General features: G+C 33.1%; 35 protein-coding genes, 3 long non-coding RNA genes, 2 other non-coding genes and 1 pseudogene across 56 annotated transcripts in view; 19 read left to right on the forward strand and 22 right to left on the reverse strand.

The window, feature by feature from the left end:
* Positions 1-1,797: 1,797 nt before the first annotated feature.
* LOC106371340 (putative glycosyltransferase 7) lies at positions 1,798-3,808 on the forward strand. The gene is made up of 2 exons (XM_013811400.3): positions 1,798-1,951; positions 2,339-3,808. The coding sequence occupies exon 2, from the start codon at positions 2,352-2,354 to the stop codon at positions 3,696-3,698; it is 1,347 nt and encodes a 448-aa protein (XP_013666854.1). The 5' UTR covers positions 1,798-1,951; positions 2,339-2,351; the 3' UTR covers positions 3,699-3,808.
* Positions 3,809-5,979: 2,171 nt separating this feature from the next.
* On the forward strand, positions 5,980-6,612 carry LOC106370267 (VQ motif-containing protein 29-like). The gene has a single exon (XM_013810307.3). It carries the CDS (start codon positions 6,067-6,069, stop codon positions 6,481-6,483), a length of 417 nt encoding a protein of 138 aa, XP_013665761.1. The 5' UTR covers positions 5,980-6,066; the 3' UTR covers positions 6,484-6,612.
* A 697-nt stretch (positions 6,613-7,309) lies between these two features.
* Positions 7,310-14,757, reverse strand: LOC106371338 (serine carboxypeptidase-like 10). Of its 2 annotated transcripts, XM_048741506.1 has the most exons (16): positions 14,543-14,757; positions 14,301-14,455; positions 11,628-11,705; positions 11,402-11,547; positions 11,249-11,325; positions 11,058-11,177; positions 9,184-9,286; positions 9,074-9,111; positions 8,891-8,992; positions 8,695-8,781; positions 8,520-8,606; positions 8,266-8,337; positions 8,066-8,184; positions 7,785-7,898; positions 7,645-7,690; positions 7,310-7,558 (listed from the first exon to the last, which is right to left on the reverse strand). In XM_048741506.1, the coding sequence occupies exons 1-16, from the start codon at positions 14,639-14,641 to the stop codon at positions 7,478-7,480; spliced, it is 1,524 nt and encodes a 507-aa protein (XP_048597463.1). In that variant the 5' UTR covers positions 14,642-14,757; the 3' UTR covers positions 7,310-7,477. The 2 variants fall into 2 exon arrangements, with proteins under 2 accessions (XP_048597463.1, XP_048597462.1); XM_048741505.1 differs by having other exon boundaries at positions 9,074-9,286.
* Positions 14,758-14,886: 129 nt separating this feature from the next.
* On the forward strand, positions 14,887-17,464 carry LOC106371337 (dentin sialophosphoprotein). Its single transcript, XM_048741504.1, has one exon. It carries the CDS (start codon positions 14,887-14,889, stop codon positions 17,218-17,220), a length of 2,334 nt encoding a protein of 777 aa, XP_048597461.1. The 3' UTR covers positions 17,221-17,464.
* Positions 17,465-23,614: 6,150 nt separating this feature from the next.
* LOC125578222 lies at positions 23,615-24,349 on the reverse strand. The gene has a single exon (XM_048740564.1). The coding sequence runs from the start codon at positions 24,347-24,349 to the stop codon at positions 23,615-23,617; it is 735 nt and encodes a 244-aa protein (XP_048596521.1).
* Positions 24,350-28,239: 3,890 nt separating this feature from the next.
* Positions 28,240-29,172, forward strand: LOC106369565. The gene has a single exon (XM_013809702.2). It carries the CDS (start codon positions 28,240-28,242, stop codon positions 29,170-29,172), a length of 933 nt encoding a protein of 310 aa, XP_013665156.2.
* Positions 29,173-29,593: 421 nt separating this feature from the next.
* On the reverse strand, positions 29,594-31,968 carry LOC106370266 (cytochrome P450 708A2). Its single transcript, XM_013810306.3, has 8 exons — positions 31,650-31,968; positions 31,239-31,563; positions 31,000-31,152; positions 30,667-30,915; positions 30,488-30,580; positions 30,331-30,409; positions 30,124-30,230; positions 29,594-30,037 (listed from the first exon to the last, which is right to left on the reverse strand). Exons 1-8 carry the CDS (start codon positions 31,862-31,864, stop codon positions 29,810-29,812), a joined length of 1,449 nt encoding a protein of 482 aa, XP_013665760.2. The 5' UTR covers positions 31,865-31,968; the 3' UTR covers positions 29,594-29,809.
* A 13,624-nt stretch (positions 31,969-45,592) lies between these two features.
* Positions 45,593-47,816, forward strand: LOC106370265 (cytochrome P450 705A12-like). The gene is made up of 2 exons (XM_013810305.3): positions 45,593-46,643; positions 47,024-47,816. The coding sequence occupies exons 1-2, from the start codon at positions 45,738-45,740 to the stop codon at positions 47,621-47,623; spliced, it is 1,506 nt and encodes a 501-aa protein (XP_013665759.2). The 5' UTR covers positions 45,593-45,737; the 3' UTR covers positions 47,624-47,816.
* Positions 47,817-62,649: 14,833 nt separating this feature from the next.
* On the forward strand, positions 62,650-68,648 carry LOC106369564 (seco-amyrin synthase-like). The gene is made up of 16 exons (XM_048741507.1): positions 62,650-63,404; positions 63,513-63,698; positions 63,794-63,883; positions 63,978-64,163; positions 64,341-64,425; positions 64,507-64,673; positions 64,953-65,144; positions 65,234-65,347; positions 65,853-66,095; positions 66,246-66,338; positions 66,438-66,491; positions 66,579-66,625; positions 66,724-67,045; positions 67,205-67,285; positions 67,435-67,518; positions 67,618-68,648. Exons 1-16 carry the CDS (start codon positions 63,201-63,203, stop codon positions 67,729-67,731), a joined length of 2,262 nt encoding a protein of 753 aa, XP_048597464.1. The 5' UTR covers positions 62,650-63,200; the 3' UTR covers positions 67,732-68,648.
* Positions 68,649-72,087: 3,439 nt separating this feature from the next.
* On the forward strand, positions 72,088-73,395 carry LOC106370263 (BAHD acyltransferase At5g47980-like). The gene has a single exon (XM_013810302.3). It carries the CDS (start codon positions 72,088-72,090, stop codon positions 73,393-73,395), a length of 1,308 nt encoding a protein of 435 aa, XP_013665756.2.
* Positions 73,396-76,927: 3,532 nt separating this feature from the next.
* On the reverse strand, positions 76,928-79,061 carry LOC106371333 (transcription factor NAI1). Its single transcript, XM_013811394.3, has 4 exons — positions 78,907-79,061; positions 78,266-78,738; positions 77,523-77,936; positions 76,928-77,210 (listed from the first exon to the last, which is right to left on the reverse strand). Exons 2-4 carry the CDS (start codon positions 78,731-78,733, stop codon positions 77,142-77,144), a joined length of 951 nt encoding a protein of 316 aa, XP_013666848.2. The 5' UTR covers positions 78,734-78,738; positions 78,907-79,061; the 3' UTR covers positions 76,928-77,141.
* Positions 79,062-80,918: 1,857 nt separating this feature from the next.
* On the forward strand, positions 80,919-84,664 carry LOC125578223. Its single transcript, XM_048740565.1, has 3 exons — positions 80,919-80,939; positions 81,847-84,214; positions 84,285-84,664. The coding sequence occupies exons 1-3, from the start codon at positions 80,919-80,921 to the stop codon at positions 84,662-84,664; spliced, it is 2,769 nt and encodes a 922-aa protein (XP_048596522.1).
* Positions 84,665-98,888: 14,224 nt separating this feature from the next.
* Positions 98,889-102,628, reverse strand: LOC106370262 (transcription factor bHLH19). 2 transcript variants are annotated; one of them, XM_048741508.1, is made up of 3 exons: positions 101,909-102,628; positions 101,366-101,749; positions 98,889-100,221 (listed from the first exon to the last, which is right to left on the reverse strand). In XM_048741508.1, the coding sequence occupies exons 1-3, from the start codon at positions 102,326-102,328 to the stop codon at positions 99,859-99,861; spliced, it is 1,167 nt and encodes a 388-aa protein (XP_048597465.1). In that variant the 5' UTR covers positions 102,329-102,628; the 3' UTR covers positions 98,889-99,858. The 2 variants fall into 2 exon arrangements, with proteins under 2 accessions (XP_048597465.1, XP_048597466.1); XM_048741509.1 differs by having other exon boundaries at positions 99,959-100,190; positions 101,909-102,625.
* A 2,299-nt stretch (positions 102,629-104,927) lies between these two features.
* On the reverse strand, positions 104,928-110,126 carry LOC106371332 (putative ion channel POLLUX-like 2). 4 transcript variants are annotated; one of them, XM_022691342.2, is made up of 22 exons: positions 109,894-110,126; positions 109,717-109,772; positions 109,540-109,634; positions 109,138-109,367; positions 108,696-108,767; positions 108,376-108,451; positions 108,160-108,258; positions 107,922-108,076; positions 107,736-107,840; positions 107,575-107,661; positions 107,365-107,449; positions 107,146-107,293; positions 106,963-107,039; positions 106,662-106,895; positions 106,347-106,556; positions 106,134-106,263; positions 105,987-106,063; positions 105,872-105,919; positions 105,719-105,788; positions 105,568-105,641; positions 105,382-105,492; positions 104,928-105,295 (listed from the first exon to the last, which is right to left on the reverse strand). In XM_022691342.2, exons 1-22 carry the CDS (start codon positions 109,980-109,982, stop codon positions 105,194-105,196), a joined length of 2,430 nt encoding a protein of 809 aa, XP_022547063.2. In that variant the 5' UTR covers positions 109,983-110,126; the 3' UTR covers positions 104,928-105,193. The 4 variants fall into 4 exon arrangements, with proteins under 4 accessions (XP_022547063.2, XP_022547064.2, XP_048597467.1 ...); XM_022691343.2 differs by having other exon boundaries at positions 109,717-109,769; positions 109,894-110,067; XM_048741510.1 differs by lacking the exon at positions 109,138-109,367 and having other exon boundaries at positions 109,894-110,093.
* Positions 110,127-117,696: 7,570 nt separating this feature from the next.
* LOC106370261 (transcription factor bHLH18) lies at positions 117,697-120,554 on the reverse strand. Its single transcript, XM_048741512.1, has 5 exons — positions 119,733-120,554; positions 119,467-119,543; positions 118,832-119,311; positions 118,320-118,697; positions 117,697-118,024 (listed from the first exon to the last, which is right to left on the reverse strand). The coding sequence occupies exons 2-5, from the start codon at positions 119,512-119,514 to the stop codon at positions 117,959-117,961; spliced, it is 972 nt and encodes a 323-aa protein (XP_048597469.1). The 5' UTR covers positions 119,515-119,543; positions 119,733-120,554; the 3' UTR covers positions 117,697-117,958.
* Positions 120,555-123,356: 2,802 nt separating this feature from the next.
* LOC106370259 lies at positions 123,357-125,166 on the forward strand. The gene is made up of 2 exons (XR_001274249.3): positions 123,357-124,191; positions 124,785-125,166. It is a non-coding gene; the product is annotated as an uncharacterized LOC106370259 (long non-coding RNA).
* Positions 125,167-126,698: 1,532 nt separating this feature from the next.
* LOC106371330 (protein SPT2 homolog) lies at positions 126,699-130,054 on the reverse strand. 5 transcript variants are annotated; one of them, XM_013811386.3, is made up of 9 exons: positions 129,579-130,054; positions 129,172-129,230; positions 128,873-129,084; positions 128,669-128,771; positions 128,370-128,578; positions 127,527-128,283; positions 127,307-127,440; positions 127,136-127,219; positions 126,699-127,054 (listed from the first exon to the last, which is right to left on the reverse strand). In XM_013811386.3, the coding sequence occupies exons 2-9, from the start codon at positions 129,190-129,192 to the stop codon at positions 126,958-126,960; spliced, it is 1,617 nt and encodes a 538-aa protein (XP_013666840.2). In that variant the 5' UTR covers positions 129,193-129,230; positions 129,579-130,054; the 3' UTR covers positions 126,699-126,957. The 5 variants fall into 5 exon arrangements, with proteins under 5 accessions (XP_013666840.2, XP_013666842.2, XP_013666841.2 ...); XM_013811388.3 differs by having other exon boundaries at positions 127,527-128,260; positions 128,374-128,578; positions 129,579-130,051; XM_013811387.3 differs by having other exon boundaries at positions 127,527-128,263; positions 128,374-128,578; positions 129,579-130,051.
* Positions 130,055-131,860: 1,806 nt separating this feature from the next.
* LOC106370258 lies at positions 131,861-132,566 on the reverse strand (annotated as a pseudogene).
* A 2,385-nt stretch (positions 132,567-134,951) lies between these two features.
* LOC106370257 (agamous-like MADS-box protein AGL17) lies at positions 134,952-141,275 on the reverse strand. The gene is made up of 8 exons (XM_048741513.1): positions 140,663-141,275; positions 138,012-138,090; positions 137,820-137,881; positions 137,306-137,405; positions 136,237-136,278; positions 135,641-135,724; positions 135,358-135,515; positions 134,952-135,235 (listed from the first exon to the last, which is right to left on the reverse strand). Exons 1-7 carry the CDS (start codon positions 140,842-140,844, stop codon positions 135,381-135,383), a joined length of 684 nt encoding a protein of 227 aa, XP_048597470.1. The 5' UTR covers positions 140,845-141,275; the 3' UTR covers positions 134,952-135,235; positions 135,358-135,380.
* A 6,490-nt stretch (positions 141,276-147,765) lies between these two features.
* Positions 147,766-148,905, reverse strand: LOC106370256. The gene is made up of 3 exons (XR_001274248.3): positions 148,803-148,905; positions 148,624-148,696; positions 147,766-148,250 (listed from the first exon to the last, which is right to left on the reverse strand). It is a non-coding gene; the product is annotated as an uncharacterized LOC106370256 (long non-coding RNA).
* Positions 148,906-158,777: 9,872 nt separating this feature from the next.
* LOC106368688 (probable rhamnogalacturonate lyase B) lies at positions 158,778-164,998 on the forward strand. Of its 2 annotated transcripts, none has more exons than XM_013808702.3 (16): positions 158,778-159,048; positions 159,198-159,310; positions 161,404-161,482; positions 161,551-161,666; positions 161,823-161,873; positions 162,021-162,140; positions 162,250-162,369; positions 162,443-162,578; positions 162,734-162,904; positions 163,045-163,200; positions 163,322-163,428; positions 163,539-163,629; positions 163,713-163,854; positions 163,944-164,103; positions 164,253-164,369; positions 164,495-164,998. In XM_013808702.3, the coding sequence occupies exons 2-16, from the start codon at positions 159,213-159,215 to the stop codon at positions 164,856-164,858; spliced, it is 2,028 nt and encodes a 675-aa protein (XP_013664156.1). In that variant the 5' UTR covers positions 158,778-159,048; positions 159,198-159,212; the 3' UTR covers positions 164,859-164,998. The 2 variants fall into 2 exon arrangements, with proteins under 2 accessions (XP_013664156.1, XP_013664155.1); XM_013808701.3 differs by having other exon boundaries at positions 158,779-159,048; positions 159,193-159,310.
* A 177-nt stretch (positions 164,999-165,175) lies between these two features.
* LOC106368687 (kinesin-like protein KIN-14R) lies at positions 165,176-170,319 on the reverse strand. Of its 2 annotated transcripts, none has more exons than XM_013808700.3 (19): positions 169,991-170,319; positions 169,573-169,871; positions 169,309-169,480; positions 169,136-169,206; positions 168,863-169,046; positions 168,647-168,756; positions 168,465-168,564; positions 168,287-168,373; positions 168,022-168,198; positions 167,663-167,936; positions 167,416-167,577; positions 167,093-167,308; positions 166,973-167,010; positions 166,723-166,886; positions 166,394-166,636; positions 166,251-166,316; positions 166,041-166,166; positions 165,876-165,941; positions 165,176-165,789 (listed from the first exon to the last, which is right to left on the reverse strand). In XM_013808700.3, the coding sequence occupies exons 1-19, from the start codon at positions 170,184-170,186 to the stop codon at positions 165,298-165,300; spliced, it is 3,243 nt and encodes a 1,080-aa protein (XP_013664154.1). In that variant the 5' UTR covers positions 170,187-170,319; the 3' UTR covers positions 165,176-165,297. The 2 variants fall into 2 exon arrangements, with proteins under 2 accessions (XP_013664154.1, XP_013664153.1); XM_013808699.3 differs by having other exon boundaries at positions 169,573-169,874; positions 169,991-170,318.
* LOC125578542 lies at positions 166,715-167,762 on the forward strand. Its single transcript, XR_007316648.1, has 2 exons — positions 166,715-166,954; positions 167,121-167,762. It is a non-coding gene; the product is annotated as an uncharacterized LOC125578542 (long non-coding RNA).
* Positions 170,320-171,060: 741 nt separating the features above from the next.
* LOC106368686 (KH domain-containing protein HEN4-like) lies at positions 171,061-173,820 on the reverse strand. The gene is made up of 6 exons (XM_013808698.3): positions 173,132-173,820; positions 172,499-172,945; positions 172,177-172,413; positions 171,708-172,093; positions 171,522-171,630; positions 171,061-171,449 (listed from the first exon to the last, which is right to left on the reverse strand). Exons 1-6 carry the CDS (start codon positions 173,723-173,725, stop codon positions 171,318-171,320), a joined length of 1,905 nt encoding a protein of 634 aa, XP_013664152.2. The 5' UTR covers positions 173,726-173,820; the 3' UTR covers positions 171,061-171,317.
* Positions 173,821-175,237: 1,417 nt separating this feature from the next.
* TRNAA-CGC lies at positions 175,238-175,310 on the reverse strand. The gene has a single exon. It is a non-coding gene; the product is annotated as a tRNA-Ala (tRNA).
* A 34-nt stretch (positions 175,311-175,344) lies between these two features.
* LOC106368683 (nicotinamidase 1) lies at positions 175,345-177,240 on the forward strand. Of its 2 annotated transcripts, XM_013808696.3 has the most exons (6): positions 175,345-175,650; positions 175,771-175,954; positions 176,024-176,157; positions 176,235-176,420; positions 176,533-176,583; positions 177,005-177,240. In XM_013808696.3, the coding sequence occupies exons 1-6, from the start codon at positions 175,504-175,506 to the stop codon at positions 177,005-177,007; spliced, it is 705 nt and encodes a 234-aa protein (XP_013664150.2). In that variant the 5' UTR covers positions 175,345-175,503; the 3' UTR covers positions 177,008-177,240. The 2 variants fall into 2 exon arrangements, with proteins under 2 accessions (XP_013664150.2, XP_013664149.2); XM_013808695.3 differs by lacking the exon at positions 177,005-177,240 and having other exon boundaries at positions 175,348-175,650; positions 176,533-176,785.
* LOC106368681 (protein NETWORKED 2D-like) lies at positions 176,746-179,880 on the reverse strand. 2 transcript variants are annotated; one of them, XM_048741515.1, is made up of 3 exons: positions 179,402-179,876; positions 178,124-179,310; positions 176,746-178,072 (listed from the first exon to the last, which is right to left on the reverse strand). In XM_048741515.1, the coding sequence occupies exons 1-3, from the start codon at positions 179,493-179,495 to the stop codon at positions 176,975-176,977; spliced, it is 2,379 nt and encodes a 792-aa protein (XP_048597472.1). In that variant the 5' UTR covers positions 179,496-179,876; the 3' UTR covers positions 176,746-176,974. The 2 variants fall into 2 exon arrangements, with proteins under 2 accessions (XP_048597472.1, XP_048597471.1); XM_048741514.1 differs by having other exon boundaries at positions 176,746-179,310; positions 179,402-179,880.
* Positions 179,881-182,452: 2,572 nt separating this feature from the next.
* On the reverse strand, positions 182,453-186,489 carry LOC106368680 (MADS-box protein SVP). 2 transcript variants are annotated; one of them, NM_001316084.1, is given in 9 exon segments: positions 182,701-182,719; positions 183,066-183,220; positions 183,310-183,351; positions 183,821-183,862; positions 183,947-183,988; positions 184,081-184,180; positions 184,262-184,326; positions 184,701-184,779; positions 185,737-185,918. In NM_001316084.1, coding segments are annotated over 9 exon segments (726 nt in total).
* Positions 186,490-190,256: 3,767 nt separating this feature from the next.
* LOC106368679 (GPI ethanolamine phosphate transferase 2-like) lies at positions 190,257-194,914 on the forward strand. 2 transcript variants are annotated; one of them, XM_013808692.3, is made up of 16 exons: positions 190,257-190,413; positions 190,501-190,639; positions 190,712-190,879; positions 190,956-191,040; positions 191,126-191,232; positions 191,315-191,395; positions 191,549-191,601; positions 191,683-191,785; positions 191,861-192,004; positions 192,142-192,238; positions 192,328-192,565; positions 192,649-192,742; positions 192,877-193,791; positions 193,874-193,966; positions 194,039-194,325; positions 194,598-194,914. In XM_013808692.3, the coding sequence occupies exons 1-16, from the start codon at positions 190,286-190,288 to the stop codon at positions 194,728-194,730; spliced, it is 2,865 nt and encodes a 954-aa protein (XP_013664146.2). In that variant the 5' UTR covers positions 190,257-190,285; the 3' UTR covers positions 194,731-194,914. The 2 variants fall into 2 exon arrangements, with proteins under 2 accessions (XP_013664146.2, XP_022548121.2); XM_022692400.2 differs by lacking the exon at positions 190,257-190,413 and having other exon boundaries at positions 190,719-190,879.
* A 10-nt stretch (positions 194,915-194,924) lies between these two features.
* On the reverse strand, positions 194,925-196,290 carry LOC106368678 (F-box protein At2g21930-like). Its single transcript, XM_013808691.3, has one exon. The coding sequence runs from the start codon at positions 195,610-195,612 to the stop codon at positions 195,157-195,159; it is 456 nt and encodes a 151-aa protein (XP_013664145.3). The 5' UTR covers positions 195,613-196,290; the 3' UTR covers positions 194,925-195,156.
* LOC125578224 (putative F-box protein At5g44220) lies at positions 195,762-196,175 on the reverse strand. Its single transcript, XM_048740566.1, has one exon. The coding sequence runs from the start codon at positions 196,173-196,175 to the stop codon at positions 195,762-195,764; it is 414 nt and encodes a 137-aa protein (XP_048596523.1).
* A 2,199-nt stretch (positions 196,291-198,489) lies between the features above and the next one.
* LOC106368677 (farnesoic acid carboxyl-O-methyltransferase) lies at positions 198,490-201,211 on the forward strand. The gene is made up of 5 exons (XM_048740567.1): positions 198,490-198,497; positions 198,605-198,685; positions 198,815-198,944; positions 199,993-200,622; positions 200,725-201,211. Exons 1-5 carry the CDS (start codon positions 198,490-198,492, stop codon positions 201,055-201,057), a joined length of 1,182 nt encoding a protein of 393 aa, XP_048596524.1. The 3' UTR covers positions 201,058-201,211.
* A 4,455-nt stretch (positions 201,212-205,666) lies between these two features.
* Positions 205,667-210,673, forward strand: LOC106368675 (E3 ubiquitin-protein ligase ORTHRUS 2-like). Its single transcript, XM_013808688.3, has 10 exons — positions 205,667-205,755; positions 207,435-207,937; positions 208,107-208,639; positions 208,723-208,848; positions 208,943-209,045; positions 209,120-209,181; positions 209,261-209,363; positions 209,467-209,593; positions 209,692-209,906; positions 210,316-210,673. Exons 2-10 carry the CDS (start codon positions 207,482-207,484, stop codon positions 210,571-210,573), a joined length of 1,983 nt encoding a protein of 660 aa, XP_013664142.1. The 5' UTR covers positions 205,667-205,755; positions 207,435-207,481; the 3' UTR covers positions 210,574-210,673.
* A 4,223-nt stretch (positions 210,674-214,896) lies between these two features.
* On the forward strand, positions 214,897-215,587 carry LOC106365181 (extensin). The gene has a single exon (XM_013804630.3). The coding sequence runs from the start codon at positions 214,981-214,983 to the stop codon at positions 215,365-215,367; it is 387 nt and encodes a 128-aa protein (XP_013660084.1). The 5' UTR covers positions 214,897-214,980; the 3' UTR covers positions 215,368-215,587.
* A 3,408-nt stretch (positions 215,588-218,995) lies between these two features.
* LOC106363706 (mitochondrial uncoupling protein 5-like) lies at positions 218,996-220,478 on the forward strand. The gene has a single exon (XM_013803407.2). It carries the CDS (start codon positions 219,347-219,349, stop codon positions 220,292-220,294), a length of 948 nt encoding a protein of 315 aa, XP_013658861.2. The 5' UTR covers positions 218,996-219,346; the 3' UTR covers positions 220,295-220,478.
* A 5,831-nt stretch (positions 220,479-226,309) lies between these two features.
* On the reverse strand, positions 226,310-226,406 carry LOC125578851. The gene has a single exon (XR_007316932.1). It is a non-coding gene; the product is annotated as a small nucleolar RNA snoR128 (small nucleolar RNA).
* Positions 226,407-227,376: 970 nt separating this feature from the next.
* Positions 227,377-229,623, forward strand: LOC106368674 (cyclin-D2-1-like). 2 transcript variants are annotated; one of them, XM_013808686.3, is made up of 6 exons: positions 227,377-227,958; positions 228,167-228,253; positions 228,341-228,439; positions 228,527-228,722; positions 228,812-228,939; positions 229,023-229,623. In XM_013808686.3, exons 1-6 carry the CDS (start codon positions 227,665-227,667, stop codon positions 229,275-229,277), a joined length of 1,059 nt encoding a protein of 352 aa, XP_013664140.2. In that variant the 5' UTR covers positions 227,377-227,664; the 3' UTR covers positions 229,278-229,623. The 2 variants fall into 2 exon arrangements, with proteins under 2 accessions (XP_013664140.2, XP_013664141.2); XM_013808687.3 differs by having other exon boundaries at positions 229,026-229,623.
* A 5,253-nt stretch (positions 229,624-234,876) lies between these two features.
* Positions 234,877-238,154, reverse strand: LOC106368673 (ATP-dependent 6-phosphofructokinase 5, chloroplastic-like). Its single transcript, XM_048741517.1, has 12 exons — positions 237,504-238,154; positions 237,160-237,321; positions 236,970-237,081; positions 236,786-236,881; positions 236,609-236,710; positions 236,454-236,528; positions 236,221-236,361; positions 236,015-236,131; positions 235,829-235,933; positions 235,674-235,754; positions 235,462-235,590; positions 234,877-235,355 (listed from the first exon to the last, which is right to left on the reverse strand). The coding sequence occupies exons 1-12, from the start codon at positions 237,833-237,835 to the stop codon at positions 235,188-235,190; spliced, it is 1,620 nt and encodes a 539-aa protein (XP_048597474.1). The 5' UTR covers positions 237,836-238,154; the 3' UTR covers positions 234,877-235,187.
* A 721-nt stretch (positions 238,155-238,875) lies between these two features.
* On the reverse strand, positions 238,876-241,670 carry LOC106363704 (GLABRA2 expression modulator). Its single transcript, XM_048741518.1, has 4 exons — positions 241,185-241,670; positions 241,004-241,105; positions 239,767-240,038; positions 238,876-239,232 (listed from the first exon to the last, which is right to left on the reverse strand). Exons 1-4 carry the CDS (start codon positions 241,537-241,539, stop codon positions 239,041-239,043), a joined length of 921 nt encoding a protein of 306 aa, XP_048597475.1. The 5' UTR covers positions 241,540-241,670; the 3' UTR covers positions 238,876-239,040.
* Positions 241,671-243,039: 1,369 nt separating this feature from the next.
* LOC106365180 (classical arabinogalactan protein 2) lies at positions 243,040-243,847 on the forward strand. Its single transcript, XM_013804627.3, has one exon. The coding sequence runs from the start codon at positions 243,251-243,253 to the stop codon at positions 243,647-243,649; it is 399 nt and encodes a 132-aa protein (XP_013660081.2). The 5' UTR covers positions 243,040-243,250; the 3' UTR covers positions 243,650-243,847.
* A 2,773-nt stretch (positions 243,848-246,620) lies between these two features.
* Positions 246,621-247,654, reverse strand: part of LOC106368672 (monofunctional riboflavin biosynthesis protein RIBA 2, chloroplastic) — a 2,571-nt gene continuing 1,537 nt past the window's right edge. Inside the window, exons 5-7 of the mRNA XM_013808684.3 lie at positions 247,468-247,597; positions 247,124-247,396; positions 246,621-247,043 (exon numbers count right to left, since the gene is read on the reverse strand). Of these exons, the coding sequence (XP_013664138.2) occupies positions 246,918-247,043; positions 247,124-247,396; positions 247,468-247,597 (529 nt within the window). The 3' untranslated portion in view covers positions 246,621-246,917. The remainder of the gene's footprint in view (positions 247,044-247,123; positions 247,397-247,467; positions 247,598-247,654) is intronic.

Below are 247,654 nucleotides of genomic sequence, written 5' to 3' on the forward strand. Positions count from 1 at the left end.
CTTTTTTAATTTCATTACTTTGAAAACTTAGTACAATGGCTCAACTGTTTAGCCAAGTGATTACATAAGGTCTGTTACTAATTCTAGCATCCTTGGCTAATTTGTCAATAACATCTATCAACTTCCTAGGTACATGTCTGAAGTTAAAATTACTCTTTGTTGCAACTGCTTTTATGTCTTTAGCCACTCCAATCACCTTGACATATATCTTGATCTCGTCTGCCTTTTGCCATGCAATAAAGAGTGTTGATCAACCTCAAACAATCGCTAAGGAAAAACACATTAGTGTAGTATAATCTGTAGAGTTGTTGAACTGCTGACCACATCGCCATTGCTTCTGCTACCAACAGTGTGCTGTAGGATTCATTGCAGAGCTTTCATGGAGTATTAGAGTGCCTTCTCTGTTATAATAAGGATTACCCTATTCCAACATTATCCGTTGGCGCCTTCCATGAAGCATCTACAACCAGGGGCGAAGGCAGATTATGAGTAGAGGGTGCATGTGCACCCATAGAAATAATAAAATTTAAAATTTTAAGCTTAAAACAAGTAGAATTTCACAGGTAAAATGGTAAAAGGCAAATTGTGCACCCACGCTAACTCAAGTTCGATTATCTCCTATGTTTTTTTTATTAATAGTGCACCCATGCCAAAAATCTTCTGGCTTCGCCCCTGTCTACAACGCAGTATAACTCTGTATGTTGTAGTCGCATATCGCATAACTTGTAATGAACAATGTTTTGGACACAAGTCACTTTGACATGTAAGTGCAAGCGCATTAATGAACTTCCGGTTGGAGTTCACAATTTGATTTTTTTATTATTATTATTTTTTTATTGATTTTTTTTAAAAAAAATAAAAAGTAAAAAATAAACTGATCAATAGCGGACCGCCATGTGGCGTGGACCCGTTAAACAGTAACGACTCGGATTCATACAGAAGGAGCGTGGCGAGACAAATTCACCATAATTGATTATTATAAAATTTTTTTTTTTGGATGTGTGAGAACTCTCCTCTTAAATTTTTAATGCTCATGCTCTAAACTAACAAAACCAAAATTATTCATATAATAAAATTATAATTTTTTATATGTTTTCAAATATTCCGATTATTTTAGTGTAACGGCTTCGTGTCTTGTGCCTCCTCATTAACTGGGATGGGCAAAGAGATGCCGCTCTTTGTGACTGTCTTCGCTGACTAGGGATTGGGAATACGATATAAAAGTATACCACTAGCTAGCTCCAATATAATATGATAAGCCATTTTTATCAACATCTCGAACCAAATTAATCAAAAGAAGCATATCACTTCAACACCGTAAGCCGAAAATTGCGGGTGCAATAGTAATCTTATTTACCTAAAGTATCGTCAAAAATTGGCGGCACTTAACTGGTGTGCGATACTGCAAAGTACAAACTTTTGTAGCCAAAGCAGTAAAAGTTTATCCAAAAAAAAAGCAGTAAAAGTTTTTTTTTTTTTTTGCTAAAATAGCAGTAAAAGTCTTAAGTGCTAGGATGTGCATTACAGTCTAAAAATAAAAACTAAACTTATGGTATAAATATATAGATGATGTAATTAATAAGCTTCACTGAGAATTTCGTCTGAGATAAGTTATAAATTTTTTTTACCTTGGAATGAGCTGAACTAAGGTTAAAATTACACGAGAAGAACCAAAAAGCGCTATCAACTTATATAAACCAAAACGGGCCAAAACACTCAAATATTTTATTCAGCCCATGAGCCCAGGATACGATCCCGAGAAAAGATACGACGTCGTTAAAAACTGTCGGTGTCTTAGTGAGAAGCAAAACTAGGACTTACAAGTTTCACATGGCCCTTCCCCCTACTTTCAAGTTTCATAGTATCACTTACTCTCTCTCTTCTTCATTCCCAGGAAAAAATAAAAAATCCACATTCGAAGCTTCTTCCCTCTCTCGGATTGCATTTTCAGGTAAAATTCCCATTTTTATTCAGATTTTGTTTGTGATTCTTCTTATTTAGTATACCGGTTTGATTAAATCTCTGGTAATTGCTTAAAGATTTGTTCTAATCACTTATACACTTACTTAGATCCGATAAAGATTGTGATTTTTGGTTCAAGTATAGAAATTTAATAGCGTATACTGTTTTGAGTAATGGTTTATACAAGACCAACACTCAAAAACGAAAACAAATCTTCCATTAATGTGAATAAATTGAATTTCAATTGACTCTATGAAATCTGAAACAATTAAGTAACATATCAACCGAATGACTAATGTCACATTAATGTTAATTGGAAAATAAAATAAAAGTTATTTCCTTTAATTAAAAAAATTGCATAATTTTTTTTTTGCAGGTAAATATTGTGGATGGTCTCGCCTGAGGCATCGCATTTCCAATCATCTCCGATGGCAAAATACGCCGGAGCAAGAACCAGACCGGTCATCTGCTTCAACGACGTCGTTCTCTTCCTCGGCGGAGCTTTCATGTCTCTCATCCTCGTCTGGTCTTTCTTCTCCTTCTCAAACTCCCCAAACCTCACCTTCTCCCCCGACAAAACCGACGCTTCCACCAAATGCACTCGCGGAATCGATATGCGGTACGATCCAACCGACCCGGTTTTCTACGACGACCCGGATCTATCCTACACAATCGAAAAACCGGTTAAGAACTGGGACGAGAAGCGGAAACGTTGGTTAGAGCTACACCCCTCGTTCATCCCCGGTTCCGAGAACCGGACGGTTATGATAACCGGTTCTCAATCCGGTCCGTGTAAAAACCCGATCGGAGACCATCTCTTGCTCCGGTTCTTCAAGAACAAAGTCGATTACTGCCGAATCCACGGCCACGACATCTTCTACAGCAACGCGCTTCTCCACCCGAAGATGAAATCGTTCTGGGCGAAGCTTCCGGCGGTTAAGGCGGCGATGATTGCTCACCCGGAGGCGGAGTGGATCTGGTGGGTCGATTCCGATGCTCTCTTCACCGACATGGATTTCACTCCGCCGTTTCACCGTTACCGTGACCATAACCTCGTCGTTCACGGCTGGCCTGGAGTTGTTTACGACGAACGGAGCTGGACGGCGTTAAACGCCGGCGTTTTCCTCATCAGGAACTGTCAGTGGTCGATGGAGCTGATTGACACGTGGACAAGCATGGGCCCGGTGAGTCCTGACTTCGCTAAGTGGGGAGAGATCCAACGGTCGATATTTAAAGATAAGCTGTTTCCGGAATCGGACGATCAGACGGCTCTGATTTATCTGCTGTTTAAACACAAAGAGGTGTATTATCCTAAGATATACCTCGAAGGAGAGTATTATTTCGAAGGGTACTGGTTAGAGATCGTACCGGGTTTAGCCAACATAACCGAGCGGTATCTCGAGATGGAGCGAGAGGACGCCACGTTGCGCAGGAGGCACGCGGAGAAAGTGAGCGAGCGATACGCTGCGTTTCGAGAGGAGAGGTTCCTGCGAGGAGAAAGTGGCGGGAAAGGGAGTAAACGGAGGCCGTTCGTCACGCATTTTACGGGGTGTCAGCCTTGTAGTGGGGACCACAACACGATGTACAACGGTGACACGTGTTGGAATGGGATGATCAAAGCCATTAATTTTGCTGATAATCAAGTGATGCGTAGGTATGGGTTCGTACACTCGGATCTAGGCAAGACCTCCCCACTTCAACCTGTACCGTTCGATTATCCTGATGAGCCCTGGTGATTTTTTAAATGAATTTTTCCCTATGTGGCTCTTGTGTTGTGTGTTTAATTTTGTTTTTGAACGCTTTAGATGGTGGTTTTATAATTTTATATGAGTTTACTATTATAATCTATGATTTGAGAATCTTTTCGAGTAATATAATGATTTTTGTAGGGGGTATGAGATAAAGAAAACAGTATCTTAGTTGTACTTTCTTTACTTTTCCATAGAGTGAGCCATGATGAGTGGGATTCTTCGATTTGTTGTCTTCTATCACTTCTCTGTATTTTAGATTGTACTTGATTTCTCAATCACCACTAGTCTCTTTTTAAAAAAAAATATATAATATTTTATAGAATGTGCATCGTAAATATTGTTGGGCCTCGGAAATCTCAGCCCTTCTCCAGGCTCCAGCTATACAGTTGTATCAATTGGGCTCGGTACAAAACACTCGCAAAATCCGTAAATTTTTAAGGTTACCTGCGAGGGAGGTATTACTGCAGTTTGAGCTGCGTGTGACGAGCGGTTCAACTGCGGTGTAGTTTTAACGGTTATAAAAATATATAGATATATAATATATATAGAGATTTTTGTTACTGTTAACAACATGACAGGACAATAATCACCATTTGAAACCTAAGTCTGATCTTGGCTTGCCCGACCTGACCCTAAGACTATGTACAATGGGGGTGTTGAATAAAAGATTCAACAGTTGAATCCTTACAATGAGGGTGTTGAAAAATGAAATTTGATGATGTGGATTAATTGGTGTTGAAAAGATTCAACATGTTGAATAAGAAGAAAGTGGAGACCATCGACGACACATGTCACTTTCTAAAGATTTTTGATATTTTGATATTCTCTTAGTTATTTAAAACTAATTAATTTTATTATAAATTAAATAATTTATTTTTATTTTTTATACTAAAATTTATCTTCTTAAAATATCTATAAATAGAGATTAGGTTTATTTAATTTGGATATAGAAAAAAATAATTATTAATTAATAAAATAGAGTGTTGAATTTTATTCAACAAAACCATTGTAGTGAATAAAAATTGAATGTGTGTTGAATGATGATGGGTAAGAAAGAGAATATGACATTGAGTGTTAAAAGATGAACTGGAGGGTGTTGAATCTTGAAACCATTGTATATAGTCTAATAGAGTTATTAGGAGTTTCGGGTTTTTCGAGAAAAATGATATTAATGTTATATCTGCCCTTTTCACCATTTTAAAACATATTTCACAAAAAATCAATTTCAACTTTCGTCATTAAATATAAAGTCAGTCCAAACTTTTTTTTGACAAAAGTGTTTTTATACACTTTAAAAATTATATTATAAGCATACTAAATTTAACAAAACTAATCAAATATAAATTAAAACTATATATAAAAGACAACATGTGTGTTATGAATCATATGACATTTTTACTCATGAAACTTATCTATCCTGCCAAAGCGAGTTGGTAATAAGATGAGTGCGTTCGATATTAATTTCTTATAATTTGTTTGATAATATTTCACGTAACATAAGATAAAACAAGGTTCAACGAATATAGATAGGCGGTAGTAACGAGACACTTTGGCACTTTGCATAGGACTAGCGTTAACAATTATATGTTTATTAATTATACATCTTATATTTGTATTACATATTTTTATATTTTATGTGTTTATTTAGAAAATGACTTTGAAAAATATTAATTCAAAAGGAAATCAAACAAATCTGTGAGCTTACACTAAAAAAAATTGAAGATTATCATTTGTCATAGACAAGACGATATAACTAAATTAGTCATAATCCACTCTTATGTTATTTGAGTAAACCAAAACAAATTTAGTTCCGTTTGAACTTTGAACTAATTTAGAATGACTTACAAACTAAACGAAATTTGTTTATATCATTTTAAAAAGTCTTTTTGGTTATGATCGATTTGTAGCTTAGAAAGACAAAATATGCATCGTCTACACCCGAATATCACAATTGGTTAAAACAATGTTAAGAAGTCATATAAATGACCAATAAATGTCATATGATTCAAAACACACATGTTTACCTTGAATAAAACACATGTAAAAGCCAAAGGTTTCATATTGCTTTCCCACCTAACATTTAAATTAAAAACCAAATAACAAAGCACACACACGTTGAAAATTCAACATCATTACACGACATTATTTTAATATTCTCCTAAAAGTCAAATCCGATTAAGCCGCAAAAGAAGATCAGAAAACGCTTGACCCACGCTTAAAAACGTAGACATATAGACGCGCATACACACACATATATAAATACATGTACACACACAAGCCATCAAGATCACAAACACTTATCTTCAAATCCTGATCAAATCTTTGTCTTGTAAACACAGAAAGTTCTTAAGCAATGGAAGCTACTTCACAGCCTTGTTTCTCTCATAATTACCTTAGATCATCTGAAAACTACAACTCATCGCTCCATTCGACACGAAAGCAACCTGCAAAGCCATGGAAAAGACCCGTAACAGCTTCGCTTCAACGAATGCATCCCAGAGTTTACCGAGTCGAGCCTGTGAACTTCAAAGAGTTGGTTCAGAGTCTAACCGGCGCACCACAAGATCATGAGAGAGATGAGGTGCATCAAGTTGAAACTAAGCCACTACTCAAGGTGCAACACGGTCTAGTTGAGGTTAGGCAGCCACTCAAGATTTTCCATGAAACAACGAATCAAGAGAACCCACTGGCGTTTGATCTGTCTCCTTCATCATCTCGTTTTTGGGAAGCTTTCCCTCTTCTCAGTCCTGCGAATCTATCAAGATGGTAGGACAAAATAAATCTTTCATTGATTGCAATTCTTAAAATTTATCGCTAGAAAGATGTATGTATACAAAGAGAGAACACTTGTTACTGTTACATTACAAAATATCTGTCTTTATGAATCTTTTTCGCGCTCTCTAATGATATCAGTAGTCCCTTAGCTGCGACATGTGAAGAAAACGCTGTCTCTGCCTAAACCAGATACAGGCTGATGATGATAGAGTCATGTTCATCGAACTCACTAACTCCACTAATAATACCAGTAGACTAAAGAAATATTTAAGAAAAATGGACCAAAATTTATTATTGACGACTGGAAGCCCATGCTTCTATAGCTTCTGTCAGAGCCGGACCTGGTTATTCGCCAAAATCCAAAGAGGGTGTTGTCTATATATAACTCTCTCTAATGTTTTGTTTAAAAACTCTTTGATCGCTTGGAAGTCTAAGAAACATGATGTGGTGAGTAGGAGTAGCACTGAGGTAGAGTACATGAGTATGGCTAATGCTACTTTTGAGCTTGGTGTTACTACCTCAGCTAGATTTTTTGTGATAACAAATCAGCTACGTACTTTGCCACGAATCCAGTCTTTCACGAGCTCACCAAACATGTGGAGATAGACTGCCACACGGTACATGATCAAGTGAAGAACGGTTCTTATGGTTTATGCACGTCTCTAGTGCTAATCAGCATGCAGATATCCTCACCAAAACTTTGCATCCGGGATCATTCAACTCTATACTTGCTCAGATGTCTACTTCAAATCTCTTCACTCCACAAGCTAGTTCCATTTCAGAGACTTGAGGGGAGTGTATTAGTTGATATAGAGCTGGTATAATCTGGTTTATATTAATGGTTATTATTTGGTTTAGCTTCTTTTTACTAAACAAATGTATATATAGTGAACCATGTAACAAACTTTACGATCATGAAGTTTAATTTTTTTCATTCAATAATACATTTAGCAATCCAAAAAGTGTGCTTCCAAGGCCATTAGGCTCTTTTACAAAGTATGGCCACTGATCCACCTTTGGAACATGATAAATGTCTCGTTTGGTTTATACTCTGCTGTGTGTCCACCTCCCTAGCTCAAAACATCAGTAAACACATTCTTAGTGATACAAATTATGCAGTGCTAGTAAAATGTTAAGTTGAATCAAGAAGACTTACTTTGATGGTAGCATATGTCATCTTATTGGAATAAGTTCTCGTGTATCTGACAAAAAGGAAGGCAACAATGATTTTGATGTGAGTTTGATAAGCTTACAATACAAAAAGATAATGAACGAACAAGAGATAATTATATATACCCGGCGATTTGAGCTTCTATCATCCATGGCCTCCAGTCATCAATGATGGAGTAATTCAGAGATTTGATCCAAGCTTGAGTTCCTTGGAATGTCATCGTGATGTCATGATCACCACTGTTTACCACAAATCACACAAATTTTACGATATTGTTTAGGTATCTGATCTTAGGCTTTATAAAAATTTAAACCAAATAAAGTCATTTGTATTTTAGTTCAGATTGATGAAAATTCGGATTAGTTTCCAATTTTGGTATAGTTAAGAAAATAGAGTTAATTCAAACCTATAAATAAGAGATCGATATCCGCTGATGCTGTTATTCATATGATAAGGTACGCTGCTTATAATGTCTTGATTGTATGGAATAGTCCAGTTACATCGCTGCCAATGTCCTTTAGTCCCCTGTATTAACAGATCGTCAAAAATTTATTCTAGAAACTTTCTTTATATCATCAATGATCTTAAATTAAAGTTGGCATAAACCTTTTCAACATGAAGAGCTTCGCGAACTCTCTCGTTGTTGGCCCAACATTCAATGAGATAATATAGATAATACTGTCAAGGCAAACCATGTCTCAATGTTTCTATATCATAAATTTATACACTTTCCATATATCAGTTGCTTCTTTGTTCCCACTAACATTATGAACTGAATAAGAGGAAAACAGATAAAATTCCTATGGGTTTCCCAACCCTTTTAAATTGTCACTAAGATGGCCGAAAGAGGCATTACTTACATAACAATCAGGAGATGTATTTGATGAATTACTTTTGTCATCGCAATCTGGTAATAATATATGTTGTGTGTTTATTTTGTCAGTGCACTGCAGATAAAAATAATAATTAAATTTAGTTTAATGTTGGTATTTAGTACTAAAGAAATAAAAATTGATTTAAGTTCACAGTTTGTACCTTATGGTATTCTTCAACAAGTTTCAAACATTTTGTGTTACGTGGATCCACATTTCTATAATTTCCTTTGCAATTTCTCTTCAATGACTGTTAAAAATTAAGATTGTATAAACTGTTGTGTCATTTGAGGCTTCGCAAGTGATATAACTATACGAAAATAAAGATAACTCGGAATTAGGCTGCATATATTACATACCTCGTAGAGTTCATCAGAGATTAATGACATTCCATGTGAAAATGGAATACGATAGTTTTCGTCAATTTCAGGATGTGTTACTGGGTTTCCCAGCACATAACCCTGGTTTTTGTAAATACAATTATGAATTTTTAGTTTTAGAAAAATGTACAAAATAATTTGAAGCAGTTAAATATTAATGACCTGTAGATTAATGGGAGGTTTACAACATATATAATTTCCTGCATGAATCATAGTGCCAATATTGTTAAAATAGATACAATACAGATACAATATCATATATAATTGCATACCTTTTGAGATTTCTTGAACGAGTGCTGGAATAGTCTTGCCAGAATAAGAATCTCCGGAAACGTAAAACGGGTTGGAGAGAAACTGTGGATGCTTGCTTAGCCACTGCCAAAAAAAATACACATCTTATATATTAAAACAGAAGTCACAACTTTGATTCATGTGTGATTTTTTAAAAAATGGATCTAATGGACCTATTCATAAAAATTCATAATATATTTTAATTCATACTAATAATAAATATAATTTTTAAAATATTTTAATCATAGTATCTTTTGATATCTTTTCATTTTAAATATTAATATATTAAGCCCAGACATAAAAACTGAGAACCAAACAAAAAAAATCAAAACCAAAACGAATTTTATAAATAACTGAACGGTGACACTTTATTTTTTGACAAAAAACTAAAATTTAAAATTTGAACCGAAACTAAATCGAATACCAAACACCCAGATCTACGTTAACATATGACTATTATAATTTCATCCAAATATTTTTATCACCAAAACAAAAGTATCAAAATAAAATTTTACACAAAACACTAAACTTTTATAAAACATATATTCTCATAACTTATTTTGTGTTCAATATTTTTTAATATAAATAAAAATATACCCCGCAGGCGCGGGGTTTACCTTCGCAGGATACCAAGAAAATCCTAAACCAGTTCAAATAAAAAAAATATAAGAATGGGCTAGGCTTAAATGTGATGGACTACATCAGCGAAGGCCGTCAACTTTACACAGTGTTATATATTATAAAAAGCTTATCCGTATACACAGATGTCTAGGCAAAAGTTGGATAAATGTGTATTTTACCTATACGTATATAATATATTCTGTATAATATATACTTTATGCTGATTGAGTTTATGTATGTGAACTTGAAATCAATATATTTTAATTTAAGATAACTGGATAAATAATATATTTCAGAAATAAAATTATGCATGTAATTTTTTAATATATGTGGTTTTAAATATATAAAAACAAAAACATGCTTTTAGACATAGAAAAGTACAACAGTTTTACATATACATTTAAATATTTTATAAATAACTGAAATTAAAAAAAAAATCGTGAACAAATTAGGCTTTGATTGACAGAGTAAATAATAAAGCAATAGAAGTATGTTATAGAAACATTATGCTGCAGAAGCTATATGTTTTTACTAAACTATTTAATAGAATGATTCGTAAAACAATATAATTATGTTATTTAAAATTATTATAGAAATTAATATATAATATAGAATATATTTATTTTTAATAAATATATCTTCTAATATATATATATATATATATTAGTATATGAAATTTAAAAGATATAAAATAATTTATTTTATTTAATAATTATGTTTATATCAAAAAGATATTATTTTAAAATAATTTTTACAATAAAAATAAAAATAAATGAATTAATTATATATTTTTAAATTTTTTATAAATTATAACTGTAAATGCTCTTTTAAATTAAAAGATAGTATTTAGAGAGCATTATCATTTAGTAAATGTTTTTTTAATGTTTTTATAACAAATGTTGATTGGATAATGTAAAACATAATGATAATGTTAATGTTCTATCAATCAATGCCTTAATAGATGTAGACAAATAAATTAAATAATAATCAATGTAAATAATAATATTAAAAAAATTAATTATATAATATTCTTAAAAAATTATGTAACCATGCAAAATCCATCCAATCGTTCGTATAGACTGCATAATTTCAACTTTAACACTATCCAGCGTTTGAGTTGTTTTAAAAACCGCCTTAAGCATCGCAAAGCATAAAATTGGGACACTGACTCTATACACCGAGAAGTGTAACATATACAAGAGCTTTAAGAAGACATTTAAATTTGCCATATTACCTTTTGAAGAAACTGATGGATCATCTTTGCTTCATTTGTGTCACTAGTTTTATCAAGTGGAGTTCTTGAGTAGGAGAAGCCAGCTCCAACAGGTTGATCCAAGTATATTATGTTCGCCACCTGAAAATGTGATCAAAGTTAAAAATAGATCATTGGGTTTTCGATTGACTAATAAGATTACTTTTGGTTACCTGTGTCCATGAATATGTAGAAGAGACCAAAGAAACTAGACTTCCATTGTAAACCTCAAACTTCAGACCCACAGGTCCTAATTTTTGATTTTACCACTTTAAAACAAATTATTGAAAATCATGCTTAGTGAAAAAGATATTTTATAGATTTACCATTCTCAAAAAAAAGGCCTTCGAGAGAAGAGCATCCAGGTCCTCCGTTTAACCAAATAAGGAGAGGATCTTCTTTTGGATTCTTCTCGGATTTGATGAAGTAGTAGAACAATTGCACTTCCTCTTCCTCACCAATGCCGATGTACCTTTCGTTCAGAAGAATAGCAAACTACTAATTCCAAACTCAATCACACATTGGGTACAAAGAAAGAAAGATTTGACAAACCCTGTTTCAAGCTCGAACGGAAGAGGGCCTTCAAAACCGGGAAGAAACTTGACGATGGAGCCACAATCAACATGATGACTCCAGACAAGTAGGAGTAGAAGATAAAGCTTTAGTGTCAAACTCATTCTCTTTTAATTTCTAAATATTGAGTCATTTACGGAATAAAATGAATTTATATACTGTAGGTAGCATTTTGCTACTACCCTCCTCCGTCCATTTGAGGCACGTAGTCAGTACAGCGACCATTCATCTTACCTAACAGTGATAATATTGTACAGCTCGTATCATCAGCAATCAGCACTATATAATGACGAGATAGTGACAGCTGAAGCCCGTCTCAGTATAATGGATTATATAGAAACTTTTAGCGTTAGTAAAAAAAATTTTTAGTGAAAAATACGTTCAACTGCAGATAATTTGGGAAAAAAATATTTTAGAAATTTAATACAAAACCTTTCAACTGATAGTTCATTTGTATTTTAAAAAATTCAATTTTAGTGTTGTTAACTAACACACTCGTCGGTCCACTGGGAATAATGGGCAACCATTTTGAGAGTCACGTGGTTGGTGCAGCAACCATCCATAATATTAAGTAATAATAACTGATAAGAGTGACAATTATTTTGGAGTAATAATGTGAAAATGATAGAGAGAAACAAATAAAACTAATGGCAAATCAAACCAGAATAGATTTATCTTCATATATCTTTGTATTAACTTATCATTAGACACAATTATCCTTGTACTAATGAAAACAATTATAAGAAATTGTATATAACTCAAAAAATAAAAATAAACAATAATATTCGTAGGAATATTTTACATGTTTTCCTATAGAAAAAAAGAATTAAGAAACAATTAGCATTTGTTGATCTAAGTTTTTAGAATGTATATTATAACCGTTTTTACAAGGATAAAATTAATATTCTAACAGTTTTACGTTTTAGATTGGTTATTATACATATTGTAATGTTTTCTCTATGATCTATCTAAGTTTAGAATATGTCTGCCTCTGCCATAACTATGATTCATGAGAAAGCTTTAATTTTTTTATTACAAATATATCACACAAAGATCAAAATTAAATATATGTTTTATAAGATTTATGAGGGTGTATTCAATATAAAGTTTGAGGTGATTTGGTTTTTAACTTTTTAGTGAGGTCTTAAATGATTTCAATGAATTGAAAAATTTAAGGTGATTTTTGTTAAATCACTCTAGAATATCATCTAAAACTATGAGATTTGAGTTTTATTTTTATTTTTAACTAAAAAACTCCACTCAAACACTTTAAAATCACTTAACTTAAAATATTTTCAATAATAGTATATTTCATAGTACTTTATGAAATGTCAAATACAATAACAGTGGACTTTAAATAAATTTTAAAATTCATGTATGAATAACATCAAATTTTCCATTTTAATACATCACCTAAAACTCTCAGTTGAATACACCACCCCTCTCACTCTCCACAAATTTTGGGGCGAGGTTTTGGGGATTAAGTTTAAGATTACTTAAAAGAAAATATAATTAAGATTTAAAATAATAATTTTAAAAATATTTTTTAAAAAGAATTTGGATTTCAAATAAATTTTCAGAAAAAGATTCAATTTTTTTTAAAGTCAATTTTTTTAATTGAGTAAATTTTTCTCAAAAATATTTTTTTATTATTTATTTATATTTATATATCTATAGAGTACAAATATATTTGTCATTTACCTATTTAATAAAACATTTTTTTGGTTATTTCTTCTTTCTTTTTTTTTGAACACAAAGTTATTTCTTCTTTGTGTGTACTTTTAATCAAAAAATATTTTTAGGTTCCGAAAGATCTGCCCATAATTCTTTGTTTCTTTTTTTTTTTATCATAGGTTTGCACTTTGCACTAAGTTTAATTTTCTTTTAAACATTAACTTTTATTATATCTTTTATTCCATCATCTAATAAACAACTTATTTTTGCGTTTATGCTATGTTTTAAACCGGCTATAATGTATAGTAAACCATACATCATTGTTCTACCTAATTTAAAACGTGTAAGCTAAATTTTCACTATTATTAAATGAAAAGTGGATCTTTTCCAAAATTTGCTACACCTATATGCAGAGAGAATACGAATCTTTTTTTTTTGAAAAAAGAGAATACGAATACGAATCTTAAAGAAAGCTTGTAGAATGTTTCCAACCCTACAAAGGTTTGGCACTTGCAAATTAATATCACATGCCTAACAATCATGAGAGATGTAACTTCGTATGGTTGCTGAGCATCGTCATAACCTTACAAAATAATATATACAGACAAGATAATTCAAAAGGCTAATAATATCCTCGCAAAAACTTGTGTCTGCTGTTTGAACAAAAAAAGAAAAAAAAAACACTTGTGTCTGCTGATGCTACACAAGTACTGTTGGCGAATTGATAAAGCAAAGCTCATCATTTTTGGAGAGGCTTCGAGCTAATGTATATAAAAAATTAAATTACTTATAAGCTTAGCTGAGATAAGTTGTAAAACACTTAAACCTTAGAATGAAGCTGAGTTGAGGTTAAAATTAGAGGAGAAGAACCAAAAAAAAAGAAAAGCGTTGACAAAGCTCATAGCTCAGCTGAAACCATCAACTTATATATATAAACCCAATGGGCTAAAAGACTGAAACAGATTAATCAGCCCATACCTAATTAAATTCTCTAGGCCCATGAGACAAGATACGACGTCGTTGGATACTGTCGGTGTCGGAGTGGAGACGCAAAAACAAGGAGGGAGGACGTTGAAACCAGATTCACATGGCCCCCTCTCCTTCCTCCCTACTTTCAAGTCCCAAGTGTGAAGCTGCCATAATTTTCGCTCTAATTAAAAAAAAAGTAAAAAAATAATAATAATATTTAGTTTACTTTTCTGCAAATTGAAGGGACGCACGATTTTTAGTGGCAATCTCACAGCTCTCTCTTCTTCCTTTCCCTCCAGATCTAAATCTAATAATATACTTTTTCGGAAAAATTGTTCATCATTCTTCATTGTTCCCAGAAGAAGCAAAAAAAAAAAAAAAACGAAAGTTCACATTGTTGAGGTAAAGTTTCCATTTTTATAAAGATTCCTTCTTATTTAGTATAACGGTTTGGTTAAGATTTGTTAACCGTTCACTTAGATCCGATCAAGATCGTGCCTTTAGTTGCAAGTATTAGTAATTTAATTAATGTATCATATGATTTGGTTAAAGATCTGAGATTTGGGTTTGGTTTTGATTTTAGGAGGAAGAAGAGATGTTTAGATCATCGCCAAGAAGAGGACAGAGATCAAAGGGGTTCAAGGTGAAGCACTGTGTGCAGCTGACTCTGTTGATTGGTGTTGGGATATGGTTGCTTTATCAAGTGAAGCATTCTCATGAGAAGAAAGCTTTGTTTGAGACGAGCGCAAAGGCTGTTGTTGGTGGTGAGAAAGCTGTGAAGCTTGGGAGGAAAGATCTTAACCCGGGCGTTGTCGTTGAGGATGAAGCTGTGAATGTTGATAGGGGTTTTAATGATAGAGAGATTGAGACAAGAGATGATAAGAGCGATGAAGTTGTGGAGGGAGGAGGTGATGAGAATAATGAGAAGGAGAGTGAAGAAAGCAGCGAGGTTGAGGCTAAGAATGACAATGGTACCGGTACAGAAGAAAGTGAGGAGAGTAAAGAGAAGACAGAAAATGGAACTGGTTCAGAAGAAAGCGAGACTGAGGAGAAGAAAGACAATGCCAATACAGAAGAGAATGAGATTGAGGAGAATAAGGACAATGGTGGTGGTACAGAAGAAAGTGAAGAGAAGAGTGGTACTACAGAAGAAAGTGAAACTGAGGAGAAGAAAGACAATGGTGGTACAGAAGAGAGGGAGATTGAGGAGAAGAAAGACAATGGGGGTAGTGAAGAGAATGAGGAGAGCAAAGAGAAGGGTGGTGGAGAAGAGAAAATAGAGGAAGTGAGTGATGAGAATGAAGGGAAGGAGAAGAAGGATAGTGAAGAAGCAAGAGAGAATAATTACAAAGGAGATGATGCTTCTAGTGAGGTGGTTCATGAGAAGGCAGATGAGAAGGTGCAAGTGGAGGAAGACAAGACCGGAGAACCGGAAGACACTGTTATCAAGAGTGTTTTGCCGTCTGATAATGAGGGAAGCAGCAGTGATGAGAAGAACACTGGTAATGATTCGGATTCCTCTAGTGAGATTAAATCTGAGGGTGAATCCATGGAGAAGAATGAGAGGGTGGAGAAGGAAGGGTTTAATGATTCTAATGGCGACCTGACTGAGTCCAAAGAATCTTCTAGGAAGGAGGATGGGTCAGGGTCTAGTGTGAAGACAGATGAGAAAGAGAAAGTAGAATCTTCTGAAGTCTCATCTCAAGACAAGGAAACGGAGACAAAGGAGAAAGATGAGTCTTTGTCCCAAGAGGAACTTAAAGATAGAGTAGCTGAAACTAAGGAGAAAGAAGAATCTTTGTCCCAAGAGGAAATTAAAAATAGATTAGCTGAGACTAAGGAGAAAGATGAGTCTGAGGAAACTAAAGACAAAGAGACGGAGGAGACAAAGGAGAAAGAAGAGTCTTCTTCTCAAGAGGAAACTAAAGATGGAGAAACCGAGACCAAAGCTAAGGAAGAGTCTTCGTCTCAAGAGGAAACTAAAGATGGAGAAACTGAGACAAAGGAGAAAGTAGAAGAGTCTTTGTCTCAACAGGAACCTAAAGACAAGGAAATTGAGACAAAGGAGAAAGTAGAAGAGTCTAAAGATGGAGAAACTGAGACAAAGGAGAAGGAAGATTCTTCGTCTCAAGGTGAATCTAAAGATGGAGAAACTGAGACAAAGGAGAAGGAAGAGTCTTCTTCTCAAGAGGAATCTAAAGACAAGGAAGCTGAGACAAAGGAGAAAGTAGAAGAGTCTTCGTCCCAAGAGAAAAGTGATGAAGACAAGGGAAGTGAAAAAGTTGAGAAAGAAGAGGAGTCTTCGTCCCAAGAGGAAAGTAAAGACAAAGAAACTGAGACAAAAGCGAAAGAAGAAGAGTCTTTGTCCCAAGAGAAGAAGGAAGACAATGAAACCGAGAAAACTGTGAAGGAGGATGAATCTTCTTCTCGAGAGGAAACCAAAGACAAGGATTCTGAAACAAAGTTGAAAGAAGAGTCTTCTTCCCAAGAGGAAACTGAGACAAAGGAGAAAGAAGATCCTTCTTCTCAAGATGAAACCAAAGAGAAAGAAGTGGAGACAAAGGAGAAAGAAGAAGAGTCTTCAACCAACAATGATTCACAGGGAAATGAAAGTACCGAGAGTGAGAAGAAGGAAGCAGTTGAGGAAATAGAGAAGAAGAAGACTGAGGAAGACACGAGTGAATCTAGCACAGAAAATAGCAATACTGAGACTGAACAAAAGCAACCAGAGGAGGATACTACACAAAAAGAGACAGAGAAAGAGGAAAGCAACAAGAATGGTGGTGAGACAGAGGTGGTGGTGACTGAGAACGATCAGCAACATTCTGACAATAGTCTTCCTCAAGAAGTAAAAGATGTTCGTACTGATCTTGAAACTCTTCCAGATTCTGGTAATGGAGGAAACAGTGATAACGTTGCTGCTGAGTAGATCAAAATCTCTCTCATTGATATGTTGTTTAGTAGAGATTTTTGAATTTGTGTCATGTAATCTGTTGTAACCTTTCTTTTACACATGGGCTGTAGTCACATTTATTTTATTGTTTTCTAAGTTGTCTTTAGAATCAAATTCTTGAGACTTCATTATCAATGGGGATTAAACGTTTTTGTTGTAAGAAGAATTTGTTGGATCTTTGTTTTGTGTCTATGGCCAAGTCAGTCTATGGTGTTGTCTTCTTTTTGTTTTTGTCTCGTATCATTTAGTTCAGCAGATTCTTTTAGTACCTTGTTTCAGTAGTGGTTCTTGCAAAAAGTATTGAAATTGCATTTACATATGGAATGATTCAAACTTTGCCAAAAAAGCATTCAAAATGAAGACTTTTAACTCATTGAACCACTACTACCACCCGTCCACCTTTCAACGATATCTTGTTACCAAGTGAGTTCAATGACCAAGAAGACCATTTACATTCATTCACGTGTCACAAGAACTCATTGAACCACCACTACCACCCGTCCACCTTTCAACGATATCTTGTTACCAAGTGAGTTCAATGACCAAGAAGACCATTTACATTCATTCACGTGTCACAAGACTGAACAAAGCTTTAGATTATTTCTACATTACACCTCTCTAGTCATAAAGTATATCATATTAAAAATATTTCTACGACCCGAAATACTGTAATATTTTTGGCCAACAATTTTTTTATCATATTACCAAAATAATTCTACCACCAGAAAATAACATTTTTAGTCAAAATGTTAAAAAGATCATGTTAGCAAAATAACTTTATTCAAGAAAGATTATATCATTTCTAGTCAGAATGTTCCAACAATAAAATCAGCATTTTACTAAATAGAGTACCCAAAAAGCATTTTATCATATAATTTTAGCAGAACACAAATTTAAGAGTAATTTTGGCAATCTTTTGATTTAATATTAGTAAGAGATAAGCTTTATGCGCATTGACGCCTTAGTAGAAAGCATCGAAAACACTCGTTTTGTGTATGTTGTCATGTGCTGAAGCGATTATGACATTGCCAAACCTCACCTTGCACCATGGCCACATAACCGAACACTTTTATAAAACCCAAGATAAGAAGTTAACTTGCTACAAAGCCAGTTTAACTTCCTTGACAACATGCCTACACTGTCTGTGCCTCTCAAATTGTGTTGACGTAAAATACGGATTTAAAATTTTTAACCAAAGTAAATATATCAAACATTTACACGTCCAATAACCAATTTCTCATTACAAAACCAAACTCGACCTATCTCCTAAAAACCACCAAAATAAAATTTATTTTCATCTAAACCATAGACAACATTAGTCATCTACATAACTAACTTATGTGTTGCAAAAAAAAAAAAACTTATCAACTTTTAGCTAATCCAACGGTCACGGCTCTTGAGAATAAAGCAGAGCCCTCAACGTCGTTACCTCTCCGCCTTTCCGATAATCTTCATCCTCCGTACACGTGTCCTCATCTAGTCCGTCCATCACCATCATCTCGCGGACTTCATCTTCTTTCCATCCCGCCTCTCTCAGCTTCCAAAACGCGTCGTCCAAACTGTTAATCTTTTACCAACCGCTTGTGTTACACAACGATCACAATGTGTTACACACGAGTTCGAGAGAAAGAATAAGATAGACGTTTCAGGCTTATAAACTTTTCTGAAAATACTTTTGTATTATTGAGATTCGGTTATTTAGTTTACAACAGATGATTGATCTTTATATAGAGATCGAATCAATACAAGTATAAGAGACACAACTCTTTATACTAAAGGACACAACTTGAAGAGTTACAACTCTTTGTGTAATAACATAAATAACTAACTTATGTAAATGTATTAAGGAGAGATTAGATTATAGTTTAACACTCCTCCTTAATCATATCTCGACTTGACTCCAAGCTGCTTCCTTAGATCTTCAAATCTTGAACCGCCCAATGCCTTTGTGAGAATGTCTGCGAGTTGATCATCCCCTTTGCAATACTTCAGTTCAATGATTCCCTTTTGCTCAGCTTCCCTCACGAAATGGTACTTGATCTCTATGTGCTTCGTCCTTCTGTGTTGCACCGGATTCTTCCCAATTGCTATTGCTGATTTGTTGTCACATAAGATCGGAATGCCTCCTTCAAACTTCTGACCAAAGTCTTCAAATAGTCTTTGTAACCACACTGCTTGATTTGCTGCTGCACACACGGCTATGTACTCCGCTTCAGCTGTTGATTGCGCCACTGTTTGTTGCTTGCTTGACTGCCAACAAAACATGGCTGATCCAAGAGTAAACACATAACCTGAAGTGCTTTTCTTGTCTTCCTTAGAACCACCCCAATCGCTGTCTGTGTAGCCTAGAAGTCTTGGTTCTTTCACGCTTGTGAAGTACACTCCAAAGTTTGATGTTCCTTTGACATATCTTAACACCCTCTTGGCTTCTTGGTAGTGCTTCATGCGAGGTGATGACATGTATCTTGAGAGATAGGCGCTTGCATACATCACATCAGGTCTTGATGCACACAAGTACAAAAGCCCTCCAATGATGCTTCTATACTTAGTCGGATCTCCATACTCCTTGTCATCCTCAACTCCTTTTCCTTGTGGTGTAAGTGGGTTGCTTACACTCTTGCTGTCTCGCATCCCAAACTTGTCTACAAGTTTGTTTGCATACTTTTCTTGTGAAAGAAATATGCCTCCATTGTCTTGAATTACTTCCATTCCAAGAAAGTAGTTCAACAATCCAAGATCCACCATCTCGAATTCTTTCTTCATGTTCTCCTTGAATGTGTTGATGCTCTGAATGTTGCTTCCTGTGATGATTATATCATCCACATATAGACTCACGATCAACACATCTCCTCCTTGCTTCTTGATGTATAAGGCCGCATCATTCATACTCCTCTCAAAACCGTTTTGAAGAAAGTATGAATCTATCCTTCCATACCATGCCCTTGGGGCTTGCTTTAAACCATATAAAGCTTTGTGTAGCCTTAACACTTTGTGTTCCTTCCCGTGTGTCACATACCCAGGCGGTTGTGTGACATACACTTCTTCCTTGAGGTCGCCATTGAGAAAGGCTGACTTCACATCCATCTGATACAATTGCCACTTCATCTGAGCCGCATAGGCAAGTATGGCTCGTATTGTATCATGTCTTGAGACAGGGGCAAACGTCTCAAGGTAGTCAACACCATACTCTTGAGAGAACCCTCTTGCAACTAGCCGCGCCTTGTGCTTGATGTGATTGCCGTTTGCATCGGTCTTGATCTTGTAGATCCACTTCACACTTATCACATTCTTCTTCTTTGGCTTGTCCACTAGTTCCCACGTCTTGTTCTTCTCAATCATGGCTATCTCCTCATTCATTGCTTCTCTCCATTCCTTGGTACCACACGCTTCATCATAAGTGTATGGTTCTTCATTTGCATGAAGACAAGCTTCTATAGCTTGAGCCGCTTCATCAAGCTCTACTCTCGGTGCCCTTTCCATGATATCAACCATGGACTTGAACTTCCTTGGTGCCTCAGAAGTTTCTTCATCTCCACTACTAGTATCATGATCATCATTTTGAAAAGAAATAGGGCTGAAAGTACCTCCAAATTGTTCCTCAGGACTGGATGCACCTTCGGTTTGTTCCTCAGGATTGGATGCACCTTCGGTTTGATCCTCAGGCGAGTGAGAGTCTTCCATAGACAACTCCAATGTCTTCCTCACTTCTTCTTGCCTTTTCCAATCCCACTTCTTTCCTTCTTCAAACTCGACATCTCTTGATACTTCAATCTTCTCATTCTCCAAAATGAGAACTCTATAGCCTTTGGATTGGTTGCTATATCCAACAAAGACTCCACGCTTTGCCTTGACGTCTAGCTTCCTCCTCTTTTGATTTGGGATATGTATGTAGCATATGCTACCAAACATTCTCATGTGTGACACATCTGGCTTGTGTCCACACCACTTCTCTATAGGAGTGACATCTTCTTCTATTGCCTTTGATGGCAGACGGTTTTGAAGATATGAGGCAGTGTATACCGCTTCTGCCCATAACTTGAGCGGTAAGTCTTGTTCTGCCAACATAGATCTAGCCATCTCCACCAAGGTCCTATTCATGCGCTCCGCTGCACCATTTTGTTGCGGTGAATAAGGCAAGGTGACTTGCTTATTGATTCCTTCTTCTTCACAGAACCGGTTGAATTCTCGTGAAGTGAACTCACCACCTCCATCTGATCTCAGTGTCTTGATGGTACAATCCGACTGCTTCTCCACCATTGCTTTGAACTTCTTGAACAGTGAGAATGTCTCTGACTTTTGCTTCATGAAGTATACCCAACACATGTGAGTATGATCATCCAAGAATAGCAAAAAGTATCGGCTTCCATCAACAGACTGGTGCTGCATCGGCCCACATACATCCGTATGTACAATCTCAAGCTTCTCTCTTGTCTTAGTTTGAGATTCCTTTGGGAAGCTTTTGCGTGATTGCTTTCCAAGTCTACACGCCTCACATGCTTCCTTCTTGACTTTAAACTTTGGTAATCCCTTTACCAAGTCTTTGTCTTGCATTTGTTGCAACCTTTTGTCGCCTACATGACCAAGTCTCTTGTGCCATGTCTCCATCTTTCCTTGCTCACTAGCGCTCAAGGCCTCTTCTACCTGAGCCGAACTCATCCTGATTCGATAGCTTTTGTGAGTCATTGGGATATCCATTATCCTCCTTCCTTTTGCATCATCTATGATGCATCTCTTCTCTTGGAAACTCACCCGGTATCCGCTTGAAACAATTTGTGGAACACTCAACAAATTTTTTGCCAAACCCGGAACCAAGAATACATTTCTGATGGTCTTCTTGCCACCTTTAGTCATGACGGTAATGTCTCCTTTACCGGCTGTCATGACTGTGCTTCCATTTCCAATCTTTATTGGAACCTTGATACTCCTATCAAGCTTTGAGAAGTAACTCTCCTCCTTTGTCATATGATTAGTTGCTCCACTGTCTACTAACCAGACATCTTCCATCACTGTTGTTGCTGCTTCGCTCGCACTGAACAACATGTGATCTTCATTTGAATCTTCTTCGAGACTCACATGTGCCTTCTCTTTCTTCTTTGAGTAGCACTGATTTGCAAAGTGGCCTAACTTGCCACAATTGTAACACTCCTTGTTACTTTTGTGATCCTTCTTTGGATCTTCCTTCTTCTGTTTCCTCCAACACTCGCTCTCATTGTGGTTGTTTCTCTTGCAGAAACCGCACCACTTCTTGCCTCCTTGGCGCTTTGAGTTGTCTTGTGTAACACCAGAATTTTTGTGTTTAACACGAGCATCGAATGCTCCTTCACTGGTGCTTTCTTCTCTTGCAGCCAGCCTTGCTTCATGAGCCTTCAAAATCCCGATCAACTCTGTCATCTTTGTTGAAGTCAAATCGCTTGTTTGCTCCAACACACTGACTATGCTATCGAACTTGGCTGGGAGAGAGATGAGTATCTTTTGTATGAGTTGAACATCTGACTTCTGTTCACCATGATAAGTTAATTGATTTGCCAATTCAACTATCTTATCTGTGAAGACCTTAATGTCTTCATTCTCATACATCTTCAGATTCTCATACTCCCTTCGCAATGTTTGAAGTTTAATCAAACGAACTTGAGGAGAGCCTTCATACTCCTCCTTCAATGCATCCCACGCCTCTTTGGATGTTGATGCTGCTGCAATCCGTGAGAATATATGATCCGATACAGCAGTTTGCAAGATTTGCAAAGCCAATGTATCGTTCATCATCGCTTCTTCTCTAAGCGATCTTGCCCTTGCTGTTTCAGGGGTTTCATCCACTTGTGCTGGTGGGGCTGCTACGCCTTCTTCAACCACAGACCATAACTTCCTGGTCTTGAGAATGGTTGTCATCTTGATGCTCCAGAAGTCGTACTTCTCTCCATCAAATATGGGGATTACTTGATTCTTCATCGTTTCGAGTGATTCCGAAATCGTATGACAAAATCCTCTAGCCTCCTTTTCTCCACGCCAAGTGTTTCTCTTACTAGTGCTTTTTCCTTTGTCCTCTCAAACGTAAAGCTCTGATACCATGTTAATCTTTTACCAACCGCTTGTGTTACACAACGATCACAATGTGTTACACACGAGTTCGAGAGAAAGAATAAGATAGACGTTTCAGGCTTATAAACTTTTCTGAAAATACTTTTGTATTATTGAGATTCGGTTATTTAGTTTACAACAGATGATTGATCTTTATATAGAGATCGAATCAATACAAGTATAAGAGACACAACTCTTTATACTAAAGGACACAACTTGAAGAGTTACAACTCTTTGTGTAATAACATAAATAACTAACTTATGTAAATGTATTAAGGAGAGATTAGATTATAGTTTAACACAAACACGCCCTTATCCTCTCGTCGCAGCTCAAAGCGCTCCACCACCCGCGCGTGGGACCACGCGCCACCGTCATCCTCCCTCTCTCCGCCACGTCAGTCCAAAATTCCACCCGACGCCGTCGTCGCGAATCGCCTGAATCCCGAATATCGTCGGATCCGTTCAGGCCTTGGAGAAACCCAGCGACGTCGCAGCTCAGAACGGTAACTCCGTCGCCGTCGATTCGAAACACAGGGTTTCCCGCCAAATTCGGCGTCGTCGAAGGAACGTAGAAGTTCTCGTAGACGGGGACGAGAACCGGAGCGAACTCCATGAACTTTTTAACGAGCGACAAAGCCTCCGCGTCGGACCCGGGTCGGGTTCCCCAAGAATCGACCCAGAATCCGTTTCTGACGACGAGTTTGGAGACATGAAGAAGAGGGAGATTGAAGAGGAGGAGGAGGTTATTCCGGGTCGACCCGGATCGCCAGTTGGGGAACTTGGTACCCACGGGAAGACCCGTCTGAAGGATCGAACGGAGATCAAGAGGGAAGGAGATGCCAATAGAAGATTCAACGGCTGAGATCTCTTGATTGGTGAGCCCAGGTGAAACATCGAGACCGGTTAGAGATTTCAAATGGTTAATCGTGGTTTTGCAGTAAACCGGTATCGGAGGCTTAACAGAGGATCGAATAGGATCGGTAGTTATGTAACTGAGAGGGCTGATTATTCCGGGAAGACGATGATTCATCTTTTGTACTAAGCTGAAACTAGTCAAGACAAGAGATGTGTTATTTATAAGCAAGAGAGAATCAAATCTAATGTCTTGACAAAATTGAGTGGATGATTATGGAAAGTTACGTTAATTGGAAACAGTGATTTTCTATCATACGACGAAGTGAATAAGAGGAAACTAAATCGTGTTTATGTTTATTAAAGGTAAAGATAAATGCGTGTGAATCTTACAGCTATTTAGTTAATGATCTATATTAAATTATTAAATAAATATTTTGACATTTAAAAATGAAATAGTTACCTTTTTCAACACACCCAAACATGTGTAGATGGATTCATTAATATACTTGAAACAAAGTTTTTTTGATCAATTATTTTAAAGCTGTAAGTCTGTAACTGTTATTATTCCCCAAAGAAATGTATTGTATTTTTTTTAATCCAGAAGATCCAAAGTTGAATTTTTTTTGTCAGCAAGATCCAAAGTTGAATATTTAGAAGAAATTATGGGAAATGACCAATTGAGCAAGTAGGTATGGTCAAAATATCTTGACTAAAAACTTAATTAAGCTGACTCTGAATCAAGACCGATTCTGAAATTTAAAGAGCCATAGACGATTTATGAAAGATTTTAACTAATTTCTCCTTTTTACAAATTTAGGGATACAAATTTTTTTTTGAAGAGCCTATATCAATTTTTCTTCAAAAAATTTGGAGCCTTAGACCATTGTTTCATTTGGATTTGTCCAGGACGGATCTTTAATCCGAATTGAAAGTTTCTAACTGGTTTGTCTCTAGATTGATATACAAAAAGAACTAGTATTAAATTAGATTTAAGGTGAAAACTGATGAATAGTTAAAAATCTCTTAAAAGTTCATTGTTGTATTTGTACTAATGTATACACAAAATCTTGAACCTGAATAGATTTAGTTAAATTCGGTCAATCCAATTATTTTTTACCTATTTGAAAATACATACTTAGAATAACTTTAAATAGTTTGAATATAAAATATTTGTTATTTTTAGGTATAATAACCAACTAAACCATAAAAAAATTTAAAAATATTTGAGTAGTTTTAAATCAATTAATTTTAAAAAATAAATAAAAAGTTATTAAAAAGTAGGACATAATGTTTTATAGTGTTTAGACACATGATCATTTGTTGTGTTGTTTTAAAACAGATTTAGTAATCTAATATTATCTTCCATACTTAGAATATTGAATTTAACTATATAGTAGAGAGTATATTTAATTTCAAAACTTACAAAAAGATTTAGTCTTTAATAATGATTCTGTTTTAATAAGAGAGATATAAATATCCAACATCCAACAAGTATTCATATAAAAAACTGGTCTCAAACAAATGAATGTAACTGACCTAAAATAAATAAATACTTAAATGGATTTTATGATATTAAAATATTTAGAAATTAAAAATTGATATAAATCAAAACAAATATTTGACTACTTTTTCGAAGAAATGTCCTCAAAAGACTTTATATTTTGAAGATTGCTATGTCACCTAGTTTAATTAATAGAATAATTTTTGCGACGTAAGAAAAAAAATTATTTGAGAAACTTACCTTTAAAAGTATTTATAACTCATGATCTTTAAAGCTAAAAATGCATAAAATAAATTGAAGTGTAATTGGCCGATAATTACGCATAATGGATTCGTCTCTTCACTTTATCATGTATTTTCTCCTTTGTATCAATTCTATTAAATCTCACAACGAAATATTAAAAAATATCATATTAGTTAGATTCTTTTTTTTTTCTTGGTAAAATACAGATTTAGATTCTTTGGAAGACAATACAACCAATATGCTGATTTTACTGCCAAATTTCTTGTTCTACTTAAATGTAGTATCCCTTCTTGATTAACACCAATGGCAAAATGCCATCAGGAAATGGGCCCTTTCCTTATCTTGTCTGTCTAAGCAGAACCGGTTAGGTTGGAGCCTTCTTAGAGGCTTAGTTGTAGGCGTGCAAATTTTAATCAATGGAAGTTTATTTGAGCCAAAATCCTTTTGAGTCTGATTAGGTAGGATTACAGACAGATTACTAAAAGTTAATCTTCCTTTCTAGATTTTATTTGTTTATTTATTTGAAAGATTCGATGTGTTTAGCTTTTGGTATCCAAAATATTTGTCATTGGAGACAGAATGTGTCGGCTTTGAGTCTCATGGGCTGGTTTTGTCTTATGTTTATATGTGACCTCGCTTTTGTAGCAGAAGCGGGGATATGCTACATAATAGACTGTTTTTGTGATGCTCAAACAAAAATACTGGTTTTTTTTTGAAACATTCTACATAATAGACTGTAAAACATGTAAATTTGTCATTTTTAGATAATTAGTAACGCTCCGGCTGTTTAAGGCTTATAGGGTTTCCATTACCTTTTTTTTTGTCTCAGAAAATAGGGTTTCCATGACCATTAACTTGGTATGTGGATTTATTTTGTGTTTTGGCCGGTGCGTTAATTTTTGAAGCTCAAAAAACTGATTTTTGATTGTGTCATCACAATATGATATTTTCCGTGTTTTGGTCTTACTTGCACATTATCATATCATCTCGCGATAGATTACTCATCATTTGAATACTCCAACTTAAGAATGTTTAATTCTGAAGTTCTATAAACAAATGACCAAAGATATGCACATTTTAATGATATATGTAGTCAAATCAATTCTACTAAATTTTTTTTATTATATACCACAAATCGAGATGTTACAATTCACCTCATTTCACATAGTGCACCATCTTCGTTGCCCAAGATTGTCACGTCAGAGTAAGCCTGCCTACACCAACTCCATACTCATCTTGGTTTGGTTTTGATACTACTTATAACACTCTGATCGTCGACTAAGGGATCTCTCATGCTCGTTCACTCAACCCGTTCACTCAACCCGTGAAACCTACTATAAGTGATGGCTGATGTATTAATTATTTTAGATTTTGTATTCATAAAATATTCAAAAATAAATAAAATTATCTAAAAATAGCTATAACCCCTCAATATTTGAAATACATACCATTTTGCCGCTCAAATATCCAACTCGAATCAAATTTCATGTTAATTTATGTATTCAAAGATCCAAACTGAAATTTATAAACACTTGAATATAACTTAAATTCCTAACTCCAAAAATCTAAAATCCGAACAGAACCGGACGCTCACCTCTATTTTGAAACACTGATGTGTAGTTTATATAAAAAAAAATACATACCACATTGGATATTTTGGCAACTCTAAAATAAAATTTTTCACAAAAACTTAAAATTAATAAAATAATATTATAAAAATATAACAAATATGAAAAGCTTTAAATTTTACCAAAAATAAAAATGAAAATGTTTAACAAAATAAATGTTTAAATTAGAAAATATAGAAAATCTGCTCATGATCTAGTTTGTATTTTGAAAGAGACTCGTCGTTTTGTAAAAGGTTAAAAAAGCATTGATCGTCGTAACAATATGTATTAGGCGTTTCCGAAATGAAGCCCACTAGCCCAATAAAATTTGATCCCAACATAAACCTATCCGAAACCTTAGCGGATCCGATCTCCGAGAAGACAAGGACAGTGACATTACAGAACGGCTGCGACGAAGACCAAAAAGAGGATCTTACGTTGAACCTGCTAGAGAATGCATTATCATCGAGGGCGACACTTGGTCGGTTCCTAGCTTGAGAAGCTGGTCGGATGGTCTCTGCGGTTCTTAGCTCGAGGAAGCTTGTCGGATCTTAGCTTGAAGCTTGTCGGATCTTCGCTTGAATCTGGTCGGATCTTAGCTTGAATCTGGTCGGGGTCTCTTCTGTTCGTAGCTTGAAGAAGCTTGTCAGATGTTAGCTTGAGGAAGCTTGTCGGATCGTAGCTTGAAGCTGGTCGGATCTCTGCGGTTCTAGCATGATCGATCCTGTGATGATGGTTGATGACGGAGGAAAGTTTAAGGAAGATAAGAAGATGAATGTTGAAGAATCTGGAGAAACATGGAGCAACATGGTTCTGAAAAAGCTTCTTCGTCCAGCAAGGTACTTCGACCCTCCCGACGAAGCTGGTTCAATGACTGATTCCTCTTGTGATAGCTGTGGGGAGCAAGATGATGAAAATCCCTCTAGGAAGCGTTGCTTTATATGCGCTAGTTTCGAGCATGTCGGGGAACAGTGTTCAATGGGACACGACTCTTGTCCTAACGACGGGTCCGTTTGCTTAAGATGCGGAGACATGGGACATGATATGTCTTTGTGCAAGTACGAATACTCCGAGGATGATCTCAAGGATGTGCGATGTTATGTCTGTAAAAGCTTTGGCCACATGTGCTGCGGCGAGTTGATCTCGTCGTCATCGTGGGCAGTGTCTTGCTACAAGTGTGGTAAACTGGGTCATGTCGGGCTGGGGTGTGGTAGACACTACGAGGAGCCTCCCACGTGTTGGGGGAAAAGGCATTGTTCGAGTAGATTAGCTGAGAAGAAAAGGAGACGTCTTACGAAGGCTCTTGCTACTTCTGCGGCCATTAGGGATAGGCTTGAGAAGAAGAAGCAGGTGATACTGGAACAACAACAACATCAGCAGCATTCCACTCTTGATGAATCCAACGGGAATGTTGAGAAGAGTGATGGAAACTTTGAAGAGGGTTCTACTTCCCACGGGAAGAAGAATGATGGAAACTCGGAACAGCATTGTACTCTTGATGGGAAGACGAAGAAGGATAAAGTTGAGTCGGAACAGAAGGTTAGTAAAGAAGAAGAGGAAGATGAATCAAATGATTGGATAACAGAGGGTTTGGTCTTTGGAAAGCATCAGAAGGCTGAGTTCTCCCATTACACCATCAGGTCATAACCATAGAGATTCACAGTGTAGTGGGCATCTCTCGGATCTTCCAACTTCAAGGTGGCTGGCTGCTTTATTATCCTCATACATTGTCAGCAGCACATATATGGTCATGTACCTTCAAGATAGTGTTGTTTTGTTTATTTTCTTAGACAAGTAGTTTGTGTCTGTCAGTCCTCATTTGTTAAGTGATATGTTTTTGTTCTAATTTATGAAAGATAGGTTTTGATGTCAATGCAAGGCGTTGATTGCCTTTAGGTCGGTTTCATCAAAGCCCGACATTTAAGATAGACTCCTCCTCGAGTAGTGGTGCCCAACAATGGTAACTGGGCGAGGTGTTATTTCTAAGTGACTTTAAACTAAAGTTAAGTGAATGAATTAGTTATTGTAAAAGGAGAATGCTAAAGTCAACCAAAACAATAACAACATATTTCATTAAAAATGTTTAAATTTTATAAACCAAGAGCAATGGAGCTTACAAATTCTAAGAATCTTTAGAGTCCATCTACCAATAATCCCAGAAAGATTCGTACATTCCTCGGGACTATTCGTTATTTGCATTAAGAAGGAAATTAAAAAGCATGAAAGGAGAATTGGAATATATTATTATGATCTGATTTTTCAGGTATGGAACTGCAGCGTTCACCTAGCTGGGAGACTTGGGGGAGATGTTTATAACCAGGTCCTTGGTGAAGAAAGGAAATGGTACCCGACATATCTCACATTCTTGGACCACCGAGAAATCGTAAGTGGTTACAAAATGATGAATGAAGACTGCCAAGTGAAGTCTCGCTAAATCTGATCCTATACACTGTCTTGCTCCACCTCCAAACACCATCAATGTTTTAGACCCTGGCGACTGCAAATCTTTCCCCTGCCATACAAATTAAGCTCTAGTAAATGATTCTTGTTCTAATTTAATGGTGTGGTAGAGATACAATAACTATATAAAATTAATACCTCCCATCTCCATGGATTAAACTCCAATGGATTCTCATAGATTTCAGAATTATAGTGAACCACTGAAGGTGCAACGGCCACTATCCAACCCGCTGGAATCGTGTATCCTGCATATTTACAAATATTTCCCCCCATATTTCAACTTCTGATCAATATTTTGGAGAATGGATATATGAGTAGTTGTGGTTCACTTTACTACTAACTTGCCTTTGACTTCGACATCTTTCACAGCCTTTCTAAAGATTATGGTTCCCAAGTTTGCCAGCCGAAGCGACTCGTAGATAACCTGCACACGATCCGTAGACATCATATAAATGGACATATCCCAATTTCCCTGCTTGGTACTAAAAAGGAATTTTCTTACCATGCGGGTGAAAGGCATGCAGTTTTTATACTCATCCCAGCCAAGTCCTGGTTCTTTATCGTCTCTCTTTTGTACAATCGCCTCATGCTCTCTCTAAAAAAAATGATATAGGAAAGACAATCGAAATTACTATATCTTCTCGGCCTATAAGTCTATAACATGAGTATATTATTAATTACCTTCAACTCCGTAAGCACTCTTGGGTTTTTTGAGATAAAGTTGACGGTTAAAGCGGTAGCGTAAGAAGTGGAATCTCTAGAGACGAATCCAATATTTAATAGTAGGCTTACAATAGACTCTTTGTAAAAAATGCTCCCTTCTTTCTTCATCTCCTCTAGCAATGTATCGAGGAAGTCTCCTTGTTTCTCTATTGAATCTTTCCTCTTCTCCAGAGCTTCATTAATTATCTTGACTGCTTCTTTTCGTGCCTGAATACAAACTAATTGGGTAAGTTCGTACACAAGTAGTTACTAATATAGGAAAATTGGAAAACTCAAGAAAATTTCTCTCACCCTAAGGACTTTGTAGACAGTCTTCCAGGTAGTGAGCGCGAAAGGTGACTGAAACCACTCAATATTGAAAGTTTTGAAATGATCTATAAGCTTTTCTTGAGTTTCTGGTTTTAGATTACTAATCATCTGCGGTGTTATGTACGATACTATCAACTACAAAAGGAAGAGAAAAATTAGATTCAGAAATTGAAATTCGTTAAAAGAAAAAAAAAACTAATTAATTAAGATGTGTAGCTTACGTTTGAAGCAGCATGCCTAAGGTTGAAAGCGCCCTGGGTAGCCTTCCATCTAAGATGCTCGCGGGTGGTCCGGTTCATAAATCCTATCAGCTTTCGCTTCAAACCTTCCGAGCCAATGAGATGCATAGTGGCATGTTTGATATGTCTGTGTATGTCTCCTGTCTTGAAAAACACATTGTCTTTTCCAAGTACCTTGACAAAAATATCCGGATAGCTTTGTATAAAAGACTGGTTCTCCTGCCGGAAAATCTCGTAGATAACATCTGCGTCCGTCGAAATCACTGTCCTAGAGCCCAAAATGTTGGTCCGAAACAATGGCCCGTACCTGGAAACATTCATACACACGCAAACTTAAGATTTAAGGAAAGTGACTAAGAAAGCATCTAAAGAGGGATTAAAAACACGTTTGACCTTAGCATCCTCTTCTGGAAAAAGGGTGGGATCTCGAGTAATCCAGAAGACCTAAAGAATTCAAACGTCTCTCCGATGATTGGAAAACCCATTGACCCCGGCGGTAGCTTGCCACTGCCCTTGGAGTTTGGGTTCGACCATTGCCACAACCACTGGCTGATCTTCACAACCACTAAGGCGATGATCACATACACAACGTTCCACGTGAAACTCATCCCTCTGAAGTTTAGATGTTTTGCCCTCCCTACAACTTTGTCTTAGATTATATAAACAAATATATGTCTATGGTTTTAGTTTGGTGCCGAGAACTTTCCCAGGTTAGCTTGTAATAAAGTTACTACTGAGAGCGGCAGATAAATACTTAAAAATATTATTTCTTTTATATAAATAAATTTTTATATTATATTATTTATTTAAATATGAATCCATGTTTAGTTAAAATTTCATAAATTTGATTTTGCCCAAGATTTTTAGATTTGTCGATTAAACCTAGATTTTGTAGTTTTCACCATATAATATGTTACTTTGTACATGTGACCTTATGAATCATATACATCGTAATGTCAGTGTCATATTCTCAAACTTAATATGTTTTCACCATTTACCCCATGCTTGTGTAAATGACAAACATTTTTCCTGATTTGTAAAAAGATATTTCAAGTCGCAACTAGATTTTTGAACCGCGCTTCGAAAATGCATAGTTTTTCTTAATTATAGACAAAGTTTGATATGATATGAATTAGTATTGTGGAATTGTTATACATGATTATGTTATATAGTTGTATTATATCGAATAATAAAATTATATAATTTATGAGTTAGTTTATTTAAAATTTGTAGGTACACTCTTATGTAACTCTTTCTTAGCTTTGAACAATATTTTACCTAGATTTTTAAAATTAAACAAAAACTGACTTGAAAGTATAGGTTCGGTTCAGACCCGGATCCAGGACAAAATACATATTAGGTATATTCTGGACCTGTGTGTTTCGGTTCGGGTCTGGATCCTACCCGATCAGGAATCCAAAGTACCCGAATTTTTGTGGGCATCATAGGTATATTTGGGTATTTTAGAAATGTTTTTGATATTATGTATATTCTTTTAAATTTTGGGTTTGGATTTTGGTTTTAGTTTCGGGTTTCGGGTAAACTTTCATTTTTTAAAAATACGTTTCTGGTGTTCAGATAAATTTTACGTATTTTCAGTTTCTCAAGTTAGATTTGGGTAAAATTTCAAATTTTTTGGGTGTTTTAATATTTCCGAGTATTTGTGTGGAGTTTCAGGTTTTTTTTTGAATCCTAAATACCCGTAACAACCAAATATATAAATCTTCTTAAGAAATATCACATGATTTTTCTATCTTTTGTATGACAAAGATACTTTTACTGAAATATTATCTTTTACCAAAAATTAGTGGTATCTTTCGTAAATCATATGAAAAAGTAAAATTTATTTCATATAGTTATTTTATTAATAGATTAGATTTCAACAATTTTCATTTTAGTTAACTTAAGAAGATATTTGAAGGAGTGTAGATATATTGTGAATAGTATAACTTATATATTTAAAAGTAGTAAGATTTACGTTCTAAAATAATAAAATCATATAATTATTATCATTAACTACATTTTTGATTAAAAATAAATAAATAATATGCTATATGTTGGTAAATCATTCCCCGAAGAAAGAATGTGAAAGCCCCAATGACCACATGCATGAAAATCTGGTGTGGTGCAGATTCGAATTCAGATCCCTTTAGAGATCCACAAAACACCTTTACCACCCGACCATATAACGTGATATATGTTTATCGTTAGAATAGCTTGTTAGGCTATTCAAACTTTGAAAATGTAATCAAAATCCTCTCATTTTTATTCTAGATCATTTTGGATCCTTTACACTGGAAATAATTTGAATGGTTAGTCATTATTGATAAACGTATGAATTATAATTATATATATTGGTATAATTAGGGTATAAGAAGTAATTCATATATCTATGTAAAATGATTTTATAAAGATGAAACTTGGTGAAATGTTTTTATAAAGAAAATATTTGGCGGGACGCAGCACCGCCACCAACTTGGCGAGACTTGACTGAATCTCGGAAAAAAAACTGGAGAGCTCCGATTCAGACGAGGAAGGATCATATCGGTGGAACCAACCGAACACCACTCTCACTGCCACAGAACAACGAAGAAGACATGAGAGAGACGAAGATGAACGCAGAGAAATGCGGTCTGGCACATCACACATAATTATCTTCATTAAAAAATCATTTTTTTCTTTAACTTGTTCTCCATAAAAATCACATCACACATAATTATCTTCATCTATTATTATTATTACTTTTTATTGTAATAAAAGTGTGTTTTCAAACCACATATTTTAGATTAGGTAGCTACCCGCACTTTATGCGAGAGAAATAATGAATTATGTTAACACTTATAAAATATATTTATATTTATCAGAAATAAATTTTAATAATGGTAAATAGTATGTTTTAGTCTTTTAGATGATGCAAAAATTATTTTGAATACAAAAAAATTAATCCAATATAAGAAATCAATTAGATATGATAATGACTTGTACCAGAAATTTATTTTATCCTTGCTTCTTAATCTAAAGATTCTAAAGAACATAATTAATCTAATAATTTGGTAAACTAGAGGTTATGAATCAATGTTTTCAAACTACTTAAAACTTGGAATCATATCATGTAATGCAATAATTTAATATTTCAATTTGAACTCTATATTTTTTGTAAAAAATCCATTAGTAAAACAAGTCTAGTGATAAGATTAGATTATATGATAATTTATTATAATGTCTTATGTTAATTTTAATGAGAAGTTTATGAATTAAAAATATTCGTAATTAAATTATTTATTTTCCTTTTCTTTTTATTTTAAATATATGTATATGTTTAATTAAAAAAGTTTTAAATCTCAGAACTCTTTTATAAAGAAAAATTATTTGTAAAAATTATAGTAATTTATCATTTATATTATATGATTTCAAAAAATAAATTATGATCATTTAATAAGTAAAATCTTGATTCTTTTTTCTAAATGACTCATAAATTATCTTATCATCAATTTTTGGTCTGGAAAGTGTTTTCAAAATTTAGATATTATTAATAAATATTTGTTGATGAAAATCTTTATTATATATTTTTGATATTTTCACTTTTTTATAATTAAAAACAGTAAGTTTTTTTTTGAATTTATATGAATGTGTCTTCATGAGTCTTTTTATGCTGATGACAAAAAAAAGATAATTTTCATCAATATTTTTATTTGCAAATTTCTTATGTTTGTATTTTAAGCTAAACAAATATGTTTTCATGATCAAAATAGTTTATTTTTGATATATCTATGAATGAAAAATATAAACGGTTCGGTAAAAATATTTGAAGGATAATACTAATCCAATATATTATCCTTTAATATTTTTAAATGAAGGTATTTTTTTCAAGTTTTCAATAAGTTTTTTGTTTCAAGTAAATTAATTTTAGTTAGTCCATGTCATCATTTTTCTTGATCCATGAAATCAGTCAAATATATAATATAAAATTTGCACATGTTCATTAATTGTTTTTTGTTTTGTTAATTGGTTGAGATGTCTAGTTAATCTCTCCTAGTTAATTAATAACAAAACCACATAATGGTGACAAAATAAGCACATGTTACAGTAATACATGTAGACTGATACACAAATCTTTTAATTTATGTAAACTTAATATACAATTATATACGCATGTGGATATGATCTTTTAGAATAATCTATCATGCAAAAAAATAGACAACTAGCTAACCTTATGACTAAAGCCGATTTTCCCGTTGGATGTGATTCAACCATAATTGTCTTACTCTTATTCCTCGTGTTGTTTATTATTCAATTTAGCTCATATGATTATTAACTTACATTATTGATTTTATATAATGATGTAGTTAGTTAAGAATGGTCTATTAAGAAATGCAAGTTGAAAAAAAACTGCATGTTTAGCAAAAAAAAAAATGCATGCTAATAAATCACAATAAGTTAGTTCTTATTTATCAGTTACATTGTCTTCTTATCTCCCAAATTTAATAAATTAAAGCCATTTGATGGTGATAGAACATCCACATGAACAACCGATACATACACCAGTACTGACATACACACTGGTGCAATTTTTTTTTTTTTCATATGAACGCATCGTATATCGTATATACTTATAATATGGTATTATTAGTTGTGAATAAAACTTTTTAATAACATTATATCATGACGATAGACAAACCACGTAACTTGATTCGTTTTTCTTTTTGAATTGCTATAAAGTTCGGGCCGAATCCCTAATTCCCTGGGCCCGAAACCACGTAATATTACTTGATTCGTTTTGTCGATCACTATTAGATTAATCCTCAATTAACTTCGTTTGACTACAAGGCTCATATGGTTTTTGTTTGACATTAATCTACAAGATTGATTGACTAGCCGTAATCTAGTTTCCTCTCGGGCACCAAAAGCGAGAAGCCTCTTTGGAATCCGTTTCACGGCGTCGGAGGCGTCTCCTCTCCTGGCGTCGGCCGTAGGCCTAGGCGTTTTATCCAGACTCTAACACCCGAATCGGAACCGACCCAAAAGTATAGATTCGGGTTCGATCTAGACTGAACTACCTATTGGGTATAATTATTTTGGACCGCGGATCTCGGTTCGGGTCCATATTCTATCTGAGATCCAATTGATTGGGTACCCGAAATACCTAAAACTTTTAGGAGGTGTTAGTGGGAGTTAGATTTATGATGATTGTTAGAATTTATAGAATCTAGTGTTATTGGTTTACACATTTTCACATTCTCATTAAAATCTAGTGTTATTGGTTTCATGGTTTAGTAATTCTATACACAATCTTTTGTTATTCAAAAAGTCTAGATTTTAATGATTCTTTAAATCTATTAAAGTTGATGTTATTGGGAGTTGTATTCTTCACCATTTAACTCATAATACAAGATTTTGAGAAAACTACTTATATACCTTAGATTCTTAGAATCATTATATCAATGTATTTTCATAGAATTTTACAATATACAAAACTCTCTATAACTCTTTCCAAATTTAAAAAATCTCTCAATTTTTAAAATCAACAAACTCTATATAAATCTTACTTCCACTAACACCCCCTTAGTATATTGGGTATATTTGGGTGTTTGGATATATTTTTGGTATTACGGATATTTTTTAAAAGTTTCGGGTTTGGGGTTTTGGGTAAATTTTTTTGATTTTCAAAAATATAATTCGGGTATTTAAATAAAATTTTGGGTATTTTTAGATTTTTGGATCAAACTTCATGTAAAAATTCGGGTATTTCGTGTTTTAGGGTATTATTTTGGATTTTTGGATATGGGTCTAGTTCGGGTACTTTAGGTCTAAAATACCGGAACCGAGCCAATCCGAAATATACCAGAAAATTACGGGAATGTTGCGGGTATATAAATTATAGACCCGAATTGGCCATGACCCGACAGAAACCGATCCGAACCCAAACAATTTTTTTTAAGTATCTAGTTAGATCCAAATGTCTAGTATCCGAAGAACCCAGATCCGACAAGAACCGACCTGAACCCGACCCAAGGATCCGAATGCCCAGGCCTACTCAGGCAGTGTCTCAGCTCGCAAAATGACATAGTTATTTAATTAAGTCACGATTCCTTGAGAAATGTTATCGAGAGGATTTTTGTTTACATCTTGATGCCTTTTAAAAAAAAAAATCTGCCTTACAAGACACAAATGGATATTGTACTTGCATGGGCTGGTTTACATAATTTTCTTTGGAAGTTCTATAGAACATATAATTTTCCTAGAGAAAAAGACTGATGATGAAAAATATCTTAAAAAGTTAATAAAAATAATGAAGAAATTTTTGTAACTCAAAATCTGTAAAGAGAACATGCCAATCAAGTGATACCAACAATGACAACAAATATGTGGAGAGATTTTATGTCATAAAAATAACATATGAAATGAGAAACATGTGTTTTAGTTTATATATATATATATATATATATATATTATTTTATTATAAAACTGAACTTATTACAAATCCATTTGACTGATTTATAATAATTTACTTATTTTGACTTTTAAATCTATATCATTGATTATGAAATCTTCTTGTTTGAATCTAAAATCAATGGATTTATCAAAATTTATAAATCCAAAAAGGATTTCTAAATTTATTAAAATACTAAAACCAATAACCCAAGTTGATTTGTCTAACTGTATATTATTCGTTCACTAGTATTAGCTTATTTACCAAGTAAGACAAACCTCTATGACTATTTTAAGCTGATTTGTCTAGCTGTACGTGATTCAGTCACTATTACCAAATAATTTTCCAGCTTCGTTATTATTTAATTTACTTCATTATAATCTACCGCGCACATTGTTGTTATTTAATATTAACATTGATTCAATCATGTATGCATAAATATCAAATAATATATTTATATATCAGTATACTATTTTTTTAAATATCATGCATAACACATAGACAACCACCAAGTAAGACCTCAGTGACTATTTTAAGATGATTTTCTAGTTGTATGTGATTCTATCACTACAACTAACTTTTTTCAAGTTTGTTATTATTAAATTTACTACATTAGAATCTACAGCTCACATAATTGTTATTTAACATTAACATTGATTCAATTATTTATGCATATTTATAAATAACATGTTATATATCATTAATTTTTTAAAATACTTTTTCAATATCACGCAAACACACATGGACAATCACCAAGTAAGACAAACCTCTTTGACTATATTAAGTTGATTTTTCTGGTTGTATGTGATTTAATCACACTACTATTTGCTTATTCATGAATTTTCAAGATTATCACCTTTTGGTACTATTATTCATGTTACTACCAGTAAAAAAATATTTTCAAAAATAATTTTTCATTAAGTAGCAAAACACTTTTGTACCATTGTTATATATATATATATATATATATATAATAAATAATTATTTGAATAAATAAAAGAATATTTTTTTATGTTTCCTAATTATACATTTTTCAAATTCGATTTTTTTTATAACTTTTTTGGATTTTTTTTTTCAAAATTTCTTTTTGAAAATCGAAAATTTCTGAAACTATTTTTTAATTTATATATATATATATATTATAAGTATTTATTTGTATATTTATTAGAATCCTGAAATTCACATTTCAAAAATCATACTTTATCCCTAAACTCTAAATCTTAAATCTATATTAGATAATCCTATGGTTATAAATGTAATTTATCATTCATTAAAAGTGAAAGTCAAAGTTGTTAGTGTAAACATGAAATATGGTACTATAAATATGGTAGTTTTGGTAATTTCTCTTGCTTATTTTCCAAGTTTGTTATTATTTATTGGGAAATACCCTAGGATAGCAATAAAAAAGTTTCTATCACAAATATAGACCTTAAGGATCAAAATGACCAAAATGTTTCATTAAAGAATATGCACTTATACTCCTATGGTTAACTAATCTAAATCTTAGGGTTTAGAGTTGAGGGGTGGAGATTTGAGATTTGGATTTAAAATTTTATAAAATAAAAAATAAATATTAAAAATTTGAAAATAAAAATTTTAAAAATAGTTTCAAAAAGTATTTCGAATTACAAAAAGAAAATTTGAAAAACAAAATTAAAAAACAAATTATAAAAAAAATTTAAATTTATAAAACAGTTCAAATTTGAAAACATATAATCTAAAACTATAAAAGAAGTTTTTTTTTAATTTTTTTAATTTTTTTATATATCTAGGGTATTAGAGTTCTTTTACCTATTAAATGAAACATTTTGGTCATTTTTTTCCTTGTGGTCTATTTTTGTGATCAAAATTTGAAAGTGATCTATTTAGGAGAATTACTCTTATTTATTTACTTCATTATAATAATTTGTTAACATTAGTTTAATATTCGTTTAATAATATTGATATTAGGCATTTTATTGGACATCGATGTTGGATGTGTATTGGGCTTGGTTGATCAGTTTTAAAATAGGGTCAAATTCTATATACAACTAGGTGAATATCCGCTGTGGCACAATTTTTTTTTTTAATTACTTACAATGATTTTATGATATAAGTATTGATGATTTTATATTCTCTTCGTGTAAATACACAAAATTTTAGCTTTATGTTAAATATGTTTTATAATTTATGTTGTTGGTTTTGTTATTTATTTTCTTGGCAAAACGATTAATAGCATTTGGAAATTGGTTTGTCTTTATTTTAGTGTTGAAATACGCTTTCTTTTAAGCTTGTTATATTAAGAGTTTCAGAAAATTAAATTATTAAAATAGTTCTTATTCTAGTTTGTCTTCATTTTTTTTTTTTTGAAAAAAAATTCTCTAATTCTAAGTGGCATTCATAAATCAGTTATGTTGTTTATTGCTTACCTTTCGTTCGTCCATTGTCTACGCTTTTTGTTATCTATTCTTAACCAGTTTTATATCTCAGTTGATGTAATATATATGTTCCCTCCATTAACGACTTTGGCAAGACCCATGATCTTCATTGAAAAAATTAAAGAGAACCAGACAACATATGCATCAACGACATGTATTACTTCTCTATAATCAAAACGCAATTCAAGGATAAGAAAATAAGATTAAAAAGGGGAATCCACATTTTAAGCATGCAAAGACCATAATATATCAGGAGAAATAAGTGGAAAATCTGCAACAGTCTGAAATAACGAACAACACAACCGATCACATACATATGTATCAGGAGATTGAACATATATATTGTAGGAAATTCTACAATAGGACGAACTGAATAATTGTAAAGTTTTTGCATAAATACATTGATAAATAATATGAAAACATATAAAAGAATTTGGAAAGAAAAACAAGTTTGCAGAAGCATACACTGCTTACTTAATTCTGTAAACAACCTGTAATGTGACAGTTGCATGGCATTCCAAAATCACAGGATGCAACTGCATATATTTCTATCTCCCATCACTCAAGAATAGAACCTTTAGAACCTAATTATGTGTTGTACTCTGAGACACAAAACAATTAAAAATAAATATTTATCTTATTCAAGTCGATTTCTCTTATGAAATGGATGTGGCTTTCTTTTTATAGTTTCAAATCCAACGTATGGATCCAAGAAATAAAGAGAGGTGGAAAATTTATTCTCCATTTAATTATTTGAAAACGCATTAAGGATTTTATGTTACAAAATCAAATTGATATTGCATTTAAACTATCCCTTAATTATATGAGATATCTTGTTGACTTTTCCAACACCAAAATTCAAAACAATTTAGTTCAAAGAAAAACGTCTCTTTTGATCTATTGGCCTATTGGCTATTTTCCAAAAGAGCAAATTAGCTCAATATACTGAAAAGAGTGGGATATCATTGAATTGGGGAAAAATGGTAGTGATGGGGAGAAAAAAATTGAAAGAAAATAAGGTATGGAGTGCAAATAGGGGAAAAGTTGTGTGTAGGGAGTACAAATACTCTTTCCAAAATCCGAAACTCAAGTCCGGTCCATATATCTCTCTTATTCATTTTATATTACAAAGTAAAATATTTCACAAATATTATTATAAGTTTTATAAGCAATCCATTTTGAATGTCCATTTCTTAGTCAAACCAAGTCTGATTTTGACATGTGTTCACACTATTTCAATAGTGTTAAACATCTGTTTCCAACATATATTTCCTCAAAGAGCAAAATTAGCAAAAATGGTCTAAACCATTTTTCAAAAATGAGTTCCAACATATATTTCCTCAAAGAGCAAAATTAGCGAACTATACCAGTGGATAAGTGGAAGCATCTTATTTAGAACCTAAGGTGGATGAGCATCACAATTGAAACTGTTTGCTAAAATCCATTGATGATGTCTTGTAGGCATTTTATCCGATACCCGAACCCGTATTCAAACCCAGTCCAAAAAATCTGAACCAAAGTCCAAACTGAAGTAGCAAAATACCCGAACGAGTATAGAATTAGGAGATATTGGATATCCAAATCCGAACGGGTAATATCCGAACCTAAATTGATATACGAAAATAAAAGAACATATGTATATAATCATATATTTCTAGTTTACTTCTCTCATTTTATTTAAAATATTTATATTAACGATGCACATTGCTCAAAATTAGATAATATACATATACTAGATTAAGATCCGTACCTTGCGCAAGATGAACATTATATATACGTATATAATTAAATTAGAGTAAGCATGTAATCGAAACAATACCTCTTGTTTATTTACAATAATTGTTTTGGTAAATAAATCAAAACAATCATTTTATTTATTTTATATGGTATATAACTAAATTACAATGATATTGACATAAATATATAGTATATTTTAATATAAATATTTATTATTGAAACTTCTTACTCATATGATTTTATTGACATTTGTGTATTTGTGTAACAAAAAAATTAAACCATTAATTACAAAAAAGTTAATGTTGGATATTTTCAACGCAAATTTAAAAATTAAAATATTAAGGTCTCAATACTTTTTCGATGCAAATTTTGAAACTTATGTATTTTTATATTTCATATAATTTAATTTAAAAGATACATATATATATATATATTCATACGATTTTATAATAACTTGTATCTGGTTATATAAAAAAAAGTTAAACCATTGATCACAAAATATTTGTAGGACTTTTAACATTTTTAGTAATTTGTAGTTTTTTAAAAGAATTCAAAATATAACATATAAGAAAAATATAATTTTAATTATATGATTAATATGATTGTTTTATTTGTTTTAATAATATAAAAAGGAGGATACAAAATTATTATCTAATCTTTATTATTAGTAATCATTAATTGTCATATATATGTTAATCATATTAGGTAATTACATAGCTTTTATTTAATGAAATAACAGAGAATATTATTTTGTACAATACTAATCAATTTGATAGTTAATTCAATAAAATGATAATATATGTTTAGATTGACCAACCTAATTTTTTAAAGATTTTAAAAATCATTCTAGTGATGACACGTGAATACAAAAAGAAATTGTAATGTTTCTCAATTAATATATATGAAATTTATGGACAAAATCATTTGATACTCACCTAAAATACATATGAGACTATTGTTTCTTGCTTTAACAAAAATTGCATCCAAATTTTCATAACAACAACTAAATTAGTGTTTTTTCTATTTTTAAAGTGTTATCTCCAAACCTATTAATTATTTAATCTATTAAAAATTAGAAAACCAGTTAAGTTAAAAGTATATTTTAAATACAAAAAGCTTAAAATAAATAATTTAGTTATTTTTCTTCAAAATCTACATATCCGAACCCAAACATAAAATATTCGAACCCGACCTGCAGTGTAAAAATACCCGAACGGTTTCTATACTTCTATACCGAAATACCCTAAAACCTGAAACACCCGATCCGAATCCTAACAAGATATCCAACGCTCAACCCTATTGTCTTGTAATTGCAGTGCGGCCAACTTTTCAAATTAAACAAAAGCAGTTATGAATATACAAAAAAAAAAGAAAAAATAGTCTTGAAATAAACCCAATTTAATTGTTCAAAGAAAGCAGCAACCAATCAATCGAAGCTTCATCCTCTTCGTTTTTACAACACAAATAATGGTTTAATATATAGTTGAAATTTTAAACTTTACTAGTTACTAACATCCAATACATAAACCAAACGGATTTGCACTCAGTCCCATTTGATGGATGTGGGGAAATTTGCCTCTATGTACACAAAAAATGTAAAATACACTAACTAACATTGTGTTCAAAAAAAAAAAAAAAAAAAAAACACTAACTAACTAAAAACACCTTTTCTCTCTTACTTTCTCTTTATATCTCCTTCTATCATTTCTCTAAAAATATAATTTCACTTTTTTTTTTTTGAATAAGCCCTTTGATGTACAGCATTCATGTTTGGCCGTTTGGGAATTTGAATTCTATAAATATCAGTACTGGAAAAATCAGTACGAGAGAGCTTTTTGTTAGCCACTATATTTTTTTATATTCAGTTTTTTCCACGAGACAACTATGCTTTTAGAAAATATATAACTATTTAAGAAACTTTACTACGTTTCTTTTTTTTTTTTCTTTTTTTTTTTGTAAAATTTGATGAACACCTTTTTCATCCTTGATGGGAATTTCACCATGCTATAATAAGCTTTTGCTTTTAGATTATGTTTTTACTAGTTGTCTTCAAGATGTACCCTTCTTCACTTATTAAAAAAATATACGTACTCTCTTCAAAATTATTAAACATTTCAAACCTTCCAAACTTCCTTTTTCTAACACACAACAAATTCGAGTGAACACTCATTTTTATCCAGTTTTCGAGAATTAGTAGAACTTTTGTCCTCTTACAATATTTTTCTCAAATAACAGATACTCCCTCTGTTCCTAAATGATCTATGTTTTGAAAAAAATATTTGTTTCAAAAAGATGTATATTCTACGTTTTCTATGAAAAAATTGTAAACTTTAAGAAAATTAATTGGTTTTATTAGATTACTATTGGTTAAAAGTTGTTGAAAATTGAAAATTACAGAAAACGATAAATTTATTATAGCGATTTAATGCGTTTTTTTAATATGTGTGAAAACTCTAAAAAATCTATCTTTTAGGAACGGATAGAGTATATGCGTAGTAGAACTTTATTGATCTTTTGTTATATATATAACACTATAATGAGAATTTACTAATTTATATATACAAAGCCTCGTAAAGGAAAACAAAATCAAAAGTCGAGGCACATGACCAGATTAATAACAAAGGCGACAGTAGGTTGAATCTCCCTTAGCTGCTTAACTAATCCGTAATTTTACATAAATTTGACCTTCTCGATTACGATCATGTAAAAAGGCAAACAACAATCGAGAATAGTACCGGCTTTGACAACTTGGCAAACATTGATTTGACCTTCTCGATTGCCTTCATCTTCTGACCATGGTTCGCTACCTCATTTTACTGTGAAGTTAGTAGTTTTTATTCTTGAGATTCGTTCGGAAATGCCTTGCCGTTGGAAATCGAGGAGATTCCATGAACGTTGTGTTCCTTTTAGAATTTCCATTTCAGAACTTCTTGCAGTAGATCACACAATGAAAAAGAAGATCGTGATGCACCTCCATGAAAGACGCTCTACTCTCGTGCATGGTCTGAAACTGGTATCTTATTATATAAAACTAAAACGTCCAACATAAGTGTGTGGGAAATTATAACTCATAAAATTATGACATCTATCAATTAATCGATGAGATTATAACATGTTTAACTTATTTAAATTTAAAATTGTGTTTAAGTAAATCTTTCAATTTATAAAAATAAAATAGTAAATAAAACAGAAAATTGACTTCAAATATTCTTAAAACATGTTTTCTCCAAACTAGTCTTAGGGAATAAAAACAAAGAAAAAACTATTTAATAGTTTTGTCCTATTAAAAATGGTAATTGGGTTATAATTGACCAGATTATTGCATGTATATCAACTATGTTAACTTGACGATTTTCGTTAAGTCAACTTTTGACATATTTTAAATATTAAAAGTGGATAACTTTATTAATAAAACAAAAAATACATCACAAGCAACAATATCCATAAAAGTATTATTTGAATATCAAATATTTAAAATATAAATAATTATTGGATAAATAAGTTATACATAATAAAATATATTTTTCTGTATAAGAAAGCATTTCAAATAATTAATAGCAGGGCTTAATTTATGTCTCCGAATTTTTTATAAATGAATTATAATTTCAAAATGTGTAATATTTTATCTAAATATTAAAATTTTAAAATAATTTTAATCTATAACTTAATTTTGATATAATTATAAGATATTTCTTATTGTATAATACACATAATTTCAATTTATTAATAGCGGGTTTAAATTAGATCTTTATTAGTATTAACACGAGTTATAGTTACATAAATAATAATTTCAAAATCTAAATTTACAACATTATTTTTAACATATATTTTTATCCGGTGGTCCTATTCTAGTTATATATTACCTTGGATTCCTTGCATCCTCCTCTCACTCAAACAATGGCAGCAATGATTGTTGACTTTCAAAACTGCTCCATCTTCATTCTCCTCTGCTTCTTCACATTTCTCTGTTACTCCGTCTTCTTCTTCTTCAAGAAGACAAATGACTTGGGTCCGAGCCCTCCCTCTTTGCCCATCATCGGCCATCTTCACCATTTTCTCTCAGGTCTACCCCACAAGGCTTTTCAGAAAATCTCGACCAAGTACGGACCTCTCCTCCATCTCCACATTTTCAGTTTTCCCATAGTCCTTGTCTCTTCTCCGACAATGGCCCACGAGATATTCACGACACACGACTTAAACATTTCGTCTCGCAACACACCTGCCATCGACGAGTCTCTCCTGTTTGGACCTTCCGGCTTCACGGTAGCTCCTTATGGAGACTACGTTAAGTTCATAAAGAAGCTTCTTGCGACGAAGCTTCTTCGACCGCGGGCAATCGAGAAGTCACGAGGTGTCCGTGCAGAGGAGCTAAAGCAATTTTATCTTAAAGTGCAGGATAAGGCGTTGAAGAAAGAAAGCGTTGAGATTGGTAAGGAAACGATGAAGTTCACTAACAACATGATCTGCAGGATGAGCATTGGGAGGAGCTTTCCAGAAGAGAACGGTGAGGTAGAGACTCTGAGGGAATTGATTATCAAATCGTTTGCCTTATCGAAGCAGATTCTGTTTGTAAACGTATTACGTAGGCCACTGGAGATGCTTGGACTAATGTCACTGTTTAAGAAAGATATAATGGATGTTTCAAGAGGATTTGATGAGTTGTTGGAGAGGGTTCTTGCGGAGCATGAAGAGAAACGGGAGGAGGATCAAGATATGGACATGATGGATTTGCTGTTGGAAGCTTGTCGAGACGAAAACGCAGAGTATAAAATCACTAGGAACCAGATCAAATCATTGTTCGTGGTAAAACTAATATCATCAGAAACTATAACCGTTTTTTATATATTAAAAAAAATAGAAATTTCTTATGATAGTCTTTTTAGTTTATTTTCACAAAAAACAGCTTTAAAAAAATTGCCAAAAAGTTTTTATTAAAGGATAAATATACATTTATACTCTAAAGTTAATTAATATATACTTATGATTTAGAGTTAAGAGTTGAGGTTTTGAGGTGGAGTTTCAAATTAAAAAAAAAAAATTAAAAATTTCAAAATAAAAAGAAGCTATTTTGGTAAATGTTTTTTGAGAACTATTTTAATCACAAAAATTTAAACAAGACTATTTGAGAGAATTGCCCTTAGAAAAACGTGTAATGTGTTAAATGCTAATACTTATAACTGCAGGAAATTTTTTTGGGAGGCACAGACACCTCGGCACACACAACGCAGTGGACAATGGCGGAGCTCGTTAACAACCCAAACATTCTTGGGAGATTAAGAGACGAAATTGATCTCGTTGTAGGCAAAGAAAGATTGATTCAAGAAACAGATCTACCAAACCTCCCTTATTTGCAAGCAGTGGTTAAGGAAGGGCTACGCTTGCACCCACCGGCACCTTTGCTGGTTAGAATGTTCGACAAAAAATGTGTGATCAAAGATTTCTTCAAAGTACCGGAAAAAACAACACTTGTTGTTAATGTTTATGGTGTGATGAGGGATCCAGATTCTTGGGAAGATCCTAATGAGTTTAAGCCAGAGAGGTTTCTAACTTCAAAGCAAGAAGAAGATAAAGTATTGAAGTACCTTCCTTTTGCAGCTGGAAGAAGGGGATGTCCTGCAACAAATGTAGGCTATATCTTTGTAGGAATCTCAATTGGAATGATGGTGCAATGCTTTGACTGGAGTATCAAAGAAAAGGTTAGTATGGAAGAGGTCTATGCAGGAATGAGTCTTTCCATGGCTCATCCCCCTAAGTGCACTCCAGTTTCTCGGCTCAGCCTTTAATGTGCAGAGCCCGAGCTTATGATCCCGAAGATCGGGCTATGGTTCATCTTCTTCACTACATTAATTACTGTTCTTTATATCATGTTTACCGTTTGTATTTGAAAGTCGAACATCCAAAATAAATAGATTTTCGTTCTTTTTTTTCTTAAAAAACATCCAAATAGACATTTGAGAATTAGTAATTATCAGAGCACATCTCCGACCAGAGTATTATTCCTGTTCTATATATAATTTTTTTTCATTGTTCTTTATCATAAACTAGAGATTGGTCCGTGTTTCGCTCGAAAAGTCGGTCTTCATTAGTTTAAAAAGTTTGTTTTCATGTTATGTTCTTCATGTTTTAATTTTTGTGGTTGTCTTCTTTATTTTTATCATCAATTTTCATTCACCTTCTTTATCGTAAGAAGTTTTAGTCTGCGTCACATTGAGCTTGGGTAAATTTCCTAATATAATTGTTAAGATGTTTTGAATGACTCTGTGTGTTTTTGTTATAGCAGTGTAAATTTTTAATCTGTTTATTTTATTTTAAGTCATCTAATTTTATTATGTGTTTAAAGAAATAGATCTTAAAGCATAGAGATTAGACTCTCACAATCGGTGCAAAAAATCTGACATGGGATCCAAGTTAACTACTTGTATCATTGGTTCATTCCATAAATGATATTCACATTTTTAGCATAAAAAAAAATTGAAACGTCGAAAGTTGTAGATGCATTCCGTAGCCTAAATAAGTTTTATATTTATTTTGATACAATGATTTTACCTCTCTTTATTTTAATATAAATAGTTTTATTTATTACATGTTTGTAAATGTTTTTATTTATAAGAAATCATGTCTTCTGTGAATGTTTTGGGACATTTGTGAATATTATATTTATGTCTAAATTTACTTTGACTTATATACTTTTTTATTTTAGGTTGGGTGTGATTGGTAGTGGCTGTGAGTGCTCTCTACAGCTTCATTTCTGTCTAGAGCACTAAATCTACACCAATTTTAATTTCTATTTTTTTTAAAAGCTCACAGCCATTTTAGAAAATCCACAGCACTTCTTTGAATTTATGTCTTTACAAATTCTCTCCAGAGACAAAAACCTATAGTCCAAATTTAAAAACTTTTAAAAATTAAAAATCTAAAGCCAAAGCAATAAAACCACAGCAATATTTTTACAGTCAAAAAATAAAATCACAGCACTTACCAATCAACCCCGTTATCTATGAACTTACTTCCAATGATTTTGAATGTTTTGACACCATTATGAGTTTCTAATATAACCTTCTAAATATTAAAATTTTGAGATGGAACTACTATATAAGATCAAAAGGTAATTTGTTTATCAGAATCATTTAAATATCATACATATAAAAATTTCAAATATAGTTAATCTATCTTAATCTTCAATTTTAAACTGGAACCAATAAAATTTTATAATTTCGTTAACCAAGCCAATTTAGACCATTAAAAAGTCAACTATTAAATATTTACTAACAGATTTAATGTTGACTTTCAAGGGTTCTAAAATGGCTGAATCATTAATAGTATTGAATTTATTCATATTTAACTGAAAAGTTGGTGATTAAAATGATGCGTTTATGAGTTGCAGTTTTTTTTTGCTTATTTTGGTAATCTCATGTTTAGCCTTTTTCTCTATTTTTGAATCCTTCCTTATTTGATTTGACATTTGCAAAAATTCAATAAAATCTCATTTTATTGGATTAATCATTTGAAAAATTATATAAAATATTTTCTTATTTGAGATTTATTAATAGAATCCATCAAATAAACTAATAAATAGAAATATCATCTCTTATATATGATGGAATCAAAGGTTTGAAAAAGTTATTTTCGGAAACTAAAAATGGAAATTTTTGAAATAAATAAGGTAATTTACTTTCAATCTAAAAATATTTAAAGCATCTTATTCTCGTGCTCGACACAAATCAAAATCTGATTTTGTATAGATTCTTAACTTTGAGCGTCTATCAAATATGTATTAAATGTGAAACACAAAAAACCTGATGAGATTTTTGTTATATAGAGTACATTAAAAATATACTAAGAAAATGAAAAAAAAAATGGTAAGTAACATGTAATGGTAAAAATTTACGGCCCTCGGCCAGGAACATTCTAGTCATAAAAGAAAATCTTCGATAATATGTCAGGGCCGGCTTAACTTTTCATTGGGCCCATCGGCAATTTTTTTATACATTATAGATGATTAAAAAAATATTATAGGGCCCTTATTAACCAAAAAAAATAAAAATAATTGGGGCTCCTTTTGTTATTAAAGTTTAAACTTTAAATTGGAACCAATAAAATTTTAAACTGGAACCAATTAAATTTTTAAACTGGAACCAATAAAATAAAAGTTTATAATTTCGTTAACCAAGCCATTTAGACTTATAAAAAGTCAACTATTAAATATTTACTAACAGATTTAACGTTGACTTTCAATGGTTCTAAAATGGTTGAATCATCAAAAGTATTGAATTTATTCATATTTAACTGAAAAGTTGGTGATTAAAATGATGCATTTGTGAGTTGCAGTTTTTTTTTTTGCTTATTTTGGTAAGTTCATGTTTAGCCTTTTTCTTTATTTTTTTAATCATTCCTTATTTGATTTGACATTCAATAAAATCTCAGTTTATTGGATTAATCATTTGAAAAATTATATAAAATATTTTCTTATATATTGGAGATTTATTAATTGAATCCATCAAATAAACTAATGAATAAAAATATCATCTCTTAAAGTATCAACGATTTTTAAGAAGTTATTTTTCGAAAAAAATTAGTTTCAATTTTTTAAAAAGAAATGAAAATTGTTGAAATAAAAAAGGTAATTTACTTTCAATCTAAAAATATTTAAAGCATCTTATTCTCGTTCTCGATACACATCAAAATCTGGTTTTGTATAGATTCTTAACTTTGAGCGTCTATCAAATTTTTTGTTAAATGTGAAACATTAAAAAATTATGAATTTTTTTTATATAGAATACATTAAAAATATACTAAGAAAATCAAAAGAAAAAAAATCGTACAAACATGTAATGGTAAAAAATTTCGGCTCTCAGCCATGAACATTCTAGTCATAAAAAAAAATCTACGATCATATGTCAAGACCCGCTTAACTTTTCATTGATAGATGATTAAAAAAATATTATGAAGCCCTTATTAACAAAAAAAAAAAATTAGAGCTCTTTTTGTTATTAAATTTGATAGGTTTTAGGGTGAGCCCCGGGTGAATGCACTGCTGGTCCTGTCTCCTGAGCCAGCGCTGTAATATGTGAAAACGTAACGTAAACAATAAAAAAAAAATTTACAAAAGAAAATTTTGGAAGATTATTGACATTATAAAAAATCATTTAACGACGTTAGTTTTCGACTGTCAATGCAATCTTATCATGGACACCGTAAATGGTCCAAAAGAGGTCAAACAAAAAAGGTTAACATGTTAAATAAGAAATAGCCACGTTTATTGTAGGGAAATTGGGCTGTATAACCACCAAAAAAATTATAATTCAATCTATAACTAAAAACCTTATTTTTTCACTGTATCATGTGTCTTTTATATAATATTGCCGTATTGTTCTCTGTTGTAACCGGTAAAACCTGCAGAAAAAAATTTAATAATCATTATATTTTAAAAATAATTTGTGTCCAGTAGAAAGTCACACATCCACACATAATTTTTTCTTCTTCTTCCCTGTTTCTTCGTGTTCCTCTCTCTCTCTCTCTCTCTCTCTCTCAAATTTCTGTTTTTTATACGACGAACACATAAATCTCTGTCACATAGCTTCAATCATCTCTACATGTACAACCAGCACAACCATCATCATCATCGTTTGTTTCATCGCCGCCACCGTATTTGCTCCGTCATCATCTCCGTAATTTTTACCTTTCTTCTTTTTCGAGAAATTAAATCGTTTGATTCTCAGATTTGGGAGAGAGCAATGAGACGGACACGATTATCAGAGTTGATTTTTGCAAGAGTATAACATCTTTGCATTCTCGGTGGGTGGCTGAAGGGGAGGTTTCTCTGATTGTGAAATCGATGGTGTCTTGTTTGACGGAAGAGGAGACACGGCAACATGAAGTAACAACGGCCAGTTCTTCTTCCCAGATGTGTCTTGTTGTTTTCTACCTTTTTGTTACTATACTATTTTATTATGTTCTATTCCATTTGACGATTAATAAAGAGTGTTCTATTTTGTTTAAAAATATATTTTGTAATTTTCTTAATATCTAACTATCATTACATGTTTTGAATCTGTAAAAACCGTACTATGATTTATATTGTATAGTTTAATATTATATAATATGATTTAATATTGCATAATATTGCATACATTTTTATATTTTGATATTTGCGTTTAGGGTTTAGTGATTATAGTTTAGGGTTTACTAATTAGAAGGTGAGGGGTTATGGTTGGAGTCATTATTAACTTCTTTCATGCAATCATAGATATTTCATAATTTCACCAGTATGTACTATTCTATTTATTTTGTTCCATTCTATTTGGGTTTAAGGTTTATATTTGGATTTATGGTTTATATTTGGGTTTAGGTTCGCTGATTAGAGTTTAGGGTTTAGTATTTTAGGGGATGGGGTAGGGTTGGGATAAAGTTTAGGGTTCACTGATTAGAGTTGAGGATTTAGTATTGGAACTACATTTTCTCTATTTCTGTTCTATATGACTCATGTAGAATGGTAATGTATTTTACTGGCATTTTAAAATTTGAGTTTAGTTTATGGAAAATTGGGGTTAAACACTGGTTAAGGTTTAGATTTTGATATTTGGGTTCATAGTTGTTCCATTCTATTTGGGTTTAGGGTTTATATTTGGATTTATGGTTTATATTTGGGTTTAGGTTCGCTGATTAGTGTTTAGGGTTTAGTATTTTAGGGGATGGGGTGGGGTTGGGATAAAGTTTAGGGTTCACTGATTAGAGTTGAGGATTTAGTATTGGAACTACATTTTCTCTATTTCTATTCTATATGACTCATGTAGAATGGTAATGTATTTTACTCGCATTTTAAAATTTGAGTTTAGTTTATGGAAAATTGGGGTTAAACACTGGTTAAGGTTTAGATTTTGATATTTGGGTTAACGTTTAGTGATTAGAGTATAGGGTTTAGGGTTTATTAATTTCTTCAATGCAATTATAGACATTTCATAATTTCTTCAATATATATTATGTTATTTAGTTTTTTCTATTTTATTTGGATTTTGGTTTAAAATTTAGATTTATTATTTATATTTGGGTTTAGGATTTATTGATTAGAGTTTATGATTTAGTATTTAGGGGTTAAGATGTGATTAGAATAAGGTTTAGTATCTAGGGTTTGGGGTTGGGATATGTTTAGTATTACAGATTGTAGATTATGTTATATAATCTATACTATTTCGGTTATATGGAATAGAGCATTCGGTGTATGTGTATGTGACTAATAAAAGTGTAACGTGGATGATTCCTTTTTTCTAATGAAATAAGACTACGTGGACACACATAACACATTATTACCGGATAATGGCAAAGAGGAAGGGTATAACCGGATGAATTAGGGTGTAAATGTTAGTTTCTATATTATGTCAAAATCATTGTCACTCACTTATAATTTCTCTTCTAAATATGGTTAGTTGGCAAATAAGCCCTTTATTGTATTTCGTTTTTGTTTTATTAGTTGAAATTTTGGTTCACTCTCCAAGATAATTAATTAATGGACAACCAAATAGACAACCTAAATTGATTCGCGAATCTTTGGTTTCATATGAACACATAATACATCTTTGTTTTACTAGAAATTTTGGTTAGCTCTCCAAAATAATGACAACCTAAACTGATGCATGGATCTTTGGTTTCATATGACATGATATGTAATCATATATGCATGACTTGTTAACTAACATGTTAATGATAATTATGTATAAAACTTATTTGAAAACAATATATTATGCGAAAATATTGATAATCATCAGATAAAACAAACATGTGACTAATTTAAAATGATTTGTCTTAGCCATCTGGCACAAATGGATTAGTTGCATACGCAGATGTAAAATTTTGTTAAATTAGTTTTTAGGTTTAAAAAACTTCTGGAATTCTACGGTTATCAAAAAAATGTGATCCAACCAATATTGGCTTACTCTCCGAGTTGGTTTTTACTTAATTTACATAATTTGATTCTCTAGTTCGTATAATGGTTGTTTGACACTATTTTAGCACTTTGATAATAATACATTAAAGAAAGCAGGTTGGTCAAAGACTCAAAATACATAAGGATTGAATGATGTGTACTGGTTCTCTTAAGTTTTCACGTTTTGATAATACAATTAACACATAACATCCATACATAGTACTAAACATTGAGTGACAAAAGTGAAAACTAATAAATTATGTATAACTAATTCCATATTCTTACAAAAATTATAGATAGTTTAAAGACATATGATTAATCTAATAACGGTAGCATCTTGACATTTAGTTAAGATTTTCTCATACTGATTCGACTGTTTTGTTATTCAAGTGTTCCGCTATTATGTTATTTCTTGACATACCAGTCAAATTCATAAGATTTAATTAAAATAATATTAAGGATGTCTATTGGCGACCACGAAATATCATAAAGTTATCATATATAGCCCAAACTCAAACTACTTACTAAATTTTCTGCAAAAAAAAGAGTTCAAACCTATTTACACACCAAAACAAACATATCAACCTGACTTGACGAGGAATGCTAGGTTTTTTTGTTATGGATGATTTTTGAATTTAAGATTATTAAAAAAATTATGGGTTTTCTATGATTTATGGATTCTTCTTGTTCTAGTATGACTCGGTATCTGGGTTTTATTTATTCATCTATAGATCTGAATTCAGTATGACTCGGTATACTAACTCAGTCAAATTCGGTATAATTAACCAAGTCGAACTCGGTATAACTCATAATAACTAGTATAATTCGGTACACTAATTCAGTAGTACTTAGTGTGACACTGTATATAACTCAGTAAAACTATATCAGTATAACATAGTTCGATCAGTTGTACGTCGATAATTAAAATTTGAATTTTTAAAAAATCCAAAATTTTGAAAATTTAAAAATTCAAAATTTTTTGATCTGTTCAAAATAATTCCAAAAATACAAAAAGGTAAAACTGGATATTCATATTTCATTAAAGGGAAAGAGGCATATGCGATTAGATAGTACCATAGACAGTTGTTCCTTGAGATGCGGAGGAGGCAGAGAAGATAATGATTCAATATTTTAGTTTTTTTTTTTCAATATTTTTAATATTTAGTAATATGTCTTTATGTTTTTTCTCTTGCATATGTTTAACGTGATTTTTTTTAACCATAGTCTTTTAAAATATTGTTTTATAACGTTGTAATATATTCTTTAAAAATAGATAATAATATAAAATATGTGTATTAATTAAGTAACTTTTTAAATTTTAATGATAATGTGGATATCTAAGATGAAGTTAAAGTGGTGGAAGTACCATGGTTTAGATTTAAATGCTTTTATATTAGGCTTGGGTTATATTCTCAGAGGAAACGCAATTTTTTGCAGATTATAGGATGCATGTTTTTTGGAAGTTCCAATGTGTTGTAGGCAGAGCAGTTTGTTGTGGTCGTGTGCTGTGAAAAAACATGTCCATTGAGGATGTCATATATTCTGAACCGTTCGTTGATCCAAGTGTTATGAAGAGAATTACATCGTAGAATCGTTGTTCGTGAAATTGTTCATCGTGTTCGAATATGGTACATGTAGTTGATCATCATACGTAATAGAATAAATATTATATGATGATGTAATCGATAATTCCACCGGGTATAAAGAAATGACGAAGATAAAATCTCTAATTATTTATATGATGATTCCTCGTGGATAAATTTATATTAGTCAAGTTTTTGTACTTTTTATGTTTGTTGGACGAAGTTTTTTCGTAACATTTGTTGTCTGAAGTTGACTTGATTATTTATCCGAGATAACTAATGTGATGCGCACATGATGATAGAAAGATAATCAATGAGATGAGCACATGATGATAGAACCATTATTACACTGATACGCAAATCTTTTGCTTCAAACTTATAAACACATAATATATTATCATAGATGCATAATATTTATTAAATCTGTATAAGATCTTTTTTAAACAACATATCATGCCAAAACAATAACAAGAGTTGGTAAGTCAAACAAATGTGACTATATTAAACTGATTTATTTGGTTGCATATGATTCAACCTAGCTATATTATTGGCTTATTCCTCAAGTTGGTACAATGGTATTATTTGATTTCAAATTTTATTGTTCAGAACACATAATTGTTGTTTAACATTAATTTAGCAGTCAACAATAGTCACAAAGACAAACGAAGAAAATAATATTGTAAAAAAAAAAAAACTCGAGGATGTGTGCCGTAACTGACATGTACCTAATAAAATAGGGCTGGACAAATAAACCGAACCCGAAAATCCGAATCAAACCCGATCCGATAAAAATGAATCCGAACCGATCCGAATCCGACATAAATACCGAATGGATCCTATTTTTTGGTATTTTGGGTTATAGGTATTATCCGAACCGAACCCGAACCTAAATGGGTATCCGATAGAACCCGAAACATTTAAAATTACAAAAAGAACTTCTACCAAATATGATCTTAATTATTAATATGTATCCAAAATACTTTAAGATATTATTGAACTTCTAAAATAATTATATGTTACATGAAGGTTGATTGTGGAATGTGGCGGTTGATGCCTGAAGTTTTTAGATTTTGGTTTTGTTTTTATTGAATAATGTTTCTCATTTCATGAGAACTTATTTTTTGTTTTATGATTTCATTTATCTGGTTTTCTTTCTATCACTAACTATATTTATCTTTCGCTTGATTTTGAATGATCACGTTTGATGTTTTTTCTTATTTTTAAATCGATTTTACTTATGTTTTGGCTATTAAAATATATACAAATCATGTATTTTAAATCTGAAGAACCGATTTCATTTATGTTTTAGTTACAAAATAGGTACAAATCAGGTATTTTTAAACCGAAAAACCGATTGGGACCCGAACCCGAAAGTACAATGGGTTATACCGGTTCTTTAAAGATTTACTAACCCCGACCCGAACCCGATAGAACCCGAACCGGTCCCGAACCGAAATTTTATATAACCCGAATGGGGTTGATTTTGATAAACCCGAAAAACCGAAACCCGAATGGATAAAACCGAAACCCGATTGGGACCCCGAATGCCCATGCCTATAATAAAATAATTTAACAGTTTCCCCCTGTGAAAGCTAAAATCCACAAACAAAATTTTAATCTACTAATAATAGCAATCCCAATTAATTCTAAAGGTTGTGAGTCTACTTATGTTGAAAGGTTGTGTCTTTTGAAAAAGAAGTGTAAAGGGTTGTGTCTTTTCTAAAAGTTCTATGTTGGAAGGTTGTGTCTTTTACAATTAATTTCTAAGGTTGTGAATCCACTTATGTTGAAAGGTTGTGTCTTTTGAAAAAGTAGTGTAAAGGGTTGTGTTTTTTTCTAAAAGTTCTATGTAGTAAGGTTGTGTCTTTTCCAATTAATTCATAAGGTTGTGAACTTCAATTATGTTGAAAGGTTGTGTCTTTTGAAAAATATGTGTAGAGAGTTGTGTCTTTTCTAAAAGTTATATGTTGTAAGGTTGTGTCCTTCTAAAAATAGTCTAAAAGTTGTGACTATTCACTAGTATCTTTTAAAAAATGAGAAGTTGTGAGTATTAGAAGAATGCAACTATTCATATTGAAGGGTTGTGACTATTCAAATAGGCTTTAAACCAACATACAAATTATAATTGTTTAAAATTATAAACTAATAATTTTAATATTATGTCTTAAATAGGAAAAAAAATTATATATCATGCAATAAAAAAAATTGCATTTTGTTCAAAAAGTGGTTAAAGATAACTATCATGTGAAAAATGTATGAAAAACTTAAAAAGGATGAAGACACAATTGTATGCAATATGTGTTTTGATAAAAAATTAAAGGGAACATTAAGGTTTATAAAAAATATATATATATATATTTGAATACTTTGTAAATCATATTTTAATCATCAAAATTAAATTTAATTATTTATATGATTTAATTTTTTTATCAGGCATATAAAATTATAAATTATAGATTATAATATATTTTTTATAAAATGAGTTCCCGTGCGATATCGCACGGGCTCTTTGCCTAGTGTAAATAAAGCAAAGTTAAGGAAAATGGTGGAAGAAATCTCTAAGATAGTTTGCTCAAATTGGACTAATACTAATGAACGTGATAAATAGAAAGAACATTATTTGATCACTTAACTACAAAAAAAAAAACTACAAATCGTCATTGTGTGAGTCTTGAATTCTAGTAGCAAGCGGCTCTTGTTGATAGTTTTGAATATCTCGACGTGTATTGATGAAGTTGATCTGATCTCGGAGCATTTCTTCGTTTAACTTGGGGTTCAGAGTGCATGCACCTTAACCTTGGTATAGTTGTCTCGGCTGGTATGAAAACTTTTATCCCATAGGTTAGAGAGAATGGTTGATTGCTTTATGGGGTGTCATGCAACATGCCAATAGTGCTCTTGGAAGTTTTGACGAGCATGCATTTTTCTTGGAATGTAGGCGTCTCTTAGTGTTACTTAATATCTGCTTGCTCGCTTTCTTGGTCTGTCTGTTCCCTTGCGGGTAATACGGGGTCTAGGTAGTCAGTTTGATTTTCCAGATTCTTTGATCGAATTGGACTAATATTAATGAATATGATAAATACAAATAACAAATTACAAGATAATTCGGTTCAAAGAGAGTATTCTAGATTTTAAAGGAGTAAGTAAAAAAGCGTCTCTCAAATAATGGTTGCGGCTTGTCTTTTATATTGATCAGATCGCTCTAACTACGCTGCGTATTTAGGTCGCACATGTCGTACTTTACCCGAGAGATCTCGGTATGTTATGTAACCGATGACAGTGAGGTGACTTGGTCCTGGTTGTTATCCGTAAACTCAGATCTCGAATGGCGAAGTAATATTTTGGACTGGAATACTTGGACTTGGCCAATAGATAATTTCTTCATTGCCAATTTATTCAGTTTTGACTGGATCTTTACTAAACCGGATTTATGCAATAAATCTTCCTCCGGTACCCAATTCCTTTGTTGCATTTGTCAGAACGTGGAATTTTGAATTCGTTAACTTACAAATCAATAAATCATGCAATTTTGAATGCACTGGGAAGAAATGTAAAGTGCAAGTTTTGATCTCGAATTGTGTTGATTTCAAAAATAACAGTTTCCATTTAGACTAAACGTAAATGACTCCATCAATTATTGAAATAATTAATTTCCTTACATTAACAAAAGATAAAAAATAAACACTATTTTCGAAACTTGTGGACTGCTCCATGCAATGTTGAATAGATTAATAACTCACTTTTCACTATACTGATTTTATTTAGCTTTTGTTTATTGGCTGAAATTTTCTTCGTTAGTTCCCTGAATAAAATAATGACAAATCCACATGACGATGGAAATAGGAAGATCACAGGAAAAGCGTAACACACGCAAAACCGATATACAAATAATTTGCTTCATATGAAAACATAGTATAGAATCATATATATATGTCAGATTACACGTTATCATTTAATTTTATGCTACATTTAAAAGAAATATCGTGCAAAACACTTAAACAATCATCAAGTAAGACAAATCTAAGACTATTTTAAGCTGATTTGTCTAGATTTGTCTAGTTGTATGTGATTCGATCAATATAAACTTATTCTCCAACTTGGTACGTATAGCTCACAAAATATTTGCTTAACAGTAATTTAGTAAGTTGAAAAGAATAAATGAAGAAACACAAATTAAGAAAAAGAATACTCTAATAAAGCACGATGAGTGATAATATATGCCAGCGTTTTGACCTTTGATCACCTGAAAAAATAGAAAGTGAGAAGGAAAATAGAGTAATTTAAGTATGCGACTTAATAAGAAAATATGTGACTTAATTCAGATAATTTTGCATGGATTTAGAAGATCCATCTACTACTGCCCCTGTGTTTCTATTATTGTTTCTTAAGATCCATAAAATCTAACTTTCAGCGAGCGCCCTACGATATTACTGGAATCACTGTCGCAGATTTATCCAAAAAAATAAATCCACCCCAGCAGAAGGAATATGAATTACAAAATGATGCATCATTTCTGGCCGAAATAACCATAGCCTATTGGTTAAAGTTTAAAAGCTTTTACATTCAGATCTTGGATTCGAATCTCAAACTATGCAATTTCTTGCAGATTATAAAATCAAGGATTCAAGTGTCGGAAATAGCGATTTATTAATGCAAACTACGGAAGAAAAACTTGTAAGAAATCTTCAACATAGTGCAGGTAACTCTGGTCAAGAGTGGATTTTTATAGGACGACTCAAATGATGCAGCTAGGAATATATCCTCATAAGACATGTAGTATTGTCGGTTGCCGAATCGTCTATATAATATTTCTTTTAATTGTAAAGTCATAATAAATCAGCGTTATAAAAAAAAATGATGATGGCCTCATTTAAGATACTAACTGTTGGCGGTGGGTTTGAAACTCTCACTTAACTCTTCACAAATCAACATTGGCTTATTAATCAAAGAGAATAAGCCTAGTTCGAAATAAATAGTATCATAGTTGTCTATAAATAGGAAATCACTCCTTAAAAATAGAGATTTCATTTATTTTTTCCTTTTGGAGAATACAAGAAAAAGAAATAGCTAATATTTTTAGAGAGAAGTCTTTAGACAAGATCAAGAAGACCATTCATCCTAACGACTATGGTCTCCGACGAGGCATGTCATCACGCCGACACCATCAAGCGGATGCCGTCATCCAACACTATTTTCCTGCAACGTTTCTCCGTGATATTTTTCCGACAACGTCGACTGAAGTTATCATTCTAGAGAGCTATTATTATGTGTCCTCATCCTATGCTCTATATCTTGTCGTCCGCCTACCTCATCGTTCCAGTGTGATATCAATCATAATCTCAACTTAAGCACTTGGAGTTAAATCCAAAAAACATATGATGAACTATTTATGGTTTGATCTCTTTTATAAAATATGTAGGCAACCTTATCACAAGGTGCAGCTATAAACACACCCACTGGTAACTTTTCTGGGAATAAAAAAATATAGAGAAATAAAATAGTAGAAATGAAAAAAAAATATTTGTTCTTTTTCAAATTTATCAAAGAATAATTCTGTTTTTTATTCTTCTAGAAAAAATTAAAAAAATGAGAAAGAAAAATTATTTCTTGTAATAGTAATATTTTATAGGAATAAAAAAAAAATGAATGTTTCTCTTCGTTCATTGGTTCAAAACCAAAATCTTACTATATCTTTTTGCCATCGCCTAAGCACAAATTCATTAATAACAAGATTCTCCGAGTTCCACTTGCTACATTGGTTATTTAAATATTTGTTTGACCATTTATTATATTTGTTGACCTAACTATTTTGGGCTTCAACATTAACGTGGTTCATTTTTTTAAGATAATTCGACGTTCAAATTTAATAAAATTAAAAAATGATTTAGGTATGAGTGGTTCTTACATTTAGAAAAGATATAAAAATAAATACTAAGGCTCCATGCAATGTTGAATAGATTAATAACACACTTTTCATACTGATTTTAATTTTCTTTTGCTTATTGGTTGAAAGTTTCTTCGTTAGTTCCCTGAATAAAATAATGACAAATCCACATGGCGATGGAAATAGGAGGATCACAAAAAAAAGCGCAATACGCGCAAACTGATATGGAAATAATATGCTTCATATGAACATAATAGAATCATATATGTATATATGACAGTTATTAACACGTTATCATTAATTTTTATGCTACATTTAAAAGAAATATCGTGCAAAACACTTAAACAATCATCAAGTAAGACAAATCTAAGACTATTTTAAGCTGATTTGTCTAGTTGTATGTGATTCGATCAATATAAACTTATTCTCCAACTTGGAGTCTATAGCTCACAAAATATTTGCTCAACAGTAATTTAGAAAGTTGAAAAGAATAAACGACGAAGAAACACAAACTAAGAAAAAGAATACTCTAACAAAGCACGATAAGAGATAATCTATGTCAGAGTTTCGACCTTTGATCACCGAAAAAAATAGAAATGAACACGATGATTAGTGAAAAGTGAAATAGAGTAATTTAAGTACGCGATTTAGAACATCTCCAAAAAGACTCTTTATTTTAGAGTTTTGCAAATTTCAAATTCAACTTCAAAATTATTTGTATTTTATATTATGGTTTTTATATTAGTTATAAATAATATAAATCCATTAAAATTTTATAAATAACTAGCACATATATGAAAATATTAAGATACTATTAATTAATAAAATCTTCCACTAAATATATAAAATTATAAATAGAAATAAATAATTAAATATTAAACTACAAGCAAAATACTACATTAATACTCCATAAGATAATTTATGTAACGGAGATCTTTGGTTACACAAATTTTGTTTGGATAATATTTTAGAAATTTTGAAAGTTCGGAAAATATTTATTGCAATATTTAAATTTATGAAATTTGTTGTAATATTTAAATTTATGTAATAATTATTTCTTCTTGTACCTTTTAAAAAATAATTTTTTAATGAAGTTTCTTTTGTGATATTCGTGTTGTCTAATTCTAGTTTTAAAATATTACAAATTTTATTTTAAAATTTATTTAATTTTATGTGTAAAATTCAAATTTATAAAAATAAATTTGAAATATTTATGATATATAAAATTTTAAGGATTAAAACGATAAATGAGAAAATATTTAAAAATCATAAATGTGATGTGTAATTAATTATAAAGATCAAAATTCAAATAAAAATATAAAACTTCAAATTTGAAGTTTTGAGTAGTGAAACTTTAAATATGAAGTTTTACTCCTCAAAACTCTAAATTTAAAGTTTTGAAGTTTTTTTTTGGAGAACAAAAATTTTTATATTTAAAGTTATAGAGTATGCTCTTAATAAAAAAAAGGTATATGACTTCATTCAGATAATTTTTCATGGATTTAGAAAAGATCCATCTTCTACTGCCCCTGTGTTTCTATTATTGTTTCTTAAAATCCATAAAATCTAACTTTCAGCGCCCTACGATATTATTGGAATCACTGTCGCAGATTTATCCAAAATAAAAAGAAGAAAAAATCAATCCCATCAAAATGAATATGCATCACAAAATGATGCTGGCCTCATTTCAGACACTAATTAACGTGGTTGATTTTCAAGATATCCGACGTTCAAATTTAATAAAATTAAAAACGATTTTGGTATGGGTGATTCATTTGAGACACAAATAATTTGTTGGCCATATTTAATAACTTGACAACGAGAAACATATTTTTTGAATGATTTTATAGACATAAATATATATAAAATACAGACTCATTACACCTTTAACAGCAACACTATGGGCATGGTTCAGAAGTATATATAATAGTGGTAGAGATTTCTTAGTTTCTACTTGCACTGTGGGTAGAACTATGTGGAAGCTCAGGATTGCGGCTGAGGCTGGAGATGGCCCTCACTTGTTCAGCACCAACAACTACGTAGGCAGGCAGATTTGGGAGTTTGATGCAAACTCAGGCTCTCCAGAAGAACGTGAAGAGGTCGATAGAGCTCGTCAGAACTTTTCCCTAAACCGTTCTTGTTTCAAGGCTAGTGCTGATCTCCTCTGGCGCATGCAGGTATACCATAAACATTAAATATATGCATTATATGCATTACCACTTTAGATCTTACCCCATTTATATGATATTTTTTCTATTGTCATTTATTTTATTTTATTTACACAGTTTCTGAGAGAGAAGAAGTTTAAACAGAAAATTCCTCAAGTAAGAATAGAAAATGCAGAGGAAATAACCTATGAAGACGCAAGGGCAGCACTGAGGAGAGGGGTACTTTATTTTGCGGCCTTACAGGCTGATGATGGACATTGGCCTGCTGAAAATTCTGGTTCTATGTTCTTCAACGCCCCCTTTGTAAGCTACTCCCACGAGCAAACTCTGTTTTATCATTTATTTTTGGTAGGGAAAAATATCTATATATATATTGATTCTAAAATACAAAACTACAGTTCATATCCTTGTACATCACTGGCCATCTCGAGAAAATTTTCACTCCTGAGCATCGCAAAGAATTCATGCGTTACCTGTATAACCATCAGGTACTTGTAAACATATCTCTCTATTCATCATATGAAAGATAAGATATACATGTTATTTCGTGTTATTCATTTAACCTTCCTTCACATGTACAAGAACGATGATGGTGGATGGGGAATACATGTGGAGGGCCACAGTGTTATGTTCTGTACAGTCCTCAACTACATCTGTCTTAGAATTTTTGGGATGGATCAAGAAAGTGTTTGTGCAAGAGCACGTAAGTGGATCATCGACCATGGTGGTGCCGCGTATACGCCCTTGTTTGGAAAGATTTGGCTTTCGGTATAAATTATTAGTTAGTATGGCCGTATTTTTTTATCAACTAGTATGGCCGTATTTTTTTATCAACCAGTATGGCCGTTATAATTGTTAATTTCAAAAAGTATGTAATAAATTGTCCACAAAACCTTTTTTAATTAGTGGTATTTGGTTTTTTTTTTCTAAATTCAACATGCACAGGTTCTTGGAGTGTATGATTGGTCTGGTTGCAAGCCCATGCCACCTGAGTTCTGGATGCTTCCTTTGTCGTCTCCTTTTAACGGAGGTTCAAAAACTAATTATATGATATGAATGTTAATTAGCACGTCCCCTTAGCTGAAATTGAAATTTATCTGTCGGTATACAGGCACTGTTTGGATTTATTTACGAGACATTTTCATGGCTGTGTCATACTTGTATGGAAAAAAATTTGTCGCTACTCCAACACCTCTAATAGCACAGCTCCGGGAAGAGCTTTATCCTCAGCCATACAGCAAAATCAAATGGAGTCAAGCGCGCAATCTATGTGCAAAGGTAATATAATTATTGTATTGATTAGTCTATCTTTTTCTTGTCAATTCATCTTCCTAACCCTAGATTATTTCTAACCTATGATTTGTTTGCTTTGGCTATCTGATTGCGGAACTACAAAAAAATACTTATTTTCATCAGATATCTATGTGAATTGTAAACATAAGCGTTTATATGTATATGGAAAGGATCTAATTACGATATCTGTTAACATTGTGGTAACAAAATTTTTACATATGTGAATACTATTAATTAACGGACATAATGATGATTATGATGTAGGAAGATCTATACTATCCACAGTCTTTTTTGCAAGATATGTTTTGGAAAAGTGTTCATGTGTTCTCAGAGAACCTCTTAAACCAATGGCCTCTCAACAAGCTCCTAAGACAAAAAGCTCTCCGAAAGACAATGGAAATAATTCACTATCACGATGAATCCACTCGATATATTACCGGTGGATGTGTACAAAAGGTATATTTTTAATTGTGTTTAAATATTAATGCTTTTATATACTGACATCATATAGTTTGACAAAATTTTGAATTTCTTTTTACTGCTAGCCGTTTCATATGCTTGCTTGTTGGGTAGACGACCCAGACGGTGATTATTTTAAGAAACATCTTGCTCGAGTCTCAGATTTCATATGGATAGGCGAAGATGGTCTGAAAATCCAGGTTAGAATTAATTAGTTATTTGCAGGGCGGTTATGCGTTTCATGTATTTACTAAAGACAACAATCGAAAAAGAAAAATGGGCTGGTTTGGTATATATTTTTTGTAAAATGGGTTGTTTTCTTAACCTATTTTTCGTAAAATTAATGGCCGCAAGCTCATACTAGCCTTGTTTGGCGTCAAGACCAGCTCCGGTTATTTGAGTTTTAGTTTTTAATACATTTAGTAGAACCAATATAGACCATCTGCCAATTTACTCTAAACTTAGTTCAATCATAGATACTTGAACTTAGGATAGTGGAACCAATTTAGCGTACCTATCAACTTGCTCTAGAATATAAGGTCAGGTATACTTATTTTCAAAAAAAAAAGAAGACAATAATCGAAATATATATATGCTCGAACTTAGGGTATAGTTTTAGTTTTAAAGTCCTTTATAGTAAACTGGCACATATCAATTGTGACCCGGTCTTCTTTCACGTGAATCAACCCTTGCTTGGTGGTGCAGTCTTTTGGTAGCCAGTTATGGGATACGGCCTTATCGCTGGAGGTCTTGTTAGCTGCTGATATGGATGATGAGATTAGCTCAACGTTGATCAAAGGATACGACTTCTTGAAGAAATCTCAACTGACAGAGAACCCTCCCGGTGATCATAGGAAAATGTTTCGAGAGATAACGAAAGGCGCGTGGACCTTTTCAGACCGAGATCAAGGATGGGCTGTTTCTGATTGCACTGCTGAGAGTCTAGAGGTGTGAATTATAAAATCTTTAAAACAGTTTATAAAAAAAAACTGTTGTGAAAGAAGTGAGCTGGTTTAATTATGACCATCATGATAGATATCAAAATAAGCAATGTACGTATACTGAGTATTGACAAATGGCATAATTATCATTTATCAGTGCTGCCTAATCTTTGAGAGCATGCCAATGTTGGGTGAGAAAATGGATGCAGAGAAGCTGTACGATGCCGTTAATTTGCTTCTATACTTTCAGGTACCAGATACCCTTTTTTTTAAATCTATGAGTCTCAAATTTGGACCGATCAAGTTAAGTTTAAGTCATAGGTCTCTCATAATATTGTTAAAATGGCAGAGCAATGGAGGTTTAGCTGTGTGGGAGCCTGCTCGTGGGAATACCTGGCTTGAGGTTATGCTACGTACCTATTTATTTTTCCTTATATTATTTTTTTGTTTGGAAATGTGCTCAAGTTGCAGTTCCCTTGTATTAATGTAGTGGCTGAGTCCCGTGGAGTTTGCCGAAGACACAGTCGTCGAGCTAGAGTAAACTCTTACATTTTTCTACTAATTTAGAAAAATCTTGGGTCGGAGCTTTAGTTGAAAAAAAACTGAACTGTGTTGTCATATCCGATATCTTTTAGGTATCTTGAATGTACAGGGTCTGCAATAGTAGCGCTGGTTCGGTTCTTGGAAATGTTTCCAGGCCACAGAAAAGAAGAAGTCGAGAGTTTTATAAGAAAGGGAATCAAATACATTGAGAGTTTCCAAATGCCAGACGGTTCATGGTATGGAAATTGGGGCGTGTGCTTCATCTTTGGAACCTTTAATGCCGTCCGAGGTCTCGTTGCCGCAGGCAAGACTTACAGTAACTGTGATGCTATCGGTAGAGCAGTTCAGTTCCTACTAGATACACAAAATGCAGAAGGTGGATGGGGTGAGAGTTATCTCTCTTGCCCGATTAAGGTAAAAACAAAAATCTCTCAAACTCTTATTCTTCTTAATAAAATGTCAACAATGGAAGTATATGTATAATTTGCTGGCCCAAAAAATTGAGATGTTGTGAATACAGCACAAGGAATGACTTCTATATCCTGACATTATTAATGGTACGGTGGTATGCAGAAATATACCCCTTTGGAAGGAAACAAGACGAATGTTGTGAATACAGCACAAGCAATGATGGGTCTAATTATGGGTGGTCAGGTTAGTGAAACTCAACCAGCACTAATATTAATGACATACATATATTTATATATATATATATATATATATATATATATATATATATATATATATTTGCTACACACTTATTAGTTCCTATAGTTCTTTATTAAAAAAAATGTTATTTTCAGATGGAGAGGGACCCAAGCCCGGTTCATCGCGCTGCTAAGGTGTTGATTAATTCACAGCTGGAGAACGGTGATTTCCCACAACAGGTGTGACTTTTGTTTTTATGTGTTTTCTTTTCTCTTTTTCAATCATATTCCAGAGTTCATTGCTCATACGCATGACAAATTTCTGCCAAAACTATGCAGGAAATAATGGGAGTGTTCAAGATGAATTTGTTGCTACATTATCCAACCTATAGGAACATTTTCACTCTCTGGGCACTCACCTATTATACCAAGGCCCTTCGTCTGCGTATGTAATTACTTTTGTCACGCTTGAATCTCATCATCACCACGTACTCTTTTGCAATGTATACAAAAGTCTTTGCTTCTATCACAAGAAACAAGATGAAAGATCCACATAGATTCCTCATCTCATTCTCGTTTGTCATCATCATCCGCTCCTTCCATGCCTCAAGGCCATAATTTCGGTTATCTTGGTTCTGGTTACGCCTACCACCAATTACCAAACTAGTTTTCGTTTAACCCGTAATACTGCATTTGGTTCTTTTTCAACTAAATATGTGAATAAATAAGTTGCATTTCGGTTTGTAATATTCAGGTTTCTAAAACTGGGTCTACTAAAGGCTCTTGTGAACTTTATTTTACACCTCTAAATTTGAAAATCATTTAACCAAAATAGTTTTTGGATAATTCTCAAAAATACAGCTAGAAGAAGTTTATGTTCCAAATGTAACATCACAGGTATTATTTTTCCAAAAACCACCATTAGAATAATGTTTTTTCAAAAATACCATAAAACTGAACCCAAACTAATTTAAACCATAAAAACTAAACGCTAAACCAAAAAATTAAACCCTAAAGCTCTAAATTAAACTTAAAGTGCAAAATACTAAACAATTTTAATGTGAATGTAATAGACACCCTGGTTTTTTTTAAGGTTGGTTAATTATGCTATTAAACCAATGAAAAACATTAAATAGACGGTTTTACAGCCAATAAGTTTACATGCTTTATAAAGATTACGTCTGATTGAACCAAGCTTGAACGTATGAGATTTATGTCTAACAGTACTTCTTGAATCATGTTGAAGATCTCATGTAAACTTTTTTTTAAATATTATGCCTAATTTTTCTTCTTTAGGATTTGAAACTCATATTTTCTGATACAAAACTATTAATGAATTCTTAGTCAAACCCATTGATTAAGGGATTTCGACAAATTTATGTAATGGTCTAATCTATGAAAAAAATTCTATGATTTGAAAAAAAAAATGTATATCACTTATGAAGATTGAATGGAATCTTTATAATTTTCATATTTTTATTTTTACAAAATAGTAAAATACTATTTTTTCATGATTCACAATTTTATTTATTTTGTGATTTTAATTATTTTTATTTTATATTTAAAACTGTTTGTATATTTAATAAATATTAGTAATGTTAATTTTTTTAAAAAAAATTTTTGTCTCTCTTATTTGAATTTTTTATATTTATATTTTGATTAAAGTTTCCAATTGTAGTTATCTTTATAGTTTAATTTAAGGTGTTGCTCCTTAAATTAGCTTGGAGTAAGAGAAGCTTATATGGTTGATAGTGGGATGGTCGTGGGTCACATATCTGATCTGTTGATGGCTTTTTTACTCCCACCGGCTCCTTACCGGTTGGGAGATAAATGTTGTTTGAGTTAGTCTTTTTCTTGCAGGAAGTTTGAGTTACTAATCTTATGAAGACGAGTTTCCAGCACTCGCCCAATACCACCGACCTCTTACTCATACTACAATCGCAGTCCATTTTTGTGTGGAACGGCCACCTATCGACCAAACAGGTTACTTCGTCATACACTTTTCACTATGTTAATTGCAATTTGCTTTTATTTACTGTTTGAAATCTTCTTCGTTAGTTCCCAAAACTAAATAATGACAAATCTACAGGCTGGCGATAAGAGGAACACATGGAAAGCGCAATACACGCATATTGATATGCAAATCATTTGCTCCATGTGAACAAATGCCAAATAATATATTTCCAAATAAGATAGAATCATATATGCGTTAATGTCAAATAATATAGTATTTCCTTAATAGTGTATGATACATTTAAAAAAACACTATCGTGCAAAACACATAATCACCAAGTACGACAAACCTCTATGACTATTTAAAATTAATTTGTCTAGTTGTATGCGATTCGATCACCTGTTAGCTTATTCTCCAAGTTTGTTATTATTTAATCTACTTCATCAAAAATCTCTATCTCATAATTGTTGTTTAAAAAATGATCTTTTAACTGAAAAAACTCAATATATTACTCTTTTTATTTTAGTTTCATTATCATTTTAGGTTTATGCAAACAAATTAAAGAAATATTTAATTTTGCTTATTTCTAAAATAAAAATATAATTATCCATAATCTCTGAAACGCTGCAAATTTTGTGACATTTCGGATTGGTTGTCTTGTATTTCTAAATATTAGTTATTAATTCATTTTTAATATTCTTTGATATTATTATATTCAAAATAAAAAAAAATATAGATTTTAATTAAGAAATACAAATTAGCAATAAATGTACTCTAACAAACACACAAGAATAGATTATCTATGTCAACCTTTCGAAGTTTGATTACGAAAATTAATGAAAAATGAACACGAAAAATAATGAAAAGGAAAAATTGAGTAATTTAAGTGTGTGATTTACTTTAGATAATTTTGAATGGATTTACAAGATTCATCTACCACTACCCAATGTTTACTTTTATTGTGCCAAAAGTTGGATATCGTCATTATATATAAGATTGGAATCACTGAGAATCAAATCACAGATTTATAAAAAAAAACAAAAGAAAAATCAATCGCAAAAGAATAAACAAAATCATACTCGAGTCATTTAATATAAAAAAAGGTATGGACCACTCCATTTATTTTTCAGTTTTTTTTAATCCTTTGCTGGTGTGAAAGTTTGAACTACTTAAAAGACTTCTCTTTCCAATTTTTTTATTTGACGTTTTGAAAGTGTGCAAACAGATTAAAAAATATATTTAATTTTAGAAATTAACTAAGAAAATCATCATTAACTATCTAACTGATCATAATTTAATCAATATAAAAATAATCTACAGAATATAAAAAGTCACATAGCATAAAATTAATAAATATTAATTTAAATTTAAAAGTAATTTGTCATCTAAAAACATCTCCAAAACGTCATCTATTAAAAAACAAAAAGAATATTAATAGAAATATATGATACGTACTATTTTATGTGAACAAAACTCGATTATGTTTTGAAAACGCAAAGGAATTTTTTTTCTAATTTTTTAAAAAGCTTTTGTAAATAAATAAATAAAATGGGGATATTTTGCAAAGAGCCAAGACTTAGCATTTGCGCATACTAATTTTAGACGAAGTCTTTTTTTTTTACAACATTTGTTTGCTATAAATATGGTCCCAATCATATATGGTACGTTGGAGGTGATCATTTTGATTCATGAGATTAATCTTGGTAGATTTTTAATTTGAATTTTTTTCTCTGGATGAATCTGAGTTGGAAGACGTTATGTTTAGTGAAGCTAAGAAAATGAGATTGAAGATGATGTTATTAATATTTGACCAGTAGTTATAATTTTATCACTTTTATCATTAGTTAAGCTACTTAATATTTAAGTATTAAATTTGTGTATTTTGAATTTTTTATTTAACTTTGATGTTTAACTCTTATTTATTTCGTTTATTTACACTGAATGGTGGTTATTTGTTAGCTTGTAGATAGACCAAAAAGAAGAAAATACTTGTACTCACATAATCACATACTCTTTCGGTTCATGAAAGTAAGATTTTATAGATTTATTTTTTGTTCTAAAATGATAGATTTTCTAAAATTTTAAAGTATTTTTAGTAGTTAATGTTGAAAAATTATATAATTTTAAAAAATATTAATTGAAAATATTTGAATTGGTTAAATACTATTAGTTGGTATTTATTGAAAAATGTATAGTAAAATAAATAATAAATTCAATTGTAAAAAATTAATTGTTTACTTAATATACGTGAAAATCTTTATTTTGGAAACATAGAGAGTATTAATAAATCATATATAAATATATTTACAGACGTTTCCAAAACCTTTACATTCCTAAATCTTTTAATACTCAAAAGTCTTTGAAAAATAAACGTAGAAACCTAAAATTTGTAACTAAGTAGTATTTATATATCTTGGGTATTTTGAAGAAAATAATCAATATATAACTTTGGTGGGGACAAAATTTCAAATCTGCGATTTGATTCGGGTTGATGAATCCAAAACCTACTGACCAAATTTCTCACGAATTTTCATCTTGGTTATCTGGAAAAAGGATCAATGGATCCATATCTTCTTTTGCAACTTCTTCTTCGATCACCATAAATATTCTCGGATCTAAACTTGTATCTTGAAAGTTAAAAGAAATTTTAAAAATAATCTAAATGTCAATGTTTACCATACATAAATTTGTAAGTCAAATATATATATATATATGTAAAAAATATTTATAAAATATAAACTTGATATCTTTAAATTAAAGATAATAACAGCTAATTGTAGGTACTCTATAAATAAGAAAGAAAATACTCTTGAGAGAGGTCAAAGCAAAAAAAAAAGAAAAAAAAAAGAAGTTCAATGGAGAAGATGAGCGTAGAAACCATAAAACCTTCTTCGGCAACTCCACAATCTCTCCGTACTCTCCACCTTTCCACTGTTGATTACAGGATGCAGTCAGTGTACACATACGCATGTCTTTTCTACACCAACGATCCCTCAATCCCGCGAGAAGAAACCACCCAGAAACTGAAGACTTCTCTCTCCCAAACCTTAACCAGCTTCTACCCTTTCGCCGGAAGAATTAACGGCCTAGCTGTTGACTGTAACGACGAAGGAGCCATATTCATCGAAGCCACTCTCGGCAACTCTACAATCTCTGCCTTTCTCAACTCCCCCGCCCCAGATTCAAATGAGATTCAACAAACTCTGCTTCCTCTCCACCATGTCCCTAAAACAAGCGAGGCCTCTATAACGTGGCCTCTTCTGCTCGTGAAGGCTTGTTACTTCCAATGCGGAGGCATGTCTCTCGGGATCTGCATGTCCCATAAGCTCGCAGACGCAGCCTCCTTGTCAGCCTTCATACGGGCCTGGGCTGCGACCGCTCGAGGAGAGAGCGGCACGGTGGGCAAACCTGAGTTCGCGGGGGTAAACGTATACCCACCACCACCACCTCATGACGCCTTCAAAGTTGCTGAGGTACACAAACCTAAGATAACAGGTGTGACTAAGAGATTCGTTTTCAGCGGGTCAAAGATAGATGAGCTCAAGGCCAAAGTCGCACAACCACGGCCTACTCGGGTCCAGTGCGTCACTGCTCTTCTATGGAGGTGTGTCTGCGCTGCTGCTGCATCCAAGACAACAACGTCTACGAAAGTGCTGTTCCAACCTGCTAACTTGCGCACTAAGATACCTTCTTTACTGTCGGAGAACCTAATAGGAAATCTCATCCACACTAGCATGACTTCAAGTCGAAAAGGGGAGGAGATCGATATTCAAGAAACGGTTAAGGAGTTACGGGAACGGGGGGAGGAGTTGACCAGTCTTGTTCAAGAAAATGATGGGTCCACCACGGCGCTCGGTTCTAAATTGTTAGTTAAAATGTTTAATGATTACTCCAAGTTAAGCAACGAGCCTGGCGACTCGATGTACGCGGTGACTAGCTGGTGCAGGATGCCGTTTTATGAGGCTAATTTTGGAAAGGGATGTCCTGTTTGGGTTGTCGGAAACGTGGCTCCTCGACTCGAATTAGTGACGATGCTCTTAGATTCCAATGACTTTAAAGGGATCGAAGCGTGGGTGACATTGTCTGAAGAAGACATGCTTTCATTCGAACAAAACCCAGAACTGCTTGCCTTTGCTTCTCCCAATCCTGCTGTCATTTTCTAAATCATATCTATATTTCTTTCCAACTACTCCTGTCTTCTTCTTTTGTTCTTGACAAATCTTTGTGTGTTTTGTTGTTTGTGGCTCGTGTTGCTTTCTCTGGTTAATTCGTGCCCCCAACAATTAGCATTGTAATGATTCACATATATACTTGAATAAAGAATTTGCGGGAGAACACATTTCATAACTCTAATGTAACACCAGTCCCTGTCATGTGTTCATATCACACAATGACTCAATAGAAGGGTGTTAGCTAAACCTTTTTTTGTACATCTCCAGAGACTGGATCTATGTAAACTAACCATATATAACATCTCCAGAGACTGGATCTATGTAAACTAACCTTTTTATCAAAAAATATAATATAGTATAATCAAGTTGTGTGCATTAATGATGGTTATACCACTTACAATTCATTATGTGCTTCTTAGAAAGTCCACTTAATGAGAAATATTCAACCAATAAAATGATGCCGTGTCAGCCTCTTTGCCATGTATGTGAACCAGAAAAAGCGTTAATACTTCTTCTTAATTAATAATAAACATGGACAAATGATGGAAGGCATGATTGCATAATCCCGTGATAGAGCAACATAGAGGCATTTTAAAGGAGATAGAAGTTTTTGAGGTCTCAGATTTTGTGCTTCTTTCAAATAACCAGAATTTGAAATTATAAACCTCTTTCATATATTATTCGGATAACTTGCACACAGGGCCGGGCATGATATTTGCTAGACTAGAAGTAAAGAAAAAAACTAGCCCATAATTTTAATAATATAGTATAGTATTAACTAAAAAAACCGAAACACTCAGCAATTCGAATCAGGGACGCTTGGAGTTAAATCATTTAACAACTGCATGAACCATCTCGGTTACCTAATAATTTGAACATCGGCTCTAAAACAAATTGTATACTCATCAGTCCTGAAGCATATACTTGATCAGCTTGTATCCTAGCCTGACCATAATGTTGCCTAATGTTGCTCACACAACAACAATAACCCAAGTAAAGTCCAGTCTGCACAAATATCCCAACTAACAAACTTTGGGTTCAAAAAATACAAAAAATTGCTACATTTTGCCGGCCGGACAAATACCTATTATGTAATGATTCTCATTCAGTCTTTGGGTGAACTCATTTACATTTGAAACATTCACTTTATAACATATGCTGTCACAGAAATATGAGATTCAAACTGAAAAAATCTAATACGAAAAAAAAATCCATATCTGAAGCTGTAATAATTCAAGAGTATAGGGTGTTGAGAGTGATTTGTGGCATCTCATCTACAGTCCCTTCTCTAGTCTTTTTCTTTAGCCTTGAATTGCATATAAACTTTGTTTTACTCTACACACAGGTCACTGAACTTCCCTTCTTCGCATCAAAGGTGCGTTTGGGACGATGTGGGATCGATCAAGTGTACGGTCTCGGACCACTGAACGAGAGGTAAAAGTTGAAATCTTGTTCCATGTTCATATCGGTGTCTTACTAAATTGATCAGGATGGGATTAGACAAGGCAAAGAAAGAGCTTTCAGGGAGTATTGCAAAAGGTGTTACCTTTGTGAAGAAGTAAGAGAGTTGAGATTGTTCACTTTGGAAATTATAAGAGCAATGCCTCACGATAAAATGTCTTGCGAGTAGTCTGATCTTTAAACAATAAGGGCCAGCATGGTATCTCACCCCATCCCTTAAACCCCTCATGAACCAAGATTTTTTTAAGGCTATGGGAACCCGAAGCTTTGGTCCATAATCTCCTCCAGTATCCCAAGTCGGCAAAGAAAAAAAAAAAGTTAAAAACAATAACACTCTACCAAATGTGGTTTGAAGTTACAGCACAAAAGAACTAACGCTCTTGCTGTCTTGCACTATCACTAGGCCAATCAATACTTTAAGTAACTGAGATGATAAGTTGCAGTCGATCTGCAAAAGACCTAGATAGTACAAGAGGTACTTCAAAAGTTTAATGGTTATATATGAACCATTTTATAGACCAGAAGCTTACATACTAGATCTTGACCCGCACATGTAAAACGTGCATGAGTATCAATTTCCCAAAACGTGCATAATTTTGGTAACATTTCACGCATTCATGTAAAAGTTTTGGCTTCAGATTATAATGATGTTGTAGATGACTGACTACATATAATTTTTCTTCTTCTTAAGAATGATTTAAGTAGCTACTTCTTACTTTATATGATTAATGATAAAATAAATAGTCAGGATTTCTAAATATTAAATTAAAAGAAAACTCAATCAGCAAAAAAAGAAAAAAGATATGTCTAGGTGGTGGTTTAGTGGTTCTTTAGAGTTTATATCTGAAAATGATAATTACGTCTTTCAAACAGTATTATCAATGGTTAATATCGGACACAGGAGATATTTAGTTTCAAAAGTCAAAACTTTTGAAGTTTATAAAAAACGCCAAAAATTTTAGACTCCAGGTCAAGCACCCTGCAAACACTAAATAAAGAATGATGTGTTCTATTTTCGAGTAGCTTTGTTCATGTATAATGTTCAAAATAGATGGCACATTGGGCTTGGTTTTTATCACGTGAACACGTAATATTGCATATATACAAACCGGATATTTATCCAAAATATGGATATCGGAGGGAGGGGAATCCAGATTCAGAAGGATCATGTATATCCAAATAGTGAAATTTTAAGTTTGGATGTTCAAATTAGCATTTGAAACTATTATTACTTTTAAAGTACTTTAATTAAAATATATACAATATTGCATATATAAATAATAAATTTTTAGTTTTAGTTTTTTTTTTTATCGACTTTTACAGTGTCAATATTGCAAAAGCTGGTCATTCTTCTGGTTCCGAAACTATCTTCATCAATTGAGAACAATCCATTGCAAACGTAACCTGAAATTGACGTAAGTTTCTCATGCATTCATATTGTCCAGAGTAGTGCTTCCATTTCCGCATAAAGAGAAGATAGGCTAGCCCGAACATTCCTCGCCCCCAACAATCCAGCAAATCCTTCTAGCGTACTAAGTCATCCTTGTCCGAAAATAATAAAGTTCTAGTTTCCTTAACTTTTAATATTTTTATTATATTTTATTTTCAAAATATTTTATTTAATAAATAAAAATTGTTGATTTGTTATTTTTAATTTAAAAAAAATATAATTTGGATTTAGATATCAGTGAGTGTTCAGATATCCAAATTCCAATTTTCAAAATCCTAAGATTTGTATATGAGTAATAATTTCACAAATTTGACTGATCCTTATCCAAATATTCTAAAATATTCTGAATATGCTGTCTGTTCCTTCCCTAAGAATATTAATACCATAAATTCACTTAATATCATGTATATTAAGAAAAATCATAAGATGATATCCAAACTTAAACCAATTTTAAAATATGTGGACCACCTAATTTTTCTGTCTTTTTCTGGGTCAGACGTGGACAAGTATCTAGATAGGTCATTAATAATAAGTCATACCAATGCTATTTGATTTTAAAGCTTAGTTCTAAATTCATAATCAAGCTGAGATATCTTGTTCCTCAGAAGCCAATTAAAAAAAAATCTTCGATCTTCATTATCAAATCAAACCATTGATATTGGGAAAATATCAAGCCAATGATACATCCATCACTGGGTACACAGACACAAACACTAATCCAACTATTACAACTCAACAAATCCCATATCTCATGCCTCTGCTTTTATTATCCAACTCAACGTAACGGGTTTCTTTTTGATGACTAACGTAACGGTTTTGCCCAATATTATTCCGCTAACGCAAGTCTTATGTTCTTCACAACATCTTCAATAGGTCGAGAAAATTTGTTGTCCATCTGCAAATGTATTACAGATTTTTTTTTAAATACACTTTTGGATACAAAACTCAATATGCTAAAATAAAATAGTACATACACTTTTCATAATATAAGTTATTCTATATAATATATATAGATGTTTTAAAATGTAAGTTAGTTTCATATTTTCTATGTAACTTTTGTATTTAATCATTAAATATTTTATGTGTTATGATTTAGTTAAATATTTAATTTTATGTATGATATTTTTTTTTTAAAATTGAATAATAATTATAATTTTAACTAAAATTTATTATGAAATAAAAAGAATATAAAATATATAGGTTTTACCTTAGAGAGAATGGTGATAACGAGAGTTTTACTTCCAAAGGGTAAAGTAAAACTATTGACTACTTCAAGACGAAACTTTTCTAGTGAACTCAAGATCTTAACTAAACACCCTTTGTTTTTTTCACAATGGATCCTAATCAGCAAATCTCTGTCTGAAACTCGTGCTTCGATCATAGGCATTGTCTGCTTCAAGATGGAAACTTCATCTAAAGAAGAAGACGGAGGAGAAGCTGCTGAACAAGTTGAAGAATAAGATGAAGAATCATCTTCCACATACACTTGAGATCTCTTTACCAATATAACCGATTGGTCCATTTTCTTGGTTCCAACTCGCTCTTCCTCCAGCTTCTTTACGCGTTCTTGAAGTTGTTTCAAATGTTTAATCGCGTCTTCAAGAACGCTTGCTTTATCAGCCTAATTAATTATAAATATTGTGTTTATGATCATCCTTAAAAGACATCGCATTCAAGATTTGACGAGGAGCATGACCCACCAAAGATTTAAACATTTAACTGTTTACGAGGAAAATTAAATAAAAGAGAACATTTTAAGATTTGAAAAAGAAAGGTTTATAAAATGCAAACGCAGACGCAAGTATAAATTTATCCTTCTATTTAAGTTTGGATCTTATGCTTAGAACTATTAAAGGAACTTTTCGGAAAAAAATAATAATATTAAAAAATTAAATAAATATGTCAAATAAATAATTGAGGGCTAAACAAAACAAAGACATGGTTTCTGACCTTTTTGAGGCCAGGAAGAAGAGCAGAGAGAGCAATCAAACGTTCATTGAGCTTTTGTCGACGTTTACGTTCAGCCAAAACATGTTCTTTCAATAGATGTGGCTCTCTTTTTCCTCCATTATTACCACACTCTTTTCTTTTGGACCCAGCATTCTGATTCATGTTTGCTTGGTTGGAGAAGTTAAAAGATGTCTCGACCAAGTTCATCGTCGGGTCTGGAGCCCCGAACGAGATCACTTGCGGCGTTGTGAGCGAACCAGAAGAAGAAGATGATGATGGAGAAGAAGATGTTGAGTTGACTTTCAGTTGCTTTGTAGGTCTCTCGGGTATCAACATGAACCCGGATTCGGATCCAGAACCCTGATGATCCGTGGTTTCTACTGGCACCACCGGAAAATCGGATTCCCAATCATCAATCAAGTACTCGTCAGTGTCCAGCATCAAATCCGTAAAGCTTGAATCTTCCATATTGCCTGAGGAATCACAAAAACTTTAACTTATTATTAACTCTTTTTTCAAGAATAACTTTCTTTTCTTGATATCAGAAATCAAGCAAGCAAAGTAACCATGAAAGTATAGAATCTGGATAAGAAACAAAAGCAAAAAGAAAAAAACAAGCTTAAAAGAAAGCATATACTTACTTTTGTTTTTTTTGGTAGTAAGTATTATGTCTTCGTTTTGTTATCTGAATGAGAATGTGAATGTGGATGTGGACTAGTGAACGCTTTATAGTGGTTTTGGACTCAACGCGGCTTCATAATGTTTTGTGCATGTATTGATTTGAGTAATGATAGTGTTTGATTTTTTTTTATTAGTTAGTATTATATAATATCGGCTTGAAAAGAGCATATGGGTTAAAAGAAATGTATAGTTCTTTTATGAAATTGGCTGACGAGTCGCATGTCCAAAATACCACAATATGGAGCAACCGGTTACCCAATTTGGTAGATTTTGCTTTTTGTTTTTGATAAACTATCGAGAGATCTTGTTTTTTGGAAAACAAAAATATGTATATTTAATTGTAAAAAGTTGATTTGCACATCTGAAGAAGCAATAGATATAATAACTATTTTTTTGAAAATACATTTTTGTGATATTTTTTTGTTGAATAGATGATTTTATTAACGGTTACGATTTACGAGATAGATAAATTTGTTTCTTGTTATTTTTTTATGTTAAATATACCTTCCATTCTACGAAAATAGTAGTTTTGAGATTTTTATTTATTTTACAAAGATTGTTGTTTTGTATTTTCGATCCAACTTTATATTTTTATCCATTTTGTCTATATTAATTTAAACAATTACTATATCTAATAATTTTTTTATAAAGTTTTTATTAAAGTAGGATTATTTTGGTCTTTTAATTTTATTTTAAAGTTTGTGGAAACTTTAAAACTACAATCTTTTTATTAAATAAAGAAAAATAAATTATCTAGTTTGCTTGTAATCTCATCCGATAAACTTTCATCACATGAAAATAAAGTACAATAACATGTTATATCAAAAAGAGTCACAAAAGTTACTTTCGTCATTGTAGTTATTTACATAATTAGAAAGTCTATATATTGCTATATACTTTAATTTATCTTTCACCTCTTTAATTTAGTGTTATAAAATGCAGTATACATACTCTCTTCGTTTTTTAATATAAATTGTTTTAGATAAACTTTTATGTTTCAAATTATATGAATTTTTTGGTTTTCTATGTAAAATCTATTAACACTTAATGTTATATGACCAATGATAATATACTTTATATTTTATTATTGGTTGATTTGTGGTTAGATAAATAATTAATGATGTTTTTGTTAAGAAAATAGAAAAAAATAATGATTTTTTAATATACGTGCACAATTATAAAATAACTTATATTAAAAACAGAGGGAGTAGATGTTTAGGCGGCGACTAAATAGTCACGCTTAATAATTTTATGTTATAGAATATTTTATATTAATTTAAATAAATAGACGTACATAATAACATTTAAGTGGATATTATCCGATTGCGAACATGTAAACAGATTTCAACCATTTATATTCAAAATTGAAATACTAGTCTTGTTATATAGATATTATTTTTACTATTTATCTTGTGTATTTAAAACTGCTAATTTATTTATTTTTTGAAATAAATTTAAATTTATATGTTTTTCTATCGTTATGTATTAAACATGAATTATTTTTATAAGTTAACATCACGTATAGGCCCTAATCATGTATACATGAAACTATATTTCTCTTAATTTTCTAAAAATTAATATATTATATTACTTTTAATGTCAGTAACTATATATTTTATATAGTGATTGCACACTATATATATCCGTCGATGCTTTGTTTAGGCACTAGACACTAGAGACTCATATGTACCGTCTAGCGATCGTTTAACACGTCTTATGACACGGTATCTACCAAATTGATTCAAAATTAAAAATGGGTACTATGTATCGTTTTGGATGAACTTGGAATTAATGCGTAGAGATCTGAGCAGCTACAGATGCGATGAGATCTGACATTGGAAAACTAACATTAAACGTTTGATTTTTTTTTTATAGTAGCTTCATACAATAAATGTATCTCTTTTCTTTTTGATCAAACAATAAATGTATCTAACTTGAGATATTTTTTGAGGGTCTACGACTTTGGTAAAGCATGGCGGAAGAATCAGATAATGTCTATAAAAAAGCATATGAAATATGGTTGAGTGATAAAATATACATACAAACAATAACTGAAAATTTTAGCTGTTAAAATTAGAAGTGTTCAATCTAGACGAGTTCGATTTTTTGAATCCATAGAGTTTGAATAATGATGACTATTATATAATTTCTTTAAGAAAAATTAAAGATTATATAACTCCTTAGCAAAAAAAAAAGACTATATAACTCCTACTTGTTTGTGCAATAATATGAGGCTCCCGTTGAATCTGTCTGGACAATAATTAATAAATAAGAATGATTTTTAATAATTGTGACATTATAACATCCACATTATTTCTCATATTTGTGTGGACCGATGCAAAGACCTATAGTTAGTTGTGTATAGATTACAAATTTTTAATCTTTTACTTTGTGTCTAATACTTTCGAATTTGCGATGGACCAGTGGGGAGAGGACGTTTAGCATGAGGGTCATGCGAACGTACCTACCGGATATGACAAATATCCGGAACGGCCGTGGATTTTGCATAATCAAGTAGCCAAGAGTTAACAAAAAAGAAAATTAAATCAAGAAAATTGTATACGCTTAGAGAATCTTAAGATATAAATTTAGAGAAATTCACACCTGATCAAATGAGCAGAGCTATCGTCAGTCATTCGAAATCGCATCTTATCTCTGAATACTCCACAACATCAAAACTTGAACGATTTTTTTTTTTTGAGAAAGGGCTTTTGAAAAATTATTCAGACGTTGGTATCTTATTCATGGCAGTTGATAGATAAAACATTATATATTTTTCTTTATTTCACACTCTGTCTACCAACTGTAAATGATCATAAATTTAAGTTAATAAATTTGAAATTTCACCTAAAATTAAAAATTTAAGAGGTAAGAAGACAAGATCATTTTTACCAAATTAGGTTTATGCAACAATAGCCCGAGCCATCAAACCATGTATATCGAGAGAGATTAATGACAAACTGCTAGAGACTCCGACGACCGCTGAGATCAAGAAAGCCTTGTTTGCTATCCATCCGGATAAAGCACCAGGGCCCGATGGATTCTCGGCCTGCTTCTTCCAAGCCAATTGGGAGACTGTCGCAGCTGCCATATCTAGGGATGTCACAGAGTTCTTTGTCTCATGTCAACTTCGTCCGAGCATCAACGAGACACATATCCGCCTGATACCAAAGACTACAACATCTAAGCGGGTTGCTGAATATCGTCCTATTGCACTCTGCAACGTCACCTACAAGATCATCTCTAAGTTGATCTCTCTGCGCTTAAAACCGGTCCTCCAGAGCCTTATATCCGAAAATCAATCTGCCTTTGTCTCGGGGAGATTAATTACGGATAATGTCCTCATTACGCATGAGCTTCTGCACTTTCTGAAGCAATCGGGAGCTGTTAAAAATTGTGCCATGGCCGTCAAAACGGACATGAGCAAAGCATACGATCGGCTTGAGTGGTCATTTATCCGCAAAGTGTTGCTACGGATGGGTTTCTCTGCTTCTTGGACAGAGCTCATTATCCAGTGTTGTAGCACGGTGTCTTACTCCTTCTTGCTCGACGACTCGGCTCATAGAAAAATTTTCCCCACTAGAGGAATTAGACAAGGGGATCCGCTCTCCCCGTATCTATTCATTCTCTGTAGTGAAGTTTTGTCCGGCCTATGCAGCCAGGCTCAGCAAAGCGGTCATCTCAAGGGAATCAGCGCAGGTCGACGTGGGCCAAAGATAAATCATCTACTGTTCGCAGACGACACCATGTTCTTTCTCAAGACAGACCAGGATAGCTGCACGGCCCTGATTAATATCCTCCGCAGCTATGAACAAGCCTCGGGACAGAAGATAAATGCCACCAAATCTTCCATCACCTTTGCGACAAAAACGCCTCAGGAGACACGATCTCGTGTCAAATCTTTCCTTGGGATTGTCAAAGAAGGCGGAACAGGCAAGTATCTTGGCCTTCCCGAACTTTTTGGCCGGAGGAAGAAAGACTTATTCACATCTATTGTCGATCGAATTCGAGTTAAAGCCAATAGTTACTCCTCACGGCTACTCTCTCCAGCGGGTAAGCTCGTCATGATTAAGGCAGTCTTATCGGCCATCCCCACACACGCTAGCTCTTGTTTCCTTCTCCCGCTAAGTCTATGCAAGAGGATCCAATCCGCATTTACAAGATTCTGGTGGGATGCGGCTGATCAAAAGAAGATATGCTGGATAGCATGGAGTAAAATAACGCTGCCAAAACTCTTGGGAGGGTTGGGGATAAGAGACATACAGTTGTTCAACGTCGCCCTTCTAGCCAAACAAGCCTGGCGAATCGTCACAGCCCCCAACTGTCTACTCTCACGCGTGCTCCTGGGAAGATATTGCCAGAACAGCAGCTTTTTAGATGTGTTACCAACGTCAAATGCGTCTCACGGCTGGAGAAGTGTACTTAAGGGCCGGGATTTACTGATCACCCAACTGGGAAAAGCTGTAGGAGACGGAAACTCAACCCGAGTCTGGAAGGATCGTTGGATTTTGAGTAACAATACGGGCACACCAGTAGGTCCACCGAAGGAAATGGATCGCGACCTCATGGTCTCGGACCTATTGACTAGAGGGACTAATGATTGGAATGTTGCAAAGATTAAAGACCTCTTCCCTTCCTTAGCTTCATGCATTACAAGCATCACCCCAAGTATTCTAGGAGCTCCTGATGAATTTGTTTGGATACCTAACAAAGATGGTAGATATACTACAAAATCAGGGTACACTACTGCTGTAAAGTATAATTATCTACTTGAAAACGGAGGATCCCCGCTACCAGCTCTCGAGTGGAGTAAGAAGGTTTGGGCCTCTCAGTGTCTCCCGAAAATCAAATTATTCATGTGGAAACTGATGCAGGGGGCTCTGCCGCTTGGTGCGAACTTGGAGAAACGAGGATGCGGTTCATCTGTTACCTGCCCAAGGTGTGGAGAGCGAGAAACAGCAGATCATCTGATACTTACCTGCCCTTTCGCCAAGCAAGTGTGGACTGACGCTCCCTTCCAGTACGGTTTTGACCCTGATCAGTTCTCGTCTTTGAGCGAGGCGTTACTGTCGGGAATGAGAACCATCTGCCTACCACCAACGGGTGTTTCACAACCCATCTTCCCTTGGATATGCTGGTGCCTATGGACATCAAGGAACAAGCTGATTTTTGAGAACAAGGTCCTCTCAGTGGCTGAGGTCTTGTCCCTCTCGATCACAAGTGCAAGAGAATGGTGGCTGGCGCAACCCACAGCAATGAAGGCACCCCGTCAACCCAACCTGATAATTCCAACGTTAAATGCAGAAGCTAACTGTGTCTCCGTTTTTTACGGATGCAGCATGGAGAGCTTCTGATGGCGCTACTGGATGCGGGTGGATCTTTAAAGACTCAACCCGCCAGAGTACTCAGCATGGGTCTAAATGCTTCGACAACACCGCTTCTGCCCTTACTGGCGAAGCATTAGCGATTCGTCTGGCCCTTTCACATGCCCTTTCACTGGGCTACACCAGAGTCTGTGTCTTTTCAGACTGTCAAGTGCTCGTGAGAGCAATCTGTTCGAAGTCATCACCGGTCGAACTCTACGGATTAGTCTGCGACATCGATCTTCTATCCTCCTTGTTTGATTTTTGCACTTTGTCTTTTATTTCTCGATCCCTAAACTCGGAGGCTGATCTACTTGCTAAATCAGCCCTTTGTAATGCTGCACTCACCACATGATTACTTTCATGGTTTGATTTAATATAAGTTGTTGTGTTCAAAAAAAAAAAAAGGTTTATAAACTTTTTATGATTTTTTAAAAACAAATATGTAGTTGACCCCACATCATATGTCCAATTTAGAAAATTTGAGTAAAAGCGGTGAACGGTTGGTCAACGTATAAATGTTTAGTGTTTTTAGACTAGCGATTTGTAAACCGTTAGACTAAAGCCGCTGTGGACTTCATACATATTTTGGTTAGCACTTTCATGATATGATGTTGGGTCAACTAATTTGTTAAAAGAAATTATGACGCTGTGCAGACCAACGTATTTGCTGTCCACACCTCCTATGATCAAATATTTATATCTCTTTGCTTTGATACGCTCTACTTGTTTCTGAATTTTCAAAATAGCCACTTTAAATATGTTGTAAATAAGTAAATGTATGCAAACTCTTAAGCTTATATGTATATTAAAAGATTAATTAGGATAACCTAAAAGGGTTAAAACATTAACAACATATAAGATATAAATAATCGGATTAACAAACAATTAAAATTAACGTTAACCTTACATATTTTAGGAATACTGATGATACTCCATTTGCAAACGATTTTTAGATTTAGTTTTATTACACTCATGAGTTGCATAATCCGCACTTGCACTTGTCACGTTACTTCTTACATATTATTATTATTATTATTATTGCTCTTTCGTTTCAGTTTAAGCGGTGTTTTAGTTTTTTTTTTCACTTTAGCTAATAGTTTTACATTTCTATGTAAACATTAAATGTAATTTCATGTTTAAAATTATTTGTATTCTGGAATATAATTTATATTTGTTGAATTAGCTGTAGTTGTTATTATTTTTAGGTAAACGAAATAAATTGAATAAAATTTGTATTTAATTAATCGGTAAAAACTTTAAAAACTAATTATTTTGAAACAGAGAGATTATTATTATTATTATTATCATCATCATCATCATCATCATCATCATCTTAGGTACTAAATGCTGAGTTTTATGATAATTCACAAATAAATGAACAGCTTCCCTAAAGGATTATACTAATATATTGAAATCCTTATTCGCAAGATTTATTTTTTTTACACCAAAAAACATATGAATTGAACATGTATTTGCATCCAATTTACATGTGGTTCTCCATTTCTACGTATACCGGTTTTTTTGTTAGTGAAAAATTTCATCAAAAAACACTTACACATTAGACAAGTATGTATGAAAGCCATAAATATTTTTAACTGGGGTCATAATATATAAATTTATGTATATATTATTATTACAGAAATATATATTTTTTCTTACAAAATTAGAAAGAACATATAAATATTTATACATAATTAGTGGGGTCAAATACTATATTTTAACTAAATATTACAATAATTTTCAAGAAAATACACCAAAATTTTTTTCTCCAATTTTAGTGGAGTCACCTGACCCCACACTCCCCTCTCTACCTAATGTATGTATACGTATACATAAAACACAATGGTCGAATCCAGTTCCTCAGAGATAATGATAAAGCTCATCTTGTGAATTTATAAATAATCGACCCAACGCCAGTCTGTACCTTACACATCAATCTTAGTTGAGAAACAACCACATCCACACAAATTGATTGTGTCATTATTTTATTGTGAACCGATAATTCTGAACCAAATCTTGAATAATATCTAGAATTCCAGGAAGAATCGAATATTTTTTGACAATCAGTCGTCTCATTCATATTAATTATTCGAAACTACATATAAAACTTGCTAAATGATATCTATGTCATCGCTACAAAAAAAAATTCAGAAAGCTTTACATTATGACATACTTTTAGTATTTCCTTTTACAGTTTGAGGTACTTTAAACTTTGAACTGTTAAAGTAGATTTTTGGGTTAAAGTATCGTGACTAAATGAGAGAGAAAAATTCATTAATTGTGGCTAACAGATCGGTTGGTGTGTGTTCTGGGAAACATGTCTGTTGCAAAAATTCACTCAGGTAGTTTGTAATCTGGCCGAAAGACTCACCGGTAACTTTTTGTCAAAAAAAAAAAGACTGACCGGTAACTAACCAAGAAGAAAAAGTGGAATAATATCAATCTTGTGATTTAGAATTCTAAACAACAGAAAAGATAAATGTAAAATAAATGAAGAAACGTCTAATCTTTTATTGTTAATCGATATATTATGAATTTGCATGATTTTAACTATCATTGATGTATATAATTGATCATTTAGAATAGCATTTAGAGATCATTAAGTTGCATTTTCATGTATAAATCCATATCAGGTGTTGCAGATGCCATTTAGTGAGTTTGGAGCATTTAGAGCTTGATTTGACAAAAGAAGTGACTTTGGTCAAGAAACGAAATAGAGCATAAGTGTCCCAATGGCTTAATGCCTTCACAGCGGCCTAAAGGCCATGCCGCAAAGCCGCTGAGAATCCTAGGTGACATTACCTCATTTCAGCCAAGTGTTGGAGCGGCCTATTGCAGCGGTTAAGCTAAACCGTAGAGTTTTGGTGTTGATCGTGCGTGAGCTGACTCGGCTTTGTGCAGCGGTTGCGGAGACCACAACTAAGGAATCATCAAGAACCTCAAGAAGAAGTGTTGCAGCGGGCATACGGCGCACCACGAGGCTGCTGTGAGCCTCCATGAAGTCAACATTTGGAGTTTGACCATACTCTTTTTACCATTTTATCCTCGTGTATTAAGCTAATATAAATACATTTGAGTATTTGCACTCTACACACAAGCTTTATGTCTTAATTAGGTAGATACACATTTAGAGTTTTTCTCACTTTGTTCAAAAATTTTAGGACGCTTATACCCCTATTACCTTTCCATTGGTTACTGTGAAGTTATTGCAAACATATATTTTTCTGATAATTCAAAATAATCCGAAACTTTTGCAGTCACACAAGTTGTTGTTTTTTGATATATTTTTGAACAACCTCTTTTTCCTAACTTCCTCTTTCTCACCACGATCCTTCTTCCTTACCTAATCTCTCAGCTTCGTATCAAAACTCTCATCAGTCTCTTTTGATTTTGATCTCTTTCTCTTACATATAAATATAATAATTTATATTTATCCCCCAAACATCGATAATCTCTGATTTCGGGCTCCTTGGTTGTTGCTGCAACAGGACGCTGCTGCGTTGATCGGAGCGGTCTTTGCATGCATGTTGTTCCGGCTCGTTTGGAAGGATATGAAGCTCTCTCTCTCTCTCTTTGCAACAGGTCGTCGGAGACGACAGATAGTTGTGCTCTGCTCTGTGTTTTCCGGGCATGTGTCAAGTGATCCTGCTCTGTATCCATAAGTGGGTTGAAGTGGTGTAGTTTAGAGATTTTAATAAAGAGCGAGGCTTGAACATCCATAATAAAGTTTGATAGTTGGTGTTGATCTGCCCTCTGTTTTAAGCATGTTTTGTTTGATCTAAATCTGTGTTTTGTAAATCCTTAGCTTTGGTTTTGTTTGAACCAATTAACAGAGAATTCTAAACTTTTTTAATTGTGATTTTCAAAGTTACATTGCTAATGAAAATGATTGTTTTGATAGTGATTGCTCTTGTTGGATGAATATTTACTTATTTTTGAGAAAATACAGATTTTAAGTCAGATATTATTTGAAGTATATGCCAAAACCAGTAGACAAAACTAATACGTAGAATGCTATCATTTCATTTACACAAATTACAAATAAAGAAATCGTAATGTAAGTTGGGTTAGACAGCTACAATAATTTATTGGTGTTTTGTAATAAATCTAAAATAACAAACTATTAGAGCATCTCCAACCCATAGTTATTTTCACCTCTATAAGACCATCTCCAATGGTTTACACTATTTTTTACTCTAAAATAGAGTGACTCTATAATAGAGTTTAAGTTTTCTCCAATGGTACTCTATTTTAGAGTAGAAAATAAAGTGATGAACAAAAAAAAAATAAGTTACTCTATATTTGGAGTAAACCTATATTTCACTCTATTATAAAGTGAGAAATAGAGTACCATTGGAGCATTTTTACTCTAAAACTCTATTTTAGAGTGAAAAATAGAGTGGGGTTGGAGATGCCCTAATAGCATTTAGAGGTGAAATTGCTCCAATCCACCTCTATTTCTTACTCTATAATAGAGATCTCTATTTTTTCCTCTATTTATAGAGGAAGAAATAGCATTCCTCTATTTTTTACTCTACATTTAGAGATTGCTATTTTAGAGGAATACATTGGAGCATATCTCATCTCTATTATGGAGTTCCTCTATTTTAGAGGTGAAAATAGTAAAATACATTGGAGATGGTCTTATAATCTTTTTTTGAGTTAGACTCTAAGATTAATTTTTATATGGCTAACATATTTAATAACATATAACAATATAGTTATCCAACATATCTTATTATACATAACAATTTACTTTTTACATTATTATTTCAAATTTATTGTTAGACGGTTAACATATATCTGATTATGTATAACAGTTAAGTTATCCGTCTAATCCAATGTAAAATATTTTTAAACTAAATACTGACATCTAATTTATTCTTTAGCCATTAATAAATTATTTTAGCTGGCTAATTATTATAGTATCGGTGGTTGTTCTTATTCAATTTCATATCGTTGCAGGTGTGTAAGTTTGCAAATGCATAACGCCAGATGTTCGTACTACTGAAGTTGAGATGATCGCAGTCTATGAAGAGTACGTGGGACACTCTGATTTACGTCGTGACGGTTGTACTATTCTACAGCTTTGATTGTTAGAGAGCGAACCGACGAATCTTTGAAATGAACTTCGGGAGAGAGAACTCGTAATCTTGTTTGGGGCTGTGTTGATGAATGTGAGTGAGATCAAATGATTATGTAGATGAAGAAGATGGAGAAAGGAAATCCAATGTTCAAGAAAAGAAGATGGAGAAAAAAATAGAAGAACCTATGAAATCTTGTTAGGAACTCATGATCTTCATTAATTTTGTTGAGATTCATTGGAAAAAAAAAGAAAAAAATGATGAAGGTGGAGAACACAACGATAATGAAAGAGAAAAGTAAGAAAAAAATGTTTAAGTTTAACAAAGATTTTGGCTGTGATTTTTCTTTCCATGCAGCTCTCGTGTCAGAATTACTAAGCTTCTCATTTGCCAATTCTTTCATAGATACCTTCGCATACTCTGGGGGATAAATAATAGGTTAATCATTACTAGTTTCCCCTATTATCTTTTCGAAAGCCTTTTAACATATGTGGAGGTCTACTCTAAAAAGTATTCTAAATGCCAGAGGGACTGTTTTGTCATTTGGACTCTCCTTGTAAAATATTAAGGCCCACATAATTTATATCTTGGGTAGTTACTTAATTAGTAACTTCTTTATAGATTTTTAGATTTTATCTTGATTTCTCCCATAACACTTGACTATTTTTTTGAAAGCTTGAATCTTTATCAATCTAATCTTTCTTTCTTGAGTAGATCTGAGTTTTATTTCATTTCTTAATATGATTAGTCTTGAATTTATCATGGGTTTAAAGTTAAATATGGTGATTAGTGAGTACACTCTTTTTGGATTCTTGGATCAGACAAATTAGAGTGATTAAGTGACGATCTAGAGATAAGGTCACCAACGCAATTTTTATACATATGTTAAAGATAACTTTTTAAATTTAAACTAGTTTCACAAACACAATTCTTTGTAAAAACCCATTAACCGAATGGATTCATTAAGAGTTCATGAATGTTTTGGTAGCTGAGTGTCTGGGTTTCAAGTCTCAGATAAACTGATATGGAAGATAAACCAATTTCTAAAAATAATCAGTGCTAAAAACGATTCTTCATACTTCCATGAATAAATATTGTAAGGTATACAGATCATATATATGAGATATTAACTATACCTTTTATATTTTCAAATAAAACTCCAAGTTCTTAAACTTTCTCCACTGTTCCACACAGTACTACTATGATCCATGTGTTAGTGTCCAACACTATGATCCATATGTTCTCTTTCCTATATTTTTATTTGTAATTAAGTTGTGATGATTTTTGTTTTTAATCTTCATTTTGTTGTGTCATTAAACTATTATGAAATTGTAAATGTTAGACGTTAAAATGTTAAATTTTAATTAATGATAGTTTGTTTTTTTTGTAAAATTTCAAATAAATATAATAAGTTTCGAACAAATTTTGATGGGTTTTAGAGAACCAATCCAATCCCGAATGGAATAATACATGATTTTTAAGTATTTATATGTATAAAATGTTTAGAATGAACCGATTTGGAATTGACCAAACAACGGAAATGGAAATAAATTTTTATAAATATCTATATGAATCTAGGTTTCTATGATCAAATGGATCTAGACTTGGTAAAAACCAATCCAAGCTCGAACGAAATATTTGAACGCTCATGCCTAATATAAACTAAAAATGATATTATTTAGATAAATATCTGGTCGATAAGTAGGAATTACATGTTTTTTTTGTTGGGTAGTTGATCTGCTTGACTACTTGGTGTTCAATATGTGAATGCTTCTAAAACGAAGACATATATACCTCCATCTTCAAGGACGTTTTTCTCCCAACTAATTCCAAAAGCTTTTATATGAATCAAAATATTTTTTTCTATTAAATATTTCTGAAGGATGATAAAAGACCACGTACCTAACCGAACACTTTTAAAATATGAATGGTTACAAATGCTTTTGGCTGCTTTATATGATTTGGTGGCAAAACGACGACTGATTATCTTCTTTTTTAATTGTGGCAGTGGAACGATTGATTATCTTACAAAACTTGCTAATGACGATGACAATAGAAGGTGATGTTGACCACGTGATATATGAAACACGTGATTTATGTGACCTTCTGTCTTCAATTTTGAACGAGTTTGGTACTCCTATTAGCTTCTTTTTTTTCACAAAAAAGATTCTACACTAATATAAGATAAGTTTAAATCAGTTAAGGTAAGTTTTTTTCTTCTGAAAGCTGGTTTTCAAAATTAAGGCAAGTTTATCAAATATTAGTTGAATCTCATATATGAACTGTGAAAGTTTTCAATTGCAACATCATAAAGGTAAAATTATCCATTATAGATCTTTATAAAGCATTTTATTATAAAATCATTTTCAAAAATGTTCACCTTGTTTTCAGTTGTAATAGAAATTAGATCTGTTTATATTGTTATTGTAATAGATAGTTTTTAATGATAGAAGTATCAGATAGATACTTACAAAATAATTAAGTAATATATAAAGTAGGGTCAATCTACTTATCGCTAATTGATTTTAAATTGAAATTTCATAATAAGTTTGAATTTAAAATGGTATCAAAACTATTCGATGTTGAACCACTTTGTGGATGTTGTTCCAACAATTGCCCATGCTTTTGTGCGAGGGAGAGTGTTAGTGAATGAGATATGACCGATCCACGTACCGACAACTAGTTTTAAATTAGAAATACAAGATAAATCTGAATTTAACATAGCCGATTAATTTTTTTAAAATGATAATTGTGGTAACTGATGAGAAATATGTATCCAATCTCGTTTTAAAACCATTTAAAGATTTCATTAGTACATAAAATAATTTTCTAAAACTTAATATTTAAGGTAAAACGACGTTTTTTTTTTAAAAAAATGCTCCATTTGTTTATAAAATATTCATGTTTTAGAAAAATATTATTTAAAAATATATAATTTTTATATTTTCAATGCATTTTTAGAAAATAATAATTGTAAATTGTAAACTTCAAAGAAAGCCAATTGTGATTGATGTATCGTGATTGTCTAAAACTTATGGAAAATAGTTAAATACAAAAAAATACATTTATGATAAAAAATGCAGATATTTTTTAATATTTGTGAAATTTGTAAAATCTGTAAAATTTTGAAACAGCAGGAGTTAACATCATATAATTTTTATCTATATAATTGATCCATAGTAAAACAAATTCTAAATGTAAATAGTCATTAATAATATAAAAAGTTAATAAATTTTGTGTTGAGAATTGAGAATATCATCTCATCTTAAACAAAACAAAACAAAAACTCTTTGGAAAATCAACTATTTAAATAGTTAGAATGATATTATTGCTGTTCACAAGAAAAAAAAAGTTGACAAGAAAAATATATTATAGCCAACTTAATTAGCTAAAACTTGTTTAGATAAACTCCACTTCATCAAATAGACCCAAAATACAATTAAATCAATAATTGGTTCTCAGAAGAATAACTAAGGGTCCGAATGGTGACCGCAGTTTTGATAATATAAGCGGTGCGGAATTGAAGTGCGGTACGGTATAACTGCGATTCATGCGGTTCGCGGGACAAGTGCGGATTTGATTGAAAAAGTAGTGCGGTTTTGATAAAAAAAGTAGTGCGGTTTTGAGAAAAAAATAATATAAAACTAATGTGAAATATTTCTGAAATGTTTTTTTTATAATTTACAATTTTTATTTTTTTCTTTAATCAAATACTAATATTCATTTCAAACAAACTTTAAATTTATATATATATATATTCTTTGCTTTTATAATTTTAACTACTATTTTTGTTGAAATATTTTTTTAATTTATATAAATATATTTAGAATATTAAATAACGAAAATATAATACAACAGAAAATATTATCACATACTTTAATTTTTCATAAAAATAAAATACCATAAAATTAACTATAATTTCTCTTTATAATATATTTTACTAGAACTAATTACTGTAATTTAAAAAATGAAGCTTTTTTTTTCTCTCTAAAAAGACTAACCTAACAGAATTTATCCGTGAGCACTATTAGAAATTTAAATAAAATAAATTATTCATCGTACGGTTATTTTAAATATATAATATTTTAAGTTCTTTTCCATTAGTAAATGAATGGAAAAAGTAATTTTCTGTATCACAAATGCAATACTCTTCAGAAACTAGGCAAACCACTATATAATCTTTTTGCATTATACAATTGTATGATTAATATTTATGTAAAGTTAAAAAACTTTTTATATCCCAGAAAAAAAGAAATAACGCACATATTTATACAAAACCGCTGGTTATATTGTTCCAAAAAAAACGCATTCACTTTATTTTTATTTTTTTGAAAAACGCAAATCATAGAAATTAAACGTGATTGGTGACACTCTGCGGTTTTTGGTAAAAAAAGTTGAATTCCGTGAATTCGTATGTCACCATTCATTACCTAAGAGTATGATTGGTGGAGAAACGTTGAACCGGGAGTAAATGAGATGAACAAAATAAAGGGTACATAAAAGTTATAAATTTGTGTCGCGCTGAGTTTTTCTACATTTATTTAGAGTAAAAACTCTTTCATATGTATTAGTTCAAAAAAAAAAAAAACTCTCTCATATGTAGCATACCTTTATTATTTTAATTGTTTTTCTTTTTCTACTTGATTGGTGTGAAATGAGCGTAATGTAGCGCTAATTTTAGTTACTCTACTTTTCTTGCGCTAAATATGTTATACAGTCAGACGCTAAAATTATATATATATATATACATATATATATATAGTACTTTCTTTCTTTCTTTTTTTTTTTGTTTTAAAAGAGTATAGTACTTTCTTTAAATACATAAAGTGGCAGACACAAAGGGCTCGAGTTGGTTTTGACTTTTCTGCATGATACTGAAATTATTTGGCTAGAAAAGTTATATCTAGTCATTTTTTGTTTGTATCCATGTAATTGTTTGAACATCTCTATGATTTATATTTAAATGCAGTAATCTGTACTTATGTGACACGTACAGATGTATATTTCTGATTGACAAGGCTATTGAAAATTTTCTGTTTGATAATCAGTTTATTTGTCATGAAGGCACCATACACATGCTATCTATACTATTATTTAAAAAATAAATTTACTTACTAGATTTCGATCAGCGCAACCGTACGAGTTTTTATTTTTATTTATTTCTATAATAATATTTTGTTTTCAATTCTAAATTGGTATATATTATAATATATATATGTCTATCAATTTTTAAAACATAATAAGTTTACGGTACGTTTTTCATTGAATAGATTGTTTCAACTTTTACATGTATTTTTATCGTTTTCTATATATTAATTTTTTCGATTTTATTTCATTATTAAAATCGTAATTATATATATAAAGATTAGTAAAATATTGTTTTATTGTCATATTCAAAGATATTTTAATATTTCACAAATTTAGAAAAAAATTAAAAATTAAAATTTTTGCTTCATAGATTTATATTATCGAGTAAATAATTAAACATTTAGTTTTTGTTTAATTTTTAAAATAAACTTATTGTTTAAAATTGGTTTCATCTGTTTAAGGTAGTAAAGATTAATCATTGTTAGATAATATGATTTTTGTTATTTAAAAAAATATTTATAATTTTAAAAGTTAACATTGACAAATATTTATATATTTAATATATTGATGTATAGTATTACAACATTAAATTATATCTATTTAACTTATATTATCTATAAATCCAATGGATCATTTATTTTTTAAATCCAATTACTGATCGCGCAATAAAAATTTCTAGTAGGCCCAAAATTTAAATGATAAAATTAGAGATTAAATGTAACATGACTTTCTAGAAATAATTTTTAAAAACAAAAAATTGAAACAGGATTAATATTGTTACTTTTTTTTTTTTTTTTTTTTTTTTTTTTTTTTTTTATTTTTTTTTTTTTTTTTTTTTATTTTTTTTTATTTTTTTTTTTTTTTTTATTTAATTTTTTTTTTTTGTTTTTTTTTTTTTTTTTGTATTTTTTTTTATTTTTTTTTTATGTTTATTGGTTAGGATGTTAAATTTTGTTTCCTTTTTGATTATTGATGTTAATATGTGGTCTTGTGTTATTGATTTTGGGTGGATGGTGAAAGTTTAAATTATATTGTGTGTTTCGGTACTTTTAGGCCAACTTTATTTTTTTTTGTTGGGGAGGGGTTCTTTTTGAAATAAGGGGTGTTTTTATATGGGCAGTTGGTATGATGGTGTTTTTAGTGTCGGGGATCATTTTTTTAACAAAAATGGAAAAAAGTTTATTTTTATTTGAATCTTGAATATGATATTATTAGTTACCTAACCAAAATATACATTGGGTTGAAACAATTTTTATAACTTTAACATACGAATGTACTCGAACAGCAATGGGGAGGGCAATAAGTGAAAAGTTTTTCTTTTAGGGTTCTGTATGTTGATTGTTTTTTTTGTAGTTGTTTGGGGGTGGTTGCTTGGGGTGTTTTTTGTGGGGTGGGTTATAGAGTTGTGGTATAATGATGACAATTAGAGGATTATAAAGATAAAAATAAAGGGGAAAGGGGGGGGGGGTTGGGGGGTGATGGATTTGGGGTTTTTGTGTCTGTGGGTTTGTGTGGGTATTGTGGTGTGGTTCTGGGTGGGTGTGGGGGGGGGGGGGGGGGGGAGGGGGGGGGGGGGAGAGGCGGGGGAGGGGGTGGGGGGGGGGGGGGGTAAAAGGAAGGGGGGGGGGGGGGGGGGGGGGGGGGGGGGAAGGGGGGGTAAGGGGAAGGGTGGGGGGTGGGGGGGGGGGGGGGGGGGGGGGGAGGGGGGGGGGGGGGGGTGGGTAAAAGGGGTGGGGGGAAAGGGGAGGGGGGGGGGGGGGAGGGAAAGGGGGGGGGGGGAGGGGGGGGAAAAAACGGAAGGTATTTGTTGTTTTATTTTTTGTTTCTTTTATTGTTTTTTTTTTTTTATTTTTTTTTATTTGAGTTTTTTTTTTTTTTATTTTTTTTTTTTTTTTTTTTTTTTTTTTTTTTCATTTTTTTTTTTTTTTTTTTTTGTTTTTTGTATTTTTTTGTTTTTTTTTAAGTTTTTTTTTTTGTTTTTTGTTTTATAAATTTTTTCACATGATTTTTTGTTTTTTATTATTTTTTGTTTTTTTTTTTAATTTTGTTTTTGGTTTGTTTTTGTTTATTGTTATTTTTTTTTTGGTTTTGTTGTTTTTTGTTTTGTTTTTTTTTGGGTGCAATTGTGGATTTTATTTTAAGTTGTTGTTTGTCTTTGGTAAATCGTTGGTTTTTAGTATATTTTGTGGGTATGGTGGTGTTTTGTTTGGTAAACTAATATGTGTATAAGGAATAAAATGGAATTAAATGAGGGTGGGTTGAAAAAAAAAAGTGTGGGGTTGGGAAAAATGGGAAAGATCGTGGTTTGTTTTCGTTTTTTTTTTTTCTATTTTTTGTTTTATTTTTTTTATTTTGGTTTTTGTTTTTTTTAATGTGTGTTTTATTTGTATCTATAAATATTTGGATGTTTTTTTATTTTTTCTGGTGATTTGGTTACTTTAAATTCTTAAAAAGAAAAGTTTATTGTGTTATTATTGGTGTTTTTTAATTTTTGTGTTGTTTGTGTATTTTGTGGGATTGTTCCATTTTGATGGGTTTGAAATTTTTGTAAATCCAATACTAAGATCGCGATCAATAAAGAATAAGGTTGGTCTAGTAGGCCAAAGTAACAGGATACTGGGTCTTGTTGGTTTGTGTTGTTGATTATGTTTTTTGTGGATTTGGTTGGGGGATATTTAATCTAATTGGTTTGGATTTATATATTATTATTTATTGTTCTTAGAACAAATTAGACACAAAGGGGTAGGAAGGGTTTTTTTATTTTTGTTTTTTTTTGTTTTTTTTTTTTTTTTTTTATATTGTGTTTTTTTGTCTGTTTTTTAAATGTGTTTTTTTGGTTTGTGATTTTTTTTTTGGTGGTTTTAATGTTGGTGTAATTTGTCATTTTGTGGATTAATTTTGATTTTTATTGGTTAGGGAGAAAAGTAATTTTATCTATGGCTGTAAAGTGTAAGTGGGAAGATCCATTCATTTCCATTTTATATTTTCGAATTCAATGAAAAAATTAAAATTAACAGGTCAGTTATTCGTTTCTCGGTAATCTTTTTACATTTTTTTTTGTTTAATTTTAATAATGTATATTTTTTTTGTGTTTTGTGTAAGTGGGTTAAAATTAAAATATTTATAATTTTTTTACTGGGAAAAATAAATATTTTTAATTTTCCTGTTTGATTTTCAATGAAAATAATAATTGATTTATAGTATTACAACATTTAAATTATATCTATTTAACTTATATTATCTATAAATCCAATGGATCATTTATTTTTTAAATCCAATTACTGATCGCGCAATAAAAATTTCTAGTAGGCCCAAAATTTAAATGATAAAATTAGAGATTAAATGTAACATGACTTTCTAGAAATAATTTCATTCTTTAAAAAATCACACATGAATCAAGGTTGTTACTTCTGTTTTAATATATAAGATTTACTATATTCTCCATAATTTTAGTGAATTTGTTTATTTATTACATTCTCTATGATTTTAGGTTAAACCATTTGTTTAATTAATATTAATATATATATATCATGATATATAAAATAATTAATAAAAATTAATCTATTTATATATACTATTATTTTCTATAAATATATTTTAATATATAATTATTATTATATTTAGAACATTTAATTAATACGTAGTTATTAACAATTGATATTAACAATATCTACCGATAATATCATAATTACGTTTATCTTATATTTAGTTTATAATTTTAATGGCTTATAGCCAGTTTCTCTGATTCATATAAGAAATATTGATCCACACAGATTATTATAATATATATAAAAGTATGTTAATATATTTTAATTAATCAGTTACTTCAATTGATCGGTTAATATACTGAACCAGATCTATATACTGATGTGTTTTTAAATAACATCTATTTGATTTCTTCGGTACTACCAAATCCAAACTATTTCTTTAATTCGGTTTGGTTCGATTTTAAATAGTTCGGTTTTACCGGATTGAACACCCTTAGGCTATTTTTATTTTGTTGATGTTTTACGAGTTATAATTGTTTATAATCCTTTCAATGCCACTTGATTTTTTTTCAATCCAAATACAAGTTTAATTTCAAATCCAAGCTTCCTAATTTGATTATTACTATAGATAATTTTCTGATCCAAAATTCACATCACATACATAAAACTGTGAAACAAAGAACATAATTTTATACACTGATTACCAATATGAGTATTGAAGCTATTTATTTATAATATTAATTTAAAGTTGTATCTAATTTAACAATTTTAATAAAAATAAACATTTGAATTAAGAATTGTTAGGTGCATATATATTAGTCCACACACAAGGTGCGTGATATCAATTAATATAATATATTAATCTAACATATATAATTAAATTTAGTTTGACAAATCCAAACTTTTTATGGGGTAAAATATTAAAATTTTGTATCAAGCTTTTAAATTTTTTGACATATAACGTACATATACTTAGATTTTAATGAAACATGCAGCCAAGGTGCAGACTTTTAAGAGTTTCTCCACATCCACGAACCCAGAGTGGTTATCTCAGAGATTTTCAAGAAATCATTTGTTTCTTTTTTGTAAAACAAAAGATTATATTAAACTTAACTGATGATGACAAGTAGAAGGCTCATTGCTAGAGAGTGAAACTCACTTGTTACATAAACAAATATTAAAACATTAAAAGGATAGGTTAAACGGTTTGAATCGTAGATAAGGAAGCTTCTTCAAAAGGGCTTCTAAGCTGATCGACTGCAAGTTGATCTGATCTTCTGCTAATATAGGCGAATGAAGAAAACGTGTAGCTCGTGATGCTTGTACAGCTGAGCGTTGAAAGACTTTCTCTAACGAGAAGGTTGATGGAATTCTTCTCCCTAAAATGGAGGAAAGTATCGAAAGTGATCTCTCCAAAAGGAAGGAAACTGGTCTTAGTATGTGCGCTTGATGAAATCTCGTGTAAGGATTGAAATAAAGAACGCAGTAGAGAGGGAAGGGGGAAGACGATCTCTCATAGCCCCGACATGAGGAGGTTTGATTAGCCTTTTGTTGTAAGGCTACAGGACTGCAGTCTTCAAGCACTGAATGTGATACGCCTTAGAAAGGATCACTCAACGGGATTGGAAATGATATGATACACCTTAGATTTGGAACTGTATGGTCTAAACATAGATTATCTCTACAACGAGAGTTGATCGATGTGATTTGAGTTCTAGAATTATTTTTCATACACTTTTGGCAATTGTTGATCTGCAAAATTCTGATTTACAGGTGAGTTTTTTTTGAATCCAGTGCCTTTCCTAATTGTTTACAGACCATTTTATTTAGTAATATTTACTTGTCTACTTTCACTCGAAACAAAAAGTCTATTGAATAATATGAGTCTATGCGAGTATGATCCCTAAATAATACATTGCACCTCTAAAATTGTAAAGTCTTGTTAAGATTAATTTAAGCATATAAATAGGTTTGTCCAAGAAACCGAGAGCGTTGTAGTATATAATACACATGATCCCAACAAGACATGTCTTCGTTTGCCATTTCCTTTGGACGACTTTTACACGCAAAGTAAACTTAAGTTCAAATGGCAAACAAAACAGGTAGAGGATTGTGCACGTCTTATATTGTACACGTGATTCTTGGTTTGCCTTTACCGATACCAGAGGAGACTGATGATACGTATTTAATAGAGATATCCCATGTGTGTCGATCTGTTCTATAATTACGAAGAATGGGATAAGGTTGACCTTGCAACAATGTAAGACCGAAAATCAAGAAATGTGAAAGAAATCAAGATTAGATGGACGGACGACGTATTAATAATTTAATACTCGACCACTTTTCTTTAAGTTAATTGCTTTACTAGATTTTTTACCCGCACATCCGTGCGGATAGATTTTCATTTTATAAATATATAACGGATACCATCGCAAAACTTTAAAAGATATTTACATTTTAGTGTTATATATTGTGTAAATCTACAATGTTATTGGTTATGTTTCTTATTCGATATTATTAATGTATAATGATTTGTTTTATATATTTTACTTTATTATTAATTGTTATTATATATTAATATATTTTCGAGTTTGGTAAAATAAATTCATAGTATGAAATAAAAAAATTGAGAATCTCCTTCATTTTTTCTATTTTTCACAGACTGAATACAATACATTTTAAAATTTTATTTAGTTATACTATAAAATCGATAATTTCATAGCATAATTTATATTTCTTTGTTATTTATTTTAGTATATTGTGGGATTTTATAAGTAAATACATTATAATAATACTATATTATTAATTATGAAATCAATCGCTGCATTAATTTAAAAATATTTTAAAATTTTATTAAGATTTTGTTAGGTTTTTTCAACATATTTTGTTATAAGTAAAAATAAAATTTAAATTTACAGTTTAAATTTATTTATTAATATCTATATAATTTATAAGATTTTTTAGAAATATTATATATTAAATAGATTAACTTAAATAGTCAAATAGATGTAATTGATGAAATAGACCTAGTATGAGTTTTTATGATATTTTTTTTGATAAAGAAGATATATAATACAATTATAAAATTTGAAAAATAGCATACACTTTAATTTTATTTTGTTTTATAATAAAAATTTATTTAAATTAATGTATAATAGTATATATTATTAATTACGAAATTAATCATTGGTATTAATTTAAATAAAATATTTTAAATTTTTTGAAAGATTTTGTTAGATTTTTTCTCAATATTTTGAGTGATAAAATATCCCCTTTGATATTCAGTATTTAGTAATATTTCATATAAACATCAATATAGATGAGTGATAAAATATCCCCTTTGATATCCAATATAATATCAATTGCAAATGAGAATTGTTATTGAATGATTACCTGTGCAAGGATGGTGATGTCAAGAATCGATTCCCCGAATGGCAATACAATACTATTTTCGACACGCAGTTGAAAATTCTCGATCGTGTTTAGTATGTCAATCATGCTCCCTTTGCTCTTCTCGCAGTGGATTCGGATTAGAACTTCGTTTTGGGCTACTTTAGCCTCTATTTCTGGCAACGGTTGATCAAACTGTTCATGATCTGAAGAAGAAGAAGAAGATGATAGGAAAGTTCCTTCGTCCAAAAACACTTTAGATTTATTCACAAGAATCATGGATTCCATATGTCTTGTTGCTTCTTTCTCTTCCTTGAGCTTTCTTATTTGTTCTTGGAGTTGTTTCAAACGTGAAATTGCGTCGTCAAGAACCGTAATCTTGTCCGCCTGAAAAAACAAGATGTTGAATTATCTCAAAATCAATTGACAATAACTTATAAAATTACATTTTCACTGTGGATTTTAAAATAATTATCAATTATATTATTATTTTTTGCACTAAACTATCAATTACATTAAAATTTTAAATTTGGCATCAGATAGTACCTTCTTAAGACCAGGAAGAAGTGCTGAGAGGGCAATGAATTTTTCGGAAAGCTTCTCACGACGCTTTCTCTCGGCTATAACATGTTCTTTGGCGAAAACTGGAGATCTTTTGGCAGGAGAACATGATTTTCTTTTGGTTCCACGTGTGACCAATTGATCCGTAATGATATCTTCCCTAGCTGGAGAAGAAGAAACATTACTCGAAAAATCAAAAGAAATCAGTCGTGGCTTGTTATTGATCTTCACCACAGGCTTCGGCTTCTCATTGAGGTAATTAAGAGGAACTTGATGCTCAATAAACTGAGCTCTTTCTGTATGTATGCTCGCTTCCACAGGCGATACATTAGTTTCTTCATAAATATTAAAGTCGAAATCAATGTCTTCGAGTGAGAAGTCGGTTAAGAAGAAGTCTTCATCCATGTCCGAATTGAGAAAGACCGATGTAGTAAAAATAAAATATTTCCTGATAAAGACAAGATTTTAAACACAAATCGAGAGATATGTTTTGTTGTATTTGTCCAAAAAGGTTTATGAGAAGAAAGTGTTTCTAGGTGCTATACTTTATATATTGACAACAGACGCGGCTTTGTTTTTTTCTTTCTCCACTCCGTAATAACGTTGACCAGATTGGTGTATAATGCATAACACGTGACGTTAATGTCCTATATAAATAATTATGGTCGAAATTAGAAGTCTTCTTTCGTATAATTTGTTGGCTTCTAGAGGTCCGAGATCATCACCATGTTTGCTGCGTCAACGAGCAAGGAAAAAAAAACGGCACCAGTATTTTGAAAAATTATATGTCGAATTTTTTTTTTTTTTTTTTTTTTTTTGACGTCAAAAGGCCATTCTATTACTCAAACTTGAGGTGGTCTGGGTAACCAAACCGGAATAGAACAACCAATAAAAAGTAACTCCCTATGGAAGGATCTTGCAGTCTTAGCTAAAAAATCTGAAATCTGATTGCGCGCCCGTGGAACATGAATGATGCTGAAGTCCGGAAAGCATATCTGTAATGTCTCTATTCTCTCCAATTCTGTCGCAAAGCTTGGATGTCGAATTTTAATAATTGAATTGGCTTTGATCTTATTTTCATAAATATGAACACATGCTTACCATGACTCCATGATATATGTCAATTAGGAAAAAGTGTAAGGTCCGTGTTCTACTGGCTGAGCTAATGAGTGAATGTTGAAATTTTGTCCAAATGTTATAAAAAAAAATAGGAGGTTTTTCTATATGAAGTGATGAGTTTGGAGTAAACCCGATTAAACCAAGCTGAAAATCTTCAAATTAAGATTTTTGAACCGAAGTGATGGTTATTCAGGAATTGGTTAACTTTTTGTAAAATAATCTATTTTATATATTATCATCAAATAGAAAAGAGTTCGTATTATTTATTATTCGAGAGCTCTACAAGAAATTCACCTTTCTCTCTCCTTCTTATCGTCTCCCCCTTCCCGTCGCTTCTCCTTCTGAGTCAACTCGGTCGACCGGCGCGTGGTGGCTTATTTAGCACCGGCGCCGGTCCCAAACCTTCATTTTCTTTCAAGTTCTTTCTGTGGTAGTTCGGTGTGCGACTTAGGGTTCGTTTTGTGAGTGATGTGCTTCTTCCAAATCGACATATACTCTCAGATCTGTGTAGATTTCTTAGATAAAAGCTCCGGATCTTATGATTAACGGTGTGGTCTAGCTACAAAACCTGTTGTCTAAGAATCTCTGTCTAGATCTGTGTAGTTTTGTTGATTTTGCATATCCCTCTTGCTTTCGGTTACGTCTTCACATTTACAGGTTTCAGTTGTGTTGTTAGAGTTTGCTATGGATCCCGTCTAATCCATCCTTCTGCCGTTTGTGGCCTGTGCGTGTTGTTTATGGATTGGTGGGTTTGGCTCCTAGTTGTTTGTTCAGATCTCGTGGAGATTTGTTGTGTGGCTTCATACCTAGGCGTTCAACAGTCGCGTTCGACTAAGCCGTTTCCGGGGGTTTGGTGATTGAATCGAAGGATTGCCGGTCTATGGAGTTCGTGTTGCTTGGTTCTTGAGGAGTGTCCTCGTTGTTTCTAGGAGAAAGTGGTTTTGCGGTGGTTTGGCCGAGGGCAATCCCGCTAAACAGTCTCATAGGTTCTCTTGATGCCTGCCATACCTGTTCGGCGGAGAGTATTACCGCTAGCTTGAAACCTAGTTGCTTAGCTTAAGTTTGTAGTTTGTACTCGCCCTTTAATGTTGGGTTCGTTTGGGCATTTGCTTCCCCTGCGTGGGATCTCGTTTCCGAGGATATTTCTTTATCCGTCGGCTTAGCTAACCACGAATTAATCATGTGTTCGTTGGTCTTTGTTGGTGTTGTATCAGTTGTTGTTGAATATCTATAAAATCAATCTTTGACGGGAAAAAAAAAAGAGCTCTACAAGAAATTATTTGCAACTATAAATGGTAAAATTTATGGGGTATGTATATATAACTACAGTACATTCTATAAATTAAAACTTGATTAGATAATAAACTTGATAATTAGAAACAATTATGCTTATCACTCAATGCTGTTTAATGATAAAGCGTAAGCAACCTTAAATCACCAATCTGATCACTAGACTCCCCTTGTACTTTCACCAGATTTTGTCTAAGAAAGATTAGAACCGAGCTTAAGCTAAGGTTACACGACGTGCTTGACGCCACGGGCTAAGGAAAACTATCACTATTTTTGGCACCTATGGTTCTCTTCTTAGCATATCTGTGCGTGACAAGTATAAGTAATTCGAACAAGCTAATTGTTTTCTTCTTCTTTTTTTTTTGTGCAAACTGTTTTCTTCTTTGTTATTCATCAGTTTCATGGCTCTCAGAGAGGAATTATCTGAGGTGTCCTTTTTTAATCAACTTGTTGACCTCCCCTATTTTTAATGAGCTGCACTTTTCATTTTGTGACCATTGTCATTATGAAATTCACACCATTTATTTGTATTCTTGTATGTTTTTGATATTCACATCTTCTAAATTTTTAGATAATTTTTTTTGTAGAAGAAAACTAACGATAAAATATTAAAACTGAATTAGTGGGAGGAACAAAAACCATTTTACATTACATACATCATGGCCCCATTGCGTTGATAACATATGTAGACATAAATAAAGTTTGAGTCTTGGGGACATTATTACAAAGACTGAAATTATGTGGTGGCAAAGAAAGAATTAAAATCTTCCTTGTTTGAAGCATGCTAATTGTGAGTTGAGTCTCCTTGTCCAATATCGCTGGTGAGTAAGAAACCATAAGATATATAAGAGAGTGGATACATCATAGTGTGATGGGTTGGTCTCCTTCAAGCTCCGATATAACAATCAACGAGTCTGTCATTTCGAGTGAGATAGGTTCTGTCTTTGGAACTGGATTGATTACCTTGCAACACCACAAATTATATAAAACAAACAGTTACATAAATGTTAATGGAAAGAAATACGTTTTATTTTTTGTTTCAGATTCACCTTTTTACCGCCTTTTATGTAGCCTATAGCGACTTCTCTCCTTAACCATGCTCGCTCTGATAGCTCAGTGAATGAAGGGTTCTCTCCATCTTTCATGTATAGCTCAATGTCCTGTGTGTCTCAAGTACATTAGTTATTTTCAGAACTACAATATTTTTTTAGGGAAGAAGAGACGTGTTTTTTCACCTTTATGTAAATCTCATCGCCTTCTGCGTCTAGAATGTCCTTCCACACCTCGTTCAATTCGCTGTTTCCAGCAACTGAATATAAATGAAGAATAGTATTGCCATTGTTTGGACTTAGGTTAACTAAAACACACAAGAATGAAATGTATAACCTTGTGCTGTTACAAGGCTCATCACTTCCTCTACTGCTATGTAAGTTAGAGACGGTTTGATTCTTGTTATCTGCAAATGTTTTTAATTTGTATAATGTTTTCAGCTAAATGAGCTTAATCAGTAACAGATGCAAAACCATTTCAACTGATTACCTGCTTGCCGAGTTTTGAATCAACGATTTCAGAGGCTAGATTTTGTACCTAGAGAAACAAAATCCCTTTTAGCAAAGATTTCATTAGGATGTAATGAAAAAAGTCAGTAGATTACATTTACTCCAAGCGTGTTGCAGATGCTTTCAGCAAGAAGAAGAGAGTAAGCGGATTGTGTGTCTGCTCTAGATGGATCTAAAAAGGACAGGACAATATATGTTAGCATCAAGAAGCCATGACTTCAGACTTGTATGTTCTTGATTACCTCCAAGAAGCCATTCTTTATCAGATATTACAAGGATAGACAGAGGAATAGGTTCTTCGTCTTTTCGGTATTTAGTTTGCATATGCATTATAGTTTCCTTTAATGTATCATAGTTCATCGGATTCCCAACCTGCAGAAGAATTCAAAAGACATAACAAATAAATAATTTTGAAGCTATCTTCTTGTTACATGCAGCTAAAAATTGATATTTACCCTATGGGAAACTTGTATGTTCTTGATTTTCCCTGAACCGATACCATCACTCACTCTTCCTCTGTCCTCTATTGATACATCAGACAATATTTCCAATGAACTTCCTGGACCAAGATAATTATCAAACTCTTCAATCATATCTACAACATCCTCACGCCAACCAAGTAGAAGTATAGTTTCTCTTGGTCCTTCCACGGAATCTGATGATCCCTATGTCCCAAAACCATAGAAATGAAAAGTCAAAACTCTCAAAATTTCAAGAATATTATATCGTCCAAGCATTGTGGGGAGGGAGGGCAGTTTTGAGAGTCAGACCTTTGATAAGAACATCTTAGAACGCTTTATAATCTTTTCTAGCCGTGATTGCTTACGAGTTTCGTGCTCATCATCTACTGAAATGTTCTCAATTTCAATGTCCTTAGATAAAAGTTGCTTCTTTCTCCAACTGAGAGGTGCAATGAACAATACTTTGTCTGTTTCCATGAGCGTTTCGTCATCGTCCGGGTGGAAATTCACTTTACCATCTCGAAAAAGACCACAGACCACAACCTAAAAAGAACAATAATACATGAAGTTTATAAAAGACCAAAATATCAATGATATAGTCAATTCATACCTCCTGGAACCCAAGTCTTATCTGTCTATACTTCATCCCAGCTAGATTTGGGAAACTAGAAAGATTAAATACATTTTCTGCAATGATTAAACTTTGTATTAGCATTAGATCTTGAATACAAAAAAAAAAAAAAACAATGCTGTTTCAACATTAAAATGTATTAAGATGAAAGCAGGACTGTACTTGAGTAATTGAGTAGGTGTCTGTAGATCTTTATGAGGTCTTTTTGACGTGAACATTGGACAAACAACTTAGAGGTAATATTTTCAACTGGTTCAACTTTCATTCCTGAAATGGACTTGAGGAGATCATGCATACTAGAGCTTGATACCTACATTCATTTCCACAAGCACTATTAACAAAATAAAACAACAATATATCATCTTCAGTAGGCTAATTTACCTCAACAATAGTTGGGATGGATTCGATTCTTCTTATAGGTTGTAAGGCTAATACAGAGAGAAATGCTTCTGTATCAATGTGGTACCTGAAATACAATGTTTAACTTGTTTGATTACTCTTTTACAAAGTACATGAGATCATTGGTATAAGATTCTTTATATTTTCCTTAGTCACATGTTAGTTTCTGACACTTCAAAAGAATGTTCTTACCCATCACTTTTGGTTGGTAGTATGATGATGGCACGGGCCGTAGAGGCGGAAGCCCTCTCAAATGATTTCGTCATTTTAAGATTACAACTGCACTGGTTGAAGCATAAAATCAGCTCTTTATAGATAAACTGCAAGCCAACAAGATCAGCTGAGTACTTTACCTCTTTGTAAGTATGTCAATATGATTAAAATCTGTGTTGAACTCATCGGCTAGTTTTTCCATCTGATCCCTTGGAGTATCAGACATAAGCACAAGTGTCTGCTTACTGTAAGAGCATGTAACAAGGAAACTAATCACACAAAAGTTACTATCACTTGGAAGATATATATAGAGTGAACAAACTTACCTAGCTGTGGCAGTACCTAAGCGGACAGCATGCTGATGATGACTGTTGAGTTGCTTTAGTATGAAAGGAAGATGACTGTTGATTCCACAAATGATGATATGATCAGTGTCTATGACTTGAATCTGTGCACCTTCTCTTAGCCTTTGCATATTATCCTGCTCAGAGACAAATCCATCAAGGAACTTGCAACTTTAATTTCTCAATAGTATCTAAGTGTCTATCTCAAGAACTTATATACCCGAAGTTGTTCTGTCATTGTGCTTAAAAGCTGAGAATAAAACAATATCCCCCAAATCGCTAGGACAAATCCAATGACTTTCTCAACACGCGACTTTTGCTGCAGTTTTTTTTTCCAGAAAAAACATCATCAGGCCTTTTAGTTGCATAGAATAACTCCATAGCATAAGTTGTAATCAATATATTTTGGAGACGTTGAAGAAGATAAATCTTGAACCTCTAGATGTGAATCAGCACAAACAAGGCATGCCCAAGCATCCCAGAGGCAGTCTTCAAAGGATTGATCCTCTTTCCTTCACAAAACAAAAAGGCAATAGCATTGAAGGTTGTCCATGAAACCTGGATAGATCTTTCCAGGGAAGTAAAATAATCGAAGAAATAAGCCTATAAATACTTTAAAACCAGACAAAAAAAGTCTCATAAGCACTATTAAAACCATGTTAGAAAGTGGTAAATTCCAGAATATATCAAAACCACAGAATGGAAAATATAGTCTAGTATATGTGAACTGTTGACAAAAACCAAATGGTAGATTACCTGAATTTGAAAAATAGGATTCCTCCGATCATGACAAACGATAGGCATGCTATCACAAGCACCACCAGGGACCTAATAAACCATCAGAATGAATGTCAATATTCACAAAGAACTAAAAAATACAAACTAATTATGAATATAATGCTTATCCTAAGCACAGTGAAACTGGCAATAATAGTAAGCAAAAATCTATGTAGTACATTTTGAGATCCTGACTATGTAAAAGTAAAACAAAATGTTTTCTTTAGTTAGTAACTGAAACAGAGTCTGTTATTCTGTTAAAAGTAGTTATTTCGGTTAGTCCAGCTCACATTAACATTATCTATATAACATTTCAACAAACTCTATTAGTACCATTTGTACATACAAATATATTATACCAAGGGAGATTCTTCAACTAAATCTCACAGATAATAGAAGTAATGGTCGAGGAAACACATACGTAGCAACGTTCTTCTCGAGCCGAATATTGAACAGGAAAAAGAACCTTGCAAGACTCCATTTGATACCACTTAAAGAAGGTTTATTTAGAGAGTTTGATGCACAAGCAAAAGGCAAGCCAACCCCTACTGAGTTCTGAATGTGGCGTGGAAGCTCATGAATGACCTTTTGCACAATTCTCGAAATCACATACAGTGGGATGCATCCTAGTACAAGTTTATATTGGAGACTCTGCAGTATATGTATATTAAAAAAGATTATACCATAAATCATATATATATATATATATGTAAATGGAGATTTTCTTCTTGATAATTTAACAAGAAAGCTAAAGCATTGAACACAAAAAAAACAAAGACATGACATGAAGCATTGAGCACTAGACATGGTTTAGTTTTTTCACCTTATGGATTTTGGATTTGAAATCATTAGGTAGATTCAAGTTGAAACTAGACGACTCTCTGTCTCCTGTCTTTTGACATTTGACTCTGAAGGTTCCTGTAATAATGAAAGTATGAGTCTTTGTTGAGAGGAAGGACATTGAGACGTGGAATATGTTTCAGTTTCAGAGCCTCCTCACCTCGGGATCTAAAAGAATCAATCCCACTTGAAGGAAAAGAGTGCAAACTCAATCTTCTGAAACAAAGACAATTTTGAGAGATATATCTTGTAAAACACATGCACCACCATGGAAGCAATTGTTTTTCAGAAAGTTGAAACTATAAGACGAAGAAGAAGAAGAAAACAAATTAAAAACCTGTTAAAAGAAGTGAAACCATCATGTCTTGAAGCTTGTGAAGGTAGAAGAATGAATGTCTTCCAGCTAAACAACTGAACAGCCACCATTTGATTTATCTTCTCTCTTCCTTTGATTTTGCTCCCATGGTTTTAAAAGATTTAAACTCTACATTTTTTATCCGAGGGAAAATGGGCCATTTTTTATTTTTATTTTCTGTTATTTGGATAAAAAATTAACCAAAGACATGAGCGTATTTAGATAAGCATTTGAACCCATTCATTGGTTCTGAACGTTTCTTTCCTCTGGAGAAAGATCAACTACCAGTAGGATATTTACACTTGGTAAAATGCGCTTTCTGATGCTTACTTACAAATTAGAGTCAATTAGCTAAATAACCACAAAGAAGTTAGAAATTAGGTGAATACACATGATGTGACAAGTTGTGTGTCTAACAACTAAGGTATGATGTTGTGGGATTTAGGGTATTTAGTTAATTAAGGAAAAAGTTATGTATATGGGATGCAATTTCACTACAAATTAATTCATATTATCATCTAAATTGATACTAAAAACTCTAGTGTGTTGTTATTTTTATTGAAATTTGGTCTTTCATCAATAAGAATTTAAGGGTTGATTTTAATAGTTGTGGTTTATCGTAATATGTATTTTTATAATTGAATGCATAACATCAATTTATGTTTTGTATGGAAGTCATTGTTATTGATTAATGGTTTTAGGGTGAAAGGCTTAACTGATAATTTCTGAATAAATCGTTAGTGGTTTGTTTATGTACATATGTTCGGGGTTAAATTTATTAAATAAAGCATTGTCATCATCTGACTCACTATAGAAACCACAATTTCGGTTATCATACCAAATCTATCACGCTTTCAATATTTGCTTCATCACTATCCTACTTACTTTTTTTGTATTTTTATTCGACATCCCTTTCTAGATTTTATGTACATATACTGATATATACTTATATGAATTATAATACGTATAAAAATATCTTTTATGTGCATATTTTCCCCAAAATATCTTTTATGTACCATATTATCTTGTTTTGTTGTTGTAAGTTGTCATATTTGTTATTGACATGTGACGATCAAAATCTTGAAATGGACTTCCATGTGGGCACAAACGCTTTAGAGCAAAAGGATAATGTTTAACTATCTTATGGCTGAACTTTTTTGTGTGTTTTTTTTGCTAACTAACTTTGTTGGTGTATGAAAAAATATTATATTCCCGAACTTGATTTAGTATCTTATACATATCCTCAGAACCAAATCACAAAAGTTTATTGTTGTCCAATAAGTCGATAACTACAATAAATTAGAAAGAGAGAAACCGACGATATATATATCAGGATATATCAGCCTGAAAATATTATATTTCTAAACTTCGTTTGTTATTTAATATTTTTATAACTCCAAAGAATTCATTCATTTTTAAAAAACAAGCAACATCAGCTTAAACCAAATGGTCTTGGCCTAATGGTAAAGTACTCACAGCTGTGAGTACTGCTCTGAGTTCGATTTTTTTTGGCCAACAAGAGTATCTTAAGTGATAAAAAAACGTGAATTCTGCGGACCTCGTAGTGATTAGTCCTTATGCCTAGAAAGCCTTTAGAATCACATTGCGGTTATAAAAAAAGCAACATCAGCTCGTACAATTTCGGAGATGGGTGTAACAGACATTAATGAATGGTTAAGACCACAGTGTTTTAGTGGATCAAATCAACCTCAGCCGATGCTATATGGGGAATTCCAGATAACATAGGAGTCTTGATTCCGGAAATTTTAAGTACAATTATGATGGCTTTCGCATCAACCACAAAGATACGTTCGGATAAGGAAACTCTTATCTAATTTTATGTGAAATTGTTACATCCTTAGATCACCTTATCACATAGTGCATCTATTTTATTTTATCAATACTATTAAAAGGGAAGGAGTCTTAAAAAATCTACGTATAAAATTGTTTGGACTCTTTCATTTAACTTATTATTTTTTGGTCTTACCTTAAACTTAGACTAACAATATGTTGCCATGTATTTCTCTAACAATAATTTATTCAATTCTTTTATTTATTTAAATATCACTCATACATCTTAATCATTACTATTACTATATTTACCATTTTGACTTTTAATCATAAAAGCATTAAAACTAATGTTTTATATTATCACTTTTATCATATAATATATAATTTAAAGCAAGAGAAGTTACACGACATATATGTGTACATTCTAACTTCCTCTTTTCTTTATAATAACGTAATCATATCATATATAAACTTTCTTACTAAAATCTCATATTATATACTAAACTTTCAACCGTCTATAGTTTGATAGATATTTTTATATTTAAAAATGAGTTTTCTAAAAATATTTCATCAACCATGTTTTTGTACAATAACATTAAAAATCTATATAAAAAGGTTGTTGGACCCGATATAGACGTAATGGGTCCACATCTGTTCGGGTGTTTAGGATCCTAAGAAAATTCGAAATATCTAAAAAATCTGAAAAATATCTGACACACGAAAAGTACTTGAAACTCCAAACAAATAGCCAAAAAAATTCAAATACCTAAAAATTCAAAATCTTATTTAAAATCTGTCACTGAACTGAAAATACCCAAAATTTTATCCAAATACCCAAAAAAAATTTTACTTTGAAATTTTACCTGAAATCAAAAACTATAATCGTAAACCAAAAATCTAAAAAAAATATCCATAATGCTGGAAACATATTCGAAATATCCAAATATACCTAATAAACACAACATATTTATGATCGGGTCTAGGGTAGGACCCAGACTCAAACAAAGACATACGGATCCAAAAACTCCAAATATGTTATCTTCTCTGGACCTGAACTAAACCTATATTTTCGGGTCGGTTCGGTTTGTTTTTTGATCCATATATAATTCTCATGCGTAAAAGAAATTTACGTAAAAGTGTACATATAAAATATCAAATAAAATAATTTATAGATTATATAACTGTTAAAAATTATATTTTCGATATAATAAAACTTTGAATTATAATATAATCCAAAAAAATCTGCGCTTTCCAAGCGCATGTCAAAATCTAGTTACTTGCTTATGGGAGGGTCCAGACTATGTAAGTGACTTATTACACAGTTTTTAATGACACAAACACACCTTAATATGTAATGAAACATTATTACAATACCACACGAAATAAAGTTTTTCTTTTGTTTTAAAAATGCAACTGTTAGGGCCAAAAAGTATCAATATAGGTTTTTTTACTAAAATATAAGACACACAAAAATATATTTAACAGTTTAGAATTTAAATTTTGGATTTGCATTTATAAGGTCTACTTTTAGGATTAATTTTTTACTACTGATTATTCTTGAAAGAATAAATAAATATTATTTTAGAAAATCATGATATTTTTGAAACAAAAATTTTAAACTAGTGGTTTTTGCTCATATATAATGTCTTTGAACCAATAAACATAGATCATAGATGTTGTTTGTATGTATTAGTGAAACTTGAAATTGTTAAATTGTAAACGTACGCTCTACATAGTTCATGTTGATTGTTTGACATGGTTTCATATGTTGTAAATTCGATAGCATCATCAAATTAGTTGAGACAGTCATAGATCAGATTTAGATTAACAGTTGGCATGTACCTTGCTTTAAAAGAAATCACGGTAAGGGGTTTGATATCTTGATTTTCCTTATTTCTCAATGTTTTGTTACCCATCAACACTTTTCCTCCTTTGAATCCTTTCAAATCAACCAACACAATTTTGTTGGGAGAGTTTATGGAAACTACAACATGAGTCCAAAAATGATTCATCCTTAGGATCATGGATACTTACGATAAGAATTATCAGCTCCTTGATTTATGTGACTATATTCATAGAATACTTTGGCTTGCTTTTGTTTTTATGCGGACAATTCTTTTTCTGATGTCCCTCCTTACCACATCGGAGTCAACATTTTCCCTTGAACATGTTGGGAGACTTTCCCCAGCATCATCAAATTAGTTGAGACAGTCATAGAATACATACATGAACAAAAACGAACTGAAACTGCTTGGACTTTTTACATTTTTTTTTATCTTTTCACATTATTTTGTATGCGAAAACATATTCAAAGACGTGATTACACCGTTACTAATAAAATAACAATATGATAGCGGCCTTTTAAACTCGTTGCAACAGATTAGAGAATTTCTACAAAATTATCTATTAAATGATAAATCTATGATTGTCATGGAAGCTTCTTTCCGTACTATTATGATATGTATGTGTGTAACATGTCTATTCTTCTCGTTTGAAATGAAATATAATCACATCACTGGTATGTACCTATTGAAATGAAGCCATAATTGAGTACGTTTTCAAAGTTTAATTGTTATATAAATGGAGATTCTGTAAGCAAGTTTCTGGATGATATATTTATATATGCACGAAATATGTATGATAATATATATTATTTAAAATATGATAGAAAGTGCGACAAATGTGTATGCATGGTTACGGACCTTACGTACGGTTGGTGGTGCGGTGTGGACAGGATATGCCGCCGAAAATATCATAAATAATTTTGATAATCAACCAATCTCTATACTTACTTACACATATAAAATAACTTGATTTCATATATAAATTTTCATGAAATTCGCTTCTCTTCTGCTCCTAGAAAAACATAAATCTTGTAAATTTTGGTTAAGTGGGAAAACAAACCAAGACCTAAAATTTGTAAATTGAAAAATCTCTTAGCAGAGTTTAAATACAAACAGTAAAATTTGGAAGTAAATTCGAAATCGTAGAAAAAAATTAGTTAATAATTTTTAATTAAATAATACGTTAATTTGGTGGATACTAGTTGCCAAGTTAAAACTTTATGTACCAAAGGTAGACATTTAATAAAAATAATTTATAAATTACCAAAAGATATAAATAATTTCTGCAATTATTAATAATTTGAATTTTAAGATATTTTCATTTGTTATATTTAAAATATTTTTTGCACATCGGCCATTCTTCTGATGTTAATGTGGTGGACGTAGATTTGATCAGCGCAAAATCAGTTCCAACAGAATTATATTTTAGTTGTATCTACATATAACTATAGTTTTTAATTATGATTTATTAGGCTATATATAATTTCTAAAATAATATTTTATTGTATATCAAATTTGTTAGTTTTACATTGATTAAATTTTAAACTAATTTAATATAATCAATAAAATATTTCATTATTCAACCAAAATAATTAGTTCACTATTTCATGGTTGGGGGTTTGGCTTGGACCAATCATTTTCTTTATCGGATTAAGTAAATCATCGTCGTCTTATTTAAACTCACTATCATTGGGACCATCCAGTTTTGTCCTTTTCCTCGTCATAATTCTAATGTGTACAACTAACAATTCAGAAGTGGGTAAAAACCGAATACATGGTATTTTCGGTATACTTGGTATTCGGTTTAACTTGGACGAATAATAAAATTTTGGATTTATAATTGATTTGTCAGAAGTAAGTATTTATAGTTTCAAATACTTGATAAAAATGACGGAATTGCAAGTTACTTGTCTCATTTTGTTATTTGTTATTCGTGAATACTTAAAATTACTCGATAGTTATTAATAAGTTATTTAATAATTTGTTGAAATTCAAATCTAAATAAAATTTCTTTATAAACAATATTTTATTGTTTTCTTATGTTTAAGTCAATAGAGAAATAAAATATATAAGAAAGAGAACATGCTTATATAAATGTATATCTTATGTTTAATTCATCTGTGAAAATAGAAATATAAATGAGTTTATTATACTTTGATAGAGAGAGAAAAAAAATATATCTGTTCATTAATAAAAGCGAGTAACAAACCAAACAAAACCAAATAGTTGTTAGTATTTTAATATTTTGACTAGATTTTGACCCGCGCTTTCCAAGCGCGGGGTTGTTGGATTATATTATAATACAAAGTTTTATTATATCAAAAAACATAATTTTTAACAGCTATATAATCTACAAATTAGTTTATTTGAGATGTATTTGATACTCACTAGATTTTGACCCGCGCTTATAAACATAATAAATTAATGTAAACCAAACAAAACCAAATCGTTGTTAGTATTTTTTTAGTATTGATACTTGCTTTATAAGTAATTTAAATAGATTATTTGATACTCTATTTTGTCAAACCAAATACCTGGACTTTACGGATTAAGTATAAACCAAATAACGAATACAACCAATTTTTGCCCATTCCTAACTAACATTGATTATATATATATACTGATTTCATGTCTAAACATTATTAGAACGTCTTCAGCTCTATTAATTTTATTTTGTATTCTAAAATAAATTTTAAAATAAAATGTTTTGCAATTTTGTTCTACCTTTTACTTTACACCTGAATAAAAATAAAATTATTTTATTTTTATAATAATAACAAAATTGTTATTATCATATTTTGCACTTCAAAATAGAATAGAATTACACTAAAATTTAACTTTAAAATGAGATTACACTTTTGAAAAGGAATAAAATAATACATTACAAATGCTTTTTGTTAATGGATCAAGCAACTTTCATAAAAATACGACCACTTTTGAAAAGATAAAACCATCTTTGCGTTGTTGCAGGGGAAAACGTCACATGTATCTTCTCTGTTGACAAAAGAAATGTAACCTCCTCTTCCCAATATTCAGGACATTATGTAATTAAGATTGTTGTTAGGTTTATATAACTTTTTGAACACTATTGGTATTCATTATTCACATTTATTTGACATATTTTGAAGGAACCTTCTCCTAAAACGGTTTCCAAGAACAAAGAAAAAATCCCACGTTGTCAATTCAATTTAATAACCAATATACATTGTCGTCTTTGGTAGCCTGTTTTCAAGGAATTTCGCACTTATGACCTGTTACTTTTGCTTTTTATCTTTTATGTTTATTTTCTTTAGGATGAGAATAAAGCCATATCTTTTTTTTTTATCAAAGAGAATAAAGCCATATCATGAGTTGAAATTACTAACAAAATTAATTGAAATCAGGTCTTGAATATTTATATGAGTATTGTATGGTTTTACTTTTTCCTTCATTTTAATTGCTATACTTTCTAGTATATATATGTGTATGTACATTCTCAGAATAATGTTATCATATTTAAAACTAAAAACTAAAAATTTAATCTATTAGGTTTTTGGTGTTTTCAATAAATTAATAGGAATTGATACGGATTTGATAAGATAGACTTTAGTAACATTTTCTGATGAGTTTAGTGTACTTTTAGAAAGATCACTAGTGCCTTATAATAAATCAAATCATCTTGCAAAAGATAACAACAAAGGATCCACAAACACTCCTTCAATGATTTGGTTAAAGTTGTCTACCTTTTGACTTTAAAATTTAATCTACCTAACTTGAAGGTTTTAATTTTGTACCTCGCGTTGTAAAACGTATAATTATTTATTTTACTGTTTTTCACTTATAGATTTTTTTTATATCAAAAAGTTAATCTATTACTCAATTTGAAGTGGTCTAAGCAACCAGACCAGAATAAAACAACCAACAATACATAAATCTCTATAGAAAATACAGTTCTAGCTAAATAATCAGAAAATCTATATAAGTTTTCCACTTACAGATTAGAATATCATGACTAGAGAAACCCATATTCTCGATATATATCATGACTAGAGTTTGTAAAATACAATTAGTATTACGTAAATTACTGAACCATTTTTAACAGTATTTAATGATCATATAAAATTTTGTAACTAAAGAGGTTTAGTTAACAGTGAAACGCTCAACTTATATATCTAAGAAAATGTCATTTATTAACTAACGGAATGCTTTACAACGCAAGAAACAATCAAGTAGCTGCGAACAAAAATCCGTCTACTAAACATTGATGATAAGTGTCTTTGGGGAAACTTAAACAACAAGAACAAGGTTTTCTATAAATGACTTAGGATCCATACAACAAATTAATCAGCTAAAAACCATTTTGATGGAAGAAAATCAACTTTAGATTCTTGGATAAGAGAAATTGCTGAAGAATGTGAAACCATTCACATGAACTATGATAAACCACAACTCAAGCTCTTCACAACGTCCTCAACTTTCATATCAAAATCGCATGTCTTCTGCAAAATATTACACAATATTATTTAGAAATTTTGAGTAATGAGATTTTCAAGTCCAAAATTGTACTAATTTTGAAACGTGTTTGTACCATAACAATAATGATCATCAAAAATAAACTCAAACTATGCATGCTCTATAGAATCAGATTCCTGAAATTCGACCAATACGGTTATATATTCACAAAATAAACTAGTTCAGCCTATTTCCTCTAAAACATATATGCTAGAGTTTATTATATATATACAGTTTTGTATGAAAAGATAGACTTTTTGACTAATATGCGAATATAGTTACCTGAGCGATAATAGAGATGTCGGAAGTTGGTCCAAATGGCAAGAGACTGCTGTTGGTGATCGATAAACCAAGCTTCTCAATCTCACCCATAATCTTTATCAGATTACCCTTTTGCTTCTCACATATGATTTTAATAAGAACATCTTTTCCCGAAACCCTAACTTCGATCTCTGGAAGATTCGAGCTTGAGTAGTCACGATTTCCATCTGAGAAAGATGGTGATAATTTATGATGCTCATCCAAAACCAACTGAGATTTATTCACAAGAACAACTGATTCCAATGTTCTTCCTTTCTTTTGTTTTTCATACTCGTTCACACTCTCTTGGAGGTACTTTATATGCTTTATTGCATCTCCCAGCACAGAAGCCTTGTCCATCTAAAAACACGTACATAATAATATATGTCAATAGCACGTAAACATATTTAGACTCGGTCAAAGTTTATGAAACTCCAAATGAGATTTATAAAATTTAATTAAGATATGTTTTAGTTACAAAAAACAGGATTTACCTTCTTTAGACCAGGAATTAGGGCGGAAAGAGCTACAAATCTTTGAGTAAGTTTTTCTCTCCGTTTTCTTTCGGCCAGTATATGTTCTTGAGCATTTGATGGACTTCGAGCTAAAGGTTGAGCCTTCTTTGTCCCTCTTCTTATCAAATCTTCTGATCCAACTTTTTCCTTGGGGCTAAATATTAAGTTTGGAGACTTGTGGTTCATAACTTTTAATCCCGTCTTTTCGAAAGAAAGAAATCTAGAAGATGGCTGAGGGTGTGGAGAAGTAGAATTGGGAAAAGGATAAAGATGTAAATTTGGTGATTCGTGAGTGGTCTTGAGGATCTTTGAAGGTTCCTCTTCAACCAAATAATCATTACAAGAAGCACCAAAGTTATAACAAGTGGAAGTATCATCAAGAGATGAAAGAGATTGTGGAAAATCTCCTAAGAGTGAGTTCATGTGGTGTTGGTGGATGATGTTGTACTCTTCAATATCCTATAGAAAAACCAAATAATTAAGATTCATAAAATTTGCCAATCAGAGAGGAGAAAATAACATGAATATAAATTATATACATCATGAGATGAAAAAAGAGACACATATAGATATGTATGTATGTATGTATGATGTATGTATATGTATAAACATACCAATCCGGAGGTCCATTTGGTAGACCATACGTTCATCGTTGTGGCCATTTTTGCTAGCTGCTTAAGTAATCAAGAATCTGAAAATAGGTAAGCATGAGAAGAACATATCAACTAACAAAGAAAATGTTCTTCAAAAAAAAAAAACTAACAAAGAAAATGAAAATATGTGAACAGCAACTTTCTTGAATTCTAAACGTTTTGTCTAAAAACTTCAAAGAATTTGAAGAAATTAGTGCGGTCTAAAAAAAAATGAAATTGAAGCGTACCTTCTTATGAGAGAGAGGAGAGAGAGATATTGGGGTTTGCTAATGGCTGACCAAGATATAGATACATATATAGAACTCTGAAGTCATGTGTACGTACGTGTGAAAGGCGATCAAATACAATCAGACATTATTAGCTGGTAATGTTAGTTAAATAAAAACAATTAATATTTAACACTCTAAGAGATCTTAATACCAAATGTGTATCTATTACAAAATATGAAGATTTAAGATCGAAAATACGATTATAAGAGATATAGTGAATAAATTGTGCGAAATTTATAAGATTGGAAACTGCTATATTTTAAATTTTTGTTGACTTATATTGACAATAATATGCATAAAATCTTTTCTTTTCATAAAGAATGAAATATAATTTTTTGTACTTTAAGTCCACAAAGTTGGATTGTATAGTATTTGTTTCTATATACAGCACTTGCACGTAAATTCAGAAAAAAAGGTTGTTGCTTTAAATACTCCAGTATTTAGATAAGCAACGTAAAAGAAAAAAAACAGGTAAGTGTTAAAGTGTTGGACCAAAACTAAAAGAAGAAACTTTAAATGACGAATGGAATTTTTAGGGACTTGAAGAGAGGCAGCTAGATTGTGAACTATATTTCGTGTTTGTAACTTTGTTATCGAATCTTTATCTTCCAGTCATATGGTTCATGAAAATATTATTGTTGCCACTAAACATGATAAATAAATATAAATACAACTTCCCAAACAAACAACTTTGATATACATACGTATTTCAAAAGATAACCAGTTTATGTTTTAAGCAAAAAAAAGTTTTTTTTGATATATCCTCATCGGCTATCCAGACAATTTAAAGAAAACACATTTAGTGGTATAGAGCAAACTGGTTCTTACATGGTTGATTCAAGATAATGTCAGAAGAATTTTTCATCTGTTACCATGTTAACCACTACCCGAACTAGTCAAATAGTAATAATCAATTTCATTAAGAAAATCAAATTCATGACTGATATATGTACATACCAAATTCTAAGAGATTTAATCCACTACTTAATTCTTGTAAGAGCATCTCTATCTTCATTCCATAATTTACTACAAAATGGAGTGGAAAATAGAGTACTGAAGAAACAAAAAAATGATTATTCTATAAATGGAAAAATTTTTTATTTTTTGTTCATAATCCATTTTCCACTCTATTTTTGGAGTAAATTATGGAGCGGGGATGGAGATGCCCTAAGAAAATTCATACTGGTATTTTTTCAAAAAAAAAAAATTCATACCAAATACAAGCCAAAAGAATATCAAATAATTTGTTATTACTTTGTTATATATATCAACTGGGATTAACCATCCTTTTTTAATAGTTAATTTAACACCCACTTATGATTAGATAATATTCCCATTTTTTTGGTCGAATACTAAAATTAATGTAGGGTATAAGAAAAATATAACGAAAATCTTCGAGAAGACTTAATAATATCATATTTATTTTCGAAATGTATTGTCATTTGCCAACAAGAATGTATTCAAATAATTACAATCTTATATATTTCGTAAACAACGCTCTATATTTAATTAATTATCAATTTATCAGATATAAACAAAGATTTTACACTCGTCCACAACAAATGGTGGGTCCAATCATTGTTCATAAGAAGTTCATTCTCTTTGTTGTTTACAATTTAGTATGGCACCAACCTAAGATCTCCCCCTGATTTTTCTTTCTAAAGTATTGGACTGTTGGTTATTATCGCATTGTTACAACCTTTTGGGGGGGGGGGGGGGGGGGGGGGGGGGGGGGGGTGCATCAATTAGAAATTTACTTTTCTTTGCTTTAAGAAAATGTTCCTTTATAAATCATATTCAGAGGTTTAATTAAGTGAACAAAAATATGCATGGCCTTATCTAAAGATTTAGGTATAAACAAGGAAAATAAAGTGATCCAAGTTCGAAGTAAACCCACAATATTAATATGTATGATCACATGAATATTTAACAATGCTTTGGATCTTATTTGAATATCTAAAAAAAAAAATTAATCTGTGAATGCACCTCTATTTGAGAATTAATCTGATTTTTTTTCATAAATTCAGGATACCTTAGATTAATAAAGAAAAACAAGAAAAATAAAGTATTAAACAAAAAAAAAAAAAAAAAAAAAAAACAAGAAAAATAAAGTGGTCGTAAATAGTTGTCGAGGAGACACATCTCACTCTTCTAATGGTTTTTTATAGTGTCTCGTACAACCGTGGTATTCTATATGCAGCATGTATATTGTTTTAAGGTTTCTTTTATTTTGTAAGAGGTAGATTTCTTGTAAAAAGAGCATCAGCGTTAAGAGTAAAACACAGTACACACGATGGTAGAGGGGTCTCAGATGGTCTAAATTTTAAAACAAAGATAAAATATTACAAGAAGTATTGATAACTGAAAATAAAAATCCAAAATTGTTGTCTAAACTTTAGATTATTATATAAAATATTATGATTTTTTATAATCTAGAAAAATCGTTTTTACATAAAATTATAAACTAAACTTGAACCGACATAGAAAATAAAATATATTTATCTCCAATCATATATAGGCATTAGGTTAAGAAAACTAATTATATGTAAAATATAGGCATAAAGTTTTATTGTAATTGCTCAATTACTCAGCCTTTCAAAAAAAACACTTGTGCTAGTGCGATAATCTAATATTTGAGAAATGACAGGTAAGAGACAACTAATTTTTTATTTGTCAACTAATTTATCGATCCCTTTATTACCTCGCTCCACGATGGAAGCATCTCGAAATCAAGACACAAATATAAATGATTACTCCCTCTGTTTTGGAAAGTAAGTTTTTTTAGAATATTCTTAATAAATATTTATAATTTAGTTTATTTTTTACTTTATTATACACTTTTCAATAATTTTCAAAAATTTAATCAATTTAAATATTTTTAATTAATATTTTTCAAAACTATAAAAAAGATTTTGATAATATAAAAATATATCAATATGGAACAAGAAAAAAATCTAAGAAAAACGGAGAAAGTATGTTATTACAGTACTTAATTCATTGTAGGAAGCCTTAAGGGGATATATGTATATGTGCACATAACTAAGGTATAAACATATTTTTGTGTGTAATTGAATGGTATTTATGGAGTAAATTTTTAATCTAAAATTTCATTTACTCCATATTCAGCTACAAAGTTACCAATCAGGTAAACAATCATCATGTCATGTTTACTCTGTGTACTATAGAAAAGAAAAAACATTACAATTTACTCTTATATTTGTCAGAGAAATGTTTTACTCCTAATTTCCTTTTTTTTTTGAAACACTCCTACCTTACTATTCTCTTTCGTCTTTCCACCTATTTTGTTTTACTCTATTTTTTACATTTTTATGTATTCTGTCTTGAGCTGGAATTTACCAGTCACAACTTTATCTTCAAGAGTCAAATCTCCATGGTGGAATAGTATGATGGATCCATCTGTACGGTGTAACGTGAGTAAAAAGATATTGCAATTTGTATCTCATCTTATATTTATAGAAAGTAACATGTGGTACCTACTGGTCATAATCAATTTCTATTAACCTATCATCCAAGCGTAGTTAGTTTTTTTGGTCTAACAAGCGTAGGTAGTTTAGTGATTAACGTCTATTATCAAGAGCTAGGCAGCGTTGGATCCAAAGAAAATGAATAGAGTCAAACCAAAAAATCTAATTTAATTATGGGGAAAAAACTATAAAGTTAAAACTCAAAAAAAAATTATAGGTTACAATTGATAGTTAGGTTCGGTCAAAGCATAATAACTTTTTATGCATGTAAGCATCAATTTTAACGTATGTTTTTAAGTTTTAAACTTCAATATAACGTTTATATATATGTAGTTAATCGTGAACTTCAATCTAAACTGACTATGTTGGCAATAATAGATTTTTGGATGAGGGCCGGTTTAATTTGGAATCAATAAGACAGACTTTTGGATAAAATAAGCAACATATCTGATTTGGAAATCCTTTTTTTCTTTTCCTAATTAATATTATCTTCTTTTTGGAGACCGTTTTGAAATATTGGCAACGAACAAACAAACAGTAAGAAAAAAAAAAAGGGTCTCTAGAATATCCAAGAATCTCTTATGATAAGCTTCTGCCACTTGGTATACGTAGGGGATATAATTAGTTTGTTGTTATTATTATTTTTATATCTTTCTTGTCACTATGTGGTTGGTTGATGGATTCAGGATCAAGTTGGCCTATTATTCCTGGATATGCTTTGGATTTTAGAGTACTGTTTCATCTGAAATTCTTAGCTCTTCACCTAACGATGATTTAATCATTAACCAAAAAAACAAAGTCGTCATGAATTCTTCAAGACTCAGCTTCAAGCCACATGAACGAGAAAAGAAGACACACTTGGACCATCACTCCATCAGTGATCTCGATCAGTAAACCATACATCTAAAGAGAAGCAAGAGACTTAGTTACTTGTAAGTGAATTGAGTCTTAAAATACTAAATTGTTGTTGTTGTATATGGCTTATTTTCTTAGCAATTGCAAAATTCTTCATTCTTTTTTATTTGAGTGGGTTGGTGAGCTAATGCATGTGGCACAGTCTTCTTTCGCGAACAACGATAAATATTTTTGAAATGATTTCCAATCCAATAAAAAAAATGATCAAAAAAATTAAAAAAGAAAAACAAATGTTTTATTGAAATTTTTTATTAAAAAATCCCTAAATGAGCTAACACATCTTGGTATCCTTACTAGGATAACCTTTAATAATTGAATCAGTATGTTCTGGCTTTAGATTTTCTCAACAGTTACGATTGTGTTTTTCAAACTGCAAAGTACCAGAAGAAACATAATAAGGACTGGCTTGTTACCTTCCCCACTAACAGTGTCCTCCCTTGTAGCATAAAAGTTCAAGTAATGATCGAAATGCTGATCAGTAAATTCTTATCTTGGAACGAAAGCATAATCGTAGCTGTTGTGAAACAAACTAATATTTATTCTTCTTCTTGTTTGAGTTTGTTAAAAACACAAGAGAATTTTGTTTACACAGATTTCTTTGTGGGTACAGTATTGGCATCAAAGAGGAAGGCTAGGGAGGAAAGTAGTATTTCATCAAAAAGCGCAAGGCATTCTACTTCAAGGGTGAGTTTCGAATGAGGAATCGACGAACTTTAGATGAGCATTATCAGTTGGAATTGTTAAGAATTAGGGCGGCCTCAAGACTTAACAATTCCCCACCTAAAAAATGTGTCAAAAGTATTTTCCAAAGGTATTTTTTCTGATGAAAACTATGAATTGAAGAACTGTTTTGGTAGACCTTCAGGTTTGGTTAGGTTATGATAGTGTTTGTATGGTGGATCATGTTGGTTATGGGGGCAATCTTGCTATATTTTGGAAGCACTCTGTAAAGTTAGATTTTAAATTTGTAAATAAAAACTTGTTGGATTGCATTGTACAGTTTGGTGCGGTTTCTTTCTTTGCCTCTTGTATATATGGTCCGTCTGATCTTTAAAGAAGGTTAGCTTTATGGGAACGTCTTAACCGTATTCATGCGAGTAGAAAAGACATTTAGTGTCTTTGGAGATTTCTATGATATTTTGCATAATGGGGAAAAGATTGGTGGACTGTGGTGTGCTGATGATTCCTTTATACCCTTTAATTAGATGGTTGAAGTTGGTCATTTCAAAGAACTGGTTAGCCATGGTATGAGACATAACTTTGGATCCAATCAAGGCTGGATAAATGTTTTGGAAATCAAGCTTGTTTCAAACAATTTCCATGCTCCAATCAAATGTTTTTGGATACAAGAGGATCAAATCATAGACCGGTGCTTATTAAACTCATTGAAGCACATGAGACTTACAGAGGTCGTTTTAAATTTGATAAAAGATTCCAAGAGCTTGATGGCATAAGAAGAATATTGCTAATGCATGGGATTTTGCTAGTGCAATGGAGGGGAGCCTCAGTATCTACTTGGAAAAGGTTTGCAAAAAGCCTTTGAGTAATTTGAAGAAGAATGTGAATCTCAATTCTAGGGACATAATTCATTAAGCAGAGTTTGCGCTGGAACAGGAATAATCTTCAAATTGCCCTTCGGTTGATCATATTAACTTTCTGAAAAGATATATGATTAGAGTTTATAAAGATGGAAAACAATTGAGTGGCAAATGAGTAAGGATAAATGGCGTCATGGAGGTAATAGAAACACAAAGTTATTTCAAAACTCTGTTAAAGTTGCTCTTGCTAGGAATGCCATGGATAAGCTGGTTAATGCAGATCGTGTAAAGGTTTTCTCTGATTCTGCTAAAGGTAAAGTGGCAGTGGAATTCTTTTCAAGTTTGTTTAACTCTTCCAACCCTCCTCTCTATGGTAGATGTTTCAAGAAGTGCATGCAAGAGTTTCTTCTCAGGTGAACTTTCATTTAAATAAAGCAGTTTCAGCATTTGAAGTCAAGGAAGATCTCTCAAAAATTCTGGTCAGTGTTGGAGAGAAAAGGTGGTGATGGACGTCCAGCCTTTGTTTTGTGATTTATAAAGTCATTTCAAATATTTTGGTAAAAAGGTTGAAGCCGTGGATGGAAGATTTGATTTCTATTACTCGATCAGCTTTTGTCTCAAAGAGGCTGATATAACATAACATAACCATTGCTCACGAGCTTATTCATTCTCTAGGGTCTTCTGAAGATTGCTTATGTGTCCATTGCAGTGAAGACTGGATATGTCTAAGACATTCGACCGAGTATAATGGAATTATCTAAGAGCATTGTTATATGGAATGGGTTTTGATATTAGATGGCCAACTGGATCTTGGTGTGTATATCTTCAGTTGTTTATTTACTCTTTCTTGATTAATGATCAACCCCATGGATTGATTTTGCTGCAAATATTTGGCCAGCCCCCTATCCATGTCGTTCACCATTGAAAGTGAACCACTTCTTTAATGATTAAAGAACTAGAATCTCAATTCAAAAAAGAAAAGAAAAGAACCACTAAAATCATATTTTAGATATTATTTTTCTCTATGTTTCTAATTTTTCTACATCGTTCTCTGGTTCTACCAAAGAAAAAGAATAAAGCTTTCACCAACAAAAGATATTATCACTACTTGTATAATTAAAAGAACAAAAATAAGTTAAAACCTTTTTCGCCCCAAGCAGCCAAAGAGATGCAAATGCGAGAACCACTAAAAAATCTGAAGTCATATAAAATAAAGATAAAGTTCAAAGGGTGTCTTTCTAACTTCTAACGGTTCTTCCGAATCTTTCTCAGCCTCTCTCGCTCTTCTTCTTGTGCTATCAGCTGCGCTTCCTTTTCATCTTCCTCCCTTGCAATTCTCGCACTGCATAGACCAAGCCAATAAGGATATATATATAAATGACGAAACAAGTGAATGACACTCGAGATCAAAACATTGATGTACCTTCGTCTCTCTTCCTTCATGATATCGTCGAAGTTGGCTTCCATGTTTCTGTCATCATCGTCACGTCCAGCGTAACGATTGGTACTGATATTGAAACACAAAAACCCTCAAGTGTCAGGAGCAAAAAAAAATTCAAAAAAAACCGTAATGAAGGAAAGTTTGAAGCAGTACTTGAACATTTGTCTAATCATGCTCAATGCCTTAGCATCCTCTGACATTATTGCAGGCTTCTTCTTCTTCAAAGGCCTCCGATCATCATGTATTTCACGCTGTGGAGGTCTCTTGGCTGCCGGTTTACTCATCATCTGTGGCAAGTTATTTCACAAATTAGTAGTGCCTACGCTAATATTTGTTTTTGCCTAAACGGAGAGAAAGAGAAAAATCATCACACCTGGTGTCTTGAGGTAGGCACTGGTTGTTTTGGGATCATTCGGGATGTGGTTGGGTTGACCTTTCTCTGTTCTCCCAGCCGTTGCCTAGGATCAGATGACATTGGTCTGGACAAGGACGTTGGTCTCTGAGCACTTTGAAGAGAACTCTTTCCCAGCGACATGGAGGGCTTTCTCTCCAACGAAGGCTTAGAAGGCAAAGGTCTTGCTGTAGACCCTGACCGACCAGGACCAACTCCATTGCTGCTACTGTTGCTCATCTGCCTCCTATGATCCAACGGCACCTTTCCAGAAGCTGATCTTTGGGGTTCTGATCTGGAACTTGGCTGGCCATTCCGATTAGCTGATTGGCCATTCATTGTTGAACCTGGTGGTCTCATGGTTGCTTGACGGTTTGTCGAGGAACCAGGTCTCTGGCTTCCAGAGGATACAGCTCTTTGCTGCATTTGGTTACCAGAGGAAACTGGTCTTGAATTTTGCATTTGGCTACCAGAGGAAGCCGGTCTTGATTTATGCATCTGACTGCTGCCTGAGGAAGCTGGTCTCCCCGAGACAGATCTCGACTGCATTTGACCTCCTGAGGAAGCCGTAGGTCTTGAGTGATTCATTTGGCCGCCAGAGGAAGCCGGTCGTGAATGGCCATTAGCAGAAACAACGGGTCTCTTATCCTCACGAGGTGGACCTTGAGCAACTCTACCATTGATAGCTGGTGATTGTTTGGGTCTCGCAGATCGAGCCTCTTGAATATCAGCAAAACGCCTGTATTAAGTTATCTCCATGAAAATGGTATGCTTTAAAAATATCAAAAAAATCTGCAAACAAAAAGTTTCTCAGCAAGACATTACCTACCGGAATTAGGAAAGGAGCCGCTTCGAGACAGAGGTTCCCTCTTCGGAGCAGGAAGCTCTGCATCGTCGGAAAACAAGAAGGAATAGTCTCTTGTGTCCTTAAGAGTCTCAACTTTCCTTCTTGTAGCACTCACAACTTTAGGCCGCTTCTTCTCATGTGACACATTCTTATCGCCCGAACTGCTAGCTGGAACAGGCCTTTTCTTCTGCACACCATAAACAATTCCATCAGAACACACACCAAAACACATTACAAGTGTGAAGACAAAAGTAAGACTAACGAACAAGGCACACACCGGTTGGTTTGAGTTCTTTATCTCGTTTTCTAGCAAGGATTTGCTTTCTTGAATAACCCTCGAGGATATCACAGGCCGTGAAGGACCAAAGAAGGAACCAAAGCTGCAGAAGAAAAAACATAAAAGTTGTAATAAAGCTGTAAACACACACACATTCCATGAGATGTTTTGTAAAAAAGGGTGATTAATAGCTAGCACACATACTCGTTGTAAGGGAGTTGTTTTTTTCTTCTGTCTTGTGAAGATTGAGCATTAACACCTCCACTGCCCGATTTTTTCCTGATAGACTCCTTGATCCTTTGGCGCAATTCAAGATATTCAACTTCTTCCTTCGGGGGCACTTCTTCCTCCTCATACTCATCTAATCCATTATCATCACTGTAATAGTCATCATAGCCAGCTTCCTCATCAAGGTCCTGCAATTGAAATAACAAATCATGTTGTTAAACAGATGTAAGATCTATAGATTAGTACCAATTCATAAAAAAAAAAAAAAATCTTACTTGTTCATAGGCCTGCTGCATCTTCGCTGGAAGATATGTTAGCAGCACTTAGCAAACCCCTGCAAATATATAAACTTAAGATTAATACAAGCCAAAGTATGAAACTTTATGATAAAGAAAACGATATCACAGATCTACAACCACAAAGTAAGAACCTTTATGGGAGAAAAATAACAATTTTAAGGATGAATCAAAAGTTAGATCACAAATCGATAGAAATCGAGCTAAATAATCGGACTTTGACCCAGAAAATCCAAATCTTTGATGAATCATCACAAATCGATTTCAAAAATATTGTTTAACAGGAATCAAAATCAAAAACATATAAAGCAATCACCAGATCTGATTCCTTACACACAAACCTATAGAAAAAAAGGAAAAAAACGACGGATCTGATCGAAAATTACCTGGAACCGATGAAAAACGATGAGATCTGACGGTTATCGAATTGAGAGAAAGAAAAAAAACGGTTTCTGAAACGGCGAGAGAGCGAAGATCTGTGTGGATCTGGGAGAAGAGAGGGAAGCGGCGAAGGGATAAAAGGAGAGGATACGCTCTCTCGTGGGCTTTTTAGGTTTTGTGAGGCATAAAAAGGAAAAGAAAAGAAAGGCAAGGACCCAGAAACAAACACTTCTGCTGCTGCCTGCTGCTATTATGCGCCATCTTGCATATCCCCCTCCCAATCTTTCTCTCTCGCATCATCGTATCTCTCTCGTTTAAATGGGAATTATATAAAATTAGGTTTTCTTTTTTCTTTCTGTTTTGGAATTTGCTTCCTTTTTTTTCTTTTTATTTTTGGTCAAATCTAACGAGTGGAAATTGAGACTTCTCCTCTCCAGCTGCCTCTCTCTCTCGTGCCTTTTAACCGTCGCCGAGAGTCCACCGGCAATTTTAGATTTTAGATTTTAGAAAAGGATAAATAAATATTTGGAACTGACACCGACTTTTATAAATTATTTTTGGTTGATTTATTTTACTATTTAAATTTAATAGTATAGTATATAACTAGAATTCGTTTAGAAAATATACTCTTTCAGAGCTCTCTCCTCCTCAATCCTCTCTCTTCTCTCTAGAGCTTCTGAGTTTGATTTACCGGATTACCGACTCCGGCTGCTCTCTTAGGGCCGGAGTCGGATCTTTGCCTTTTGTTTTTTGGTTCGATTTTCTAGTGAGATCCTTTGACTTTTCTTGTTCTTTTCTTCGGGTGGAGTAATCAAGATTATGTTCTTGTCCTTTCCGGAGTGATCAAGGGGTTTTTAGCTGATCTTGCTATGTGTTAATCGATCTATGCTTCTCGATCTACCTAGTCGAAGCGGGTGGGGTTTTCTCAACCCTCAGATCTGTTTTTGTTTTGAAACCTGGTGTTGAATCGTTTGAATGATTTGCATGTTGACCTTGAGTTCTCTTTGGCTCACATATGGTCTCGATCTTTGACCTTCTCTGTCTCTCGAGCAAGGTTGAACCTGTCTGTGAGTTGTCTCGCTCCTTGTCATTTCCTTTAAGATCTGATCGAGATCTTCTCTTCCGTCAAGCTTCAACTCGCGTTTCGTATCGCTCCGTCTCTGTCTCCGCCATTCCGGTTGATCGACTTATGAACTTAAATTGTTCTGTCTCCTGGAGTATGAAGCTTTGTTCTCTAACTGCTGAGCTATTCACTATAGGAGGAGTCGCAAGCCGGAGGTTTTATCCATGATGGTTACCTTGCCTTGCCTCGTTCAAAGGAGCTCTGAAGAAGTCTACATGCTTTGTAATTCTCAATATAGTTGGGTTTCTTTTGATCTAGTTCTCGTTCTTCTAGTTTAGATTGGTTAATTTAAGCGTTTGTTTGTTCTTCTTTGTTTCCCATGTGTAGGCTGTTGTTTCCGGGAACCTTTGGTTGGTTCGTCGGCTCTCTCTTCCGGGTTTGGTAGTAAACGCCGGACTCTCTCTTCCAGGTTTTGTTGTAAACGCTGGACTTTGTAATTGATCTTTGTTCGAATATAAATCCTTCAGTGTTAAAAAAAAAAAGTATATAACTAGAATTAGAGTATATATATATATATATATATATATAGAGAGAGAGAGATATTGAGTTTTTTTTTCTTTTTCAGGAAGATAGATTGAGTTGTTTTTGAGACATTCATTCTGGTTTATTTATAAAGAAAAGGATATTTACATCCCCAGACGCCAAGTATCAGCTTTTAAGTGTTGCTCCATCGCTTAGACCATCTCCAATGGTACTCTATAATTTTCTTTATACTTCACTCTAAAATAGAGTAACTCTATTATAGAGTTGGATTTGCTCCAATGGTTCACTCTATAATAGAGTTACTCTATAATAGAGTGAAATATAGAGTATTCTTGTTTTTTCACTCTATATTTGGAGTAAAAAAATAGGATTACTCTATATTTCACTCTATTATAGAGTAACTCTATTATAGAGTGAATCATTGGAGCAAATTTAACTCTATAATAGAGTTACTCTATTTTAGTGTAAATTATAGAGGAAAAAATAGAGTGCCTTTGGAGATGCTCTTATATAAAAATGGTATGTGTTGCCTATAGTCAGGGCCTGTCCTCCTGGGCTAAAGCTGGGCTTTCCAAAATAAGTCAGCGCTTGTCTCTATCTTCTGGGCTTCAACCCACTCCACTTCATGATCCTTCATCTTTACTTTGTCCCAGGAAAAATTTAGAAAAATGTAGCGTACAATGATGAGAAGGAAGAAAAACTTAAAGAAATGATTTTGGGATACAAAAGATCATATACATCAACACAGAGGAAATGATACAACACTTCTTCATGAGTGGATTGTATTTATATGTAGAAGAAGAGATGAAAGAATCATTAAAAAGGCTATTATTCATTTCACTTAGCGAAGAGAGAAGGGTTAGCTGCGGCGGTACTAACTTGAACCTCAAGCATTTCCAAGCGACGTTCCAGAACATCCAGCTTCTCATTCAAAGTTGCCAACTTGCTCTTTGTCGTCGACTCTGACAAACATTGAGAGAGATGTGGGAGATGAACTCTCGATTCTCCCAATCTGCTTGGACAGCGATTCCTACGTTTACTGCATTCGTTATTCCTCCTCCTCCTCCTGCTTTCGCCATTTCATAAAAAAGAAGAGATTCTTCCTTTTTTTTTTTCTTCTCAAGTTTTGTTGTTCTGTGATTGAACAAGAAGAAGAAGAAACGGGTACTTTAAGAAAGAAAGAGAAAGTAAAGGGGCTTAAATTATAATTGCTATTTCGTGGGCCGGTTCGGTTTGATTATTTCTTTAATGTTATCGCGTAGTTAGTTGTCCAATCTTTTTCGTTCGATTCAAATGTCACTATCAATTGAAAGATTGAGCAATTTATTGGTTCTTCTTCGTACAAATATACTGTTTCAACCATAAGAAAAAGAAATACTATTGCAACCAATCTCTAGTCTTTGAACTTAAGATAAGTCAAGTGATTTAACATTTTACCCCCCCCCCCCCCCCCCCCCCAAAAAAAAGTCAAGTGGATTAGTTGAGTATATATACTAGCCCTGCGACTTTGCCCCGAACCGAACTGATATTTTCGATTTTCGGTTCGGTTATATTTTCGAGATCGGTTTGGTTCGCTACGATTTTAAAAAATAATTCGGTTTTCGGTTTGGTTCGGTTTTTGATTTTGATTTTTTTTTTTGGAAAAACCAAAAATAACCTAAAATAACCGAAAATTCGAACCGAAATAACCGAAAATAACCGAATTTAACCGAAAAATCCAATTTTTTTTAAAAAATCTATACCGAAATTAACCGAAAATCATAAAAATCGGGTATATTCGGAAATTTAGGTGAAAACCAAAAATAACCGAAAACCGAACCGAACCGAAATTTAATTCGGTTACCTTCAGAAATGTTTTTTAAAATTTTGGTTAACCGAAAATCGACGGTTCGGTTCGGTTTCGGAAAACCGAAGTCGCAGGGCTAATATATACCATGTTTTAAAATTAGCGATTGATCAGATCAATAATTACTAGGTGGATGATAAACATGGTTAAAAAAATCTCTGATTTGGTTTAATTTTTATATAAAACCCGTGGAATGTGGTTGAAAATCCGACTGCATAATAAGCAAAACTGCATAGTCGATTAATCTGTTTAAACTTATTTTGTTTCAAATTCACAATTATAAATTTTAATATTTATACTTAAATATACATAAAATAATAATTGTAAATCTAAATCCAAAAGAAAATACTTTCAAACTTATAACATCAAATCTTAAATATAAAATAAAATAAAAAATCTTATATCTTAACATGAATCTGCTTTGTTTGCTGACAAAAAAATAATAATAATCTCTATCATTTTTTTTCTCAAAATGATTTATATTAGAATTGATGAATGTAATCATTACATAGTACATTGTTTAACCAATATGGAATGAAACTAGAAGAAGAAGAAAATGACTGATTCGGACGGACGGACTCGTGTTGCAAGTTCATTCGCCACAGCATTCGCTTTCCTGTGGACATGCCGATATTGAAAGCTTTCGAGCTGATTACACCATTGTCTGATATCTGAGCAGATAGTTGATATTCTGTAGTCTCGATCCTGAGTTTGCAGACTTTTAACCAACACTTCACAATCGCTTTCAGAAATTATTGTCTTGTAACCCAAACATGTAGAGCATTGAATAGCAGCCAATAACGCTTTACTCTCTGCTTCAAGTGCTGATGACGAGTATCCTAGAAAACTCATTGCCCAATATTTGACTACTCCATGTGAATCTCTAATAATCCAACCGCAGAGGTTTCATGGCTATGTGCATTGTATGCAGCATCCACGATTCCACATTACATTTGTAATACATTTCCATAGGAGGAGTCCAAGTTCTTCGTGGAGTAGAAGTAGAAACAACGGTTCGTAGCTGTTTTCTTTAACCAATCACAAACCTCTGCAGCCACATAGTCCGCATCACGTTCAAGATTAATCGTTACACTATTGAATATTAAATTATTCCTTGATTTCCAAATTTTCCAGAGCATCCAAAATGGAGTTAACTTCTGTTCCGGGTTTAACTGTGGTAGAGATTGGAGGTTAAATATGAATCTCATATTGGTTTCTAAATTATCTGTAAAGGAAGAGGAGAAACCCAGTGTTACTTGATTGGACCGCCATGTCTGCACCGATAGTGGACAAGTGAAGAATAAGTGATTCACCGACTCCGGATGATTTGAGTAAAGTAGTAGCTAGTTAGCCACGAATAACCATAATAATTTTTAGCTAATGTAGCCGCAAATGTTCTCGTTCGAGAGCAACGTGGCGTTTTTCAATAGCCTTTTAGCTTTGCCGTGATTATAGGCTTTATAGCAAATATTTCTAGTAGTGATGTTTCCTTAGTAGAGAGGGCAATTAAACTACTTGGCTTTTGAAAGTGGATTATTTCTCTTACACTATCCAGGTGAATAGTGATGTGTATCCATGGATACACCTCTTATATATTACTTGATAGATTTATCACAATTTCTTATGTGGTTTCCTAACCAAATCCTTCAATCTCTTCTTCTATGCCAGATTGCTCTATTCCATTTATGTATGCACATCTAAGCAGTTCCTAACAATCAGTGTTGTAGTTTGGACTTAAGAAACTAGATTCACGCCTTCATGGTTTCATCTTCAAACCTGATTGTTGGGAACTGTTTTGCGTATTCTATCATCTGGAGTAGGCTCAACTAAATTAGGGATTTTAAAGCTAAAAGTAAAAAGAAACTGAACCCTGATTAAAGTATTTTAAACCAAATCAATATTAAACTGAAAAAATAATATCAAAGCAAAACAAGTTGAACTGCAATAAGGACATTAAGTAATAGTTTATTCACTGAACAAGTTTAAACTGCAATCAAACCAAAACTCAAATCGAAAGCCCTATCTAACTATATTTTTAAGTGTTTACATATATATATAAATGTCTTATTATATACCTTAAACCAATTGAGAAAGCTTAAAAGAATACAATGGACATGCTCTATTGCTTTCCCTTGAGACTATTTATATATGTATCATACAAAATCAAACCTTTCGTTTTTTCTTCCACATGAGTATTCTCAAACTTTTTCCTGCATGAAAACATACTTAAGTATACATAAACGAGGTATATATATAATAATATAAATAAACGGATATATATATATATATATATATATATAAGTGTGAAGGGTGTAGAGAATCAAGAACGAACAAGTCGTTAGACGTTTTATGATCTTAGCTATTTGTTGAGGTCTCATAATGGGATTGCTCAGGCAGACTTAGCTGCAGCCGAACCTGAGCATGGGATTCATCGGCTGTATCTTCAATATCACGAGTTCCCAGTTCATTTCTGATTGACACTGCATAAGCCTGCAAGACAATCAGTTACCACAATACCACTTTTTTAACTTCGAAACATATGTCTGGGAGATTTTAAATTATATATTTATATTTTCAACGCAGAGTAACTAATGAAGCTTGTATCTTTATTCAACCTTCTTGTGTAGCTCGACGTTTTCTTGATGAATCCTTTGTACTTTTCTCGACAGTTCAAGATTCTCATGGTGAACAAGATTCCTCTGCAAAGATGAACCATTAATATATAAGAACCTGGAAAATAAAAAATGAGAACATAGATCATATGTATTTAATTACTTTTTTTTTCAAAAACAAAAGATCATATGTATTACACTGTATCTGTATTTACATGTGTAAATATTTTATATCTACGCTCATAGTTAAACACAACATATTTAGTTTCTTTTTCGTATCGAACAAATATTTTTACCGTAAATTGTAAACGCAAAAGCGAATCAACAAAAAATAAAGAAGAAATATTATTTGCGTTGCAAAATTTGTTGAGTATTAATATCATTCAAAAATTTTCAGCAACAAAAAAAAACTAGAAACCAAAATCAGAAAAAGGAAGAAATATTGTTTGCAAGATCACATTTGCGTTTAGTTACAGTTTGCAAAAGGATCTATTATTGAAGAAAAGTTCATCTCGTACTTATAAAATGTAAACACAAACATAAACATTTACCGTTTGATCTTTCAAAATTGTAACTGATATAAATCATTTAGTACTGACCTTTCTGGTGAGTTCTTTGATTTCATTGGTCAGAATTTGTTCCTGCAAAATTCGAGAATATATGATTAGTTTCAATGTCATTGCTCTATGATCAGATTGTTCGGTTTAAGTTACATTGTTCTATGATTGATTGTTCGTTTGTTGGAAGTCTATTGTTAGAATAAATAAGCAATCTAAGTTTTATATAGATATATTAGATCAAAAAGTCTAAATACATTTATTTTAATTCAGTTTCACTTAGTACAAGATTTTTTGGGTAATGGTCGCCTTAAGAAAAATATTTGTGATAGTTCAAGTCTAAGGTGAACAATATCATACTAGACGAGAAGTTGGATATTTGGTGATGAACATCTAGCTTTAGTAAAACGTATGACCCTAACAAAATGCATCTGGTCTAGGTCTATCATAGTGTATGACCAGAATCCGTTACTACAAATTGGTATCAGAACCAAAGTTCTATGATCTTTGGTTTAAGGAAAGGGTTGTTAGATAAATATGCAATCTAAGATCCACATCAGATATTAAACCTATATATATATACATATAAACATCCGTTTAGTATGATGTTTTTTGGAGAAAAACCGACCCAAAAATAAATCTATAAGAACTTTGTCTGGACAATATCATACTAATTGAGAAATTTGACATCTAATTACAGACATCTGGTTTTTGTAGAACATCTGCCCCCAACGAAAGGCATCTAATCTGGTTCTTGTAGAGCATCTGATCCAAGAGGGTATTTTGTATGTTACAGCCAATTGGTATCAAAGCTATAGTTTCTTGTCTTTGGTTTGAGCGAAAGATTTTAGAATAAATAAGCAATCCATGTCTCTCACTGGATATTAGACCTAAAAAAATGTAATATATATCTGGTCCAACTCCTCTAAATATAACTCTTTTTAGAAAACAATTAACCCGAAAACAAATCCGTGAACAGTATCATACTAAACAAGAGTTTAGACATACCGACATCTGGCTCTATTGAAGACCCACGAGGGTATCTGGATCGTCACAGCATCTATATATCATCTAACTTTAATATATGTGTATATAGAGAGATAAACCTTACCTTTTTCATACGAATTCCACGTAAACTCATTTCAAGTTGGCTTTCTATATTGTGCAACTCCTTAACGCTCAGACCATTTAATTGCTGTCCCATTAGTTGTCTGCTACATACAAAATGTTTATTGTGATTTATGCATGTACAGTTTTTTTGTTGCCCTTAATTACATGTTTACACAGTCGTCATAAATACACATATAAACATTAGGGACGTACGATCTATGTTGTTATATGTATTTCGGCCTTTTCAAAATGTAAAAAATATTATCAATTTATCACCAGAAAAGATGGTGATGGTGGCTAGAAGAACAAGACAGTAGACATGCTAGATACGCAAAATTTCAGCTGAATAGATATAAACAAAAACTAGATAAAGAGATGGGATGAGCTTCTGTTGAGAATCAATACTAGTGTATAAAAGAAACATGAGCTAAACCACTTGTTAAAATACTAGTTATTTTTAGCCTAAAATTCATAATTAAATTACTCACAAAATTAAAACAAGTACGTATACATACCGATGAGTTTCCTGCAATGAGTGCAGTTCTTGTCTTAGAGTTGTGGCCTCTCTCTGCCAAAACTACAACAACACAATCTACCTCATCAACTCTCAAATTCAAGTTCAATAATATAGAAACATGATTAAGATCTTTATTAGTGTAACTGCAGCTCCTCTTGTGTATTGTGCCATTTTTGAATAGTCTACGTACCTTAACTTCTGACGCAGGGTTCAATAGTTGTTGCTGCTCCATCTTGGTCTTGTTGAATCGTTCAATAGTCGATTTCAAACTGTTCATTTCAGTATATTGAAACTGTAGTTAGTTTATAGTGTTTACTTCCTTCTAGGCAAATAATAGTTCTATTTTGTAATGTTAGGAAAAACAAATCCTTCACTTCTTTTTAAATTTTCAGAATCTTCATAGTTCTTATAAAGAATTTATAAAGAATTTATCACATAAGAAAAAACTAATATACGTCAGGCTCATACCATACATAAATGTTTTTCTCCATGATTTATAAATGTATCATATGCTATAACAATATGTATTTTAAACATATTGGAAAAATGTATCTTCAAAATAAATACGAAGTATTCACATTTTGAAGTCATATATATATTTTATAACTTTGTACTAGCTTCTAGGTCAAGTTCACATATTGATGACTCCTATTATAATTATTTTAACAGTGGTACTTATATTAAACTCAATATCCAATGGTAATTATTTTAACAGTGGATAGCTTATACTTTAAACTTAAGATATAAATAGTTCAAGTATAAAATAAAATATTTTGATGAAATATATTGATACAGTGGTATATATGTAGTTAGAATACTGATCAGTGAAAACTCATCACTTTATGGTGATCATCTCGCACATTCCCTTTAATCACTCTTTTATTTTTCAACGTTGTACTTGTTTTTTTAGCTTTGAATACATATATGTCGTCCTCTACTTCCCAGATGTTTCTAAATTTGGCTGTCATAATGCCACTCCAGATACGTAATTTATAACAGATGTATAAATAAACACACAAATTATATACATATTTGTACATGATATATTTAAACACAATGATACACATGTCCACATACACTGTGACAACCCGCCCCGTGGGACTACCCGCCCATGGGCCCCAGGCTCACAGCGCTGCAGCGCACCGACCCCAACCCCTCTATTATGAGTTCTCTCTAACTCCATAATTAGGTTGTTGGTGAGCCTCGAACCCAGGACCTCACCCTTTAACAGCATTCCCACAGGACAAGCTGTCACCAATTGATCTGCAGGTCAATTGGTGACAGCTTGTCCTGTGGGAATGCTGTTAAAGGGTGAGGTCCTGGGTTCGAGGCTCACCAACAACCTAATTATGGAGTTAGAGAGAACTCATAATAGAGGGGTTGGGGTCGGTGCGCTGCAGCGCTGTGAGCCTGGGGCCCATGGGCGGGTAGTCCCACGGGGCGGGTTGTCACAAAAAAAGTCGACTTTTTTTTTTTAAACACATGATAACCGCAAAAGACAACATGCACAAACGTAAACTACCAAAGTGAAAAGATACATACCATCAGCCGGCTCAACTCTCTCGTTGCCTCTTGCAGCAAATACTCGTGGTGCGATAGCCTGGCGCTTAGCTGGTGATGGATTCTCTACACGTCCCCCCCCTCGGGCAATCCCTGAAAATGTGACCAGGCTGGCCACAGCCATAACACTTCTTTGAAGCCGCTGCTAGTGTCGTTGGTGCTGTAACCTGTCCGGTACCAGTACCATCCACTTTTGTAAATCGACAATACTTGGCCACATGGCCTAACCGCCCACATGCAAAACACATAACGCAATCTCCAAAATGGTAGCGATGGCAGCGCTCACAACTGGGTGTTCCTGACTGATCCCCTGCCATGTTCGGTGACCCTGAAGTTCTTTCAGTCTTAGGTGACAGCTTGTCCTGTGGGAATGCTGTTAAAGGGTGAGGTCCTGGGTTCGAGGCTCACCAACAACCTAATTATGGAGTTAGAGAAAACTCATAATAGAGGGGTTGGGGTCGGTGCGCTGCAGCGCTGTGAGCCTGGGGCCCATGGGCGGGTAGTCCCACGGGGCGGGTTGTCACAAAAAAAGTCGACTTTTTTTGTGACAACCCATCCTCTCACTAGGAACCTAGGTTCACAGCGCTGCAGCGCACCGACCCCAACCCCTCCATTATGAGTCCTCTCTGACTCCATAATTAGGTTGTTGGTGAGACTCGAACCCAGGTCCTCACCCTTTAACAACACTCCTCCAGGATGAGTTGTCACCAATTGATCTGCAGGTCAATTGGTGACAACTCATCCTGGAGGAGTGTTGTTAAAGGGTGAGGACCTGGGTTCGAGTCTCACCAACAACCTAATTATGGAGTCAGAGAGGACTCATAATGGAGGGGTTGGGGTCGGTGCGCTGCAGCGCTGTGAACCTAGGTTCCTAGTGAGAGGATGGGTTGTCACATACACACTATGCCACGAGCATAATGAGCTTAAGCTTCTCTAGATAGTTTTCTTTTTTGTTTTCCTTTACAAATAATAGTTGTAATCAATATATATATACACCACCTTGTATACTGAAATGAGCAAGATGCACAAACTTGTACACAACAAATGCGCAGAGCACACAGCTAAACACATCTCACTGAAATATAATCTCACCATTCTTTGCTCAATTTTTTTTAATCCAACCCTTCCAAGCAAACAGTACATTACCCGTACATGACAATATTACATAAGTACATGTACATATATACTTTCGTTAATAAATATAGACATACATATAAATTTGTTTATATCTATGTATATATTTGTGAAATGATCTAGGGATTCAATAAGGAAAATAGAAACCTGGAGCTGGCAAAGTCATAGAGCTTGTCGGTATTGGAGAAAATGATGAGACCCACCTCTGCATCGCAGAGAATAGCGAGTTCTTTAGCTTTCTTTATGAGACCCTTTCTTCTTTTGGAGAAAGTGACTTGCCTACTCGTCGAATCATCGATCCTCTGGATAACAATCTTCCCTCTCCCCATCAATATTAACTCTATCTTGATCTTCCCCTCGATCTTGGCGATCTTCCCCGTTCTAGGGTTTTCTAGATCTCAGCAAGACGAAAGGAGGAAGAAAAAGAAAACGAATCAGGCGAAATAGATGAGAGAGAGAGAGAGAGAGGAAAATAGGAAAAAGCAAGAAGTAAGAGTCAACAATCTTTTCGAGGAATAGACAAATATGTATAGTCTATTTGAGTCGTTTGTATTGGTAGATACAATTTGAGGGTCATTTTGTAAAGTACCAAGTTTATAACCTAAACATATGTGTTTACTCAGGAAAAAAAAAACTAAACATATGTTTAGTTATTTCTCACGAAACACATGAGACAGGAGAACGACTGACTGAAGTATTTAAACCATTTCAAACCCAATTTTATATCCATTTCTGTATTTTTCTTTATAAACTTTAGTATAAAAATGGATTTGTTTTATGGATATCTTTAGTAGAGTTTTTTATTTTAAGAAAAAAATAAAAAAAATATTATTATTGTCAAATAACATTTTTTATTTTCTGTTAAAAATAGAAAAACTTAGGTATATACTAGAAGAAAAATAACTTTACAATATAGTAATATATTTAAAGAAAATATAAAGATATACATTGAACTAGGACTGAGACATATTATCTACGATTCATATCTGATTTGGGATTCGAATCCAAGAAGCTCTGAAAATAAGATATCTAGAATACTCAAATCTGGATAGCAAAATTTTAGATTCGTCAAAGCGAGTATATCTTTATTTTTAAATCTAGATGTCTGAATTTTAAAAATATATTAAATTTTATTAATAATTATAGTTGATATATTAATATTTATATGTAACATTAATTTATAATATTATATTTTAATTTAAATAATTTATATTTTAAAAAAAATGTATTAAAATGATCGAATATTTGAGGATAATAGAATATTTAGATCCGAAACCCGTATATTCGAATGGCTCGTATCTGAAAATATAAACTTGTGTCATGGTGAATAACTAGTAACCACGTGGGTATCACTGCTTTGTTTTCTTCCAATTAGATCTCGAGTCTCCAACCCATAAATAAGATGTTTTCAGTTTTCCTCTTTAATAAAGAGTCTCTGTTTATCCTTATAATAAAAATGCCCGCTTGCCAGATGTCAGGCAAGGACGTCAGTGTACCATTTTGATCCTCCTAATTCCTAAAGAAAAAAAGTTTTTGGTTTCCAAAAAAATATGTTGCTTTATTTGTTTCAAACATATTATAAGCAGAGCCGTGTAAAGGTTTTTTGATGCCATAAGCCTTAAATTTGTTTTACTAAATTGTTCTACAGATTCATAGCACAATAATTAGTTATTTTCGTGAAACAAAATTTAATATGATACCAATTTTTTTATATTTTATATCTAACTTTTACAATATATCTAATTTTATAAATAATGAATTTCTATCACAAACCTTACTTAGCCTATTTAAAAAATAATAATAGGTTAAAAGAAATCAGTTCCTATAATTTTAATAGTGATTTAGGCTGAAGAACAATATGCTTTCTATCAAAATATACAAAATTAAAATTAGGATAGAAAAAAAGAATTTAAAGATTTTTAAATGTATATAGCAGTGAAATTAATCACTTTAAGTTTTACCTATAAGTCATATTAGCTAACAATTCTGTAATATGCAATGTAAAAAATTCAATCAAAAATATGTCCTAATTAAGCCAATATTTCAAATATTTGTTAGTTGTCACGGCTCTGAATATAAGCCCCCATATATATAGTCCATAGATATTAGCGTTCGTTTTTTAAGATTGTAAAACCTAGGGTCTAATTGGTGATTAATGAATGAAATGGAACAATACATTCCTTATTATTCCTTTTTTATTATTTTACCATTTACAAAGAAGAATTTTTTATTTACATTCCTTCTCATTCATTTTATTATCGAGGAGTATAAAACAAATTTGTTTCTCTCCAAAATAAACAAGGAATAATTTTTTTTTATTCTTATAATTTTATTCCTCTGTATTTTTTTCCTACTCATTTCTAATGTTCCTATAAAAATCACCAGTTAGACCCTTATAGTTTCTCATAATACCTGAAATTATACTATTCTAATAATATTTTAAATTAAACTAAGAAAAGTTTAATCTTTTTTTTGAACAACAACAACTTTCATTACATTTTTGCCCAATGTTCAAGATTAGGCTGTGTCACGCGTGCGGACTGTCTGGGCCTAAATTTGAATCAGTTAATCAGTAATTAGTCGAAGATTAATCAGAAATATATTTTTAGTATTTTTACATATATTCATGAGTTAAACAATATCGCGGATATACAAAACAAAAAACTTAAGTGTGGTTTGATAGTTAGAATGCATTTAAGCGTAAAAGAGTGGAGGGTTTGACAAACAAACCATATTATATTAACTAGGGGCATTGCCCCCGCGCAAGCGCGGAGTTGTGGACAAAGTTCATGTTTCATTTCAATATTTGCTAGGGTTATTGTAGTTGTAAATTTTGCATTTTGACAAATTACATTTTTGTCCCAGTCTTCAACGTAAGGAAAAAACCAGAATCTATGGCGGCTAAACACTTTTACATGGTTTCCACAATTTAGGATCTCAATTTATGATTAGATTTAACAAATAAGTGGTAGATTCAACTTAGTAATCACACTACAACAAAACAGAGGGTTAACAACTGTACAATTTATTGTTAAATCGTCGTTAATCTCCTATTACGACGATTCTCCAATCGTCATTAGTAGCTCGTCCTAATGCGTCATAGTCTTTAAATCATCGTAAAATGATTTGGTAGACGTAATATTAGGTCCACATATCTCATCATAAATAATTCGTAAAATGTGGTCATTACACTGTCGTAAAATTGGTCGTTAAAATCAGGTTAGATGGCCGTAAATTTACGACGAATTCACATCGACATTCGACGTGAATTAGTCGTAAGTTTTACAACTAGTTTACGGCCAATTAATATCGTTACTAATTATTCATTTAAAAAATATTTTGTTTTAATTATAAATTCATAAGATAATAAATTCTGCAAAATTATTTAAATTTGAGAAATTAAAATAAAAATCTAATATATTAAAATTTTGTAATATCCAAAATATATTACAGACCGAAAAAATAAACCTAAAGGTTCAGGTCGTCCCGGAGATTGGAACTACGGCGCTCGGTATGCCGCTCTAGCTCCGCCTGCTCTTCAAGTGTGCGGTTGGGGTTTAAGTTTTCACATACCACATCTCCGCAAGCGCCAGGTTTCCATCCGCCATGAGATCAAACATCAATGCCATGACCATCATTTGGGTCATGTTCTCAGCCATGACGGTGTTGGCAGCCGACAAAGCTTCCCGGAGCTGAGCATTTTTCTCCCTTGCAGCACCGTAACCTGCTCTTGCCCTCGGAACATCAAGATTATTTAAAATTTTCTTATTTGAAGTTTCGAGTACAAAATCAAAATTACTTGAAGTTTTCTTACCCTTTACAATTTTTATTCTGATTTTACCAAACAACGGCAAAGTTCTGCCAGCGTATTATCGGTGATTTAATGGTCTCCACATACGCATCTTAGAACACAGGTTTAGCCTATGGCATTCGAGACCTGGAAGACCAAGGATACATGAGAGTGTTTTTGCAATAGTGTTTGCTTCGGTGTTTTCGCGAGAAATAAAATAAAAGCCAATAAACGTAAAATGACGTTTTGAAAAAATTAATTGCAGAAATGCTCCATTTTTTTTATAATATATAATGTTTTATAAAGTTTTTAATATTTTAAAATGTAAGATATTCTGACATTGTTACGTTAATGTTTTTGAAAACTGTTTAACCAATTGTATTTTACATTTTTTTTCTTATTAGATAAGTTATCTTATTTATTATTTCAATAATGATATTTTTTTAAAGTGAAATTTAAAATTTTGTGTGTTTTATGTATATCACTTTACATGATGAAAATGGAGTAACATTTTATGGTTTTTGAACATAATACATAAAAATTACTATCTTACACTACCATTAACTCCAACACTTAGTACAGTGGAACCTCTATAAATTAATATTCGATAAATTAATAATTTTTATAAATTAATAAATTTGTCGGTCTCAACTAAGTCCGGTTCAAAATTTCACACAAATCGATAAAATTATAAGATAATATTTTTTAGAAAACTCTATATAAATATATGGTCTCATTAAAATTATAAATTAATAATCTATATGTATAGATATTTTATATAAGTAAGAACCTGTTATTATATTATTTTTATATATTCACAATGAAATTATCTTTATATTTTCTTAACACTTAATATATTTTTGATGAGATTTAGTAATATTATATCTAAAATCACATTTAAGTTCTATGAAATATATATTATATACACCAAATAATATAATATAATTAATATAAATGTCAAATTTCAAAAAATAACAATTAATGTCTATACACTAAAATCAAATATTTTCCTTATCTTAGAATAAATATATCTTAAAATAAGAAATCTAAATAAATAATTTTTTTTGGTAAATTAATATCTCTGTAATCAAAGTCTCAACATTATTAATTTATAGAGATTCTACTGTATATTATAGCTTTTTAAGAGATAATAACTATCACTCACTAATACACAAAAGATGATTGCCGTAATCCATATTCGGTTTATAATTTAAAAGCTTAATAGAGGTAATTTGATCGCAATATTATCATGCAAAATGTTGCATTAATCAACATCAAAGAAGCCTACATATGTTTATCATACCGGGTCACCTGTTTCGTGTATTTATAGTTCTATTTCTATAAATAAAAATATCAGTTCTATGATTAGCATTTTTAATGCTTGTTAGGATATTCATCTTCTAAATCTTGCTTAGTTTTTCATTTTCCTCATCTACTCCACAAGCAAATGTAGGTAAATAGTTCAAATATTGCATTAAAATTTTCTTACTCTCTGATCCATTTAGAACTGTAGATTTTTTTTTTTTTTGTCACTGCCATTTAGAACTGTAGATACATTCAAGATTTATGAAGTTCACATGAAAGACAGAAAAAGTGTTACTAGTAGTTAGTGCCGACGGGAATACCAGTAATTAATTACGCCCTCATTTACATCATTATTCCCATTTAGATGCTTTTGAATTCATATTTGATATTTAATCGAAACTTGAATTGTAAGTCCTCGGAACTTGAACACTGGTTGTAATTGTACTATATGTTCCAAGCTTGTTGGCCATGAGTTCATTACTTGAAATCATTAACAGTCAACTAAAATACTAATTTTTACGAAAATAAACACTTGAACCTGAAACTAATTTATACTCCATCCGTTTCATAATTTTCACATAGATTAAAAAAATAGTTAAAATATATTTAAACTTATGTTAATTACACATATTCAACTAATAATATTTAAGATAAATGAAATTACTTATAAACCAATACATTTGTAGTTAATATTAAGCCGGAAGTTCTAATGGAATTCTAAAATGATATTTTTTAAAAACAGAGAGAGTATATATCTAAAAGAGTTATAAAGTCTAGTATATGTGTTACACTAGACAACCAATCTATATTCTTTCAAAAATTTCAATTGTATAAATTTTAATTTATCTACTTCATATTTATTTTTAATATTGATAACTTATAATAAATTTTAAACAATTTAGTTTTACATATTTAAAACATAATTACTATATCAAATTACAAAGTAGACTTCTTGAGAAGTCTACCTACTAGACTACATAAAAAATCTGTTTGTAGTAGACTTCTCTCGTAATAGTAGAATTATGAAAGATAAAATCATAAAAGGATTTTCTAGTTTTTTTTGTTTGGTAAAGAGTACTAGGGGATTTGTCCGGGCTACGCCCGGGTTTATTCGAATAACGTTGTATTTAATATCTATATTACAATATATTATATATATGTTATAAAAATATATATAGTAATTTGAATTAGAAATGAGTAACAATTTATTTTTTACTATCTAAAATATGTATGGGATGGTGAACAACGTAAAATGTAATCTTAGTTATTATCCAAAATAATTTTCTTACATATTTAGCATATTAAGAAAATATATTATTAATCTCCACATCCCATATTTTTTGTTATATGTATAATTTATATCATATTTATGTTTTATTTATATGTATAATATTTTATAATATATTTATTTATAATTATAATCTATTTACAATTATAATAAGTAACGCTAATTTAAATAATCATTTCTTTAAATAGAACTATTTTTAAAAATGTTGTATGTGTTAAATACACTGAAAATGTTATGAAAATATTATCATTACTATATTTTTTTATCAGCAATTATTATTACTATATCATTAGATTAGTTATAGACAAAAAAATATCTCAAAATCTAGCTATAGTAAAGTATTATTCTCAATAGATAGTCACAATTCATTTAAATTTTATTATTATATATTAGTTGGTTTTAAAATTACTATTTTAAAAAAATACAATGAGGTTATTACGCTGTTATTTATTTTTTTGACATCATTACGCTGTTATTAAAAATGAATTTTTATATACCATTTGGGGAAATTTTGAATATATTTTCAGTCTAAAACTATGATCCAAAAACATTATTTTCTTATTAATGATTCTATTTAGTTTTTTTTTAACGTCGAACGGCCATGTAGTTTTTTTTACTATATCGGTTTAGTTTATTTATATTAATGATTCTATTTAGTTTCATTTACAGTATCAGTTATATATAATGGAAACCATGATGATATTTACAGTATCAGTTATATATAGTGAAACCCTGATGATACGTGCACTACACTCTTTCTAAATAAGAATGTAAATGAGCACTTAGTGATAGTCTTGCAATTAGAAAATGAGAATATTATGTGAGGTAAATAGAGTTTGTAAGATCCAACTTGTAACAGCATGGAAATCAATAGAAGATGGTCTTAATCGGGATGAAAGATATGTCATCAAATGGTTGATATTAATGAAAGCATTATCTAACGACTGCACAAAAAAAATTACAATTGAATGATGAATAACAGATCTTATTCCTTAGTTTCTCCGCCGTCTGCAGCCTCTTTCTTCAAATCTTTGGTTTGATATCCTTCTTTGCTTTGCTAACTCTTGAGATTGTGGCCAGACCTTTTTGCTGCGGGTGTGGAGCGGTTTCTACCCTTGCGTACTCATCATATTCTAATGACTCGCAAACCCTTGTGAGAAAACTCGATCCCGCAATGTGACATGAATGAACATCTTGGACTCTTGTCGGATCCGATTCGTTTCAAGTTTGGGGGCGAATAAGAGTATCGAGTTCTGATACTTTTTTTCATTGTCTTTAGATTTTTATTCTCTTTAAGCCTGGAACACTTCTTAATCCTGTGTGGCAGCGACGATAATCTTTGTGCTGTTCATCTAACAGCAGAAGAAAATAATAAGATTATGCAAAGAGTTTGAAAACCTCTCAAGGGTATAAAAACCAAAGACACCAGAAAGAGGTTCTTCATAAAGGCATGATTCAGATTATTTATCACCGCAGTTAGGGGACAATGTTCTTATTCGATCCTAAAATGCTGTAAATAAATAACAAAAGGATATGGGTTTCTAACTTTCTATTGTAAAATGTGTTGAGAAAGAAAGCTCTATATTTGTTTCCAAACCTGGACGCTCAACAAAGTCATCTATGAGGATAGGGCAAGCACTTGAGGTGAAACACAAACAATAAGATGAATGAAAACACAAACACATATATAAACACATTTGTTTTGGTGTGAAATCTAAGGAATACCTTTAGAGTCATATCCTTCTAGATTCCCATGCAGACAACGTATAAAAGCCAAAACTTGTTGCTTTACCTACAGCTGGACAAAAATAAATGGAGCTTTGGCATTATTTCTATTGTTGTAATGGAACATATTCTTGGGGAGAATAACCAAAATAATTATTAAAAAGAACAAAAGATCTTACTGATACTCTTATGTCCATTCTCACCGCACACAACGAAAACAAAATTGTAAAAACGGGTAAACTCGGAGAATTTCATTGATCATCTAGCTGGTGCCTCTCAGTCTAATATAAGAGGAAATATCAAAGGTTAGATCGCAGTGCAGCTGGTGAAGAAAAAAAATTAAGGAACTAATTGTGTAGGAGAAAAACTTGCCATTAAGTCCAGCCATGACATCAGCTTGAACTATTCATCAAAATTGAGCTTCTGCCATAGAATGAAAGGGGAAATAAGCGAAAGGATTAGAAATCTGTTCATTTTACCCAAACAGTCTCCCCTGAAAAAGTTGCAACAGAAGACATGCGGAAACCCGTTAAAATAACATCATAGAGAGAGAGAGAGAGAGAGAGAGAGAGAGAGAGAGAGAGAGAGAGAGAGAGAGAGAGAGAGAGAGAGAGAGAGAGAGAGTGGAGAAGTATCCGTCATGAGATTGAGAGGCTCGTTCATGATGCAAAATATTGAATGGGGTGGTTGCTTTGATTTTCTTCTTTACCGGCTCAAATCAATCTTGGAGTTGAGTTCCAAAAATCAAGTTTTCCTCAAGTCTCTTGTTGCTTTTCTTTAAGCACTTGACCGGGTCAGGTTGCAAATTGATAGTTGGGTATAATAAACTTCACAATTAAATTTACCCACAGATCACAAACTTCACTAACTCAGGCAACAAACTTGATACCCACATAACACAGTTTGGTTTCAGATAGTTGGCAAAGGCTGTAGATCCACTTCTGATTACATCGAAAAAAGCTGCTTTGGTTTTCGACCGGTTCTCGTTTATGTTCTACGTCACATTTTAAATCCATCAGCAAAGACAAAAACATATATACGGAGACTGAGAAAACGTTACGTGCAACCAAAGAACAAACACAATAACATGGTTTCATATTAAAACGTAGTACCTGAGTTAGTGAAGTTTGTGATGATTCAACCGTCAATAATTATTGGAATTTCCATCGAGAAGATATATCATGTTTCGTGGACAGCTTCAAAACACTCCCTCGAAAAAATAGTATGAGAAGATATATATATATGTATCATGATTCCAATATGTTTAAATATATCATCATCAAAGTGTCATCAATTTAATGCAGAGAGACGATGACAATATCATACCTATTTCGTGGGTAGGCTCTTGCCAAATGTAGGATCCAAAACTCGATGGCTTTGTTATCTGCCAAATCTCTGCAATACAGATAAATGAATGATACGTCAGATCCAAGAATCAAATACAAATACAGACAAAACCCTTTAGTTGACAACATTCAACATGTTTTCGTCCTCTTTCATATTCTCAGATTCATAGTTTGATCTTCTTTCTCTGATTTCGTTCAGGGCTTCGTTTGCTCTCTGGAAAGTTTAGGGTGATAAAATAAATTAACTATGATAAATAAGAGGGTGTAAGAAAATCTCCGAGACTTGCCAGAGTTTTGAACCGATTTCATCGCCATGGATTGATATCGTTGAACAGAGGTTGTTGATTATGGTTGAATGTGAACTTCAATGAATGAGTTTATATAAAAGGAGAACAAAGGGAGATGAAAGGATCATTTACTCATCAAGATTGGAGAAAATATCGTAATTGAATGAGTGTGAGTGGACAGTGATAAATACAAAAGAAACTGTGAATTGCAGAAATCAGAAACGATGATCATGAAGGGGAAGAGCAAGAGACGACTTAGATGCAGTGTTTGTAAGGAGGCTAGGTCTGGTTAAAATGGGCCATAGCTTTTAATATAAGACGCTCACCTGAATTGGCCCGTTAAAACCAGTTTCGACGTAACAAAGAAATGACGTGGCGATTTGGAAGCTCCTGATAGGTTGTTTTTTTTATCCGACGTGGAGGGCTTCATAGGGCTTTATATTGTGCTTTTAGTATAGTTTAGATTGGTAATTTTATTACTTTTGCATTTAATTGAGTATGTAATCTTTTTCTGTATTTCAAATGAATTAATGAGTCATATTTGGGAAATTCCCCTAAACTATATATATGTAGCATATTATTCAATAAGATTGGCCAATATTATTTTGGTCAATGTTGAATTCAACTTAAATTGAATAGTTAAATTTATTTATTTGAAATCAATTTTGTATAAAAGTTGAAGTATGAGAAAGAAAAACTGACGCAATTGTTAATGTCATTGTCTTGTACATACACTACAAAAAAAGAGTTGAATTGTATCACTTAAATTGTGATACAAAATTAACTGATTCTATTTTTCTATTTTACATTACTTATTTATAAATGAAGCAAATATACATAGTTTAACATCAATTATGATAAGTGATGTTTTTATTAATTTATTTGACATCAGTTTAATTAAGTGATATATTTTTTTTTATAATTTGAATCACTTTTAACAAAAATGATACTATTACAAAAAGTTGTATCATATAAACAAATGCTGTATAAATTTTCTTGCTGACATCAATTATTAGAATGATACAAAGTTTACCATCAATAAAAATTGATGCAAATAAATAATACTTAATCGGTTAAATTGATGATAAATGAAACAACGTATTTAAAATAGTCAGTTACACAGAATATTCCAAGCTTCAAAAAAAATAGAGTTACAAGAAATTGCGATTTTTATGGCTTTGATTTCTTTTCTTTTTAATGTGACTTTAATTTAACTGGATCTTCTTCCTATAGCTATAACTGTTTCACCTCAATAAATCCAGCTTCTTTTCTACAGTGATCCTCATTCTTGGCTCTCCCTCTACTTAATTTCTTACAATGTCTTTTTATCAGTTTAAAAGCTATTTGATTCAAAGTAATTTTTCATTAACGATTAAATATGTTTTTTCTTATGTGAAACCTAATGATGGATTATGTCTCTTCTTATGCATGATTGACAGGAAACTATGATTTACTAAACCGACAAATCTGATAGAATTTTTCTGAAAAGGTATTATTTGCTTCTCTTCTTCTTGTTCTCATTTTTGTAACTTACGATATTTAGAATGACTAAATAATCTTTCATTGTTAGGATCAGGAACATCCAGAAGTAAAAGAGACAACATCTACTAATATTTCGAAAGTAAAGTCTTAAGGAAAAGCAGCCGAAGGAGAGAATTTATCAATTGATCTCGTTATGCCACCAAAAGAGATTAATGATTGAAATAAACATGAAGAGAAGGAGAAGAAAAGGAAGAAGAATCACAACTCAAGAAACTTTATAGCCAAGTCTATTTATTTGTTCTACTATTTTTATATGAATTCATCATTTTCTTCTTGCTGTTGTTAGAAGCTTAGATCTTTATCTTTTTAATCGTCATATTGTATCTTAACGGAAAATAGTTAATAAAAAGATTCTGTTTGATTTATTTATTGACATAAATTCATCTACTGATTTTATTTAACATCAGTTACATACAAATAACAATATTATTTTAGAAAATATTATAAATTATAAAAATTATTTATTTAAAAAACGTGATATTAATTTAATATCAGTTATTAATAAATGATATAAATAATTAAAATCAATTACTTTAATTGATGTCAGTGTTTATATCATTTCAAAAGAATGATTTAAATGTTAATATCATTTGTTCACAATTGATACACATTGACATCACTTACAATAACTAATGTAAATATTTAGTTTTTTAAATCAGTTATTAATAAAATGATGTAAATTATTTGCATCATCACTTTCAGAGTCATTTAATTAAGTGATGCAAAGTTTTTTTACATCATTTATAAGCAATGCAAACATATGTAATAAATGATGTTAGACAATCATTGAGATGCTCTTATTGAAACTATGAGCCGTACAAAAGCTCACTGTTAAATAAGCTAACTTACGATATTTAGAAAAGGAACTGAAAGCCCACTACTAAAGAAAACAAGTTACCATATTTAGAGAAGAAATCGCCCAACATGTTTTATTGTTTTTTGGTTTTTGTTTTTCTAATCAAGCCCAGGCATCAAACTGGAAGCCCGCGCCTCTGCAACTCCATTACTAAAAAGTTCTAATTGTTAGCTAAATGATAAAAATTACGAAATAATTATGATGGGGAAAAATTCTACACATGTGAGTCTGTGACTGATGTCAAAAAAATTTCTACCACATGCCATCGTTCTTGTGGAGAATCTATAATCGTCGACAGAAACAACATGGTAAAGGGCAAAAGGGACAAAAGGGAGTCCTGTGAATCCCCAGTAGTGAAGGCCATGTGACTAATCTTTGTCCTTTTTCTTCTTCACCTTTATGATCTTAAAATTGATAATTATATTTCTAGAAGCACAATTAATCTATCTTTTGTATCCTTAACCGAAGTAGTCTCAAGCGATTATAGAGGAAGCTAAATACGAACAAATTACAAACAAAAAATCTCTGGTTAAGTTATTATTGTAAAACATTTCAAACCCTCGTAACTTAAATAATATTCAAATGATTTTTTAAAAACAATAGACGACGAAAAGACATAAGTTATAACGTTTGTTCACCAGAATCATGATGTCTTATTCTATTCTTTTGTCAGATCTTTGTATATATATAAGTTATAACGTTTGTTCACTCGGAATCTACCCTTGTGTTATTGCGTGATGTAATGGACTGAAACTCAACGTCCAATTGCCCTGAAAAGTTTTGTATTTAGATGTAACTGACGCTTCTTTATTGATCCTTAATTCTTAAAGACAGTTTCTGCATCAGTTTATCTTGATATTATATGTTTCTAATTAATCAGGTTTGCTTGAATAATCAGAATTATGAATTTATCGTGCAATTTTACGACATTGACAGTTCAAAATTGTCCAGAAGCAATAAAAATAACCGTTTTTGAACTTCATACTTTATTGCACACACAATAAATATATCAATAAGAAGAATCTTGTAAGATAAACCTACATGGGACGGCGATATTAAATATAAGATCAAAATATTTATGGCTAAAGTTTACAGTGTGAAAATACTACGCGTGTGCCATTTCATTTGGAATTCAGTTAGGATGCTTTACAAGTGGTGGTGCACTTGCGAAACGCTTATTATCAAGGGACATATGTCGAAGTTTAAAAGTTGGATTGCTTGATGATAAACAACAACAAAAATCGTTATAGCTTATAAGACCATAATCTCATCGTTCTTGAAACTAAAGGAGGAATCAATAAGACGTTTTTGGAAAATGGAAATAATATTTTACATCTTTAAAAAGTTATTTTTTTAAATAGGCCAAACTAATACATTTTCAAAGATGGTAGATTATCCTAAAATATGATTTGCAAAAGTTAAGAAAGTAAAAAAAAAAAGTTACCAATTTTAGTAAGATGAATCCACTCAAAAAGATAAACACTGAAAGAGCAAATTAGTTCAACAATATCAAACCAACTCTATGGTCTATATTAATACTAAAATCATTTGAAAAAGAAAACATATATAGTAATACTCTTTTAGAAACAGAGTATAGAGTAGTAATATACTCAGACGGCTAAATGTACATTTCCAATAAACCTTCACGCCCACACGATGGTTGAAAACAACAACTTACGGTTACTTTGACTCTTACATAAGAATATCAAATGTAAATTTGCTCTTTTTCAAAAGAGGAAAATTAAAAATATAATATAGTCTCCACCATTCTAACCAACCAACTTTGAAATTTTGTCTTGCACTAACGGAACCACAGAGCTGTACCGCATTTTCGCCGTCATTAAAATGTTAATACATATAACGTATGTAGTTATATACTAAATATATATATATATATATATATATCTTTCTCGCTTTGTTATTTTATAATCAGGTTCAGTTTGTGATGAACTAAACCTCTAATTTTGCTTACAGCCACATAAGTCTAGATTTTTCTTTATATGGTATTTTTGTTTTAATTATGCTGTGTCGTTTGTGTAATTAGTGGGACGGCCTGATGTGCCATCATTTGTTTCAGTGGTGTATGTCTTTAATCTATTTACAATATTTTTATTTGATGAATATTTACTTTAATTTTTAGTTTTAGCTTATTTTGGTTTTCATTTATCTACATATGATATATTAATACTATAATAAATAATATTCCAATCGGTCGAGAATTATATATTAGTGTATAAATAGTAAATATATTTATATTATTACTGTGTAAATTGGTACATAAATGTATATATTATATATATAAAGGTAGATGTATTGAATTGTATTTTTGTAAGGAAAGTACTTGGCAAAGACATTTTGAAAATTAATCTAAACCGTGTACGAAGAAGTTATTGAAAAGTAATTCAAAGATAGTAGCGTTAGATCATCACATTATTACCTAATTATCATAAAAATTGTCACCATATTCATTCGAAAAAATGTCAACATAATAATAATATACGATTTGTATAAATCGTGTATCAAAATGTATAATTTATTAATTTTGGGGAGGGCGATAAATTTAATGTGGAGGTCAAGTTGAAACCGTTATTTCGGAATAATGTCATTATATTTCCACTTAAGCATATTCTATGTTTGTTTGGCCAATTTTATTACATGCATATGAACTAACCCAATATATATAGATATAAAATATAAAATACTCGAAATATTTTGTCAGTTCTTTTCCTAATAAAATCGTGTATCTAATCTATTAATTTAAGATTATATTTTTTATCTACTTACAAATAGTCTAGGTTGGACCAATATATTTAACTATTTTCCTATTATTTCTACTTATACTTAACTTAATTATTATTAAATATATACTCTAACCTAAAATTAAAGAACTAAATAACTAATCTACTATTTTTTAGTAATGAATTCAATTTATATTTATACTACTTTTAAGTAAATAATCAATTATATTTTAATTTATTAATATAAAAAGAATTATATATGCCTACTAATACATATATACAATTGTACTCTAATTCAAATGCAAAAAAAATATTCTTTAGCATCCTCGCAAAATACATAATAATATAATTCTTATGGATAAAGTATTAAAATTATATATATATAGTCATATGATAAAATAAATAGTAATAGTCGTTAATATTTCATGATATGCTCGAACATGTTATTATTGATATTTTTATCAGTATAGTTTCACGGATTATTCCAATACATATAAATATTTGTCAAATAAAAAACTAATTGAACAAAACATAAAACAAATTTTAAGTTAGGCTTGAGCGTTCAGGTACCCGTTGTGATACGAGTTGGGTATTTAGAATTTTGGTTCTAATTTATATCACATCTTAGGTCTTATTCTGATAAATTTGTAAGTACAAATCAAGTTCAGATATAACACATCGGTTTTACTTCTAAATTGTATCACATCTAAATTCATAAAGGAACCATATATTATTTCGATTCAGGTTATATGAGTTCGGTTCGGATATATCCGAAGTTAAATCCAAAATTGAAAAGAAAAACATAAGAAATAAACTTATTTACATATGATTGGATATTTAAGGTACTTATTGAAGATTTAAATACTTATTTTTATAAATAATTTCAAAATAAATATAGAATTGAATATATTTAAGTACATATTTATGTTTCATATATTTATATTTGCAATTAATTTGGACTTTGGGTCGCTTTTTGGATTTTTTGGATTTTTTAGTTTTTCAGGTTGTCCATTCGGATTCGGCTAATAACACTTCGGATTCAGATATGTGGTGTACCACACTACAAGACCTATTATGGGATTTCTTATATTTCGGACTGGGTACGGATCAGTTTTTGTTGGATTGAGTTTTGTACGGATTTTGGGTTACAGATTTTATACTCATACCTATTTTAATTGAAGAGAAAATGCGATTATATAAAATTGTTACCAAAGAATTATTCCACGCTTTAGCGCGGGTGAAAATCTAGTTTCTATTATCTTATAAATTTATTATATCTGTGTCTTCTAAATATAAACCAGTCCTAAAAGTGATTACTATTTGTTGCTAAAAAACACAAATGTCGCTGCAAAATAAAAGAAGCGATGGTCTGTCTTAAGTATATATCTCTAATGAAAGTATGTACGTAGCTGATTACTTTTTGTAATGACATATTCAACTGGTGGTCTGGTGTCAAATGATGGTAAGTTTGGTGACAATCCGGTATATATGGTCGTTCAAGGGACAAATATTTGTAATTGTTTTTTTCTTTCTTTCGCTCATAAAATAAACATTTCTAATGGTTAGTTTTTCGCCATCATAATGTTATGGTAGTAGTCTGGCATTTGATCTCGGTAAATGTCTAAATGGCAAATTAGACGAAAATCTGACAATGTTAGTTGTTTGGTCGAAAGGATCAGTTGACAAAAAGGACAGTAGTTTTTAGTCGTTTTCTTCTAGTTTTATTTAGTCTTTCGACTGCTTTACAGTTCTCAAGTCGTATACGTGAAATTAATCAATGAAGAAGGCATGTATATACTTGAAGAATAACAAAACTACAAGAGATTAACTTCCATATTCTCAATGAGTTAGGCAATAAACGACCAGATATAATTTTATATTAATAAGGAAATTTGTTGAGTTTTGACCGTCGTTTTTTAAATGGGGTGTTTCCACCGTGCATAAGGCGTCCTTTTAATTACACTGACTTGAATATTCTAACAATTTGTGTATGTGTGTGTGTATTAATATTTATAATTCGTGTGAATGTCCTCGTTATATAAAGTGAATAGTAGTACAAAATTTTTGACATATGTTTGGCAGTTATTTTCATGATTATTTGTATATACATGTAAAATGCAAAAACAACATGTTGTATGCAATGTTTTCTCCTTTGCGGAGAGAGGTAAAATGTTTGTCATTTCACATCCATATAGAGTCTCCCAGCAAATTTTAAAATCTAGATGTTATAAATATAATGAATTGATAGAATGAAATACCAAAAACATTTATGTGAAACTTGATTCAACAACTTCATTACATCATAAAATGACAATAGCATTTTAAAATTTTTAACAAAAGTAGAAGAAACTTTTTGCGCATGAGACAATGAGGTAAGGCTAAAGTTTATTTTTCTTTGTACTTGTATGCATGTACATATTTTGAATGGTAAATGTTAATCAGGGATGGACAAATGTTCTGCTGTCTCATATAGGAATGTGCTTCCAATTATGACAATATTTCAAATTCTCTTCGGAAGGAATGTTGCTAATTTTCCATTTGAGAATATATTGAAACTAAAATATGAATTAATAGATAATATATATTAAAAATACTAATAATTGTATTACCAACAATATCTACTCAACTACGAAACATACACCGATTGATCAAGCAATTAGGTGAAATTAAATCAGCATAAACTATAGCAGCATGCATATTCGGAACACCTTGTATAAACACGCTATTGTTTTATTTGCTTTAGAAGTATGTTTGATTGTGAATTAGGGAAGAACTTTTTATTATATCTTTAAAATTCATCCATGTGGGAAGTAAAAGCAGACCATTTTATCGGTGTACATACTATTTTCACCAGTTAAAAATAATTTGTTGAGACACCACTTCTAAAAACCGTAAGGTTTTTATGTAGTTCATAGCCCAAACTAAAGCTTCACATTCAACACATCTGATGGCTTCTATTACATTGTCAAATGTGCCTCCTTTGCTGGAAAACCACCATTGACCTGTAAAATTATTTTCTTCTTTGAAACTCCATCCACATAACACCATCTCATAGCTTCCAAATAATAATGGATTAAAACCTTATAAAATGCCTTCAAAATCTTGCAGTTAAAGATGCATTCATTATTTCATTTTAGATCTAGTTGTATTACATATATATATACTAATAAATTTATTGTTATTATATTTACATCACATTTTTAATTATTTATATCATCAATGTATTAGTTGGGGTAAATTATATATCTTAGTCAAAGAATATAACATTTCTCTTATTTTGGTAAATCAGTTTTCTTCTTAATTAATTTTATAAAGAAAGATGAAAAGGTTAGGCAACAAAAAGTCACACCTGCAACATTAAGATGGTCTAGATCAATTACGTACGCGCACACATTTAGATATGCAGCATATACATATACGTATGTATATATATATGTACTCCTCCCCACCTCTTATTGTAGATTCTGGAGTTTTATAAAGCTACTTAAGATTCTAATCCTATGATTATTGTGAGAACTAAAAAGAATAATCAGTGAATTTGAGAGAGAAAAGAGAGAGATTACATTACCTTCTTCATAGGAAAGCCTTTCTTTCTTCTTCTGCATTCCTCAAACTGTATCTTCCCAAGAAACCCAACACAGAAGAAAATCAAGAAGGTACTTACTTTGCATCTTTCATAGTTATCTTTTATTTACCCATTTTGAAGGGTTTGTTAATTCTTGTCTATATATAGACAAACGCGTATTTGTCCGTTTACATATACGTATCTGCCTTTTTAATTGTTTTTTATGTCGGAGAAGTTTAGTGAATTGTGGCGGAGATGAAACTCGGAGCTCCGAGAAAGAAGTCGGGTTGGGTTATGCTCCAAGTTCTTCTTCTGCATCTCCTTGTTCAAAGTGTTCATTCTCAGAACTCACGGTATGTTTGCTCTTAACTCAAAGCTCTGTTTTTACCCGGGCCGGGTCATGTTTTCATCCGTCTCCCTTTTTCTTACTTTTATTTTAAAATGCAAAATTGGTTTGAGAAGCTTTTAATTTCTTAAGTTCACATGTTGAACTTACTGAAACAGAGGGTCTTAACTTTTTTCATCAGAAACTGGTGTTTACTATTTTTGTCCCCACTATTTTGTAATTTTTCACCGGCCTATAGTTTTTTTTTTTTACATTTTTAGTTCATTAAGAAACTATCTAACTATTGAGGGAGTAAATGGAAGTTTAACAAATTTCATGTAGTAAAATGTTTAGCCTTGATGTTTGTAAATTTCCAATAAACAAAACACGGAGGAGAAAGCAAAGGTTTCCTTGTTTCCATGTTTCATATTAACTTTTCAAGGTTTTTTTTTGGTTCAACTTCAAGGTTATTATACATTTTTCAGTTTCTTACTCATATTATAAATAAATAAAAAATTATTACGAAAAGATTAATTTCTGTAATTTATAAATTTTAATGATTTTAAATCAGTAATAATTTAATAAATACATTTTTAATTAAAGTTTATTATTATTATATAATAAATTACTACAAAAATAAAAAATCAAATAATATTTTGAAACATTTTTATTTGAGGAATCGAAATAAGTGAAGTTTACTTGGTAACTAATGACAATCCTTAAATACTTTCTTTAATTTTCGTTTATATCTACACTACACTTTTTTTTTGGATCAAATACACTACACATATTTATTTATTTATATCTATTATCAGAAAAAGAAAAACATTATACTTGCAACATATACAAAATATATAACGTAAAACCGTATAAAGACGAGAATCTCGAAACCGAGATTGTCACGGGACGTGTGTCTAAAATTACTCTATTAACGTTACACGACAAAAAGAAACAACGAATATTTGTTTTAAGGAATTGGTCTCATTAATCTTTCAAAGCTGGAATAAAATTCTTTCAACCTTTGTTTCTTTCTTTTTAAATTTAAATACAAAAAAAACTTTAAAATATACTGGATTGCTTTTCCCTTTCGGCTCTAAACCTTCATGTCTTTTTTAACTACGGGTCTTCTTCTCAGTTCCCACTTCCCTCACATAACCTAAGTAGGGGTTATTGGATGTTATATTTTAATGAATTTGAAAATCCGAATTAAATCTAGTGTTATTGGTTCTGTGATTTTCAAACCTGTATTAAAATCAAGTGTTATTCAATCGTACGGATTTACTAATATATTTGATTTTATAATGGATTTGAATGAATTTGTTTGGATTTGTTAGTTAAAAATACAAAGACTCAAATCCGAGGAAAAACCTTCAGATTTGCATATTTTACTTGGATTTATAAATACTATATGGATTTCTAAATCAATCAAAATATATAAACCAATAACACCTCCTAAATATATTTGGTATATTTATTTATATAATAACATTCCCACTGTTCCAAATTACCTGATGTTTTGAATGTATGTACAAGAATTAAAATATATATTTTCTCCTAAAAAAGTAATATCAAAAATATAAACCAAAACTAATTCAACCAATTTTTAAAAATAAGTATAAAACATCATTAGTTTTCAATAAAATTAAAACTAATATAAAAATATCAAAACATCATTTGTTATGAAACATCAAAAATTCTCCAAAACATCATATATTTTAGAACGGAGAGAGTATTATATAGTAATCTATGTTCTTTATTCCTTTTCATAACATGATGGATGTTTGTGTTCCCTCATTAGAATTATTCCTTTCGTCTTCAACACTCTTTCCACTAATGTTGACCTTTGATCCTAAAGTGGAGTTCGTACCATACTATAACTACTATAGTTGAAACTAAAATGAAACAAGAATGAGTTGAATTCTTGTCAGATCACCTACTCTAATTAGCAGACCCAAGAGCTTTGGAGCCCATAAATTTGTAAATTTTAATATAAAAGATATACTAATTTAGTTTTCTGAACTACTTTAAATACGTTTAAGAATAAGATTGCCTTTTCATAACTAAAACAGTCACATACTATACTAAACAAAAGAAATTTTAAGTACAATTTTTCTATTGCAGAAACAAACTAAACATCACAAATCCTGGACAAAGTATACCAGGCTTAGCAGTTCAGCTAAGGAGAGTTAGTAATGAGAAGGTAAGCAATATTCAAATATTTTTAATCCTTTTATTTTTATAATATAATAAGAATATGTTGGTTTTCAGGTGGTAGTTGATAATGGTATTATTCAAGTTACTTTCTCGAGCCCACAAGGTTTGATAACTGGAATCAAATATAATGGCATCGATAACGTGTTGGACGACGAAATTGACGATCGTGGGTAAGATTTTTTTTTTAACATATTTTTATGTTTGGTGCACATTATATATTGAAAAATCAATGTTTACATACCCAATTTTCTTCGACTAATTAATGCAAATAACTGTATATTTAATAAAGTCTTACTGCATTCTTGGATAAATTCTTATGGAATTAGGTATTGGGACATAGTATGGTATGAACCGGAAAAGGCATTGGAAATTGACAAGTGAGTATAATTTGTTGCAGCCATTTTTGATATAAGTATATACAAAGAATATTCTTATTCAATATATGTAACAATATATGATAGTTTAATTGTAGTGATAATTGCAATAATCGTTCGATAAGTAACATTATTTTTGGTATTTTGTAGACTAGAAGGAACTAAATTCGAAATCATAACTCAGAACGAAGAACAAGTTGAAATTTCATTTACAAGGACGTGGACAATCTCGAAACGTGGCTCCTTGGTCCCCCTTAACGTAGATAAAAGGTAATTATATTATATAGTTTAGTGTACCTTTTAGCTCCAAAGTAATTAGTTACCATCGAATATAAATTTCCCTTTAGGTACATTTTTTTTTTTTTGTCAACCCCTTTAGGTACATTATTCGAACTGGTGTCTCCGGAATATACATGTACGGTATATTAGAGAGGTTAGAAGGTTGGCCCGACGTGGACATGGACCAGATTAGGATCGTCTTCAAGCTCAACCCCAAAAAGTAACCACACATTTTATTATTTAAATTCTAACTGAAATTTGTATTAAGTTTGCATTTTTGGGGACAATATCAGATTTGATTTCATGGCGATATCTGATGACCGGCAGAGAAGCATGCCATCCATGGCTGATCGAGACAATGCTAAGATATTAGCTTACAAAGAAGCTGTTCTCTTGACAAACCCGAAGAACCCTATGTTTAAAGGAGAGGTACTATGATAATTTAGTAAAATAAACCGGATAAACTACTAAACCGAAGAACCGGTTTTGGTTATTGATTATACAATGTGGATGAGTTTAGTCAAAACTCAAGATTATGATAATAATAATTGTTACATTGTGGGAAGTGATTTGGTGTGATGCAGGTGGACGATAAGTATATGTACTCAATGGAAGACAAAGACAACAACGTTCATGGTTGGATCTCGTCGGACCCACCGGTTGGGTTTTGGATGATAACTCCAAGCGATGAGTTCCGACTTGGTGGGCCCATCAAGCAAGACCTCACCTCTCACGCCGGACCCATCACCCTGTCCGTGAGTCCATTTACTCTATTTTAACCTCAAATCATGCATGATCAAATTATTTAATCATTATGTATTGATTGCTAAACTTTTGTTAAGTATTTAATCATGCGACACTTACGTACATCATGATCAATAATCATGTTTTATAGATGTTTACGAGCACTCATTACGCGGGGAAAGAGATGAGAATGGATTATAGAAATGGAGAGCCATGGAAGAAGGTTTTTGGACCTGTCTTGGCTTATCTCAACTCTGTCTCTCCCAAAGATTCCACTCTTCGTCTCTGGAAAGATGCTAAACGACAGGTTCTTTTGCCATGTCTCTATGTTATATTTTTAAAAAATAAATGAATTTATTATATAGTTCTTCTTAACTATATTAACTTTCTTTTCGAAAATTTGAGATTTACATTCATCATTGTCGCAGATGGCTGTAGAAGTTAGAAGCTGGCCTTATGATTTTGTAAATTCAGAAGACTATCCCCTTTCTCATCAGAGAGGAACGATAGAAGGTCAATTCTATATCAAAGACCGGTAAATAAACATCCCTGTTTAAAACATAATTTCACTTTCTTTTGTCAATTAAAATTTATTTCTTACAATTTTTTTAATCTTATTCTACTTTTTATTATATAATGTTGTAGATACGTGTCAAGACTAAATATATATGGGAAATTTGCTTTTGTTGGTTTGGCACCATGTGGTGAAGCCGGTTCATGGCAAACCGAATCAAAGGTATAATAATAATAGTAGATATACTCCATACAAATGTAGAAATGCTATAATCTATAATAATTTTTATTTATTTGTGACAAAAGGGGTATCAGTTTTGGACGAAAGCTGACAGAAAAGGAAGATTCATAATAGATAATGTGAGGGCAGGCAATTATAGTCTCTACGCATGGGGTTATGGTTTTATCGGTGACTATAAATATGAACAAAACATTACCATCACGCCAGGTACCATACTACCATAGTGACAAAAAAAAATCGTGGTTTTATAGTTTTAAGTCTACTAAAAGGTCCATTCTATTCATCTTGGTGTGCAGGTAGCCAGATGAATGTAGGGCCTCTAGTGTATGAGCCACCTAGAAACGGTCCAACGTTGTGGGAAATAGGTGTACCGGACCGAACAGCCGGAGAGTTCTATATACCGGATCCTTACCCTACACTTATGAATAAGCTTTATGTTAACCCACTTCAAGATAGGTTAGTACCACAATCTTTAATATTCTCATCTATAAATATTTTTACTAGATTTTTTACGTATGAGTAGATATCATTATTTCCAAATTTTAGACATATTTTGTTGTTAATGAATATAAAGAACAAAATTGAACTGAATATTAAAAATGCAGATTCAGACAATATGGATTGTGGGATCGTTACGCAGATTTATACCCTCAAAACGATCTTGTCTACACAGTCGGTGTTAGTGATTATAAAAGAGATTGGTTCTTTGCACATGTCACCAGGTACCTAGTACTTACATATAATTAAGTTCTATTCCAATTCCTAAATGACACATCATCTATCTAATCAAATTCTTTCTTATATTAAACCAAATGCTTTTTTTTTGCTTCTTATAATAATAATATAGAAATGTTGGAAATAATACATACGATTCAACGACATGGCAAATCATATTTAACCTGGAAAACGTGAACCGGGTCGGTCTCTACACGCTCAGAATAGCTCTAGCCTCAGCCGCTGATTCCGAGTTACAAGTTCGGGTCAACAATCCGAAGTCCGATCATATTTTCACGACCGGTTTAATCGGAAAAGACAATGCCATTGCAAGACATGGGATTCATGGGTTATATAGATTGTATAGTATCAACGTTGCTGGAGATTTACTAAGTGTTGGTGATAATACCATATATTTAACTCAATCGAGAAGTGTAGGACCTTTTCAAGGTGTTATGTATGATTATATTCGTCTTGAAAGTCCTTTTACAACTTGAAAAAGGAAATAGGATAGAATGGAAATAATTGACTGTGGAGGGGATTTATATTTTTTTTTCTAGAGTTGTTTTTTATTCATTTGTATGTAATGTAATATATAAAGGGTGTGAATATTAATAAAACCAAATGTATTAATGTATATATGATTAATGCATTTCTAACATATAGAAGAAGACATGATGTTGCCAAAAATAAAAAGAAGAAGAAATGATAGGACTGCTAGTAGTACTCATTGTACTATTTCTAACCCATGCTCTTTTGTTCCCATTGCCTTTTTAGCCATGTAAGAACCAAGAGAAGCAACTACTAGTAGCAATAATGAAACAATGGCAATGATGAGGATAGTAATGAGCAAAAGCTTAAGGTATGTTACATAAACCATCGATGTAATCAAGCAAATCACACAGAGATTAGAGAGATATTTAAAAGCTATTTCTCTTATCTTGTCCACATCCTCTTCTTGGGGTCTCTCTCTTTCCCAACCACAGCTTGTTGTTGTTCTCTGCTAACAACTCTCTTCTGAGCCACAGGGACTTGGTTCGACGAACTGACTGGTCTCGTTGGTCTGGTTAATCTGGCAACAACTTTTGGTGGGTCTGATTTCCTGATCCGTTTCTCCTTCATCTGAGGTTCATCACCACCGTTGTTCTCTGTTTCACCGCTTCTCGAGACCCTCTTCTTTCTAGTCGCTTCATTGAGGTTCAAAGAATCGTTTCTTCGAGCAGCACTAGCCTTGAGCCGGTTTGATGTTCTCAAGATGTTGTTGTTATTGTTGTTGGATTCCGCATTCTCATTGCCGAAGTTATCTTCTTTGAAACAAGTCTTCACTTCGTTAGGAGTAGCACTCGCAACATCAGGGAACTCTCTCGTTGCTGCCATTTGCTGTACGTGCAGCTCTTGCTCCTTTAGCCTCACTTCAAGCTCTTTAATCTGCAAAAATCAAAAACCAAAGTCTTTTCACATATCCGGGTGACTTGATAAACTCGAAGATCCTTGAGACAATCCATGAAACCAACCTTCTGTCGTAGTAAAACTGCTTCTTGAGTTTGCTCGTCTTTTTGTTTTCTCTCCAACTCTTTAATCTGAAACACCATATCGAATCGAAGGCCGAGATGTTGAGACATTTATTTAAAATAAAAAGATTGTAAAGTTTTGAGAATGAATCAGTGCGCCTTCCTAACCTTATGTTGCCATACAAGAGCGTTGCTTTCAGAATCTTTCAACTTATTCTCATAATCCTTAGCCTTCTGTTGCAACACAAGGGAGTTTCCTTCAGAGTCTTTCAACTTAGTCTCAAGATCCTTAACCTGCAAGCATCATTTAAGATGTTTGGACTGTCTATAACAATCATAATGAGCTTTATGTAACAATCAACATTGATATAAGTAAACCTTCTGTTGGTAAGCTGCAGAGTCTGATTGGTGTCTCTCCCGAAGCTTACACTCTAGCTCCTTGACCTTTAAATGAGAAGACGGTTTGTTAGTCATAAAATGGTAAGAAAATCAATAATATCATCAAGTGGAAGAAAATAAACCTTCTGCTGGAGATTGGTACAAGTCTCATCTCTGCTTTTTAGTTTTTCTTGAAGCTGTGCGTTTTGCTTTTCCGATTGGTTATGCAGTGACTCAAGCTGGCTTTCAAGCTCTTTGTTCTTTTCCTGGAGACTTCGGTATGAATGGTCTCTTCCTTTATTCTTACCTTCCAGGTTCTGTATGTTCTCTTCCAGCTTCTTTATCAATTCCTCTTTAGATCGGCTTTCATGTCTTGCTTTCTCCACCTTTAAAAGATTTACATTGAGCAATAAGAGAAAGCTGTGTGACGCAACCCAGGAAGATCAAAACAAAAGCCTTTCAGAAGTCATACCATTGCTTTCATCTTCTGAATCTCACCGGTATCAACTTGCTTCCTCGCAGGACCCAACTCAACTCCTCTCACACGCGTTGCAAAGTTTAGTGAACTTAAAGTCTCACTCACATCGTGCTCAGAAGGACTGATTTGCACAAACATCAGCGTCTTGGAGTCACCTCCTGCATCATTTGCACATTCACACAAGTTTTTAAGCTCAGTGTAACCACAGATTGATCCTTATGAAAAGGTAAATAACGATTCTTACCCAATGAATCTTGTAGTAAGTGAGTTAATTTCGAGTTTCTGAAAGTGAACAAATGGAAAAGTGTTAACGCAGACAGTATTATTAAGCTCATAACAGAGACGGAGAGAGATATAGACTAACCGGTATGGAATGTGACTGCTCTTTGTAGCCAATGCATAAATCACATCCCCAAGAGCTGATAGCGATCTATTGATGTTCTGTGCTTCCTTCAGACGCTCACCTTGCACGTCAGTCTTTGCCAACCTCTCACTTCCTGCTAAATCAACAAGCCAAAGCGTGCTTTTTGTGCAGTCACCATTCATCAGGTTCTTCGCTTTCACCATTATAGAGAGCATGCTGCGAAGAAAACTTAATATATCAAACAACCCTCATAGTGAAATATAAGATGAGGGAAAGCCAAACATTCAAAAAACATAGTGAGAGGGGGATAAATCCAAATATACCAGTGCGAGCGGCTACTATGTTCATTCACATTGTTGGATCCAACAGCTCTTGCATTGCTCCCAGCTTGAAGCACATTCCACACTTCATTTATATTTTCCACTTTTGCTTCAACTAACCCAGGAACATGATGGGATCCATCAAATGATTGTTTGATCTCCAACCTGAGTAACCATATCAATAAATATTGCGATCAAGCTCTGTAAAAAGTCTATGTTTTAGTTGTGTGTTTAAAGTAGAGATTTTTACTTCTTTGAAGCTGGTGATGTTGCCAATAAGTCTCTTATCTGTTCGTTGTAGACCTCAAGGACACTAACAGAAATATTATATGAAATTGTCTCTCGCCTTTCGTTAGCAATTTCAAACAACTGCTCAACGGTTCTATAGTTGACACCCCTGTTCTGTGGGGTACCTTCCATTGTAAACGTCTTCCCTGTTCCTGTTTGCCCGTATGCAAAGATACACACATTGTAGCCGTCTAGCACCGAAACAACCATTGGAGAAGCATCTGCAAAGACATCAACTGCAAGATCGAGAAAGAAACTTTGTTAGAAATCTGTGTTATATATAATTAAAAATGATATAACGTGACCATGCCACAACACTACCTTGACCATCTTTTGGTGTATAAACTCTGTCAAACTTGAAACTCTTCTTGGAATGATTTCCTGTAACAACACCAAGCTCTCCATCTTTTGCTCCATCAAAGTCAACAGCTGTGGCACACCTCGTTGATGTTTCCTCTTTATTCAAAGGGCGGCAACGACAAAAGACCCTAATATTGCCTGATAAAAAGAATGCTGTTAGTAGATTCAAAAGTTGTGATGTCAAGAAGCTAAGGCAAACCATCAGGTAAAGATAAGATTTATTTGCCTTTAGTCTCTTGTATATGGTTATATAGCTCCTTTCGCTTTGCTTGCTCTTCGCTGTACTTCAGCTTGAGATCCTCACACTGTGAAACTGTTTTTAACGAGTTTATGTGTTAGGCCTTCATGAAAATGCCTCTTTAAATCCCATTTTAAGACCTAAAAGAGTGGAGATAGAAACTCACCAAGTGCCTGAACTCCATCAACCATTTTGTACAATTCAGGAATTGATCCCACACATTCGTGTGCTTCCTGGGATAGCTGAGATTGTTCCCTTTTCATTATCTGCACATAAACAGTTTAATAGATTCCAAGTACGTTGCGGAGAGGCTTTGATACAACAATACATGAGGAAACACCAAGCTACCTCTATTTTCTCCTGTAGACTAGCAATTGCAGCGGTCCAATGTCTCTTGTCATTCTCATACTTGCTAGTGATGCTGTTCAAACAATCTGCTTGCGTCTCCACAGTTTGGTCTGTTTTAAGTAAGCATCAAGTTAAAAACAAGAAACCCACCGTAAAAAAAAAGATATAGAAAGTACAAATTTGGATTGACAAAAAAAAAGGGAATTTCTGCATTACCTAGAGAGCGTGCCTCATACATCTTATTGTCAAGTTCCATCATCACTTTCTCTAGTTGCTCATTGGCAGAGGTCAGTGACATCCATGCTTCGTGGCACTCATTTGACTTATGTTGGTATCGTTCAGAAAGCTCTTCAATCTTCTTCTCATACTTCTCATGAGCCTTTGCTCGCATAAGCCTCTTCTGCTCGGAAATCAACATAAAAGAAGAAACTTAAGGTATATAGTCCATTAACGCAGGAAATAAGAGCCAGCAGGCTAGTCAAACAGTACCCGAGCGGGAGAAATCTCTATTTCGGTAGCACAGTTCTGACACTTAATACAATCTTGTGATGTCCTTAAAACTGTACATGAATGCAAACAATGAGTTAGAAAACTGAAAACTTTGAGGTCCCCTATTAAAAAGCTTAAACAAAACCACGCACAAGAGAAGAGAGCATCGTTACCTGAAACCTGTGGTGCTTTCCTGAGACAAATCCCACAAACAACTGGACTTCCATTGATTCCTTCGAACCTAACCTTTATCAAACCATCATCCACTACCACAACCCTTAAGTCAACCAACAGAAGAGGCCTGTTTGCGCCAACCACCGAGAAGATATCGAATTCAGATAAGACCTAAAACAAAAGAATCAATCAAAACTCTCATTCATAACTACACGAACAAAACAAAACCAAAAAAAAACAAATCTTTAGTTGGTCCAACTTGCCTTGTCATCTTGAACATAGACATTAAACACTCTAATCCCTTTAGGTCCATTAGTGTTAACAATCTCCGCGAAATGAAAATCCACAAAGTACTCCCCAGGAAGAAGATTGTTTAGTTGGTAGCTAAAGTTCCCCACACGAGCTGACTGGTAGATGAACGGGAAGTCTCCCGCTTCGACTATAGACTCATCTGTTCTCAACACACCTCCTCCTTCGAAACAGGTATCTCCGAGGATACTCATCTCGGAATCCAGCACCTTCGAATCAGCTCCTCCAGCGTTTATGAACATAATGGTATCATCTGCTGCTTTCACAAACAACAACAACAAAGTAAATTACTCAACACACAAGCTTATAAGGCTAGATCCAGTGGTAATTAGGCGAAACCCTAAACCCTAGAGACCCAGATCGAATTCGGACCTGAGTGATTAGCTTCTGTGAAACCGGTGAGAACGAGTCTTGAATTGGGATCGCAGACCATGGAATCGTCGCGCTCGTCCATGGGTGTGTCTCCGAGCTTTGATTTCTCAGTTGTGTCGCTAACGAATTGGGGATCGGGAATCTCCGGTGGTGAATCGGATGAGGAGGTCGCTGCGTTGATCTGAACATCCTCCATTAAGCTTTGTTTGTTTCTCTCTCGTTATCTCTCTTTAGAAGAATGAAGAAAATGAAAAAAGCTTGGGTGAAAATAAAGATAGAGAGGCGTGAGGATATTTCTTTTCCTTTTCTGCGATTGGCGTTTTAAATTTTGAATATCTATCTAAGGCGACCGTTAAGGGTTAACGATGGGTCTACGCTTTTTGTAATGGGCTTTGTTGTGAATTATTTGGGCGGTGTAAAGTCCCGTATTAAATTTAAACAAAAGCGTTCGGGTCTCGGGTTACGAGTCGGTTTGATTTTCAAATAGGCATTGTACTAAGATTCAACATATAAGAACAGATTCTCAAGAAAAAATATTAAACAACCGAAGATGGTATATTTACACGGCTGGACAAAATTTTAGATTATTTTTAGATTTAATATCTAAAATACTCAGATTTATTCATAATATTTAAAATATCCAAAAAAAAAACATGAAATACCCTAAATGCTATTGGTTTTTTATCCTATATCTAAACCGAACCACTTTTCATGTTAATTTTAGATAATTAAAATACATTATTTAAATTTATATGTTATTTTTTAGATTTTAAAGTATATTGAAATTTTTAATTTGTTTCTGTAATTTATATAGATATCCGAACCAAACTAAAATCGCAAAATTCTAAAACTAAAATTTATAAATATCCGAATGAAATTGAAATCTCTAGTCCTAAAAACCCCGAGATTGCATGTGTATTTCATGGTTTTGACAGCTCTACATAAATCATACCGAAAATCAAATCAGTTATATAGAGAAATCGGTTAGGATCCTTTACCAACGGTTATTAATCCCAGGTACTACTCTGGCCGGTTGATGATAGGCCTAGTTGATGATATTCACGTAAGAGTAAGAAAAACAAAACATATTATGTTTGCACAGTGCAAATGTTTTCTTTTAGATACAATCTTGAAGCAGATGAGATCAAACAAACAAAAATAGCTTGATGGATTCCGAAATTAGTGTAAAAATAAGGGAGAATCATTGCCATTTGACCCGGACATTTTTGGGATAAAACAACTCATCTCCATTTACAAAAAAAAAAAAAAGGTAGCAGCTGCAAAACGCGACAATAGAATGTGTAATATCTCTGATCGGTTGGTGTTATCAATGATCAGCAAGGATTGAAACGATCAAAGACATGGCTGTACGGGTTTGCTCAGGATTCCCAGAGAGTAAGACCATTGTTTCACCTTCTTCTGTAGGAGCATCCTTCACATCCACTCTAGCTCCTGAAATCTATTATAAGTTCCCAAAACTGATTAGAATCTCTATCAACTTCCAAAAATGATTCAAGCACAGAAGAAACACCTGTTGTAGATTATCAAGACCGGCTCCATCTCTTCCGTAGAGTGCAGCAAGAGCATCCTTCTCAACAGCTAGCTCCAAGGTAACGTTTCTCAAAGATACACCTTTACTTCTGCTTCCACAAAAATAATTATGTCAGGAGACTGTTGACAAGAACAGATACATTATGGTTGGCAAGAAGTAACAGACCGTGGTGGTAGAAAAGAGATGTCTCCGTTGCCAGAAAGTTGAAGCTGTTTCATCCCCTGTGTCAAGTCATTCTCCAGCAAGCTTGGTGGTGTAGAGCCGTTGACTTCTTCATTAACTGCCTCTGTGTGCCTCAAGTCACCGATCGATTTCATTACTTCTGTACCGTTTCTCACCATCTTCACGTCTTGTTCACCGTCTGATACCGAGAGAGAATCGCCTCTTACTTGCTGTGGTGGTTGCAGATTGTAATTTGCTCCTCCATTTTCATACGGATTAACAACTCTAGCTCTCATTACTTCCAAGTCCTTCCTTGGCAATAGATTCTCCCTTAATTTAGAAGAAACATGTGACAACGCCTTCTCTACATTCCTATACTCTCCCATAATCTTAAAAAAAAAACAATCAAAGAGTCAAAAAGAGCAAATCTCCATTAAGTCTTCTCGTCTCTGTAGGTAAAAAAAGCTTTTACCTCTATCACCATTTCATTTTCTGAGATACAGTCCAGAGTCTGGCCACCCACTGAGATGTGCACATCAACATTTGCTTCTTTGTTTCCAATCAAGTCATTAGCAAACTGTGACGGCACCACTAGCTTAGCTTTCACTAAAGCACCAGGAAACAGACCTTTCCCAACATCAATCTCAACCGATCTTGTAAAGACACGAACCAGAGCTTTTTGTGCCTGAGAGAACCGTGACTCGAGGCTCTTTACAAAACCAACAAAGACAAAGAGAGTTAGTATGATCAGATTAAAAATAATGTAGCAGGAAGCGAGAGGATCAAAAGCTAACCTCACGTGCAGAGATGGTAACAACTCGTTCACCGGATGCTTTCAGCGGAGCTCCAATCGAGATAGAAGCACCCGTTTCGTTCTGCAGAGCTCTGATGATAGTTCCTTGTTTCCCAATTATGCCCCCAGCTGCAAGACTCGTGCAGATCATTTTGAACACAACCTTCTTATCCGTATCTTTAGAACCCTGAAAACTGCTTCCTTCTTCATATCGTGACGATGGTGAATGACTAGTAGATGCAGCTGCTGCTGCTGAAGCGTTGTTAGGCAACGAAGAAGAAGAACGGAGGTTCGGGAAAAACTCAGAATGCGGATCCTCTGAGTTTCCGTTGGTATCATAAGGTTTGCTGCAAAGTGGCGGTGGATAGCCGTTGAGAGGTGGAGAGTTTTGAAGAAAGGTTGATACCATCACCAGTGCCTTCTTTACAGCTAAGACATCGCCTGTAATCTAACGTACAGAAACGAAGATAATTAACTAATCTATCTTCACAGCTAAGACATTCACAAATCAAAACCAAAAGACTTAAACTTTCATTATCATAAACTGAAGAACTGACTGAAATGTAGAAACTCTAAAGACTTAAACTTTATGTTTTGACTTCGAAGTTGAGCACAAGAGAGACAGAACACATACCTGAATCAGTTCATCACTATTAGCACCACAGCTCGGAGGAGGCAAAACCCTAATCATGGCGCCGGAGTTTCTCCTCATCCACTCCACATTCTTCCCACCCAACCCCAACACAGCTCCAATCTGACTCCGATCAGCCAGCATCCCACAATAAGCTTCTTTACCCTCCTCCTCCGCCACCACTCCGCCGCTATCCTTCTCCGCCAGAACCACCCACGACCTCTCCAAAACCCTAACCAGCGCCGCCTGCGCGGCGGAGACCTCGCAGGTCACCCAGCCCTCGCGCTCGCCGCCGGAGGAGTAGTCTCCGACTCTGTCCGTCAGCAGGAAGCTTTTGTCGACGGCGGTCGAGCCGACGATGAACACGACCCAGTGGTCGGAGCCGTGGGACGGAGACTCGCAGTGGATTTTGGCGCCGGTTTCGCGGCGGAGGTTGGAGACGACGCGGCCGTTTGATCCGATTATGCCGCCGATGACCGACGCGTGGCAGACGACTCGAAAGGCCGTCTCGTCGGGTAGCACGTGGATCACCTGCCGTCGCTGTAATCGTCGATTTGGATTTGATGCGGTGGTTGTTGTTCCGCGGCGGTTATTCATGGCGGCGAAAGGAGGACTCTTTGCTCTCTTAAAGAGTGTTTTTCTCTTTTCTACACAAGTGGTGACGGTGAAGCGGGAACAGCGAACGATATTGATCAGTTTCGTTTATGTGAAAGTTTATAAAACAATCATTATTGCAATATTTTCTCATTTCATCTATTTAATTATCAATATAATTTTGTTATTTAACTAAAATTTGAATTTTGAAAATTAGAAAATATTTACAAAATGATATATCGTTTTGTGTTTTTCATATTTTTGTAAAACTTTAGGTAACAATCTTTATTTATTTTTGTCTTTTATTCAGTTCTTATTATTTTGATGTTGAACATTTTGGAAAAATAAAAAATTCACAACACTCTGAAAGGTTCAATAAAAATCACTGTTTGGTAGAAACGCGTAAATCTATTAAAAATCTCCACGAGTTTCGCTTAGGTTACTATTTCAGTGCGTTTATTGGGGTTAAACGTATCCAACAATCATAGAGGCTCTAACGGGTCTTGGGGTTAACATCTGGGAATCCAAAGTTCACTCCATACCATTATGTTCATACGGTCGATATTTTAACTAGAACATCAAAGATTCGAACCTACTTTCCGGACCGTATTTATTATTTAATGTCTGTATCCCAAAGTTGCTCGGATCAAACCTTAAAAATTACCCTTATATATACTTTGTATTAAACAACGTAAACCCCCCCCCCCCCCCCCCCCCCCCGAAAAAACTAGGGGTGGGCACTTTACCCGCTATCCGAAGTGGCACCCGAATCCGATCCGAAAAACCCGAACCGAAATCCGAACCGAAGTTGCAAAATACCCGAACGGGTATTGAATAAGGAGAGATTGGATACCCGAACCCGAACGGATAATACCCGAACCCGAATGGATATCCGAAGATAACCGAATATATGTATAATTAACCTTATATTTCTAGTTTATATCTCTAGTTTTATATAAAATATTTATATTCATACTACACATACTTTAAGTTCATATGATATACATAAAAATGATTTGCTACTCACTTAAAATGCATGTCAAGTTTTTTATTTCAAAAAGTTACATCCAAAATTAGAAAAAAGTAACTAAATTAATGTCTTTTTAGTTTTAAAATATTATGTCCAAATCTATTAACCATTCAATCTATTAAAAATAAAAAATTAGTTAACTGAAAGTTATATTTTTAAATACAACAAACTTAAGAAATGAAAATTTTAATTTTTTTTTTCAAAATCTAAATATCCGAACCCGATCCAAAATAACCGAATCTGAACTAAAATACCCGAATCCGACCCGAAGTACAGAAATACCCGAACGGGTTCTAGACCTCTATACCGAAATACCCGAAAATCCGAAATACCCGATACGAACCCGAACGGGTACCCGAACGCCCACCCCTACCAAAAACGACTCTTTTTCAGAATGTTTAATATCGTAACGGGCTTTTATTTGTGGTAGTAGGTCCACCATAGTCTGGTTTTCAGACGGCTAGCAAAAATATTTAACATAAAAATGGAGATGCGGGGAATCGAACCCCGTGCCTCTCGCATGCGAAGCGAGCGATCTACCATATGAGCTACACCCCCAATTGTTTAAAGCTCATAACGTCTGTTATATATTTAACATCAAAAACCGCATTTTCAAACCGTATCAAAGAAGACAGAGAATTATTTGGTCAAAAAAAACAGACAGAAGACCAAATCAAAACTCTCTATTCCTTTTTGTGTTCTGTTTTTCTGTAGGGGTTTTCGAATTTTCTTCTAAAGACTCGCATCGATCATGGCGACTGATGAAACGATATTTGATCACCTGAAGAAGGAGATTCCGGTAGACGAGGAGTCTCTTCTTCTGAAACCAGACTCGAGCGTCGGTCTCGTCATCGTCGACGTGGTCAATGGTTTCTGCACCGTTGGCTCCGGCAACATGGTTCTAATTTCTAATTTCTAATTTCTAATCAAATCATGCCCACCAAGTGTTTGTGATATTGCTTGACTCGACTCATACGTTTACAATTCAAGTAAAGCTTTGCCCTTTTTGATTCTGCAGGCTCCAACGAAGCCCAACGAGCAGATATCGAAGATGGTGGAGGAATCTGCAAGGCTCGCAAGAGAGTTCTGCGATCGTAATTGGCCCGTCTTTGCGTTTCTAGACTCTCACCTTCCTGGTGTTCCGGAGATCCCTTATCCTCCTCATTGCATCATAGGAACTCAAGAAGCAGAACTTGTTCCTGGTACTTTCCCTCTCTGTCTTGTTAGTTTCTGAAACGAGTGACTCACTATTGTATGATATGATGAATCAGCTCTACAGTGGCTTGAAAAAGAGAGTTGTGCCACTCTTATGCGGAAGGACTGCATTAATGGGTTTGTGGGTTCGATGGAGAAAGACGGTTCTAATAAGTTTGTGGATTGGGTTAAAGAGAAACAGATCGAAGTTGTAAGCTTTCTTTCTTCACTTCTGTTTGATGCTTTTAGTTACATCTTGAACTAACTTGATCATCCCTGTGACTAAAGATTGTGGTTGTAGGTATCTGCACAGACATATGTGTGTTTGATTTTGTGGCTACTGTACTCTCTGCTCGAAACCATAGTGTTATTCCTCCTCTGGAAGATGTGATAGTGTACTCACGTGGATGCGCCACCTATGACCTTCCTCTTCATGTCGCAAAAGACATTAAAGGCGCTCAGGCTCATCCTCAGGTATACAACTTCTCTTTTGAAAACTTTGATGCTTCTGAAGTTTTAGCATCATTAGTTTCTTTTTTCTCTGGTGACTTTTGAATCGGCTCATCTTCTTGTTTCTTTGTATCAGGAGATGATGCACCATGTAGGTCTATACATGGCTAAAGGAAGAGGAGCTAAGGTAGTCTCTCAAATTTCTTTTGATCCTTGAAAGAGTATCTCTCCAGCAAAATTATATCATTCTTGATTTCGATTGATTCAGTTGATTGTTGAGTTTGCCATTTTTTATGTTGTAATATTTGATAGACAATGGTGAGTCTTAGCATGGTCACGTAAACACAAATGAACAAATAAAACACACACAAACTCTGTTTCTCTTTTAATGGTTCTGAGACATACAAAGAAACTGGAGAGACATTCCTCTTGTTTCCTCCAGTTAGAAGCTGTGAACAATCTAACAATACTCAAAAACGACAAGCCAATACACAAAACTACTGTTTCAATCTCGCAAAACCAAATCCTCCATGAATCTGAATAAAAGTTACAGTTTATGAATCTGTATGTTTACTTACCTAAGTAGAAGCCTTCATCTTTCTATACAGTGAAGGATGCATGCACGAGAATATAGACGGCTTAGCTCTCTTCTGCTTAGAGCCAAATATAAACGACCTCAACGGCACCCTCGAGCGACTATCCGAATGCTGGAAACCACCAGGATCCGATCCCTTCTTCGAACCCGAAAGATCAAACTCATCGTTCACCTTCCCTAGAGTCCTGTCAACCTCCATCTGAAGCACCGTGATGCGATCCAGCCCCGCCTGCAGCTCGTCAGCCACCTTGTTGTTCTCCTGCTTCATGTTCAACACCTCCCCTTGAAACTTTGCAGCCTGGTAGCTCGTGAACCTGAAGTCATCGTCTTCGGCGCTCGACTTGAGGGCCTTTGTGATCTCTTCCTGAATGTTACATAGAGACTCGAACCTCGCTTTCAGCTCCTCTTTCAGCGCAGCGCCTTTCTCAAGCCAGAGGCCGAGGTCTGTGTTTATCTCCCGTAAGTGGAGGTAAAGTGGCCTAACGTCTGATCTCACGGCCCTGCTGCTGCATCCCTCCAGCTTCGATATCTCGCCTTGGAGATCTTCTATCGACGTGTCGTAGCTTTGTACCTGTCCGAACGCCGTGCTGAAACGTAACCAGAAGTTAAGATTCTCCTCGAGTAGCTCGTCGATGTTCAGCCTGAACTGTTCTTCGACAAGGGACATGTTCTCGTTTTCCACCGCCGTGATTCGGATGGAATAGTCGTCGTTTGACAAGCGGGTGGTTTCAGACAAGTCATTGGTATTAGAAAGATCCTTCTGCAGCAGGAGGAGGCTCATTTTCTCTCTTAGTAGCTTGATCTCGTCGTCTTTTGTTGCGTTCTCTGTCTTCAGCTTTGTTTCTGTTTCGTCTGAAGTTTTCTTTATGTCCTTGTAGCTCCTTAGAATGGTTGTGTACTCGGTAAGCAAATGCTTCTCTCTGTTCTCCATTCCCTTGGTGAACATCTCTTTCCAGTCCGGTTCGCTATTGGAAGTGTTATCAGATCCTTTAAAAGACATTTGCTTCTCCAAAACATTATCAAGAAGCATAGACTCTTTCTTCTCAGAATATACTTTTTCAGTAGATTCCACAACATGTTGTGGACTTTTACGTAGAGTGATGATATCTTCAGCAACTGTTATCACATCGTGAGTTTGTTCAGACTCGCTCTCCGCCTTCACCTCGTGCAACTTCCCAGTAGAGAAGTCATCGAGGTTACTACACGCTTCATCAAAATCTCTATGAAGATTGCTGCTCTTGTCCATAACATTCCTCTCCAAGTCCTGCACTGCTTCGAGTCTCTCCTCCATTTCCTTCAACTTCCTCCTCAGATCACTCTTGTCATCTGCCAACACCGCCTTATCGGTTTCAAGAGTACTGATCTGCATCTGGAGACCGTCGCTCTCGTTTCTCATCCTCTCTATCAAAGCACTCTGCGAAGAAACCGCACCCTCCAAGCTAATCACTTTGTTCACAAGCTCATCAACTCTCTCAGCCATCTCTTCATCATCCTCTTTAGCAAATACAACAGTTTCTTCACCTAGAAGCCGACTCGACATAGACCTTAGCCTCTCTCTAGACTCTTTTAACTTCGCACGCTCCTCTCCAGCTTCTCCGCAAGACTTCTCCCACCTCTCCCGCAGCTCCGCCAGCTTCTCCCTACAGGACTTGACCGCTGTCTCGGTCATCAGCCTCCTCGCTTCCTCGTCCTCGATCTCAACAACCCCCTCGCTGAACTCGTCTCGCAAACAGCAGATCCTCTCTTGCTTCTCCTTGACGCTCTTCTCGAACTCCCAGTAGCTCGACAAGCCTCTCTCGTAAGAGCTCTTCACAAACTCCATCTCCGTCTGCAGCGATAGTATCTCTTTCTGCAGCTTGTCAATCTCTTCTTTAGCCTCGGACTTGCTCAGACCCGAGCTCTTGACAACCACATTGGTAGCACCACCTGTGTACTTCATGGACTTCCTCTGCTGAAGCTTCTTGGTGGCGGCGGCTTTCAAGTCTTTGTCAGGGAGTTTTGGAGCGTTGGGGGCATTAGCACCAGAGAGGTTCTGTCTTTTATCGACTTTCTGATCTCCATCTTCGTCTTCGTGGTCGTGGTCGATTGCGAAGGTGGGGACTTGGTCGGGGAACACAGAGGCGATGGTGGTGTTGGCGTTTTGAAGCTCGGTGGAGATGTGGCCGTAACGCTCGGCTAAAGCTCTGTAAGCTCTGAAAGTTTCTTCGACGAAGGTTATGAGTTCTGGTCTCTTCTTGTAGTACATCTCCGCACGCTTGGCGAATGAGTCTCCGTCTTCTTGTAATAGCTTCAACACGTATTGCACCTTCTCTTCAATATCTGTAAATTTTCAACAAGAGATCTCAACTTTTTTTTTATGTTAGCCATAAACAATGAAACAGATAGATACGTGTGGATATGAATATACTACCTTGAAGGTTTTGTTCGAGCCATTTAGATTGTTTGGTACGGATATGACTCGCCCACCACCATGAGTACGCGTTGCTCGCAGCTCTCTGCAGCATCTTCTTCCCCTCTATATGATCACACACTAAAACAAAACGTTTTGTTTTGTTATTGGTATGTTGATTTCAGTTTATCTTTTGTTCTTGTCATTCAAGTTCCTAGAAGAAACAGAGACAGAGGAAAGCTTTATGTGTGTGTGATCCTTCTCTCTCTCTAGATCTCAATAAGAAAAGAAGAAAAGGTAAATTTTACTAGAAAGAAACATTTAAGTTAGCAAAAGAAGCAAGTATCAGAGGCTATATTTTTTCCTATGTAGATCACGCCCGACTAGACGGAGGTGTTCATCGGAAAATTAGCTCGTCTAACCACCACTTAATTTAATTTAGATGGATAGCTGACCCAAGCAAAAAAAAAAATCTGTTAAGCTTAGACCCACATTGAGAGTTAGGTTCTCTTTTTAATGAAAATAATTTTGGATTTGAGGAAAGAACGTGCAGCTATTAAGAAATGAATCATGGGTAGGGACTTTCTATCAATCTCTTCTTGGAGCTGAGCTGTTTGGTTTGATTACTTTGATCATGGGTGGGCGCGAACCTAGCTTTTGCCTTTCTCTCTATTTTTTTGTGAAATATTTTCAATTCTTTTTATTTATCACTGAATTAATTATTTGAGATTTTTTACTACATTTTAAAACTTTGATTATTACAAAAGTTTTTTTATTACCAATCCTATAGTGCCAGCGTCGTGGTCGGAAGTATTCTCCCTCTCTAATCCCATTGTTCTTGTGTGTATCAAAACGTTATAGAACATGTCATAACCAGAAAATAATATACTGTATATAATTTATCAATTAAATTAATCTTCAGTGACATTTTGTCGGGTTTTTTTCTAAGAAAAGATGTTCAAGCAAGCAAAAACCTTCTGTTCTTCTTCTTAATCATTTAATTAATTGAATCCGACAGCCTTTTTTTTCACTTTTTGAGGGTTAAACATGAAACCAGACACGTTTTGATGAGGTAGGTGTGTGACGACTTTTTTTGCTGAACCGACCAGAAAGAAGCTTCTTTCTTGTCTAAGTATCCCTGAACCCCGGACCCGACTAATACATGTCCTGATACGAGAACAAAGTGAAGACATGTCCTGGATACTTTACGCCTAGATAACTACATTGTTGTAATCTCTAGAACTTGAAATCACACACATGGAATATGCATCAGACCAAGATGCAGTATAATACAAAAGACTACAAAAATTATGGATGGAGAAGTAAAGATTAATAATTACTCTTTTCAGAAAATACGTGGATTTAAATATATGAAAGAATGAATTTAATAAATGAATACTGTAAAATTTGGTTAGATTGAAAAACATTTGTTGTGTATGTGTAATGTTTTGAAAAATCTAATTATTTACTTAATATTAGTCAAAAGATTTATCTGGAAAATTAATTTAAGAAGAAAGAAATCTAATAAATCTTCACAATATTTTTTCCTTTTAGTATTACAGTATCTTACTATCTTGTGATCAGAAGATTAAAAAGAAAATAAAAAAGAATTTTCCTATACAACTCTTTACATAAATACTGCAACTGAAAAAATAATTAAAATACTAATTTTTGGGTTGAGATTTTTGAAGCCCATATAAGTCTTCTTCCTTTAGGCCTACCTTAAATATAGCATACATGTAACAATGACTTCAAATCAGCTACCCATAATCTCTGTTCGAAACTACGCTAGGCGCTAGTTGGGCAGCAACTTCGGGCCTAGCGAGTTATCGAAAAATCGGGGATTAAGCGGGATATACGCAGGGCCTAGTTTTTAATATATTTTTTATTTTATTTAATAATTAAAATTAAATATATAACTTAAATAACATTATAATGTGATAATTTATATACACTCAAATTTATATCAATAACTAACTTTAATAAAATCGATTTTAAATAATATATATGTACATAAACAGGTGTAGACAACAAATAAGGAATTAATTATAGATTAGTTTTTGTACTTTTATTATAAGTATATGCGTATATATACTGACATATGCGTAAATTGTCAAACAGTTGATGTCTCCAAGTGGTCAACACCACTTCTATCACGCTGGGCAACCTGAGTTCGATACCACGTATGTGTGATATATTTATTTTCGCATTATAATGTTAAGGCACAAGAGTCCTACATTGGTTACACAAGAAAAAGGAAGAGAAATGCGACTCTATATATATGTCATCTACATGAAATGTGTTTGTTAAGATATCGGACTTCAAGTAAAGCCCAAAGATATTTTTATTAAATAAAATTTTGGACCGATTAATCAATTTGACGGACCGACTAGTCGTTTTATTGGGCTGATTAGTCTGTTTTTGGGCCGACTAACCGGTATCCAATTTTATTGACCGATTTGGTCAAAATCGCAGCGGTCGTGGTCCGAATAACGACTAGGCGGGCGGCTAGGCGTCCGCGTTTTTTTGAACAGAGCCCATAATTAGAGTATAATTTTTGCTGATGCTTGATCAGATTTGAGAGTAAATGCTTGGAGTGAACAGAACAAATAACAATGACTTCAAATCAGCTACCCATAATTAGAGTATAATTTTTAAAGTTCTGATTGGTAAATTAGTATTTGTATATTTTCTCTAAAATAAATGTACTACTTTGCATGTTATTTTGGGTATCCTCATTCTGCACTGACCACTGAAGAGATTATCAAGGTCACTTGAAACTAGTTTCTACCGAGAACTCTTCAAACACTTGTCATAAAATAATAATGCAGCCGTTAGAGCTTGGGTTTAGAATAGGCAACCAGACGGCTTGCGTTAGTTCAAACCTTTGATTATGTGTCCTAGACTACTAGACCCTAGTAAATGGCTTAGAGATCTATCTACCGTACTTGTTGAAGTGAAGATCTATAACCAAGAGATATGTTATGGGTTCGATACCCACATACCATGATTCATTTGGTCAATACAAACACATAAACAATAAACATGTGTCCCATCGTTTTGTGCAATGAATCATCAAAATTCCAAATGTTTCTACTCATTTACTAACTTACCACACGTCCATAAAGTTCTGGTGGTGACAAAACAGAAATGCACTGGAGAGAGATAACATATAATGAAACTCGAAAAAGGAAAACATCTTCCTCGGACAGAAACTTACAACAAACATATGAGAACTACTATATTGTCTCTTGTTATTAGAGTTGAAAGGGATTACATTAGACTCCTCGCTCCATCAACTTCTTTGTATTATTCCACCTCTAACCACCATACGGTAAGCTGCACGAAGCCAAAACAATTTAGTTATATTTAGTGAATATACGGCCACTGGAAAATTAACATTTCGGCATCGCCAGAAACAGAGAACCGGTACTTAATAACACGTGACTAGTCTGGACCACTTCTGTAAGCCAGAATACCCATGTATTATTCAAAAAAAATACTTTTCTTTTATTTTTATTAATTATTTTCGTTTCATAATGTATACAAACAAGTGACCAGCATAAGATGGTTATTTAGTAAATATACTTTCCTTTATTTTTATATAAATTATTTTCTTATCATTAAAAATTCATTGAAAATTATTAAATCAAGAGAACCAAAGGTGGATAATTAATTTAATTACCCGAGCCTAAGGGAGATATCGGAGCTCTCGGAGTCAACAGGAGCGCCGGTGGAATTTCCAGCGTTAGTAATGGACTCCGACGAGTGTCCTTCCTCGTACACGGCAATGTTCTCTGATTCACAACCACCGTACCTTTCATGCACATTATTGTATATCTACACCGTCACCAAATAAAACTTCCAAATTTAACATTTAACCAAAAATATAAACAATGTACTTAACATTCGATATAACACCAACGTACCTGCTGACCTAGTCGCTCGTTCTCTTCTGTTAACTGTGTCCCCTGCAAAATCAAGATTTGATCATAGAAAAAACAATGAGAAGATTTGAATTTTGAGTTTTAAAAATGGCACCAAATGTCTTGGTCTTCTCTAGAGATCGACTGACTGAGGGATGATTACTTTTATCTAAAAATAATCAACTAAAATAATTTGATCTCAAACAAAATAATATGAAACAAAATAAATCTTGAAAACATGTTATAAATATACAAAATTTAATTCAGAACCAAGTTAAATCAAATCAAACGAGATTTTGATTATTTCAGTTCCATATTCCACAAAACAATCTGAAAACATAAAGAGCGCAAACCAAAACCATGCACATTCCCACATGCAGCTAGGACCGAGATTTTTTTTTTTTTAACTAATTGGAACTAATTAGCTAAATATTAATTTACCATTAGATATAAATACACTTTTCTCAAAATATGATTAGAGATATGTGTTAAAGACAAAGAGTAAGATGCCTACTTGCTGCCTTAGCCGCTTGTTCTCATCCATCAGTTGCATTCCCTTGGAAAAGAGAAATTTGTAACTTGTTATTGCCAAAATTATTTGAATCAAGAAGTAAAGATAAAACGTTGTTTTGCTTCTTACCTTTCTTTGAAGGTAACTGATCTCATTCATAATCTTTTCACTCTGCAACAACATATCATAGTAGTTAAGCAACATATTCTTCTTATTCATAATATCATGGCATTACATCTTTTGACATCTAAGTTTTTAACAACCTTTGTTTCAATTACGCGAGTCAAACCGGATTCAAGGGCCTTTTCCAGCTGTTGAAGTTCTTCAATGTTAAGTCCTTGAAGTTCCTCTCCTCTCATTTGCCTGTACATGATCATATAAACACATACCGTAAGAAAATGATAGTTATTTCGAAATTTAAAGAATACGCATATATTTGTGTACCTTAATCGGTGGCTCTTTTCCGCAATCTCTTTGCTCAACAGGGCGTGATCGCTGTTCTCGACTAGCTAAATGATAACATTAAACAAATCCATAATAATCTAAGCTCAGATCTCTACACATGACTAACTGTACATGCATGTCTGGCTTCAAAAAGCTCGCATTCATTCATGTAACTATGATTATAAAGGTTTTGAACCAAACTACCATCACACAAAGAGAACTACAAAGCTAATAGTCTGAGTCTCACATATTTTTAATACTCTTAGTTTGTATCGATCGACTTTAGTATGAGTTCAGTGTCACTAAAATGTAGTCTAATCGTATGCAATAAGTATAATGCTGTCCTATTATTAATATAATACACTAGATCTTCTTGACCAAAATCCATGTACTTGAGGATAATCTGAAAATGGTAATTTAAACAGAATGGCAAGCTAACCTGTAACTCAAGAGATGGTTGATCAAGCTTCTCCAAGTTCTTTGACTGCAAGTTATGCCTCTCTAACACTTCCCTCATGCTTCATTATATAATTCAAACACATTCCAGTAATTACTTTACTATATAAGACTGGAAATAATCTACTTTTATGTTATAAAACAGCATATTGTCGATGCTTCTCAGTGCTTTAGATATAACTAAACATCGATGGACCATGTACACAAAAAAAGATACATAACCTAGATTTACAAAACCCAATTTAATCCAGAGACAGACATTATTTCATGTTAAGCACTGTCGTTTTTTTAAATACAAGTATATACATATATGTGAGCGTGTGTGTATAGATGTCCCCGAAGATAGGAACTGAACTGATAACCCGTGGGTCAGAAATCCAAAACCGTATCTTTATGATATGATAAGTCATTTTTAGATTCCCAATATATCTATAACATATCCAAAAAACCTCTGACATTTACCAACACTAGTAAAGATTCCAACCTGTTTATTATTTTCATTAATCACTTCTTCAAGAAAAAGTTCCCAATTTTTATACGTCCACTTTCATATGTATATACACATATATAATGTTATTTCTGAACTTCTAATGGTATACGGTAACCATAATTTTTAAAGAATATGACATTGATGGCTTCCGTTTTTTTTTTTTTTTTTTTTTGAAACACTGCTTCCGTATGTATCCACAATAACTATATATACAGATTTATGCAACATAAAGGTATATAGCATTTGTGCAGATGATTAAAATTAAGATTATCTTGAATATTACTGTACGTAGATACCTTGTTTTGACTAAATAAAGAGTTTACTATAGTTTTATCAGCAATGTTATTCTTGGTCATTAATATTTCTTATATAAAAAGTTAGTGGTCCAGTAAGGTTTAATATGCAGTAAACTTCTATGACATCTAAATACTCTTAAACTTTTTATCTGGATCTAGATACGTTTCCTTCAAAGACTTGGAGAAATCTAATGACAAAAAAAGATAGTCATAGCGAAGTTAGAGAGAAAGACCTGGAGCTACAAAACTCAAAGAGCTTTCCAGTGGAAGAGAAGATGATGAGAGCAACATCAGCGTCGCAGAGAACGGAGAGCTCTTCAGCTTTTTTGAAAAGACCTCTTCTTCGTTTTGAGAACGTTACTTGTCTCGCCGTCGCGTTGTCGATTTTCCTGATCTGAATCTTCTCTCTCGCCATCCTAAAAAAAAGGAAAGAAAAACCCTAGAGAAAGAACTTTAAGTTGATCCGAAAATCCCAAAAGGGATTAATCTGATGAACAGGAGGAAGATCTTGAATTAAGATTCAAGAATGTGTGATGAATAAAGAGAAGAGAAAAGAGAGAAAAAAAAGGAGGAAGAAGAAGAACCCAGAAGGAAAGAAATTGTGAGGGAGAGGAGAGAGAGGTGTTTTGCTAAAAAGGGAGACTTTAAAGAAGAGAGAGAGAGTGACAAGACGACTGAAATGGAAAGAAAAATGTGTTCTTTTTGCTAAATTTAGAAGAATAATATGATTTTGAAGACAGTAAAAACCCTAGTTTTTGAAGATTTGAAAGGTAAAGATACTAAAATCTTTGTAAGAGTTAAATCTAGACGACGAAAGAAAAATACAGAGTTAATAGGATCAAACAAAAACTCAGAAAGAAGAAAAAAAATAAATAAAGAGAAAAAGCTAAGGGAATATCTCAAATTTTAATTTTCCACCTCAAATGTCAAGGAGAGAAGTAGACATGAGAGGGTGTTGATTGGTGAAGATGAGATATTTTCAGGGAGGCACTTATTATTTAATAATATTATCAACATGATGGGGTTTCTTAAATGATTATTTTTGGAAAGAAAAAAAGATTTTTTATCCACTATTACTATTATTTAGATATTGGTTTGTGTGTGGTGGTTATTGGATATGGTGAGGAAATAGGATTTGTAAGTCTCCAATGAGAGAAGTGTTTGTTTGGGGTCAGTGCGGAATTTCTTTTTATAGAGAAGCATAAAATGAGTTGTCTCACTTTGTCATATACACTCTGGTAACTAATTGGTCGTATTCGCTGTAAAAGATTCAAAAATAGTGGCTATTAGTTCATATTTATTTATGCAGGTCTCACAATAGCTCCTAATAAATAAATACATCGAATTCACACCAAAAAAACTACCTAATTTTTTTTTAAACTACCTAATTTTTAACGAAGATTAACCTAGAATTTGTAGTCAGAAGCTCATACATTTCATGTTCCTTTCAAGTAGAAATTATACTAGGGGTTCAAAGATGCGAGGATGTAAAAACTCGCCCAATACTCACTCACTTGTTATAAATTGCTATAATAGTTTTATTTTTGTTATAATGTAATTCTTAATACTTTTTAAAACACTAAGGGTTAGGGTTTATTTATCATTTTACATTCTATTACATACTTAAACATTACTGAAACACTTATGCACTACTCTAACTTCACTAAACAGACCAACCTTACCTCACTGATTCCGTCTTCAGAATCATTCTAGCAGACTGTAAAACAAAATACGTGATAAAGAAAAAAAAGATTGAAGGGGGGGGGGGTGTTTAAAATAAATAAATGTTTTAGTATGCTTTATGTGAAGATATAGTGAACAGAGGGACCCTCGTGCAAAAGAGTAATAAACACTGTCGAGTGTCGACCACTATAAATTATTAAGAAGGGGGACCCAAACCAGACCCGAAGCATCCACCAAAAGAAATCTGATTGGAACACGATCAACTGTCCGTACAGATTTTATTTTAATTAAAAGTTTGAACAAAACAAATAAAATAATCAAACCGCATTCTTAGTCTTTATTACCTTAAGAAGTATACAATTATTTATATTGTGAACAAAAAAAAAAATTATAGACATTTACCGTAACTTTCTCTTCCCCTCAATGCATATATCTTGCTAAGCTTATTTTACGTTTTTGTCTTAAGCTTTACCAGCTGCAGCGGAGTTTAGTGTTCGTCATGAAGCCAACTGCTTGAAACACATATACTCAATATGAATGGTAGAGATGATTGCTACAATGAACTTCCAATTAACAGTGTAATGTAATTAAGGAATTTCTGAGTTAAGCATTTCACACTTGAGCCAACATTTATCATCGAAGAAGAAATGGTTTCAGGTGGGCCGGTTCTCAACACCATCAAAGAAAATAACGGTCTGTTTTTTTTAACTGAAAAGAACACATTAAGAATTCACATGATGGTTTACGTTGACATATCTCATGTAAATAATAAGTGGTTATACATCGCAATCGACTAGATGAAAGAGTATTCGGTATTGCACAAGAGAATCAAACCTTATTATCTCCTCGCACGGATCATCTCAAAGCTGCTCAACGGGTACTTAGATACTTGAAGAATGATCCGGCTCAAGGGCTCTTCTATCCTGCATCCTCTTCTATTCATTTGACTGCATTTTGTGATGCTGATTGGGCGTCTTGCCCTGATTCTCGTCGTTCAACGACAGGCTACTGTGTGTTCTTAGGAGAATCTCTTATTTTTTGGCGAGCCAAGAAGCAACACACGGTCTCCCGTAGCAGCTCTGAAGCTGAGTATCGTTCAATGGCTGACACAACGTGTGAACTGATCTGGCTTGATGCTCTGCTCCGTGATCTACATTGTTCTCTTTCTGGCCCGGCTACATTGTTCTGTGACAATCAATCGGCTCTTCATATTGCGTCTAATCCTGTCTTCCACGAGAGGACGAAACATATTGAGATAGATTGTCACGTGGTTCGGGAGAAGTTGCTTAGTGGTTTCTTGAAGACTATGCATGTGAGATCTGAACATCAGCTTGCTGATATTCTCACTAAGGCGGTGCAACCAGCGGTGTTTAAGCAGCTACTACTCAAGATGGGACTTCACCATTTGTTCATTCCATTTTGAGGGGGAGCTATTAGAGTTATAAACCGGTTATTGAGATCCCGGTTGAGTCTGGTTTAGTTTCTTTTAGCTTTAACCAGTCATATATAAACACATTTGTACAGTTACTGATATTTTGAGCTGAATAATACTTTTCTTTCATTCTCGTAACAAACTCTCTCTCTCTCTCGATTCATCACTTTCATCTCCTTCGTTACGAGCTTGAGATCATCTAATATGATATCAGAGCCAGGTTTATAACTCTAATAAACCTGTATAGTCCAACGACACAAGAAACGTTTTTCTCGTTTGGGATTGAAAGTTTTATGTGATGAGAACTTACTTTTGAATTTGTGATCTTTATGTCGTACTAGAAACCAAAATATGCTTCTTGGTGCCTTATTTTAGCCCTTACATTTTCAATATATTATCCTCTATTGTATTCAACAATCTTTTTTTCCACTGGCCTGTTATAATCTTCATACAATAGCATAATCCAAAATTTCCATATCAATACAATCTTTGTTCCTGAAAGACAACCCAATGGAGACGACAAGAAGGATGTTGTTTTACCACTTCTAATTTCAAGTCTGTGGAACAATTTAGCTAAATCCCAATATTGTAGGGTATTCCTCCACGTTTAAAGCCATACTTTGTTTTATAACATACAGGTCAAAACAAGTTTGTGCGCTGTATATCAATACACAAGAACATCTGTGGATGTGTCCGTCAGTACACAAAGACATTCGTGGATGATCCGCGAAGATCGGAAATTTATTTCCCTAAGCTATCTATAAAGATTGAATTAAAAAGAATCCGCCAAATACTCGTTAAACGGAAACACTATTTACATCTCTTAACAAATTTAGTTCCAGTCCATCTTTGGCTTACTAAATCTTTTGTCATGCTACTTTGTTTTTTTTCAGTCTGGTGTTGACCAAAGAAAAGCAAAATTAATTTTTCTCAACCTCTTTCATACAAACTTTTACACACACAGACACTTGGAGTACGACTGGAAAGCACTACTGGCGATAAAAATGACAGAGTAAAATAAATTTCTGCTCAATTACTCCATTTTCGTCCAATCAGGTTAAATTTATTTTCAACTTGTTTACGCAGAAAAAAATAGAACAATTTGTTACTCTACAATAACTAGGACAGAAATTTTACTCTGAGTTTTGTTTTTACTTTTCCTCCATTTTCCACCTACTTTTTCCCACCTTTTTACTCGGTTAAATACCAATCAGAACCTTGGTGTATAAATAAACACAAAAACTGTTAAGAGTTTAAAATAAGTCTTTCCACAAAAGACTGGTGTATAAACTGAAAACATACATAAACTAAAACGCTTCAATCGGTTGCTGCGTTTTAAATCATTTGTATTTTGAAAACTTAAACAGTACGAGCCGCACGTGACACAGTGTTCTCACACACTGGGTGGTCAAAGTGTCAGAGTTTCTTTTATGAGTGGACTCGTGACCTTACCCAACCTCTGAGTAACAATGCCCCTAACCTTTTAGCTATTTTTAGGCCTCAACAGACCCTACTCACTACTCACTGACACTGAATCAAACAACAGTGACACTTACTAAAAAACAAAATCCTAACGGGCTTTTCACTGGGCTGACTTTGTAAAGCCCATTTCATAGGTTTCATCTTTAACGATCGCCTTCTCTTTTCTTCTTTCGCCCGATCTCGAAATGTCGACGGAGATGACGTGTACGAGGCTGACGATCCTAACGGTCGCCGGAATACTCCTCCAGATCATCGGACTTTCGATTTTCGTCTTCGGTTTCTTCCCCGTCAAGCCGACTCTCTCCGGCGTCAGGTAACCATTTTAACTGCGAAGATGAATCTACTCCATTTGATTTTTGCTTCACTCTCCTTTTTCTTCTGTTTGTATGTTGAATCTCAGTGGCTCGGAGAGTTATCGTCATCCTCTCTGCGATCCTGCGCCGAACACGAACGAGTCGGAGATTCATCGTGAGAAACTGAGATTGCTCTACCAGGAATCGTCTGGCATCTCTTCTAGATATGATCGATTGATTTTGATGGTATGCACTTGTTGTTAAGATGTTAAGATTGCGAGAGAATGTTTTAAGAGTATTGAATGATGATTAGTTTAGGTTATAGATGGTCTTCCTGGGGAGTTTGTTCTGGGGAAGGATGGTCAACCTCCATGGAAGGTGTGGAAAGAGTCTATGCCTTATACACAGTCACTGCTGGCTAATGGAGATGCAATTGGTTACCATGCTAAAGCTGCTCCTCCAACTGTTACAATGCCGAGGTTGAAGGTGTGTGTGTGTGATCGTTGATGTGGATGATTATGGTTTACGAGGACTTGAGTTATTAATATTTTGGTGTTTTCAGGCAATGGTTTCTGGAGCGATTGGTGGTTTTTTGGATGTGGCTTTCAATTTTAACACGCAAGCCCTCTTAGATGACAACCTTCTTGGTAGCTATTGGGTTTTTTTTGTTAATGATTCATGTTTGCAAACGTATGTAGTTTGATAGGAATGCTGTGCTCCAAATGTTACCAGGTCAGTTTCTTAGGATTGGTTGGAAAATGGTGATGCTTGGAGATGAGACATGGATCAAGTTATTCCCGGGGCTGTTCATGAGACACGATGGTGTTAGCAGTTTCTTTGTGAGTTTATTTTTATTCATGTCGAATAGAATTTTCCCTATCTGTGTGATGGTGATATGAACAATATATGTGTGTGTTTCAGGTCAAAGATACAGTGCAGGTAGACAAAAATGTGTCCCGCCACTTGCCAAATGAGCTTAACAATGATGACTGGAATCTCTTGGTTTGTTTTTTTTTTCGTTCTCTTATTTCCCCAGTATATGGGTTACTTGAACGCCAATTATTTCGTCTCAATTTCCTGCGATATGTAGTGATTTCAAAGCAAATCCCTTGAGTTTTACTGTGGTTTATTCTTACTAGATCTACCCCTTATCAGATCCTTCATTACCTTGGCTTGGATCATGTTGGACATACTGGCGGCCGTAACAGGTCTTTGCTAGTCTCATTACACATTTTTGAGTAGAAAGGTTGTATGTGCAGAGCATCTTATTATTTGTTTTTCTATTGTAGCCCCTTGATGGCTTCAAAACTTAAAGAAATGGATGATGTAGTTAGAACAATGCATTCAAGAGCCATGGTGGATCGTAGCCATGACCAAGGGCGGACCCTTTTGGTGAGTACTTTTTGTGTTTGGTGGTACATTTGGCTTTCTTATGTCGGAGTTATCTTATTTGAGTTTCATTTACAGATAGTAGTCAGTGATCATGGCATGACTGAGAACGGAAATCATGGAGGATCTTCATATGAAGAAACTGACTCCTTAATGCTCTTTATTGGCTTGAGTAGCAATATTTCTGATTATGCTGGCGCTACCAATACTCTAGCTTTCCAGGTAGAACATTCATTGCAATTGTTGTGATATATTTGATTTTTTTTTTTAATCAGTCAAGCACCAACCTCGTTTGGAAAGAGTATTGATGACAATAAGTTATTCATTATATGAAACCAATGGAATATTTTTTGATGTAGGTAGATTTGACGCCAACTTTAGCTCTTCTATTTGGTGTGCCGATCCCAAAGAATAATGTTGGAGTCCTTGTCCCAGGAACTCTTAATTCTTTAAGAGGTTAACCACTTATGAACTCTCTGATTTTTCAGTTTTAACCTGTGGGAGCGCATTTGACTGTTTTTCTTTAATGTGTGGAATCATTTCAGATTTTGAACAACTACGAGCACTAGAACTGAATTCCTGGCAGTTACTCAGGCTGATGCAAGCACAGTTACCGAGTTCCTTCTTTGTAGGCTTCTCCTGCAAGTGCTTCCTTGACGGAATTTGTGAGGGATTTGATTCGGATATTAGTGAGTGCTCTGGGGATAAAGAGAAACAACTTATTTGCTTGTTTAGGAACGCTGCAGTTCTCCACGGCGATTGGAAGTCCAAGAAATTGACAGAGTGCGTTATTTGTATGGATGCCTTCACTTGCGGTGCTCCTACTTCTGATAAACTAACTCAGTGGATGGCTTTCATGTTAATAGGTCTAGTTCCGCCGAAGACTTCAGCAGAGCTTTGGATGCATATAACGCCTTTTTGAAAACTGCAAGTGAGTGGTTAGCAAGCAAAACCACTGAAGTATGTTTGACATCTTTTCTTAGAGTTCTATGAACATTATTCTGGAAAACTAACGATTTTCCTCACTAGTTTCCAAGTCTAGCAAATCTGTAGTATTTCAAACTAACGATTTTCAATCTTCTCTCTGTTGGCAGAAACCAGTTTTCTTACTGGGTCTTGGAGTGAGTGCCATGCTTCTTTCCTGCGTCGTCTGTGCCACTCTCTTTCTGTCCTTATTCAAAGAGGTTTACAATGAGCCGAAGGATCAAGTCTGCAGTTTGAAGTATCTGTTGAATTTAGAAGAGGTGTTCATTTTGGCAGTTCTTTTGATCCTCGTTGTAAGTATGGGATCTAGTTCAATGGTGGAAGAAGAGCACTATATATGGCATTTCATGGTATCCACATTCTATCTTCTGTTACTTTTCAAGACAGTAAAGTCATTCAGTTTCTCCAAAGGGCTGAACTCACTTGGAGAATATAAAATCGGTTCAATCTTCCTGCTTCTAATATCTGGTAGACTACTGAGAGGTTGGCATCAAGGAGGCGTGAACTGGACTTACTTTCCTGATATTTCTAAGTGGCTAGAGCAAGCTGGCGGTAGTTATGTCAAATGGATCCAGCTAATCTCGACCTTTCTTGTTATTGGTCTAGGATTATTCACTCTCTTTCGAAGAGGGTCGAAGAGAAAATGTGTCTACATCCAAGCTTTTGTTTTCTCAATTTGTGGGTTCCTAGTTATGCTGCATGCCTGGAGATATCAGGGTGATATATTTGGAACCGATAATGGAGCCACCGTAACAGCAAAAGTTATCTATCTTCTTCTTTCTATATCTGCGGTTGGAGGAGCTCTAGTTTTACCATGGTCTATGCTAAACAAAGACGAGTCCTTTCTAGCTATAGCAGGTGACTGCTTGTATATGATTGGCTCTGCATACGTACTTTGCTGGTGTCTTCTACAGCTGCTTCTACAACAACCGATCAACTCAGGACCCATACTTTTGCTGCTCATCCAAATTTTAGTAGTTTCATTTCTTTCGTCTAAAGATGTGCAGGTCAACGAATGGGTCGAGGTTGGTTTTTAATTTGGTTCTTTGTCCGTAAATGATGTTGCAAAAAAGCTCGTCGGTTTAAGATTTCCTTCTTTTTTTGTAGATTGCTGCACTCTATTACATGGGAATGGCAGGTCACTTTGCTCTTGGAAACAGCAATACTTTAGCAACCATCGATGTTGCTGGTGCTTTTATTGTAAGCCTCCTTTTCTTTTCATTTTGTAAACCCAAAAACACTGACACATTCGACCGAACTCTTTTTTCTTAGGGAATCTCTAGTCATTCTACAATACTTTCTGGAATCTTGATGTTCATGATAACCTATGCATCTCCCCTGTTGTTCCTTTTATCCTTGGTGATGTACATTGGTGGAAAGCTAAGAAAACACTCACACTTGGCTCACTCCGACACGGATCTAGGACAACTCTTGAAGCTAAAGCTTGGGTTCCCTTGTCTCGTACCACTCTGCATAAATTCAATACTCTTGACGGCATATACTGTGGTCCTGCTACTCATGAGGAATCACCTTTTTGTGTGGAGCGTCTTCTCTCCCAAGTAAGTATTTGCTTCCGTCTTGAAACACATTATTGCTTTAGGGTAACCGGTTAGGGGTGTTCAGAACTAGTAACCAATGTAAAAATGAAATCTTCTGTACACACGTTACCGGATTTGATTTAGGTTCTGTTGCTGATCGGATACATCTTGATTGAATCTGTTTGTGGTTTTTTAGGTTTAGTTTAATTGAATTGAACACCCTTAACCAGATCTCATTAGACCGATAGAAGAAATTGTTGTTGACTAGTGGTGTTGGTGAACAATGTGAACAGGTATCTGTACGTGTGTGCAACCACTGTTTGCACATACGTTGGAGTTTGTATCGTAGCTGTTACAGTCGCCTACGCTCTCTCCGTCACTACCTTCCTTAGAAGCAAAACACAACAACTGGTGGTAGACTCGTAGTTTAATTATGATTTAATTTTAGAGGTGATCTATCGAATTTACAGTTATTAGTTTACAATTTTGCTACTGCTAGTTTACAGTTATGTTTAACTTTTGAGAGTATGTGTAATGTCTAAATTAATTAAAGTTGGATATATGGTTTTGACTTTTTAAATGAACAGATTGTAATAATCTTACTAGATTATGAAACAAAATATCAGAAAAAAAAAATCAAATGTAGATAAGAAATTATTTACTACCATGAGTACATGAACTCTAAAATCCAGAGATAAAACCAAAACTAAAAAATATAGCAGCAATAAACTGATTATAAGACCTGTAACAAGATGAAACTCAGATACAAGTTATCAAGCAAAATATAACAGTGGAGGTTATTACTTATTATCATAAAACTCATGAAGAAGAAGAATTGTTTGCAAAGCACTCTTAGAGAAACATGAGATTCTCAATCTGACCAGGGAAGATAGACATTGTCCTACGCTTCCAATCTTTATCCCAAAGTGGAAGCTCCTCATGTTCTGTAATTCCTTCAACGTCCACCTTTCTCACCCTCTTTTTCTTGGGATCATAATACAAAACATAAAACGCCGATTCCTGCAATTCCTTTGGTGCCAAAACAAACTCCCCTGCATCATCACCATCATCAACGGCACAAAACACTTGAAACTTTGTATTATATCCAGACAATCTCGGCAAATCGAAAAACGTAGAGGACCATACATTTTTCTCAGCATCCTCTAAAACCCATAATCCGATTTTACCGTACACAGTGTAGATAAGAGCAAGCTTCCCATAGTACCTCGTCATACTCGTAAACTTTCTCGCTCTTCCTTGCGGTACTCTGATAACATCAAACTTCTCAGACCGAACATCAAAGCTCATAACGCCACGGTCCTTACCAACGACACTCGTAGTAGTACCCGTCCCAAAACAAGCTCCGTAGTATAGAACCCCGTCTATACATATATGAAGAGACTCAGGAGAGTAGTGAGGAGGACAGTCTTCAACCGTCCTCTACGAACTCTCCTCTCCTAAGTAGCGGTTACAGAGGCTTCGTGTGGATTCTTGGTTTGAAGCGATGAGAAGAAGAAACAGTCTTGGCCATATCCTTTGTCACGTTTGAATGCGAAGATGAGAGTATTACTACTACTACTACGACGTTGTTGGTTTGAAGAAGACCAAAGTTTGTTGAATTCTTGGCGGCGGATGGTTGATGCCCAGAGCTTTGATACGCACGTGAGCCTCGCTAGGGTTTTGACAGGGAACTGTTTGAGTATCTCCATTAATAGATCGGAAGGAAACGGATCTGAGTTTGTTTCATCTGAAGTATTTTTCTGTTTTGACACAGTAAGTGGCGACGTTGGTGTTGCTTCAACGATTGCATCGCTGGTTTGGTCTACGTCTCTGTAGTTTGCAAGCTTTGATCTCTCTCTTTTTCTTTTCATGGCGGAGAGGGAGAGAAGAAACAAAGGGTGGTGTCTGTGTTGACTTTGTTGCAGAGTAGGGAGAAGAAGAGATCTAGGTGCGTTTGCGTTTTGATTACCGATCCCGCGTTATCAAACGCGTCAGATCCCTTATATATTAAAAGATAAGCATTGTAATAAATGCATTCACATTATAATAGACACGTGGCATCTTCACAATGATTTGATAATAAATATGCTAACGCGTTCACACTATAATCATAAATGTGTTCATACTACGTACTTTGTGATTTTTTTAAATATAAAACTCACATACATAGTTCCAATAAAACTCTAGATTTTTCGGTTCGAATAAAAATAGATAACGAATCAAAAGCTAAACTATATATATATTATTTTTATTGTTTACGGATAAAATTGAGCAAAATATTCATAAATTTTGATTCGATTTGTTATCCGTTTTGATTTGAACCAAAAAATCTTGATATTTGAAACTCTACGAAACAAATCAAATACTAAAATACAATATCCAAAAAAGAAACAAATCACTGATACCAATATTTTTAGGAACATATATCTAATTTGATATGTTATATGCATATATATACATATATGAAAAGAATTATATATATATTATATATATTATACTTTATATCAGTTTTACAATATAAATTTATTATATTAGGTACTAGAATTAAAAGGTTATATAATGTTTTATTTTTGTAATAAAATGTTATTATTAAATTATTTTTAAAATTTTATTTTATTTACAATCAAATCGAATATTCTTTAAAATTCTAAAACATTTCGGATATCCGAGTCACCGAATATCTAGGTGGCTAAAAATCGAATCGACAAAAATGCTTCCAAATATCCAGATACTTGATATGTGTCCACCCCTATTTACGAATGTAATTTTATTTTCTTTTGATGAAAAAATGACCAATGTCAAGGTCTTTTTTATTTTAAATAAATTTTAATTTTATCTTTCATGTATTATTCTAAACAAAAATATCATTTAATATTAATTAACAATATCTTTATATATTTTTCAACTATTTTTATATACTTTTTTACATAAATATACATGTGCACCTTGATGTGAGCATCTTATAACTAAGTATTCACCACAGCTGAAGTATCTAATTTTTTTGAAAGTTGAAATATTTTTTCTTAATGTTTCTTTCACTATTGACCAAATTGTAGTTAAATGATTTGTCTTAATAATTTTCTTTTCTTTTTCTTAAACTATTATCTGTTTAAAAACTATAATATGAAACTATTGGTTCGACATGACGACTATCTAAACTTCATAATATAAAAATAAACATATAATATTAATTTTAGGTTTTTATCCGAAAAAACCTAAAAATCAAATGTTTTAACCGAATAAACTAAAATGAATATTAATTTAAAATAATAGTTATATTTTAGAAGATTAAAAACAAAAAAACGTAAAACCTAACTAATATCCAGATTAAACAGATTTATTGCCTTTTTTATTAAAAATAACGAAACTAATAATTACATCCCGCGCAAGGCGCGGGTTATTACCTAGTGTGTATTATTTAAAATTGGTTAAACATGCTGTCGTTTTAAAGATTTAGACGAGAAAAGAGTGGTGGGGTCTGAGGAAATAAAAACGGCGAACGGTTTTATTAAGAATAATCGAAATGAGGCTATAAAAAGTCGTCTCAGCAAAGAAGCAAAGTTGTTTGGTCTATGGTTTTAGATGGGAAAACATTCTCTGAGGTTGAAATAGACAATATAGTATATAGCCCCTTCTTGATCTGGCCAAGCTTCAACTGACTGTTGTTACTTGTAACGCAAGTCTCTAAGATGTTACACATTGCTTGTACAGATTTATGATTTTAACCGGGACTTGAGATATATTGGGATTGCACAATTCACAACAAGATACTTTGTCTTGAGGAACTGTTTGTCTAATGCCAAGTCTGATACTGTTTTTTTCTGCGTGGAACCCTCCTCCAGAATGGGGCCAGTGAGTTCCTTTACACATCTTTAGGGACATATATATATATAATCATGATGTGTTAAAACGGTTATATACTTGTAACTAAGAAATGCTCTTGCCACACTACTGTATTCAGGCAAGTTCTTCTTTACCTTAATATATGTTCTAATGAGAACTAATATTATTATTATGAAAAAAAAAACTAATATTATGAGACTACAAGAGTCAAGAAGCTTGAGGTTCTTGCAGACACTTAAGTATATATATATTAAATTACATAAATCAAGTTCTCTTGTGTTTGCTTGACAGGTTGACATATATCCTCTAAAAATACATTTGACAGAAGCAATGTACACAATGATGTGGGAGTATATCTTCCCAGGAGAGGAGCAACATTCTCAGAGAAGAGAGGTTTGATTTTGTTTGTCTTTTTCTTTTCTTACTAGCTTTTGATGTATATCTTGTTGCTAAGCAGTTATGACTCTTGCTTGCTTGCTTGTCTGCCAGGAAGTTTGGAAAGTGTCAACAACGGGAGGATCACGATGAGTCAGGAAAGGTTCATTAGCCCAAGAAGCAGCAGCTTTGCTCTCTTCATCTGATCTAGGCCACGTGAGTTTTTGGTATTCTTACATTCATATCATTGTCTTGTTATGTTTATCTGTATTTTTCTTGAAAATGCTTTCAGAGTTCAAAGAATCATAACTCAAAGTCAAGATCAATCCCGTAGTTCAGGGCCACAACTGAGAAGAACATCCTCTTTCGACAGAACATGGGAGGATCGGAGACCCGTGGCGGAATCTGTAGCTAATGAGCTTGTTCTACATTCCATGGAGCATCAAAGTGAATCCTCTAATAGTATTAGATTAAAGAGTAATTTTGGGCTTAGTGTGTGGTTGAGAAAATGATCCGGCGTCGATCTCTTAAGTATTTCGTTATTATTTGTCAAATCTTTTCTCACACACGTTTATTTGTTTCTGAAACCTCTTAACGAACTTTACTACCTAACAATATAATATTAATTTTTTCATTCGCACGTTTTCGGTGACACTAGAATTGGAAAACAACCAGTTAAGTCTCATGTTCCACAAAAGTTATTGCTCTCTGGCAACCAATTGTTTTGAATAATAAGCAACATAGTAAATATTTCGTGAGAAAATAACACAACCATACATCTTTATTGCTTAGTCCCTACATCTTTATTGCTTAGGGCCTGACTGGTTTAACCGCAGCGGTTGCGGTTGCGGTTGCGGGAGTTTGCGGATGCGGGTGGTTGCGGTTTCTAGCGGTTTTAAGAGATTTGTACGACTGGTTCTGCGGTTAAAAATTGGTGCGTTTGCGGGATACTTATGACTGGTTAACTACCAAGTGCAACAGCGGTTAAATAATAAATTAACAATATTTAAATTTATACAATTATAAAAATATCAAAAATAATAATATTATAATAAATATAAAAGTTATATTTAGAAAGTTATAGTTTAATTTTTTTAAAAAATATAGAAAATATTTTTATTTTAAAGTTTTATAATATTAATTAAAATTTAATAGATATATTTTAGCATTTTTATAATTCTAATTTAATTTTTTTATTGAATATTTTTATTTTTGTATTTATATTGTTTTGGAAAAAAAGAAATTTTTTTTATCCTCCCGCAACCGCCCGCAACCGGAAACGCTAACTGGAACCAGCTTTTGAATTTATGAGGTTCGGAGCGATTTGGAGCAGTTTGGAACGGTTTGGAACGGTTTGAGCGATTGTTGCAAAACGCCAACAACCGTTACCAACCGCAAAAACTGCGTTTGCGGGTGGTAGCGGGAAAACCAGTCATGCCCTTAGTCCATTTAGCATCCATGGTTCATTAGGGAGCATTGCTTGAAGCTTCAAAGGAGAAGATCAACGAAGCCATCTCCACTAAGCTCGGCATTGATTTCACTTCAGGTCTCATTAGCATTGCAGATTTCGGTTGTTCCACTGGACCTAACACTTTCGCCGCCGTACAAACCGTAATAGATGCCGTGGAACACAAGTATCAAAAAGACATTGAGTTCCAAGTTTTCTTCAACGATTCTTCAAACAACGATTTCAACACTCTCTTCAGGACACTTCCTCCTGCTAGAAGATATTTTGCAACTGGAGTTCCAGGGTCTTTCTTTGGTCGTGTTCTTCCTAAGAACAGTTTCCATGTGGGAGTTGCTTCTTTCGCACTCCATTTCGTATCCAAGATTCCTAAGGGAGTTAGAGAGCGCCATTCTCCAGTGTGGAACAAGGACATACATTGCACTGGATTCTCGAAAGAGGTAGCAAACTTGTACCTTGATCAATACAAGATAGATGTGGGGAGTTTCTTGAACGCGAGAGCTCAAGAGCTCGTCTCCGGTGGATTGCTATTGTTTCTTGGACATTGTCTACCAAATGGGGTTCAAATGTCCGAAACGGTTAATGGAATGATGATTGATATCACTGGATTTTCTCTTAATGAAATTGCCAAGAAGGTTAAACAAATTAAAACACAACCTTAATTTTCTCTTTTTTAATCAAAATATTAGTACTAATCAATACTAACATATGCGATTTTTTTTGTCTTCTAATAAAAGGGTCTTATTGATCAAGAAAAGCTCGACGCTTTCAAACTGCCTGTCTATCTTGCACATGCGGATGAGTTGAAGCGAATAATCGAGAACAACAAATGTTTCAGGACCGAAGTATTCGAAAAAATTAGTCATTCAAAGGAAGAATATCAGATAGACTCAGACTATTTAACGGTCGCATTTAAGGTCACAGTTGGAGGATCTGTCGCTTCTTACTTTGGCGAAGATGTAATGGAGAAAACCTATGAGATTGTGAGGGAGAAGACACAAGAACTACTTCCTCAGATAGCCAACGCCAAACCCGGAATGCAATACCTCATTGTGCTTCGAAAAACCTGATTTCCTGATCAACGTAGATCTATGAGGTGAGATCATTCTGAGACAATGTTTTACTTTTACCATTACAATGATGTGTTTGTGTTCTTTATTCATGGTGTTCATTCTAATGTCCAATAAAATATTAATATGAATAACTATAAGTGATTAGATTGCATCCCAAGAGACTTTTTATTTATAAAACCTAATATCCTACACTTTATCAATCAAATTCTTTACAGTCAAAACGCATCTTATTTATTAACTGGTCAATATACGAGTCTGGGTAATTGTGATACTAGGATTAGGAGCCAGTGGTGGTGAAAACTTTGCCACGAAATGGAATTCAAAATTTTGGTAGGTGCATAGCCAAGGAAAATTCTTATCCAAGACACTTTCTGGATATAATTTTTTTGGTTTATTCGACCAATGCAGCTAAACCAATTTTCAATGGGAAATTGCCTTTTATATACAAAAAAAAAAAATACAAATTCACTATGTAGCCAAAAACACTATCTCTTTTCTCATTTTTCTTCATATTTCTCTAACTTTTCATTAAAAATCTATTACCCATTTTTTGGCTATTTGGAAAATAAGCTCATTTCCAATTAGTACATACCAAAAATGTACAAAAGCATCGCTCAAGTATCGACTAGATGAAAAAAGTAAACGTGTACCTATAGTTGTAGAGAGAGTATATATTGGTTTTTTTCTTAACACAAAAAGATTAGAGTAACATATAAATATAAAAACAGAGATTTGTACAAGGAAGAATATAAAACCGACGAGCTTGCTAACTCTCGAAAACTAAGCCAGAAGATAATTTTTGATGATTTAACAAATGATCCAAACAAAATTTATTATATTCAACCTTTATTAATAACTACAACATCAAACACAAAAAACGATGAATCGGATACTTTATATATATAATCTTATCATGCTCCATATAGACATGAAAATATAAAAGACAATGGTGAATGCACCAACATTTTTTGTTCAAGCATTTGATGGGCAGATTTTTGAATCACATGTCTAAACCCATTTGTCCAATTATGTGAAAGAAGTAGTTGAGTAAGATTAACTACTTTGACTGAAATTGTATACTTAATAAGCATAACAAATAAAGTTAAAGCATATTCCATAAGACTAAAATATATGTAATTCACAAAATTTGGAATGTGATATTACGTTTTTTGTGTGTATATCCTTAATTATCCAACTTTTTAAGTATGAATCTTTTAAAATTATCTAAAATTTGTAAAAATTCCTCAAAACTTATTCAAATTATCAGAGGAGATGATATATCCTAGAGGTGATCTTTTATACAAACTTGGTTGATATAACGGCAGAGAAAAATATGTGAAAAATATACAAAGGTATCACTAAATATAATCACGAGTACCTGCAAATCTTCATTTGCTTTTTAAGGTAGTGGTACCCCTTGTGTATTTCTCATGAACACCCATGTTTGTTTCACAAAAATTAAAGCAATCGTTTGATCATTATCTTTTACAAACGCTTTATGTTAAACTTTTTTGCAATCTTGTTATGAGGAATCCACACAACATTCACTTCACTGAATGGAGAAGATCCATTATGATGAGCATGATTTTAAGGTCACAAGTTAATTATTTTTCTCTGCAATAAAGACTTGTATCACCTTCAAGTAGCAGAGTATATCCATTTGTTAGGTATTGTTGTTGTAGGACAACATTTCCATGATGAAATGTAGAGATAGTTTTCTCTACCATAACATAATCACCTATCTCACATAACATCATCATTGATATGATTCCAAATATTGCAGAATTATATTCACTAACATTTTTGTAGTAGAACCTGAGATGATCCACTCGTATTTGGCTTTCGTTAAGATCATATACATTTATGTTGATCAAACCTCTCTTTTAAATATTTTCAAAGATCTAGATGATCTTCTTTTGTAATATATTTATCTAAAACCATCATGTATGTGGTGTCATAAAAATATCATGGTTTTATCTTTTTCTCATATGGTACTACTTTTAATTTATCGATGGTTTCTAGAAACATGTTTTATCCTATGTGTATCTTTGCATTTATCGCCAATAACATATAATTATTATTTGTGATACCAAATGCAATTATTTTAAGCTTTTGTCAATTCGACATTATGACTATATTCATAAAATAGTGATATAAGAAATATATAATATATAATTTTAATGCATTGGTATTATATCCATAAAATAATAATATAATAAATACATAATTTAAATGAATAAATTAAAATCACAATTTTAATTGCATGAATTAAAAAACGTAGTTTAAATAGTATCGGAGGCAGTCCTACCATATGATCGAAGAGACATAGTCTACCACCATATTGATCATTTAATAATTTAAGGAGACAAAACCTTCCATATGATCTTAGAAGACATAGTCTATCATATTGATCATTTAATAATTTATTGGGGTCAAGCTTTTAATATGATCTGATAATATGTGTTACCATATTGATTTTTATATTTACATAGGCAAAATTTAACGTACGATTCTTTGATCGTGAAGGCATAGTTTACCATGACGATCAATTAGGAAAAGCAACACCTATCATCTTAAGATAATAAATGGAGAAAACAAAATCTATCATTTCAAAACAATAATGAATTTAAAATAATTAAAATATATTGAAATTAAACTTTCTTTCGCTGGTATGAAATCATCTTATATATTAAAACAGAAGTCACAACTTTGATTCATGTGCGATTTTTTTAAAAATGGACCTAATGAACATATTCCTAGAAAGTCATATTACATTTAATCTCTAATCTTATCATTTAAATTTTGGGCCTACTAACATTTTTTATTGGGCTATCAATAATTAGATTTAACCAATAGATGATTCATTAGATTTATGGATAATATAAATTAAACAGATATAATTTTAATGTTATAATACTATACCTTGATATGATAATTATTTAAATATTTGTTGATGTTAACTTTTAAAGTTATAAAGATTTTTTTTAAATAGCAAAAATCATATTATCTAACAATGATTAATCTTTACTACCTTTTTTTTTTTGACAGCATTAATCTTTACTACCTTAAACCAATGAAAACAAATTCTAAACTATATAGTTTATTTTAAAAATTAAACAAAAACTAAATGTTTAATTATTTACTCGATAATATAAATCTATGAAGCAAAAAGTTTAATTTTTTAAAAAACTTTCTAAATTTTTGAAATTTACAATATCTTTGGATATGACAATAAAATAATATTTTACTAATATTTATATATATAGTTATGATTTTAATAATGAAATAATAATCCAAAAAATATATATATAGAAAAAGATACAAATACACGTGAAAGTTTGAAACAATCTATTCAATGAAAAAATATACCGTAAACTTATTATGTTTTAAAAACTGATAGACACATATATATTATAATATATACCAATTTAAAAGTCGAAAAATTTTTTATATAAAAATAAATAAAACCAATAACCCGCGCAGTTGCGCGGATCGAGATCTAGTTTGTGCTTATAACATGTTGAGTATTCAATGAGGTATATATAATGTAACTTTATTTATATTACATTAATGAGAAAGGAATAACACATGAATGAAAATAAAATAAATAGCTTTACAAGATTTTAATTCTTCACTTTGAAAGCGCGGGATATTTTTTCGGTTGGAATACTTATGTAATAAGATTATACGTTTGTTTAAAGTGTGTGACAAAATTTAGATTAAACATTTGATCTTTGATGTTCATAATTAAGAGTTTATATATTTTGATGTATCTTATTATAAATATATAAATTTATAAAGTAGTATTTATGTTTTAAAACCAGATTATGGTATGCGATGTGTTCGAGCTTTGATATCTGTAATTGCGATTTTAGACATTTCATTCGACCTTTGATATTTATAATTGTGATATTAGTGTTTAAACTTGTTAACAATATGCTATTTCAAATTGGCATATTTTTTATCTTTATATAAGTTGACTGTATAATATAAAATACCATATTTTCATAATTTTTTTGGTTTTTCAATAGTAAGTATAAATTACATATCATATATAACCTAATATATTTGGGCTTGAAAAAACAATATAAATTAATATTGAGTTGGGTTTAATTTGCTAAATGGTGGGTTTTGCTTCTCCAGTCGAAATTAGTAAAAACTTTGGCCCATGCCTATCTCTATAAACACGACCGAAAAAGCTATGTTGTATACCGGTCTTCTTCCAAAATACTCTTCAGATTTTTTTTTGGTTATCTAGGTAAAAATCACGATTAGGTTCTTAGCCGCCATGAACTCAAAAATTCTTTGTTTAAGGTGATAAATTCTGACATTTTTTGTTCCAATACTCTTCCAGAATACTCTTCCAATACGTTATTTGTTTAAGGTGATAAATTCTGACATTTTTTGTTTGTCCGATTCTGATCCAAAAATTTATTATCTTCGAAAAAACAAACAAAGATCTGGAGATCCTTACATAACTACTTGGATATATTACTGGTAAATCAATTTTTTCTTCTTAATTCTTCTTATAACATTATCTACTGATTATAAATCGAGATCTAACTATTTTGTTTTTCCAGAAATGTCTAGCATGTCAAATTAGATATGTTCTGTTGTTCATAATGTTCTTCATTTGATCTTAGAGTTGTACGGAATCAAATCAGAAGCTATCAGACTTTGTTAAAACCATCCAAGGTTAGTACTCGAGATAAATCTATGTTTAAAAAAAATAATTTATACTAAAGAAATTTGAGTTTCTTATAAAATTCTGGATGACATATATAAGAATGTTGTAATAAGGATTAAATAATATATGTATATAGAACAATTCACATTGAGCTTAAACGGTTTACATTGTATCTTAAAATCAAGCTTTAACTAACATATTGATTCACACAACTCATAGATATTCAAACATAAGCTAGAAAAGTACTATTTCTAAAAAATAACACATGAATCATTGTTTAATATTTAGAGTCATGATTTTATCCTTTTTCTTAAAATTTTAGTATTCAGAATCATAGTTGAATAATTATCATGTCTTATATCTTAAATGTGTTTTAAAAGCTAAATGTAGATATGAGCAAAAAAAATATTATTTTTATAAAATTGGATAGTTAAGATTATAATATTATTTTATTTTGTGACAACATATCCAACAATAATTGCCAATGAAATTTTTTCTGTATAGTAACAACTTATGCATCAATATTTTTTAAAGAAAACAACCTAACAAGAAAATTAAAAAAAAAATGTTGAAATTACATCCCATAAAAATAGCAATAATATTTATGAAATACAATCAATTATTTGAATATGCACCTAGGATATGGTAGATTTCAGTTGATAAACAATTGTGATAATAATTGAGATTTTTTTGTGTATAGTAATGTATTTTATGGATTCTAATATATCTAAGCTAAGATTTTATATAATAATATAATTTAATTTCTAGGCTGATCAACATCAGTATTTTAAATAATTAAAGTATATTGAAATTAAAAATTTATCCGGCTGTATTTATATTATATTAATATAATTTGTAATAGATAATTAATAATACGTGAATGAATATAGAGTAAATAGCTTTATTGAAGGTGATTTACGTATTTGTATATTTACTCTAGTTATTACTCTTATTTATTTTTTTATCTTTTCACTATGTTTATTTTTTTCATTTACTCTAGAAGTTACTTGTCATACTCATAATTAAATAAATTAATTTTGTTTTCACTATTGGTAAACTCACGAAAACTCACATGCTAAAGCGAAGGAATACAGTAAATTCATCGGGCAACAAAACCAGTTCCCATCATTAATATGATTTGATGGCATACAACACACTATTTCCCCCTACACAATTTGATTGAATTGACACACTGTAAATTAACATTTTTAAAACAATAATTTCAAGTAGATCTCATTCAAGTTTATTTTACAATTTACAGACAATTATCAGCAGTAGATTCACCTTACCTACCTACCTACCACATCTAATTTGTTTCTGTATTTCATAAGTTCAATCTTGAGTATAGATAGGAACAATCATAAACCATATAAAAAGAGATATGCTATTAGATTTCATTTTTTATAAATATTCTCTTTCCTAGTATTTAGAGATATATCAAGAAGCCAATTTAAGAAACAAATATTCAAGAAGAAATACAAAATGAATATACAGTTGCCATTTGTTAAGATCTTATCCAAATTAGAGATTTTATTCTTGTTTCTTCTTCTAGAGTCTTTTCAATTTCGTTTCGAAAAAGACGCTCCAAAAAAAATTTCAAAAGGCGCCTTTCCGAATTTCGCCTCCCCCCCCCTTCTCTCTCTCTACTTATAATCTCTCTCTCTCTCGCTTCCTTTCACATCATCAGATCTCGAAAACACTATTTACTCTCTCTCTCTAGCGATTATCTGAGACATGGATCGTGGTGGTGAAATTCAACTCCCTTGCGACGCCGATGACGTGTGCATGCGATGCAAATCCAAAATCCCGTCGGAAGAGTGCCTCACGTGCAGCACGTGCGTCACCCCTTGGCACGTGTCGTGCCTCCGATCCCCTCCCGCGACCCTCGCCTCCACCCAGTCGTGGGAGTGTCCCGACTGCTCCGGCGACGTCGATCCCGCCCCTGCTTCCGGCTTAAACCCTAACTCCTCGAGCCTAGTGGCCGCGATCCGCGCGATCGAGGCCGACGCGTCTCTGAACGAGGCGCAGAAAGCCAAGAAGAGGCAGCAGCTGGTGAGCGGCAAAGCCGTTGAGGAGGAGGATGAAGAGAAGGAGAAGAAAGAGGAACAACAGTCAGATGACTTTCTCGTTTCCCTTCGAAAGAACGTCAGCTGCTCTATATGCCTCCAGCTTCCTGAGAGGCCCGTCACGGTACGCCTCTCTTCATCCGTGTCATCGATAGATTCAATTGACACTGAACTGACTATTATAGTTAATGTTAAATTTATCGATTGCATGTAACTGACTATGTCCTTTGTTTTAATAGTTAATAGCGATTCACTAACGGCTTTTTTTTTTTTTTTGTGAACGATACTTGTAGACACCGTGCGGCCACAATTTCTGCCTAAAGTGTTTTCAGAAATGGGTGGCTGGCAAGAGGAAGCCTACATGCGGGACGTGTCGAGCTTCGATACCTAAGAAGATGAAGGATAACCCTAGAATCAACTCTGTTCTCGTCTCTGCTATCCGTCTAGCCATGGTTTCCAAATCGACAACTGTGTCAACTGCGAAGACTTACCAGTTCATTAGGAATGTTGACCGGCCTGAGAAGGCGTTTACCACCGAGAGGGCTAAGAAGACCGGGAAGGCTAATGCTTGTAGTGGGAGGATTTATGTGACTGTGCCGTCTGATCATTTCGGTCCTATTCTGGCGGGGAATGATCCGGATAGAAACCAAGGTGTTTTGGTTGGGGAGTCTTGGGAGGATAGGCAGGAGTGTAGGCAGTGGGGAGCTCACTTCCCGCATGTTGCTGGGATTGGTGGACAGTCGAGTTATGGAGCTCAGTCTGTGGCGCTCTCTGGGGGTTACAAGGATGATGAGGATCATGGTGAATGGTTTCTCTACACTGGAAGGTTTGCTTTTGATTAAGCCCTTTTCTTTATTTTGTGTGTCTGTCACTGCTGTTATATGTTTATGTTGTGAATATGTATTGTAGTGGAGGAAGAGATCTGACGGGGAACAAGAGAACCAACAAAGATCAGGCGTTTGATCAGCAGTTTACAAAGTCAAATGCAGCTCTGAGGCTTAGTTGCAAAATGGGATATCCTGTGAGAGTTGTCAGGTTAGTCCTTTCTTACTTTCTGGAGTCTTTCGTTTTTTAGTGATACTATGTGCAGATAGTTGTCTTAGTGCTTCGGTTTCTTACAAATGATCAGGTCTCACAAGGAGAAGCGTTCTGCTTATGCCCCTGCGGAGAAAAGTGTGAGATATGATGGAGTTTACAGGATTGAGAAGTGCTGGCGAAAAGTTGGAATACAGGTTTGGTTGCGCCTAATAATTCTAATTGTTCTGATCTTATTTTTTTCTGAACTGCTCTTGTGTGTTTTCGGTAGGGCAAAAGGGTCTGTCGTTACCTTTTCGTCAGGTGTGACAACGAACCAGCTCCATGGACCAGGTTTGATCTATTTCTTGTTGTTAAAACCTCCCTTTTCTGTATTTTCTTGTTATGCTCTCAACGTTGAGTTATACTGCAGTGATGAGCATGGTGATCGTCCAAGACCTTTGCCTTCAATCCCAGAGCTCAAGAAGGCCACCGATATGTTTGTGAGAACGGAAAGCCCATCATGGGATTTTGATGTAAGCACTGCACATCCTCTCTTTTCTTTCTTGTAAAAAACAGCGATAGTAACAGTTGTGAGTGTGTATAACACTGATGATCTGATACATTTACTTGTATCAGGAATCTGATGGTCGTTGGAAGTGGATGAAGTCTCCACCTGCTAGCAGAAAGGCAATTGCTGCTTTGGATCCTGCAGCGAGGAAAGCCATGAAAGGTGGAGGAAACAAAAGGGACAAATTTCTCAAAGGTCTGTACAGCTCATTTCCTTTGCTGTTGATGTTAGATAGAATGTAGGCTCACATCTGAACTGTCTTTGTTTGTTTTTTCTTACTTTGTTTGACTCAGAATTTGGCTGCCAAATCTGTCGGAAAGTGATGAGCTCTCCTGTGACAACGCCTTGCGCTCACAACTTCTGCAAGGAGTGCCTAACTGGGAAATTTGCTGGGATAACTCAAGTGAGGCAGAGAAGCAGAGGTGGGCGCACTCTACGTGCACAGAAGAACGTCATGAAATGCCCTTGCTGCCCAAATGACATTTCTGACTTCCTGCAGAACCCACAGGTCAGTAACGTAACCTCTTCTTCGTCCATTGCTTATGTGTAGTGAAGCAATTTCCTTACATGTATATTAACTGGATGAAGTTAGTTAAGTGGTAAACTTAAGAATAAAACTGTCTGTATTCTCTTCTTCGTCCATTGCTTATGTGTAGTGAAGCAATATCCGTACATATATATGAACTGGATGAAGTTTGTTAAGTGGTAAACTTAAGAATAAAACTGTCTGTATTTGATTCCTTAGGTAGCAGCACATCATATGATGAAAGCATTAATAACATCACATAGTCAATTGGCATGACTTGTATATGAAAGGTGTATGTGTTTGATGACCACATTATAGTTAAACAAATTTGTTGTATATTCCAATGTAATTAAATTGCTTGTGCTAACTTAAAATGTATGTGATAAAACAGGTGAATAGGGAATTGATGGATGTGATAGAGGAGGTGAAGAAGAAGAAAGAGTTGGAGGAGCGACAAGATGAAGGAACCTCTGAAAATTCCGCTGAAGGAGGAAACACAGGATCTGAAGAAGAGGAAGAAGACCAAGAGGAAGAAGAAGAGGAAGAAGAAGAGGAAGAGGAAGAGGAAGACGAAGACGAGGAAGAAGAATCTGAAGTTCATGTGTCTGAAGATGAGCCAGCAGCCAAGAAGATAAAACTCTCAGCTTAAATTTTGAACCCTCTCTTTTGTGGTTGTAATGTTTTTGGGTAGTTATTGCAAACTTATTTATTTTGGTTTTTATTTTGAAATACATGTTACTTTTGTTCTATTATTATATATATATATATATATATATATATATATATATATATAAGTTATGCGTGAATTACAGTCTTTTTAGCGATAAGCGTTTGTCAAAACATCTCTTCTTCACTTTCCATGAATTTTCCAGCTACAGAGAATCAAACCGGATATGCCAACACTTGTTCACCATAGTTTCAGCTTAACAAGACGACTAAATTGCAAACTCTGCACTGAGAAAAAAAACTGTTGCAACTTTGCTTCGCGATCGAGTCTACACTGAGAATAACGTGGAGGGTTATAGATTTCATGACTCGTTCGTTTTCTTTCTGAGCTTTGCTTTGTAAAGCGTTCAGTTTTCTTTATAAGTAGGCCGTGGGCGTATCTACCAAAGTAATGGACTTTGTACTTGTAATAAAGTTATGAACACATCCCACATCGGTAATGATCGAAGGAGCCAACGGGTATATATAAGGTATAAATCATCTGTTAGATTGTCAATTGGTGGTGAGAGGAGGTTCATGATTCCTGATATGGAGAAGGTGTCTAAATAGGTCTTCGTACTGAAGACTAACTCTATGGGAGTTATGAGCTAATTCAACTCATTGCCAGTTGACTTTTTAAATTATTCCAATATAATTTATGTTTTTCTTATAATAAATTAGGCAAAGAGCCCGTGCGATATACTCATTTTATAAAGAATATATTATAATCTATAATTTATAATTTTATATGCCTGATAAAAAAAATTAAATCATATAAATAATTAAATTTAATTTTGATGATTAAAATATGATTTACAAAGTATTCAAATATATATATATATTTTATAAACCTTAATGTTCCCTTTAATTTTTTATCAAAACACATATTGCATACAATTATGTCTTCATCATTTTTAAGTTTTTTCATATATTTTTCACATGATAGTTATCTTCAACCACTTTTTGAACAAAATGCAATTTTTTTTACATGATATATAATTTTTTTTCCTATTTAAGACATAATATTAAAATTATTAGTTTATAATTTTAAACAATTATAATTTATATGTTGGTAATTGTTATTTTGTATATTTATCTACCTGCTTTATTTATTGAAAATGAATATCCAGAAAATTGAATATTGTAATAAATATATGTTGATTTACGTTAATATAATCCGTCTCATTTATAATATTTTTTTTTAATTTTTGGGAGAGTTCTTATAAAATACCAACACTTATTATATAAACTAACACATTACTTAAATAAACCAATATTTTTTAAAGCAATCCCACTTTGAGATTAAAAGACACCTTGTTTAGATGAAAAGTTGCAACTTTGACATTATTTTTTTCACCATTTTATTATTAGCAGATTAGTGAAAATTTGATTTGAAAAATGCATGGGAGAGACTATTTATAGATTTTTTTAAAGCCTATTTGAATAGTCATAACCCTTCAATATGAATAGTCGCATTCTTCTAATACTCACAACTTCTCACTTTTTAAAAGATACTAGTGAATAGTCACAACTTTTAGACTATTTTTAGAAAGACACAACCTTACAACATATAACTTTTAGAAAAGACACAACTCTCTACACATATTTTTCAAAAGACACAACCTTTCAACATAATTGAAGTTCACAACCTTAGGAATTAATTGGAAAAGACACAACCTTACAACATAGAACTTTTAGAAAAAACACAACCCTTTACACTACTTTTTCAAAAGACACAACCTTTCAACATAAATGGATTCACAACCTTAGAAATTAATTGGAAAAGACACAACCTTCCAACATAGAACTTTTAGAAAAGACACAACCCTTTACACTTCTTTTTCAAAAGACACAACCTTTCAACATAAGTTGACTCACAACCTTTGGAATTAATTGAGATTGCTATTATTAGTAGAAAAACAATCCCACTTTGAGATGAAAAGACACCTTATTTAGATGAAAATTTGTAATTTTGACATTATTTTTTCACCATTTTATTATTAGTAGATTAGTGAAAATTTGATTTGAAAAATGCATGGGAGAGACTATTTATAGATTTTTTAAAGCCTATTTGAATAGTCACAACCCTTCAATATGAATAGTTGCATTCTTCTAATACTCAACTTCTCACTTTTTAAAAGATACTAGTGAATAGTCACAACTTTTAGACTATTTTTAGAAGGACACAACCTTACAACATATAACTTTTAGAAAAGACACAACTCTCTACACATATTTTTCAAAAGACACAACCTTTCAACATAATTGAAGTTCACAACCTTAGGAATTAATTGGAAAAGACACAACCTTACAACATAGAACTTTTAGAAAAGACACAACCCTTTACACTACTTTTTCAAAAGACACAACCTTTCAACATAAGTGGATTCACAACCTTATAAATTAATTGGAAAAGACACAACCTTCCAACATAGAACTTTTAGAAAAGACACAACCCTTTACACTTCTTTTTCAAAAGACACAACCTTTCAACATAAGTGGACTCACAACCTTTGGAATTAATTGGGATTGCTATTATTAGTAGATATACATAAATATTATCAACATCTCTGTATGATAATTTAACTCATCACAGTATACCGTTAATAGAATTCTCTGATGATAAGAAAAGCTTCATGGCTCCTACGGTCCAACCTAAGAGTTTGATTATGTAACAATTGAAGAAACAAGAACCAATGTGTGAGTGTTACAAAAAAAAAGAACCAATGTCCGAAGAAGTCTCTGCTTTTTACAAAATCTAATGCAATCTAAGGCAAAGATGGTCCCTTTGTCATGAGTTTGGTCTCTTCTTAAATAGATAAAACTATTACCTAAAACAATAACCCATTAACCAATGTGTGTGCAGCACAACACATTAACATTTATCTTGTGACCTAACACTTTGTTTGCACATATAATATGCCCTTGCTGCCCAACTGACATTTCGTCCATTGTTATGAAACTTGTAAATCTGAGCTGCTGATTAAAGAGTCTCCGTGTCATTAAGAAGGTGGAAAGTATTTGACCACCAATCTAAGTTTAAACTAATTTGTTGTGTATTCCAATGTAGTTACTTGTGCTAACTTAAAATTTATGTTCTAAAACAGGTGAATAGAGTATTTTCCATTGTAATTACTTGTGCTAACTTTAATTTATATATAAGGTATTTTGCTTTGTTGAGCGACAAGCGTTTGTCAATACATATCTCATCATCACCCACTCTGACTGTTATTTGAGATCGTTCGTAACTGAGTCTACACTGACTCGGTCGTTTCGTTTGAGATCATTCGTTTTCTTTCCGACGTTGCTTTGCAAAACATTCGTTTTTCTTCATACATGGGCCTTCTCTACACCAAAGTAATGGACTTTTACTTTTGTTATTGTAATAAAATGGGCAGTACGGTTATCACTCCATCCCACATCGGTAATAATCGACAATATCATCTGGTATATATTAGGTACCAATCAATCAAAGTAATGTCAACTGGTGGTGAGATAGAAGTTCATGTTTCCTGATATGGTGAAGTGTCTAAATAGGCTCTCTTCGTTTAAGCTGAAGATTAACTCCATAAAGGATGATGTGAGCCACATAACTCATAACCAGTTGGTGTTTTAAAATTATTTCAATATGTTTTTTATGCTAAATTTTTATAAATATAACCATCGACATCTCTATATAATCATCACACTATACCGACAATTAGATTTTGTGGCGATCACCCCTTCCTCTGATGATATGAGGATGCTTCATAGCTCCAACCTATGCAAGGATTTTAAGTTTTTAACAGCTGAAGAAACAAGAATCGATGTGTGAAGAACTGAAGATTGAAGAAGCCTTTTTAAAAATCTAAAACAATTCAAGGCAAAGATGGTCCCTTTGTCAAGAACGTGCTCTCTTCTTTAATAGTATAAAGATTTTTTCCTAAAACAACAACACATTACCACCATCTCTATCTTGGGATCGCACACACTTTGTTTGCACATGTTTGTAATATTCCAAAAAATACTATAATGGGAAAATACAATCTAATAAGTTAACCACTCAGGTATCTTATCAGATTTTTTAAAACACTGATTTTGTAGTCTAAGGTTGCTCAACCGAGATAAAGTGTTAATGTTATAATTGCTTCTAGTGACCCAGCTTTCTTGTGAAACAAGTAACTGTTATTAAGTTGCACCAACAATCAAATTCTTCAAACCTCCTCTCACCTACTTCTCATCAAACCTCAACCCCTCGTTAATTAGCTGCTCTATAAATACACACAAACTCCTTCACAATCACTCCATCAAACAAACCTTAAAACACACACACAACCCTCTTTAGTAGCAACTCAAACCCTAAATCCTAAAAATGGTTTCTTGGCTATCATCTCTCGTCATTGCAGTGACATTCACAAGCTTATTCACCGGTCTATCTGCTCGTCGCCATCTTCTCCAAACAACACCAGCGACTCAACCACCAGTTACAACAACATTCCCACCACTTCCCAAACCCACAATGCCACCACCAATGCCTTCTTCGCTTCCTCAGCCAACTCTTCCTCAACCAGCAGCGTTTCCACCATTACCGAGCACACAGATACCTTCTCTGCCTAACCCAACACAACCTATTAATATCCCAAACTTTCCACAAATCAGTATCCCTAATTTCCCAATTAGCATTCCAAACAACTTCCCCTTTAATATTCCCACAAGCATTCCTACCATTCCTTTCTTCACTCCACCACCTTCCAAGTGAGAAGCTAAGCTCTTTAAGTGTTGCCGCACAACACATTACCGTCTTTCTCACTCTCACACACACTTTGGTTGCACATGTTTGTGATGTTTCGTATTCTGTTTCTTATTCTTTTGCTGTTGTTTGATGCTTTTCTTCTTGTTGTTGTTGTTTCTGGTAATGATTGCTTTGTAGTATTATATATATATATATATATCTTAATATTGTTCTAAAGATTACAAGATTTCTTCTGCTTGATCTCTACAACCAAACAGTAATAGACGAATTATCATCCACAAAGTACTCTAAAATGTTTCCATAAACAAGTCATGTCCATCAAACATAAACATTTCGGTTTGTGTTATTTGATATTGTATGTTGAAAGATTTTAAATAATTTACTTGTCTACCTAAATTATTAAAATGCACTTATCTTTTCGACCACACATCTAAAAAAGACTTCAAAATTAATTGTGCTTTAGAGTAGTGGAAAGATCGGTGACTTATTAGAAATTAATTCATGATATTGAGCCTTTAAAATTTGTCGCACCCGTTGTTGTACGGAGTGAGATGAGGCGGCAGACGTATGAAGCCTATTAGCAGTGGACAGTGGAGTTAGAGAAACATTCTCCAAAACACATAAAAAGGGAGGAAAAGTGTTTGTTGCTTCAATTCTTGTGTAAAACTGATGATTTGTTAGAGTATTATCAAGGGAACTGGTAACCAGTCGTTTGACAGGCCCATAACTAAGTCCATTGAATGATGATAGGTACATTCGAGCATCTCTGTAAGACGTTTGCAGGCGGCCTATTTTGTTTGTCGATTTTGTGGACTTGTGGCATCCTCTGCGTTTCGGAATTTTATAATAATAGACTTTTTCGGACTTGCTATGGAAAGTGGAAAAGGTCAAGTCAACTCTCGGGCCACTCCGACATCCTCGGAGACACGTCACAGGTCGCGAGTTTTGTAAGAAGACGGCTTTTACTCCGCGGGAGAGGTGTACAAGTCATCAGTCAACTCTTTTAAGTAAGACCCCTTCTTCTTGGCTCAAATGTCCTCTTCGGGCCACAAAAGTTTCTTAGTAAAACATATTTCAATCGCGGCTTTATTTACTTAATCTTTGTTGCGTAATTGTTTTTCCAAATCAAAAGTCAATGCTGGTAGCTGATTTCGTGCCGTAGTACAAGACCGGATGAGAAAAATATACGTAATTGTTTTTTGGATTAATTTAGCTCATTATTCATTGAAGCTTTTAATTTACTGAAATCATTATTTATTACCCATTAAAATAGAATATTTCAATCAGTAAACGCAAAAAAAAATGAATTGTATTAATAATTTATCAAAGGAGAGGTCAAAAGCCACTTTAACTAACAACTGTAAATGGACCATCTAGTTAAGACCCTGATGCTCGACCTGCCGAAGCCAACCTTACATAACCCCTCCGAAGCTAAGGCTTTTAGTTTTTTTTTCACCTGGTTTGTAATATTAGATGGCTTAGAAGAGTAGAACGTCCCAACCAACCATTACAAGCGCGAGGTAATTTGGATATTAATACTTTCTCTTGATTTTTATATTCGTAGAAATCGAAGTCCTAGCCATGTCCCACTATATAAAAGTTGCAACTATGTTTCAACCCAACTCTTTAGATTTTCAAGTTCCAACTATCATAAAACGATGATTGACCAAGTGGATTAATATTGATTTGGAAGATGGAGATATTCTAAATGATAAATCTAAAAGCCAATCTTAGTTTCTAATACTAATTTGCATGAGTTGTATATGAGTATAAGAAATCAATGCCAAGTGAGTGAGAGGTGACTGAGTAAGTCTCTGACGCTGTAAAAAGAATCTTTGATTTTCTTGGATCTCTGTGATCGCCATTGGACGGCTCTCAGACCTAAGTTTTTACCATATGGTTTCTGATACCATATTCTATATACTTTTAATATATACTTTTTTTTTGGAACACAAACTTTTAATATATACCATAAACTAAATAAAGGAACTATGCATTTCTTTTGTCCAAAAAAAAAGGAAATATACATTTCTAGACCTGTTGCAGATTTAATAATGTTTAAAGGACAACTTTTTGATATAATAAAACATATTAGTACGTGCAAGAATGTTTATGTGATGATGACAAAAAAAAATGGTTATGTGACATAGTTGGCTCCGAATGGTGACTGCGGTTTGTGCGGTGCGGGACAAGTGGTTCAACTGCGGTGCGGTTTTAACAGTTATAAAAACGTATAGATATATAGTATATGTAAAGATTTTTGTTACTGTTAACTGCGGTGCGGGGCGGGACGGTTGTAAACATTCGAAGTCGTAGATTCATAATCTTGAATTATTTGATTTTCGTTTGTATATTTCTAACAGATTTTTTTTATTTAAAAAAAAAAACATATTCTCCGTGTAACTATGAGTTTGATTGGTAAGTGATGTGATTTCATTTTTTGACTGTAGAAATATTGCTGTGATTTTTGACTGTACCATCACACCCATAACCATGTTACTGTAAGTTTTGGTTTGTATTGACTATTTTCTAACAAAATAAAACCAACAAAGCTTAAATCAAGATCAAATCTAAAGCTACAGTATAAAGCCGCAATAAAACATCGCACACCATTATTACAAAGTAGCCTCCTATTATTTTCTTTCGTCCATTCAATATATCTTTTTCAAGGAATAATCAAACATGGAGGGACGAACTAAGGATTTAAAAAAAAAAAAAAAAAAAAAGAGGGACGAACTAAGGAAGCATCTCATTAACCAAAAGGAAGCAAGCATCCCATGTGATGATGTGAATGTTGGGTGAAAAATAATTCATGCGGGCAATTATTTATTGAATTCTATAACCAATGAATAACAAAGTGAAAGTGATGCCAAAAACAAAGACATTGTTTTCCCCCTTTTTACTGATGGGAATTTACCAAAATAAAACGTAGACAAAAGAATATTCAGAAAAACATGAATTATTTTAATTTTTCCTTAAGTTTTTTTTTTTTTTGCTAAAATTTTTTCCTTACGTTTTCATTTGATTTTTATAATTGGATGCTTCAGAAAATAATTCTTCTCTAAAAGCATTTTGTCTTCGGATGAATAGCGGATTAGCTGTATTACAAGGGTATAAACAAGTGTTACCTCGTGTCATGCACGAGGATGTTATTGGGCCAGCAGCTTTGATAATACTATCCTCGTGTATAATTTATTTTAAAACAATTATTTTAAAGAGAATTTGTACTCCCTACACACCAAATCTCCTCTATTTGCACTCCATACTCTATATCCCTCAAATTTTCTTCCCCCCATCATTACCATTTTCCCTCCATTCTATGGTATCCCACCTTTTTTAGTATATTAAGCTAATTTGCTCTATTTTAAAACAATTATTCTTTATTATACACATAAATCATACTATTTTATATGAATCCGTGTTTGTGTGAACATAAATTATGAATTTAAGCGATTCAGTAGACAGTAGACTTTACTGTATTGATTTAAAAGTTTTCAACTTTTCATTTTCATTTTTTTATAAGCTTAACCAATAATTTGTTTTAATAATTACTACTTATTAAACCGAGTTTCCATTTATTTGGTCAAAAAGATACGTAGCATATATTTCAAACTACAAAGGAAAGTCACAAGATACTACCAAAATTTCAAAGGAAAACGCTTTAGTTTTCCAAATCAGCGCAAAATAGCAAACAAGTCTCCGCGTTTCCTCTACATCCCCTCCCTTATTTAAACGCTTTTCTTCTCTCTTCCTCTTCAACCTCACAACAATCCATCTCCTCGAAAGACATTAACTCCCAACCTACAAAAACCCCTGTCTGAACGGCATATGTCTCAAAGACCTCAAGTTCCTCATTCTTCCTCTATAGCTTTCGGTCTCCATTCCCATCTCCTAATCTCCAGTGAGATCAGCTCTAATTCCAACTGGTCTCTTTAAAAATCTAACCTTTTTCATTTTCTCGGAAAAAAAAAACAATCTTTCTGAAATGGGTCTAAAGGGTTTCGCTGAAGGAGGGATCGCATCGATCGTAGCGGGCTGTTCGACCCACCCGCTCGATCTAATCAAGGTCCGAATGCAGCTCCAAGGCGAATCAGCCTCCGTTCAGACAACTCTCCGACCAGCTCTCGCTTTCCAGACTTCCTCCGCCATCCACGCGCCATCGCCTCCTCCGCGCGTGGGTATCATCACCATCGGATCTCGCATCATCAGACAAGAAGGCACGCGCGCTCTCTTCTCCGGCGTCTCCGCCACCGTTCTCCGCCAGACTCTCTACTCGACGACTCGCATGGGTCTATACGACATCCTGAAAACCAAATGGACCGACCCGGAAACCAAAACCATACCTTTGACCCGCAAACTCGCCGCCGGGTTCATCGCCGGAGGTATCGGCGCCGCCGTCGGGAACCCGGCGGATGTCGCCATGGTGCGCATGCAAGCCGACGGGAGGCTCCCGGTGATCGACCGGAGGAACTACAAGAGCGTTTTGGACGCCGTCGCGCAGATGGTTCGCGGCGAAGGCGTCACGTCGCTGTGGAGAGGCTCGTCGATGACGATAAACAGAGCGATGCTCGTGACGGCGTCGCAGCTGGCTACGTACGACTCGGTGAAAGAGACGATTTTGGAGAAAGGGTTGATGAGAGACGGGCTCGGGACTCACGTGACGTCGAGCTTCGCGGCGGGGTTTGTGGCTTCGGTCGCGTCGAACCCGGTGGATGTGATCAAGACGAGAGTGATGAATATGAAGGTGGAGGCGGGGAAAACGGCGCCGTATAAGGGAGCGGTTGATTGCGCGTTGAAGACGGTGAGAGCGGAAGGGATCATGGCTTTATACAAAGGGTTTCTGCCGACGGTGTCGAGACAAGCACCGTTCACGGTGATTATGTTTGTGACACTTGAACAAGTTAAGAAGGTGTTCAAGGACTTTGACTTTTGAGACAAGAAGAGTTAAAGATGATGGTGGCGATAATTTGCTTTAAACAAAATAAATTTTGCTTTTTTATATTGTATTTTCTTTTGATTAATCTAATAGTTTAAAGTTTGAATTGTCCCTTCATTTATCTAGTAGTTCTGTGGAGATAAATTTTCTATCTATGAGAAGAAAGAAACACTTCATTTTAGGCATGGGCATTCGGGGTCCCATTCGGGTTTCGGTTTTATCCATTCGGGTTTTGGTTTTTCGGGTTTATCAAAATCAACCCCATTTGGGTTATATAAAAGTTCAGTTCGGGATCGGTTCGGGTTCTATCGGGTTCGGGTCGGGGTTAGTAAATCTTCAAAGAACCGGTATAACCCATTGTACTTTCGGGTTCGGGTCCCAATCGGTTCTTCGGTTTAAAAATACTTAATTTGTACCTATTTTGTAACTAAAACATAAATGAAATCGATTTTTCGGTTTAAAAATACATGATTTATACATATTTTAATAGCCAAAACATAAGTAAAATCGATTCAAAAATAAAAAAAAACATCAAACGTGATCATTTAAAATCAAGCGAAAGATAAACATAGTTAGTGATAGAAAGAAACCCAGATAAATGAAATCGTAAAACAAAAACTAAGTTTTCATGAAATGAGAAATATTATTCAATAAAAATAAAACCAAAATCTAAAAACTTCAGGCTTCAACCGACACATTCCACCATCAACCTTCAGGTAACAGATAATTATTTTAGAAGTTCAATAATATTTAAAGTATTTTGGATACATATTAAGAATTAAGATCATATTTAGTAGAAGTTCTTTTTGTGTTTTTAAATGTTTCGGGTTCTATCGGATATCCATTTAAGTCTGGATTCGGTTCGGATAATACTCATAACCCAAAATACCAAAAAACAGGATCCATTCGGTATTTATGTCGGATTCGGATCGGTTCGGATTTATTTTTATCGGATCGGGTTCAGTTTGGATTTTTGGGTTCTGTTTATTTGCCCAGTCCCTAGTTCATTTGGTTCGATTTGAAGAGAGAGAGATTCTAATTTTCTCAGTCATATTGATCCACTGATGATTTTGATGCTAGTTTTGTACTATGTAATATTCTTTTCATTTATTTCGGAAAATATTGTACTACTATTCAAAGATGAATCTGTTATGAAAGATTGAAAATATCGTGGTACCTACTACCCGTATTCAATGCTCGGAAAATAAGTAGAGGGTTTAATTTTAAGAGATTAGGTGAACAAAAGTTTTAGTTAAAAGAGAACAATTATTAGATGAAAAAAATGCATAACATCTTCAATATGTTATTCATATTTCTTTTCAAATCAAAGTTGAATTTTACTTCAGTCTTATTCTATTTTTGAGCAAAATAAAATTATATATGAAAAACAGAATGATGATAATAATTATTCTACTTCTATTTTATTTTGAATTTAAATGAAATATGATCAATAATATTTTACTCCAAATCTTATTCTAATTCACATTCAAAATTATATATATAATGTCCATTTTAACCTTTTTTATTCTTTACGATATATAATGTCCATTTTAACCTTTTTATTCTTTACGAATATTGAAAACCAGTGTTATTGAATGTTATACAGGTGGCAGTTTATTTGATAAACTATTCAAATATGAAGTCTTACAAAATTCTAGTGTTACTTGTAGTTGTAATAGAGATTATACTAACGACAACATCAATGATTTATTTTATAATTATTCTGATTTGAGTTTAAAACCTTAGAAGTGTTCAAATAATATTCCTATGGATTATTGACTTGAAAAACCTTTCCTAAGTACTGTATATACATATTCCATTATATCAGAGAGATTTCCATGAATAATTGATCTTTGATCAAAGGTGTAGACAATGAAATCTTCGAAAACGTGAACATTACAACGTCACCCCAAAAGTGTATTATAAACAAGTCGAGAACCGGTGCAATCTTCCACGTATCTGTTTAAGATGCTTTAGTTTTACACATACGTTAAGACATCGAATATATATAGGGATAATTTGAAATATACACTGTTTATCATTTGAAATTTGATAAATACACTTTTCTTTTTTCTTTTTGAAAATTACACTTTATTGTATATGATAAGACATATTTATCCTGATTCTAATATTACAAATTAAAACAACTAAAATGTAAATACGAAATATTGTTATTATTTATGTGTGTGAAAATTTATATTTGAGATAAATACATAATATTGTTGGGGTCTAGTTTTTCACCAAATAGATTGAACTCTTTTACAAGTTCATCAACCATCATTAAAAACAGGCAAACTACACACTTGAAAAACTGTTCAAATATGTCATAAAATTAACTGCAACTCCACGAATTCTGATGTGCCCATATGCACAAAGTTCTTAAACATACTATCTTCCATGTAATCATGCTAGTCAAAGTACAAAGTTACAGTAACTAATAAATTGAAACAAAAAGAAAAGAGATACATCAATGCACCGTTTGTTTTTATATATCCTGGATTGTTTTCATGAGTGTCTGATCTAATATCAAAACAAAAAAAAATATTCAAGGGATCATTAGTATTTGCTAAAGAAGTTTGTAATGTTGATTGATTGGTTTTGTTTCTGAAAAGATCCTAAGAACAAGTATATTGAATAGTGATGAAATATTTAAAAGCATTTTGCTGGGGAAGCAACAGTGGAGCTAGTCGAGCTTGTGCTTCAGATTATGGATACTTGATTTCTTTTCTTAAAGTTCCAAAATTGGTTACATTCTCGTGTGGGGGTTAATAAGTTTTCTCCATTACGACGGTGACGAGAGAGATTTCCAACAAGATATAATATATTGTCGCATGAATAAAATTTTAAATAAGATTTTATATAGATATTAAGATTATTATTTAGAAAAAAAAATATAAAACCTGATTGTTGTTGGATTTACTTTTTAAACATTTTAAAATTAAATATTAGAATGCATAAAAACATTTAAATAGGGTATTTTGGTCATTTTATCTATAACTAAGTGTAGTTTTCAAAAACAATAATAAGTAATGTAATTTTCAAAATATAAACTCATATAAAGGTATTTTTCCAAATTTTCTCTATATATATTCTATAGTGTATCATTTAAACCGCGTCTACGAGAACGACCACACGTTTACGACTCAAAATTGGTTCACTTTTAAGTCATCGGAATCTGATTCCAACATCGTTTGTTGCGTTGATATGGATTGTTCTCTTCTTTCGGACAAAAATATTCATCTAGAACTACTATCTTACTTTTTTGGTTGTGTGTTTTCATTGTCTTAAAAAAACTTTTGGTGACGGCAAAGAAATGAAATATTGTATATGTGAAAACAACACTATAACTAAACCGATTGGAAGATCAGGACCGGCCTACAACTTTCTCACCGGACAAAAAAAATTTAAGGATCTCCATGCAAAAACATCAATGGTGGGCAGCAACAAGCCACCGAAAATTTTGAAATGAACACAATTGTGTGGAACTATCAAAGGGTAAGAGCCGACCTGACTAAAGAACATCTTAATGAATTATATCAATGTTTCTACCTAAACTTTTAATTTTGTCGGATACTAAAAATAATCGTAATTTCTTGTAAGATGTGCAAATTTTTTAAGATATGACCATGTTTGTACATGGATCCAGTTGGTCGAAGCGACGGGTCTAGCACTTTTTTATATAGATGATCCTTTGGATTCTATTTTGTATGCGGATGAGCACATAATTAGTATTGAAACCAGACTTGAAAAACCTGAGTTTTTATGACCTTTGTGTAAGGTGACCCTATTGTTAGATACTGGGACCTAGTTTGAGAACGATTGTCACACATGAGTACAACACGTAATAAAGCTTGGTTTATGATTGAAGATTTCAATGAAATCACAGGAAACCATGAGAAGAAGGGAGGAATGCGTCGTTTAGAGAGCTCGTTCCTTCCCCCATGAGAAGAACGGAGGAAGGCGTCGTTTAGAGAGCTCGTTCCTTCCCTTCCAAATCATGTTAAAAAATTGTGGAATGCTTGACTTTCCATACAAAGGAAATTCATTCTCGTGGATGGAAAAAAGACAATCCGAAAAAGTTAAATGTAAACAAGATAGAGTAGTGGCAGATGAAGAATGTCACGCTTTATTTACCCACTCAGTCGTATAATTTTTGCAACTATGGGGTTCAGACCACATACATGACTTAGCATGGATCCAATCCAATGTTAGGAGGACAAAAAAAAAAATTCAGATTCGACGAGAGATGGATAAGAAAACCAAAATTCAAGGAAGCAGTAATTTCAGGATGAGAACAGTTTGATAAAATTCCAATGCAAAATTTTCATCAAAAAGTTACTTCATCTCGAAATAGAATTAGTTCATGGAATAAGCAAAATCCAATAAATTGTGTTGTACTGATTGATTGATTGAGTTAAAAAATAAGATAAACTTGGCACAAGATGATGAAAACTCTTCAACTGAAGAAGAGGAGGATTGGAGAAGACAACTGATTTTGATTTTTCGTGAAGAATATATTTTTTTAGGGAAAAAAGGATCAGTGGCACATAAATGGGAACAAAACACACAAAATTTCATCATACCATTACAAAACAACGAAGAGCATATAATCAATCAGATCATGACTATCAAAGACAAGCATGGAAAATTGGTAGAGAGTAAAATCGAGGTAGAGAACGTGGCTCGTCTTATCACCACTTGGTCTAAGCTTAGATGATCAGCTGACAAGAGAAAAGAAAAAAAGCCTAAACCGATGGATATTAAACCAGACCACGTGACCAAACTCCAACATTAGAACTTAGGTTGTTGTCATGGGCTTAAAGAGTGGGCTGAAACAGTCAAGCGTCATCACATCAATATAAGCTTTATGGTTTGCTATCGAGACTATTACGCTGTTGTCATGCCCATTTAAGCATGCATCAGAGGGCTTTACAGTTTGCTACTACGCCTGCTCCGAGTAAAAAAAGAGTCTTCTAACCTACGTTGCACGGAAGCTTCATCGGACGTCTGCTTCCCGCTTCGGAATCGGAATCGGAATCAGAACCTTGTGGAAACTTGCGGAATCTCGCTTCCAAAACGTTTCTAAAATATTCTCTTTAAAAACCTGTTGGAAGCTTATGATTCCGTTTTGGAATCACGCTTCCGTTTAAAAAAAATACAATGTATATCAATAAAATATAAAACCATAGTTTTAATCTATATAAAATAAAAAAATTAATAGTAATGAATATTGAGTTATAAATATACAAATATCAAAAATAATACTATAAATTATCTTTATGCATTGAGATTTTTTTATTAAAGATATAGCACATATTGAAACATATTGTGTCAATTAGTTATAAAGTATTAAAAATAATTAATATAATATTTTCTGTAAACATAATTTATGTGTATTTTTACAGTTTTAATATAAAATCATTTCAAAATTATTATAAATAAATAAATGTTGTATTTCAAATTTAAATCATATAATTTTTAGTCCTATTTTTTAAAATTTTTTACATATATATATATATATTTATATATATATATATATATTTATATATGGATATACGCTTCCAACACGTACCCGCTTTCTAATATTTTAAAAAATCTCGCTTCTGCGCTTCTTTACGCTTCCGCTTCCACGTATCCGCTTCTGTTTCCATGTAACATAGATTCTAACGCTTACCGAATTTGGCTACTAAAATCATTACTCCCTCCGTTTTTTAATATAAATCGTTTTACAGCTATGCACGTAGATTAAGAAAACTATTAATTTCTTATATTTTCTAAACAAATACATCATTAATTATTTATCTAACCACAATTCAACCAATAGAAAAATAGAAGATATATTACTATTGGTCATACAACATTAATTATTAATAAATTTTACATAGAAAACCGAAAACGACATATAATTTGGAACAAAAAAGTTTCTCTAAAACGACTTAAAATAAAAAACGGAGGGAGTATTAGATAAGTGGCAAACTAGATTTGATTGATTGACGATGAAGAATAAGATGGTTGCTCAGCTAACCGCTCAGGTTCGACATTTTGTCGACCGTTCATTAAGCGCTTTTAAAACACTTTCATTGTAATCATAAAGTTATCATCACTGCAACCCATAAGTGAAAACATTACACATAGTTTTCTTCCATATTGAACACAAAAAACTAGAATAAGCATTAACATACCATAAAGACCTGAAACATCTAAAAATTGCATTTATTTTTGTTTTCAGAAAACAAGAATGCGAAACAAAGGTTTTTAAACTGCACACGATGACAGGAGATGAGTATATGCAAGAATGTGGAGAAGTTTTATAGAGGACGACTCTAGGGTTTTAGCTAATGGGCTTTGAGCTACTTACGTTTGGGCTTTTTAATGGTACCGATAATACTCCCGGACTGTGATTAGACTTGAATGTTCAATTGGTTACTTTTCTTTTTACAACAATAACTATACTACGCAGAAACAATCACCTATTTGGTGTATAAAATCAACATATAATAAGTAAAAAAAAATTACGAATACCACATGCAAATTTATCTGTAATAGTATTATGTGTGTTTTGGTATATGTATGATCAAGAAATTAGAAAAAAAATTCCTTATATTTTTGAAATTCATCCATTTGGTTAGTGAATTCTGGCCATTTTTTTAGTATCAACATCATTTTCACCAATTGAAAATAATCTATTACAAAAATTATATCTATTTATAAGATCTTCATGCATTTCATATTCCAAATCAAAACTTCACATCGGCACGTTGTGATAAGTTTCATTGGATATTCATTGCCCTCTCATATGATCATCTGAGTCTGTGGTATAAGGAATATCGTCTGACTTATAGAACAAACTCAGTAAGAATGATAAAATCGACCGTGAATTTTCGTAAAACAAATATAATTGTAGATTTGAAGTTGTATAATCAGTCTTTATAATAGTTAAGAAGGATTAAAGGAACCCCACAAGACAAAATAAACTTCCACGTCAAAGTTGCTATAATTAGCTCAAGTTAAGTTGCACATATAGCCAAAGTTAATTATTTTCCAAATGTCTCTTTAAGTGTATATTCTGTGTATCCCATTTCGTCTCTACGGAGAGTGGTGGCCTCTCTCTCTCTCTCTCTCTCTCTCTCTCTGGCCTCTCCACCCTAAAACACACTCACCCACTTCCTCCTCTTCCCTAAACCTCTCTCTTCCTTCTCTCTCTCCTGCCATGAAAATCGCAGACACAAACTCCTCAGAAACCTCCTCCTATCTTGATGACTTTTGTTTCTTCTTGACTTCTGTCCGAACGCTCTGAATACTTTACTTTTGAGACTCAAATAAACGATAAAGACACTATTGAAAACTCATAACAAAAGATCAAACCCATGGCTGAGAGTCTCTCCTGTGGAGAAACCAGCGATTCATGGATCACTGATGAAACCAACTGTGACGGCGGATTCACGAACGATGAACTTTTTAGTAAAGACGATAACTTTAACGGAAACGGATCAAACCCGATGATGTGTTCTCCTCCGTCTTCATCGCTGAGACAAGAAACAATCAGAGAGATGTTGGAGCGAGAGGTTGAGTTCTTGCCAGGAGCTGATTACCTCAAGAGACTGCGTTCTGGGGACTGGGAGCTGCGTGTTAGGAACCAAGCTCTCGATTGGATTCTAAAGGTTTGATCTTTCTCGAATCTGGTTTGGTCTGATCTAGAAGTTTATTCTCTGATCAGTTGATGTTTGTTTTTTAAAAAGAGGCTTCTGATCATTAGATGTGTTGAGATCAGTTGGATCTTCTCAATAGATTGAGATTCTGATCTGTTTTGAGTAACTGATGTGTTTTGTCTTTAATGCCAATTGTTGTTGTGTCTGAAAAAAAAAACAGGTTTGTGCTCATTACAATTTTGGAACACTCTGCATATGTCTATCCATGAACTACTTGGATCGGTTCTTAACATCCTATGAGCTGCCAGTAAGTTTTAATTCATCTTTCTCTCTTTGATTAAATTTATCTAATGTGCCAGACAATTCGCTAATCTTGTGTGTTTGGGTTGCATAGAGAGACAAGACATGGGCTGTTCAGTTGCTAGCTGTCTCCTGCCTATCATTAGCAGCTAAAATGGAAGAATCAGATGTGCCTCAAACTGTTGAGTTACAGGTGCAATCCACATTCTAGTCCTTCATTCTTATAACTATCGAAAATCGCGGTTTAATTGAGTCTTGAAGTGTTTCTTTGAATGAGCAGGTGGGAGATCCCAAGTTTGTTTTTGAGGCCAAAACTGTTAAAAGGATGGAACTTTTGGTGCTCAACACTTTGAATTGGAGATTGCAAGCTCTAACTCCATTCTCCTTCATTGATCATTTCATTCACAAGACCAACGGTCACGTGTCAGAGAATTCCATCTATAGGTCGTCACAGTTCATCTTGAACACCACAAAAGGTATAGATGGTGTTATTCTTTCCTTGTTTGTTGTTTTGAATTGCTCTGTTTAGAGGAAGGCTTGATGGGTGGTTAAAAATTGAATGCAGCAATTGAATTCTTGGACTTCAGGCCTTCTGAGATAGCTGCAGCAGCGGCAGCGTCTGTTTCCATTTCAGGAGAAGTAAATTGCATTGATGATGAAAAGACAATGTCTAATCTCACATATGTAAAACAGGTAAAACCCATTTAATATGTTTGCTTCTTGTAGAATCACACATTTTATCAATGTGTTCAAATGGAACATTGTCCTTTCTTTAGCAGGAGAGAGTGAAGGTATGTTTGAATCTGATGAGAAACCTCACAGGGGAGGATGGGACTGGTGCTACATTGTCGCCACAGCAGCCGAGATTAGCGGCAAGAGTGGTGCCAGTGAGTCCAATTGGAGTGTTGGAAGCAACATGTTTGAGCTATAGGAGTGATGAGAGAACAGTTGAGTCATGTACAAATTCCTCACAGAGCAGTCCAGACACAAACAACAACAATAATAGCAACAAGAGGAGGAGAAAACAATGAGAGAGAGAAATAAAGAGTCATACCTTTGCTTTTTCAACACCAATCCATAAAAGGGTCATGACATTTGCGGTTCTTTATAGTTTTGGTTTATTCCCTTTTTTTTTTACTTCAATTTCTTTACCTTTCTTTGGTTTCTCATCTTCAATCAGAGTTTTGTGAGAGAGAAAAAAAATAAAAAAAAATAAAGAGGGATCTTTTTAAGGCGGCAAAATTAATAAGTCATTGTTGAAGATGATGAGATACATTCCTATTCATGTTCTTGCTCCAAGGGACCTATTTTGCTACATAAGAACAAATATATAAGAAAATAAATATACTGATAAATCTAATTTTTATGATTTTTTAATTCATTGTGACCCTAAGTTGTTTATTCAAAAGAAAATTAGGAAATAATATTATATAATTTACTGCCTCATTATTGCATTTGAAAATGGGAATGTTATAAACGGGTTATGACCTAATAATTTGTATTAAGAGCATCCTTTGTTCACCACTCAGATTCATATTTTATGGGATGTATGTGTGAGTTGTAAACAAAAAATATATAAAATGTTATTTTCTGTTGTACTGAAATTAATTAATTTTAATTTTATAAAGATTGATACCTGTTTTGCTTTTCTAATACATATACATAATTAATCATATTTATTAATAATAGGTTGATTAGTAATAATAACTCAATAAATTTTGATGCATTTTAAATTTGGATACATTTGTGAAAACTATAAAATATCACTGAATGTAATATAACTATTTAAAAAAAAATCATTAACAGGAAAATATGAAAAGACAATATTCCTTTTTAAAAATGTTTTATCTTTGCAATAGAGATTAGGTGGCATATTTTAAAAAGTTATTATCTTTCCTTGTTTGATGAAATTGTGTAATTGGTTTAAAGGAGAATTGCATGTTTTGGGGATTGGAGAAGGGAAAGCCATCATCGGCCCTGAAAAGGTTTTGGGAAATTAGGTTGGATAACTACAAAATAAAGCATAATTCAATATCTAACAAAAAAAAAAAGGTACATCCATTACTTCTATAATATATACTATATTACCCTTCGTATCCGGTTAATGAAATATTAAAATACCTTCTTCTTCTTCTTCAGTTACCAACCACCACCGCTCTTCTTCCATCACCATCATACATCGTCTCTGACTCTCTGCTTCATATATCGTTTTTATGCTACGTTTCTACTTCTAAACTTTATAGACCACGACGGTGTTATGGTCGAGACGCCTTCGATTCTCTTCTTCACATCATCGATTTATGTTTAGATCAGTTGAAATACTATATGATATTTTGTTTATTGCTATTCTATTTTAATAATATTTCATACTATGTACTATTTACATATTTTGATATTTGGGTTAGGGTTTATATTTACCTTTTAGGGTTTAGTGATTACTATTTTGGGTTTAGTTTATGAAAGGGGTTGATGTTAGGATAAACATTATCTGATGCCCCGCTATTTGATAATTTCATTGTTTCTTCCATATCTATTTAGCTTCCATTCCATTTAGTTTTCATTCCATTTAGTTTGTTCCATACCATTTTGTAATCTATGCTGTACAAGGCCATTACTTCGTCTCCATCTACGACAAATTTTTTTCTTTTGCCACAACGACGACCACCACGGCATAACAACAGTATCTACTGCTACAAAAAAAGTCATTGTTTCTTCCATATCTATGACCGTAACTTCCTCTTCCTCTGTAACTACTACCATGGTCACCACCACCGTAAACACCATCATCGCCTATGCCATAACCACCATCACTGTAACAACTCTTTTTATTTTATTTTTTCATTTAGTGACACATGATCTTTATGTGTTATCACCGTCTACCGTCTTAGAAAAAGGAGAAAACCGGAAGAAAGAGAAGAAAATGATAGGAGAACTAATTATGTCAACATCAATGCCATATTCTTAATTTTGCTCTCAAAATTGGCTAGTACACAAATTAACCCAAAGGTTTTAGTGGGCCCAATTTTTTGTTTTGACTATGCGACCGGTCAACATCTCTTCTTTCTCCCTGTCCTCGTGTCCAGAATAAAAATACTGATAAGCGTAGGAAACCTTTGGGATCTTTTGTTACTTTTATTATACTTTACATGTATTTTTTTAATAAACACTCAGATTATCATTCATCTTAATAAACAAGGGAGATATACTATGTTGGCAAAAAAAAAAAAAAAACAAGGGAGAGACAATATTGAGATACACACCCGTTTGCTCTAAATTTGATTTCTACTGAGAATAAAATCGCTATTATTTGGCTATCTACATTTGAACTAAAGTTAGACAGTTTCGTAAAAAAAAAAACTAAGGTTAGACAGTTAATATGGTTGTCATAGAGGCAGGCCTCTAGAGTCTAGACAAACGTTTGAAACATTTTAATGAGACCCATGAGACCTCTATTTTTAAAAATCAATGTTATTATAACTTAAACATAAATAAATTAAATAGTAAATCTAAGATAATATATATATATATATATATATATAATCTTTTATGTCACTTAAACTCTCATTTATTTATCTTTTTTAAATAAATTGAATAAAAAATTGATAGAAGAAATATTAATCAATTTTTTTAAAAAAAATTAAATAAATACTTTTGTTTCGATTAAGACCTCTCAAATCTCAAAACGGCTATGGGTTGTCCATTAATCGACAACACAACTATCTCTTCGTATTAGTCGGAATCCATTCTAAATTCAGACTATGCGACATGTTAACCAATCCACTTTATACTACTAAGTGTGTTTGTTACGTAGTTAACCAGATCAGCTATATATAAAAATATATAATTATTAAACTGTTGTTACTTAAGTTGTTTTAATAGTTCTACTAAAATTGATCTATATCATCTATTATTATTCCAGTGTTAGTGAGTATTTTTCTTCCTCTTCTTTCGAACAAAGTGTAAGTGACTACTTAAACACACATATTGACATATAATATATTACATATTAATTAGAATTTCGAATCAAATGAGCACATTTTTCTTTATGATTAATTCCAATAACGGAATCGAATCTAGTGTTGACATCGTGGTTTCAGACAGAACTTTTAACTTTAGTGTTCGGAATAATTATACAGTTCGGTAATCTCTATAAACTGCATTTTTAATATATAAAAGCTCTAATGGATGCAAGTGCAGGCGGCATGCCTGGCCATTTTCTTTATTACAAAATTAACTAGCTATTTTAGTATTTTTGGATTTTGTCGAACACAGTAACACTCTCAAACACACATAGGACACTGTACCTTTGTCTAATCATTATTTACTATTGATTTTTCGTCTGCTTATATTATGGAAACGGAATCCATGATAACTGATTATGCTTAATTTAAAAAGAAAATACAGGATAAGATATTAAACTACACGTTTAAGCCATAAGGCTTTTATATAATATTAAAACTATACTAAGGCAAATAATTATTAGTATAATTTTATTATTCTGTAACCTCCTTATCAACTTTTGATCAGCACACTTGCAGGTTTTAAGATTCGGAGACAATGATTTATTTATACTATTCTGTAAAGGGAAAAAGAACAAAAAAGCAAAATGGGTATAAAGGTTAAAGAATAACAGGGGTCAAAATGTAAAAAGTGAAAACGAGTGGGGCATGAGTGCATGTTGAGGAAGTGATAACTGATAAATGTGGTGGGAGGAGACCTGTCAAACTTACTGCAACCATCACAGGTTTTCCAGTTTCTCTTTACTCTTTAGTCCTCACTTTCTTGCTTCTCTCCCTTTGTCTTGCTCAGTTTGTCCTTATTTCTAGTTTTCTTTTTGTAATTTCAAAAGTTATATGAAGAAATACAGATTTAGATCCAAATCATATTCATTAATATAGGAAAAAATATGACAATATTAATAGGGGTAAAACAGTTATAAATTGCATCAGATGTTTTGTCTCCCATATACAAATGATCAGAGGTTGTAATCTGTTGAGTTCTACTATCACCGCCTTGTTGTTATATAGGATCCACAATCTAATAAATAAGAATCTTTTTCTGTAACTTCTTTTATTCAATACAGTCTATCAAATACAATAACATAAAAATTAATAAAATACATCGCGTCAAGAAAATCAAAACAAATTCTTGAGAAACGCATCTAAACCATTAGAATATATATAAACCATTAGAAAATATGATTTGATAGATACAACTTCAAGAGAAATTGATGACAAATTCCATATCAAAATTATGTTAGATTTTGCCAATACATTGATACCGAAATGATCTTGTTCCACGTTTTTAACAATCAAAGTGTTTTTCTCTATCACAACGGGTTGCAGTTACGAAAAATTCTTTATATAAAGATAGATCCTTTTCTATGCTTAGATTTGTTCCGAAAAATACCTCTTCAAATAAGTTTGCTTTAGAACCCGTCAAACAACCTGCGATAATCACTATGACAAAGAAAAAGAGTATATCTCTGATACAAAAATCGGAGGAAATAAAAGTATCCCAATTTTTTTTAAAGAAAAATGACTAGAATAAAACCACAATATTAGAAAACAAAGAAGAATAAACTATCAGAAGAAAAATATCAGTGTATATGTTACGAACGCCACCGGCGCAAGCACAGAAAAAAGGTGAAAACTAATGAGATTCTAATATTAAAATCTCCAAGCAAAAACAAAAATCAAACAAACAAAGGGACTAAGTACCAAATTCAGGTGGAAACGAATAAATCATAGAAGTTAAGGACCACATTTTAGACTATTTCCAATTTATCTCTATTTCTATTTTTATAATTTCGTCTAAAATAATAAAACTATATTATAGAAGTGAGTTTACTCCAATGTATGTTTTTATAATATAATTCCTTTTATTTTAGGTGGAAATATATTGAAATGTTATTTCCATCTCTAAAAATAGAGATAAAATTAGTACTCCATATTTTTTTTATAAAATTGAGAAATTAGATTATGAAGACATACATTGAAGAACCTTTATAACATAGTTTCTCTATCTTAGAAGAAAAACATATAAATGAAAATAGAGGTGTGCTAGAGATACTTTTAAATACTACAAAATACTTTAGATGTTCTCAATTTGAAGTAGCGAAAACGTGAACAGAGAGATTCAGGAGAGGAAGTTCAACAAAGAGACAAAAGAACAGTTAGAAAAGAAAAAAAAAGAGTGGTCATCGGTGATGATGAAATGAAACACATATTAACTCTACAAGTTTGGTAAATGATTGAGTGAAACTGATGCGTTGAACTGACTTGAATGATTCAAAATCTTTGCTACTAAGCTAAATAAATGTACATGATTATGATACATCAAAATAAGGAACCAAGAATGCTGTATATACATTTCACTGTGGTTTGTTTTTATTTATTGAATGATTGAAGTTGTTTTGGCCATATAAACTAATGAAACAACCATTTCTTTTCAAAGATGTCACTAAATAAATATGCATATACCAAGAGCTTGGAATATAATTGGTTTGTACCCATAAATATAAATGATATGTCTCAGAAATGTGAAAAGTATATAACTTGGTAGGTTTGCTGCTCGGTTTCTCTCTTCTGAGAGATACTCATGGGATTCAACTGAAAGAAGAGGCCAACGTACCAAAAAGAAATCAAATAAACACGTACAAAAAAGGTTGTACATAAACAGATTCTGTGAACGTTTGCAAAATCACGATCTTAGAGGTGAATGTTCGTTGCATAGTGAACAGATTCAGGAGAAACAAGTTGAAGTAAGAGACAGAAAAAACAACTAAATCAAAGTGGTCCATAGTGATAGAAATACAGTTTCTTATTTTTTTTTTTGAGGACTATAATGTATTAAATGATGAGGAACCAAGAATGATGTATATACATATTTCGTGGCTTTCTTTTATTGATACGTTTCAAGAGTGAATAAGAAACCTTTCTTTAGATGAAATCTGGTTGGCCTGTTGAAGTCAAGCAACGATGCCACATTCGACTATTGGGATCGACTGACTTTGGATACGCAATTACTTCAGGGATTGGCAAATACGCGTAATGAGTGTTGATTATGCCTACTGTGATGCCACTGTATCCAGCAAATGCACCATGAACCTGTTTTTAATAAAGAACAGAAGCTCTTTAACAAACATTTCTATAATATTTTATATGGAAGCAATAAGAGTGTGACTTGAAGATGTGTCATGTGTGAGTGACTTACAGCGTTTTGTCCAAGAACGGTGCAGAGGATACCATCTGAGGCATTTGCACGGACAGCTCGAATCATGTATGTTGGATCAATGTACTTCACATCTACTGGCATACTTACTTCTTTAAAGTACTTTTTCGTCTATACCGAAAACAACAAGATATAACTATAACTCTTTATAAGATATATCAATCAATCTTTTAGCTTATAAGTAACTAACTAACCTCTTGTTGAATGTGGACACCGAAATCACCAAGTATCGTGTTTCCAGAAGCATCTTTTGCATTAGTTTTCTCGAGGAGATTCTGCAACAAACCGGCCGATACGTAAACTAAAACATATCTTAAAGTGGAGATAAAAAGCTCTTTATAGCCTTTACCTGTCCAGCTCCTTCTGCTACACAGATCACAGCGGAGCCTTTTGTTTCGATAAGGTACTTCAAGTGCTTCAGTACACCATTAGGTCCATGAATATTGAAAGGAACCTTTTGAGTGAAGAAGAACAAAAACTCAGCAAACATGTTTTCGAAAAAAATGAAAAATTATAGCAAAAATAGAACAAGTACCTCAGGAATCAAACAGATGTCGACTTGTCCGCTTGCTAAAGAGGCTTGCATGGCAATGAAACCACTGTTACGACCCATCAGTTTTACAATGCCAATGCCATGATAAGCACTATGTGCCTTTTTTTTTGATAAAAAAAAATGGTTTAAGTAGTTAATGTAAAGAGACATAACAGTGAATATACATAAGAGAGAGCTAGTTAAATTACCTCAATGTAGGCGGAGTTTATAGCTCGTTGTGCTTCTTCAACAGCAGTATCAAACCCAAATGTCTTATCCATGTGCAATATATCATTGTCAATGGTTTTTGGCACACCAACTACAGCTACCTTCATCTTTCTTTTGCGGCACTATAAGAATTAAAACCAAAGAGATTAGAATACTCTTAACTTAACTAAGAAGGAGAAAAGCAAAACTACAACACTTAGTTTCAAGTAAGAACCTCATTGTGTATAGCGTTCGCGCCAGCATGAGTCCCGTTTCCACCAAGCACAAAAAGCATGTTGATTCCTCTCTCCTAAGTAAATTCAAAATTTCAGAATTCAAAATCTGCGATCTTAGAAAGTTCCTTAAGGACTTGGAAAAAAAATGATATACCTCCATGCTGTCAACAATTTCGCTCACACTAGGACCTCCACGTGAAACTCCAAGCAAGCTTCCTCCAGATAGATGAATGTTCTGAACCACTTTCCTTGATAACTGAAGAAGGTTAAAAGAGCAAAACATTAAACAGAAGAAGATCAACTTCAAAAAGAGGGAGAATCAAATTTATACCGGCATTTCGGTTAGATCTTTATCAGAGAAGCCTTTGTAACCAAAAGGAATCCCAACAATGTTCTTAACACCATAAATCTCAAGAGTGATGACAATCTGCAAAAATGTATCCAAACACTTAAACACAATATCCCTCTCTCTATATATAATGCCAAAGTTGTTTCAGACAAAAATTAAAACTCACATGTCTGATGACATCATTGAGACCAGGACAAAGCCCACCACAAGTGATGATGGCAGCCTTCACTTGTTCCGGTCTGAAGTATATCTTCTCCCTCGGCCCAGCACGGTGAATCCTAATCATCCCACAACAAAAATAACAAATTATAAAAAACCAAACTCTAATATTAAAACTCAAAATAAAAAAGAGTTACCATTGCTCAACCCAAGAACAGTCGGAATCAATGCACTCAGCTCCAGCAGAAGTTGGTGAAGAGTATCTAATAACCTTGAGAAGAACCCTATCATTGTTATTAATGTATCCATGCCATTCTTCATCAGAAGGATAACCACCAACAAATTCCTCCGTAGGAGACCTAAACAATAAAAAAAAAGATGACTGATCCATAGAAACATGTTATAACAAACGCAATAAATAAACGACACAGCGATTTAACATATGGTTCACCAGTTAAGCTACGTGTCTATATATTATAAATAGATTTTTAAAAAAACACAAGATATTACATATTAACGATGCCAAGTTTTAAAGTGTAACCTCATCTTGAGACAAAACGTAGAACGTATAGCTTCAGCATCTGGGAAGACGTCAGTGATGTGAGGGATGCTGAATCTTTCCTCGAACTCTCTCTCGTACTTTCTTTTCCAATTCGGATCGCTGAGATCGATCGAAGCCGAGCTTTTGCCGTGTTCAACCGCTGAAGCTCGAGCGAAAGAGCTGCGAGAAGAGATCAGCGAGAGATTTGCCGCCGGAGATCTCTGTTTCCGGAGGATTAACGAGCTGAGACCGTGAGACCTACGGAGAACAGAGCTGTTGCTGTAAGGAATCGAGAGGGTGGAGGTGATGATAGGCGGAGAGAGAGTTTCCATGGGCGAAGAAACTGATGTTTCTCGGATCGGATCTTTGTTTTTTTCGTATCAGTCAAAGGAGTGGAGGGAGTTTTTGACTAAAACCCTTTGAGACTAACGAAGAAGTACGAAACAGGCGGATCTAGTTAATAGCTTTTGTCTGCGAATTTTTTTACAAGTAAAGTTGTAATATCATCATTAATGTAAGGTGTTTTTGTTTTCCATTAAAAGGTTTTTATTTGTGAAAAATTCCATTTAATTGATTGAAATATTTTTTGTATCACCACACCAGTCGTAGAAAAGTTAATTCAGTAATTATATATTCTTCCTATTTTATAATATAAATTATTCTTAGCTAAAAAAGTGTGGAGATTTTAAAATTTTACTTGCAAAAAATAATATATATAAATTAAACGTGGTAAAATAATAATATATTTGGTAAGGTTACACAGTATCAAGTAATGTAAAAAATTGCATTAAAATATGCAAAAAAATATTTAAAATAAATAACAATTACATTAAAATTGAAGGAATATAGTTTATTAATTTATCAAATATTCAGTAACAGTACGATTTGTAAAAAAAAAAAAAAGAAACAGAAAATCCTGATTGTTGATTGCAAATTTTGCAATGTATATGTACCAATAATGTTATGCCGATGTTTATTTTTAGTTTATTATTTAATTAACGTAGAGTTGACATACTGAAATGCAACTTTATTGAGTGGATGATTCCGGATAAAACTTTTGTTAAATTATTAGAAGAATGAGATCTTTTATTTCGAACTTTAGTCAGTGATCTGGGGAATAAAAGCTTAAAATCCGATAGCCCTTATATTTGAATCTGATTCTTAAGTTGGTTTCAAGAACTCAAAGAGAGTTAGGAGTACATGTTGACTGTTACTCTATTAGAACGTGTTGCATCTCACAAACCCATGGTAATAATAGTCTTTCTCAACTCCGTTATTCAACAATCAGTATATAACAACACACACCCATCATCAAAATCCCATTGATTATAAACATAATGCAATCAGATGGGACAAGACATTATGAAAACAATTGCAAATAAACTGTCCTCTCATATAATGATGATTAAATTATATTTATGCATATAATGTTAACTGAAATGATAATAGCTAAGCAAAAAAAAAAGAAAGAAAAAGAGTACAGATCAAAATAATTCAGAATTCATCAAACAGGCGAATCCACCAAAGTGTGTAACAATCACACTGACCGTAAACCACCACCGGCTTGCAAAGCTTCTTGCAGAGATGTCACAGCACCTTCGTAGTTCAAGAAACCCATGAACCAGAACTCATGATTGTCTACCGATATTACCTGTATGTACTTTTCTGCCGGGTTCACTATGCTTGTTGATGGATTCACTGCTTTTAGTTGATGTAATGGTATCACTACCTGTTTTACAAACAAATCACTAATGTGTTAGCTAATGATCACCGTAGCAAGTTCATTGAAATGAGTAAACAAGAGATGAAAACTGATGTTGTCATGTTATTACTCTCACAAATCCTCCACAAAAAGTACAATAAATTATAAAACCAAGATGAAGTTAGAACAAGAAAAAAGATTTGTTTGTCAATCTAAATGAATCACTCTCTTAAGGCAGTTCACTAGATGATGCTACTAACAATACATAAGGAGACATTGTCTTAAGCATCCAACAAAGAAGACAAAAAGTGTTAGTCTTAAAATCGCTGTAACAAGTTAAATGCACTGAATCTAAAGTCCATGGCTTTATGACTTGGTTATATAAAACCATGATGAAGTCAGAACAAGTGCATCTAAATTCCATTTCTTTCTCACTATAAGACAGCTACGAGACATTTTTGACTAGCCTAACAGATGACGCATATTTTAGTGATCACAGAGGTGATGTGTGTTTTCAAGACGACTACAGTTCTATTATACAAGATGCATGGCGTTATTTACCTTGTAGTAGCTCCATTCAGTTTGACCACCATTTTTGTAAGAGAGAGGGTTGTCACTACAGTAAGCAAGCTTGGCAGAGGATATATATAGAACTCCCATAACTGGCCCAGCTGAGGTCGACAAGTAACATGCAAAAGAATTTAGAAGCTGCTCTTCTGGAACGGTCTCAAAGGTTTGTCGGAAGATCTTCTCATATCCTCCTTCTGCAAGGACCTTAGTGCTCTGCGCAATTCTTCCCATAGCAGCATCCGCAAAACTCGGAGCAGTTCTCACTGATTGATATAGAAGATTATATGAGAGATCACTAAAAGTTATCCAGAATAAAAAATTCAAGAGAAACGAACAAGACACATCGAATCAAAGGAAGAACCAGTTAAAGTTCACACATAAACACTTTAAGCGTAAATTAAATCGTAAATTAAATCGCTTAAATTTTCTAAACCCAAATCCAAAGTTTCAGACAATCCTAGGTATGAGAGCACTATGCAGGCATTAGACATTTCCCTCAAACTCCATTGCTCAAACATTTATCCAACTCACTAAGAACTGCAGTCGATCAGAGTGAAACGACTTTATGCGATGATAGATTGATTACAAGAGAGACCACTCAAATAAATCTTGAATGAAAAATAAACAATCAATCCAATAAAGGAAGATATGAGTCAGAGTTCACACAAACAGTTTCAACCGTAAGCTAAAGTGTGTAAATTTTTTCAATCCCAAAAAGTCAATTTCTTTAGCTAGTCATCAGACATTTCCCCTCAACATCCGTTGCTCAAGTTACAAAAGACTTTATGATTAAGCAACTACGACTGGACTCCCTATCCATTACACGAAAATCACGAATAACCATGCCCCATTCTCAAACTAATAACCTCAAATTCAGCTCATAATTCACCAAAGGTTTTTGCTTTTGTTAATAATCATTCAAGGTATCATATTCCAAGTTCCAAAGAATCAACATTGTGATGAGCATCTGATATCAAACGTGAGTGCAAACATAAAACATTAAAGATCTGATTCAAACGTGATATGAAATAAGTAAACAAACTCACACATAAACAGTTTAAACGTAAACTAAAAAAAGTCAAAACTTTTTAGCTATGCATCAGACATTTCACCTCAAACACATTTGCTACCGTGATCTTAGCTCGATACAAAAGGCTTTGCCCCAATGTAAATGTTAATTCCAATTTCAAAAAAATCAACAATGTGAAATAAATAGGGAAAAACTCACGGTGCTGCCACGTGTTGCCGGCAAGGCTCTCCGTCTTCTTAGCAGCTTCAGCAACCCTCCTTCCCCATCTCCCAAGCGCTCCTTTCACAGACTCCATCGTATCTAATCCAATTCACACACACAGAGAGAGATATCACAAAAAAATGAACACACATCTCATAAACTTAAAGCCATTCTTCACCTTTCAAGGAAGCATCCGACGTCTCAGCCGGAGAACGAGCAATATACGGATTAGATCCCGCCGGGTACGACGAAGCGGACTTCTGATCCGGCTCCTGAGACCCGGACACCAGCTCGGGGCTCCAGTGCACCGATTTCTTCGATCCAGACGACGTCCTCGCCGGCGGCTGCGCTTCCGCCTGCGCCGCTGCTGGATCGATCCCTTTCGTCTCGATTTCGACCTCCGACAAGGCGATCTCGGCGTTCGCGTCCTCGCCTACCTTCTTCGCCGGTCCTTGATCCGCGGCTTTCGGATCGGCGCTCGGATTCGGATCCTTGACAGTCTTCGCATCGGAATCTACCTTCGCCGGCTCCATCGTTTGAAAATTTGGGATCGTTGCGCGTAGGGAGGCGCGTGAGAGGTTATCGGAGTTTGAATTTTTGAGCAAGGATGGTATCGTTGGCTTCTCCGCCTTTTTTTTTTTTTTTTTGTCTCTCTCTCTATCTCGGTGAAAAAATAAAATAATTATATATTTTAATTTGGGAGACGGGATTACCGGGGAGATAGGTGACGAACCGTAAGAAGTGACTTGCCATTTTTAAGCGGTTCGGAGAAATTACTGACCGGCTTTAACCGGTGGGCTGGGGCTTTCATTTCTTTCGTTACTACGTTTCATGTTGTCATGATTATGATTATATACGTTGATTATTTTGCCACGTAAATAAAAGTTTAGGCGATATTGTCAGATGGAAATTTAAAGGTTGCAATAGATTGTATTGAGAAAAAAAATTATTTTTTAAAAAAACTAAGAAGAGAAAAAAAATTATCTTGAATTTAAAAGATGGTGTTAGTTTGAAATCTTAATCATGTTTAGACAATTTGTTAATTGGGAAAATTGCCAAAAGAGAACAAGAAATCAGCATAGTTGTTCCTATAGTATAAATCCAATCTCAAGTAGTCCCTATAGTTAATTTTCCCTTGTTAATTTAACTACTAGAAAAGCTAGTATCACACATAAATACTACTACATATATCAAGAGGCTTATAAGAGTTGGGAGGACAGTCTTCACTCTTCAATCATCTTCCAGAAGTTTCCATTTCTCAATGACAAAACACCTTAGCTAAACCGCAGCGCGAACCAAGAGTATTTTTTAAAAATTCATATTCATTAAATACGAAATTCGAACTGGGATTTCAAAATCGATTAATTGAATCAGCGAACCTGTTTTTATTCCGACCTACTAAACTTTAGACATACGCAGAACCGACACCGTTTTCAATTACCATATGCCTAGTCCGAAAAGATGAAATTAACGCAGGAGATCCACATCGCCGCACTTCAACCTATGACAGCTTCTGCCAGCCCCCTGCTCGCATATAACATCAGTCCAGTTAACATATTAAAGGGATTATCTATAATACTTTTTCTAACATAAACTATTATAATAATTCCTCATCAAAAAAACGATTATAGTAATTCCATAAAATAGTTATTAGTTGAAAAATTAAGTAGTTAAATAATATTTTCAGATAAATAGAGTTGATTATTTACTCGTCCCACGTCACATGTACATGAATCATTGGTAAGAAATTCGTTCTACTTTTAAGCTGGCATTATAACGCGGTTAAGCAAAAAAGCAAAATATACTTAGTCAACGAGACCTAATAACCAATCTAAACACAACACGCGGGGCATATTAGTGGATCCTAGACTAATCTCCACAGATATAGCACGTGGCAGAGCTCTGTGCATCCGTTTGGTGCTCCTCCATGTAGATCATTCTTCAAGGAAACTTCAGACATCTAAACACGCCAAGTCAAGAGAAGAAAAAAAAACATAAATAAATAAAGAAAAACACGCAATGATTTTCAAACCGCCATTGTCAAGCTAAGCCATGTTGAATTAATGTATGTGGTTTTGCATGATTAGTGTCACAAAGTCACAACAATAAATAAATAATTAATCCCAACCATCGTATATATATAGAACCTCTCTGCTCTCATTGTTCCACCACACCATCTCAAACAAAGAACAAGAACTTAAACATAAAACACACTTTCAGTTTTCAGAGAGAATCAATCTAAAGATGAGTCCCAAGGCATTGCAAGTAGTGATCTTTCTTGGTTTCTTGGCCACTTCATGTCTCTCTCAAGCTCCGGCGCCTGCACCAACGACCACCGTTTCTCCACCGACGTCACTTCCTCCGGTGACAGCTGAAACACCTTCTCCAGTTGCTTCACCGCCGGTTCCAGTTAACGAGCCAACCACCGCTCCAACCACTTCTCCAACAACATCTCCTGTTGCATCTCCTCCTCAAACCGATGCTCCAACTTCTGGTCCTTCCTCTGGATTAACTCCTACTTCACCTCCGGCTCCCGGACCAGACAGAGCTGCTGATGCGCCTGGAAGTGCCGCATGGGCTAACCAAGCTTTCCTTGTGGGAACATTTGTTGCCGGAGCATTATACGCCGTCGTTTTGGCTTAGAGGTCTTTTGAGTTCGGTGGATGCCTTGATCTTGATCCTCTGCTTTTCGATTACCGTTTTATTGATTACTTCTTTCGTTGTTATCTGTGATTTTTATTATTATTATTTGTATAATTCTTATTGTCATGAGGATGGACATAGAGAGTAGACGATATTATTATCCATTTTTCTATAAACTAAAAGTATTCCTTCAAATTATTTGTGTGTTTCAATAACAAAATTGTAAGAACGAAGATGGATGCTGGCTAGTTGTATGTACCTTCTGTAAGGCCAACCAACCAAAGATTTGCTCATGCCACAAAATATAAGTAATGACTAATTGAACATATTTTAATATTTATATAATATTTCAGAATCAAATCATTAAAAGAATATGGACTTTTACTATGTTGACAAAAAAAAGTATTGGACTTTTAGTACAATGATAAACGTGAAAGAAGAAAGATAATGCGAAACACATTTCATATCAACTCGTTTTAGATAAACGGCCACATATATTGTTGATGTACCAAAAACACAGGAAGTATCACAGAATATTTCACATAGGCTGCAAGTGGAATGCATTTTTTTTGAATAAAAATTTCATGAATGCTCAATTCATATGTATTTCAAAAAAAATTCACCAGTTACAATTAAAAAATGGAATGTTCATTACAGAAAAAAAATTAACTATCATTTGAAAAATCATTCCAAATCAAAAACGTTTTGGAATAAGTGGAATGCTGATTCATTCCATTAAATTCCAGAAATTATAATTCCTATCATTTTATATATTCCTTTTAGTTGTTACCAAGTTTTTTTTTTCTCAACACCTATTTCACATAAGTCTACATCACAAAAAAAATGCTAATGTGGAACTAAAGCCGACTTGAAATGGAAAGTACATTGTTGAAAAAAGAAACGAAAATGAAATTGTGATATGAACAGAAAATTAAAAAAAAGTTGGTAATATCACAAATTGAGATTTATGGTTAGAAATAAAGGTTTGATGGTCTCCTAAGAGAAGTGGCCGTTATGAATTATGTCATTCTAAATAGAAAAGGATGATATTTCCGTGTAATGAGATTGAAAGATAAATTTTCAAGATTTGTGTTACTGTCCTCCTGAGAATCTTGTGAGTTGTGAGCAGTTAGATTTTCTTATAGAATATTTAGGTTTCTTGTTAGTTATGTTTAACATAATCTAGTAAAATGTTTCTTGACAAAAGAAACTATACTGATTGATATCTAATACATCACATCACGCAAAACTTTAAAGTTCTTAAATTTTCAGCATTAAAACAGTTACGTGTTGACTTTCAGATAAGATCACGCGGAGAGGAAGAAAACTTGGGAACTTAGGAGAAGTTGTACTTGTCAAACATACAAAAAAAACTTTACCAATCATTTCGCTGCTTCTTCTTCCCATTCTTCAAGATTTTTTCCTTTTCGTTTTGCTTTCCCAAAGCATTAACAATGTCAAAAACCAAATCCGTATCTTCAATGGAGTTTTAATCCACTGTAGACTACCAGAAACAACTCCAATCATGGCGTCTCTTCTCAATCTCTTGCAACTCCACATTACTCCAAGAACTCAAACATGAAAACTTTAACTTGAGAGGAAAGAAACTCCGCAAACATAAAATCACGCACTTCCTCTTTCCATTCCTCTTCGTCTCTTTCTTCATCCACAGTCACAAGAACAATCTTTGGATACCATAAAGGGAAAAACAATTTTTGTATTCGAACACCAGGCAAATCGACAAACCCCGAGCTTCTACTCGAGCTAACTTTTCCACTTGGACAAATAAACCAAATCCGAAAACCGGAACATCCGATAGAAATGAAATCGAACAGACAATGATTCTGATATAAATACTAAGTGGGTTTTGCTCTACGGTATCGGGATTATGGAGTTTATCCGACCCAACATGAGCCGAATGAATATCTATAAATCTAAAAATTTAATATTCAAAAAACTCGAAATCTATTTCGAATAATTACCCAAAATACTCTAAAATGTTGTTGAATACCTAAAATAAATATTTATTACATGAATAATTAATTCAAATATTTAATTAAATATATATTTTGCTTCAGTTCGGTGTAGATTTATTTTGAATTTTAAATAATACTTTTTACTCTTATAGAGTTTTTAGTTGGTAGTTTGAATTTGTTTATATTTTTCTCTTCTTAACGACTACTTTTGAATCATTTTATCAAGTTTTTGTTAGTAAAAGTTATTTAAACTTGTGAAGTTTATAAACTAAAATGCATATTTTTGAATCACAAACAAATATTTGGATAATCGAAACTTTATGTACAAACGAACATGAAATTCAAACGAATTCAACTAAATTTACAATGTGTTACTATATCCAAACCAAGCGCAAGAAAACCCAAACCAAACTGAATTCGAATCGAACTTTAAAAATCTCTAAATGGGGTCAAATCTCATGCCTCAAAAGAACAAAAAAGCCGATTGGACCCAAACCAAACCCGATTGAACACCTGAATGGTTATGCCTAGTTCCCAACCACGGTCTTAGCTCTTAGCTCGAGAAATAAGAGGAGCGTTGTGCATAATCTTGTAAACTGAAAGGAACAACGAATAAGAAGAGGTAGACGTAAACGTGGTGGCGTTTACTGCTTTGAGTGTCGTCGTAGCTGGAGTCGTGACAGGGAAAGAACTTGGCCGATGATGAGTTGATGTCCTTGAGAGCTAGTTTCAGAAGAGTTCGTCGTTTTTTTTAGTTTCTGCTTTTTAGCTTGAGTCGTAGCTGCTTTTTAGTTTCTTTCCCTCTTTTTTTCTTTGGTGAGAGAACATTAACTTTTTGGAGCCGTGCCTATATTTTTGGCGTAATCTACATATACCATTGCAGATTTTTATTGTTTTATCTCCTTGCAAGATCATTTCTTTACTACATAAACAACTATCTTTCCTTAAAATATCCAAAGACAATAATGAGGATAAAACTCGGCAAAATATACAAATATTCAAAGTGTATTGTATTAGAGTTTCAAAAAGTTCATAATTCACAACAATTATGCCAACAAAATGATGATTGACTTGTTACATAACCAAACTTCTGATAAAAACAAATGAACTCAAAAACATATGTGAAAAATTGCAATCCATGATACTTCCGATACAAAAACAACGAACTCAAGTAAAATTCGCAAAAACAAAATGCCATTTTTCTAATGACAGTTTAGGCGTCAAAACCATAACTAAGAACATACTGGTCACTCGTAGAAGCCCAACGTTGCCAGAGATTGATACTCGCACAATTAGGAGCTGGGACTGATGAGTGGAACCTTACCGGTGATTGATAAACCATAGCCTTTAAGTCCAACATAATGAGCTGGATTATTCGTCATCACCTTCATCGTTCTAACTCCAAGATCCCTCAGTATCTGCATCATCCAATTTTCGATTTTAAAATTTTGCAGATATTAAATAAAAACAGTGAAAAGATTCGAGTTTAGTTTATTACTTGTGCTCCAATGCCGTATTCTCTTGAAGCAACGGGGAATGAAACACCCTCGGTTTGGTCAGAAGCGTTGTCGTAAGTACGAGGCTTGTGTGTTAGGTCAATGCCTTTAGCTTCAGGACCACGTAAGTAGACAAACACACCTCTCCCAGTTTCTTCAATCTGTCTCATAGCGATTGCTAATTGCTTCCCACCAGAGCCGTTTCCAAATATATCATCTGTGATACATTCCGCGTGTACTCTCACCAGAACATCCTTCCCATCTCCGACTTCTCCCTGTGATTCTTATCAAAGTTTAGTATAAGATACAAAGAGATGAGTTTCAAATGAGGGTTTGGTTCTATTACTTTGACCATTGCAATGTGCTCAACTCCATCAAGTAATGACTTGAAGCAGTATGCTTTAAATGGTCCCCACATTGTCGGTATAGGCGCCACCGCAGTAAACTCGACCAGTCTCTCTCTTTTCCTTCGGTACCTACCAAACAAAGAAAGAACATCAGTAACTTCAGAACTGAGAGTTGTAAGTAGCTGA

Source organism: Brassica napus, chromosome A9, assembly GCF_020379485.1.
Source record: "Brassica napus cultivar Da-Ae chromosome A9, Da-Ae, whole genome shotgun sequence".
NCBI classification, from domain to species: Eukaryota; Viridiplantae; Streptophyta; class Magnoliopsida; order Brassicales; family Brassicaceae; genus Brassica; species Brassica napus.

Excerpts from the sequence above, each read along its gene's own strand:
- LOC106371340 (XM_013811400.3), top strand. The coding sequence starts at position 2,352 with ATGGTCTCGCCTGAGGCATCGCATTTCCAATCATCTCCGATGGCAAAA.
- LOC106370267 (XM_013810307.3), top strand. The coding sequence starts at position 6,067 with ATGGAAGCTACTTCACAGCCTTGTTTCTCTCATAATTACCTTAGATCA.
- LOC106371338 (XM_048741505.1), bottom strand. The coding sequence starts at position 14,641 with ATGAAGAATGATGAACAATTTTTCCGAAAAAGTATATTATTAGATTTA. Across the intron at positions 11,706-14,300 it reads GGCCTAGAGAATTTAATTAG|TCATCATGTTGATTGTGGCT; the intron begins GTATGGGCTGAT and ends ACTTGTCTGGAG. Across the intron at positions 7,691-7,784 it reads ATAGAAGCTCAAATCGCCGG|ATACACGAGAACTTATTCCA; the intron begins GTATATATAATT and ends CCTTTTTGTCAG.
- LOC106371337 (XM_048741504.1), top strand. The coding sequence starts at position 14,887 with ATGTTTAGATCATCGCCAAGAAGAGGACAGAGATCAAAGGGGTTCAAG.
- LOC125578222 (XM_048740564.1), bottom strand. The coding sequence starts at position 24,349 with ATGAATCATCGTCTTCCCGGAATAATCAGCCCTCTCAGTTACATAACT.
- LOC106369565 (XM_013809702.2), top strand. The coding sequence starts at position 28,240 with ATGATCGATCCTGTGATGATGGTTGATGACGGAGGAAAGTTTAAGGAA.
- LOC106370266 (XM_013810306.3), bottom strand. The coding sequence starts at position 31,864 with ATGAGTTTCACGTGGAACGTTGTGTATGTGATCATCGCCTTAGTGGTT. Across the intron at positions 31,153-31,238 it reads TTAGGCATGCTGCTTCAAAC|TTGATAGTATCGTACATAAC; the intron begins GTAAGCTACACA and ends TTCCTTTTGTAG. Across the intron at positions 30,038-30,123 it reads TTAATCCATGGAGATGGGAG|GGGAAAGATTTGCAGTCGCC; the intron begins GTATTAATTTTA and ends TTTGTATGGCAG.
- LOC106370265 (XM_013810305.3), top strand. The coding sequence starts at position 45,738 with ATGGCAGCAATGATTGTTGACTTTCAAAACTGCTCCATCTTCATTCTC. Across the intron at positions 46,644-47,023 it reads AGATCAAATCATTGTTCGTG|GAAATTTTTTTGGGAGGCAC; the intron begins GTAAAACTAATA and ends TTATAACTGCAG.
- LOC106369564 (XM_048741507.1), top strand. The coding sequence starts at position 63,201 with ATGTGGAAGCTCAGGATTGCGGCTGAGGCTGGAGATGGCCCTCACTTG. Across the intron at positions 64,164-64,340 it reads TTGGAAAGATTTGGCTTTCG|GTTCTTGGAGTGTATGATTG; the intron begins GTATAAATTATT and ends CAACATGCACAG. Across the intron at positions 67,046-67,204 it reads ATCTCTCTTGCCCGATTAAG|AAATATACCCCTTTGGAAGG; the intron begins GTAAAAACAAAA and ends GGTGGTATGCAG.
- LOC106370263 (XM_013810302.3), top strand. The coding sequence starts at position 72,088 with ATGGAGAAGATGAGCGTAGAAACCATAAAACCTTCTTCGGCAACTCCA.
- LOC106371333 (XM_013811394.3), bottom strand. The coding sequence starts at position 78,733 with ATGGAAGATTCAAGCTTTACGGATTTGATGCTGGACACTGACGAGTAC. Across the intron at positions 77,937-78,265 it reads TTCTTCCTGGCCTCAAAAAG|GCTGATAAAGCAAGCGTTCT; the intron begins GTCAGAAACCAT and ends ATAATTAATTAG. Across the intron at positions 77,211-77,522 it reads TTATCACCATTCTCTCTAAG|ATGGACAACAAATTTTCTCG; the intron begins GTAAAACCTATA and ends ATACATTTGCAG.
- LOC125578223 (XM_048740565.1), top strand. The coding sequence starts at position 80,919 with ATGGCGGAAGAATCAGATAAT. Across the intron at positions 80,940-81,846 it reads TGGCGGAAGAATCAGATAAT|GTTTATGCAACAATAGCCCG; the intron begins GTCTATAAAAAA and ends TTACCAAATTAG. Across the intron at positions 84,215-84,284 it reads CACAGCAATGAAGGCACCCC|CATGGAGAGCTTCTGATGGC; the intron begins GTCAACCCAACC and ends TTACGGATGCAG.
- LOC106370262 (XM_048741508.1), bottom strand. The coding sequence starts at position 102,328 with ATGGATGAAGACTTCTTCTTAACCGACTTCTCACTCGAAGACATTGAT. Across the intron at positions 101,750-101,908 it reads TTCTTCCTGGTCTTAAGAAG|GCGGACAAGATTACGGTTCT; the intron begins GTACTATCTGAT and ends TTGTTTTTTCAG. Across the intron at positions 100,222-101,365 it reads ACATCACCATCCTTGCACAG|GTCAACCTTATCCCATTCTT; the intron begins GTAATCATTCAA and ends CATTGTTGCAAG.
- LOC106371332 (XM_022691342.2), bottom strand. The coding sequence starts at position 109,982 with ATGGTGGCTGTTCAGTTGTTTAGCTGGAAGACATTCATTCTTCTACCT. Across the intron at positions 109,773-109,893 it reads GGTTTCACTTCTTTTAACAG|AAGATTGAGTTTGCACTCTT; the intron begins GTTTTTAATTTG and ends TCTTTGTTTCAG. Across the intron at positions 106,264-106,346 it reads ACATACAAGTTTCCCATAGG|GTTGGGAATCCGATGAACTA; the intron begins GTAAATATCAAT and ends ATTCTTCTGCAG.
- LOC106370261 (XM_048741512.1), bottom strand. The coding sequence starts at position 119,514 with ATGGCCACAACGATGAACGTATGGTCTACCAAATGGACCTCCGGATTG. Across the intron at positions 119,312-119,466 it reads CCAAATGGACCTCCGGATTG|GATATTGAAGAGTACAACAT; the intron begins GTATGTTTATAC and ends GTTTTTCTATAG. Across the intron at positions 118,698-118,831 it reads TAATTCCTGGTCTAAAGAAG|ATGGACAAGGCTTCTGTGCT; the intron begins GTAAATCCTGTT and ends ACGTGTTTTTAG.
- LOC106371330 (XM_013811386.3), bottom strand. The coding sequence starts at position 129,192 with ATGCAGCAGGCCTATGAACAA. Across the intron at positions 128,579-128,668 it reads TAAAGAACTCAAACCAACCG|AAGAAAAGGCCTGTTCCAGC; the intron begins GTGTGTGCCTTG and ends TATGGTGTGCAG. Across the intron at positions 127,441-127,526 it reads TGCCTACCTCAAGACACCAG|ATGATGAGTAAACCGGCAGC; the intron begins GTGTGATGATTT and ends AACTTGCCACAG.
- LOC106370257 (XM_048741513.1), bottom strand. The coding sequence starts at position 140,844 with ATGGGGAGAGGGAAGATTGTTATCCAGAGGATCGATGATTCGACGAGT. Across the intron at positions 137,406-137,819 it reads TCATTGCAGGAAACTCATCG|ACAACTAATGGGACAGCAAT; the intron begins GTATGTATACGT and ends TGTATGTAGCAG. Across the intron at positions 135,516-135,640 it reads ACGTCGAGCTACACAAGAAG|GCTTATGCAGTGTCAATCAG; the intron begins GTTGAATAAAGA and ends ATTGTCTTGCAG.
- LOC106368688 (XM_013808702.3), top strand. The coding sequence starts at position 159,213 with ATGAAACTCGGAGCTCCGAGAAAGAAGTCGGGTTGGGTTATGCTCCAA. Across the intron at positions 161,667-161,822 it reads GACGAAATTGACGATCGTGG|GTATTGGGACATAGTATGGT; the intron begins GTAAGATTTTTT and ends TTATGGAATTAG. Across the intron at positions 163,855-163,943 it reads AAACATTACCATCACGCCAG|GTAGCCAGATGAATGTAGGG; the intron begins GTACCATACTAC and ends CTTGGTGTGCAG.
- LOC106368687 (XM_013808699.3), bottom strand. The coding sequence starts at position 170,186 with ATGGAGGATGTTCAGATCAACGCAGCGACCTCCTCATCCGATTCACCA. Across the intron at positions 168,565-168,646 it reads GTCTACAGGAGAAAATAGAG|ATAATGAAAAGGGAACAATC; the intron begins GTAGCTTGGTGT and ends GTTTATGTGCAG. Across the intron at positions 167,011-167,092 it reads AGCAGTCACATTCCATACCG|AAACTCGAAATTAACTCACT; the intron begins GTTAGTCTATAT and ends GTTCACTTTCAG.
- LOC106368686 (XM_013808698.3), bottom strand. The coding sequence starts at position 173,725 with ATGAATAACCGCCGCGGAACAACAACCACCGCATCAAATCCAAATCGA. Across the intron at positions 172,414-172,498 it reads TTACCATCTCTGCACGTGAG|AGCCTCGAGTCACGGTTCTC; the intron begins GTTAGCTTTTGA and ends GGTTTTGTAAAG. Across the intron at positions 171,631-171,707 it reads ATCTCTTTTCTACCACCACG|AAGTAAAGGTGTATCTTTGA; the intron begins GTCTGTTACTTC and ends TTGTGGAAGCAG.
- LOC106368683 (XM_013808695.3), top strand. The coding sequence starts at position 175,504 with ATGGCGACTGATGAAACGATATTTGATCACCTGAAGAAGGAGATTCCG. Across the intron at positions 175,651-175,770 it reads CCGTTGGCTCCGGCAACATG|GCTCCAACGAAGCCCAACGA; the intron begins GTTCTAATTTCT and ends TTGATTCTGCAG. Across the intron at positions 176,158-176,234 it reads AAGAGAAACAGATCGAAGTT|ATTGTGGTTGTAGGTATCTG; the intron begins GTAAGCTTTCTT and ends CTGTGACTAAAG.
- LOC106368681 (XM_048741514.1), bottom strand. The coding sequence starts at position 179,495 with ATGCTGCAGAGAGCTGCGAGCAACGCGTACTCATGGTGGTGGGCGAGT. Across the intron at positions 179,311-179,401 it reads GCTCGAACAAAACCTTCAAG|ATATTGAAGAGAAGGTGCAA; the intron begins GTAGTATATTCA and ends GAAAATTTACAG.
- LOC106368680 (XM_048738975.1), bottom strand. The coding sequence starts at position 185,918 with ATGGCGAGAGAGAAGATTCAGATCAGGAAAATCGACAACGCGACGGCG. Across the intron at positions 184,780-185,736 it reads TTTGAGTTTTGTAGCTCCAG|CATGAGGGAAGTGTTAGAGA; the intron begins GTCTTTCTCTCT and ends TATATAATGAAG. Across the intron at positions 184,327-184,700 it reads AACCATCTCTTGAGTTACAG|CTAGTCGAGAACAGCGATCA; the intron begins GTTAGCTTGCCA and ends GTTATCATTTAG.
- LOC106368679 (XM_013808692.3), top strand. The coding sequence starts at position 190,286 with ATGTCGACGGAGATGACGTGTACGAGGCTGACGATCCTAACGGTCGCC. Across the intron at positions 191,786-191,860 it reads ACCAAGGGCGGACCCTTTTG|ATAGTAGTCAGTGATCATGG; the intron begins GTGAGTACTTTT and ends TTTCATTTACAG. Across the intron at positions 192,005-192,141 it reads CCAATACTCTAGCTTTCCAG|GTAGATTTGACGCCAACTTT; the intron begins GTAGAACATTCA and ends TTTTTGATGTAG.
- LOC106368678 (XM_013808691.3), bottom strand. The coding sequence starts at position 195,612 with ATGAGCTTTGATGTTCGGTCTGAGAAGTTTGATGTTATCAGAGTACCG.
- LOC125578224 (XM_048740566.1), bottom strand. The coding sequence starts at position 196,175 with ATGAAAAGAAAAAGAGAGAGATCAAAGCTTGCAAACTACAGAGACGTA.
- LOC106368677 (XM_048740567.1), top strand. Across the intron at positions 198,686-198,814 it reads ATCACGATGAGTCAGGAAAG|AGTTCAAAGAATCATAACTC; the intron begins GTTCATTAGCCC and ends AAATGCTTTCAG. Across the intron at positions 198,945-199,992 it reads AATCTGTAGCTAATGAGCTT|GGAGCATTGCTTGAAGCTTC; the intron begins GTTCTACATTCC and ends ATGGTTCATTAG.
- LOC106368675 (XM_013808688.3), top strand. The coding sequence starts at position 207,482 with ATGGATCGTGGTGGTGAAATTCAACTCCCTTGCGACGCCGATGACGTG. Across the intron at positions 208,640-208,722 it reads TGGTTTCTCTACACTGGAAG|TGGAGGAAGAGATCTGACGG; the intron begins GTTTGCTTTTGA and ends TATGTATTGTAG. Across the intron at positions 209,182-209,260 it reads GAACCAGCTCCATGGACCAG|TGATGAGCATGGTGATCGTC; the intron begins GTTTGATCTATT and ends GTTATACTGCAG.
- LOC106365181 (XM_013804630.3), top strand. The coding sequence starts at position 214,981 with ATGGTTTCTTGGCTATCATCTCTCGTCATTGCAGTGACATTCACAAGC.
- LOC106363706 (XM_013803407.2), top strand. The coding sequence starts at position 219,347 with ATGGGTCTAAAGGGTTTCGCTGAAGGAGGGATCGCATCGATCGTAGCG.
- LOC106368674 (XM_013808686.3), top strand. The coding sequence starts at position 227,665 with ATGGCTGAGAGTCTCTCCTGTGGAGAAACCAGCGATTCATGGATCACT. Across the intron at positions 227,959-228,166 it reads CTCTCGATTGGATTCTAAAG|GTTTGTGCTCATTACAATTT; the intron begins GTTTGATCTTTC and ends AAAAAAAAACAG. Across the intron at positions 228,940-229,022 it reads ATCTCACATATGTAAAACAG|CAGGAGAGAGTGAAGGTATG; the intron begins GTAAAACCCATT and ends TCCTTTCTTTAG.
- LOC106368673 (XM_048741517.1), bottom strand. The coding sequence starts at position 237,835 with ATGGAAACTCTCTCTCCGCCTATCATCACCTCCACCCTCTCGATTCCT. Across the intron at positions 237,322-237,503 it reads ACGTTTTGTCTCAAGATGAG|GTCTCCTACGGAGGAATTTG; the intron begins GTTACACTTTAA and ends TTTATTGTTTAG. Across the intron at positions 235,356-235,461 it reads CCGTTCTTGGACAAAACGCT|GTTCATGGTGCATTTGCTGG; the intron begins GTAAGTCACTCA and ends TATTAAAAACAG.
- LOC106363704 (XM_048741518.1), bottom strand. The coding sequence starts at position 241,539 with ATGGAGCCGGCGAAGGTAGATTCCGATGCGAAGACTGTCAAGGATCCG. Across the intron at positions 241,106-241,184 it reads GTCGGATGCTTCCTTGAAAG|ATACGATGGAGTCTGTGAAA; the intron begins GTGAAGAATGGC and ends GAATTGGATTAG. Across the intron at positions 239,233-239,766 it reads CTGAATGGAGCTACTACAAG|GTAGTGATACCATTACATCA; the intron begins GTAAATAACGCC and ends TTTGTAAAACAG.
- LOC106365180 (XM_013804627.3), top strand. The coding sequence starts at position 243,251 with ATGAGTCCCAAGGCATTGCAAGTAGTGATCTTTCTTGGTTTCTTGGCC.